The sequence below is a fragment of the Tamandua tetradactyla genome, chromosome 11 (assembly GCF_023851605.1).
Source record: "Tamandua tetradactyla isolate mTamTet1 chromosome 11, mTamTet1.pri, whole genome shotgun sequence".
NCBI lineage: Eukaryota > Metazoa > Chordata > Mammalia > Pilosa > Myrmecophagidae > Tamandua > Tamandua tetradactyla.
The window spans coordinates 94,870,444-95,086,115 of NC_135337.1; the positions used below are offsets into that span (position 1 = coordinate 94,870,444).

Here is a 215,672-nt window from a genome sequence, read left to right on the forward strand (position 1 = left end):
CCACTCAGATGTGCCCTCCCCACAGCCCCTCGGGCTTGCCATTCCATTCTGTTCCACTGCCGCCTGGGCCCCCACCCACCCCCGCGCCTGCTAGAAGCCCCCCGAGGGCAGGGCCTGCCTGAGCTGTCCCTGCCGTGTCCCCAGGACCCCTGGGCAGGGCTGGCATCCCACTGCGGCCGGGAGCTTCCCCCCGGCTCTCCCTGCCGTGGCCACCAGGGGGTGCCCGTGGGTCAGGAATCCCAATCCAGGCCCCAGAGCCACAGGGAGAGGTGGGCGGCCCGGGGCTGGGGGCAGGGGAGGCTCAGGGTCTCTCTGCACACCTGGGGGCTTCCCCAAACCCTGCCACGCTCCTGCAGTTCTCACAACAGCCTGCCTGAGACAGACGTGGAAAGTGAGGTTTCTAAAGGTCAGCAGTTCTGAGTGGGGGCCCCCAACGCACACCCGCCTCCCTCCACTGAGCTGTGCCTTCTCGAGTCCCCACCACCCAGGAAGCCATGACTGCGGGGTCTTTGGGGGCTCTGGGTCCTGGCTAGGAGGACCAGGTCAGAGCCGGCCAGGGGTGCAGGCTCAGGGAAACTGTCTCATGATGGGAAGACCCAGCCTGGCCTAAGTCTGGCAGCCCCCACTGTTCACATGGGGAAACTGAGGCCCAGAGCCTGGCCTGGGCAGGCCTAAGAACCCCAAACTCTCCTGGGACCCCCAGTCAGAAGCCTCCAGGGCTGGTGTGGGGGTGAAGCAGGAAGGGTGCCCCTCACTCATGCCCTTCCAGCTCCCTATTTAACAGTGGGACACTGGGGTCTCTCCCACCCAGAGCCCCTCACCCCAGCCAGATGCCCAAGAGGAAATGCCCAGTGACCTGGGTTCCTAGGGGTGGGCAGGGGATCTCTTGTCCACAACTATATCCCACAGAACCTGCTCCCCTGGCTGTGTGACCTTGAGCAGGTATCTTAACCTCTCTGGGCCTATTTCCCCTCACTGTGGGGTGTCTGCTGTGCTTTCATCAGAAGAGTTTCTTGGAGAAGAGAAGGTTCCAGGTAGGCTCAGCCAACCCCTCAGAGCCAAGGGACCCTAGGCAGGGCCGGGACCCACACAGGTTCCTCCTGGTTTTCACTGGGGTGCAGCTCACGTGACATGAAATGCACCGTTTTCAGGTGAACAGCCCAGCGGCCTTCAGCACATCACGACCTGGTGCAACCAACACCTCCATCCAGTACCAGAACATTCTCATCACCTCCCATCTCCCCACCCCCCCCCACTCCCAGTAGCCCCCTTCTGCTCTCTGGCTCTGTGGAGCTGCCTGTACCGGACAGGTCACACACATGTGACCAGACAGCATGCGTCCTTTTGTGTCTGGCTTCTTTCACTCAGCATCGTGTTTCTAAGGTTCATCCGTGTGTGGATGTGCAGACCAGAACTTCACCCCTTTTTATGGCTGGTATTCCATCCCATGCCTAGATGATGCTTCGCCATGATCTGCCATCGGACACTTGGGTGGCTCCTACATTTCAGCTGTCGTGAATCTGCTGTGATGAACATTGGGGTACAAATATCTGCCCGAGGTCCTTTCAGTTCTCTAGTCTCTCCGTAGGAGTGGGGTTGTTGCATCCTACAGCAGTCCCACGTTTATGTTTTGAGAGTCACACATATTTGGTGCTGCTGGTGTTTTGAATGAAGGGCTAATCCAGATTGCTTTGTTTTGGTGACCACCTATATTCACTTTTGTATTGAGATAAAACATGGTAGAGTGTGTCATCCACTTGGATCTCTGTGTGTGCTCACACCAACATATAAAATCCCTCTATACTCTTGGTGGGCTCCCTCGTGCTGCCTGCCCCAGGAAACCACTATCCTGACAGCTGATGCCGCCAATTAGTTTGCTTCTCTTGAACTTACTGTGATGTTCAATTTCAAGTGTCAACTTGGCTGGGCTGGTCAAGCAAGCCCTGGCTTGACTGTAGCTGTGAGGCTATTTCATAGATGGATTTGCATCTACAGCCAGTTGGCTGCATCTACAATCAACAAGGGCGATTGCTTCAGCAGTGAGAGGAGCCTCATCCAATCAGCTGGAGTTCTGAAAGTCAGAACTGAGGATTTTGACAGTCAGAAAGAATTTTAATCTCTACTTCATTCATCCCAGGGCATTCAACTTTACCTTCCTGGTTTCCAACTTGGCAGCCCTCCCTACAGAATTTGGACTTGCCAAGCACCATGCTTTGGATCTGACTTCTTTTGCTCAACCTCATGCCTTTGAGATCCATACAGGTGGCTGCATGTAGCTGGGGGCATTCTTTTTCATTGCTGCATACTATTCCTTTGCGTGACGGTACTATATTTTCTCCCCCTGGTTCTTCTGTTGGTGGGCATTTGTGTGGTGTCCAGTCTGGGATTATCAGGAATAAGTCTGCTCTGAGTGTTTGTGACCAGCTCATGTTGAGGGTGCATGTTTCCCTTTCTTAGAGACAAAAGCCAGGGGTGGAATATTGAACTGGGGGGAAGCCATGTTCATCTTCATTTGACGCTGCCAAAACTTTCCAAGCCAGTGGCGCTGTTTACCCCCCACAGCAGCAGATATATCTGGTTGGCCCTGTCCTCGCCAACACTTAATATTATCAGCTTCACCCATGGCCCAACCCTCGTGCCGTGTGGACTCTGAGCTGATCCCCCTGGCCCCTGATGACCATGTGGCACCACCCACTGGGGGAAATGACCACACCCAGCTTCCTGAGACACCCCTTCTTCCCTGGACTTCTGGGGTGCTTCTGGGTTTCCCTTCCACCTCCCTGCCTGCTCCTTCTCCGCCGCCCTTAGTCAGATGCTTTCTCAGCTGATTCCTTGAACCAGGACACAGCCGCCCAGCCCAGGGTCCCCCACCTCCCCCTGCTTCTTCTCCTAAAAGCCTCGGGGACCTTCCTCACCCCAGGGAATGCTGGCCCAGAAGTTCCACCCCGTGACCAGGAAATCGGGGTACACTTTCCATACCACCACACCCCACTCCACCCTCTCTACCTCCTAAATCTTGCCTCCCTCTGCTTTTATCCCTCCCCATTTAATACAAATTTTATCACCGTCAAATATATATTGCCTAACATTTCCCATCGTAACCATCTATAAGTGTGCGATTCGGCCACTTTGACTGCATTTGCGAGGTCGTGGTACCAAAACCTCCCCTTTGCCCCAAACGGGAGCTTGCCCCCATTTCCCGAGCCCTGCTCACTCCCACCGGGTCCCCGTCCCTGTGGATTTACCAATTCTGGGGCGGTTAACTATTGGGGGAACCCGACAATTGCTGTCCTTCCACCTCTGGGACCTCGAGGCGGGTCAGAGCTTCACTCCTTTTCAGAGCTGAGTAATATTCCCTCTCGTGCCCGCCCGCCCTGAGCCGGCCCCGGGCAGCTACACTCCCGAGGGGCCCGACCCCCGACCCTTCCCCTCTGACCCTAAGGGCCACGGGTGAGCCGTGTGCAGCCGGCCTAGAGCATTCCACGGCCTTAGTCAGTTCCCCGAATGGCCCACGGGGAGCCCTGCTCAGGCCGGTGCCTGCTGACCTCCCAGCACACCCTGCCCTCATTCATTCACTTTCTCTTTCTAGTATGTCCTGAGCCCCTGCTGTGGGTGAAGGGCTGCTCTAGATGCAGGAACGCAACGCGCCAGCAGGACAAACGGCTGCCCTGGGGAGGGCAGGGAGGCCGAGGCAACAGGCAGCCTCACAGGCCACCTCAGGGGAGGGGGGACAGTGAGGACGCCCCCCCCTCCACGGGGCAGGAGCATCTCAGAGAAGAGGCAGTGGAGGTTGGGCCCGAGAGGAGAGCAGGCCGCAGGCATCTGGGGGGGAGGCTCAGCAGGAGGGGGCGTGGAGCTGGGGGAGGCAGGCTCCGGGGGACGGGGCTGCACGGGGGGTGGGTGTGAGGGGGTGACCCTGAGGACACTAGGGAGCCACAGAGGGCTGTATGCAGGGGCAGGACATGATCTAATTTAGGTTTCGCGGGCAGCTTCCTTGGCGGCTGATGGGAGGGAGGGTGCAGGCATGTGTGAATGCAGAGGGGACGGGGTGCCTGGCCCAGGGCACAGGGCCATGGGGAGCGGCTGTCAGATTTGGGGTGTGGCCAGAGAGAGCCAAGAAGCCTTGGGGACAGCAACGCAGAGTGGGTAGGGAGGGCAGGGAAGAGGGCAAGGGAGAGGACACAGAGCAAGGGCTTGGGGCAGGGTTGGGGGAGGGCTGGGGGAAGGGAGTGTGCACACACAGCCTGTGGGCTCAGTTCCTCAAAAGGCCACACATGCACGCACACGCTCATACAACCCACACCGGCTCCCGGACACACACATATACAAGACAATAGAGACGTGCATGGCACACAGGCTCACACTCAACATGCACACACGTGTGCGCGCGCGCACACACACAAACACACTGTCTCCTCCCAGACCTTTCACAGGTGGCTCCCAGCCAGCAACCTCTTCTGCTATAGCCCTCAGCTGCCCCTTTTCCCCCACTGCTGCAGCCCCTAGCCCCGCCTGCAGCCCCAGCTCCCCCTGCAGCCCCCAGCCCCGCCTACAGCCTCAGCTCCCCCTGCAGCCCCCAGCTCCCCCTGCAGACCCTAGCCCCACCTGCAGCCCCCAGCTCCCCCTGCAGCCCCCAGCCCTGCCTGCAGCCCCCAGCCCCGCCTGCAGCCCCCAGCCCTGCCTGCAGCCCCAGCTCCCCCTGCAGCCCCCAGCTCCCCCTGCAGCCCCCAGCCCTGCCTGCAGCCCCCAGCCCTGCCTACAGCCCCAGCTCCCCCTGCAGCCCCCAGCTCCCCTCGCAGTCCCTACCTGACTCGGCCAAGCCAGGAGTCAATGCCCGCCCCCACTTCCCAATCCTGACCATAGGACACCGGTCCCCCATTCCCCACACTGGGGTCCCTCCTCTTTAGCATCAGCAATACCTGTAAGCAAAGGGCTCTCAGTCCTCTGAGCCTCCCTTCCTCTCCCTTCACGGCTGCCCCTGCTCCCCCACCCTCAGACGGGGGCTCCCCACTCCTGGCCTCACCCCCAGCTCAGCTGCACACTCTGCCCAAGTCTGACACAGACACCCCAGCTCTGAGGGGCCAGGGCTGGGCCAGAGGGGGTTCTGGGGGACCCCAAAGGCAGAACTAGGATCTTTCTAGGAGGTCAGGGTGGGCTGCCTGGAGGAGGGAGCATTAGAGCAGGGTTTTGAGGGATGAGCTGGAGTTCACCAGGGAGCATGGGGGGGGCCCTCTAGACAGAGGGACACAGGCAGCCCCTCCCCACACTGCATCCTGAACCCCACAGAAGCCCTGACACAGAAGGGGGAGGATTTGCTGGCATGTGGTTCAGGGCCCTCATTCTCAAACACAGCTCATCTACCCCAGCTCGCAGGCCAAATCCCTCAAATCCAACGACCCGCAGTCCCTGTCCTAAAGCCCATTTCACAGAAGAAAACTGAGGCCAGAGAGCAGATGTGACATGCCCAGAGCTACCCAGAAGTCCAGAACATTCCGCCTCGGGCTGGAGCCTGGTCCCACCCACAGGAAGCATTCCCCTCCTGGCTCTGCTCCCTTCCAAGAGAAACAGGCTGCACCTGGCAGCACTTCCCAGCAGGCCCGGACGGCAGGGCTGGCCCACGTGAGCAGGCATGTGGCAGCCCCTGCCCCGCAGCTCCGGGAGGGAGGGACCCCCACCTCCCACCCTCACCCCCACCACGGGTTCCAGAGCCAACACAGGCAGCCTCAGGGAGACTAGGCATGCGGGTGCTGGAGCCAGCCAGACCTGAACCCCATCCTTGTTGGGCCCCTCGCCAGCCAGGGCCTGAGGGTGTCCAAGACTCAGTTTACCCATCCGGGAAGCAGGCTCCCTACCTCTCAGGGAGGACTCGGCTGGAGGAAGGGCTTGTGGGGAGGTCTGTGCAGGACGGGCTGGGAGAACCGAAACCCCCCCCACCCTGTTCACCAGGAGGAAGGGGCAGTCGAGACGAACGGCATCCACATCGGCACAGCCAGCCCGAGATCCAGCCGCAGCCCTTCCCACCCCGCTCTGGCCACTGGCTCAGGGGCAACCCGGCCCCCTCCCCACAGGCAGGCAAGCCGCGTAGCAGAGATGTTCAACAACTTAAAATTTAAAAAAGAAAACCAGAGACCCCTCCTGAGAAACCACCAGGCACCTACCTCTTCTGAATTGAAGAGAAGGTAACATAACATGAAACCCACCATTTTGGCGTGCAGCCCAGTGGCCTCTGCCACATGCACGATGTGACACAACCGCCAGCTCTATTTCCAGAACATTCTCATCAACCCCAAAAGAGACCCGGCCCCCATGAGCTGTCATGCCCCGTTCCCCACCCCCAGCCGCCAGACACCCCCAGTCTGCTTCCTGTCCCCACAGATTCGCCAATTCTGGACGTTTCCCACCGATGGACTCAGATGGTACCCATCCTTTCGCATCTGGCTTTTTTTTACTCTTCACAAAGCCTCGGAGATTCAGCCGGATCAGGACTTCACTCCTTTTCACAGCTCAGTAATATTCCACCACACAGGGTGGGACCCCGTTTTGCTGATCTGTCATCTGCTGGGGGGTACCTGGGCTGCTCCCACATTTTAGCTGCCATCACCCCACAGGGGCAGGGGCTTCTTTAAGCCCCTCAGCTGTTCATTTCTGTGCCTTCGGCTGCAGGACTCAAGGCAGACGTACTGCTCAATTGAGCCAAGTTCCAATTTGCTCATGGCTCTTGGGAAACATTAAAGGGGGACCCAAACCCACAAACCATTCCCTCACGTCTCGCCCCACCCTCCCCATTCTCCTGAGCCAAGGAAGGAGGGACTGGGCACACGGAAGGCTGGGCTGCCTGGGTGAAGGGCCCACGGGAGCTGGGTCCTCAGGTACCTTGGCCCCTCCGAGGGCAGGGAGAGGGTGGGAAGCCCTGAGTCCCAGGCCTGAGCCCCTCCTGTCTCTGCAGGGTGTGTGCAAACACCTCCCTGAAGCCACCTGGCAAGGTGAGGGCCAGGGAGCTGGGCTCAGACCCCAGCAGGTCCGGTCAGACCCCCAGCCCCGGCCACCAGGGCCCCATTCCCCTTGGAATCTCAGCTTCCTTCTCTGTGAAATGGGGATACTGACACTGACTCTAAGCCTTTGCACAATCTTTTCCCTCTGCCTGGAAATCCCTTCCATGCCGTCTGCCTGGTGAACTCCTACATATCTGCTAAACCCCAGCTCTGTTGTCCCTCCAGGCAGCCATCTAGACAGATACTCTGGATTTCCCCAGCTCCCAGCCTTCCCTGTAGCTGAGCCCTGATGCTGCAGGGTTAGGGCAGCTGATCCCAGCCATGTCTCCTTAAGAACAAGAGTTCAGGGGGCTCTGGGCAGAGAGGTGCTTGATGAAATGGGACATGTCATCATTCCCAACCAATGGATGACTCCTAGAGGGGCCTGACTGCCTCCGGGCCACGCAGTCTCTAAATATAGAACCACAGCTCCACTTGGGGCTGCTGGACTCCCAGTACAGTGCTCCATGCGTCCCAGAACGTGTGTGCTGAACGGGCAGCCCACCCTGCCCCCCTCATCCTGGCCCCCTCCTGGGCTCCCTTAGCCCTCACCCCAGCCGGGACAGGCTGTACCCTGAATGAGTGACGGGGGTGCTGTCCTCCATACAGCCCTGGGGTCACAGATAAGGCTGCTGGGCCCAGCTATCGGCAGGAAACATCTTGGCAGTACAGGAAGCCTTGGCCATTGGTCCAGCCGGGCCGCTGCGGCCTATCCACGGCCAGATATTTTGGGAGCCGCTATATAAACCCCGACTCAGCTCTGAGCTGCTCCCGGGGGAAACCTTGGCCTCTTGTTCCTCGCAGGCACCCGCCTGCTCCGAAGCTGCTGGGACCTGGGCACCACGGACCAGCCCAAAGTGGGGTGAGGGCAGCCATGGTCTGAGTGTCCAGCTCTGGGTCCAGCCAGGCACCCGTTCACCTGTTACCGGGTGGCTCATGGCAAGTGGCTTCCCATCTCTGGGCCTCAGTTTCCCCTTTCCCACTGCCCACCCCAACCTGCCCCAGGAAACACGGAGCTGCCTCCAAACACACCCACGGGGCCCAGAGCCTTTTCTGAAAGTTCTGGGGTGAGGGTGGGGCGAGCAGGCCTTCCCCCTAGGTACCTGCTGACCCCGGGGGTGCCCCCTCCCCACCCCGGGCAGGGCCTGGGAATATGCATTTTAAAACTAGCTGCCTGGTGAGATCTTTACAGAAACTCAAGTTCAGGAATGTTCGGCCTGTCCAGCTCCCCTGGAACTCCCCTCTATCCCCGGCCTCCCAAAAGCCCCCCTGACCCAGACAAGCACCAAACCAGCCTGCGTTCAGAGCAACCACAATCTAAGGACATGACTAATAATTCCCACTGGGCAGAGGTGGAACTAGAGGCCCAGAGAGGGAAGGAGACTGCCCAAGGTGGCACAGCAAGCAGAGACAGCGCTGCACAAAGACCCACACCCAGGCCTCGAAGCCAGGTCTGCCTGTCCCCCAGCCCTGCCTCCCACCCGGGCCATGACAGAACAGATTCATCCGGGGCCCAGCTATCACCGCTGCCTTCCTGGTGAGCAGGCGCCTTTCACTGGGGACCAGTAAAAGTGAAATGCAGAAGTGAAATCAAAATAAAAATACCCGAGAGCTCGCTGGGGCTCGGAGACAGCTCCTGCTCTCAGCCCCTCGGCCCTTCCTTCTAGGGGGCGGCTTTGCTGGCAGGCGGGGGAGGCCAAGCGTGGCCATGTAAAGTGCCTCTCGGCACCTGCAGGCCTCCTGCCAAAATGGGGTGGAGGAGCGTCCCCAGGGGGTCCCTGCCCCTGGCAGCTGCAGCCGGCAAGAAGGAACACCACGGTCAGATATAGCCCAACCTGAACTCTGCCCAAGGCCAGAGCTCGAAGCCCGGCCTGTGCCTGGAAAGCGAATTTGGGCCGGTGCACGGGCAAATCCCTGCCTGCTCAGGCCTTAGCCTCCTACCATGGAAGGACTCGCTGTGACCGTGCATCCCTTGTAGAGTCCCCTCATCAGCTTGTTGTCGAGGGGACACTGGGCTGCATTTAGCTGCCCCACTTCAAAGTACCAGGAGCAGCTGCCACCTCTTCTGACCAGCCTGGTGTGAGGAGGAAATCACCTCCCTCTTTCTGGAGCTTATACCTCTATTAATGCAACTCACAAACCCAGTAGCTTGCAAGATAATTGTGTCCCAGGCAGAGGGGCCCTCATGTCAGTAATTATCACCAATTCAGTTCAATATACCGAGCCCCATGAGGGAGCCTCAGAGGTGGGGGTGGGGGTGGGGGGTGGGAAGAGGCACTGAGAATGTTCTGTTTCTTTCTGTGTCTCTCTTTTTTTTTTTTCTCTCCAAACCAGAGACTGGTTTCTGACCCCAGAGCCCCAAAGCTCCCTGTCTTTCCATTGTCTTTAAAAGTGAGTCAACCTTAAAATGACCACACTGATACATTCTCTACCTATGACATTTCTCGTGCTTCCCCAAGTTTCTTTTCTAATTTTAGGGTTTTTTTTTTACACTTTCTGTTTCTTGGGCTGGGCGCTGGTTGTTCAGGTGTACTCAATTTGAGACACATTTCTGAGCTGTGCACTCAGGACCCGGGAGCTTTGCTGTCTCTGTGTCCTACTCGAATTAAATGTTGAAGGAGAGACAAGGGGAAGGAGGCAGCTCGACGTGGTGCTGAGACGGGCGGGTAAGTGGGCATCAGGTACGGTGAGCTAAAGGCGCCGGGATCCTGCGGTAGCGCTCGGGGGTCTGGCAGAGACCCCTGTGACAGGGCTGCAGGTGGGGACGGCCAGGACCGCGGACTTTCCCGCCAAGACCAGCACGAGACCAGGGGACTTGGCAGAGGCTGCTCAGGCCGGGTGGGCGCCCACAAGACCCTGGAGAGGAGTGTTTGTGACTGAGTGGGGGAGCATGCCCAGCCCATTTGCAATAGGGGAAACTGAGGCTCAGCGAGGCCAGGCTGTTCAGCTCCACATAAGTGGCAGAGGTGGGGCTTGCACGCTGCACACTCGCCCTGTGCACACCCCAGGGCTTCCCCCATGCCCCGAGGACTGGGCCTGGTCATAGCAGGTATCCTGGGTTCGAGTCCCAGCTGGACCTTGCCAGCCTTGGCACCTCCCTGTGCAAAATGGGGCACCGGGTGGGGGGGGGGGTTGAGCAGATGCCGGTCCAGTCCCTCCACGATGTGCTCAGGCAACAGGGGTCTTTGCCAACGCTCTGGCTGGGACCCCAGCCCGGGATGCCTGAGCAGCCGAGGGGCCCGTTTCTAACTCGGGGACACGGAGATGGCTTTTCTGAAAAGCCTGTCCCCGAGGAGGAAATGCCGGGCCCATTTTGGGGGGTGGCGGTGCCGGGGGGGGGGTCGGGTAGGGGCACCTCAGCCCAAGCTGGGCGAGATCTGGGGGGTGCGGGGGAGGAGGGAGAAAGTACGAGTTATAAAAAGAAGAAATGGCCCAATAATGCAAATTCAGGGTCATGGCGCGAAACCAAAGCAGAAAAGAGAGAGAGAGGCAGGAAGGTGGCCCTGGCATCAATGTCACCCCAAGCAGCACCAGGGACGCTCGGAGAGGCCACTGGGCCCCCCCTCCCCGGGCGCCCTCCCCGCCCTCCTGCACCCCTCACTCCTCCCACCTCAGGGATGCTGCGTGTGTTGGTCCCCCAGAGCTCCCCAAAGCGACTCCGCCACTCCCCCCACCCTGTTCCCCCACCTTTGCCCCAAGCTCTGGGAGGTCACCTCCTGCATTTGTCCTCCTTCGCTCCGAGCCCCTGGACTCAAGGAGGGCAAGGCCTCGCCCCTGCTCCCCAGCCCCCTCCTGGCTCCCTGTTCACACCCCGGGAGGTGCTGGGCAGATATTTGCGGCTCCCCATCTTTGCCCGCCGTGGGCTGTAAGTGATCCGGGCTCCAAGCCCCACTCGGCCTCGGCCCGGCTGCCGAGTTCCAGAACAGGCCTGGCGGGGACGGTGATGCTCCTCGTGGGGGGCCCTGGGAGATAAATGCCCCAGGTTGTGGGAACGGTGGGACACCCCAAAAGGACCTGCTTGGGCTCCAACCCCTGTTCCAGGGCTGTGAGTCTGTCTGGAAGCAGGACCCGCCATGTGTCTTCCTGGCGATCAAAATTCACAATTTAAGGTGGACATTGGGTGGCGTTTGGGACCGCCGCAGGGCTTGGCACCGTCCCCTCTGCGTAGTTCCAGAACATTTTCATCACCCCAAGTGGAGACCCGTGTACCCACTCAACATGGAATCAGCGAGATGAGGCTGGACTTGAGTGGGGTGGGCACAGACAGACAGACAGACAGAGGAGACAGGCCTGGGGCGACAGAGGCAGAGGTCGAAGCAATGCGGCCACAAGCCAAGGCCACCTGGCCAACCCCAGGCCCAGGAGAGCCCGGGACGGAGCCTACCCTGCACCCCTGGAAGGTGTGGGGACCCCACTGCACCTCGACCCCAGCCTCAGCCCCCACATTTCTGACACGCCTGCCGTCTGAGGCCCAGGTCTGGGGTAGTTTGTTCAGCGGCCCCTGGAAACCAGACGCCCAGCAAGCATGGCTGCATCTGCCCCGGGGCCCCCCTGAACCCCTGGACTTGCCAGGTACCCCTTCTCGGGTTCTTTCGAAGAAGAAACAGTGATGGCACACCTCCAAAACGGAACACGGGACCCAGCGCCCAGCCCCTCGCCCCAGGACCCACTGGGCACAGCCTGGAAAGATTTTTATGTAAAAGTGGGTGATGCAAATCCTGGAGCCAGGGACCACAGAGGCCACTTCCCCTCAGCCCGGGCCGGGCCACCTGGGCTGGGGGAGGGGCTGCCACCCGCCTTCGGGGCTGGGTGGGGGCAGTGGGGGACCGCCGGACACTGGTTCCCACCCCCACGCTCACCCCTGCCTGGCCTCCAGCACCCACCCTGCTCTGAGCTGCCCTGAGCGCCCAGACCCCAAACCCTCCAGGGCTGCTGCTTTAGAGCACCCCGGGAGGCAGTCAGCCTGGATCTTCAATGCACTGAGATAAAGCCACATAACACGGGACTCCCCATTTCACAGTGCCCGATTTTCCAGGATTCAGGGCATTCCCAATGGAACCCACAGCACCCCTATCACATGCCCTCACCCCCAAAAGTAAACTCCGCCGCACTTACAGCCACCACAGCCACCCTCTGCCTCTGTGATCCCCAGAACCCCACATGAGTAGCTTTGGGGTCTGGCTTGTCCCACTCAGGTAGAATTTTCGAGGTTCTTCTGCATCGTAGCAGGGATCAGGGCGCCGTTCCTTTTTCACAGCTGTGTAATATTCCCCTCTAAGACCAGCCTCCTTGGTCCGTTTGTTCTTTCACCAGCTGACAGACATGTGGCCGCTCACACCCTTTGGCTCTTACAAATCACCCCACAATGAACCTCGGTGGGCACGTTTTTGGCGGGGACGTAAATGTGCAATTCTTGGAGGAGCTGAGCCGCCCCTCGCAGGGTCATACTATGTTCAGCGCCTTGGGGTCGCACCGGACTGCTCCCACAGAGCCGCTGCCATGCGTCACTGCCACCACTGCGTCCACAGTCCCCACCCCTCCGGCTTCCCACCAGCACTCGTCATCTTCCATCATCTTCTTTCCTGTTATTTTTATTATGGTTGTTCCGGTGGGGCGGCCCTGTTTTACAGACAGAGAAACTGAGGCTCACGCAGGGGGACTGGTTTTCCCGGCATGGCTCAGTGATCCCCAGGGAGGGAAAGGCAGCACGCCATCCAGAGACTTCTCTCCAAAGTCAGAATCGGAGACCTGATTTCAGGCTGAAGTTGTCCCGTTGAGCTTCCCATCACAGGCCTGAAGTCCCAGTAAAATCACCCCCGAGCCCCCTAATGAGAACCGCCTTACATGCCTCCCATGATGGAGGGCTCACTCCCTGCGGGGCAGCTGTTGGGGGCCACCACCCACCCGCATGCCTCTGCCCAGGGGGCTTCAGACTCCCCTCGGGGACCCCCTGCTCAGGGCCAGCCCCAAGAGCTTAGCAGACACCACGCAGCTGCCGCCCAAGCCTCCTCTGCCCTCACAATGAGGTCTCAAAGGAATAAACTTCATATTTTAAAAAGAGCTGAGCACTTCAATTACAGATATGAATGAAGCTGATCTGGGAAGGACTAAGGTAAATCAGACTCAAAAGGGTAAAGGATGATATTGACTGCATTTTAAGACTTCAACTTCTGTGGGAGACCAAAGGAAGAGATGCTTATTGGGTGCAAAATTTATATTTTTGGTAGCACAGTGTCTTATTTAACTTGTGTGCTCAGCTTATTTGAATACCATAATTACATGGAACCTTGAATTCGGAGTGAGATCTTGGTGGGATGCTCTGATATATCCCTGTGTAATCTGGGCAGAAGATTAAAAGTATTTGCAAAGTTCCCTTGAGGAACTGGGGAAGACCTGATACTCTCACAAGCATTGGTGACTGCCGGTTTGATGGAACAGGCCCTCCACCTTGGGGTTTGCCCCTATGAAACTTACTCCTGCAAAGAAGAAGTTAATTCTACTTATAATTATGCCTACACGTCACCCCCAGAGAACCTCTTTTGTGGCTCAGATGTGGCATCTCTCTCTAAGCCAGGTGAACTCACCGTCCTCCCCCCTCTACGTGGGACATGACTCCCGGGGGTGTGGACCTTCCTGGCAACGTGGGACAGAAATCCTCGGATGAGCTGGTACTCAGCACCAAGGGATTGAGAAAACCTTCTCGACCAAAAGGGGAAAGAGAGAAATGAGACAAAATAAAGTCTCAGTGGCTGAGAGATTTCAACAGAGCCGAGAGGTTATCCTGGAGGTTATTCTTATGCATTATATAGATATCACCTTGTTAGCTTATGGTGTATTGGAGTGGCTGGAGGGAAGTACCTGAAACTGCTGAGCTGTGCTCCAGTAGCCTCGATTCTCGAAGACGATCGAACAACTACAGAGCTTTTAATGTGCGACCTTGAAATTGTGAAAACCTTGTGACTGACGTTTCCTTTATCCAGGGTATGGACAGATGAGTAAGAAGAAAAAAAAAAGACGAAAAACAAATAAATATTGGGGGGGTGTAGGATGTTTTGCGTGTTCATTTTTTTACTTTTATCCTTTTTCTTTCAGAGTAATGAAAGTGTTCGGAAATCAATTGTGTTGACAAATGCACAGCTATAGGACGATAACGTGAGCCACTGATTGTGAAATCTGGACGATTATATGGTATGTGAATATATAATACATCTCAATAAAATTGCATTTAAAAAATGTTGAGCATTTAAAAAAGATGCTGAGACACTAAAATGCAGGCAGGTTCTGGAACAGAAAAAGGACATCAGTGGAAACTGGCGACCCTCGGATAAAGCCTGGCCCCTACTTAATAGCCACGGACCCATAGCTCCTCAGATGTGACAAATGCTTTGTGAAAATGGAAGAGGCGAAGACAGGAAGGGGCTGACTGAGAGTCCACGGGAAATTTCTATGCCGTCTCTGCAGCTTTTCTCTAACTCTAAACTTATTCCAAAATCAAGAGTTTATTTGACAATTGAGCCGGATGGGAATATGCAAAGACTTCTCAGATCCCACGGGAGGAAGGGCAGGGAAGGAACCAGGAGAAAAGGCTGAGCCGAGAGGGGGCTGCAGGAGCCTTCGCACCCGGCACTGGTGGAAAGGTACAATGGAGCAGCGGTTTGGAGGGTGGTCCAGCAGCTTCTCACAGAGCTAAACGTAGACCCACCATCCCACCTGGCAATGCTGCGCCAGCGTATTTCCCCCGAGTTGAAAAACTAATGTCCACACAAAATATCTGGTGGCAAAAGTCTCTAGCGCCTTCCCAGGCAACCAAGACGTCCTTCAATAGAGGAATGGACAGACAGACTGTGGCCCATCCATTCAGGGGAATATCACTCAGTGGCAAAAAGCAGCATGCTCTTGAGCCCTGGAGAAGCACAGAGAGCTCAAACGCACACTGCAAGTGACAGAAGCCAGCCTGAGAGGGCCATGTCCTGTCTGATCCCACCATGTGACATTCTGGGGAAGGTAAAGGACAGAGACAGTGGGAAGGTCCGTGGTTACCTGGGGCTTGGGGGAAGGGAGGGGGGAGGAGTTGGTGAGGTACAGGAGGTTTTAGGGCGGTGAAGCTGTTCTGTCTGCCACGTTAACGTGGATACATGACCCGAAGCATTTGTCCAAACCCACAGCACAGAATTCCTGCTGTGAGTTTGAAAGGAGGTGAGGGAATAGCATGCGTGGCAGAGGGATCAGCCTGTGCAAAGACCCTGAGGCTGGAAGAGCAGCTAGGAGGCCAGTGTGTTGCAAAAAAGAGGAGATATTTTCAGAGCCTTTATGCTTCTCCCTGGAGGTCCCAGGTGCAGGGAATTCAGCCCTTGCACTCCTTCTGGAGGAGGCTGGAACAGTGTGAAACTGTGTGGAACAGTGCAAACACATCCTGGAACCTGGGGTTCTCTCTAGCAGGACCAACCCAGGCTGGCCTCCTCAGGAACTGAGTGTGTCCACCTCCTGCCAGCCAGGGGCCCCAAAATCAGCCCCTGGAAGACCAAACTGCCCCCTACTGTCATATGCCACCTCTCACAGTGGCTGAGAAAAGACAGGGGAGTCTCTGCTATTGGTACTTCCTGTCAGGCCTGTAAACCAGCACAGGCCTGTTGGGGGTTCACTCTGCTACACCCCACTTCTGTCTACAAAGCCCACCTGACAACCGACACTCACTTGGCCAGCCAGACCAGGAAGGGGTCACAGGATTGACCGGGCCTCAGTTTTCCTATCTGTGAAACAGGAGGACAAAGCCTCGCTGTGCACGATACCACAAACCCCCTGCCTTTCTCAGCGCCGGGCGCCCCCCCCACCCAACCCCATGCCCCCCACGCGCCCAGCCCGCTGCCCTTTGCCACTGGGCCCCAACATGGTTTTGATCCCTCTCTGCTCCCCATCCGCTGCCGCAAGCCTGATCTCCGCAGAAACCACAGCTCATGGCACTCTTATCTGCTCCTGATGGTGGGTTGGTGGTTGGGGAGCCCCGTGGGTGCTTCTTAGAAGAGCCGGGGCTGGGGAATCACAGGATGGTTGCCACAAAATAGCCCAGTTATCGGGGCCTCATCTCGGTTCCGGCCGATTAGGGCCCAGGCACGTCCAGCCACTTGTTTACTGGGGCTTGTTGTGAAAAGTCTCAGGGCACCCCACTATGTCATCTGGGGAGGCGAGGGCTTCTGGGAAGGCTTCCTGGAGGAAGTGGCACTGGCACGGGGACCTGGGGAAGGGAGCGAGGTTAGCGGCACGGCCAAGGGCTCGGAGGGGGACATGGCTGGCAGGCTCGTCCTCAGGGCAGCGAGAATTTTGTGGGGTGTAAGCCGAGGGGTGGGGGCAGCCAGGGAGAGCAAGAGCAGGGCTCCATCAGAGGCTCTGCCCTGGCCCGGTAACGGGACATGCAACTTCTGCTCTCCAGCCTCAGTTTCCCCCTCTGTGAAATGGCATATCGAGGGCACTCACTCCACGGGGACGGTGGACGTGGGGGGATGGGAATAAGGCAGGAACACAGAGGAGGCGGCTGCACTGGCCTGCCCCCCACCCCAAGGAAGGAGCCGGCTTTTCATCCTTAAGGGCTGGGGGGTCCAGGGGGCGGCTCCGAAGCTTCCTACTTGGAGGCTTGCGGGGAAGGGCCGAGGCGGGGCAGTGAGCTCATCACCCCAACTGCTCGCCTCTCCTCCCGGGGTGACACCGGGGCCCGGGGCATAGCGTGGCCGAGCAGCCGGGCCTGGGCAAAGGGTGGTCATCCTGCGGCCGCTCCCGCCTCCACACAGACGCCACCTCCTCCCGAGAGCCCTCCCTGACTCCCCACCGCACCCACACTCTCTCCGCTGTCTTCTCCCTGGCCCCCCACGACCTGAAATCCTGTTCTCCGCTTCTTTACCGGGGTGGCGCTTTCCCAACCACCCACCCAGCCCAGGAGCCCCACAGGGCCAGGGGCTTCGACCGTCCCCAGCTGGGGCTCAGGAAATTCTCCAAATGACCCGCCGAGTATGTCCGGCCCCAGCGGGCAGCTCCACAGCACATTGCAGGAGCAACTAAGAGGGCACGGTCTCAAAATAAAGCCTGAACCTCTAGGAAGCAGCCCAGGAGCCGCGGGTCCCACAGGCCTCCCCCACAGGCCAGCCCGGGCCCCTGGCCTTCTGCCTTTGGACAGTCCCTAAACTGGAAGGAAAAAAACCAGGCTCCTTACCTCTGGGCCTTTGGGTGCTGCCGCCGGGAGCCTTTTCTGGCCGTCCCAGGAGCTTCTCCCAGCTCGGGCCTGATTAGAGGAATCACCTGGGGTGGGGTGGGGGGGGCGGGGAAGTCTTTTAAATCCCTCCCCTCCCCAGGTTGAGGCCCAACAGCTACTCTAGGGAGGGGCCTGGGATCCCAGCACTTAACAAGCCCCTGCTCTGTATGGCTGCCTAAAATGTGTGTAGGTTTGCAATGGGAGACAATATTTGGAAACGACATATCAGATAAAGGTCTAGTATCCAAAATTTATTAAGAGATTGTTCAACTCAACAACAAAAAGACAGCCAATCCAATTACAAAATGGGAAAAAGACTTGAACAGACACTTCTCAGAAGAGGAATTACAAATGGCCAAAAGGCACATGAAGAGATGCTCAACGTCCCTGGCCATTAGAGAAATGCAAATCAAAACCACAATGAGACCGCCTGAAAATGCAGAGCTGTGTTCCAGTAGCCATTTTTCTTGATGATGATTGAACAATGATATAGCTTTCACAATGAGACTCTGTGAATGTGAAAACCTTGTGTCTGATGCTCCTTTTAGCTACTATATCAACAGAAGAGTAGAACATATGGAATAAAAATAAATAATAGGGGGGAACAAATGTTAAAATGAATTTAGTTTGAAATGCTGGTGGTAAATGAAAGTGAGGGGTAAGGGGTATGGTATGTACAATCTTTTTTTTCTCTATTATCGTTTTCTTTTTCTGTTGTCTTTTTATTTTTCTAAATCGATGCAAATGTTCTAAGAAATGATGAATATGCAACTATGTGATGATATTAAGAATTACTGATTGTATATGTAGAATGGAATGATATCTTAATGTTTTGTTTGTTAATTTTTTTAATTAATAAAAAAAGTTTAAAAAAAAAGTTAAAAAAAAACCACAATGAGATATCATCTCACACCCACCAGAATGGCCATTATCAACAAAACAGAAAATGACAAGTGCTGGAGAGGATGTGGAGAAAGAGGCACACTTATTCACTGTTGGTGGGAATGTCAAATGGTGCAACCACTGTGGAAGGCAGTTTGGCGGTTCCTCAAAAAGCTGAATATAGAATTGCCATATGACCCAGCAATACCATTGCTAGGTATCTACTCAGAGGACTTAAGGGCAAAGACACAAACGGACATTTGCACACCAATGTTTATAGCAGCATTATTTACAATTGCAAGGAGATGGAAACAGCCAAAATGTCCATCAACAGACGAGTGGCTAAACAAACTGTGGTATATACATACGATGGGATATTATGCAGCTTTAAGACAGAATAAACTTATGAAGCATGTAATAACATGGATGGACCTAGAGAACATTATGCTGAGTGAGACTAGCCAAAAACTAAAGGACAAATACTGTATGGTCTCACTGATACGAACTGACATTAGTGAATAAACTTGAAATATGTCGTTGGTAACAGAGACCACCAGGAGATAGAAATAGGGTAAGATATTGGGTAATTGGAGCTGAAGGGATACAGACTGTGCAACAAGACTGGATACAGAAACTCAGAAATGGACAGCACAATACTACCTAACTGTAATATAATTATGTTAAAACACTGAATGAAGCTACATGGGAGAATGATAGAGGGAGGAGGGCTAGGGACATAAATGAAATCAGAAAGAAAGATAGATGTTAAAGATTGAGATGGTATAATCTAGGAATGCCTAGAGTATATAATAATAGTGAAATGTACAAGGTACAATTTTAAAAATGTTTTTGCATGAGGAAAAACAAAGGAATGTCATTATTGCAGGGTACTGAAAATAGATGGTAATTAATATTAAAAAAAAAAATCTGTGTAGGTTTGGACACTGCCTCCAGGAAGGCCTCTGGGATACCCAGGCCCATGCTGACAGAGCTGGGGGCTCCCAGGGCACGCTCCCCCCACAGCTCCTGTGCTGCACCATGCCTGAAACCTGGGGGAGGAGTGGGGTGTGAAGTGGGGTATGGGGGAAAGTCCCCCCAAATGGAGAGCCCCATAGGCACTTTCTCCCTGCCTGGGCCCAGAAAATATAGGGGCCCTGAAAGGCAGGTCGCGGGACCCTCAAGAGCGAGATCTTGGCCGCTGTCAGGCAAGCCCTGGGTTTGAGTTCCGGACTCAGGCGAGACCAGGGCTTGTTCTCTGCCTGGCCCAGCCTCAGTTTACCCATCTGCCAAATGCAGCAGCAGCAGGAGCTTCTGCAGGAAGGGTTCAGAACTGGCCTGGCCCTCAGGCCACGCTCCAAGTGTCAGCTTGGCTTCCTGCTGTCACTGTTATTAGAATTTCCTGTTTGGGGCTCTCTGTCTCTGGGCAGAGGCTGGCCCTTTGGGGGGCTACCAAGGCACAGAATGGGCAGCAGCCCCAGGAGGGCAGGCACTATGGGGAGTTACGTCTGGAAGGCAATTTGGCATTTACTTCTCCTGTCTAAACTCCCAGCTCCCCGAAATGTCTGGCTGAACTCCCCGCCCCCACCCCATGGCCCCCCATCACTTTCCCAGGGCCTTTGCATGTGTCCCACCTTCTGCCTTTCCCCCACGTCCTCCCCCAGCTCGCTCCCTCATCCCATGCAGGCCTTGGCTCAAATGCCACCTCCTCCAGGAAGCCTCCCTGATTTCCCAGTGGCTAAAGCAGCCCCCCTGGTTTGCAGGCTTTCTCCTGGAGTGTGTGCCCATGGAGTGAGGCAGAGTGGGGTCCCCCTTGTTTTCTGCCAGGTCCCCAGGGCTGAGAGTAGAACCTGGACCAGTGGAGAGAGCAGTAAATTCTGTATGCCTGGGGACTTGGGGTTTGCACAGGGAAGCCTAAGGCCCTAAGATGGGGACGTGGGCAGAGAGACGGGGCACCCACTCTGGGCTACGGGTGCCAACACGGAGCCAGGGATGGGCAAGGTATGCTGGGCCTCTGAGCCTGGCCCCCCTTTGCCCCGCACTGACCCTCTTCTTTCTCAATTTCCCCTCTGCGCCCACTTCCCTTCCAGGCCACCCCATCCTGGACAGGGGGAGGGGTGAGGCGCTTTCTGTCTGTGGGTGCATTTTGGCCCCGCCCCAACCCCGCAGGGGGAAGGAGAGGTTGTTATTCTCCGGGTGGGGGGAGGGCTCAGGATTAGGGTGCCCCCCTCTTTTCAGAACATGCACATGCACACAACGCGGTCATCAGGATGAGTAACATTTAGAAAAGATCCTTTTAAAAGTCAACTTAATGCAGATTAAAAATCCATGATGAAGACAAGATCATAATTTCAAACAAGGTGGGTCCAGCCAGGCACTTGTGGGCTTCCTGGGAGTCAGTGCTGCAACAAATAAAGAGCAGGGAGAACAAATAAGAGGACAAGAGGGCAGGCCATGGTGGCTCAGCAGGCAGAGTTCTTGCCTGCCATGCCAGAGACCTGGGTTCAATTCCCAGTGCCTGCCCATGCAAAAATAAATAAATACATAAATAAAAATAAGAGGATGGGAGGCAGAAGCTATGGTTACAAGAGACTTAAAAGACTCTTCTACCAGATACCACACATTGAGTTGGATCCTAATTCAAACAAATCAACTGTGGAAAAATATATATGGACACAGACTACATATACTTTGTTACATTTTATTTATACATAAAATAGTAGATATTATAAATATAAAAACATAGATCATCCCTTATATATGAATATATAATATATATATACATCATTTGTACACAAGCTTATAAATACACTTAGTTTTATCTTTATATGATAGATACTTATAATATGGCATATACTATAATATATGCTATAAGCATATACTATATACTATATAACATATACAAATATAGCATCTATTAAGATATAAAATGCGTAATTTTATGTTTATAGATGATATATATGAAGATAGTGAATATAAAAATTGTATTTAAATATGTATCATGTATACATGATACACACATGTATCAAAATACTATGCACGCATTATTCATTATTCATGCACATGAAATTACTAATTATTCATATACACAGAAATCCAATTTACTCTTTTAAAAGAGACAAAATGCCCTCCAGGATCCCAGCCTGCTCCTCCCCCCGTCTTAACCTTCCAGAACCTTCCATCTGTGGCCAAGACCACCTCAGCGAGAAAGGGGGTGGTGTCGGGGCTCGCCCTGCCCCCGCGGCTGGGATCTGAACCCGGGTCTCCTGGCACCAAGCCAACCCCTGTGTGCCTGGGACCCCTCGTCCCCGGAACCTCGCAGTGTCACGTACTCCAAGTGAGCCTCAGTTTCCCCCTCTGCAAAGCAGGACTGTGGCACCAACCAGGGCATGGTGCGCTGTGCCCACAGGATGCCCCATGCACACTGCAGAGGCTGCCCTGTGTGGACGTATTCGCTTCTTTGTGCATTTATTCAGCAGGCATCCCTCGAGCCCCTGCCCAGGATGGGATGGTGCTTTGCAAGCCAGGCAGGTAGAGTTCACCGCCCACAAGCAGGGGAGCAGCGGGCAACCGTCCCACCATGCAGGGAAGAAGTGTGGCAGCTTCGTAACAAGTGAAACATGGCACTTACAAACGTGACCAACTCCACTGCCTCCTGGGTGTTGGCAGCAGAGAAATGCAAGCTCACATCTACACCAACCCTTCCTTAATTGGCCATGGAATACTACGCAGCAATGAAAAATAACAAGCTCCGGACTCAGATGATAGCGCAGCTGAACCTCGAGACAGCGGTGCTGGGCAGACGGAGCCGAGAGAGAGTGCAGGCTGTGCAATTCCATTCAAATAGAATTCCATGCTCTGCAGTGCTGGAAGCAGCTGGGTGCCACCTGGGGCCCAGGAATGAGGGAGATTGCCACGAGGCCACGGGACATTTTCAGGCATGAACCTGCTCATCCTCTCGATCATGGGATGGTTTTGTGGGTGCACAATTCTACCAAAACTCAGCCAATTGCACGCTTTAAAGAAGTGCAGTGGGGGATGCAGGGGCTGCATCCTGGCAAAGCTGCAAGGACCCTCCCAAGCCTCCCGGGTGAGGGGTTTAGTGGGGAAGACAGACAAGAGGCAAAGGAAGGCGCGATGAGTGGGTGCTGTTCCTGGCAGATAAGAATGGCTGCTCGGGAGCCAGTCAAGGAGAGAAAGGATGAGATGGGGAGGGGTCTGTGCAGGTAGGGGTGAGAGCAGTTCGTCCAAAGGTCCTGAGGCACCTCTTCAAAGCACAAGGAGACCTGTGCAGCCTGAAGAGCGTGACAAAGGGAACAGGGAAGGAGATGAGGGAGGGGAGGGGTCCAGGAGCTGGAAGGGACAGATTTACACCATGTTTTGGAGGCAGGACCCGTCGGGCTTTCCCAAGGCCAGCTAAGAGGATACCTCCTAAGAGCCGGGGACCCCTGTCCACGCCACTGCCCCTCTTGTTCACCCCCAGTCCCAGGCAACCAGAGCCCCACGTCACCTCCCCAAGTGCGGCTGACCAACATCTTCACAACTTGCTGGGGACAAAGACTTCTGTGTCCTTTCCAGCTCGAAAACTTCCTATAGACACATTCCAGCCAGGGCCAAGTGGCAGCAGTTGGGTAAATGGGGTTTTTCTTTTTAGAATGCTTTCAGGTTATTCAAATGGGTTTTTCAGGACTGTCACTGAGAAGCTGCACAGCACCCCGGGGGCCTCCACCAGCCCCCCAGCCCACTCCAGCTACCCCCGAGCGGGCAGTTCGCAGCCTGCAGTACCAGCGGTCGGAATTCATGGAGCTGTGCAGGAGAACCGTGGCTGTTCCCATTTCCCGACTGCCCCACACGTCCTTTGGCTGCTCCACCAGTTCTTTCCCCCCTCGTCTCTGTTGCATTTAAGAGCAAATAAACATCCCAACCAGGGCCATTCCAGCCCATCCTAAAGAACACCTGGGGCAATATAGAAGATTCCACAAGGGTTCCAGGCACTAGAGTAACTTTCCAGAAACCTGCAACCTGCACATGGGTCCCAGGTCCAGGTAAGTCCTGAAACCTAGCCCAGCCTCTCCAATATCATATAGTTCCATCTCCCTACCCCATATTAATGACAGCCCCTTCCAATATGAGAAAGTTAGAATGGCCATAGCCCAAACACCCCTAAAGAAAGGGATGGAAAGATAAAAGGTGGTGATGGAGTCATACAGAGAAGGTCGGGTTTAACAAACAAATAGGATTGCTGAATCATTAAATTGATATCTGTTTTAGTCCCCAGGATCTTAGAGCTGCTAGAAGTAAAAACCTAAAATTGTGGACTTGTAACCCATGTCAAACTCTGACATCTGTTCTACAACTAATTGTTGAGCTGTGCTTTGAAATATATTGCTTTTTGTATTTATGCTATTTTTCACAAAAAAAGAAAAAAAAACGGCTGTGATGGTAAAAAAAATATATATATATATTTATTCCTTCTAGCCTCCCATATTCTGGAGCAGCTAGAAGGAAAAATCTGAGAAGGTGGTATGGTAGCCCCTGAAAAACTGTAGGATCTGTCCTGTAACTTCTTGTTAAAGACTGCTTCGAAAACTATTGCTTTTTTCTTTCTTTGCTTTGTATATATGTTATGTTACACAATAAAAAAAAAAGTTAAAGAAAAAAAAGCAAATAAACAGATTTGGCGTTCGCCAAGACTTGCAGAGATAAACAGAGAGGCCCCGTCCCTTCGCCCAGCTCCCCTAGCCACGGACGTCTTGCGTAAGAGACCGACACCACCCGCCACAATTAAATTTTAATTTAAAAAAGAATGCATTGTGGTATTACATAAAGCATAACATTTGCCACGTTGACCCGCTGAGCTCAGTGGCACTAGTTACATTCCAATGTCAGGGCTCCCGTTGCCAACATTCTCCCATCACCCCAAATAGAAACTGTGCACCCATGAAGCAAGAACCCCCCACACCCCATTTCCCCTCGCTCAGTTCCTGGTAATCTCTAATCAGCTTTCTCTCTGCACCCCTGTCCACCCCCCTGTTCTGTTTTTGTTTTCAATGCATTTTATTCACCAACGCTCCAAATCCATCAAACGAACACTCCGCGTCCCCCCATCCCCCAGGACACCTCTACTCCACTTTTTATCTCTACAAATTGGCTATTTCTAGGCTTCTCATAGAAGCGACATCAGGCAGTATCTGTCCTTCTGGGTCTGGCTTCGCTCAGTGTGATGTTTCCAAGGCCCTTCCAGGATGGAGGGTACCTCACTGCTTCTTTCCTTCTTACGGCCAATTCATACCCCATGGCATGTTTCTCCGTCACGCGTCCATGGACACGTGGGTGGTTTCCATGTTTCAGCTCTTGACATTGACGCTGCAATGAACATCAGTGAAAAGGAGCTGTTTGAATCCCTGCTTTCAATTCTTTGGGGTGTAGATGCAGGGCAGAATTGCCGGGTCACAGGGCAATTCTACACTCAACTTCTTGGTGACCCACCCACCTGTTTTCCACAATGGCTCTTCACTTTTACCTTCCACCTACGATGCACGAGCACACTCACTCCTCTGCTTCCTTGTCAACACTTATTATTGTCTGTTTTTTTTTAACAACAGCCACCCTAGCGAGTATGAGTGGCATCTCACTGTGGTTTTGACGTGCCTTTGTCTGATGGCTGATGATGCTGACTGTCCTTTTACATGGTTGATGGCTGCCCACCACGTTTTTGTATCATCACGAAAATGCCTCCTTCTGGCTCTGACTTGGATTTTTCGGAACGTCCCTGCTGTGAGCCTCACATGCGTATGACTCCAAGCTCAGAGCAGGTGGGCTCTGAGGACATCATGACCCACCCTGGCCATGTCCTGCTGTCTGGCTGCAGGCAGCTCACTCTCCTTCCTGAGTCCCAGTTTTCTCTTCTGTGAAATGGACACTTTTGCTGGCCGACCTTGTGGGAGAATGTGACTCCCAGCCCCATTTGGCACTAGAGGAAACTGAGGCACAGAGAGGGCAAGAGGCTAACCCAGAGTCGCTCAGGGAGTTGGCGGTGTGAGGCTCATCCCAGGCATAAATGAAATGTCTGCTCTGACACACAAACCTCAGAAGGTGTTTTAATTAAGTCCCAGGGACCAGCTTGTAGGGAGAAGGATGGGGGCTGGCCAGCTTCCTTCCGGCCAGGGCAGGCAGCTTCCTCAGATACCATCTGAGCACCTGTTGTGTGCTGGCATCTCCAAGGCAGAGGCCAGGCTCTCAGAGGGTAGCTTAAGCCCTCAGCCTTCCTCTCCAGATCTGCCCCCTGTCCACAGCCCCACCATGTGGGGTCACATTTCCACATCTCCGTATATGCAACTCCTTCTGCCTGCAGTGCCTTGCCCCTGCTCCACTGCTGACATAGAAAACTCCTACTCATCCCTCAAAACCCAGTTCAAAGTTCCTCCTCTCTGAGACCACTCTACCTACTCCCATTCATTCAGCCATTCACCCACCGCAATTTACTCAGGGCATAGAGCAGACAGCATCAAAGCAGAAACCACAGCCCCTGCCACCAGGCAGCTCACAGCCTCAGTCTGGCCCATTCAGTCTGATCTCCCTGCATTTTCAGCATCTGGGTTCCTCAAAACCTGCTCTTCTCTAAGACAATATTTGCCCACAGAGCGTTTACCATGAGGCCCTAAATTCTCACATACCACCATTACACCATGTTATAAATGAGAAAGTGGAGGCTCAGAGAGTTTAAGTTGCTTGCCCGAGGTCACACAGCTGGTGCAGAGCAGAGCAGAGGTTGGAACCCAGCCAGCCTAGCCTCGGAGTCCACACTGCACTAGTTTTCCTCGAAGGGAAGGGCTTTCAAGCTTTCTCAGCGCTGCCAGCACCTCCCCCACTCCCCTGTTTTGTCCTTGACAACCCCCCACCCCAGGTTGGAATCCAACTCCTCTGCTGTGGTCTGGCTCTGCAAAACCGGATAGAACCCCCTCCCTCCAGCTGCACCCTATACCTCTGTTGATGTGGCCGAGATTCACAACCCTCCCCCCCACCCTGCTGAGTCATCTCAAGCCAACTGAACACCACTGTTTTTTCTCACAGGTGCTCCTGACTGACGGTTATCTCGGCAACTGCTTTTGGACATTTCCTTTCCTTGAACCCAAGGGCTGGGTGAAGCATTTTTCCTTTTATTTGAGGTATAATTCACAAAACATAAAGTTAATGTTTTAAAGCAAACAATTCAGTGGCATTTAGTCCATTCACAAGGGGGTGCAACCACCACCTCTATCGAGTTCCAGAACATTCTCTCTTATCACCCCAAAAGGAGACCCCACCCCACTAGCCATCACTCCCCTATACCCTTTTCCCCAGCTCCTGGCAAGCACATATTTGCTTTCTGTCTCTATGGAGTTGCCTGCTCTGGATATTTCCTGGGCGTGGAAGCAGACAATATCTGTCCTTCTGTGTCTGGCTGCTTTCACTCAGCATCACGTGTTTGAGATTCATCCATTTCATAGCACAGATTAGAATTTCATTCCTTTATCTGGCTGCATGATATTCCATTGTTCGGATACACCAGTTTGTTTATCCACTTGTCTGTTGTCAGATGCTTGGGTTGTTTCTATTTTTGGGCTGTGGTGAATATGTATGGACACGCATGTACGAGTTTTTATTTTTGCCCCTATTTTCAGTTATTTGGGTTCTGTATCTCAGAGTGGAATTGCTGGGTGACACAGTAACTCTATGGCTCCCTGTTCACAGAACTGCCTGTTTGCACAGTGGCTGAATTGTTTTGCATTCCCATCAGCAAGGGCTAAAATATTTTTGAAACCTTGCAGCTTTCAACTAACCAGGACCTGAGTTCAAATTCTGTTTCAACCACTGTGACCACATGATCCTTTTCCTTCCCATCATGTATCCTGTAACACTCAATTCTGCTTCCAGGAATTGCCTGCCTCCAGCTAGTCTGTGGGCCTGTCGGCCCCCGAGCTCCTGGTTCCCCAGGCTGGGGGGCCACTTGGGGGAACCAGAGGCAGTGCCCCCCACCTTGGAAAATCCCTACAGACGAGGTAGATCTGAGAAATCTGCATTGGCGGGGAGGGGCGGGGGAACGGAGAGAGGACAGCGGTCTTGGCAACTACTGGAATCTCCTGAGCCAGCAAGATTTTAAATACGTTTTTGCACAGAAATAGCTGGATAAAACCTTCAAACAGGAATGAAAAGGAACCTGTGTTTAAGGCCGTGCGCTGACTGTTTAGGCAGCTGCCAGAGCTTAGCCTGGCAGAGAAGATCGAAAGCAAGTGTGTGGTTTCATCGGTGTTCAAAAGCACGGCTTCGAAGCAGTGAGCTGGGGCCCGGGCGCTCGCCCTGTAATTCTCTTTCCAAATAAAAGGCAGAACTATTTCTGGCTCAGTTTGAGAACTTCTGTGGCTGCCGGGGCTCCAGGGAGGCCAGCGTGGAATGTCAGGCCTGGCCCGCGTCCCACAGAGCCTGTGCCTTTGCTGCCAGGAAGTTTGCATGGCAAGTCCGTTATGGGATGACTTTTAATTAAAGCGGCTCTCCCCATGGGGCCCGTCTCAGGCCTCTTCAGACCCCCTCACAAGACTTGCAGACGTGTGGCAGGCTTTGGGGAGCACGTGACATTGGCCAGCTTGAGCCAATTTTAAGCTATTTTGGAGTGGGATTAAAAAAACAACAACAACAAAAGAAAACAAACATTGTTTGATGTCTGACAAATAGAACGTTGTGCGTTTTTATAAGCAAAGCCCTGATTTTAAAAAGGGGTGTAATTGGCCAGCCACAAGAGGGGATGAAGTTCTGGTCCGTGGGACAACGTGGGCGGACCTTGACAACGTGACGCCAAACAAAAGAAGCCAGACAAAAAAAGATAAATATTGTCTGTCTCCACTTGTATGAAATATTCAGAAAAAGGCAAATCCACAGAGGAAAGCAGATGAGGGGATGTCAGGAACTGGGGGAGGTCCTGCTAATGGGGACACGGTCTCCTTTTGGGATGGTGAGAATGTTCCAGAATGTGGTGGTTGCACGAGATTTCTGATAGGGCTGAGCTCCGTGGAGCCAGGGAGTCTTGCAGGTAAAATAAACTCTTACATTTTAGTTTGCAATTTTTTTTCAACCTACTGAAAAGTTGCTAGAATAATGCAGTAACTATCTATCTTGAATACCTAGGTCCATAACTACTAATATGTAACACGGCCGCTGTCTCTCTCTCCACTGTGTATGTGAACAGTCGATCCTCAGTATTTGCAGACTTCATATTTACTAATTCGCAGACTCACTAAAATGTATTTGTAATCTCAGAAATTGTGGGACTTTCCCGGTCACTCACAGAACTGCACAGAGCGGCAAAGAATCTCAGGCACACACTGTGCTGAGTTTGCACGAGGCGACACTCCACCTTCTCGTCTCAGCTCCCAGGCTGGTGACAAGTGTCCTTTTTGTGGTCTTTTTCAGGCTAGGTCTTTTGCATTTCTGTGCCTTCTGAAGGGGTGATTTTGCCATCTAAAATGGTCCCCAAGCATAGCGCTGAAGCGCTGTCTGGTGTTCCTAAGCACAAAAGGGCTGCGAAGCGCCTGCGAGGGAAAATGCACACATTAAATCAGCTCCATTCAGGCGTGAGTTACAGCGCTGCCGGTGGTGGGTTCGCCGGTGATGAAACCACAATAGATATTAAATCCACTGTCTTTAAACAGAAACAGACATAAAACAAGGTCACATATTGATCAGTTGATGAAAATGTTGTGACCAGAGGCTGGCAGGTGACTTCCCCTGTATTTCCCCGGGAGGTAAGGTTCAGATTCTCTAATTTGGCGTCCGCAATGACTGGGAACGGCAAGAAGCAACTTGTATGAAATTTGGAACCATTTGTGAGTGCATCACCTTCCTTCTCTCCTAATTCCTTCCCCAGGTACCTCCTAAGAACGAGGAGCTTCTCCCCCTCAACCACAGGACAGAGGTCCACTCAGGACACCAGCTCCTCTACACTCTGTAGCCAGATTTCGCCAGCTGCCATCTAAATATCCGTTTTGACTACGTTTTCTTTTTTCACTTGGAAACGCACGTTGTGTTTCGTTGTCCCGTCTCCCTGTCCTCTTTTAATTGGGAGCAGCCCTTCAGGCTCTCTGTGTCTCGTGTGACATTTTTGGAGTGTCCAGGCAGGCATTTCCCACACCTCTAGGAGGGGTGCCCGCCTTTTCTTGGTGACAAGACTGAATTATATCTCCGGCAGGAATCGCAGAAGGACACTGCAGCCGTCCCCATACATCAGGAGGTGCCCGGAGTCCGTCTGTTCCCTTGCAGGCCATCTTTTTTTTGTTCGTTTTTTGTGTTTTAATAAATATTTTTATTGTCAAACTTTAACAAATAAACATATATAAGCATTCTTGACATACAAACATTCCATGCATGATGTACAGTGGCTCACAATATCATCGCATAGTTGTGTTCATCGCCATAATCACTTTTTACAACTTTGCATCACTCCAGAAATAGAAATAAAAAAGAAAGAACTCACCCATCCCATGCCCCTCACCCCTCCCTCTCAATGACCACTAGTATTTCAATCTAACCAATTTATTTTAACCTTTGTTTCCCCTATTGTTTATTTTTATCCATGTTTTTTTACTCATCTGCCTATAACGTGGACAAAAAAGCATCAGACACAAGCTTTTCACAATCACACAGTCACATTGCAAAAGCTTTATCACTCTACAATCGTCTTCAAGAATCAAGGCTCCTGGAACACAGCTACACATTTTCAGGCAGTTCCCTCCAGCCTCTCTAATACACCTTAAACTAACAAGGTGATATCTATATAATGCGTAAGAATAACCTCGAGGATAACCTCTTGACTCTTTGGAATGTCTCAGCCACGGACACTTTATTTTGTCTCATTTCTCTCTTTCCCCCTTTTGCTGCAGAAGGCTTTATCAGTCTCACGATGCTGAGTCTCAGCTCATTCTAGGATCTCTGTCCCACGTGGCCAGGAAGGTCCACACCCCTGGGAGTCATGTCCCACGTAAAGGGCAGGCGGTGAGTTCACCTGCCGTGTTGGCTTAAAAAGAGACGCGCTCACGTGATCAGGGCCAATTGCTGAAATGACATCGTTTGGAACAATGGGAAGCAACCAAGGTGTCCTGTGAAAGGGTATCGGACAAACGCCCCGTGGTCCGCCCATGCAGGGGATGGGGAGCCACTGCTCAGGGCGTATGGAGCTCCCGTGTGGGGTGACAGGGAAGTTTCCGTCACGGAGGGTGGGCGCATTGTGAATTAACTAGCGCCGCCAAATCGTACACTGGCGCGCAGCTGAAACGGGGGATGTCACATTGAATATGTTATCACAACAAAAAATTGTAAGAATTAAAAAAAAAACAAAAGAGCCCTCGAGTCGCAGAAGGACCCAGGGGAACCTGAAACGCACGCTGCTCGGTGAGAGGGAAGACCACACGCTGCCTGGCGCCAGCGGCAGAACATTCTGGAAAAGGCGAAACAATGAGGGTAAGGAGGTCAGTAGGTGCCAGGGGCTCACGGCTGGGGGTTGGGCCGGCAGGCACGGGGGATTCCCAGGGTGAGGGACCTGTCCCGCCTGACGCCCCTGGCGGCCGTGCGACCCGATGCCCGCATCGCACCCTGGAGAACCGAACCCGCAGGGCAGACACGCCCTGTCCACTGCGGGCTGGGGTGACCGACGTGGCATCGGTTTCGGCTCATCCATCGCACAAATGCACCCCTAACGCACGACGTGAACAGTAGGGGAAAATGTGGGGTTGGGGGGATATGGAAACTACGTTCTGTGCAGTCTTTCTCTAAACCTAAAACTGCTCTAAAAAATAAAATCTATTCTAAAAAAAGAAAAAAAAAGCTTCTCCCCTCCAGAGGCCTCAAATGTACAGGCAGAGCTGGAACCCACACACTGAAATCTGCTTTCCTTCTTGGCAAATGCAGAGGAGCTCTGCGATGCCCCCTTCTCCCAAATTGTGTCACCCTCCCATCTAGGGGTGCCACGCAGTGGGGAGCCAAAGGGTGGCCCAGACTCTTCCCTGATGGTGGGGGGTGGGGAAGGTGTAAAAGACACACCCTGGGAGGCTTCCTGGAGGAGGTGACCCCTGAGCCTCCCCAGTGGGGAAAAGGCACCAGTGTTTCCCCAAAAACTCTGTAGGGGGCTCCTGCTTTGCTGACTCCAGCGGGGTGGCCAGTGGGAGTGAAGAGGGGATCGCTGGCTCCCGGTTATGGGCTCAATTGTGTCTGGACCCAAAGACCCACTGAAGTCTTAGCTCGGCCCTGGAATGGGCCCCCATTTGGAGACAGGGTGCTGCAGAGCTGAATTAAAGATGAGCTCGTCCCGGAGTGGGGTGGGCCCTTCCTCCACCGTCCCCTAAAGAAGGAGAGAAGAGACGTGCAGAGGACATGGCCGTAGGAGATGGAGCAGAGCCTGCAGCGATGCCACCGCAAGCCAAGGGACTCGAGGATGGCCAGCTGCCACCGGCAGCCGCAAATCTCCCTCCCGGGACCCGGTGAGGGTGCTGCGGGGCTCATGGTCTCAGCAGGGGGGAAGCGAGTCTGGCTGCTGGAGGCACCCAGCCTGGGTCTCTTAATTTGTCCCCACGGCTCTGGCTCCAGGCCTCAGGCCGGGGCAGGCGGCGGGACAGAGGGGGCTCTTTCGGGAGCCAAGAGCTGTTACCTCAGCTGAGGGGAGCACCGGCCTGGGGCCCAGGGGCAGGGAGCTGGAGGGCAGCCTGTGCTCCATCCAGCCTCAGTTTTCCCATCTGCGGAAGGGACGGACAATTCACAGCTGGGGCTCAAGGGCCCTGTGCGATGCTGGCTGTGGAAATGCCTGCCCCTAGGGTCCCCTCCCACCGGGTGTTCCCGTCGGGTGGGGAGGGGGAGGGAGGTCCCATTTCTACCTGCCACCGGGCCGGGGCAGGTGTGTCACCTGGCGGAGGGGGGACAGTCTCCCCCCACCCCGGGAGGCACTTGGTGATTCCAAGTGCCTCCGTCACAATTTGCAGCCATCACAAGCAGGGAGGGGTGCTGCTGGACCCCTGGCAGTGCCCAGAGACTCCCGCCCCAGAGGCCTGAGTAGAGGCACGCGGCAGTGCCCCGAGGGCGGAGAGACCCCCACCCATGCATTATTTGGGGAAAAGCTGAGTACGGCCCCCGGCTCGAACCACAGAGCAGGGTGAATTCCGATGGGCGGGACGGGGTAAACCAGGGCTCCCCCCTCCAGCTCCCCGCCCCCCGGCGCCCCCAGCCTATGTATTTAAATGTCTGCAGCCTCCCAGGGCACCGGCAGGGGGGCGATCACGGGTGCCTTGTTTTGTGGGGGTTCAGGGATGCCCCTGACTGGGGGTTGCTCGGTCCCCAGGGGGCAGCCGGAGGCATTTCTGGTTATTACCACTTGGAGGGGGGGGGTACTGCTGGGACCTGGCGGGTGCAGGCCAGGGAGGCCGCTCCACCCCCTGCAGTACCTGGATGGCCCCATTGCAGAGAATGATCCTGAGCAAAGTGTCGCTAGTGCCGAGGTTGGGAAACCCTGACCCAAGGGTGTTCTAGGAGGGCTTCTTGGAGGAGGTGACATAGGAACCAAGCCTTGACTCCACCACCCTGGGCGATGCCTGCCTGGCTGAGGCGCACAGTGGGCCAGAAGCTGCGTTTGGGGCCGGGGGCACGGCCTGGCGTCCCAGGGAAAGGCCGCGCAGCTCTGACTTTGAGAGGCGCCCTTGGCAGCTGCCTGCGCCGACATGGGTTCAGGGTGCGGGCCGGGTGGGGCTGGGGAGGGTGCCCACGTCGGAAGCAAGGGCACGGAGGAAAGGGGCACAGGCAGGCTCCCCCGGATCCCGGGTGTGGGGAGTCGCCCCGTCTCTTTTACTGTCAAACATCTTCCCTCAGAGAAGACTCCAGGTGGGAGTGCCTCTGACTCTCCAGTTGTCCCCTCCAGCTCCGCTTGGGGACCAATCTCTGCCCGAGGAAGACACGGGAAGCACAGGACATGCAAAGAGATGGTGAGTCTTGAGATGCTGAGCCTCGGGCCCTCATCCCCTCGCCCGGCAGTGACCGAAGTCCACAAAAATCCACCCCCCTTTGCTGGGAGCCACAGCGTCTCCAAGGAGAAAATCACATGGACGCCGGTGCAAAGAATTTCTTCCAAACCTAAGCCTTTGGAAGCCGTATTCAAAAACAGAACCTGAACATCAGTGGATGGATAAACAAAAGCTACACCCTCCCCTGTGGACTATTACTTGGCCCTGAAAAAGCATGGAGCGGCAGTCTTGCGTGGGAGAGACCAAGAGGACCTATTCTGGGTTCTGCTGTGTGAGCTGTCCGGAGTCCACAGGGGCAGAAAGCAGGGGGCGGGGGGCTGCCAGGGGGTGGGGCAGGGGGAATGGGGGAGTGACGGCTCATGGGCATGGGGGGGGCGATGAGAATGTTCTAGAACTCAAGAGAGAGGTGCTGGTGGCCCCACATCATCGTGGATGCCCTCAACGCCAATTCCCTTCGAAACGGTGCATTTTTATCTGTGAATTGAAAAATAAAAATAAAAGGATTTGACCAACACACACGGCCTGCCCAGCCGGGCGTGGGGCCGGGGGAACACACAGTGTCTCAGCCCCTCACCCCGTGGGCAGGCGTGACGGAGCCGGGGGTCCCAGCCTGCCAGGCTGGGCACCGTCTTGGGCCAATTTGTGAGCGGTGTCGGAGCCGTTCCCTGGCTGGCCACAGCCCAGGGCTCTCAAAGGCTTTTCTGTCCCGGCTTGAAAAGGGGCCAGATTTCCTTTTTTTTTTTTCAATTTTATCCCGGAGCCGCGTGGACTCCGGCCTGTTGTTCTCAGCGATCCCGGGAGCCGGGGCCGTGCGCTGGCAGGAAGCAGGGCCGAGCAGGGCTTCCTGAGCCCTGGAGAAAGGAAACGCCGTGATGGGCTGGGAGGCCCTGGACAAAAATAACAGCACTATATAAAGACAGCGGAGGGTCCCCGCGCTGGCTCAGTCGCACGCAGGCCGCTGGACGCCGGGCCGAGCAGGTGATTGCCGGGTCCAGGGAAGGCATCAGGCAGACACAGAGGCCGCCCCGCGTGCAGGAGGCACAGCTCCCGGCTGCCACGAGCTTTGGGTTTGGTTTTGCTTTAAATCGCTTTTCTCCAGGAAAAATCACACACACACATACACACACACAAAGTCAAAGCACAGTAGGGGCAGAGAGACTAGGAAACGCCGAGGCCGGGGATGCTGGAGGCGGGGATTCGAATCCCACCCCTGTCCCCTCATCTCGCCAGGTCTTAGCTCCCTCAACTGCAAAATGAGACTAAAAGCAGCCCCGGCGTTGTCCTAAACCCCAAAAAGGAGCTCTACTTGGGGGGAGCGATTGCTAGCAAAACTTATCCCTATTTCCAGGGCCGCTGCTCCCCCAGGGAGGCCTCGCCCACGAATTCTCTCACTCAGTGTGCAGGTCAGCCCTGGGAGGTGGGTTCTGTTGTGCAGCAAGCGAGGTGACCCATGAACGTGCAGCCCGGGAGTCGCGGGAGGGGGTTTCCTATGGGAGGGGTATCCCCCACTCCCACCCCAATGGCCCTCGGCCTACCCCAAAGTGGAGCCTCCTTAAATGTTGTGCCTCGCTTGCCTCACCCTAATCCGGGGTCTGATGAAAAGTAACAGGCATCCGAGGAGGGTCTCCTTGGGTTTGAGGCCCACAGTCTTTGGGCTCTACCCTTAGAAATGAAACTCCAGGAGTTCAGAGGGCACAGCTGGGGAGACGACTGTCTGTCCTGCTGTGGGCGGGTTTTCTGTCTTCTGAGCTGGGAGGGGGGTCGTGTCCCCTAAGAGGCCACAAGAGCCACTGGAACTGCTGCACCAGTGTCAGGAGAGCCAAACCGTCGTGGGAGTGAGAAAACCTGCTCGATCAGAAGGGGGAAGAGAGAAATGAGGCTACATAAGTCTCAGTGACTGAGAGATTCCAAAGAGCTGAGAGGTTATCCTGGAGGTGATTCTTATGCATTACGTAGACGTCCGTTTTTACTTTATGGTACTTTCAGGGAAGTACCTGAAACTGTAGAGCTGTGTTCCAGTAGCCTTGATTCTTGAAGATGATTGTATAATGATATAGCTTTCACAGTGTGACTGTGTGATTGTGAAAACCTTGTGTCTGATGCTCCTTTTATCCAGGATATGGACAGATGAGTACAAAAATAGGGACAAAAATAAATATATAGCGGGAGGGGGGATAAGGGGTAAAAAAAAAATGGGTAGATTAAAATACTAGTGGTCAATGAGAGGGAGGTGTAAGGGGCATGGGATGTATAAGTTTTTTCTTTTGTTTCTTTTTCTGGAGTGATGCAAATGTTCTAAAAATGATCATGGGCATAAATACACAACTATGTGAAGAAGAAATAAAAACACCTAATTTACATCATTGGAAACCGTGGATCCAGCTATGCTTGAAGCAAGACGACTGTACGATTTGCAGTAAAGTATGCAAAAAAATCCAAACTGCCCTCCTCACCCGCCACCCCCCATAAAAGAGTAAAGCCATGGCTCCAACGCCAGGGTTTGAACAAGGAAAACAGAGACCGAAGGCAGGCAGAGATGAGCAGCACGGGAAGGAGCAAGCACCAGATTAGGATAAGAAGGTGCAGTCAGAACAGACTTCGTGTGGGAAGTGCCGGCTCGCCCCCGCGAGACGGGACGAGCTCCCTGGGAGACGTGGACGGCCAAAGCTCACTCAGGAAGAAAGTGAGACCCCAAGTAGCTCTACGTCTTCGGCCTGGGAGCCCTCCCCAGAGGGCACTGAACCCGGGGCCCTGCCCCTCTTCTCTCTGCTCCAGGGGCTACAGGCACCCTTGTGGGACTTCCCTCCTTGTCCCCAAAGGGGACCCCTTCCCCTTCCGGGGGAATATTTTCTTCCAACACCAGAGCCAATTGCTGCTGGGACTGGGGATACGAAAGACATGTCTGCTGTCCAGGAACGGGCTCGGCGAGGCCAGCACCCCTGAAGTGCCACGCGGCTGCAGCCACCAGGCTTGGCCCCTCATGGCCCACCAGGGACACGCGGCTGTCCTCAGCTGCCCCCAGGGGACTGTTTGTGTGGGTGACGTGGGGAAGGGTGCACGGTGAGGTTGGGGCTGCAGCAGGGCCCAGCTAGGGGGGCTCCAGCCTCAGTTTCCCTATGTATCAAGTGAGGGTGCTCCCGTCCGGGGTTTTTATTCAGACAAGCAGGAGGCCACGTCTGTCCACAAAGCTCAGGGTGCCAGCCTCTCCCCCACTCTCTGCCTATCTCTCCATCTCTCTCTGTCTCTGTCTGTCTGTCACTCTCCGTCCATTTCTCGGTGTCTGTCTCTCTGATTCTCTCTTGGACTTCCTCTTTTTCTTTGTCTCTTTCTCTGTCCCTTTTGCTGTGTGTCTGTGTGTTTCTCCCTCTGATTCTCTCTTCCTCTCTTTCTCTTCCTCTCTCTCTCATCTCTCCTCTTTCTCTTTTCCTCTCTCTAGGTCTCTCCCTGTCTCTGTCTGCCTTGCCCTCTCCCCCTTTCTCTCTGTCTGTCTTTCTGTCTGACCCTCTGCCCCTTTCACTGTGTGTCTATGTCTCTCTTACTCTCAGCACCCTGTCCCCAGGACACCCTGTCTTTGTGCCCAGCCTGAGCAGGGGAAGCACTTTATATTCCAGGAACCAAGTGCCCACTTCTCTCTCTTTTCTTTCTTTCTTTTTTTTTCATAAATCAGAGAGACCCTCGTGGGTTGACTGATTCCAAGGGACCCTGAGAGCCAGGCTGAGGGCTCCGTGGACGACCCCGGCCCGGGCGTCTCGGCGGGGGCTGGCCGCCCCAGAACCTGAGACTTGACTTAATGAAGGAAGGGTTGAGGGGGACAGACTCCGCCTCAACCTGCTGGGGAGTGAGCCCAGAAGCAGCAGGTCTCTTTGAAGATCTGGTACTTTCTGCAAAGGCCAGCACTCCATGGACCCCCCTTGCCGGGGCAAGCCCACCACCCACGCTCCCCAGAGGGGAAACCAAGTCACTCACCCAGCCCAGGGGAGCTGGCCCGGACGCCAGAACCAGGCTCTTCACCAAGGGTGTCCCCAAGGCCCCTGGTGCCGCGGGCCCTGCTGGGTGGGGAGGGGCACCCCACGAGCCCCCCGCCCTGACGCCCCACCCCAGGCAATCCTGGCCCACGACGGGCTCCTCATGAACCCTCCCCCATTTGTGCTCCTGCACCCCTAGCCGTGGCTATGGCTGTGGGCACCCCCACAGTCTCGGAGACCCCCTGCAGGAGGGCCCTCGTGCTCCCCATTTTCCAGGCTTCCACGGCCCCGACCTTGGCTGTGCGTCCAGCTCCTAAGAGGGGCTCCCGGTTCCTGCTCTTCGGGGACCCCGGGCGGGGGACCGGAGCCCAGCCACCCCCAGCCAGCCCTGCCCCGTCTCACCATTTACTCATGCACAGTACATGAAACACAGAAAATCCTGTTTCCCAGGGAACGAGGCAGGGGCAGGCGGTGCGATCGGTGTCACACGCCCGTCACCTCTGTCCAGCTCCCAGAACTTTCTCATCACCCCAAAGCAAGCCCGGCGCCGGCTTTTCCATGTGGGGAAGGGGTTTGCGCACTGGGGGTGAGTCACTGCTAATCCTGGAGAGGCTGGACCCTCTGGGCTTCAGGATGCGTCAGACCTGAGCACCCTCTGGAATTACAGGTCCCGGAAGGCAAACCTGGAGCATGAAACCTTTGCAGAGTCTCTGCTCGAGTCCCAGGTGTCATCCAGACACACTGACGGGACAGACGCTGGCATTTTCGCTGCTAAACTTCCTGAGCAGCCCCGCCGGGTTTCAGCCCCTGTGCAACCTGCAGCTGGATTGTCCGCAGCCCCCCCCTTGGGCACGTCTGCGTGCACATTGCCCCCGGGAACGGCCCTCACTCTGCGTGGGCTTCTGTCCCCGTCCCCACGTCAGGCGACAACGTAAGGAGAGGGCGGAGGCACAGCCCCCAGCCGCTGCCTGCACCCCGGACACCCTCCAGCCACAGCTGCAGCCCCCGGGTCTTCTGCATTCACCTCTGTGGGGGGAGCACCTGATGCATCACAGGATGTCCAGTGAAACTGAGGTTTCAAATAAGCAGGGACTCCTTTTCCACATCAGTATATCCCACTCCATGCGCTCCCTGGGATATAGTTATATTTAAAACAGTTTTCTGGGTTTATCAGAAAGTGGAAGCTCCCGGGGCGACCTGTATTTTATCTGCTTCTTCCGTCGCCTCTGCCTCGTGACAGCGCCGGCTGCCACCGCGCAGGAGGCGTCCACGGGAGCCCGGAGCGTCTCGAGCCCCCACGTGTGTCCTCAATGGTTCTGCTCGGCTCCCCAGGGCCCAGCGGCCGGGAGGACGGCTCCGGGGGACAGGTCTGGTGACAAAGCACTCACCCAGACGCTGGGAAGCCTTCGAGGGTCATTTTGGTCTGACGGCACATGGTCTAAATTCATCCCCAAGCCAGGGCTGCCGGAAGCCCAGGGAGCAAATGGGGGACGCAGCGCCTCACGGGATGAAAGGACACCTCGCTCGGTCCCTGCAGCTCGGGGCACCGAGGCCCACTCACATTTCCACGAATTCAAACGGGGAGAGTTGTTGCCAGAAGCTTCTCCGCCGGGGCCAGCCCAGCACAAGCAGCGGTGGGGTCCCCACAAGTTCTCCCTGCAGCGCCCCCCATGCGCGAGGCAGGACCAGCGGCCACAGTCGCATGTCCTCAGAGGGACGGGACAGCACTGTCCCCCGCCCAGCGAGCCAGCCCCACGCCCACGAGTCGGAGAGGGGTCCTGCTGCAGTGCCTTCATTTGTTTAAAAATCGTGAAATGAAAGAAAGAAAGAAAGAAAGAGAAGGAAAGGAGACAAAGGGAGAGAAGGGGAGAAAGAGCAAATGAAAGAAAGATTTGAAGGAAGAAAGAGAAAGAAAGGAAAGAGCACAGGAGAAAGGGGAGAGAGTGAGGGGAGAAAAAGGAGAGAAGGAGAGAAGGAGAGAAAGAAGGAGAAAGAAAAGAAAAAGAAAGGAAAAAAGGAGGGAAGGAGAAAAGAACACAGAGAGCAGAAAACTGCATTTTTTCCCCCTCATCTCAGAAAAATCAGTGACATTTTTAGGGCCCACAAAAGTCTATTAAATCATTTTAAACAATCTTTAACGGGAGGGAGCACATCCCATTCTGCGCAGTACTGCTCAGTCTGGGAAAACTGATCTGTCGCTCATCGGAGGTTCACAGCTCACAGGCACCCCCCACGGAAGTGCCCGAGCCCCCTGCCCACGAGCCCCCCATCCACGAGCTTTGCTTTCCCTCGGGGAGGCTGAGCCGAAGCCCCCCTGTCCCGCGACCACTCAGCGCCTGGCGGGTCCCGCCTTCGGGTTCTCATAGTCGGGAGGAACAGAGGAGCTGCAAACCCATTTCTCAGATGGCAACACTGAGACCCAGAAAAATGAAGGCACTTGCCCGGGGGGTGGGGGTCCCGTCAGAGCTGTGGTCCTGGGGAGGGGGTGTGCGTCGTTCGGGATGGCCTGGCCCTCTGCGATGGAAGTCGTGGAACTTTCCCTCGTGGGCAAACGCACCGGCCACTTGCACCCCATTTTGGGGGGCTCCGTGGGCCCCTCTGAGGTTCACGCAGGTGAGGAAAAGCCTGGGTCGGGGTCAGGGGTCCCCTCAACCAGACAGCTGAAATCCAGCGGTGTGCGCTGGACAAGCCTCGTTCTCGCACCGTGATAGAGTGAGGGGAGACACGAGCAGCTCCCCAGGGCCCAAGAATCGAGGTCACCCCGCGTGGCGCCTGGCAATAGATCTCCAAGCAGTATTTACTTTCCCTCCCAGGCCCCAGGCTCCCCCCACCACACACACACGCACGCGCGTGTAAACACAGAGCTGGACATTGTAGACTCAAAACCTTCACATCCAGTCCAGGAAAAAAGAAAAAAAAAAAACATAAGAAAGAAGGAAAACTTCCTCCTGCTATGTAGATTTTCAAAAACTGCCTTTTGGGTGGAAAAGTGGGTTCTCTGCTTGTTTACACATCTGAAGAGAACCTGGAAGCCCGGACCTGCGAGAAGCGGCAGCTATTTCTGGGTGTCTGGTCGCGGCTGCGGCCCCTGGGGAAAAGTGAGGCACAGGGACTGTGGAGAGGGGGCCGCGGGGGAGCCTCCAAAATATTCCGGAACAGTTCTTCTCCAAGCCGTGAGGCATCCTCTGGCCTGCCAGGCGGTGCCTCCTAGCTCCCTCTCTGTGAGCAGTTGTTTTCTGTTTCATTTTTCTTCTTCTTCTTCTTTTTTTTTTTTCTCAAATCACATTTGTTTTTCCACTCTTGAAGGCACTCGGACAAATCTCGCCCAGGCCCCCGAACACTCTCTGTTCCCTCTGAGCCCCGTAAACAACCGCTTCCCCCGCCCTGGCTGGCCGTTTGGGTGACGTTGGAAAAAAAAAATCTCGAGGGAGGCACATACACACACCAAAAAAATAATTAAAAATCAAAAAGAGGGAGTTTCCCAAACGCCGACTCGGGACTTACGTAACTCTGAGTTTATGCAACGGGCTGCTGGAACCAAACCGGGGGCCTTAGCAGCAAACAGACGTGAGAGAGGAGAGAGAAAGTTCTGGCAGGGAGCCCTGGCTCCTCCACAAACGTGATAAGGGGGTGCGGGCTGGGCTGGGAGGCCAAGTGCATATTTGAAATTCATTGGCGAGCTCAGGTTTGTGTTCACTGTGGCCAATTTTCTGCAGACAGGGCTGCATCGGGGCCCCAGAGCCGACGGAAACCCAGGAGCTTGTGCCGAGCAGTCACCCCTTGCCCCCTCTGTTTTTGGTGTCAGTATCCCCTCTACTTCCCGCATTGCCTCGGGGCTCCCCCATACCCACTTCTTGCAGAACACAAGACCCGAATCACACGGGGACAGGAGATGTCCTGCCGTGGAAAGGTCCCCTCCCTGGCGACGGGACCCTCGCCCTTGCTCCAGATTTTCAAAAAAAAACTCCCACAGGTCATGGGGGTCAAGATCGAAGGAAGCTGTGGCCACATGAAGTGGAGGACAGGGCGCTGGGAGGGGGCTGCCTGGCTAGCGGTGGATGCGCGACCTCACTGCACAAAACCCAGCTGGCTTTGTTCGCTCCGGCCCCTGCCCCTGGCCTGGAGTCCGGCTCTCAGTTGCCGTTTGGGTTTGGGACAAGCACTGGGGGCATGTTTTGGGGTGCAGCTTCTCTTCCCAGGGGTGGCCATTTTGCTTTACTGTGTGTGCTCATAAAATGGGGACAGCCGCTTGGGAAAACTGGCTGTGGACATCTTCTAAAAGGGCCCACCTTTGGTTTCTCAAAGTCGGGAAGGACAGAGGAGCTGCAAACCCATTTCTCAGATGGCAACACTGAGACCCAGAAAAACGAAGGCACTTGCCCCGGGGCGGGTGGGGGGGTCCCGCCGGGGCTGTGGTCCTGGGGAGCGGGTATGCGTTGTTCGGGATGGCCTGGCCCTCTGCGATGGAAGTTGTGGAACTTTCCCTCGTGGGCAAATGCACCGGCCACTTGCACCCCATCCTCGGCGGGCACCTCTCGTGGCTCGCTCTAGAGGTTACGGCGCCCGGGTGTGGCCGGGGAAGGCAGAGTAGCCGGGCGAAGCACGGGCACCTAGTTTGCTCTCAGCACAGGAGCTGTCCCTGGAAACAAGCCCATCCCAGGGGTCAGGTCCAAGGCCCTACGAGTAAACACCGAGGTTTCCAGGAGAAGAAACTGTGCTTCGGGGCGGCACCACCTCCTCCTCTCCGAGCTTCCAGCCTGCCGCCGCGTCCCTGAGCGCACAATCAGCTCTTACCGGAATTTCCAACTGCCGGCTTCTCCTAAAAATGTGTGCTTAGCCTCGACGGCAGTCTGCCTGAAACTTCCCTGCCCTGAGGAATCCCTGCTGCCAGCTCCCATCGCGCGAGCCGATCCCTAACATACCTCTCTCCCCATGTACGCATACAGGAGTCCTGTTCGATCTGTTTCTCCAGAGAACGCTGACCCATCCGATACCCAAGGAGAGAGGTCTGTACGTCGTGTGGAAGAAACAAATGAGATTATACATTGCAGTATTTTCCACAGCGACCAGAAAGGATAGGAACAATCCCAGTGTTGCCAATGAGTGGATGAACAGATCAACCCGTAGCTTCGTTTAAAGGAATAGTATACACCAATGAAAAAGAATCAAAGCCCGCTTCATTTGGTAACACGGACGCAAGAGGCCAGACGTAAAAGAGGGTGTGCCGTGACTTCGGAAATGGGCAGAACTGACCTTTGGTGAGAAGGGTCAGAGACGGCCCCTGGGGCAATTGAAGCAGCAAAACCCATCGAGTGGCCCTTCAGACCAGTGCACTGCAGCATGCGAGGGCTGCCTTAGGTTCATGAAGAGCCAGAAGGCGCGGCTCTGCCCCTGCCACCTGCCGGGTGATGGGGCAGGATGAGTGGACGGAAGGGCCAGAGGCCGCAGCCCCCACATCCCGCCAGCCCCCCAAGTCCGAGTTCAGCCCTGCTCAGGGGAGGAGAAGCCACTGCTTTGAGCTCCGGGCGTGTGGGGGACGGTTGGGGCGTGGGGGAGTGCGGAGGAGGTTTCCACAGGGGAGATGCAAGTTCGTCAGGATGGACGGCAGTGGGAAAGAGGTCAGAAACCATCGAGGTCTTCACGGCCCTGCGGTGGGGTGGAGGGTGCACCCCACAAAGAAACACCCAAGCCCCCACTCATTTGGAAAAGGGGCATCTTTGCAGATGCAATTGGGTTGGGGGTGGCCCTAAATCCAATAGCCAGTGCTCTTATGTAAGAAGAGGGACATCTGGACACAGGGACAGACGGACACAGAAGGCGGCCTCTGTGCGTGGAGGCAGAACTTGGAGTGATGCTGCCACGAGCCAAGGAATGCAAATGGCCTCCAGTAGGAGCCAGAAGAGGCAGGAAGGACCCTTGCCTGTAGGGGTTGGAGGGCACAAGGGTCAGAGGGCACATGGGTTCAACAAACCCCAGTTTCCACCAATGGATAAGTGGATAAGGAAAAGGGGGGCATCTGTGCAGCACAGGATTATCTGACCAGAGAGGGGAGTTAAGTCCAGATGCATGGCACAGCGTGCGTGAGACTCGAAGATGCCCTGTGAGTAAAAGAAGACAGACCGAGGGACAGGCCTGTCTGATGTCACTGAAATGAAATAATTAGCACGAGGAAAATCATTAAGTCAGAATCTAGACTATAGGTGGCCGGGGTGGGGACAGGGAACGGGCAGTGAAGGCTGAAAATGTGCAGAATTTCCAGCTGGGATGATGGAAAGGCTTCGGCAGTGGATGGCGGCGATGGTGACACATCGTGAATCTCACGCTCCTGAAGTTTATATTTGAATGTGGTTACAAGGGGAAGTGTTAGGCTGTGTATGTGTTACTAGAATCGTTTTCTTGGAAAAAAACACAGGAATGTGCAAAACCAACAGTGAGCTCTAATATAAACTATGGGCCCCGATAGTATAATTATAATAATCCTGTTCTACCAATTGTGAGAAAGTTACCACATTAAGGCAAAGTGTTGACAAGAGGGAAAACCGGGCAGGGGAGGGGCCCGTGGGTCTGGGAACTTTGTATTTTCTGAATGATTTTTCTGTAAATCTGCTTCTCTAATTAAAAAAACAACAGGAAAAATAACGAAAAGGGAATGAAGTTCTGATCCATGCCACAGTGAGGATGAACTGAGACAAACCTTGTCTGGTTCCATTTATATAAAATGTCCAGAACAGGCAAATCCATCAAGATAGAAAGCAGTGTGGGGGTTGCCAAAGAAAGGGACTGGGGGAAATGGGGGTGTGACAGCTAATGGGGAGTGGTTTCCTTTTGGGGTGATAAAAAATTTTGGAAATAGATGCTGGTGATGGCAACATGAAATGAGTATAATTATTGCCACCAAATTGTACACTTAAAAATGAACAATATAGCAAATTTTGTATTATAGAAGTACTCATACCACAATTTTTTTTTAAAGAAAAACAATGGAGAAACTGGAACACGAGTGCATTGTAGGTAGGAATATACAACGGTGCAGCTGCTGGGGAACGTGATACGACGGCTCTTTAAAAAGTGGAATATTGGATTTACCATGTGACCCAGACTTTTCAGTTGTCGGGTTCCACCCCAAAGGGGTGCACGCAGGGACTCGGACAGACACGCGTGCCCCAGCGTTCCCTGCAGCCTTGGTCACTACCGCCAAAAGGTGGAGGCGGTCCAAGTGCCCATCAACAGGCAGTGTTCCTTCCACGGAGTGAAATAATACGCAGCCATGAAAAGGAACGAACTTCTGGGACCAGGCTACAGCCTGGAGGAAACTTGGAAACCTGACACTCAGTGAGAGAAGCCAGGCCTGTCAGGACTCATGTCCTTGGATGTCACTTAAGAGATGTTGGAAATAGCAAATTCGCAGGGACAGAGAGCAGATCAGAGGTTCCAGGGAAGGGGAGGTGGGAGACTTCGCTTGGTGGCATATAGAGTTTGGAAATAAAAATTAATTTAAAAACTTCTTTGAACAAGAACGGGTCTGGAAGTGAGAGACCGAGCAGAGCGCTGCTGTCCCTGGGTCCTGAGGGCAAGCTGCTGGGTTGGGGAGGCCCCGCGGCTGGGAACCCGGCCCACGACCGCTGACAGCCCAGCCAGGAAGGGCTCCATCCCCAGGCGAGCCTCGGGGGACAGCACGGCCCCAGGTACCACGTGGGCTTCGCCTCCGGAGACGCTGGGCACAGAGCTCCGCTGTGAAGCTGCGAGATCAGTACTCAGCGTTTCCAGCCCAGGTTCTCCCGCAGCCGGCCAGGTGCCCAGACTGCTTCTTTCCCCCCCGAGGGCCTAACCGGGGCCGGCACGTCCTTCCCGCCAAGGCCGATGGTGCAAACTGTCCCTGCACGCCACACAGCGCCCTCATGCCCTAACTCTGAGCCACAGTGCGGGAGCAGCCAGACAGCGCACCACGGCGGAAACGCTGGCATCCCGATAAAACTGCATTGTCAGAGACAATACCTGCACGGATAGGCATGGTTGTGTCCGGATAAAGCCTCATTTATAGAAAGAGGCCGCCGGCCCACGGGCCATGGTTTGAGACCCTCGGGCCGACCAAGTCCTACCCCCACCTCCTCCTGGAAGTGCCCAGACGACCCTCCTGGCTCTGAAGAGTCTCCCAGGGGCAGGACCCTCGCCCTAGACTATGAATTCTCCCAGCCAGAAACCTCTTCCCAGCACTGTCCCGGGCCCAGAGAAGCAGAGGCCTATGACCCTGCAGGTCAGCCATAGTAATTAAAGAGGAAAATGACAAGTGCTGATGAGGATGTGGAGAAATTAGAATCTCATACAGTGTTGGTGGGAATCCACAATGCTCCAGCCGCTGCAGACAGCTGGTGGCTCCTCAGTGGATGAAGCAGAGTTCGCACACAGCCCGGCAATTCTGGTCCTAGGCACAGGGCTCGAAGACCTGGAACCGGGGATTCAAACTAAAACTTGCACATGCAATGCTCGTGCAGCACTCAGCATGGTGTTACTCGCAACAGCCAAAACGTGGAAGCAGCCCAAGTGACAGTCAGGGAGAGACACAGCGTGGCTCGTCCAGACGGTGGAATATTATTCAGCCATGAAAAGGAACGAAGCTCGGTCCCGTGCCGCTCCACGGGGAGCCCTGAAGAAAGCCTTTGAAAAGGTCACGAACTGTCGGGTTCCATTTATACGAAACATCCGGAACAGGCAAATCCACAGAGACGGGAAGCAGGGGGGGTCCCGGAGCTGGCTGAAGGACTGCTGACAGGGACGGGGGCTCCACTGGAGGTGGTGAGAATGTTCCAGAGCCGAGCAGAGGTGGTGGCTGCACCAAGGCCACCGCACTGCGCCCTTTAAGATGGTTAATGGTTCGTTTTACATTTTGTGAATTTTACCAACACACACACACACACACACACACGCACACACACACATGCACACACGCATATGCACATAGCTGGAAGTGGAGGCTCTGAATTCCCCTCCTTTGTCCTGGGTGTACACGCCGAGCCCACAGGTTTCCCTGGGGGGTAAACCTGCCTGGGATGGGGCACAGGTGTGCCAGTGCGACTCTGCTTTTCACACCAGCTGGGCACGGGCCTCCCATGGCCCCCTAAGTCACGGTTTGGGAGTAAACAGTACAAATCACCAAGCAAAAGTCTCCTCTGGGCCCAGGAGCTCGGATTTTTCCTGTTAAGTGACGAGCATCCGCCATACCCGATGGTTTGGGGACAGTGTCGGTGGAGGGAGGGTCTCTTCCCAGAAGGAGGGGCAGGGTGCCCCGGCCCCCATGAGGCCGGAGCTGGGCTGGAAATGGAAAGCCCAGCTCTGAACCGCAGCCTGGCCGCCCCCATTTGGGCAGCAGCTCTCACCCGAGACACGTGGCAATGCCAGGGACATTTTCACTCGCCACGACATGACGGGGTGCTGCTGGCCGGGGGGTGGGGGCAGCTCAAAACCTCACAAGGCACAGGACGGTCTTACCCCATTCCCAAACACACACACACAAAGACCAATCCCAGTGGTGCCAGGCTGGGAAGTTCTGCTTATGGGACCTTCTAACCCAGATCTCACCCTGACCTACTCCCGCCCCTCTAAAACATATTCGAGGGAAGATGTAATTTTTGCCACAGAGACTTCTTCTCACAGTAGAGAGCAGTGTTGGTGAGTCGCAGGCAGACTCGAGGTGCTGTGTGACCTTCCATAGGTGTCTTAGCCTCTCTGAGCCTCCATTCTCCACCAGGGACAAAGCGGACAACCTCACGGAGCCTTTGTTAAATTAGTCCAGAGCATGAAAATGGCTCAGCCGCAGTCGATACTGCTTTTCACCCACCAAGGTGGCTATCATTTAAAAATGGAAAATAAAAAGGGCTGGCGAGAGGATGTGGAGAAATCGGAACCCTCGTGCATTCTGGTGGGAATGCAAAATGGCACAACTGCCACGGGAAACAATCTGGCAGGCCATCAGAAAGTTAAACACAGAATCGTTGTAGGAGGTGGCAATTCCACTCCTAGGTTTAGCCCCAAGAGAACTGAAAACAGAGACTCGGGCTGTATGCCAATGTCCATCAGCCAATTCACAACAAAGAAGACTTCCTGGAGGAGGCAGCGAGACAGCATTGAACCAAGGGCCAAGCGTGCCCAGGTAAACCGCTGGAATCCACCCCAAGCGCAAGAGGGAGCCGACGGCATGCTTGGAACTGAACTGCCACAGCTTGAACGAATGCTGGCTTTTTAACTCGGCAGCCGTATCGTTATTTTTGTAAGATGTCACTGGGGGAGGCTGGGTGAAGGGTAGACCAGCTCCCTCGGCAGCGTCCTTGCAACTTTTCTGTCAATCTGAGGTTTATTTAAATAAAAACAATAACACCTCTAAGCCATGGCGGGCGGGGGAGGCCACTCACCCCTCTGATGGCGACTCAGAGATGAGTCAGCGGTGACTCGCCGTGTGAGGTGACACGGAGCTGAGACCAGGAGCCAGGGCAGGGGGAGATGTGCAAACAACCAGGTGCCTCCCAGGCGCCCAGTGCCACCTGGGAAAGTTCAGGAGGGCTTCTCAGAGGAGGTGATCCTGCAGCTGCCTCTTTCCTTGCGGGTTAAGTGTTCGCCAGGTAGGTGAGGGGGGAAGCTCGGTGGGGCCGGAGCTCGGGCCTGTGGACTAGGAGGGCAATGACCTGGAATGTGTTTAGGGAGGGTGGCCTGATTTAGCCAATATGACACAGGATGCCTGGCTGAATGGAATTTTCAGAGAAACAAGGAATTATTATTATATTTTTTTACTATAAGTATATCCCAGATATTGCATGTATTTTTAAATGTATAAGTATATCCTCCCATGCGATATCTGGGATATACTTATACTAAAAAAAATCATTCCTTGTTGAATTCCGAAATTCAAATTTAACTGGGCGTCCTGCTGTGGGCGATGGAAGGGGCAGGCTTGGGTCTGCACCAGGCCCCCAAGTCGTGCCAGGTTTCTGGATTAGGCACCAGGGCAGAGGCAATTTATGGGCCTCAGGGAGGGAGGGAGGGAGGGGCGAGAGGCGGGGAAAACAAACTCCCCATTTTACAGAGGCTCAAAATGACGGAGCATAATAAAAATATTGGTGATGACAACAGTAATAACCCTCCCCCTGCTTCCCCCGGCTGTGGGGGCCTCGCTCCCTGCCAGGCCTGGGGACCCCGCAGCGGGCGGGGGCTCGACCAGCCCCGCCCCCCTCCCTAGCCGGCTTCTCTCCGCGGCAGTAGCAGCAGCGACGTCTGTGATTGCTTCTCTTCTTTTCTGGAACATTCTCTTTTTTTCTTCCATTAAAGACTCTTCCTTTCCGGTTTGTCTACCCCTTCCCCAGGTTCAGAGAAGTGCCTGCAGATCCCACACTGGACATGCAGCCTGGGCTGAGGGCGCCGGCCGTCCCACCCTCTCAGCCCCACCAAGTCCCCAGGCTGCACTGCCTGCCCAGCGGGGGTGACAGGGCTGGGGACAGCCAGGCAGAGCAGCAGGCCTGCCTTCCTGCCCCCCCGCCCCAGTCGGGATGCCCGGGATGACCTAGGAACGGAGAGAAGCAGTGTGCTATGAGTGTGCCAGGCCAACCCGAAAAAGGGGTGAATTCACCCCCAGCCGAGTGGGATAGAGCATGTGCCGGGCTTCACCAGGTCCCCTCCAAGCTGAAGAGACGGCAGGCAGCAGGGGGCAGTGGGGTCCGCTCCCCTCCACCTGCCCCACGGCAGGAATGAGAAGCCAGCCCACCGGCTCCCGATCCGGGGGTCCAGGGCTCCCCCCACGGGGTTTGAGAAGGAAACAAGCCTGTGCACATCATCACAGAGGCTCAAAGTAAACATTAGAACCATGCTGAGGGGACGGGGGAGGACAGGACAATTAGATGACGCCCAGGAACTTTCTCCCCCTCGCAGACGCAGCCTGCTGAGCTTTTAAAGGCGGATTCCATGACTTTTGCAAGCATAATGCTGCATGAAATAATGTAAGACACATAAGCACAAGCAGGACACCATCCTGCTGATGTGAAATATCTAGAAATGGCAAACCAGAGAGTCAGGACGCAGATTGGACATACTCGGGGCTGAGAGAGGGTGGGCAGTGGTCACCCGGTGGACCGAGCGTGTTTGCAAATGTTGGAAATTTTGAAATGGAACCGGAAAAAGAAATGGATGCGGAAGCCACTTCATACGTGCCTTTGGCATCTCCCAAATAAATTGTTCCAGGCGCCTTGAAATGGCTCAGGCGTCCCTTGGTGAAGGAGGGGCCATTTGCAGCTTCTCAGCACGGCGAACGCAGGCTTCATGCAATCTGCCCCTCAAGGCTGTCATGGAGAAGATGCCAGAAGCCACACCCATTGTGTCAGCAAGGCGGCCGTGGGTGGCTCCGTGCAAGCTAGGAGGCCCAGGACGGCAGGTTGGATGCATGGCGGTGGCAGGCACAGGAAGGCAGGCTGGGCCAGAGGGGCTGACCCCTGTAACTGCTGCCCCAGGGGAAGGCTTTGCAGCCCACAGGGCCCAGGACATACATGGGGCGGGGAGGGCAGGAGGTTGGAGCTGGGAAGGGATGCCCCAGCCCCACTGGGGGGCTGTGGGGTGGGATCCCTGGCAAGACAGAACCCTTAGGACCCCCCGAGGCAGCTGGAGTCCATCCGCAGGTGCCCTTGAGTGGGCTGTGGCCACCCCCACATCAGCTGGTGCTTGGCAATGAGGAGGGTGGGCAATCCCCACACAGCGTGAGCTTCCACGTGTAGGAAACGTCCAGGAAAGGCACCTCCGGGGGGTCACAAAGCAGAGGCAGGGTTGTTGGGGTGGACAGGGGAGTGGGATGGAATGTTCCAGCAGCTGGACCTGCCACAACTTGCAGGCATCACTGAGAAAATACTACTGTGCAATGGGGTTAACTGGATCCCCCCAAAAGACACGCCCAGGTCCTAACCCCTGCTCCCACAAGTGAGCCCTAAGAACTGGACAGACAGACACAGGGGAAGGCAGCCGTGTGAGCTGCAGGGACATATCCCCATGCCAAGAAATGCCAAGGACAGATGGCTGCCCCAGAGGCCCAGAGAGGGGCAGGGGATGCAGCATGCTCTGGGGCCTTCAGCCTGCCCCCCTCCCCCACCCTGCTTCACCTTGACATTGAACGTCTGGCATCTGGGACCAGGAGACCAAACATTTCTGTTGTTTTAAGGCACCTGGTTTCGGGTGCTTTCTAATAGCAGCTCCAGGAGATGTATGCACATGATATGCAAATTACACCTCAATAAAAGTGGGACGTGGGTGACAGCCGATAGGACGTGCAAATTCTCTGTGAAATAAATCCCCCTTGAGTGGGTCTCCACCGATAAACTGCTGCCTACGTGACCAGGAGATTGAGCCAGCCTTGAATTGCGTGGTTTTAAGTTGTTGATCTAAAGGACACCTCCTAATTCGTTCCCTGCTTCAACAAGCCCTCTCAGCTCTAAATCTCTGCTTCGAGGGCCCCCCCATCAAATCAGGACCCCCATATTTCAATCCTGGCCGCCCACACCCGCTCCATCTTCACTTGACCGGGTTTGGGTTTAACGCTGCCCCTGTTTGGCCGAAGCATCACCCTCCATTCCCCAAAAGAAGTGCTGGGTAAACATCTAGGAAATGCATAAATAAACCTGGCGTCCGGAGAGACAGCCACGGGTCAGAGGCAGGGTCCAGGGTTTGGAGTCTCAAGGCAGCTTCTGGCCGTTAGGCTAAGTTCCCTATGAGTCCCTTCCTTTGGGTCAGAGGTTGGTAAAATGTTTCTATAAAAAGCCAAATAGTAGATATATCCAGCGCTGTGGGCCCCGAGATCTGTTTTGCAGCCACTCCCTTCTGCCAAAACCAGGCACGACAGCGGTCATGGACTAAACATAGACGAGAGGGCGTGTTTTCCACTAAAATTTTATTTCTGGCCACTGGAATTTGAAGTCCGTATAATGTTCATGTTTCACAAAATATTCTTTTGATTTTTCTCCCCCCAGCCATTCATGGATGTAAAAACCATGATTTGCTCGTGTGCTAAGCAAAAATAAGCCGCGGTGGCCTGACGTGGTGAGATCCCACATAAAGGAAATGTCCACAGCAGGCAAATCCATGGAGCGGACTGGGGGCACCAGGGGCTGAGGGGAGGGGAAGGGAAATGAGGAGTGACGGCCTACGGGGACCGCGTCTGCTTTTGGGGGGGGGGTGAGAATGTTCTGGAGCTAAATAAGCTGGTGGTCGAGCAGCCTTGTGCGCGTACAATGCCACGGAATCGTGCATTCTAAAGTGGTGACCTTTATGGTATGGAAATTTGACCTTGATAAAAGAATCCTACCCACACGTGTACACCTATCCAACTAACATTGGGGTGTACATAAAATATTAAAAATAACACTCCTGACATTCTGATATGTGTTTTAAAAAGTACTCTGTAGGCTGAGCCTCTGATTCAGACAAAGGAAAACAGCTAACACGCCCGCAGGGTCTCTCTGGGGGCAAGCCTTTCTTACGTGGCATCTCCTCTCTCTGTTGACGTGGGACGAGGGCACGTGTCCTCCTGGTCCTTGGACGGTGGGAGGTTGAGGCTCAGGGGGGGAAGGTCACTCGCTCCAGGACGTTTCGCTGTTCAGGTGTTGGAGCTGGGACTGGAACTCGGGCTCCGGAAGCAAACCTCGGTCTGCCCGCCCCTCATGACACCGGGCATCACCACGACGAGGGCTGACAGCTGGGGAAAACCCGCAGCTTCTCAGCACGGGACCTGGCACACAGTAGGGGCTTAATAATTACTGTGCATCAGCAAGGCTACAGCAGCCATGGTCCGGCTCTATCGGGAATCGTCCCCCCACGCCTCAGTCACATGCTCTGAGTCTAGAACTGAAATAAGAAACACCCCAAAGGGCAGGCGGGCTGGACAGGGCCCTTCCTGGGGGTGGGGGGTCCCAAGTCCCCGTGGCGGGGTGGGGTTGCATGAGGAGCAGCCGGCATGACCACGCGGCCTCGGGAGACACTGGGCGGACGAACGGCCACCAGGGCGCGGAGCACGGCTTTGGTGCAAACCTCAGCAGCAACTGCCCTGACAGCCCGTCACGAGGCTGGGGTCCCCTTCCAGAGCCTTCCGGCTCGTCTGCGAGCCCGGCCAGAGCTCAAGGCACATACTTTCCGTGGGACTCCTGGGGCTGGCGCCAAGGACACGTGTGGGCTGTTCAGGGTGAAAGCTCCCCCCTGGCTGACCACTTGGGGCGGGCTCCAGACTCGAGGTTGGGGGGGAACAGCGGCGACGCAGAGGTCAGCAGCACTGGCCGGGTTTAGCTCCAGCAGCCGTCAGCTCTGGTGCCCGGCACAGCGCAGAGCCAACTCCGCTCTCTTCCCGGCGCTCAGACAACAAGCCGCCGGTGTGCATGATCCCTGTGCCCTGGAGCCGGCTGGGGGCCCATTGGGAAGCTGCGGGGGCCGCACCCCAGCCCCCAGCCCAGGCATACGGACGCCCCCCAGCTGCCCGGAGCCCAGAGTGGCCCTCGCAGTGGCTGGTAGGGAGCGACAGGCGTCCTCGGCCCACAAGATAGGATGCCAGGTGGCGCAGGGGCGCGGGGGTGGGGGGTCAGGTCAGAGCAGAGACTGGTCCCCCCTTTAGGGAACCACCAGCGACACATCCTCGTCACCTACTGTGTGCGCCAGCATCCTCGCCTCACCCAGCACCTACTGTGTGCGCCAGTGTTGTCTCACATGGCACCTGCTGTGTGCTTCGACGTCATCATCTCATGTGACACCTACTGACTGCACAGTTCCTTACCTCACTAGGCACCTACTGTGTGCTTCAGCATCCTCACCTCGCTTGACACCTACTGTGTGCTTCAACATCATCACCTCATTCAGCACCTACTGTGTACTCCAGTGTCGTTTCACTCAGCACCTACTGTGTGCTTCAACACCATTACATCACTCGGTACCTACTGTGCAGGCAGTATCTTCACCTTGCTTGGCACCTACTGTGTGCTTTGGTGTCTCACATGGCACCTACTGTGTGCTTCAACACCATCACTTCATTCACACCTACTGTGTGCTTCAATGTCTTCATCTCACTCGGCACCTACTGTGTGCTTCCTCATCACGACACTTGGCACCTGCCATGTGCGCAGTGTCCTCACCTCATTCAGCACCTACTGTGTGCTTTGGCAGCCTCATCTCACACGGCACCTACTGTGTGCTCCATATCATTCCCTCAATCGGCACCTACTGGGTGCTTCTTTATGTCACTAACTGACCACATGATGTCGGAAGCTGTGGTTCATTCTCGTCCACCTGCCGGGTGACAGGACAGAAGGGCCTGGCTGCCTCGAGCCTCTGAAGCTGCGCCTGGAGCTGAGGTACCCAGCTGGTAAGGGGCAGCACTGGGAGTCTGACTCTGAATCCAGTGCTCTTTCCCCAAAGCACCATCATCAACACCTCAGAGAGACCACGTGCCTGTCCACGGAACGGCATCCATGTGCCAAGACCGCAGGGGTGGCCTGGGACCATCTGGCGGCTCATTTGCCTTCCCCACAATCAGGGCACAACCGCCATCTTTTACTCTCACGGGGAATCAGAGGCTCAGAGAGACTAAGTAGTGTGCCCAAGGTCACACAACTGAAGTGGCACCACAAGTCCACGCTGGGCCTATTTACTTGTGGCTCCGTGTGTTGGTTCTGCTGTGAGGACCACACGGTGGCCAAAGCATCCCATGCTCCCTGGTGGGCCCTAGAGGTGGGTCCATTTCAATGCCAGCCAGGTCCCTCTGCCTTTGGGGGCTCCCGGTCCAGAGAGGGAGCTGGTGGGGAGCAACCAGTGACCATGTCGTCTTAGTTCCCTGGGGCTGTCAAAACAAAGCACCGCAAACCAGACAGCTTCAAATGACAGAAATTTATTCCCTGCCAGTTCTGGAGGCCAGAAGCCTGAAATCCTGGTGTCTGCAGGCCTGGGCCCCCACAGGAGACCACAGGGGAACACCTGTGCTGCATTGTCTCCTGGCTTCTGGCGGCTGCCGACGACCCTCGGTGACCCTCGGCAATCTCGGCAATCCTCGGCGATTCTCGGCTCGCAGACACATCACTCTTGTCCCTGCCTGTCACTGCGTGGCCTTCTTCCATGTGTCTCTGTGTCCTCTCCTCTTAAAAGGACACTTGTCGTTGGATTTAGGGCCCACCCAAAATCCACAATAACCTCATCTTGAGATCCTTAAGTCATTACAATGCCCAAAACCCCGTTTCCAAATAAGGTCACCGTCACAAGTTCAGAGGCTGAGGACATGGATACACCTTTTATGGGGGTCAGCACTCTGCCCTCTACATCCCGTGACAAGGAGGCTCTGTGGGAAAGCTGGGCTGCAGAGGAGAAAGCGTGAACACTCCTGGGGGATAGGGAACAGCCTCCTGGAGAGGCCTATGTGAGCTGCTGTGTGAGAGGAATCCATTTGTCTGCCTGTCCGTCCATCCAGCGAATGTTTAGAGCACCTACTGTGTGCTGGGCTGGACAGAGCTGAACACCACAGCACCAAGCCAGACCCGACTTCCCTCCACGCATGGGGGAGACAGAAAATGAACAAATGGGGTCAATAAAAATAACAATCGATTGTAAAAAGTGCAAACAAAAGAAAGGGGGTGGAGACATGCACCAGGGTAGCTATGATATTTTGAAAAGGAAAACAACAAGCATTGCAAAGGATACAGAGAATGAGAAACGCTTGTGCCTGGCTGGGAGAAAGTGTACAGCGCAGCTGCCATGGAAAACGGTTTGGTGGTTTCTCAACAGGCTAAATGCAGAGTCACCATATGACCCAGCAATCCCACTCCTGGCACCCCAAGGAGTTGAAAGCAGGGACCCAGACAGATGTTTGTATTCCAGTACTCCTTGCAGCTTTAGTCACAAGAGCCAAAAGGTGGAAGCGACCCAGGTGCCATCTACAGATGGAGAAACAAAACGTGGTCTGTCCATGTCCTGGAATATTACTCGGCCATGAAAAAGGTGAAGTTCTGCTGTACCCTGCACCTGAAGACACGATGCTGCATGAAAAAAGCCAGACCCAAAACGACAGCTATTGTTGGATTCTGCTTACAGGAAATACCTAGGCTAGGCAAATCCACAGAGACGGAAAGCAGATTCGAGGTCACCAGGCTGGGGGAGGAGAAAGGAAGTCACTGCTTCACGGGTGCAGAGTTTGTGTTCGAGGTGGGGAAGACGTTCTCGGCAGGGATGGTGGCGATAGCAGCACCACAGTGTGAATGTGACATGTGCCACTTAACTTTTAACTGTACACTTAAAAATGCTTAAAATGGCAAAATCTAATGTCATATCTGTTGTCACAAGACATTTTTTTTAAGGGTGGTGCGAGCTGGCTGTGGAGGGCGGTGGGTGGGGCTGGGGGCCCCGGGAAAAGCCTGGGAAACCCACATTTACGTTGCAACTTACAACAGGTAAGTGGGAGGCTGCAGGGGCGAGGCGGGGGGGAGGCCGGGGGTGCTGCTCAGCAAGGCCAGAGGTCTGAGGACGGACCTGTCTCCAGGGTTTCCGGAACCTGCAAGGAGACCCTGCGAGAAGGTGGGACGGGAACAGTGCAGGGAGCACCGGGTAGGGTTGGGGGCCGAGGTTGGGTGGAAGTTTGAGCAACTAGAGGACTGCTTGGGCCATGCGCTGTGGCCACTGAATGATCAAACTCTCCCCAGCAGCTGAGAGTCATCTGCAACTTCCTGTGACCTTTCCCTTTCCCCCATTGACAGAGAGGGAAACTGAGGCTCAGAGAAGGAAGCAAGATGTCTGGTGCCACTCAGCTGGCTCATTCACAAGCTCCTACACGGGGCTCGGGTTGGGGCACACACAACAGCCAGAGCTCCCACCAGAGAGGAAAGAGCCTTGTGATGCTTCTGTCCCCTCAGGGGAAGGTACTAGTGCCAGCTGCGTTTTGAAGAAGGGGAAAAGTGAGCACAGAGAGGCCAAGCCACTTGTTCAAGGTCACACAGCAGCCCTGGGAAGCACATCTGGACTTAATGGGAAGTCTCCCAGGAACATGGCTGCCCAGGGTAAGGCTGCAGGGAGCTGGGGAGGGATGGCCGGCCCCCTTCGGGGGCCCTCTGAGTTACCACCGCCAGCAACCAGAGCTTACTGAGTTTGCTGAGTAAGCAACTGGATGAGTTGGGTGGCGGTGGTGCCCCTCTGGGTTCCCTCAAGGTGGGAGAGTCCAGGACAGGGGCCCGGGCTCCAGAGGGGACCCTTGGTCCCTAGGTTGTACCAAGACCACCCCTGCCCCCTTGCAACAAAAATGCAGCTGTTGGCATAGCAACTGGAAAGGACAGGGAGTCTCCCGGGCCTGGAGCTGTCTCCAATCCCAGAGCGCGGCACGGCCACCTGTGTGCAGGAGCCACGGGGCCCAGGCCGGTGCTGGCTGCAGCCTGCCACCATGGGACGCCCTCCCTCGGAGACCCACATGGCTCCCTCTCTCCCTCCCTCATTCCTTCGGGTCCTGACTCAAACATCACCTGGGTGAGACTCACCTGGGCCAAAACCTCACCACCCCCTCCCCCAACATGCACACGCCCTGACACTAACTTCTTATTCCCACCCTCCTCCCCTGCTTGGTTTTCCTTTTGGCCTCAACCCCCAACACCCTGTACATTTTATTTGTGTGTTTTGCACCCCCTCTGGAGTGGCAGCCCCCGAGGGCAGGGGCTGTGCCTGTCCTGTTGGCGCCCGGGTGCCCAGCGCCTGTGGGGGGGTGGGCAGGGAGGTGAAGAGTGCCGGGTGTCAGCGGGGGACTTGCTCCCTGCGTGGCCCAGCGGGAGGCGTGTCCAGTTGGAGGATGACCCCGATTTGTCCCAGACTTTCCCCTCAGACACCTGGGCCCAGCAGCAGGTCCCAGGACACCAGACACAGGCGCGGGCTGCTCAGAAGTCCCCAGAGCCCCCCCTTAAGGTGTTCCCGCCAGGTCTGCACCCCCATAGAGGGTCCACACTCCCGCTCACCGGGCCCCCGCAAAGCCGAGCCTTCCACTGCATCCCAGTGGGGGCTGTCCAGCCTCCCCACCCACGAGGATCCTCAGGGATCCCCTCCACCCCGGAGGTGGCCGGCGCCGGCTCCCACCCAACAAGGACCTCAGGGGTGGGAGTGGGGGCCCCGGGAGGCCCAGGCCATGGAGCCCCTTGCCCCCCGGCTCCCCGCAGGGTCCGCGCAGGCTGGAGCTCCGAGGGCGGACCGGGGATCCCTGCGCGTCCGGGCGCTGTTGTGGCCGGCGTGTTGACGCGTCGCCAGGGAAACGCGCGGGGGCGGGCCGGAGGGGGGAGGCTGGAGGGGGACCGGGAGGGCGCGGCCTGGCGGCGCGCGAGGGGCCGGAGCGGCCGTGCAGGGCCCGGGCGGCCGCCGCGGCCACGGCCACCGCCGCCCGCCGGCTTATATACCGCGGCTAAATTTAGGCTGCGCCCGGGGCTCGTCCCCATCCGGGACGCGTTTCCGCCGCCGCCGCCTTGGCCCGGCCCCCGCGCGCCGCGCCTATAAGGCCGGGCCGGGCCGGGCCGCGGCCCCCAGAGCCGTCCCCGCCCGCGGCCCCGACCGCCGCCGCCGCCGCCGCCACCGCTCTCCCGGCCGCCCCAGGGTCCCCGGGCCATGGCGCTGAGCGAGCCCATCCTGCCGTCCTTCGCCACGTTCGCCAGCTCGTGCCGCGAGCGCGGCCTGCAGGAGGTGAGGGCGCAGGGCGCTGGGCTCGGGGGAGTAGAAAGCGGGCGGCGGCGGCGGGTGGCGGCCACCCCGGGGCCCCGGCCCGCTCACACAGCGCCCTGTCGCCCGCAGCGCTGGCCGCGCACCGAGCCCGAGCCGAGCGGCGCCGACGACGACCTCAACAACGTGCTGGATTTCATCCTGTCCATGGGGCTGGACGGCCTGGGCGCTGAGGCCGCCCCGGAGCCGCCGCCGCCGCCGCCGCCCGCTTTCTATTATTCCGAGCCCGGCGCGCCGCCGCCCTACGGCGCCCCCGCGGGCGGCCTGGCGTCCGAGCTGCTGCGGCCCGAGCTGGACGCGCCGCCGGGGCCCGCGCTGCACGGCCGCTTCCTCCTCGCGCCGCCCGGCTGCCTGGTCAAGGCCGAGCCCCCCGAGCCAGACGGCGGCGGCGCCTACGGCTGCGCTCCCGGCCCGAGCCGCGGACCGCGCGGCCTCAAGCGCGAGAGCGCCCCCGGCCCGGCGGCCGCCTGCTTGCGGGTCCCCGGGGCTCGGGCCCCGCCGCCGCCGCCCGACACGCCGCCGCTCAGCCCCGACGGCCCCGCGCGCCTGCCCGCGCCCGGCCCCCGGGCCCCCTTCCCCTCGCCGTTCGGTGGCCCCGGCTTCGGCGCGCCGGCGCCCGGCCTGCACTACGCGCCGTCCGCGCCCGCCGCCTTCGGTCTCTTCGACGACCCGGCGGCCGCCGCCGCCGCCGCCGCCGCGCTGGGCCTGGCGCCGCCCGCCGCCCGAGGTCTGCTCACGCCGCCCGCGTCTCCGCTGGAGTTGCTGGAGGCCAAGCCCAAGCGCGGCCGCCGGTCCTGGCCGCGCAAACGCACCGCCACGCACACCTGCAGCTACGCGGGCTGCGGCAAGACCTACACCAAGAGCTCGCACCTGAAGGCGCACCTGCGCACGCACACAGGTGGGCGGCGGCGGCGGGCAGGGTCGCGCGGACCAGGCCGGGGGCGTGGCTGGTGCGGGCGGAGGGTCCGCCCGCGCTGGGGACCCCTGGGGACGTGGCCCCGGAGGCCGCGGAGGGGGCTCGCTTAGGACCCTCCCCCCCGCCCCGGGGCGTGGGTCGGAACTCAGGGGAGGGGGACGCGCACGTAAGACCCCCTCCGGGGGCGAGACTTCAAATGTTAGGGAGTGGGCGCACTTAGAAATCCCCCAGGAGGACGTCGGGGAGGGGCGCACGCTTCAGGGCTCTGGAGGGAGTCTTGGCGCGCGTGCCAGCAGCCACTATGGAGACGGGGGGGGGGGGGCGGGGCGGCGAGCTCCCGTGTGCCCCGGGAAGGAAACTGAGGCCCCCTCTCGCCCCCGCCCGGCAGGCGAGAAACCCTACCACTGCAACTGGGACGGCTGCGGCTGGAAGTTCGCGCGCTCTGACGAGCTCACGCGCCACTACCGCAAGCACACGGGCCACCGACCTTTCCAGTGTCACCTGTGCGACCGCGCCTTCTCGCGCTCCGACCACCTGGCGCTGCACATGAAGCGGCACATGTAGCCCCCACCCCCGCCCGCCCCGCGCCCGTCCGTGGCGGGTCCCACGCGCCGGGCGCGACCCCCCTCCTGAACTGTGACTGGTATTTATTGGACCCAGAGGACCCGGCTGGGTGCAGCGTGGCCACCGCGGGGATCCCCCCCGCACCGCTCCCCCCACCCAGTCCCGGCCACCCCGCGAAGACCCAGCCCCGACCCCGGACCGAAGACCCGGCGGGAGAAGACGCTGATCTGCCTTGACGAGTTTTGTTTTCAAAATGGTGCAATAATTACGCGTCGTCTTCGCCCCCCACCCCGCCACGGGTCTGCACTAGAGCAAGGAGGTTTGATGCGGCGTGAGAAATACAGCCTCGTACTGCCCGCCACGTTTTTTATACTTATTGTACATAGGGACTCGGACAGATATTGTAATATTGTAAATAGGAAGACAAGTGGGCATTTTGGTCACCTGTTTCATTTTTATAATAAAAGTCTTTTGCTGTTTTTTAATAAAAAAAATAATAACTGTTGCATCTTTCCAGAAATCACAGCAGCAGGGGCTGGCAGCTTGGACAGGGAGGCTTCAGGGAGGACAGCCTGGTGGAGGCGCCACCCTGGCCCTGACCGCAGTTTGCCAGCTGCCTCCCCCAGCTGCCAGGAGCCTGTGGGTTTTCTATAAATTTAAACACTGCATTTTAGGACTGAGGGATGAGTTATTTTAAGGTTGTTCCCTGAGCCATAAATTGCCTCCTTTCCCCTAGGGCTCAGAAAAGTGTCTGATCCAACTTTTGTGGCCTCTTGGGGCTGAAAAATATCTTACCTTCTTCTGTGTGTTTCTGAGGTTTTTGCCAAACTTTCTGGAGTTTGCTTGCATATATATATTTTATTTTTATTTTTATTTTTATTTTTAATGTGAAGGGAGTCACTGGTGAGTTTCTACATGCCTTGCCTTTTAGCAGGACTTTTTTTTTTTTTTTAAATGATGAGCTCCCCATCAGAAGAAAAAAGAAAAGGAAACTCACCCACACTTGAGGACCAGGCAGGGTGCCCTTTTCCAGTTACAGGAAACTGAGGGCCGGAGAGGCAGCTACGGAATCCTGGACAGAGGGGTGAGCCTGAGGGTCCCCACCCCCGATCAGAGAGGATGGGTGGCCCTGGGCAGGCATCCCGCGTGGGTGGGAGGGCTGGGGGGGATGCCTGTACTTCACCCATCCCGGCATCTAGCTCAGGTAAGGGGGCACCCAACCCCCGCCCCCAGCAGGTTCCACTGCCAACCCCACCCGCCTCCCCCCTCCTGGGGCTCAGAGTTGCCCAAGTCATTTCCTGAAAGTGAAAATAGCTCGCAAAGCAGCGCTTGTTTTAAAACACTCTCGCCCCGTTGCGACATGGCCGGGATTTCCTCCTTCCCGCCATGCCCCCCGCCCTCCCCTCCATGGCAGCCCTGGAAACAGCTGAGAGTGTTTGGTAATCCACAAAAAGCAGAAACAGGAGAGTGTCTGATTCAGCTTTCTGAGTAAATAGCTCGGGCCCACTTCCGCTGCTCGAGAAGGGCGTGTGTGCATGCGTGCGTGTGTTTTTGAGCCTCCTTGCACCCTCTCCGGCAGCTTCTGCAAAAACTTCCAGAACACAGCGGCAGCCCCTGGGCCCGGCACCCCTGCAGCCCAAACTGGGCCGGGACTCCTCTGCTCGCCGGCCCATGCCGGGTCTCAGTGGTGCTGGGGGAGAAAGAGAGGCTGGCGGCAGATCGTACCTATAAATCACTTTACAAAGGGTTTCCAGTCTTCCCAGCCGGTTCAGACTTCGGGGTTTGGTCAGATATCTTGTTTGGCGGAGAACACCTGCCCGGTTTGGCCTGGTGGCACCTGAGCCCGAGGAATTCGCACGGGGCTGAACTGCTGAGTTGTGTTTTTCTGCAAGCCCCCGACCCAGGGGTCAGCAGGGAATGGGGTCCTGCAGAGGGCTGGCTCTCTGGTGATCTGCAGAGATTGATGCAGGTGGAGCCCTTGTCTTTCTTTCTGCCCCCTTCAGAAACCCAAATCCCACCTGCCACCAAGCATCTCCCATAGGCAGGGGATTTGCCGTCCCCCCTCCCCCCCAGGAGATCCTTGGCATTTTCTGGAGACATTTTCAGCGGTCAAAATTGGGGGTGGGGGGAGGCCAGGGGTGCCGCAAATACCCCCTCTGCGGAGAATCATGCAACCCCATACTCCAGGCTACAGAAACCGGCCCCCATCCTATAACATCAGCGCTGCTTTCATTAGCAAGGACACAAATCTGTCCTGGGATGCAAGCTTTGGTGGCAAAGGCTGCCCTGAAAGAAAGAAAAAAGTGTGAGTCAGACATTCTCAGGGTTTCAGCAAGGACACAGTTCATCTGAGAAGACTTTTTCCTTTCTAGTAAAGATTTCCTTGCATCCATTACCACGAAAGAAAGTGCTAAATGCATATTTTTAAAAATTGCCCTTAATTCCACAATCCAAACCCAAGCAAAGCTTTCTGGGGGGGAGTTGGTGGAGGTGAAGGGGAGTCAGGGTGGTGGCTAAATTGCTGCCACATGGCTATGATTGCGGCACATCTTATTTTTTTCCCCAGTTAAAATTATCAGCACTTTCCATGATGTTTTTATTATTACTTTTACCAGCTGCGTAATATTCCACTTTGCCGTGCCAGGAGCTATTTATGCTGCTTGCAAAACTTCGCTGTCAGGTGCCTGAGTTGTTTCTGTTTCATGCTGTCGGCAAAAAAAAAAAAAGCACAGCGTAGATTTGGTCACATTCCCAGCTGTCCCCTGGGGGTTGGGTGGAGGGGCCAGAACAGGGAGAGGTTTGGGGGTGCAGCGTTCGGCCTGAGCAAACTGAGCTCCTGTGAGGGCGGGGCGGGGCGGGGCGGGGAGGTGGGTGCAGGATCTTTCTCCTGCCAGGTGAGGCCGGTCCAGGACACGGGGTGACCTGTGGATGGATGATTGTGTGAGGGGAGGGGTGGCGGGTCATCAGTGGGCACCCCTGGCTCAGCACCCCGCTTGCCTGGGCACGGCCGAGTGGGCACTGGGCTCCGTAGGGGTGGCCTCCACCCAGCAGCTGCCAGCCGCTCACCCGCTCCCCAGCTGTGACAACGAAGAATGTCCCCAGACATGGCCAAGTGTCTCCCAGGGTGTGGGCGCAGTTGGCCCTGTTTAGGCAAAACCACTCTTTCCCATGGAAGCCCTCGGATCAGCTGTGCAGCTTTGCCTGCCTGGGCCTCAGTTTCCCCAGCTGGAAAGAGGAGGAGGCAACAGCACCGCTAAGTGCCCGGCGTGACATGGCCGGCCGGGGGGAGTGTCCCAGATGGGGCGCCGGGGCGTAGATGCAGGGCGCGCTCTGCCTGTCACTGTCTCCCTGCGTCTCCCGTTCTCTCCCTGCACCCCCCTCTCCCCCCGCCCCGCCCCAGCCGTCCACTCGGCAGATGCTCCAACGCCTAGGCCCTGGGCTGCTCTGGGGGGTGCAGAAGTGACTCAGAAATGACTCAGCCCCAAGCCACTGCTCAGAGTTGGGATCAACACATTTGTTGAGTGACTAAAGGCCATGCTAACCATGGCTCATGAAATGGGACCCTGTCTGCTTGTCTGTCTGCCTATCCATCGATCAGTCCATCCTTCCATCCATCCATCCACGCATCACCCATCATTATCTATCTCTTCCTGTCTCTCTTCCTCTTCCTCCCTCTCTCTCCAACCATCCATCCACAGCTACATGTAAATACGATATAGGTAAAATCTCTATTTCCCTCTTCACCCACCCACCCATCCGTCATCCATCCCTCCACGCTTGCACCACACTTGTTGGGTCACTGAACCAACAACTTGAAAATTGAGCTCGGACACTGGGGGAGGTTCTTTCATTCCGTTCCCCACAATCAGTTAGTTCTCCCTTTCATTCCTCCCCAAAGAGAGAAGAGTAACCACCCCCATTGTACTGACGTGGGAAGTGGGGCGCAGAGAGGGAAGGACTCACCTGGGAAGGGCCCAGGGCTGGGTCGGAACCGCGGTCAGCCTGGCTCGGATGCCCCATCTCCTCCCCACGACTGCAGGCGTCTCGCCCACCCTGTCTTCTTCCATGCCCATGGACTGGGGTGTCATGGAAAGCCCAGGAAGCCCATTTTCCTGAAACATCTCAGACATAGAAGGACATGGCCAGGAGAGGCAGGTATGGGGGTGAGCTGGGTCCCTGAACGTGGGGCCGGAATAAGGCAGGAGGAGGCCTGGGGGACTCGGCCAGCAAGAGGCAGGGGCCGGCTTTGGAGTTCCAGGTCAGTGTGAGTGAGGTTTCTAGGTCCAGCCCCGAGCTGAGTGTTTTCGGGGTGCTCTCTCGTTTGCCCTTGCACCTGCCCTAAGTGAAGGGCCTGCTGTGGTGCCCAGGTTACAGCTGGGAAAATAGAGGCTTGGGGAGGGAGGGACGGCCACTTTCCTGAGCCATGGAGGGAGAAAGTGCTGGAACTGAGATGTGACCCCGGCTCGGCCAGAAATGTTTTCTCCCCACGGCCTCCCTGGGCTGCCCGGCCACAGGCAGTGACTGGATCTCTCTGGGCCCGTTTCCCCATCTGAAAACAAAGGCATCGGGCCCACTGACTCCTCTACAAGGATCCCCTGTTGAGGATGCTTTTGTCTCCCCAGTGAAGTCCAATGATGTCTTCTTTCATCTCCCGAACATTCTAGAATAAACCCAAATGCTTCATCGTGGCCTGCGGAGCTCTGTGGGGTCGGGTCCCCGCCTCCTGCCCCCTTGACTCCTCCCACTTTCCCTGGACTCACTCTGTGCTCCTTATGGCTTGGCACACAGGCCTCAGAAACTTTGTACATGCTGTTCCCTCAGCCTGGGATGCTGTTCCCTTCAGTCCTTCCACAATTGCTCTCTCTCATCCTGCAGATCCCTGCCCAAAGGTCCTGGCACTGACCCTCCCACCCACCCCCCTTCCCATCACTGTGACTCCTTCTCCCAGCCTCCCGGTACCCCTACATACACTGCCTCCAACGTGGGGGCTTGTTGCTCCCAGTAACCATTCCTCCTCGCCGCCTGCGGACCTGGACACAGGCCGCAGCAACCAGATGCCTTATGTCTGTTCCAATAAGTCCAAATCTGCCCCTGCCCCAGACGCCAGTCTTTACTGAGTGCCCATGGGGACCAAGGCCTGTGCTGGCTGGGGGGGGGGTCCAGAGGGAGCTCGACACCCCTGGGGGACACGGAGGTCTGTGTAGGGCAATTGGGGCTTTGTGCCCCAGCCCTCAGGCCCTTCCATTGGGGGGTTGACTCATGTCCCCCCACAAAAAGGCACAATGAAATCCTCCCCCCAGGGTCCCAGGACCTGGCCTAGTTTGGAAACAAGGTCTTTGAAGAGGTGACGAGTGAAGACGAGGACAAACTGGAGGGCAGTGGGGCCTCATCCACCACAGCTGGTGGCTTTAGAAGAGGGAGATTTAAATACGACAGACAGAGAAGATGGCCATGTGAAGACGGAGCCAGAGAGTGGAGTGATGGGGCCACAAGCCAAGGGCTGCTGGGAAAGGCCAAGGTGGATTCCCCACGGGCCCCTGCCGCCCACAGCTGGGCTGAGGGGATGGCTCTGGAACTGGGAGAAAAGGGGGCGCTGCCGCTTCTCCCAGTGGGCGACTTGTTAGGGCAGCGGTGGGGAGACGCCCTCCTTCTCCTCTGGGCTTTCTCTGCCCTCCTGTTGGTTTCCTAAGCAGTTTCTACTCTAGATTCCTGGGGCTCCCTTGCTGGGTCCAACTGGGGTCTCCCGGCAGGGGTGGATGCAGAGGCCCGGCCCAGGCTGCTGCAGAGTCGGGAAGCTACCCCGCCTCCCCTCAGGGGCACCTGAGACAGGGACTACCTCGTGAGCCCCTGGAGAAGTGGGTCCAGGCCCCGAGTGTGTTCTCCTTCCATCACCGGTCTCTCTTCTGTCACCTTCACTTTCTGCTTGCACCCTAAGCAGTGCTCCTCCTTCTAGGGAGCTCACAGGGGCGCCCCCTATTCCTGACCCAGCCTGAAGCCCTGCAGACGTCCAGAGCCCTCGAGCCCCAGCTCGTGGCCACGACAGCTCTGGGCCCCAGTCCGCCCCCTCCCCCCACCCTGGTGATGGTGCTGCAGCTGCTGGCAGTGCAGATGCCGTGCGCTGCCCCAGAGCCGACGCCCTGCGGTCGAGGAGCCGCTCACGCCCGGCACCCCCTCCTCGACTGCTCGGCCTGCAGGCTGCCTGCCCCCCCACCCCGATTCTGCCTCCTGCACAGGGGATGCTGAGGCCTGTGGACCCCACTTGGAGACCTGCGGGCAGACGGCCACGGGCTGGGTGGGGCCCAGAGAGGGCAGCAGCAGGGTCAGGGTCACACAGCAACTTGGGGAGAGATGCTGCGTCCTCACCCACAGCCACTGCGTGGGACGGTGGGCCCTCTCGGTGCCTCTGCCTTTGCGACGGGCGGGCCTCAGGCCACAGACACGAGTCCCACCGAGCTGGGCATGTGGCCGGCTGCACATGGCCAGACACAGCTCAGCAATGTCCCAACCTACAACAATGTGACCAGAACACGAGCTCTTTTCTCCCTCCCTCTCTGTTATTTCATTTTAACAGAGAGTCCAGGGAGAACCTGCTTGGAGGCTTCGGTGACAAATCCCGCAGAGAGAGATGCATCGGGCTCGCGAGCCGGGGTGAATCCGGCTTTGCGAAGGGGAGGGGTATGGGGGTTTGCAGACCGGGTACCTGTCTGCAAATACGGCCATCCTTGATGGACCCCCCGGGTGCCCTTTGGGGAGTTCCCGTGGCTGCCTCTGAATTAGGAGCCTGTGCTGACCTCATGGGGATGACCCCCAGGCCAGCTGCCAGGCCCCAGAGAGCGGCTCCCACAGGGATATTCCTCAAGGAGCCTCCAATGGGTCAGCGGCTGTGGTCAAGCCTGGCCACCTGGCTACATTCCTCCTACTTGTTTCGAATACACTGGAAACGCCACGTGCCTTCCTGCACCTTGTGATCTGCCGTCTCCCTCCTTTCTGCTTCGATTCTCACCTTGTACCCAACAACCCTGCTCCCGGCCTCATCTCCAGGGACCCACCCCCACCCCCTGGCCCCTCCTCCATCCGACATCTTTGCAGACTCTTCTTCATGCCTCAAAGCCCTTCCCATTTATCCACTGGGCAAACCCTCATCCTTCCTACGGGCTTAGCACAAGCGTCACTGCCCCTGGGAAGCCTGCCCCGACACTGCCCTCCCCCCACTCCCCCCGCCAGTGACTCTGCTCCACCCTGAGCCGGAGAAGCATCAGCGAGGCGGCTGTGGGAGGGCTGGGTGGGGAGGCTGGGGGGAGTTGGGGTGAGCAGCATGAGTTAGCGTCGTGGCTCTGCTCCCCAGCATCCATCCAGAACCGCCCAAACTCTAAGGCTTCCTGACCTGACGAGAGGCCAAGGCGGGGCCGCGTGTACTGTGGGATGTGCGGTGTAGACAGGATGGACTCTAATCCCAGATCACCCCAGTGGAAGCTGGGCTGGACTCCAGGGCCTGGTCGCCGGGGCACAGGTGGGGCTGGGCTCTGGTCTCTGGTCGTCAGTGTCCACAGGGTTGGGGTCTGATCCCTGGTCACCCCAGTGTAGACGGGGTTGGGCTCTGGGTTCTGGTCGCCCTGATGTAGACAAGGCTGGGTTGTGGGCCTTGCTTGACACAGTGTAGACAGGGTTGTCCTCCAGGCTCTGGCCGCCCGGTGTAGACGGGGTTGGGCCCCCGCCCTGGCCGCCCGGTGTAGACGGGGCTGGGCCCCCGCCCTGGCTGTCAGGCTCTTGAAGTGGAGTCTGCTCAGGGCGCTCGGCAACCCCACTCCCAGCCCCTGCTCCTGGTGCAGGGAGGCTCCACGGTGGCAGCACTCGGGCACCTCACCCAGGACAGCCTCGCGCCACCCCTGCCGCGTCACCACTGCTTTCTATCTCAGGCCCATTCGGGTCTGCATTAGCACACGCTCAGAGGCGCCCTTGGGGACTCCGGTGGGGAAGCTGTCCACGCTCCTAGAGTGTTTCTGCTGAACCCCACATTTAGACCCACCCCGGGGACTCTTGTCCTTCCCGGGCCACCCTGCTGGGGCCCATCGGAACCAGTGGGAGGGCTGCCGGGGCTTCGCGTCTCGGGGGCAGAGGCTGTCCTGGGCGGGGTGCCTGAACGCTGCCCCCCAAGCCTTCCCGCTGTGCCCAGGGGTTCTGGGGGAGGCAGCAGGGCTCGGGGGACGGGTGGGCCCAGGCTGGGGGCGTCTGAGTTCACTCCCGATTTTGCCCAGCTCAGGCCCAGGACTGTAAACCCTGTCCTGTGGGCTGGGGAAGGGGGCACGGGAGGGGCGTGGTGGGGAGAGCCACCTCGGACGTGGCCCGGGGTCCCTGCTGAACCCCCCGCCAGGCGTGACCCCGAGGAGGGGACACTGACGTCGAACCCAACTTGAAAACTCGAATTCGTCAAACAGCAAATTCGCATCTTCTACGCTGGCAGGGAACCTTCTCTCGGGATATCAGTGACAGACGCGCAGAGGGGGTGACAGCTCCCGTGGCTTTTATTTCTTTAAAGGAGGCGGAGTCCACGTTACAGGAAGTTAGCCATGGTAAAGCGGACGGTTTGGGGTCAGCTGGGGCATCTGCGACGTGCGATGGCCAGCCCTGTCCTCGCTGCAGAACATTTTTATCACCCCAGGGGGAAACCCTGTCCAGGCCGCTCTTTCCAATCCCACTAGTTAATACCACATGGGGCTCCAGACATGTGTCCGCTTGGATACCAGAGTACAGCTCATTTCCAGAGAAATATTAAAAGAATATTTTCGGTCCAGGAGTCAGACTTCCAGTCCAGATGTGACTGTTATGAATGGAGGGCAAGAGATCAGAAAGGCAGAATGAGCCTGCCATTATTACTCAATTCACAGAAGGAGCCGTTTTCATTTCACGTAATTTCCTTTTAAACATATTGACCCTAAAACTTACGGGGGAACGAGGGAGCCTCTGGTTTGCCGGCGTCTGGAACCATGGGGCGCTTCGTGTTCCCTCTTCCCAGCAACGGCACTCACCCCCAGAGGAAGACGGAAGTCAAACGATCAAAACTCAGAAACTGTTTCACGCTGGTGGGAAATGAGATTCCAGGAGGGCAGAGGAAACACTCTGCTTGTGTTGTCCCCCCTGCCCCCAGCTCAGGGTCCTAGCCCAGGCCATGGAAAGTTCCACCTGCAGGCCCAATCCAGGCCCCCACTTGCTTTTGCAAATAAAGCTTTCTTGCGCTAGGCCCCGTCAGGCAGAAGGCAAACTAAGAAGCAATGTCGAAGCCCCAGTGGAGGTAAATATCCCTTTGAGCAAACCCACGCCGTGGAATTTCGATGGAAAAAACTTACGATAGCAATCACATTTCCATTTGCAACTGCCCCTTATGTTTTTCCGACAACAGCTCGGGATAGGATTCGCACGGGGTGGGGTGGGAATGGGGGGGGGGGGGGCACACGTTTCAAAGGGACCGGGTCTGATAAGAGGGCAGAAATATTTATTCCATTATTCTAAGAGGCAGGTTCTTGGTTTTGCTAGGCGCTTCCTGTGAGGTTTTAAAATTAGCCTTTCATAACTGTTCCAGGACTTGAGGTCCGTTTAAAGGAAATGGACTTTGAAGATGCAATTTCACTTGCTCCGAAGAGTATATAGGGAATCTGTCATCCTCTTCCCAAATGCTGCTCGGATTGGGGGGCAATTGTATACTCGAAAGGGGTTAAAACGGGAAATGGGATGTTGGACGTGAGTTAACATGACAAAAACTCACACGAAAGCAGTGGGCTACCTGACATATCTAGCTGCTGTGAGCAGGGAGCGTGTTAATTTTGCATAGGGTAAGAAAGATGCTGCTTTTTGGAGACGTATACGCGTCACTGCGTAAAGGTGAAGCGACAAGCGGCCGATGCGCTTTAAGACGCTTCTGAAAAGGAAACAAGGGGCAGGGGGGACGCAGGATTCGGGTGAGTGTGGGAGCTGGGGAATGTAAGTGGGAGCTCGGTGTACTCTTGTCACTCCTGTTGTGCTTGGAAATTTTCACGACAGATGTTTAAAAATAGGATATTGTGTTTTTCAGGAAAAGGCGTGCGCGTTCTCTGCCACAGAGAAGGCAGAGAGCCAGCGGGCGTGGGGATGGGTTAGGGGACTGGACACTGGCTATTTACACAGCAGGTGTGTGTGTGTGTATGTGTAAAGCTGGGGAAAAGGGAAACAGGCTTTCAATGTGGCTCCACCAAACAGTGTATGCGAAGGCGGCTAATATGGGAAATTCTTTGTTGCAGGTGTGTTGCTGCAAGAGAAATTGAAAGTAATGAAAGTAAATCCAGGCCAGCACGTCCAGTGGGGTGGACAAGGCATGACGGGAGGCCCTGTCCCTTGGTAGCCTGCTTCCCCCAAACCCATCACCACCCCCGGCCAACCTTGAGAAAACATCAGACCCAAGGACAGACATCCTACAAAAGCCTGAGCAGCCAGCGCTCCTCAAAACAATGAAGGGCTTGCTTCAAGATCGAGGGGAGCCTTGGGAGACAGGGCGCCGGGATGTCCCGTGGGGCCCTGGGCCATAAAAGGGCACTGCGGGGACGGCGGGGAAATCTGAATAAAGTGCGACTTTGGTTATGAGAGCATCCCTTGGTTCAGGAACGGGGACCCTTGCTCCGTAGTAAGTGGGGGAACACTGTGTTACTTCTGTGGTTTTCTCCTAAATCGAAAGCTAAGATTTAAACTGTAAATAATCATAACCATCAAGCATATTGAAAAGCAAGAACAAACAAGAAAAATAACGCAGGCTGGGGTGACGCGTTTGGAACAAGGCAGCCGAGACCCAGTGCAGGGAATGGGGTGTTAGAGATGCATTCTCACTGGGTGTTATGGGGCAAACTGTGTCCCCCAAAAAGCACATGCAAGGACCAAGCCCTGGCCCCCAGGGCGTGACCCTTTCTGGAAAGAGAGCCTTTGAAGATGTTAGGGGGGACGGTGGGCTCTCACCCAACACGACGGGCGTCCTTAGAAGAGGGCGATTTAGACACAGACGGACGGAGGCAGGGACCGTGCTGCCCCATAGACGGCACTGCCAGCACCTCGATTCCAGTTCTCTGGCCTCCGGAGCCGAGAGAACCAATTCCTGTCTCAAGCTGCCCAGTCTGGGGGACTCGGTACAGGGCGCCAGGGGACTAAGGCGCCGGAGAGGGGGAGAGCGAAGGTCATGGCCGGAGGCGGGGAGCAAAGGGTTCCGGGAGCCCCAGAGGGTCACCTGTCCAGAGGGCCGCCAGCCTGCACGTGCTCACCCCGAGGCGGAACATTCTGGGCCTTCGGGTCCTGCCGTCCGCGTGGCGTCTCGCCCCCTGCCCTGCCCAGACTCGGGGTCAGGGGCTCCGGGCTGCGTGTTGGTGGGTGGAGGCGGGTTCGAGGCTGGGCTCGGGCAGCTCAGACGCGGGCGAGTCTCCGATGCGGGTTGGCCTCCAAAGTGTTCCCGTCGGCGGGAGCTCTGTCTGGGCAGGGACAGGGCTGAATGTCTGACCTCCTGGGGGTGGCGAGAGGCTGGGCGTGTGGCATCTACAGGGTCCTCGGCAGCTCCTGGGATGGTCCCAACAGCTAGGCCCAAACTTCCGGAATGTTCTAGGGGAGTCGGGCTGCATCCTAATGGAAACCCTCCGTCTCCAAGTCTAGGGCGTGGCCAACCTCGGCCCTGGTGGACACAGGCGGGGATCTCTCAAGCTGGAGGGTTACAGCCCCTACCCCCTCCAGCCACAGTAAGCTCTCAGCCACCGAGTGTAAGTCACTGCATTCTGGGGGGCAGGGAGACCCCCCAAATCTCCAAGGCTGGCTCGCTGGAGCCCCAGCGCCTACTTGAAAGCTTCAGCTCTGAGCGGGAATGCACGCTGCATCTTCCACAACCCTGCCTTCTGGGACACAGGTCTGAGAGGTGGTTAAATCCGCAATGAAAGACTCTCATGCTTTGTATTAAAATATTTTATATTACTCATTCAAACTTAATTTTTATACAATGAATGCATACATCGAGGGGCTCACTGGTGGGTGGGGGCGACGTTCCTGGGGGCGTCTCGTGAGCTGGGCATGGAGTGCAAGGGGCAGGCCCCGGCTCACCTCTCCCGCCCTGCACGGTGTGCAGCGGGAGGACGATGAGCTGCCCGCCCCGACAGGGACACGATGGCCGGATGAGGTGCCCAGTGCAGACCGGGGCAGCCGCGGGAGCAGCAGCTTCTCCAGGCCAGTCCACCCGCAGGCCGTGCTTCTGGCCGAGACACCGTGACCATGGGTGGGAGTGTGAGATGGCTGCACAGCGCTGCCCGTGCCTGGATGGGCTCTGGGACCTGGCTCTGACCACGTCACGGCGCGAGAGGATGACGATGTGTGCCTGTGTGTGTGCTGCGTGTGTGCCTGTGTAGATGCCGTGTGTGCCTGTGTAGATGCCGTGTGTGCTGTGTGCAGACACCGTGTATATGTATATGGTCACACGTGGGGACCATGTGCATGTGCCGTCATGTATGTGTGCCATGTGTGGAGGCCATGTGTGTGCATGTGCAGATGCATGTGTGTGCTTTGTGTGCAGATGCTATGTAGACACTGTGCATGTACAGATGCAAGTGTGTGCAGACACTGTGTGTGCTGTGTGCATATGTAGACACCATGTACATGTACAGATGCATGTATCGTGTGTGCAGACTGTACAGATGAATGTATACCGTGTGCGTGAGACACTGTAGACACCGTGTGCATGTACAGATGCATGTGCACACCGTGTGTGTGTGCAGACTTGCTATGTGTACAGATGAATGTCGTGTGTGTGCAGACGTGTACAGATGCGTGTACACGTGTGCAGATGTGTGTAGACGTGTGTGCTGTGTGTACAGATGCATGTGTACACCGTGTGCAGACGTGTGTGCACTGTGTGTGTACAGATGTGTGTGTGCATTGTGTACAGACGTGTGTACAGACGCGTGTGTGTGTGCAGGCGTGTGTGTACAGATGCGTGTGTGCGTGTGCAGACACGTGCGCTGTGTGTGTACAGATGCGTGTGCGCGGCATGTGTGTGCAGACGCTGTGTGCAGGCAGCGGGCGGCGGCCTAGGCGGTGGGCATGTCGGCCTTGCTGAGGGCGATGGCCAGCTCCAGGTCCTCCTGCTCCTGCCGCCGCAGCCGCGCCAGCCTCTCCTGCTCAGCCTTCTCGCTCTCCCGCTTGGCCCAGGCCAGCTGCTGCTCCTCATTGCCAAACTGCAAAGAGAAACAGAGCTGGGGTTACACCAGGGAGCTGGGGCTTCGCAGCCCCGGCTCACGGGGATGGGGGGACGTGGGGGGGACATGGGGGCAGGGGCAGGCTGCAGACTGCGACCGGGGCGTCTCTTGGTGATAGACAGGTATCTGGGGGCCCCCATGCCCCGGCCCTTACCACGCACGGAGGGGCAGAGCTGAGGCCGGCCACGCCACGGCCCCTGGAGAAGCCGGAGCTGGGGCAGCAGGGCTGGGGCACGTGTCCAGCGACTCCTGAGGGCCGAGCGGCCATGGGAGAGGAGGCTGGGGGTGGGGGCTCCTCGGGAGGCGGCAGCTGCACCCTTGACCAAGGCCGGCACCCCGGACCGGCCAGGACAGCACGAGCCCGGAGCCCGGCACACGGGATCCACCGTCGGATCGGGGGTGCTGGGCCTGGAACGTCCCATCACCCCGAGAACAGGAAGGGCCCTGCTCACAAGGGGCTGGGGCCGGGCGTGGAAACCCCCAGGCGCCGCACGCGGACCCTGACCGGAGGCTGAGCCGACAAGCGCGTGGGGTGTGAGAAGATCAGAGATGAGCGCCAAGGGCTCCGCAGCTCAGCACGCAGACGGTGAAGGCTGCTGGCATTTCTACTCCTGGCTGCGCAGGGGAAACATGCCACACCTCCGGAGTCACTTGTACTTTAACATTTTCGAAAGGCTTGACATTTGCACTGCAGTTTGGTTGAGTTTTTATTCTGGGGGAGGGGAGGGGGTGCTTCTGAAACGTTTCATTAAAACAAAACAAAACAAAACTGGAACAGTTTCCAGACAGGGAGAGAGGCTTTGATTCAGGGGTAGGACGCTGGATCCCTCGTGCCCCTCGAGGGACTGGAGATGCGACGCCAGGGCCCAGACCCCCGAGTGTGGGTCCCCAGATCCCCAACACTAACGCGGGGGCTGCGTCTCCCATGGCAAGGCCTCCAGCGTCTGCCAGCTGCAGTGCCCCAAGGAAAGCTGCTGCTTGCTTTGGGACTCGGTTTCCCCAGTCAGCCCAACATGCCTCTGAGAAGCTCAGACCTGGCCAGGCCCTGCTGAGCATTTGGGGAACACAGAGATCAGGAGGTGGTTGGCCCCTCCCAGGGCACCCCAGACTCGCACGGGGGCCCCTGCAGACCCTCACCGTGAGCCCTTCCCAACCTGGTCAGACACACCAAGGCCTGGGGGCGACCGGGCTCCAGAGCTGGGCTCTGGCTATGCCAGATGCCCCTGGGCCTGAGGGGACAAGGCGGCAAGCTGGGGCTCAGGGTGGGAGGGAGCCCGGGACCGAGCCTGGGCACTGCCGTGATGGGGTGGGGTGGGGGTGCTGTCTGGACTGCGCAGGGTTCGTGGCCCCAGCGAGGGCTGGGAGTTCATCCTGCAGACTCCCTGGAGCAGTGTGACTGCACTGGTAGCTTCTAAACATCTCGCAGCTTGGACAGTAGGGGCGGAGGTGGGAGCAGGAGCCCGACAGGAGTCTCAGGGGGAAGGCGGCAGCAGGGAGCTGGCTGCAGGGAGCTGGCTGCAGGGAGCTGGCCAGGGTCGCGGGTTGGGGGAGGCAGCAGAGGCCAAGCAGGAACCACGCAGGGCACAGGACGGAGGTCGGGAGAAAGGAAGTCAGGTTCTGGGGTGCAGAGGCCTCTGCCTTGCTCCCCAGAGACACTGTACAGACCAGCACTCCGGGTCCACTGAGCGTCCAGGCCATGCTCCCTGAGAGCTGCCTTCCAAACGTGCTTCTCGGACAGGCCAGCTCTCCTGTTATGGATAATGGGTTTTCCTCGTCATCATTCTTGGGGAATTTTCCACCACCACCACGTTGGGAAAAAAACAAGGAAAAAACAACAAGTGCTGGGACAGATTATTCCACAGGGTGGTTGACCCTGTCAACAGGGAGGAGCCCAGCAGGGAGCTCAGACAGTGGGGAGCACGGCTGATGGGGAGCATGACAAGTGGGGAGCACAAGTGACGGGGAGCATGACAAGTGGGGAGCACGGCTGATGGGGAGCATAGAGAGCGGAAAGCATGGCCAGTGGGGGAGCACAGCTGACAGGGAACATGGCAAGTGGGAAGCATGGCCAGCAAGGAGCACAGTCAGTGGGAAGCATGGCCAGCAGGGAGCACGGCCAGTGGAGAGCACAACAGGGGGAAGCATGGCCAGTGAGGAGCACGGCCAGTGGGGAGCAGAGTTAGAGGAGAGGATGGCCAGTAAGGAGTACGGCCAGCGGGGAGCATGGAGAACAGGGAGCACAGCTGTTGGAGTCAATGGCCTCAGGGAGTCGGGAGAACGAGAGCAGAATCTATGAGGAACTACAGGCCTGGACTGCAAGCTTGGAACCGGGCGCAGAGGAGCTGGGCAGTTAGACCGAGGCATCCTGGCTGCTGGTGGATCTGCTGCTGCGAGGTGAACTGTGCCGAGGCAGGCGCTCTGGACTCCGTGGCATGGGCCGGCACCAGGCCAGCTGCCATGGAGAATGGCTCGGATGGCCTACATGCCCGTGAGCAGCGAGGCCGACTGTTGGAGAGAGCACTTGACAAAGGGGCTTCCTCGTGGCCCGCTGTGTGTCCCAAATCAAGAGTGCATCCTCTCCAGTCCTCAGTGGTGACGCTGCAACTCGGCTACCTGCTGCCTTCTCCTGTGAGCCGCATGGCTGGACCGAGCCTGAGCCCTCTTGTCCAGCAGGAACGGGGGTAAAGACACATCCCCAAGGCCCACAGATGGCAGCTTGGGGGTCCAGGGGGCTGGCCTGGCCCATCTTGAGCCGACAGGGGTCGAAGCTGCGGCCGCCTGTGTGGACACACCCCATCTGGTTCTGTCCCTGTCGTTGCCCGGCAGAACTTGGCATGGTGAGGCCCATGGCGGGCAGGTGGGCGTGGGCGCATATGACCCCTTTCCGGGGCTGCGCTGGTGGCCCCTGCCCCCTGCCCCTTGAGCTGCTGTGGTCACACCCGGTTCCTTCACCGATGAGAGGGTCACCTGCCACGTGGTCTGCTCTCCGCGCTGCTCCTGGGGGAGACTTCTGGAAAAACGAGGATCTGGGACCCTCTGGACGCCACTTTCAGCGGACATGCGCCACAGACGGAGGCCTGTCTCTGAAGCCACACCAGCAGGGGGAGGGGTTCCCGTGAGTGGCCACGAGCATAAGACGGAACCGCAGGGCCCGAGGACTAGAGGCCCCAGAGTGCGGGGCCGAGCGCTGCGAGGAGACATCCGTCTCCCGGAACTGCAGCCCCGACGGCGCAGCCCGACCCCGGCTCGCCTGGAGACCTCAGCACTCCTTTGGGGAAGCTGAATTCTCAAACTGGAAATCGACCTTTTCCAGGTGAGCACAAATCTGCGAGCTCCTCGGCCCAGGAGCCCTGGGTGCTGGGAGGGTGAGCACAAATCTGCGAGATCCTCGGCCCAGGATCCCTGGGTGCTGGGAGGGTGAGAGGCGTGCCCCTGCCGTGCCCCATCCATGCCCCATCTGTGGAGGGCAGCAGCGTCTCGCTGTGAGGGGAGAAACTGGAAAAACGAGCATTCAGAGTGGGAATGGTGATTTTAAACTGCAAAGAGCAGGGCTACAAGCTCGATGGGGCAGGATTTTAAGTTGAAATTAACAACTGTGCTGGACTGACTGACCTGGAGGTCAAATGAGAGCTTGAAGAGTTGGGTTAAAAAAAAAACAAGTTTCCTCCAAACAAGCTGTCTGGGGACAGAGAGGGGCAGATCACAGGAAATAAAAACTATGCTTTTCAGAAAGAGAACAGTCATTTCTTCAAGCTGCCGTTCAACTCCACTCGCCCCTTTTTCCCACCGTGAACTCAGCAGCTGAGTCATGCCGGAATAGCCCTGGTTTTTTTTTTTCCACAAGCATTCACATCTTTCCGCCAAAAATACAAATAAAATGTAATAAACGAAATGCTATTCAGGAAACTCTAGATAGTGTGGGTTTTGTTTCTGACTTTTATTAGCAATGCCATAATTTTGAATGCGTTCACCAAGTGGCTCCAAATGTCACCAAAAATCCCACTAACTTCAGCTGTAAATAGTCACAGCCGCCGAGAGCCAGCGGTGTTTCAGGATCCCGGGCGGTTTAGCCACACCGCCAAATGTCCTGGATGGATGCAGAAGCTGTCAGTTTTGACTGCGCCTCGAGATGGCCACGCTTGTTTTGAAATGGACATACTGGGAGTTGAAACAACTATAAATAAAAGCTCTCACATCTAGTGGCAAAACAAGGAGCTTTACAAACAAATTCAAACGAGGGAAACTTTTTTAAGAAAATGGTTGTGCAACACTCAGGTGAAACCTCTTCTGAGAAAACACCATCTGCAGCTCTCGGAGAACAAGACTGGTGTGTGGCCGACAGAGATTTCCCCCCCTCCCCCCCAAGCTGCAGTGTTTTGAAATGCTGAACGCTTTTCCCACATCGCATCAAAGGCAGGCTTTCGAGATGCCAGTACTGGCTTCTGAAAAGGCACCTAACTCTGCTAAAATAAACTTTTTGAGCCCTCTTTCTCTCTCTCTTTTTTTTTTTTTTGCAAAGGAAAAGGACTTCAGAGTGGTGGCTGTCGGGGGAGATGTCTTCACTTCGTGGTAGCTGGTGCTTGAAATCAAAGTTAGAACAGAGCAAGTCAAATGGCTCGCCGCGTGTGCTGCCGTGCTTGCTACGTGAAACACACTGGACAGACCAGAGGCACCCGGCACAGAGACCATCGCGGGGCCAGCCGCACCCAGATGCAACTTTTGCAATCATACTCTCAGGATTCTGGGACATCTGACACCTGGGCTTCCAAAAATCAATGCATAAAACTGCCTCCATGCAACAGAAACAGCACAGAGAGGTCACCGTGACATGCTGTGGGAGGGAAGCCTGCAGGTTTTATCAGGACTAGCCACGCCGCAGCGCTTTTTTTTTTTTTTTTTTTATTGAGACTTGCTCTCCTTACAGAAGCAGCAGAACAGAATAAATAACGCGGGCGCGCGAGAGCGTGAGGGGCTGAGAGAGGGGAGCCAGGAAGGAGGTCTGCCGTTTGAAAGGAACAATAAATAACCCCAAAAAAAGCTGCAAGCGGAGGGAGGGGAGGGGGTGGCGCAGTGGCAGGAAACTCAACTTACAGAGGTGAAGTCTGCAAACCCCAAGGAAGAGTCTTTAGAAGTTTTAGCTGAAGAGGAGGGAGCAAATGGGTCTTTTCCACTAAATGGGTCCCCAAACCCCTTTTTACTTTGGAACGGGTCACTGCTGTCCACCCCGAGTGGCTGGAATGGATCGGGGGGCTCAGGAAAGTCTGCGGAACCAAGCTGGCTTACAGGTGTACTTTTACCTGGAAGGTTTAGGAGAAAAAAAAAGGAGAAAAAAAAATGCAAGTTACTTACCACAGAGACAGCGGAGGCGGAGAGAGGCGGGCCTGGGGGAGCTCTCCTTGGGAGAGCTTGGAACCGAGTTAGTGGGGCCAGGTGGAGGCAGCGTGCACCCACCTCAACCTGGGCCCCCACTCGGCCTTGCCCTCGGAGCTTCACCGTGCAGGGGGTACATGGAAAGCATGTGGCCAAGCACCCCCCACTTGATGGCTAACACTTGTAAGTTTTGTAGAAAGCGTGTGCACAGGCATGCGCTAGAGGGATTCAATTTGGCCTTGTGAGACATTTACTAACACGCTGAGTGAAAAACACGCATGGCTGAACAGAAAAACACACTGCAGGCTCCCAATCATTACAGCTGAAGGGAAGGAGAGGTGGCATTTGCAACACCCGGGGAGGGAAGGTCAGTGTCACAACTCAGGTGGGCTAGCTATGGGGTCCAGCAGCCCAGGGCTGGCGGCCGAGGACCTGGTCTGTACCCAGGCTTCTGTCCCTCAGCGGCTGCGGCTCCTGCAGGCCTGTGCCTTCACGGGGTCCCAGAACGCTGGGGAGGTATGGCGGACTGGACGGGGACAAGACCGAGGGACAGCGGCTGGGGATGGTGTTTCGAGGGCGGGTGGTGTCTTCCCAACAATGTGCTCGAACATTCCACCGCAGGCCCCAGCTGGGGAGAGTCTGGAACCTGGTGCCCAGGGAGGTCAGGCCCATGGGGGTGGGGTGGGACAAGGTGGCCAATTTGGACGAAGGGGCCGGCCTGGCAGCTCCCCAACACTCGACACAAGCTCCGCCTCCTCGCCAGGAGCGCACCAGTGTCTGCCCTGCTCCGACCCCAGCCCCACCTCTCCTGCGGCCATCAGGCAGGGGGCGCGGCTGAGTGCACCTGCTGCCCGCAGCCCTGGGGTCACCCGCCTGCTCCCCGGCAGGATGAGCCGCGTTTCTGGGGGCCGCAAGGTGTCCTCACTCCCCGGGGACCGCCGGAGGGCAAGAGCCTTGGCAGCAGCGGCCTCGGTTTCCCTCTCTGGGCGTGGCAACAGCGGTGAGGGTCAAACGAGGCACCACGGCCGTTGGTGCTCAGCCAGGGATGAAGTGGGAGGCCAGGCCCATGGGGCTGCTCGGCTCAGCCCCGCAGTTCCCAGGCAGTGGGGGCCGTGAGAATGTCCCAGGGAGATGGCAGAGGCCACCAGAACCCCCAGCACCCGCCTGCACCTCAGCACAACCAGATGGGGCCCTCTGGGGGTCACAGGGCCTGGAGGAGGCCCCTTCCCCGCCCCACATGACCTTGGCTGCACGGCAGTCTCCTTTTCGGCTCTGAACGGAGGGACGCGCACGTGGACACACACGCGCTGCTGGGGCCTCCTCCCCTTGGCGGCCTGGTGACCCACGCTGGGACCCCCATTTCCGTGACCTCCTCTCATGCCAGGAGTCCCCTTCCTGTTAAATCTGTCCCATGTGGGGACCCTCAATTCTGGGCCTCCAGGAGGGAGGGGGAGTATGCAGGGCCCCCAGGGAGAGGGGGTGTGTGCAGGGGCCCAGGAGGGGGAGTTGGGGTGCTCTGAGCTCTTGCTCCCACACTATTCTCCAGGTCGCTCTCCAGCTGCTCTGTGACTCACTGCCGCCGCCTGGGGCCCGTGGCCGTCCTGCCTTCCTGGGGCCCCTGGACCTGTTCCCCTCTGCCCACCCCCCCCCCCCCAGCAAAGTGACCTACCAATGTCACTGGACCCTGTCCTCCTGCTGATGCATTCCCACTGCCCATCCTACCCGCTCTGGCCTTCCCGCCTGCTACCCCCAGCAACGCTCTTCCCCGCCGAGGCCCTCCGCAGCAGCCCACTGTCCCCGCCAGGCGCCCCTCCTCATGCCCTTGCAGCTGTGCCGGGCTCCGCGCTTCCGTCCATCACTCGTTTCTTTGCTCTCACAACAAAACGCTGGCCCCGCACAGCCAGGCCCGCGGACAGTGCCCGCCGACTCCACCCGGCCCCGGCTTCCCGGCCAGGCGCGGGAGCCCTCCCGCTGGCACCGCCTCGGCAGGGAGCCCCAGGCCAGTCGCCGTCACCCGCTGGGGAAGGCCTTCGCCACCTCGGGCCCCGCTCCACCTAGGAGGCCCCAGAGTCAGGCCCGCAACTGGACAACACTGACCCCCTGGCCCTCTCCCAGCAGCGTGCCAAGCCCCGGGGGACAGCACCCGCCCGAAGCCGGGGCCCAGGAAGTGCTGGGTGCGTTCCTGCCACATGGGCAGCCTCAAGGCACCAGCGTGGCCTGGGCCCCACTCATGAGCTGCCAGGCTGGACAAGGTGCCGGGCTGGGACACGACCCCGCCATGTGGGTCAGACTGGCTCAGCCCCCTCCCAGCGCCAGGACTCCAGGGGGAACAGACTCCCGAACACAGCTCTCTGCTCCGACAGAGCCACCAGGCAGCACCCCTGTGCGGGCGCCCTCCCCTCGGCTGCCCCCTGGAGCAGCTGCCCACGTACTTATTCACACGCCCTCTTCCCGACGCAGACGTGCCCCATGCTAGGTGGTCCCAGGGGCTGCTTCACTTCTGGGGGACTCCGGCCATGGCAAAGGAGATGCCCGGCGGGTCCCTCACTCAAGGGCCCTGGCCTGGCTCCGTTAAGTACCTCGAAATACAGCACCCTGCCTGGCTTCCCAAACCCCAAAATGTGGTGGCCTCGAAGAATTCCCTCACAGGTGCAGCAGTGTTTCCACACGAGCCCCGTCTGGACCTCCCTGAGCAACTTGCTGAGCTGGGTTGCAGGAGCACCCACGTGGCCCCTGGGACTACCAGGGTACCCTGGGAGATAGGTGCTGGGCTCCCGGCCCGCTCCTCACTTGGGGAAGGAATGCTGACTCCACCCCACTCCCCGGCTGGGCACAGGTTCTCCTCTCACAGGTATGACTCCCCCAGGCTCCCTTGCACCTCTTCTGCCTGGGCTGCTCCCTGCACTTGAAGCGCCTCTGGCCCCTCGCCCATCGGCCTCACGCTCCTGCCGGTCCCCCGCAGGGCTCCTTTCTCCTTCCAAGCTCCCCTGGGGGCCCTGACCTCTGCTTCCACCACCCCTCAGGGCAGCATCATCAGGGCGGTGCCTGCAGACCCAGGCTACCTCCCGGAGGGGTTGGCAGGCCCTCGTGGTTGGCACCCCCTGTGCACACTTGTGGGCGCCTGGGGCCCCGGCTGGGGGAGGCTGCTCGGAGGCAGGGAGGCATGCAGGCACCGGGCGTGCTGTCTGCACACAGTAGCGGTGGTCACTGAAGAACCAGGCTGGTGGTCCTGGAAGGGTACAGGGCTGCCCCATCCCTTGGAGAAGGGCCTGCAGGGACTAGACAAACGGACACCTATGACCACACGCGTGGTGATGCAAGGAGGCCAGTCCCAAACAGGCCCATCCTCACAAAGGGATTGCCGTGGCGCAGGGGACTCAGCTCAGTCATCTATTTGTGAGCCTGGTTCTCTTTTTAAAGAAATAAAAACAGCCTTCCTCCGTCATTGGGAGGCTTGAGAAATAACTGTTTTTGGGGTTGAGACTCGAAAAGCTGAGGTTTCTAGCAAGCAAAGTGAGGATGGGAGAGATGAAAAGCACTGTTCCATCAAGAATCGCCTGCTCCGGCTTTGGTCTGGTGCCGAAACCGCTGTTATTTAGCGATCATGACTGTGTTCATACGAAACCAGGGCAGGCCAACTGCTTGCCGCTTGTTTTCAGAGAAAAAACGGTTTTTCTCGGTTGTCTGTTTCTGCGTTTGGGCACGAAGGCTGGAGGGGGCTTGGCGAGGGCAGGAAGAAGGCTCGATTTCCTGGCTCGGCTCGAGGCTACGAGGCTGCGACGAGAGAGAGGGCTCGGCAGAGACGGGCGCGGCCTGGCTGCGCATGCCGTCACTCAGCTTTCCACCGTGCACACCCCATTTATTTTTGGCGGCCAGGCTTTTAAAACATTCTTGGTCTAGTTCCTGCTTTTATGTAACCACTTCTGCTAACTCCTTAATTGTGCTTTTGATTTTCTGAGGCACCTCGTATCTTAAACGTGACAGTTCGCTTTAATCCCCCTAAGCAAACTCACTGCCATTTAACCACGAGCATACATCATGCTTTTTCACGACCCAGGGTTCCTCGGCAAGGAAGGGAAGAGTGCTAGCATGGCACAGAGAAGGGAGCAAGGAAAATTAAAAAAAATAAAATAAAATCACTCTAAAAATGAACTGGGTGGTGCAATGCTGGCTCAGTGGCAGAGTTCTCGCCTGCCATGCCAGAGACCCGGGTTCGATTCCCAGAGCCTGCCTATGCCAAACAAAACAAAACAAACCAACAAAAACAACGAGGACGAGGCCCACGGCGCAGGCTCATTCCTTGAGCTCCGTGGGGAAGGACGTCCTGATCATAGGTGAAGGGGGCAGAGGGAGCATGACGTGACCGCTGGGGACTGGGCAGCTGGCACTGGAGCCCTGCTCCCGTAGCCGGGACTTCATGCACGGTGGGAGAAGAATCTAAGGTTGAAGAAAAGGCAAAATAGGCCTTATTTTGAAACCACAGCAGTTTCAACAGTTACCCAAGCGGTGCACCGAAACCGCACCCAGGACTGACTTTAGCAAAAACAATATGAACCAAATGGTTTACCGCAGCTCAGTGCTGTTAAAAAAACTCGGGGCCCAGCTCCACCCTGGTAGAAATTTCTTTAATTCACTTATTTCTCAGCTTTTTAGAATTCGGGTGTGCTCCTGGCACAATGGCCTCTGGGGGTCGGGGCTGTGATGAGGGCGGGCTCTGTTTCCAAACAATCTGGTGCAGGGTGAAGCTAAAAACGCTGCCTTTTCCACCACGCTTTTCAGGAAACCCTTTTTCTGGAAAGGTCCCTGGATAGGCCACGTCACAGAAAAAATAGACTACAAGTGCCCCAAACTCTTCTAAAAACGTGAACGTGAAAACTCAGGATAAAAGTATACTCTCTTGTTTAAAACTTCTTTACTCAGGTGGATAGAAAGAGGTTTTGGATGATTTATGGTCTCAATAAATTTGATCAATAAAAATACAAAAAAAAATTGGAATGTGTGTGTGTTTTGCTGAGTTTTAACTTTGAATTTGATGCTGTGGTTGGAAAATGCAGCTCTGTAAATGAATGATGAAAAACAAAGACAAACACACACAAAAACAGACCGAACAGAACAAAACAAAACAAAAAAACAAAGGGCATCTGCCCTTTGAATTGGTGAAGCTGCTGCATCTCAGCTATTTGCCCTGCACAAGCCAAGCTGCTCAGACAACTGCCTTCTGACCTGCCCAGTCCAGCCCAGCCACCTCTGGGGCTCTGTGTGCCCCTTACTGGCACTGCCCTATCCCCTTAGTTCCCCTCCATCAGAAAAAAATTTTAGTTGGGGAAAGTAGGGAGAAAGAGAAGAAGTCAACCTCGGCACAACTCCTACTGCAAAGGCTGCTTCTCCCCAGCACGTTTCTAGGGGGGAGCATGCAAGGCCTGTGGGGAAGGCTCATTGCCACTGAGGTGGGCTGGGGGCACCCGCCAGCCAGCAAGTGGGGGTCCTGCAGACACCGCCCGCACCCTCCCCAGCGCAGATGTGGGAGATGGCAGCCCCAGCAGATCAAAGCCGAGCTGTGGAGCAGAGCCCCGGAGATAAAATCTGAGGTTCCCGCGATCGCAGTGTTGAGATTTTCCACTAAAAATATTTACCAAATTTTAAGAAAATCAGCTTAATGCCTGAGGGGAACAGGATGAGGTTTGGTTGCAAATTGTTGAGAAAAGCTGAACAAATATTTACAACTATCCAGCGGCTCCCCAAGCCCTGCCCCCACATCACTGTGCCCTCCACCGTCTATGAGGCGTTTTCGGGGTTCAAAGTCCTGGCTATCTGCCGGGGCCACCAGAGACCACGGCCGAAGAGTCTGGCCCCACTCGTGGGAAAGGAATGGGGGAAAGGGCAGCCACGTGCTTCTCGGTCCTCAAAAGACAAGTCCCATTCGGCGCACGAACCACAATTTTCAAGAGCCTTGTGTAAAAGGTACAGGAGACCCGTCTGGGGCCACGGCAGCTCTGCAGCAGAAAAGGGACGGTGGGACAGGTACACGGTTTGCAAACGAACTTAAGGCTCATGATCAGTCTTTGCTACAAAACCCACCTAGAATGAACGGGAGGTGGAGGCAGCAGCTCAGCATTCTAGAAGCAGTGATCCCCTGTGGATCGCACACCAAGAACCGGCCCAAATGGGGGCTTTCCTGTTCTCTGTCATGTCACCAAGATAAAAAGCAGCCACGCTGCAGATGGCAGAGCTCACGGGTCTGCTCTTCGACAAGTCCTGTTCGTTCTCTGATTTGTTCACAGGACACATTTCAGCCAAGCGCTGGCTAGAAGCTGGACCGGCCCGGGGCTCGCCCCCACCCCACCCTCCAGCCTCTGTGGGCCCTGGAGGGGCTCAAGGAGCAGGTGGACGCTGTCTTGTCCACCAGGTGCCAGGCGGGGCCCCGTGTCACCGGAGCGCCACATGCCCCCAGCACACGGGGCAGGGCTGCACGGGGCTCAGGACCCAGGCAGTGCCCCATGGGGCGTCAGTGGGTGCAGAGGGCACAGGGAGCTCCTGGTGGATGGGAGGTCCTAGGCCAGGGTGGGGACTCCCTCCGCAACCTCCTGGCCGACCCACGGCACGTGCCGTTCTCCTGACTGGCAGAAGCCTGGTGGCCGGGGCCCAGGCGCATGAGAGCTTCCCTGTCAGACACCCCCGTCTCTGGGCCTGCACCCGCCCCCTGCCCGGGACCCCGAGCCTGGGCTCTCACATTCCACTGAGCAGCAGGTGACAGCCGTGTCACACAACACCCACGCGACCTGCCTTTCTGGGTGCGGAAGGGTGGGTGTGCACCGAGCTAGGCAAATGCTTCTATTTTCAAACGCAGTCAGCTTGGCAGAAGAGTCTTCGCCCCAGGGAACCACCGGGTCCCCGGAGCCCCAAGTGTCACAGGAGAGGGCATCTCCTCCCTGTCAAAGTGGGGAGTGTATAGGGCTAGGGGCCACCAGGGGTGGTCCCGGCCCACAGACGCCCCAGGGGTTAACCCTCAAGGCAGCAGGGCTGCTGGGGGCAGGACGGGTTGGCCCCATTTGGAGAGCGGGCTGGCCGGGGAGGGCCGGACTCTTGGAGGTGACAGGCACCTACTCCTGCCATGGAGCATCACTTATACCCCGGGTTATCTCTCGAGAGCCATCGTGGGAACGGAATTAGAGCAGTTAACGGAGCCCGAGGCGCTAACCGCATGGCTCGAGTGGAGATGCCACTTTAGAAGCGGCAGGGCCAGGGACCGCAACGCCGGGCGTGAGGACAAGCGGCCCCCAGCTCCGCCCAGCGTAGCAGGCAGGGGTGAGCCAGTGCCCCCGTGAGCCGACATCCCGGCTGGGTCCAGGTGACCCAGTGGACTCTGCACAGGTGGGGGTGGGGGCCACAGCATCCTCCCGAGAACCACTGGGGTCGAGTGGGAGGCTGGGGACGGGGTCACTGGGCAGCTCGGATAGGGACGGGGACACATCACCCTCCCACGCTGGCCCTGCTCTGGAGGTGAAAAGGTTATTAAAACTCATTTATTGATTGCCGAGCGAGGAGAGGTCAAAGGTGATCGGCCGGGTAGCGGGCAGGCGCTGCAGAAACCACAGCGCAGGCTGCGCTCCAGGAAGTGGCCAGGGCGGGGCAGTGCGGCGCGCTGCCACGGGGCCGGGCCGGCTCCAGCCCAATCACTGACAACCACACTGCCGTTTCCTGTGCTTAAAAAAAAAAAAAAATCTGTTTCTCTCTTTGCAAATCAACAACTTTTACCTAGAAACTGCATGGCGGTGAGCGCTGACTGATTCCAATCTCAGGCCGTTGCGCGGCTGCTCACCTGGGAGGCAGCCCGCTGTGGCGCCAGGGCCTCGGTCCCACGGGCACCTGCCTGCCACCTCCCACCACAACCCCCTTCTAGAAAGACCTCGGGGCAGAGGGCCTCGGCATGCCCCAGATGGCCTCTGGAAACCGCGGCTGAGTGCACACTCCCTGGGCTGGATAAGCGTGGCCAGCGCTCGGTACAGGGGCGGCCGGCTGGCTGGAGGCTGCCCAGGCCACGCCATGTGGAGCAGAGCAGGAAGCGCCCACCCTGAGGCGGTGGCTTCAGGGCTGGCGGGCATAGACAGCCGCACTTGCCTGATGGGACACCGGGGACAGGTGCAGCTCACCACAGGCCAATTAAACCTCAACCAGCTGATTGAAAAAGGCCCACGGTGGCTCCACGAATCCTCTGACTGGAATGGCCAGCACCAAAAAGCCACACGCATGGTTCAGACCCTAGCGTGACCCTGGTCCACCAGGCAGTGATGGCGGTGCCTCCCGGGAGGATGGGGCCTCTGAGGCCACACGCCGCACCCCACACCCCTGCCACACATCCCCCATTGGAGGGGCTTCTGCTCCAGCGCTCAGGGTCGGGGCAGGGTCCCTCACTGCCCGGGCCTGCACCAGGCAAGGCTGTTGGGCCCCAGGACCCGAGGGTCACGGCTGGGCAGGGAGCTTTACACATACAGCCACAGGCCATGTCTGGGGGACCCACTTCCAGGTGGGGAAACTGAGGCTGGCACAAGGAAGATGCTTGCCCAGAGTCCTGTAGGGAGTGCACAGTGGGTGGCCCTGAGCCCCTTGTCCAGTGTCCACCTGCCTGACCTCCAGGCTTGTGCATTTGGGCTGGGGCGAACTGGAGGTGCAGGGCCACCCACCCCAGACTACACGGGCAATTACTGGCCCACCACCCACCGGGTTCCAAGAAGGACGTGTGGACGCGCAGGGCCGAGACGACGGATGCGCCGACTGCAGAGTGGGCCCAGCACTGCTCGTGTGGTCTCTAAGAAGACTCACCATGACCAGCGGCCTGCCCTTCCACCCATCCACCTCCCTGGGAGCACATTCCAACCCCAAGGCCCAGGGCTGCAGGCACCATGGTGACCGTCTCCCCCAGCCCGCCTACTCCAGCCCCCCTCCCCTGCCTCGCCTCCCCCTCACGGCTGTGCCAGGGGTCAGCACATTCCATGCTGCTGGTGAAGGAGGCAGGGCTGCGAGGGGAGGCACCGTCCCACGTTTCCAGCCTAGCAAGCCCTCATGGCAGCTCCTGCCACCTCGAGACATGGTGAGCAGAGCCGGGCAGGTCTGCTCTGACACCCGGCAGGGGAGGTGCATGGCGCACGGCAGCCCCCTCTGGCTGGAAAGCCGGAACTATGGAGCTGCTCGCATCAGGGGTAGGGAGGCAGGGAGGGGAGTGCACACGGGGCACACCCCCAAAAGGTCTGACACCCCCTGAATGCAACCTGTTAGGTGTCATGTGCTAGGTCAGTACCTCCGGAGCGGCAACTCGCTGAGGCTGTTAGTGGTTAGCGTGGGCTGGCAGCGGCCATGCCAGAAGCACCGGCCACAGCAGCCACGGCGCAGTGGGAGCTGCACCTACCGCCCAACAGCGTGTACAGCGCAGGAGTTTTCTGTTCAGCCATCTCTTCTGGGTGAAAGGAGACCAAACAAGAGACGCTTCAGCCCCGTGCCCGTGGGGGTGTCGCTCACAGTTAAGATGCTGCCCACCTGCCAACACATTCCGAGGGCCTCCGACTGGCCACGGACAGCACGGAAAGGCCTGGGTGGCCGCGGGGCCCAACACTCTGTCCTCCCCCAGTAAACGGGCACCTCCTGGGGCCTGCCAGGACATGGGGACAGCCGCACCAGCACTCTGGAGATGGCAGGGGTCTCTGGAGGACAGCAGCAAGGGCACCCACAGCCTCGCCAGCATGACAGAGCAGGGCCCAGGGTGGACCCCAGGTGGCTTGCCTCAGGACCCTGGGTGCAGGCCCAGACCTCGGCTTGGGAACCGGCTCTCCAGAGCGAGCGCTGGCCAGGTCCCAGGAAGAGTCAGGGCCCGTCACTGGGTACTCAACTGCTAGCGTGCTCCCCCTGCACATTCAGGGCAGAAAAAGCCGGGCTGGGAGAGCCGGCAGTAGGGGAGACTCAGGGGCCTGGAGGCCGAGAGGCTCGGGAAGGCCTGGTGCCAGGCTGTGGACAGGCCTGTTCAGCCACTCTCAGGGGACGTGTGGTGCCCTGACTGGAGACAAAGGGGTGTGTCCATCAGCTGTGGGTGGTGGGGCCCCTTTGGGCCCAGCAGGGGCTGCATGGCTCTACACACATGTGCCTACTTGCACACACAGAAAAGGGCCGCCTACATGCGCGTGTGGGTCCCACCAGGGCCCGTCCACCCACGTGGCCTCCAGACTGAGGGCCAGGGGCCGCTTAGCCATTAATCTCTCCTCCGTCCTGCGGTGATGGACTGACGGAATCCGTTTCACTAGCCATGCGTGTCTGCTCACGGTTCATGGAGCGTCTGGGTGACAGCGCCCGCACTTGCATGACTTTTTGGCGAGGATCCAGGATGGGCCCTGACAAGGTCCCCCGAGCTCCTCTGGAAGGCCCTGGGCGAACAGTGTCTCTAACCTAAGTCCCCTCTAGTCTAGAGGACGCAGGCGCGCGACCCACGTAGGTGTTGAGCTGCCGTGGAGCCAGGTGGAGGTGGGGGCAGGGACACTGGGGGTGAGGCAGGCGAGGGGTCACAGCAGGCGCGGCCGCCTGGGGCTCTCCCACAACCACCACAGGTGTGGGACAGTTCAGGGGGACCCCAGCTGCAGCCGGGGAGATGGAAGACGAATCCGGGACTGTGTCTCCCAAAACAAGGGTATCCAGAGAAGACTAAATGGGCTGGGGAATTGCAGTGAATCCTTCTGGCCGCGGAATTTGGTCGCCTGAACTGCTGGCCTGTCCAGAGTGCTGCCCACAATCCGGGTGGGAAGTGCCAACCCACAGGGGCCTTCCGGGAGGCGGCCCGAGGCCCGAGGCCGGGCAAGGTGGCACAGGTGAGAAAGGCAGGGGCTGCAGCAAGCCCACTCTGGGCTGGGGCCACCCTGCTCCCTCTCCCACCAAGGAGCTCCTTTCCAGGGGCTCAGAACAAAGGCAGACCCCAACCCCAAACGCCCCGGGCCTCAAAAGCAGGGGGGCACACACCCCAGCGCAGGCGCCTGCTGCCATTACCAGCCCCTGCGTTCCCTGGACCAATGCAGGACGGAGGTAACAGGAGGAGGAGAAGGCGAGGGGCCTCGGGCTGCCAGGACATTCCACCAGTGCTCCCCGAGGGGCAAGGGGCCCGGGGCCAGCCAGGGTGGCACGGGGGAGGCCGCCACCCACCCCGACTCCCAGTAACAGCCGTGGGCAGGGCAGCTCTGCTGGCTGCGAAGGGCCAAGACCTTCCACAGGCCCCAACAGGACCCGCGCCACGTTCCTTCTGGCCTGGAGCCAGGGACCCTGGGACGGGGAGAGGGTGGTTCAGGGTCTGGCACAGTATGGCTGCCGCTGGCCGCCACTGCGGGCCGGGGGACTGGGGGGATGGGACCGCCGTGCCCGGAGTTGGGGCTCGTCTGAGGGCCACGCTGGCGGGAGGGTCCACGGGCAGGGGTGCGAGGGCAGGCGCAGCTGTGGAGAAGAAAGCGTACTGACCGCTGGGCGGTTTGGGTCGTGGAGGAGCAGGTTTCTTCGGAGGCAGAGCGGGAGTGTCCTGTTTGCTTTTAAAGGGGTCATCTGAGAATGCTGCCCCTCCAAAGGAGGAAGGGAAAGGGTCAGAAGTGGGGGGCTGTAAGAGAGGAACCGAGAGAGAGACAGTCACCACCGGCAGGAAGAAAGGAAGGCCCCCGTCCGTCAGCCAGCACTGCTGCGAGCCCCTGCCCTCCCCCTGGCAGCCGGGTCCTGCGGTCTGGGACAGGCAGGGGGTGTCACGGCCAGCACGCTCCGGGCAGCGCTGGAGCCCTGAGAGCCTGGCCTCTGTACAAGGGCCACACCTGCCCCTGCACCTGCCGCGTGCTCAGAGGGGGTCTTGCAGGGGCTGGTGCCCTGGGCCGGCCGACCTGCAGCCCTCAGGGAGTGACAGGCAAGCCCCAAGGCCGGGGGCACGCGCAGCAACCCCCATGGCTCCGGCTGGCTCCCGACCCGTCTCCACCCAGACAGGGGTGTGCTGCCCAGGGAGCAGACGAGGAGCGGACATGCCCGTCGGCAGGTCCTGGCGCCTGCTCAGACGCCCTCCGGCACGGGGGACCTCCTCCCCAGGGCCTGCCTCAGCCCGCGCGCTGGGTCTCCTGCCCTGCAGCTTCCGGCCGCTGCTGCTCCTGTGCGGTCCCTGCAGCCTCCCCGGAGAGCACGTGCCTGCTACCCAAGGCCCCCACCCCACCGCGACTTTCCCCACCGCGGTTCTGACGTGGGTCGGCGTAAGAAATTAAATGGGAAGTCGGGGGAGTTTTGTGGAAACCGCAGTCAACACGTAAAGGCCGGCAAATGACAGAAGTTTGAAAGCTCAGAAATGCCTCAGAATATACAGCATTTTTACTTAACGTTGACTCACGTATAGCCTGTGACCAAATACTAAACACAAGTTCCATAATAAGGTGCTGTCAGCACCCACAGAAGAAAACGAAACAATGAGACTACCTCTCCCATCCACGGCTTTCCTGAGCACGGGCACTGCGCCCCTAGGCCACGAGGCGTGGAAGGGGCAAGCGCACTTGTTTATGTACAGCCCCCCAGGAGCTCCACACCTCTACCTGGGGGCCCAGCTGGCACAAGGCACAGGCAGGGGACACAGGGGTGGACACCCGGGGGACAGGGCCACCTCCTTACAGGGCAGAGCCGCTAGAACTACTTTGCCTAAACCGGAACCACCTGAGAGGACGCAGGTGCCAAGGCCTGGGGCTGGCGTGGACCAGACACAGACCCCACGTCCCTCCACCAGCACTAGAGGCAGGTGGGGACATGCGGGGCGAGGGGGAGCAGGGAAGGGTGGTCACTCATCTCCTCTCCAAAGGGGCAGGCTGGCGACAAGGGTGACCGTGAGGCCAGGCGGGATGGCCTCTGCCCCCAGATGGGGGAACATGCCGACAACAGGAAGACGTCCCGCTCAGCCCCAGCCACAGGGACGGGCCTGGGGGACACGCTGACAGCAGGAGGAGATCTGCTCAGCCTCAGCCAAGGGGATGGGCCTGGGGGACACACATGCAGGGCTGAACTGGCAGCCACACGACTTGCACCCCCTCACCCTGAATCTTCACAGTTGCTTGAGGGAGTCCTATTGCCACCTCCTCCGCACACACAGAGGGAAACCGAGGCAGAGAGGCAGGGGCTGGCCCAGGTCCCGTCGTGTGGTGGTCCTTCCCCCTCCCAAGCTGGGGAGGGGGACCTGGGCCCAGCATGCAGCAGACCCACCCACGCAGGGAAAAGAGGGCCAGTGGGTGGAGAAGGCCCGAGGGCAACAGGCAGGGTCCTGCATTGGCCCCAGACCCATTTCAAGCAGGCTGGAAGGTCGGGGGGAGGTGCCCCCTCTCAGGCGCACGGCAGGGAGGCTCCTTCCAGAACTGAGGCCCCACAGGGCCGCGATCCCGGCCCACCCTGGCCACTGTGCACCTGTTTCCATGTCGGTAAAATGACGAGTGTGCTGACAGGCCCACCTCAGGGGGCTGTGGTGAAAACCAGGTAAACATGGGAAATGCTCTGGGGCGCCTGGGCAGCGTGGCCCGCTGGAACACGAGGGGCTCACCCCGAGAGGACGCAGTTAGGGCTCTTTTAGGTGCCCCGTGGGTCATGCACCCTTGCGTGAGGCGCTGTGAGGCTCGGGGACCGCATGGCAGAGCTGGGCTTCACACGAGGGCTTAGGACGGCTGTTTGGGAAAGAAGATCATGGTGGGGGGTGGGGACGAGGGAGGCTGAGTCAGAGGGGCAGGGGTCCCACCATGGCGCCCTGCCACAGGCAGCAGGCCTGGGGGCCACTGTGGGGGGGGTGCGTGGCCCTCTCAAGGCCCCCACTGGGCCCCCTGTCCTGTCAGGGTGCTGGGGAGGCGCCACCTGGGAAGGGGCCTGAAGGGCAGAGCCTGGGGCTCTGGGCGCACCCCAGAATCTGAAAGGTCTTCTGGTCTGCTGGGCACCACTCGGCTGGCTGGGGCACCCCGAGAGAGAAACCCTGCCTTCCCCCTGCTCACGTCTGAACGGGCTGTGCCCATGGGCCCCCTCCACGTGGGCGAGCCCCACGAGGGCCGGTTACAGGACTGACACTAGAAGTCGGCACCATTTCCAAATCCCAATTCCACAACTTCACGTTTCCTGAGAAGTGTCCTGGGGCACTCTGTTCCTTCCTACCCCCAGGAAAGTAAAGGAAAGTCACTATTTTTAGAAAGGTTTCAGGAAAGCCATCAGTGCCTCTCCTGGCTGGGCAAGGGTGATGGAGACTTAAAAAAGAAAGAAAAGCTACTATGAGAAGGAGCTGGGAGAGAAACCGATCTGGGTTCACAGTCCAAAGAACTGATTTAAAGTGAGCGACCATAACTTCTTCTACAAACTGCCCTCATAAACATGAAAGTTGGATTTTATAAAAATGTTGAAAATTGACTGAAAACGAGCTGAGAACCAGCCCTGCCAAGCATTTCAGGGGCTTTTCTCAGGAACAGTGGTGATGGTGGAAAGATCAAATGAGACTCTTGTTTTCATTCTCAGATGCTCCTGGGAATCCATTCCAGGGAATTTGTTTTTAAAGCAAGTTAACGTAATCAACTCTACATACTGTCTAGAACAATGTCTTCTGGAGCAAAACCCCACCACTTAAAGTGTGGCCTGAACCTGCCAGAGGAACCTTCCGGAATCCTTGCTTCAGCAGCGCTGAGGACGAGGCCACTGCAGCCAGAGTGCAGAGAGGCCCCACTTTGTGCAGAGGAGAAAGCCAGCTCTGTAGAAAACCAAAACCCAAAAAAACACCTTCTTGCCAGGTTACTTTCATTTCCTTCAGCGTTTTATTTATACACAAGATGTTCTTGAAAAACAGAAGGTGACCTGCAGGGAAAAACAGAGCGTGCAAGCTCTGGTCCCCACGCCAAGTGCTCGAGGGTCGTGAGGCAGGGCTGTGAGGCAGGCCCGCGGGGCCGAGGAAAGCAAACCCTGCATGCTAGCACAGTGTCAGCAGCACACCCGGCCACAGGCAGGCACCAGACCGGGGCACACGCGCATGCTGGGCACAGCCTGAGCAGGGGCCACGGAGACGAGGAGGGGAGGCGGGGGTTGTCTCAGGAGGGGCTGGGCAGCATGGTAAACCGAGTCCCGCGCTCCGGCAGAGAGCCCTCCAGGCCACAGGGCGGCCTTGCTGGAGAGCCATCCCTGGCTGGCGTCCCCCCGAGCCCTGGCCATAGCTGGCTGCCCAGCACCTCCTGCTCTGGCAGCCAGCCCCAGGTTGGCAAGTCTCAGCCTAAGCCTCTGCCTTCTGATTTCATGGCAGCAGTTTCCTGCCTGCTGCGCAGGGGTGACCTGAAGATGGAACTGAGGGCGGCAGGGCCGCGGGACACATCCGCACCCGAGGGCGCACCTCGGGGTGGTGGGGACAAGGGTGGGGGCGAGGGCGAGAACTGCCATGTTGGATGCATGCAGCCAAGCCCAACTTGGGGCCCAAGGCCAGAGCTCCGTGCGAAGGACCAGGCCTCGTGGCAGGGGACAGGTGGGCCCACGCCCGCCCATCAGCCAGGGGCCCAAGCAGCTGGCTGGCCAGTTGGCACCCACTTGCCTCTGTGAAAACCCCCAGGGCATCTCAGCTTCTTGGAAGCCATGGGCCGCTGCCCCATGCTGCTCATGGTCAACCACTGGAGCTCAGCACCCAGAGCCACACAGGGAGCCAGTGAGGTCGGTCCCGCGTGGGCAGCACACAGCAGGAGTGCCACGGAGGCCCCCTAACACCTACCAGCCCCTCCCTGCACAGCCCCCAGACAAAATCCCTGCCGGTCCCCCCCCCCACCATCGGCAAGAGGCCCACGTGCGCACCTGCCCCCCACCACGAGGACGCAGCTCCGTGAGGGAGGGACCGCTCCCGCCACTCCGCGTGCCCACAGCCGGGCCAGGACAGGATTCGGAGGCAGAAATGAACATGGGCTCGCGGCCGCGTGGCCGTAGGTACAAGGGGCTCTGCATGACAGAAGGTGGTCCCAGGCTCCCTCTCCAGGAGCAGCAGTGCGCGCGCTGTCAGGGACAGCGGACAGGAGGCCGACGTGGCAAACGCACCAGGCCTCGTCTTAAATTTCATCCAGCCAACGCGTGACCACGGTGACCACCAAAGGTCTGACAACTCTCCCGGGCTGGGGAGCCCCTCCGCGGGGCCGGCGTCTACGACTGCTTCCTGACGGACTCTGCACGCCATCTCCTGACTGACACCTCGACCCGCACCTGCCCACCCACCCGCGGGGCTGAAGACGCCTGAACTACATAGCCTGGCCGGTGCACGTGTCACCACACAGGCGCTGCTCACCTAGTGACGTGGCGTGGCCATCTCCACCTGTGGATAGCTCACTCCCCACCTGCGCATCTGCTGCTGGAGCCCAGCACCCATGTCCCACATGCTGCAGGGATCCGCCTCCCGCCCCGCCCAGCTCTGCTCTCCGCTGCGCCCAGGGCCCAGTACCCCCTGCCCCCATTAGGCTCAGCTCTGCTCTGCCTGCATGCTGGCACCGCCGCTGCTCCCCACCCGTGCAGCCACAGGGACAAGTGTGTCACCGGAGAGGTAGACACCAGCAGGAGCTGCCCAGGGAGGCTGTGGCTTTGCCAAGAGGTCCCTGGACCCTGGTGGCCTCCCTAGGGGGAAGTGGAGCAGACACGATGGTGCTGAAGACCCCTACGCACGGTGCCCACCTGCGCTGGCGCAGCTGCGTGCTCCGGAGGTGCCGAGGAGATACACACGTGAGGTCAGAGCCGTGCCTGGCCACCCACACCACGACAAGAGGACGCGCGCGCGTGCAGAGGCACAAGCCCCGCAGAGGCGTTACCTTGGACATCCGGCTGAAGTCGGCAAAGCCCTCAGCACTGTGGAAGGACCCGCCGCCGAAAGGGTCCAAGGTTGCGAAGGGATCTGCAATCGGCACCAACAAAACCCGGGTCACGGGTCTCTCCCCAGCACACCTTCTCAGGCGGGGTCGGGCCACCTGCCAGCCCCTGCTGCGCCCCAGCCGGAGCCCAGGGCAGGTTGCCAGCGTTTGCCAAGAAGGGCCTGTGGGTGACGGAGCTCGGCAAGGCCCCCGCCAGCTCATGGCTCCAGCATCTCACAGCGATAGCTGGCTCCGCAGGAGCCCGAGTGACTCCCAAGCTTGTGCTCAGACCAGCGCCGCTGTCAGGCAGCAGGTAGGAGGGCGGCAAGCTCAGTGCCGAGGTCCATGGCTGCCCCAAGGTGTTGGAGAGAGGGGCAGATGGGGACAGCTCATGGGGTGACATTGGCCAGCCACACGCTCCTCCTGGAGGGGCTGTCCAGAGAGAGACAGGGGCTGAGATTCCCTCTTTGGGTGGGGAGCGGGGCAACATGCCCAGAGTAACAGGCAGGCACACCCAGTGGCCAAAGCAAATGCAGCTAGCCTGAACGCGCAGGCGGCCAGGCGGCCCAGCAGGCCTGGTACTGCCTGCTCCTACAGCAAGGAAGTTTCCGGAGTGCATCTGTCCGCAAGCTCTGGGACGTGAGGGGAGACTCCTTACAGCACGTGATCTGCAGCGCACACCAGGACCCTCCACCCCCTTTGGAAAAGAACCCAAAGATGTGGACTGAAGACTTGTAGAGAGGAACAAGGTAAGTTATGTCCAATACCGGTGTCGTTAACTGAACTCCCACTGTCACAGTCCCTTTCTGAGGAGATGCCAGCATGTGCCGGGGAAAATGAGTGGCCAGGGAGCATGGTCCTGGCCTGTCTCGGGTGTCTCTGAGTGTTGCCAATGAGTGGCAGAGATGCTGAGGACACCCTGGCTTCAGAAACGAGAGCATAACCAAGTGGGAAGAAAAACAAGCACGAGTCTCACCTGATCCTTTTGAGGAGACGCTGGAGGACGAGAAGGGATCACTGGACTCAAAGGGGTCGAGCTGGGGGGTAAATGGAGAGAGCAGAGTGAGAGGCAGCTCAGTTCCTGGCCCACAGCTTGCTGCACACCTCCCTCATGGCCATGGCCACCAGGCCAGGGCCGGGCTGACAGGAGGGCCAACGCTTTATACTACACTGCAGCTGTGCTTCTGGAAGGGCAGAGGAGACCCCAAGCACATGGGCTGCCCCGGAGAGAAGAGCGGCAGATGCAGGACAAAAGACAAAGGCAACCACCAAAGGCCCGGGAAGGAACCCCAGCTGGTGGACCCTGGACAAGTGACACCTGGCAGAAGAGACCAGCACCAGGGAGCTTTTGGTTCGGGCAGCTACAGCCTGAGGGCAGGCGGCGACTACATACAGCCCAGAGGTGCAGACCACAACTTGCCGTCCTTCTGGCCTCAAGAACGTAGGGTGGAGGCCCAGACACCACAGCGGGGAAAGAGGAAGGAAACCCGGACAGGAGAGAGACAAAAGACAGGGCCTGAGATTCTATGAGAAGCTCTGCCCATGTCTCAGGCGGCCGCCTGACGGACGTGTGTGTGGGCAGACACAGGGCAGCTGGTGGCCGGGGCTCAGAGAACTCAGCCATGACATGAGCTCTGCCCACCGCTGGTGAGAGACCACAGTGCAGGTCTGACCAAGTTAACTTTCCGCTAAAACAGAAACAGGGCACTCTCTAAAGGAACATAACAGAATCCAGTCTCCAAATTGTAGCATCTGCAACACACAAGGGAAGGAAGGACAGTCCTGGGGCTACCGAAGAGGACCCGATGCTGGAATCACCCGACGAGGACCTCTTCATGACTGTGCTCAGGGAGGGAGGGGATACACCGGAAAGAATGAAAAGAGGAGATCCTGGAACAGAAGGAGAAACGACACGAACAGACAGGGCTGGCACAGCTTTGGACAGCCTGCAGGAAGTGGGAGATGCATCTTCCTTAAAGCTCCAGAACCCAGGGGGAGGAGTGCAGAGACAGGGTGAGCACCAGATCAGGAGGACAGCACCGTGAAGGCGGCAGGACCCGTGGCGCTCGGTTGCCCTGGCTCATGCTCACAGTACAGGTTCCCGGGTCCGGCTCTGCGGGCAGGGTGGATGTCCAGTCCAGCCCAGGTGGTGGCCGCGGGAAGGCCTGCCCTGGCAGCGTGGAAGGCACCTCGGCCCACAGAGCTCTCCCAGTCGCCACAGGAGCACAACCACAGTGCAGCATCTGGACTGCGAGGAAACTGCTTCCCAGGAAGAGAGGCCATTCAGACCGTGGAGACGAGGGAATCCCTAGGGCACATCCACCTGCCCGGCACCAAACACAGGCCCAGAGAAGACCTGTGAGTCCCTACTGTGGCCTCCGACTGTTCTCTCCACTCACTGTGTGGCTGAGCTCTGGGGAAAACATCCCACACCGTCTGCAAAGACTGGGAAAGGGGTTTTCTCCTTTCCATTCCCTTTGTAAGTCCTGGCCACCAGCAAACTCTTTCTCACAATACTAACTGGATACAAACCGAAGGGACAGATGCTTCAGGGTCTAAGGACCAAAGCTAACACATTAAAGTGTCAAAACGTCCAGGTCTCAACAAAAGATCACAAAATGTACAAGAAACAAGAACTGATGACCCTGGCGAAAGAGAAGATGAAAGCAGCAGAAACTATCAGTGAGGAAAGAGCAGCAGACCTGGGACACACAGGACAGGCCTTAGAAAAATGGCCCAAAATGTGCTCAAAGAGCTAAAGGAAAACATGAACAGAGAACTAAAGGAAATCAGGAAGACAACGGACAACAGCAGAGAGCTCAACAGAGAGGTGGAAAATATGGGAAGGAACCAAACAGAGCTAAAGACCAGGGTAACTGAAATTAAAATTTTCCTGAAGGGGCTCAAATAGCAGATTGGAGCTGGCAGGCTAAAGAGGAAGTGAATGTGAAGATAAGACCATTGAAATCACTCAGTATGCCGAGTAGAAAAAGGAAAGGATGAAGGAAAATGAGCAGAGGCCGACGAGCAGGGGATACCACCAAGTGCCAACACACACTGTGGGAGTCCCAGAAGGAGAAAGAGGAAGGGCAGAGACTGTTCAGGGAAACCTTCCCAAATTTAACAAAAGATACCATATGCACATCGAAGATGCCCATGATAAACCTGACTAGACCCACACCACGACACATTTCTGGAAACAGCAAAAGAGAAGCAACGTGTCAAGGGAGCCTCTGGAAGACGAACTGCTGATTTCCCGCAGGACACGGGGCAAGAAGGAAGTGGAATGACAGATTTACAGTGCCGAAAGGAAAAAAACTGTCAACCAAGAATTCTATATCTAGCAAAACCATCTTTCAGAAATGAGAGAGAGATTAAGATATTCCCAGACAAACAAAAGCTGAGGGAGGTCGTTACACGAGGCTGGCCCTACAGGCGACGCTGAAGGGAGCTTCTCAGGCAGACAGAAAGAACACGAGGTAAGAGACGGACACTGCATGATGGAATAAACGCCTCTGGGACAGGTTGTGACAAGGGTAAAATGAACGCCAGCACTACTGTATTTTTAGTGTGTGACTCCACTTTCACCTCCTGTAGGATCCGAAAGGCAAATGCACACCAATGCCATGATGAACAGAACACTTGCAGACGGAGGCTCATGGCAGCGCTACTCACAGTGGTGGAAGCAGCCCGTGCGCCCATCATCGGGCGAGTGGATAAACGTGCGGTATGAACACACGACAGGATGTCCCGCAGCAACGGGACGAAAGCAGGCCCTGAAGCACGTGACCACGTGGACGGACCTGGAGGACATGATGCTGAGTGAAGCGAGTCAGACACAGGACAGATACCGTACGATCTCACTATCACGACCTCGGTAAAGGCAACCTCAGAGGTTACACTGTAGATGCAGCAGATCTAGGGGTCCACAGACGCCAGGGAGGGAACGCTGCCCAGAGAGGTCGAATCCAAACGCAACGGAACAGGCAGAAATAATGGCAATTACATGGTAAAATGATGGGGTTGAGTCCCATGGCCATATTGAAGGCAAATGTGACTGAAAGGGCATGTATGGTGCCATGGATCCCACTGATTAAATCTACAACTATAAATAAGTTCTCGCGTGAACTCTTTCAATGGTTCAACAGTGGACAAAGGTTCAGTAGTAGAGGGATATGGGGGAACACTGAAAATGTAAGCTCTGGCCAGTAGTTAACAGGAAGACATCAGCAGCACCACAGCACTGCCAGGGGCAACTAATTCAGGTGTGGGGGGAGCAAGTGATAAGGGATAGTTTTGATCTCTCAGTTGGTGACACTGTGTCTGTTGGTCCTTTATCACTACCGACCAGTGAAAATTGTTCTAAATTGAGATTTCTGCTGATTGTACAACTAAGTGAAAACACTGTAAGACATGGCGTGTTTATTTTGGACATAGATGGAGGGAGCATAAGGGTGCAATGACTGAGAAGCAGAATAGCAAACTATGATGCATTTATGTGATGGAATATGATGCGGCTACAAAAAGGAAGGAGGTCGAGAGGCACACAATGAACTGAACAAATCTTGGAGATAATGTGTAGTGCAAAATAAGCCAGAAGCAAAAGAACAAATATGCTAAGATCTCACTCAGAAAATACTCACAAGAAAGCTGGAGCCTAAGTTGTAGCCTGAAGTTGTGAGTGTATTTCTAGGTTCTGAGACTCTGAGCTGTGCATGGATCAGCTGGTATTCCCCTGGAACTGTGAGTAACTCTGTGACACCCAAGACCCAGAAATGGAGAGCTGCAGCCCTGAAGGTTAGCATCGCTGTATAATAACAGTCAAAGCAACCAAAAGAGATCAGGCTTCAAGGAGAGTTTAAACCAAGCCAATCTGGATGGGTCTCATGTAAGTGAGAGATGGTAGTGATGAGCTCTCGACCCTAAGCTACTGCGTGAGGCCACAGGCAGAGAAGTTTCTGTCTAGAACCTGGATTTTCTGTAACACAAAATATGAATCAACCTATGTGGATTCATTTAAACTACCCTAACTCTTGGGGTCCAGAACAGGAATGCGGCCTTATGGTTCTGTATAGCTTAATATAATACAAGGAGACATCTCAGACTATGGTGGGCTGATAATTAAAAAGTATTAGTAGAGTCCCTTGAGAGTCCAAAGCTGGGGGAAGTAATACATACACACATACATGGAACCGTTGAACTCTCCAGAGATCTGGAAACTCCGGGACTCCCAAGAAAACAGGCCAAGCCCTAGACTTTTTTCTGTGGGGGGAGAAGCTGAGAATACCAAAATGAGGCCTAAGGAAACCTCTTTTGTTGCTCAGATATGGCCTCTCTCTCTCTAAACTCAACTCTGAAAGGGAAATCATGGTCCTCCTCTCTGTGAGAACAAGCCATTCCAGGGTGAAAATCCTCCTGAAAACATGGGGTGTGACTCTCAGGGATGAGTCTGGCCCTGGCACAGCAATGACTTCTGGACCAAAAGGGGGAAAAGAAATGTAACAAAATAAGGCATGAGTAGCCAAGAGAGCTCAAATGAGTCGAGGCTGCTCTGGAGGCTGCTGTTATGCAGCTTCAGGTAGACAACGCTGAAGGCCACAGTTTGCTAAAACCCAACCAGCAGCACTCCTGTTGACTCCTGAGAACACCTGGGGCTCGAACTGAGACTAGAAAGGTTTCATGCACCGGTTTGCCTTTCTGGAACATATAATTCCCAGAGGGTTCCTAGGTCAGATAAATCCTGAAAACCAGAGGGCCCAGCCTCTCCAGGATTATCAATTAATTTCATCCCCTATCCATTAGTGTGGACATCCCTTCTCAACATGAAAAAGTCAGAACGGGCATTGCCCAAAGATCCCCATAGGTTGGGAGAAGGATCAAAGGAGAAAGAGGAGGTATAACAGAGAAAACAGGAATGAACAAACAAGTGTGGCTGCTGAGTCACTGTACTGATATTTCACCCAGTCTCCAGTGTTCTGGAGCACCTAGAAGGAAAAATCTGAGATGGTGGAAGGGTCGTCTATGACAAACTCTGGGATCTGCTCTGTAACTACTTATTGAAGCATGCGTTGAAAATCATTGTTTTTTTTTTTCCTTTGCTTTGTGAATGTTTACAATACAAAATGTTTAAAAATAGTAAAAATACAAAAAAAAAGTGTTATCAACTAAGGCAAGTGCTGACGGCGGTGAGGTGGGCGCATGGTAACCCTGTATTTCATGCACGGCTGCTCTGCAAACCCACAACTTCTCTAATGAAGAAAAAAATATGATGATATACCAGTTGTTTTGGACTCAGAACGTATTTATTTGTGACAAGAACTGCATAAAGGTGGAGGACAGAGGCATATGGGAACATAGTTTGTGTAAGCAATTGAATATAAGCTGGTGTCAAAGCAAATGAGACACAGATTTAGGATGCCAGGTTTAAGTATAGTGGAAACCACAGAAGAAAACAGAGACTATGAAAACTCACAGACGAGGCAAATATATATTTATGTAAGAAACAAACATAAGGAGAATGAAGTAACTATTTTAATATGTGATGAAATAGATTTCTAGATAGCATATGACCAGAGATTTAAAAAAATGATAACTTTCCCATAACGATAAAAAGATAATTTTGTCAGGAAAACACCACAATCATAAATGTGTATGTACCTAACAATTTCAAATTACATGAACCAAAACCTGGCAGAAGTAAAGGGGAGTATAGGCAATTCCACAATCACAGATTTTCAATACCACACCAATTAGTAAAACTAAAAACCATGTGGGCTGAACTTGACCTAGCTGGTATTCACGGAGCCTGACGGCCAAAAACTGAAGACACATATTCTCTTCTCTTTATGTGGCTCGTCCACCAACAGAGACCACAGGCTGAGCCATAAAACAAGCCTCGGTAAATTCAAAAGGGATGCAAACATATGGAATATGTTCTCGGATCACAACCAGAAACCAATCATATAAGATATTTAGAAAACAAAGAAACAAAATCTCTGGAAATCAACTTCTAAACAATTCATGGGGTCAATGGAGAAATCACAGGAAAATCTTTCAAACTGAATGACAATGAAGACACCACATATCAAGATCTATGGAAGGCGGCTAAAGCAGGGCTTGGAGGAAAACGGTTGGTCTTAAATGTTTACACTGGAAAAGCTCTAAAATCGATTAATTAAAATTGGACGTTAAAAAGAAGTACACAGAGTGCCTGCATGGTTCGGTGGTAGAATGCTCGCCTACCATGCAGGAGACCTGGGATCAATTCCTGGACCATGTACCCCAAAAAAGAAAGAAAGAAAAAGAACTACACGAAGGCGAACAAGACTGAAAGGCGTTGTACAGACCCCTGTGTCCCACTGATGACTACAAAGTTCATCCATGAACTACTTCAAAGGTACGATTCACGTACAAAGAGCGTTTAAGAACGGGGTACGGGGGAAACTGTCATTGCACGCTATGGGTTGTATTTAACAGGAAACCGTCAGCACTACCACAGCAACAGCAGGGATAAATAATGGGGGAGGGACAAGAGTTAAGGGGAGGTTTAGATTTCCTATTAGGTGAGGGTGTGTTTATTGGTTATTTCTCTTTTGGGAACAATGAAATTATCTAAAATTGAGAGTGCGGACTCTGGGACCTCTACATGAAGCCCGACGAATGTAGGTGGCTGAAGGAGGAACTGACGGAGTAGCAGATTGGCGAACGGTGATGGATATATACGATCGAACACTGCGCTGCTACAAAAAGAACGACGTTGTGAGTCATGCAACGATGTGAATGAACATGTGGGACATTTGGTGAGACAAAATAAGCCAGAAACAAAACAGCCTTTATTGCATGGTCTCCTCTAGAAAATACTTATAAGGAAACAGGGGCCTAGACCATAAGTTCTTATAGCAGACACATGTAGTCCAGAGTGGGAATTATCAGTTCTGAACTTTGAGAGGCTGTTTTATATTTCTATAACCTGGTATTTAGAGATAAGAATGAAGCCGATCAGGTCAGGATTAACTAATCCAGACCACAAGGATAAGGAAGATATTGTCTCTATTTTATAACCTCATCTACTCTTTGAGACCAAAGGAAGAAAGGTTTATTTTGTCTGGAAACATTTTCTGTAGCACATAATCTAACTCAACCTGTCTGGATAGCTCATTTGAACAAATGAAACACAGGGAGCCCAGAATAAGAATGAGGGTCTTTAATCCTGTATAGCTTAATGTAATGCCTGGTTACATTCTAAAATATATCAAGCAGATAATCAGAAAGTATTGGCAAAGCCCCTTGAGGAATGGGAGAGAAAATATGGAACTATTAAACTTTACCACCAGCGAACCCTTGATATTGTGTCAAACATTAGGGACACCCAAATCAATAGGCCATGCCCTGATCTTCAGGTTTATCCTCGTGAAGCTCTGAAGCTTAGCCTACCTATAGGCATGCCAAGAGTTACTTCTGGATGACCTCTTTTGTTGCTCATATGTGGCCTCACTCTCTCTAAACCCAACTCTGCATGTGAAATCATCGCCCCCCACCCCCCACGTGGGACATGACATCCAGGGGTGAAAGTCTCCCTGGTGGGATGGGAGAGGACTCCCAGGGATGAGTCTGGCCCTGGCACCATGGGATCAACAATGCCATCCTGACCAAAAGGGGGAAAAAATGTAACAAATAAGGTATCAGCGGCTGAGAGAGTTCAAATAGAGTCGAGAGGCTACTTTGGAGGTCACTTTTACACAAGCTTCATTTAGATATTGTACCTATCATAACTTGCCAAACCCCAACCAAAACCATTTCAGCCAATCCTAAAGAAAACCTAGGGCAATATATATGATTCTACAAAGGTTCTATGCACTAAGGTAACTTTCCAGAATCCTACAACCTCCAGATGGGTCCCTGGACCAGAGAAGTCCAGAAACCTACAGAGGCCCAGGCTCTCCAAAGTATCAATTAGCTTCATCTTCCTACCCCATATTACTGACAGCCCCTTTCAACATGAAAAACTTAGAATGGCATAGCCCAAATCCCCCTAAAGAGTGGGAGAAAGACCAAAGGGGATAGTGGAGTTATAGGGAAGGTCAGGTTTAACAAACGAGTATGACTGCTGAATCATTAAATTGTTATTTCTTTTAGTCTCTAGTAGCTTAGAGCAGGTAGAAGTAAAAATCTAAAATTGTGGAATTGTAACACATACCAAACTCTGAAATCTGTTCTACAAGTAATGGTTGTGATATACTTTGAAATTTATTGCTTTTTTTTTGTATATATGTTATTTTTCACAAAAAAGAAAAAAAAACCTAATGAAGTTGAACTCCAATACAAAGGAATAGATAGGAGGGAAGGTGGTTCTCTAGTGGGTCTAGAAGTAATATTACCATATTGAAGATGACTAAGATTGAGAGGAGTAGTATACACCTACATGTCCCACTGACTCACACTAGAAATAGGAAGGAGTTCTCACAAGAACTCCTTCAAAGGTATGATTCCTGTATAAAGAGTGTTTAAGTCCAGGGTACAGGGGGAAACTGCTATTGCATGCTATGAGCTGTGTTCAAAAGGAAACCATCAGCACGACCACAGCAACAGCAGAGGTAAATAATGGGGGGAGGGACAAGGGTTAAGTGGAGGTTTAGATTTCCTATTTGGTGAGGGTGTGTTTACTGGTTTTCTGTCTCTTGGGAACAACGAAATTATCTAAAATTGAGGATGTTGATGGACTTTAGACTCTGGGTCCGCTACATGATGCCTGATGAATGCACGTGGCTGAAGGATGCACTGATGGAGAAGTAGATTAGCGAACGATGGTGTATACTTATGAACGAAGGTTGTGCTGCTACAAAAAGGAACAATGTCGTGAGGCATGTACGATGTGAATGAACATGTAGGACATTTGATGAGACAAAATAAGCCAGAAATAAAAAATCAACAATGGTATGGTCACCTTTACAAAATGCTTATAAGAAAACAGGGGTCTAGACTGCAAGCTGTTAGAGCAGACACATTAAGTCTGGACTGCTCATTATAATTTCAGCATTTTGAGAGGCTGTTTTATATATATAACCTGATATTTAGAGATAAGAACAAAGCCAGACAGGTTGGGGTTAAAGTAATTCAGAACACAGGGGTAAGAAAGACAGGGTCTGTATTTTAGAATCCCACAGACTCCTTGAGACCAATGGCAGAAAGGTTTATTTGGTCTGGAACTGAAATTTTCTGTAGTGCATAATCTAATTCAATCTATCTGTACAGCTCATTTGAACAACTGAAACACAGAGAGCACAGAATAAGAAAGAGGTCCTTTAATCCTGCATAGATTATTGTAATACCTAGAAACATCCTAGAGTATATTAAGCAGATAAATCAAAAAGTATTTGAAAGTGCCCTGAGGGAAGGGAGAAGAATACGAAACAATTAAACTTTACCATCAGGGAATTCCCTGATACTGTTTCAATCACTTGGCCATGCCCTTGATCCTGAGGCTTACTCTCGTGAAGCTTATATAGGTAGCAGAGAAGCTTAGCCTACCTATAGGCATGCCTAAGAGTTCCTTCTGGAGGACCTCTGTTGCTGCTCAGATGTGGCCTCAGTCTCTCTAAGCCCAACACCGCAAGTGAAATCAGTGCCCTCCCCCTACATGGGACATGACATTCAGGGGTGAAAGTCTCCCTGGCAGCGTAGGAAAGGACTCCCAGGATGAATCCAAACCTGGCACCATGGGATCAACAATTCCATCCTGACCAAAGGGGGGAAAAGAAGTGTAATTAATAAAGTATCAGTGGCAGAGACAGTTCAAATAGAGTGGAGAGGCTACTCTGGAAGATGCTCTTTCACAAGCTTCAGGTAGACCTTGCTACCTATCATAACCTGTCAACCCCCAACCAGGACCATTCCAGCCAATCCTAAAGAACACCTGGGGCAATATATAAGATTCCACAAGGGATCCAGGCACTAGAGTAACTTTCCAGAAACCTACAACCTCCAGATGAGCCCCTGTCCAGATAAGTCTGAAACCTAGTCCAGCCTCTCTAGAACATCATATAGTTCCATCTTCCTACCCCATATTAGTGACAGACCCTTCCAATACCAAAAATTTAGAATTTTTTCTAAACAACCCTAAAGAGAGGTATGGAAAGATCAAAGGTGATGGTGGAATTATACATAGAAGACAGGATTTAACAAATGAATATGAATGCTGAGTCATTAAACTGGTATGTCTTTTAGTCTCCAGTATTTTAGAACAGCTAGAAGTAAAATCCTAAAATTGTGAAATTGACACCCTTGTCTAAGTCTGAAATATGTTCTACAACTAATTGTGGTACTGTGCTTGGAAATTTAAAGCTTTTTTGTATATATGTTATTATTCACAAAAAAGAAGGAAAAAAAGTCAATTGTGATGATAAAATATTTAAGCCCCCTACCCTCCTATATTCTGGAGCAGCTATAAGGAAAATATGAGTGGACTGTATGGTAGCCCATGACAAACTCTGGGATCTGTCCTATAACCACTTAAGAGTGCTCTGAAAATTATTGCTTTTTTATTTCTTTACTTTGTATATACATTATACTACACAATAAAAAACGTTAAAAAAAAAAACACCAAAAAAAGATCAGCATGTAAATTCATCTATGGCTGATTACATCTGTGGTCAGCTAAAGGGAGTGCCTCCTGCAATGAGTGACATTTAATTAAATCAGCTGGAGGCTTAAAAGGTAGAGTCAGAAGAGACAGAAGCAGCTTGGCCCAGCTCAGCACTCAGTGTCTGCACAGACCCAGATATTTGGAGATGCAGGAGGGAAAGCTGTTTGAACCTCGAAGCGGGGAGAGAAACCAGCAGCCGTGTCCGTGGGCCTTCCCATGTGACAGAGAAACTCAGATGAAAGCCAGCTGCCTTTCCTTGGAGGAACTATACAGTTATAACTAAATAAATCCCCTTCACAAAAGCCAAAAACAAAAGAAAAAAAAGTCAATTGTGTTGATAAAGAAATACATATTCCTTCCAGCCTTCAATGTTCTGGAGCAGCTAGAAGGAAGAATCTGAGAGGATGGTAGGGTAGCCCATGACAAACTCTGGGATCTGTCCTGTAGCCACTTGTTGAAGAGTGCTTTGAAAACTACTGCTTTTTTCTCTCTTTGCTTTGTATGTATGTTATTTTACATAACAAAAAAAAGTTAAAAGGAAAAAAAAGAAGTACAGAGCAAAGTAAACCCAACATAAGCAGGAAGAAAATAATACAAAGAATGGAAATTGTTGAGATTGAAAACCAACAAATAGAGAAAATTAACAAGGCTAGAAGCTGGTTCTTTGAAAAGATCAATGAAACTGAGGCTCCTACCTACACTGGCCAAGAAACAAAGAGCAGGGATCTAGTGGGTTTACAATGCACACAGGACAGCTGTACAACACAAGAGGTGCTAGCGGGGGAGGGCAGACGGACTAACATAGCTGCAAGGGTTCCACGGTTCACACGAGGTGATGAGACACGGTAGCTGCATCAGGGTGAGGGGTGGGCACTGCAGGGGAGGGAACACGGAACCAGTTCACACGAGATCCCTGCCCTCAAGGAACTCTGGGCCTCGACCTGAAAGCCAACAGGTTCAGGGAAAAGACAGACCACCAAGAACCGCACAGAGGGAGGGAGCAGGTCACCCACCTCCCCGAAAGTGGGCCCTGAGATCAGAGCCAGGCCTGGAAGAGGCAGGCAGGGCAGGAACCACCCTCCTTTGCCTGTGAAGAGTCTCTACGGCATCACAAAAAGCCAGTTTTGGTCTGAAGTCCTATTGGACCCAGGTTGGCCAGGTCGGCTGTGCCCCACGTCCTGTAAAACGCATGGTGCGGTCCTCGCCATGGAGGGGGGCACAGGTGCTACCCATACCATGACCCCCAGACACACCCAAGGCCTGCCCTGGCCTGTGGACGCCACCTTATTCAGAAACTGAGACACGGAGACACAGACAGGGGAGGCCAGGTGATGATGGAGGCAGAGACCGAGGCAGCCTTGGCCAAGGCCTGCCATCCCAGAAGCTGGAACAGGCCAGGAAGCAGCTGCCCCTGGAGCCCTTGGAGGGAGCACACCCTGCCTGCACCTTGGCTCTGGACTTCTGGACTCCTCTACTCAGAGTGGGGTGCCTCCTGGAGTACCCCAGGAAGCTGACACACATAAAACACTACTGTCTGCCCGCAGAGGGACTATCCACGCTGGCTGGAGTGGGCTGGGAGGAACTGGGCCTCTGCTGCCCGGTCCAGCAGAGACTTGGACCAGGACGTCTTCACCAGTGCAGGGATCTGGGAAGGTGGCAGGGTGGTGGCACGGGGGTGGATTCCTGAGTGTGTATATGGGGTCTGGTTTTGCTGTCGTTGGGAGATGGAGCAACAGTGGGTACCAAAGGTGAGCGACTGGGGCCTGCACTAAGCAACCATGGGACAGAAAGGAGAGAGGAGTGAGAGCTGTTCCGGGGACGTTCCTGACGACCGGGGATGGCGGGAAGCTCGGGGGGGCCCTGCCTGCTTCCCCCACACTGAGCAGGCTCCTGCGGAAGGCCAGAGGGGCCGCGGACAGGCAGGGCTTGCATTGTGACCCCACTGCGACCCTCCCCCCCCCCCCCGACCTGCTCACCTTTGAAGACACGGAGGGGAGCTTGGTGAACGGGTCTGAGGTAAACGGGTCATTCTTTGTCTGCTTCTTAAAGAAGTCGTCTGTGGCAGAGCAGCAGAACGGGGCGCTTTCTTTGAAAGGATCTCCTCCAAACGGATCTGGGATGTTTTAGAAAGGGAAGGAAAAAATGCCCCGTGAACAAGCAAACGACACTATGCTCATTTAATAAAAGAGCCCAGATGGGAAAGCCCACACGACATGCAGCGCTGCTGCCGAGAGCAGATTGGCAGGTGCCAGGGGCCCAGGGCAGCGGCGGGGGGCCCGAGGGGACACTGGGGCACGACGAAAACACTGCTGTGCAGGCGTCGCTGACCGCACGCGTGCCCTATCACTTTATCAGGCTCTTGAAAGCGGTGCACTGCCCTGTGTGGAAATCACACCTCTCAGAAACACGGGTGTAAGAAGTAACTAAGAGCAATGCCATCTGGGCCTGTGTGCTGGTCGCCGCTTCTCAGACGCCCCAGGGGGTGGCCAAGGCCCGAGCTGTAGGCCAGGGGATGCTGGTGCACACACGCCACCAGCCTGGGTCCTATGGGGATCCCTGGACCCCCACGAGGCAGCGGGCCTGGCCACAGCCACTCTGGGGGCTGTGCTCGCCACGGGGGCACCAGGCTGTGAGAAGGAGAGAAGTGCAGCACGCTCCTTCAGAACTACAGCCCCCTGCCCCATGGCAGCCCCACAAAGGCGGTTGGCAGGGGCATGTCCACCCTCCTCAACCCAAGCCGGGAAGGGACATGCTCTCAGCAGTGGCCTGGGATGCCTTCACCTGTTGAAGCCGTCTGCTGCTCAGCAAAAGGGTCATTCTGGAACGGGTCACCTAGGCGAGACAGGAGAGACACGCTCAGCTCTGCACAGCCCCTCATGGGCAGCCCCCGCCCCAGTACAGGCAGGCAGGCAGCTGCTCTTGCCCCGGCCCCTGCAGGACCAACGCAGCTGGCACTCCTCCTCCCAGCCCCCTCCCCGCCCTCTGGCCCTCTGGCCCTGACATGTGCTGAGGTCAGCATACGTGGGTCACAGCGAAGAGCTGCTCACAGCCAAGATGCTTCACCCCCAGATCTGGAACCTGAAAGGACAGGGACCCCTGGACGTGGCCACCAAATCCCATCCCTCACCCTGCCTCTGCAGCTTTCTCAGAAAGGGAAAACAACTGCCCTGCAAATGCCACTTTGCTGTGAAAAAACGGGAAAAGGTTAGGACATCTTTCTAGGACTGTGCTTGGGTATTGTCCTCAGCCCACATGTGACTCCTGAGCAGCTGACGAGGCACCAGTGGCTCAGCAGAGGCCGGCACGATCCTGACTGTGGTTATGAGAGCAGCCCTGGGCGGGGTCGAGGCAGACTAAATCAGGGATGGCAGGGAACTGAAGGGCAGACCTGGGGGGCCCCGGCCGCCCCGACCTGGAGCCTGGCGCTGCCCACTGCCCACTGCTCTGGGCTCTGCAGCTAACAGACCAGGCGAGGAGCTCCTGGCTCGTCTGGTTCTGAGGACACTCTCCTCCTCCACGTCACGCCGCAGTGCTTCTCGACTCCCCCGAGCATGGAACAACTCCCAGCGGCGCCTGCCAGCAGCCCCTGGACGGGGGCGTGGGATGGGAGGTACCTTTGAAGGGGTCGGCTCCTTTGAACGGGTCGGACTTGAAAGGGTCTTCCGCCTGGAAGGGGTCCAGATGCAGGTCCTGGGCGCTGCTGCTAAACAACAAGGCTTTGCTTTTGAAAGGGTCGTCCTGCAATGTTGTGGAGAAACAGGACAGGGCCCTGATTACTTCAGATGGAAGACAAGTCGGAACCCAGAATTCCATCTCGGATTCGCATTTCCCCTTTAAGGAGCATGATCCTGAAACGAAAGCTTTTCTGAAAAATATCTGCATTGTAAAGTAAAGATTCAATTAAATAATGATGACCAGTACTGGCTCATCACCGTGACAGGAAGCAAACAAGAGAGGGAAATGAAAATGGGTAAACGGGAACTTGCTACCTACCATCACAATTTTTATGTCTAAGACTATCCTAAAATAAAATAAAATTAAAAAAAAAATCACTGAATAAAAAAAAAAAGTTGTTTCTTGGGACTGTCCTAAAGGAAATGCAAAGGGCCACTTGAAAATGGCAGCATGGCCTTCACTCCACCCGGGCACCCACCCCTCGCGGCCCCCGCGGTCTTGGGGAGCAGGCACCTTGTGGGCATTTCACAAAAGGCAGTTTCCCCACCATGGACCGAGCTGGCTGTTGACACAAGATGAGGAAACGGGCGCTCATGCAGTTAGAATTACTGAAGCATAGACAGCACTTTGCATTTTTAAGAAAAAGTGCTTATTTCTAGAAACAAGCATACTTCAACCAGCAGAAAAAAATGTTTACTTTTTAAGAGCGCACTGTGCGGTGGGAAATGGCCGGAAGGGGCTGGTCTGTGAGCGTCGGAGGGAGCACTGCCGAGGGCTGAGAGAACAGGGGGGCGTGCCAGCTGATAAAGTCACCTCCTCAATGAAGGTGTGACCTTTTCACTGTGACAGGGAAAAGCGCAACCCCAGGGAATCTGCAGAGTGGCACACCCTGGAGGAAGCCCACCCGTCCGCCATTCCCACCAACCAAAATCAAACCACTGAAATGCTGGGGGCTTCCGGGAAGACACCAGCGATGGCTACGGGGAACATCAAAGGTGCTACAGGGTCTGTGGCCAAGGCTTCCGGGCCCTGTGCACTGGCCTAGCACACCGAGGTTTCCGAGGAAGCCGGGGGCCGTGGCTCTCGCCTCCCTCAGCCCTGGCAGCAAGAACAAGCCCAGGCTCTCAGACGAGGACAGGATGGTCCTTACCTGGGAAAGATCCCCTGGAGCTGCCAACATGGGGCTTCCCAAGGTGGGGAAACCGAGTCAGATTATTGGGTACATGGGTACAGATGTGCGAGAGGGTAGAATCTGTGCATGGCTGTGCACTCACGTGCAGTGGTGGCCGGGGGGAAGGTCAACTCTCCACACCACATCGGGCTGGGACGGGAGCAAGGGTTCCAGGAACAACTGCTGCCCACCCCCATATCGATACTCCCACCAGCGTGGAGCTCAAGGGGCAGGTGAGGGGCGAGGCGGGCCCAGCCAGCCCTGAGTTAGGACAGAAGGCCCTCGCTACTCAGCGGGCCCTGGCTCACAACGGCTGTGCTGGGGCTACGTCTGCGTCGGCGCGCAGATCCCAGTGGCAGCACAGAGAAGGCGGCTCCGAGACTTCAGTTGGAGTCTGGGGCTGGGAGCAAAGGCCCCTGGATTGAGTCAGCCCTGTGATCCATTTCTCAGAGGAGTCGGCAGCCCCTGGCTCCGATCCCTCACAGGGTATCCTGGTCAGGTTCATGTGTCAACCTGGCCAGGTGGTGGTACCTGTTTGTCTGGTTGGGCAAGTACTGGCCTGTCTGTTGCGATGAGGACATTTCATAGAATTAGATCATGATCACGTCAGCTGCATCCACAGCTGATTCCATTTGTAATCAGCCAAGGAGCGTGTCTTCTGCAATGAGTGATGCTTAATCTAATCACTGGGAGCCTTTTAAGGAGGATTCAGAAGAGACAGGCTCTCTTCCCACTTCTGCAGGCGAGCCTCTCCTGTGGAGTTCGTCCAGGCCCTCCATTGGAATCGTTGGCTTCACGGTCTGCCCAGCAGATTTGGGACTCTGTTCCCACGGTTACGTGAGACACTTTCATAAGTTTTATATCTACAGATATTTCCTGCCGATTTTGTCTCTCTAGAGAACCCTAACTAATACACAGGGGAAGCCCACAGAGACCCTAGCAGGGTCCATGTGCTCTCATCCTCCCACCTCGTGCCAACGTCATGACCCAGACTGCCGAGGCCTGTGCCAAGTGCACAGGGATGCAGGACCCACCGCGAGGACATCCCAGGAGCTCCTGCTTCCTCCCCACTGCTTGCTGGGGGCCAGGCGGGGGTGGGCTGGGGAGTCTGTGCACAGAGGAAAATGAGCCCTCCGCTGGGGCTTTTGTCAATTCCCATGGTGAAAACACTCCCACCGTGGCTGATTCTTAGCTACCTGGGGTTTGCAACCAGCTGGCCTGATTCCTATTTAACAATCGGCTCTGAAGAGCCGCTAAGAGCCGGCTCCAGCAGGGCACTGGGGCGAGGCACAAGGCAGGAGGACCGAGTCTCTCACGCTGGTCCCAGCGAGACGCTAGTCATGTGGCGTCCGGCCTCTAAGAGACAGGATGGCTGGGGTGTCCACCAAGGGCAGTAGGCCAGATTCCCAGGGCCAGATGAGAGACACGACGTGCATGCAACTTCAGGCGCCCTCTCCACCTCCCGGACAGAGATATATCGTGTGGGTGTGTAACTTTAGGAGAGTATACTTTCCGAACCGCCAGCTTAGGAAGTAGAAGCATCTCTGGTTACACTATTCTCAGAGCACGAACCACCAACCCCAAGCTCCCCAGAGGAGGAGTGCAAGACTCTGGGGGAGTCTTAAAACACTCAGGAGGAAGCAAAAATTCTTCTTCAAAGTGTTTATGAAGAAATGGAAACAAACCAAGAATATGCTTTAAAAACTGTATTTGTACAATAAGATAAATACTGTTTTTTTTTCAGACACTGGTACCAAGCTTCTACACAATCTCTCTGATGCCAACACCCCAAGGTGAATTTTCCGATCATGTAAACTTTGTCCCGTTTAAAAAATGAATAGTAAGAAAAGTAAAAACCAGTGGAAAATCACTGGCCACTGGCAAATGGCCACCTCCCTGCCAACTTTCACCCAAGGAAACCAGTTCTAAAAGCCCGCAGAAAGGGGCGCTGGGGAGTGCTCCATGGACTACGGCTGGACAGGGTCCAGCAGGTGAAGCCCAATGCCGGGCAGTCCTGAGACAAGGACAGGCAGCGAGGCCACCCACTCCGAGTCCAGGCAGAGAAGCGCGGCCCACCGGCCCGCGTGATCCACGGCAAAGCAAAGAAGGAACGCGTACGGCTAAGAGGGAGCGCGCTGGGCAATAAAGCGGACAGTGGGCTCAGGAGCAGAGACGGAATACACCCGTGCCAACTCCAGGAGGAAAGGGACCACCTGCAGACGGCGGGGTAAGGAGCAGTCCAGGGGTGGCCAGAGGCGAGAAACGGCGGCAAGGAACGCGACAGCCTCCCCTAAGCCAGCCAGGGAAGGCCCGGCTCCGGAGAGGTAAGCACGCCAGGAAGTGACCGCGAGCAGCGGGGAAGGCCTGTGGGCTGCAGGAGGGAAGGCACCCAGGCAGTGCGGCGGTGAGGAAGGGGCTTGCAATGGAGCGCGGAAAGGAGTGAGCAGCAAGGTGAGCAGTTAGAGGCTGCGGGGACTCAGCGCCGAGGCGGCCTCACTGGCCAGACTAACGGGAAACTGCCCACCCCTGGCTCAGGGCTGCCAGGGCAGAGGCCGGCGCCAAGGACGGAGGTTACGGTCTGAGGAAAGGGAAAGGTCAGCAGCTCGAGTCCAGAGAGATCCAGCAGGCAAGCCTCCTGCCAGCCTGACTCAGTGCCCCAGGCAGGGAGGCTGGAGACAAAGTGCCGAGGTGTAAAGCGGAACCCAAATTTCAGAGGCCAATTTGTTGTTGGAACAGCAAGGCCGCATGGAGGCTGCTGCCATTTTCCAGGATCTTTACTGATAGCCTTAGTTTTCGAGGTGCCCCTTAGGGAAATGCAGACAAACATGAAGACACACCCAACTGCCCCTCACATCGGGAGTCTGCAATGTGTGGGGACACTGACCCATTTTGGCTGTCTCTGGTGGTTCTTGGGAGCTGGGAGGTGGGCCCCGCATCTCTGCCACTCCCCCAGAAAAGAAGGCTTTGAAAAGGACCGGCAGCTGCCAGGGGCCCGTCCTGCACGCCAGGACTGCGCGCAGTGAGCAAGGAAAGGCGGCCGCTGGGGACAAGCCCGGGGGCTGCCAACCCCATGGGGGTCTCACTGCACTAGGGAGGAGGGCCACGCGCCCACCCAGCCTTTACCGTGGCTCCAAAGCTGCCCCTTTCTGTCAGGGCAACGCCCTCACTCGTGTCGGCCAGGCTGGTGGCGCTGGAGCCGTGGGGCCCGTTGAGGACCTCGTCGAACTGCGCCAGGCCCCGGCGGGCCTCCTGCTGGTCCTCATGCAGCTGGGACAGCTTGCTTCTCGCCTACAGGACAAGAGGCACAAGCATCAGGTGCGGGGCAGCGAAGGCCAAGCTACAGCCACTCCCCAGGCCACCCGGCACCACCAGCCCCCTCTTGGGGGCGGTCAAACGACGCTTGTAGATTTTGCACCACACCCAGTCTGTTGAAAATGGCAGTCAACTGTCGCTTTCTGTGATGGGTTTATCATCCCTCCTGCTCCTTTCTGTGCCAGGGAGGAGAATGCATGAAGCCCGATGGACCCAAGCATGTGTCTTGGCTGTCTGTGCCTTCTGTGTAGTTTTAAGCAGGTGACCTAACCTCTCTGTTCCTTGTCTCCAAAGTGGAATATCAGAAGAGATGGGCACACACCCATCTCAGCACCCAGCAGAGTGGGTGTCAGTGGCCGACCTTGTTCCAGCCTGGGCTCCTCTCTAGACTCTGTGTGCTCTTGGCCAGAGGGAGGGGATGTGAAGCAACCCCACAGACCCTGATTAACGTAAAGCACAATGCAGGGAAGGAAACTGCCCTGCTGAGAAGGGGAACCAAGCTAATCAAGCATCGCAGCTGGCTCTCTAGGAAGGACACTCCAGGGCTGGCGAGTGAGCCTGAGATCATACTACAGGGGCAGCAGGCGAGCCCTTTCTCCTGCCAGTGAAGAGTGGCCGTAGGCCTTCACAACGGAAGCCAGCACCAAGTTGGAGGAGGCAGGGTGGGGGGGTGCCTTAAGGAATGGGACATGGGTCTGCAGAGGGGATGCTTGTTACCAGGTGGTACCTCCCCTATGCGCTAGCATTTTGATCACTACCGTGAAGTTAGGTACAAAGAAAGTCGAAAAAATTCTCCAACCTTGCCCCTCTTTCTGTTTCCAAAGCCTAAAGCTTCCTCCAGATACGCTGTTCCCTTCAGGGTATCCCCCACCCCTGCCTGCTTCTCCAAAACAATTTGCATCCATGTAGGTGACTGGAAGGAGGGCAAGGCCAAGTTGTATGATGTGGGTACAAACTAGAGGGTCACTGGTATCTCATCCTGTGCTGGGAGAGCAGCTCCTGGGGAGAGGTTCCACGCGAGTAGGGAGCTGAGCCCAGGGGAGGCAGCGGAGCCACGTGGGCCCTGGCCACCACAGGCCCCCGGCACTGCTCCAGCAGGCCCTGGCCACCACAGGCCCCCGGCACTGCTCCAGCAGGCCCTGGCCTCCTCAGGCCCCCAGGACCTCCGCCTGCCTGCCTACCTGATTGATCTCTTCTTGTGTCGACTTCAGAGACTTGATGATGGTCTCCAGCTGGGCCTTTCCCGCCTGGATGCTCTGCTCCAGCTGGGTTTCCTCTTGCTGTAGTCGGTTCAGCTCAGACTTGGCCCTGTTCAAATCGTCTTCCTGGGACTTCAAGTCTGATTCTTGGGACTGGATCTGTGTTTTCAACGACGAAATCTGAAAGGAAACATAAGAAGGACGGACGGGTGAAAAGGAAGAGCGAGCCAGGTAGGGGACTCCGTTCACGCTCTGGAGACAGACCCAGCCGGGGACGTGGAGATGCGGCATGGAGCCCAGGCACTGGTTTCCTTCCAGGCCTTTACCACCTCAAAAAAAAACACCGAGGAGCAGAGAGTGCCACCCTGATAAAACCGAAGTCACCCTGGAGGTGCGACCTGGGACAGTAGGGGTCCCAGGTGGGATGTCTGTGGGCCACAGGCTCAGTTGGAGGGCAAGGTCTCTAGAGACAAAGGCTGGGGGACAGCGGGCACAAAATGCCCTGGCAGTTTCCAAACATACTGTGAGCAGCTCTCCTAAAGCCCGCAGGGCGCTGCACTGTGACCGTCAAGGCCGTCACAGGCCTGAGGAGGCCCTGGGGGAGCCCCACCCCCACCCCTCAGCACCCCCGGCCCAGGCTCACCAGCTGCGTCTCGTCCTGGCACTTCTGCCGGACATCGCTCAGCATGTCCCGGAGTTTGGCCTTCTGCTGGTCCATCTCCTCCAGGCGGTCTTGTGCGTCTTGTTTCTGAGCTTCCAACTCCTGCAAGCTGCTTGTTTCCCTGTCGAGATCGTTCTGCAGCTCCTACAGGAGAGGCATGTGAGCTGAGATGGGTAAGAGAGAGGCATGGCCGAGATATCGCCATCACGGCCCCGACCTGGGCCCTGGGCCTTCCTGCAGAGCTGCCTTGCTCGCCTGGCCCTGGGCTCGCCCCCACAGGCACATCCACCTTGACCCAGGGGCACCGAGCACCCTGTCCCAGGCCCGGGGCACCTTAGAAGCCTCTCGAACACATCAGGCCCAGGGACACAGGGCTCCATCGACATGAAATGTCCAGGACAGGCAAAGCCAGAAACAGGCAGTGGACTGATGGAGGCCAGGGGCTGGGGAAGCGATCACTAACAGACCCGGGGGTCTCCTCCTCAGCAGATAAGAACGCTTTGGGACTAGACAGAGGTGCTGGCAGCACAACACAGCTGATGTGCTAAGTGCAACTAAATCGCTCACTTTAAAATGGCTGCAACACTGGGTTTTATGTTGCGTGGATTAGACCTGGGCAGGAGAATAAAGCCATGGTCCACGATTATAGGAAAACTTAAAAAACTTCATGTTTAAGCCCCCAGGAGTTCCCTCTTCCGATCAGTGCAGACCCCCTCCTGGCCCCCTTCCCCACTGAAGGGGATTATCTGTTTAGCTCTGGCAAGGGGGAGGGTGTTCTTACCTGGACTTCGTTGGCTTTCTGTCTAATTGCCTCTTCCTTTTCCCTGATGTCTTGTTCCAGTGAATATTTCTCTCTGAACGTTTGAAAACATTTCATTAGCAGATGGAGGAAACGGACACCTAAGTACAAGGGGACCACATTCCCCACTCCGACTTTCCAAGACCCAGTCCCACAATCAACCCACCCTGTGCGAACTCTCCAGGGGCAGCTTCTAGAAATGAGCCCAGACCCCACGCTCATGACCCTGCCTGCGGTGTGTGGGAGGGCCTGGGAGGACGACGGGACCACACCCAGCCCACACACAAGGCCCCAGGGGCAGAGTTTCGCTGCACCTGATGGCTGGAGGGACAGAGCAGGAGGGACTCGCCACGCCATGGGTGGCTTCAGATGGTGCCCATGTGGGGGAGAGCACAGCAGCCTCGGGAGCCCAGCATGGCCAGGCCCTGCCGGCACCCTGACAGGGGCCTCCCCTGGCCCAAGCCAAGAGCCAGGTAGTTTCTGACCCTCAGAGCTGTGAGCTAGAGCCTCAGGTTGTTTCAAGCTGCTATGCTCATGAGCATTTGTCACAGCACAACACACCAAAACGCCCTCCAGATCCCATTCATAGAGTGTGCAGCCAACACCAAGTGTCGTGCACTCAGCAGCACCCTGGGGTGCTGAGAAGCCTGGGAAGCCATGAAAAACCCCTCCTCCAGGAGCTCGCAGCCCATGGCAAGATGGTATCCTCCTGCCTCCCTGAGCCGCTTTGTTGAGGCGCCCTGGGGTCGGTCCATGCTACACACTGCACATTCCATGGGGCTCAGCTCCGTCTCCTCAGCCAGACCCCAGTTCCCCTGGGCAGCTGCCAGCCTTCTCCTCTTGGGCCCGTGGGGCAGCCTGGGGCAGGAACCTCCAGCGTCCAACAATCCCCAACACCTGCCTGGGGACCCCAACATGTCCATGCCATGAGGCCACCTCGGCCCCTGGTCTGGGCAGTGGGATGCTGAGCTTGCTCGCCACATCTTCACTTCCACACCCAGAAGAACCAGCCTCCATGACACAAAGTCCTCTTTAAATGCAGCTGCAATGACCTCCTTATACACAGGAAGAAGGCACGGGGCACACGTGCACCTCAGAGGTGGGAAAGGGGCCTTGGCCCGCCCAGGACTACAGCTGAGGACAGGCCAACCCCCCCCCGGCCTGGACATCAGGCCCATCTGGTACCACAGCTGCTGTCTGGCGCTCCTGGGCATCAGGCCCATCCTGCTGCAGGACAGCAGGGCCTATCCTCACAGGTCCACTCATCCCCTTCAGGTTCCGTGGGCTAGTTTCCAGAAAACTCTACCCCTGGGGTCATGACAGAACTGGGGCTGCCCTTTGAGCTGTACATGAAAGAGGGAATCTGGCCTTGGGCAGGAGACTGAGGCTAAGATTTGCAACCCACTGTACATGAAATCATCCTGTCCAAAGACCTGCCCTGATCTGCAAACTGGGGTACAGAACCAATGCCAGGGAGGCAGGCAAAACACCAGGCATCTAGGAACAGTGGCCAAGGTCCTGGAGGCTGTGTCTGGGAAGCAGGAGAGGCCGGGAAGGCAGGAGGTGTTTGCGTTTTTGGTCCAGCATAGGATCCCCCTCCAGCAGGGGTGAAAAGCCTGAGACCTTGAGACCACTAGCACTGTCTCCCATCCAGAGCCCAGGGCACAGAGAGCCCAAGGGGAATGACACAGCACAGGCCAGGGGTTTTGGGGGCTTGCAGGGGCCTGGGCACAGCCCATCCACATAGCCGGGCGCTCAGATCCAAGTGGTTCAGAGGCCACAAGATGCAGCCACTTTGGCCATGGATATGGCCTGAGACCCCGGAGCCTGGACACAGGGCCACAGCCAGCAGATTCTGGGCCAGAACGGAAGCAACTGAAGAGGGAAATGTTTAGCTCACTAAGCCAATCAAAAAACTCACAAGACGCTATAAAAGAAAGAGGCGCTGGTCCACACTACAACACAGATGAACTACAAAGACAGAGTGCTGCGTGAAGTAAGCCAGACCGAAGGACAAACACTGTAGTTTCTTTATATGAAATACGTAAGACACGCAGATTCATAGAGACAGGAGGTGGAAGAGTGGACCCAGGGAGGGCAGTGGGGACTCCTGCTGGAGGCAGAGGAGCTTCGCTCTGGAGACCGCTGGAGAGCAGGCAGTGGGGACAGTGCCACAATGCCGACACGGCCTCATCGTCAAAGGACGGTCTACTCAAACGCTCACAACGGTTTCTAAGGTTTGTTTATTTTACCACACTTAAAAACAAATACTCAAGACTTAGTGCCACTTGAGGTCTTCTGAATGAACTTAGGATAACCCTGTTCTGTGCATTCATAGGTCTCTCAAGACAGAGATAGGTCTGTGACATCAGGCCACAAGGGCAAAAAGATGTTTCCAACATACCTTTGCAGTTGCGCTATCTCTTGACTGATATCATCAAGTTCTTTCACACCAGTAAACTCTCCTGATACAAGAGAAGTTGAACTATCCTAGAATAAAATGCAAAAATAAAATTATTACCTAACAAAATGACAATACCACAGCACTACCTAGAGGGTCTCAAGGTCCAGGAAGAAAATGACCTTATCCTTAGCTCACAGGACAAAACAGTAAACTGCCAGCCACCAGCCAGGGGAGTACTGAGGGCCAAGTACCCTCCCAGGACCTCTGTCAAGCACCAGCCTGGATGACAACTGAGGGCCCAGTACCCTCCCAGGATGTCTATCAAGCACCAGCCTGGATGAGTACTGAAGGCTCAGCACTTTCCCAGGACCTCTGTCAGGCACAGCCTGGATGAGTACTGAGGGCTCAGCACCCTCCCAGGACCTCTATCAGGCACCAGCCTGGGTGGGTACTGAGGGCCCAGCACCTTCCCAGGACCTCTGTCAGGCACAGCCTTTGGATGACTACTGAGGGCTCAGCACCCCCCAGGACCTCTATCAAGCACCAGCCTGGATGAGTTCTGAAGGCCCAGCACCCTCCCAGGACCTCTGTCAGGCACCAGCCTGGGTGGGTACTGAGGGCCCAGCACCTTCCCAGCACCTCTATCAGGCACCAGCCTGGGTGGGTACTGAAGAAGCCCAGCACCTTCCCAGGACCTCCGTCAGGCACCAGTCTGGATGGTACTGAGGGCCCAGCACCTTCTCAGGACCTCTGTCAGGCACCAGCCTGGGTGGGTACTGAGGGCCCAGCACCTCCCAGGGTCTTGGTCTGGGGCGGCCTGGTGAGCAGTCAGGGCCCAGCACCCTCCCAGGGTCTCAGTTTGGGTCTCGGTCTTGGTCCTGGGGTGTCCCCAGGAGAGGGACTGCAGTGGTGTGTAGGGTTCCGCAGAGCAGCAGTGCCCCCTCGTGGCGGCTGAGGGAAGTGCCTGGGTGGGGCTACTCACCGGGACGGGCGTGCCTCGCTCCGAGGGCGGGACCATGTCCGGCGAGAGGAGCTGGGGGGGGTCTGTGCCTTGAGTGACCTTCTGCTGAATGAAATACATAGCTAACGCGAACTGGTCTTTGCTTAACTTCCCCATTTGCCTCGTATCTGCCAGGGCCCTGGAGAGACGTGGGATGCCAGTTACACAACACAGACAATGGCTCTAGCCGCCACATGGACAGCTCCCTGCACCCAGGCTTTGGACTCAGGGCGACCGCACAGTGGGGAGGGCAGGCTGCAGCTCCTTTTCTGCAGAATGCCATTAAACCACGGTCTTCGGGGACCCCACTCCCACAAGTGGCCCTCCTGACTTAAGGGGCCAGTGGGGCACCCCTGGCCACCCTGTCCTAGCAACCCCTCAGTCTATGGGGAAAGGTCCAGGAGGGGCTGCTGGAAACAGAGGGAAGGGTCTTCGTCCAGGCTGGAGACCCACAGCCCTTGCCCATGCCAAGGACTGCCCCCCAGGGCCTGCCTCCCGTCCCCAAGGCGGTGGCGGCCTCCACAGACAAGTCTCCCCAGGAGAGGGGAGTAGAAGCAGCACAGCCATAGGTCTGCTGGGCCCCGCTTCTGCAGTCCCAGGCTTCCCGAGAACTCAAGCCAGTGGGTCCCATCAGTGGTGGTGGCGGCACTGAGAGCGTGGTGATGGGGGGGCTGTGCTGACACCGGGGAGACTGCACCGTGTGGCTGCCCAGCCTGTCCATTCGGCTTCCTGAGCCTTGGCCAGACAGCACAGTGCAGCGTGCCGGGCAGCAGCACTTGGCGACCCCGGGAGCTCGTGGTGGCCCCCAGCCAGCTTGGCGGTGGAGGCGGCCATTTGGGAAAGGGAAGCGTAACCCAACAGGAGCACAACCTCCATGCCTGGGACAAATGCATTCCTCCGTGAAGTCCGCCATTTCCCACCACACTCTACAGCTGCTGCAAAAGCCACATGACTCGTTCCCAACGCACAACAAAGGAGACCCAGCGTGATCAGTGTGCAGAAAGGTGGACCGTGCGTGCTCGCTGAGTCTGGTGGACAGAGGTTTTTAAGAGGCATTTACACAGCACCTATCCTGTGACCCTCCTGATAGCTCTGGCACAGGGGCTGTGGCAGGGTCTCACTGCCGCCGTTCCTTTCCGGTTTGCTGTCGAGGTGCAGGCCTGCTCCCAGACACCGACCCTCCAGGGCCCAGCCATGTCCCGAGGTGCCCAGCCGCCAAGGCCTCCATGAGGGTTGGGTCCTGGGATGCTATCACTGGCTCTGACCCAAGGCCCCAGCCCCATGGAGAGACTCTGTCCTTGTTTCTGCATTTCCATCACTAGCCCTGCCCCTGGCATGTCACACCCACCTGCCTACTCCATGCAGGTCAACTGAGGTGGCCACTCCACTGTCCCTCTGCCTCCGCAGGGAATGGCTTCAGCTTTTCCTTCACCCCAAGCATGTCCCTGCCTCTGCTCCTGTCTAATTGGTGGCACCTACAGGGAGGGATGGCTGCCGAGCCCCTGGTGCTGAACCATGCATCCGTCTGCCTCAGGTGGCCAGGGGGCCCTCAAGCTAAGGCGCTGCCAGGGACCGTCCCAAACACCAGGAGAGGCCCAGCCTCCCTCCACGGAGCAAAGGCTGTGCTGGTGACTGACTCCTTCAGAAGGGACAGCCAGGAAGGCCAGTGTCTAGGCCACTAAGTGCTCACAGTATGAGCCTTTACCTCTCCTCAGGGGGCTCCTCGCTCCAGAAGGAGATGGAAACTCTGGCCCCCCGAGTTTCTATGGGAAGCCCTCCAAGGTCCTGGGGCTCTAGGAAAACCTAAAGAACGGCTCCCCACCATGCCACCCACCCAGAGGAGGAGGGGATGCTGGCTCACCCCCGGTGCAGACCAGAGCCTGGCAGTGTCGCCCACTGTACGGAGGCCAAGCTCTGACCTCCATGGAGCAGAGCCTCTGAGGGGCAGTGGCCGCAGCCCGGACACCCAGCACAGGGTGCCAGGACCTTCCGGGCCTCTCCACACACTGGTCTCCAAGCTGGCTGGGCCAAGCCTCTGAATCCCCACGCACTGTGGCATAAGTTGGCCTCAGATGCAAAGAGCACAGCTGCCAGTATCAACAGTCCCAGCTACTCGACAGGTCACCAAAGGTCACAGGAGGGACGGGGAGGCCCACTGAGGAGGGGGCCTTGGGGACTGCTGTGCAGGGTGCCGGGCTGCCGCCCCCACACTCAACCCTGTTCACCCCACCACTAGCGGGAGCTGGGATGTAGACATGATGCCAGTGGGGAGACGCCAGCCCAGGCTGCAGAGCAGGGGCCCACCCGCAAGGGTCCGCCGGCCTGGCCTCGGCCAGCAGCCCCTGGGACCCCTTACAAAGGGCCGTCCTGCCCGCACTCACCAGATGTGTGCCAGGAGGCTCTGCGAGAGGCCGGAATGCATGAAGATGTCCTTCACCTCCTGGCCACTCACGTAGCCGTCCGCGTCCGAGTCCGTCTTCAGGAAGATCTCGTCGAAGCGCATCTTATCCGTCACGGGCACCACCCAGTTCCCGGCGGGCTGGAAGGCAGCGTCCAGACAGTCACCCCGAGCCTGCTGGGGGTAGCCACCGCGCACGCTGATGCAGGTCCGGGGAGGGCTGCGCCGAGCCTGGCCAGCCAGAGCCGAGCAGGCAGAGCCCGGCTGGGGGCGCGACCCGCACTCCTCCCACGTTCCTTCCCGCACCGTTCTGCACCGCTCACCCCACCACCTCCTGGGGGCTGCTGCCCACACACAGGAGGCTCCAGCCCCGCACAGGCCTCTAGGCGCTCCAAGGCCCCTCTGCAGGGTGCTGTTTCTCAGCCTTCTGGTGCCCGGACCACCCCTGACACCATGGGCACTCCCGGGAGGCACCAGCGGGCAGCGGCTCAAGAGCCGAGACTGGGCAGGGCCGGCCCGGTGGGGAGGACGCACAAGGGGGAGCCATCGCCAGCGCCTGGGGGTGTCAATCAGCCGGCCTGCCTCCTACCGGCGCCCACAGCTGCTGCGTCCGCCCCGGGGCCCTGGCCCAGCCATCCTGCGCGACACGGACGGCCTCCCCGGGGTGCAAGGGCCTCTCCTGCACGCCCCATGAAAATGAGTCTCTGAGCTGAAGACTGGACTTGGTGGAAATGCTATTTGTGGAGGAAACCAGTGTGGAACTCCAGGTTTCCGGGCTGGGGGGCCCTGATGGACACCACCACCACAGTGGCCCGGCCTTAGGCAGCAGAGGCGGCACCCGCGAGTCCACACCCACTTGGGCTGGGCCCCACAGGCGCCTCAGGGGCCTTGTGCCTGGATCTAAGATACTGCAAGGCGAGGCAGAGGCACCACCATTTTCACCCACGTGAGACAGGAAGCTCCTCCCCACTCCCGCAAGAGCCCCTCCCCTCACGCAGAGCCCTCCCCTCACGCAGAAGCCCCTTCCCCTCCCTGATGGTCCAACACTGGTTCACTGAGCGTCTACCAAGCCCCAGGCATTGCCCCGGGTGCTGGGAGGACAGCCAGGGGCTGACTCTGCTCTCCTGAAATCCACAGGGGCAGGGGTGAGACAGACAGACACAATACGCAAACAGGTCAGAGGTCAGCTGTGTCCCATGGACTCTAGCGGAGGGGAGCAGGCTGGGTCCCAGGCAGGCAGACCACAGGAGAGGACGTGCCGGGCTCCCCTGAGGGCCCTGGGCCAGCCAGTGCGGAGAGGCAGAGGGAGGGCAGGCTTACATGCAAACGCACAAGGAAGCTGATGTGGAGTCCCTATTCCAGGTGAGCCTGGGGACATGGTCCCCGCCCCACCCCGCGCCCCCACCCTCATCCCCTTACCTGCGCCTGCTTCAGGCTGTGTTTGGGGGACAGGCTGCCCGTGCTGTTGAGGCTGCTGACGCTGCCGTGGGAAGGGGTAGAGCGCAGGCTGTCCCGGGGCGGGGGGCTGGCGGGCAGGACGGGCACGGCACCCGGGAAGACCGTTTTCTTCCTTTTGGAGGGTGGGATGAGGGACGGGGGCAGGACGGAGGGGACAGGCTCCTTCTCCAGGGCTCGGTACACCAGGTGCATCGCCTGCAGGTGGGAACAGGGGCAGCAATGAGGCACAGGGAGCACAGGGGCCTGGTGGCGCGCTCCTTCCCACCGCTAGGAGACGACAAAGCTCTTTCCGAGGGGGTTTCCAATCAAGAGGGTAAAAACAAATCTCTCCTCCTCAACTGCCTTCCCAGGTTTGAATTCCCGAGACACTTGTTCAGTCATCTGAGACTGAGAGCAAAAGGAATTCCATCAAGGCAGATGTCACCCACGTCCCTTCCCCAAACGTGAGGGCTCCGTGGCTTCCAATTCCCAAATCTAAGAAAAAGCCAAGAGACTCGCCTGCCCTTCAAGATATTTAGGAGACACAGGAAATGCCACAAATCTGGATCCTGGGCTGCAAATGGGCAGGGAGAGAAGACAATGTCGGGAAGACGGCAGAGCAGGATATCCCAAGAGCGCGTCCCTCCACCAAAACCACCGCTGAACTGGCAGGGACTGTGGAATCGACTCTTTGGGAACTCTGGAATCTAGTGGGACACTGGGCAGCACCCAGGAGGGGCTGGAGGATGAGGTGGGTCAGGTGGGTCAGACACAGCGAGTCCGACTCCCCCCCGGCGCGGGGCAGCCCGCAGGGGGGCTGCGAGGGCCCCGGCCTCCACACCCAGCAGCATGTGGTCTCCGCTCACCATGGCTCTGGCTGCATCGCGGGGGCTGGCTGTGAGCATGACCGCTGTCCCTCCCTCCTCAGGGAAAAGCAGCAGAGAAGCCTCAAACAAGCAGCACACATACATATATATATTTTTTTACCTACGTTCACCTTCTATTACCTGTTAGGGAGCAAAAATTGTTTGGAAAAGACACAAATTGACGGTCCCAGCCCTCCACCAGCAGCACCACAACAAACCCCATCAACCCCAGACTAGGTGAAGCTGATTTCCAGAGTTACAACACCTACGCATGATGCCCAGCTCCTGGCCAAAAAGATGACAAAACACACAAAGGAATAGGAACATATGGCCCATTCATAGGAAGAAATGAATTTCCAGGAGCTATCCTTGAGGAAGTTCATAGGTTAGAACTATTTCTTGGTCAAAGATTTTAAATAATCCATCTTAAATATGTTCAGTGAACAAAAGGAATCCATATACAGAGAACTAAAAAAATTAGGAAAATGTTGGGACAAAATAAAGAGATATAAAATTATAAAAAAGAACGAAATATTGGAGCTGCAAAGTACAGTCATCAAAATTAAAAACTCATTAGATAGATTGAAAAGCAGATTTATACAAGCAGAAAAAAGGCTCAGTGAAGATGAGACCACAGAAATGACCCAGTTTGAGGAGCAGAGGGATGGAACAGTGAAGGATAACGAGCAGAGCCTAGGGGCTGTGGGACCCCACAGAGTGCACCTTCTATGTTCCATCAGAGGCCCGGGAGGCCAGAAAGAGAGAGAAAGGGGCAGGAAAAACACTTGAAGAAATAATGGCCAAAACCTTCCCAACGCTGATGAAAGCCATGACTATACACATCCCAGAAGCTCAGAGAACTAAGCAGGACCCACTCTGTGAGATGTGCCCCAGACACCTCAGGCTGAAACTGTCCAAATGCAAATACACGGAGAGGATTCTGAAAGCATTGTCAGGAGAGAAGTGGAGAATGGATCAAAGACCCAAATGTCAGCGCTAAGACCATAAAACTTTTAGAAGAAAATGCAGGGAAATAACTTATAAATCTTGTAATAGGAGGCAGTTTCCTAGACCTTACACCCAAAGCACAAGCATTGAAAAAAGAAATAGAAAAATGGGAACTCCTCAAAATGAAACACTTTTGCACATGAAAGAACTTTGTCAGGAAAGTAAAAAGACAGCCTGCGCAATAGGAGACAATATTTGGAAAACATGTATCAGATAAGGGTTTAGTATCAAGAATATATAAAGAAATTCTTCAACTCAACTACAAAAAGACAACCCAATTTAAAAATGAGCAAAACACACTTCTCAGATAAGAAAATACAAATGACTAAAAGGCACACGAAAAGATGCTCAACTTTCCTGGCCATTAGGAAAATGCAAATAAAACCACAATGAGATATGTGATACTCAATAGAATGGCCATTATCAAAAAAAACAGAAAACAAGTGCTAGAGAGGATGGAGAGAAAGAGGCACACTTACCCACTGTTGGTGGGAATGTCAAATGGTACAACTGTTCTGGAAGGCAGTTTAGCATTTCCTCAGAAAGCTAAGTACAGAATTGCCCTATGACCCGGCAATACCATTGTGAGGTATCTACTCAGAAGACATGAGGGCAAGGACACAAACGGACATTTGCACACTCTGTTTACAGCAGCATAATTTACAGTTGTCAAGAAATGGAAACAGCCCAAATGTCCATCAACGGATGAGTGGCTAAACAAGCTGTGGTACATACATACAATGGAATATTATGCAGCTGGAAGACAGAAAAAAGTCATGAAACATGTAACAACGTGGATGAACCTTATTATGTTGAGTGAGATTCGCCAGAAACAAAAGGACAAATACTGAATGGCCTCACTGAGATGAACTACATTAAGGAGTGAACTTTGACAGCTGCAGTTAAGAAAACAGGTCATCAGGAGATAGAAATAGGGTAGAGGTGGGGCATTTGGTGCTGAAGGAATACACAATATGCAACAGGGCTGACTGTAAAAATTCAAAAATGGATAGCACAATGATACCTGATTAAAGCACAATCATGTAATACACTGAATGAAGCTGAAGGTGAGTATGGTTGAGGGAGAAGGGCTGGGGGCACGTATAAAACCAGAAGGAAAGATAGAGGAAAAAGACTGAGATGGTATAACTTAGGAAGGCCTGGAGTGGACAATGATGGGGATTAAATGTACAAATATAAAACCACTTTGGCATGAGGGAGAACAGATGAATGTCAACATTGCTAGGTGCTGAAAATGGATGGTATATAGGAAAAAGTAGAATCAATGCAAGCTAGGGTCTGCAGTCAACAGTAACACTGTAATATGCTTCCACCGACTATAAAACAAGGCATTATATTGACATAGCTTTTGCAATGTGACTGTGTGATCATGAAAACCTTGTGACTGATGCTCCTTTTATCTACGATATTAACAGATGAGTAAAAAATATGGATTAAAAATAAATAATAGGGGGAATAAATGTTAAAATAAATTTAGTAGATTGAAATGCTAGTGATCAATGAAAGGGAGGAGTAAGGGGTATGGTATGTATGAATTTTTTTCTGTTTTCTTTTTATTTCTTTTTCTGAATTGATGCAAATGTTCTAAGAAATGATCATGATGATGAATATGCAACTATGTGATGATATTGTGAATTACTGATTATATGTAGAATGGAATAATCATACGGTAAGAATGTTTGTGTTTGTATGCTGGTATGTTTAATAAATTTTTAAAAGAAACAAAAACAAAAGGTAGCAATGGATTAATTGATTAGGAACAGAAAACATACAAGATACAGAGAAAACAAAGAGCTGAATGGCTGAGATAAATCCTCCCTTGTCAGTTATCACCTTAAATGTCAATAGATTAAAAGGGATTAAACTCTTCTATTAAAAGGTAGATTGGGGAGAAACAGAATACAATAAAAACAAGAAAATGTTTAAAAGATGTTTCCCTTTCTTCCTTCCTTCCTTCCTTCTATCCTTCCTTCCTTCTCTCTGTCTTTCCTTTAAAAAAAAAAAAAAAAAAAAGGTAGATTGGACAGAAATGCATGATCCATCTCTATACTCAGTATTCAAAGAGACTCTAAAGAGACTCACTTTAGATACAAAGACACGTAGAGCTGGAAAGGAAAGGGTGGAAAAAGAGATCCATGCACACAATAACCAAAAGAGAGCCGGACTAACTATATTATTTTCAAAGATGAGTTGAAGTAAAAAAAGAATATAAGAGACAAAATATTGTACATTGATAAATAGTTCAATCCAGCAAGAGGATATAATAATTATAAACATATATGCATTTCATTGCAAAGCCCCAAAGCATATGAAGCAAAAATGAACAGAACTGAAGGAATAGATTGTTGTAACAACAATAGCTGGAGGCCTCAATACACCACTTTCAGTAACTGACAAAACACCTAAGAGAAGATCAATAAGGAAACAGGACGTGAACGACACTGCAGCCAACTGGACCCCCGGGTGTGGCTGGGGCACACCCCAACCACAGCACCGCACACGTTCTCCCCAAGGGCACATGCAACACTCTCCAGGACAGACCATATGTTAGGCCACAAGTCACATCTTAATAAATTTTCAAACACTGAAATCATACAAAGTCTTCTCGGACCACAATGCAATAAAGCCAGCCATCAGTAACAGAAGGAAAACCGGAAATTTTACAAATTTTACTATGAAACAAGAAATGAGATGAAGAAGAAATCATAAGGGAAATCTGGAAATTATCTTGAGACAAATGAAAATGAGACAGAATAAACAAAACTTAGGGGACGCAGCAAAGGCAGTGCTCAGAGGGAAATCTACAGCTCTAAATGCTGCATTAGGAAGAAGAAAGCTCACACACGAATAACCTACCTGCATACCCAACGCAGCGAGCACAAGAGCAAACTAAGCCCCATGTAGTAGAAGGAAGGAAATAGTAAAGATCAGGGCAGAGATAAATCAAATCAGAGATAGAAAAAAGAGAATCTACAGAACAAAAAGTTGGTTTCTCCAACAGATTAATAAAACTGACAAACCATTAGCTGAACTGACAAAGAAAAACAGACACAAATGACTAAGATCACGCATGGAACTGGGGACACTACCACCGAGCTTCTAGAAAGAAACAGAAGAGGACACTATGAACAAATATATGGCAACAAATAAGAAAACCTGGATGAAATGGACAAATTCTTGGGAACATAAAAATCACACCTAAACTGATGCAAGAAGAAACAGAAAATTTCAACAGACATCTAACAAAAGAATGAGCCAGTAATCAAAAACCTCCCCAAAAAGGAAAGACCAGAACCAGATGGTTTCATTGCTGAATTATATAAAATATTTATAGAAGATTTAACACCAATCCATCCCAAACTCTTCCAAAAACAGAAGAGGGATTCCTTCCTAACTCATTCCATAGGCCAGCACTACCCTCACGCCAAAGCCAGATAAAGACAGCACAAGAAAAAAATTACCAGCCAATATCACCTGTAAATACAGATGCAAAAGTTCTTGACAAAATACTGGTAAACCGAACCCAACAGCATATAAAAGGACTATACACCATGACCAAGCAGGATTTATTCAAGGAATGTAAGGACAGTTCAACACAGGATATCATTGTAACGCACCAGATTAACAGAATGAAAGAGAAAAACTGCACACTCATCTCAGCTGATACAGAAACAACATCTGACAAAATCAACATCCTTCATGAAAAAACGCTCAGAAAACTCAGAATAGAAGGAAACTTCCTCAACACGATAAAGGATATTTATGGCAAACCCACACTAAATACCATACTCGTTGGTGAAAGACTGGAAGTTCCCCCTGAGATCAGGAACAGAACAAGGGTGCTGAGCCACGTTGTGCTGGAAGCTCTAACTGGAGCAGGCACCCAAATCCGAAAGGAAGAAGTCAAAGTATCCCTCTTCACATATGACAGGATTCTGTTTCTGTAAAATCCCAAAGAATCCATAAGAAAACTACTAGAACTAAATGAGTTCAGCAGGGATGGGAAATGGAAAATGATACAACCACTCTGGAAAACAGTTTGCCAGCTTCTCAAGCTGAATGTATGCCTACCACATGATTCAGCCACTCCACTCCTAGGCATACCTGAGAGAAACTAAGGCGTGTGTCCAGACAAAGACATTTATGACTGTTCATGGCACCTTTATTCACAATATCTGGAAACAACTTGTGTCTATCATCAGGTGACTGAATCGACAAGTTATGGTATATTCATCCAATGGAATAACACTCAGCAAGACATGCAGCATCATGAATGAATCTCCAAATATTCATGCGGAGTAAAAGAAGCCAAACAGAGCATGATTATATGGTTACATGCACATAAAATTCTAGAAAATGCAAACTTATCTACAGTGACAGAAAGTATATCAGTGGTCTCCTGGCAATCAGTAGGGGGGATGTTAGGGGTGGGCCCAGAGAGGGATGGGAATGAGAAATTACAAAGGAGCACAGGGAAACTTCTGGAGGTGATGGATGTGTTCATTATCTTGATTATGGTAATGATTTCACAGATGTATGTACCTAAAACATATCACCTTGTACACTTGAAATACGTAAACAAGTGCCATTTATTGTATATCATTTATAACTCAATAAAGCTGTTAAAACTTAAAAAATAAGTTCAGTAGGGTTGCAGGATACAAGATAAACACACAGAAGTCACTGGGTTCCTATCCAACAGCAATAAACAAGTGGAAAAGGAAATCAAGAAAATAATTCCATTTACAGTAGCATCTAAAAGAATAACATTCCTAGTAACAAATTTAACCAAGGAGGTGAAACACTTGTACATGGAAGACTGCAAAACATTGCTCAAAGAAATCAAGGAAGACCTAAATAAATACAAAGCTGTCCCATGTTCATGGATTGAAAGACATAATATTGTCAACTGTCTATACTGCCTCTGCTTAAAGCAATCTGCAAATTCAACACAATCCCTATCAAAACTCCAGCAGGCTTTTTGGCAGAAATGGCAAAGGTGATTCTCAAATTCAGATGGAACTGCAAGGGGCTCTGAAAAGCCAAAACAATCTTGAATAAGAACAAAGTTGGAAGATTCATACTTCCTGATAATAAACTTTACCACAAAGCTATGGAATTAAAACAGTGGTCCTGGCATAGGGACAGATGGAGACCAAAGGAACAGAATCGGGAGTGCAGAGACAAACGCACACATCTGTGGCCAGCTGGTTTTCTACAAGGAGTCATGCCCACTCAATGGGGAAGGAACAGCCTTCTCGAGAGACGGTGCTGGGACAGCTGGAGAGCCACGAGCAAAAGAATAAAAGGCGGTCCCTGCCTCTCACCCAATATAAAAATTAATTCAAAATGGATCAAAGTTCTAAATATAAGAGCTGAAACTACAGAACTATGAGAAGAAAACAAAGGAAGTACCTTTAAGACCTTGTAGGTGATGGTTTCTTAGCTTTATATCAAAAAAAGGTAAATAGGATTTCATCGAAATTAAGAACTTTTATACATCAAAGAACATCATCAAGGAAGTGAAAAAACAAGTTACAGAATAGGAGAAAATATTTGGAGGCTATATATTTGAGAGCGGTCTAATGTCCAGAATATACAAAGAATTCCTACAACTCTACAACAAAAAGACAATCAACTCAATTTAAAAAAAAGGGCCAAGGACTTGAATGACATTTCTCCAAAGCAGACATTCAAATGGCCAATAAATATTGAAGACATCCTCAACATCATTAGCCCTTAGTGAAATGTAAATTAAAACTACCCCTTCACACCGACTAGAATGGCTATTATTTAAAAAACAGAAAATAACAAGCGTTGGGGAGGAGCAGAGGTGTGTGACGTTGGTAGAGATGCAAACCTGCACAAGATGTTTGGGGATTCATCTGAAAGCTCAACACAGAACTACCCTGTGCCCCGAAACTCCACTCCGAGGTCCAGACCCCAAACGGCAGCGAGCAGGGACTGAGACAGACAAATGTATATCAACGTTCATCGCAGCACGAGGGGCACTCACAGGAGCCACAGCGCCAACACAAACCCCTGTGCCCACAGCAGATGGACAGATAAACGAAAGGCTGCCACGTGGAGAAGCTGGCAAGACTCCTTCGGGGTGAAGGAAGCCAGGCACAGAGGAGCGAGTGCTGCCTGGTTTCACACATATGAAACCTAGAATAAGTAGATTCATAGAGACAGAAAGCACGCAAGCGGGCACCATGGGAGCAGGGAGATGGGAGAGGCTCCTGCTGGGCAAGCGGGAGTGGTCTGGAGTGATGCAGAGAGTGGGGCAACGATGGTGAGAGTGACACAGTCTCCTCAACGCACTGAATGCAAAGAACTGTCTACTCCAAATGGTTACAATGGTTTTTACATTATGTATATTTTACCACAACTAAAAATAAGCTCTTTTTTTAAAATAATAAAGTGAAATTTTTTTTTAAAGGGGAAAAGTATGCAAAAGAATTACTGGTACTGCTGCCTTTTTACTTAAGTCTCAGGGCATGTCGTTACACACAACAAAAGAACAACACACTCAAAACCCCAAGCTGCCCCCCGGAGCGTGGGACCTACCACGGCAAACTCGTCCCGGTCCAGGTGCCCGTCCTTGTCGATGTCGCTGAGGTCCCAGACCTGTGGGCGAGATGGTGAGGTTTGCAGGAGAGCAGCAGCACGCACGCCAAGGCCCCGCATGCCCACCAATGCCCCACACGCACATCAAAGCCCCACAGGCACGCCGAGGCCCCGCACCCCCGCCAATGCCCCAAATACACGCCGAGGCCCCGCACACCTGCCAATGCCCTGCACACATACCAATGCCAGGCATGCACCCCGAGGCCCCACACGCATGCTGAGACCCCTCATGCCTACCAATGTCCCGCACACACACCAATGGCCCATGCGCACGCTCAGACCCCACACACACGCTAATGCCCCGCACGCACACCAATGGCCATACCCACACTGAGACCCCACATGCACACCAATGCCCAGCACGCACGCCAAGGCCCCACACGCACGCTGAGACCCCTCACGCCCACCAATGCCCATACGCGCACTGAGACTCTACATGCACGCCGAGGCTCCGCATGCACACCAATGCCCCGCACACACGCCAATGCCACGCACACACGCTGAGACCCTGCACGCCCACCAATGCCCCACATGCATGCCGAGGCCCCCCACACATGCTGAGACCCTGCACGCCCGCCAATGCCCCGCACACACACCGAGACCCTGCACACCTACCAATGCCCGGCACGCACGTGGAGGCCCCGCACACACACCGAGACCCTGCATGCCTACCAATGCCCGGCATGCATGTCAAGGCCCTGCACGCCCATCAAGACCCTGCACGCTGGCTGAGGCCCCGCACACCCCTCATCCCCACGGAGCAGAGCCATGGGGTATGCTGGGCCCAATAAGCGCCCCGCAGACAAGGAGCAGAGCCATGGGGTGTGCTGGGCCCACTGAGCACCCCGCAGACAAGAGGGCACTGCTGGTCTCTGGACATGCCCTAAGGCCGAGGGCTAGCTTCCAGGCCTGACTTGGACGATGCCCTGCACTGTGCCGCATGCAGGGCCCTTCTCTGATCCCTGCACCCCCACCGTTCACTTACACTTTAGCCCAGCTGGCCCTTGCCCCTGACAGCGCCCAGCAGCATCGCTGCCCCCAGCTGCAGTAGAGCCCGTGACCCAGCACGGTGGGCCCCCTGACCTCCAGGAACATGTTTGCCACTGGGAGGTGTAGGCGCTGTGCTGGGCATTCCACCTGGCCACTCAGCAGCAGAAGCCAAGGTTCCAGAAGAGTGACTTTCTCAAAGAGCCAGTCCAAAACTCGGGGGGCCAGGACTCAGCTGGGCCCCTGCCCCCAATCCACCCTTATGCCCAGGATTTCCCTGCCTCAGCCCGGTGGTCATTGCGGCCGGACTGTTCTCAGGGGTGGGGGCCGTCCTGGGTACCAGGATGTGGGCACCAGCCCACCTGGTCTCCAGGCACTGCCCCATGTCCCTGGGTAGAGTGGCCTGGGCAAGCACCGCCGCCCCAACAGGCATGCTGCTCGAGCCCCTCAGCTTGCTTTCCGCGCTCACCTGTCCAGCCTGCCTCACCCTGGGGGGCGGAGACCAGGTGCCACTTTGGGGTGGCTTCTGACTGGTCAGTTTCTGCCCAGGTGGGTCCCGGTGGATCAGGCACCTTCCCCTCTGGGACCATCAGAGTGGGGGGCCCCAGGGAGCAAAGACAGGCTGCGCTCTGACCTCTCTCCATCCCTGTTCACCGAGCCACCTGGGCAGTGATGTACTGGCCATTCGAAAGGCTCCTGTGCCCTGGCCCACACCTCACAGGAGGGTGGCAAACACCCAACACTAGAGCTGGTAGGAGCTAGTGCTAGGAAAACTAGAGCTGCTCCTGGCACGTCAAGCCCCCGTCGGTAATATTAGAGTCATGACCCTTACGGGTCTGTTTGAGCCACTGTGGTGGGCTCTGAATTTAAGCCTGCTTCCTTGTCCCCCAGGGCTCAGCAAAGAGCCCGGTACAGAGCGGACCCCAGAAAAGGCTTGTGGATGCCTGGATGGATGCAAACGCACAAACACACAAGTACTTCCATGAGTGAGAGCATGAGTGGACAGGTGCATGGGAAGGGATGGGCAGACAGGTGGAGAGATGGATGGATGCATAGGTGAACAAGTACACAGATGGACAAGTGGACAGGTGCAAGGGTGGATGACTGGACAGTACAGACTGGTACACAGATGGACAGGTGCAAGGGTGGATGAGTGAACAGGTGGATGGGTATACAGGTGGATGGGTGCCAGGTGGATGGGTGTGCAGGTGGATGAGTGAAAAGGTGGATGGGTGCACAGGTAGTTGGGTGCCACGTGGATAGGTGCACAGGTGGATGGGTGCCAGGTGGATGGGTGTGCAGGTGGATGAGTGAATAGGTGGATGGGTGCACAGGTGGTTGGGTGCCAGGTGGATGGGTGCACAGGTGGATGGGTGCCAGGTGGATGGGTGCACAGGTGGATGGGTGCACAGATGGATGGGTGCACAGGTGGATGGGTGCACAGGTGGATGGGTATGCAGGTGGATGAGTGATCAAGTGGATGGGCGCCAGGTGGATGGGTGTGCAGGTGGACAGGTGCACAGGTGGATGAGTGAACAGGTGGATGGGTGCCAGGTGGATGGGTGCGCAGGTGGATGGGTGCACAGGTGGATGAGTGCGCAGGTAGATGGGTGCCAGGTGGACACGTGCATGGGTGGATGAGTGAACAGGTGGACGGGTGCACAGGTGGATGGGTGCCAGGTGGATGGGTGTGCAGGTGGATGGGTGCACGGGTGGATGGGTGCCAGGTGGATGGGTGCGCAGGTGGATGGGTGCCAGGTGGACGCATGCATGGGTGGATGAGTGAACAGGTGGATGGGTACACAGGTGAACGGGTGCACAGATGGATGAGTGAACAGGTGGATGGGTGCCAGGTGGACGCGTGTATGGGTGGATGAGTGAACAGGTGGATGGGTGCACAGATGTATGGGTACCAGGTGGACGGGTGCATGGGTGGACAGCACACAAATAGTTGGGACACAGGCGGACATATGGGCAGGCGGAGGGATAGAGGCAGGGACATGTGAGAAGTGACACCAGGCAGGTCTGCAAAGCCCTTCACCACCACAGTCCCCTCTCTGACAGAGCATACTCTGCCACGGCTGATGTACTCAGCTCTCCTAACTGGACTTGGACAGTGAAGCCAGGCTCCTTGACAGCCGGCTGTTTCTATTCCTCATCGCCAGGTATCTGCAGGCACTGCCAGGTGAGCACACACCCGGAGCAGGGACGCCCACCATGCCCTCCTGTGACTCACAGGCCTGATAAAGACGGCGGGGACTGTAGCGAAGCCACATCCCGGTGGTCATCTACACCACAGCCTGGTCAAGATGAGAAGGAAGGAATTCGGGAGATCCCCTTCCTTAGCTGCCCCATTTTCCAAATAAAGTATCAGATGCCTTCCTCCAATGGGCGCCTACAAGGTGCACGCAGGTGACGAAGGCATGCTCAAACCCGGGCCTTCTCAGGGGGAGGAGAGGGGCACTGGCTCACACCTTTCTCCAAGTTCTGTCCAAGGTCCCCAGCTGGACACAAAGCTAGCGCCCACAGGGGCCTGGGGCAGTGGGAGCTGCACTCAGGCCGCCGGCGGCGGAGCTGGTACCCCAGCCTGCCCCCAGCAAACACCCAGACAGACAACATCCACCATCACCACTAAGCCCAGGGCAGGAAAGCTGGGCACAGACCGGCACACAAGAGCGGGACACCTGGGAAAACACTGCACAGCTCCACTACCAGGGACAGGCACGAGACAGACAGAAAGTTCTGGCCAAAGATCCTGCATTTAAGAGAAACAAAACTGAAGACTTTCTTTAACAAAGGAAATGCAGAAGTTTTTCCTAAGCTTTCAGCAAAACTGGAAGTACCTTTACTGTAAGCTTTCTAGACAGAAATAAAAGATAACCAAAACCATAAAAGAAACAAAGAGACACAACTACCACTCACGCATCCCACTGAGCCTGATGGAGAGGTGGAGAACCCAGCACGGGGCCTGGAGAGACAGGACTCAGACAGACTCGGGTCCCAGCCCTGCCCAGCCCTGGCCCCAGAGCCAAGGTCCCTGCTGAGCCCAGTTCCCTCTCCCATGGCCACCTGCCCCCAGGCCTCGTGTGACCTACAAGGAAGCCCCTTCATGGTACAGAGTCCAACAGGAAGCAAGAGCCTTTGAGACGGTCCCCAGGGCGGAGGGATATGGCGACCAAGACAAGAGGGAGGGGAGCCACTTACCCTGCCCAGGATGTCAAGGGGGAGCTTTGAGTTCATGAGGACGGGCTTGACTTTGTCTCCAGACAACAAACCATTTATGGGTAACAGACTTTCAAAAATTCCATCAAATTTTGCTTTTTCTTCCACCTGAGGAAAGAAGGAGGCTGAGTAAACGAAGAAGAAAGCAGCCAGGCTGAGCTGGACGGCAAGGGCTCTGGGCAACATGATAAGCCACTCGGGCTTCACCAGGAGCTGAGGCCGGGAAGGAAAACCACCCTGGTGACCGCAGACCCCCTTCCTGAGGGGTGGGGGGCTGGCAAGGTGCGGCCAAGTGCTGGGAGGGCCCCGGCCCGCGCCTTTCTTTCTGGCTTTCTGCCCCAAGCTTGCTCATGTGGGGTGCCCAATGCTGGGCTAGGCCTTTGCAGGGAGAAGAAGGCTCTGCCTGCCCACGTGGGTGCAAGGACCCTGTCAAAGTGGGAAAGGGTCCGACGTGCGTGTGAACGCATTTGAGTTCTTTAGGACAGAGAGCTCCACATAAATAGGTGCGACTCAAGGCGCTAACAAACGAAAGAGAAGCACAAGCCAAAGAACTGAGCACCTGAGGACCCAAAGCAAGGTGAAGCATGGAAGCCCTGGCGGTCTAATACCAAAAAACACACAAACTCTCGGCACTTAGAACATGGAGCGGTGGCTACTGCCCCCTGAAATACAAACTGCAGCAGAGCACTGAGCTGCTGAGGGTGAGGGGCTCTGGTGACCTCCCCTGCTGCCCCCGGTGAACGGGAAGCTCAGGGTGGTGGGCTGAGAGAAAGCCGGCACCCCTGGCATCTCTGGCCAGAGCCAGCAGTGCTGGGGAGGTGGTCTCGAGGACAGAGGCAGATGCTGCCTGGGGCTGCGATCTCTCCGGGCCTGGAGGCCCCACTCACTCAGGGGCATCCAGCACCCCAGCACCCACACAGCGCCATTTCCGCTCTGGTCCTCTCTTTGTAGCAACCGAGGGCAGCCCCTCCCTCTGGAGCCGGCCCCGTGCTCCTGGCCCCTCTGGAAAGCCTGCAGGGCCCGCAGCCACCAGCGCTCCTTGCCAGGGCTCACGTCTGCTCGGTTTAAGGAGCGCACCTCCACCGGCGCCACCCCACGCAAAGCACCACTGTGCTTGTTCACACCGCGCCCTGTGCCACCCATCACCTAGACAGAGGTTCCCCAGGACCGGGAGGGCTCCCCACGAGGGTCCGCCCTGTGCACGGATGCCAGCCCCTGCAGCCCCGAGGGAACAAGTCCATCGCAGAAACCGGGCGGTGGGGAGGGATGCTGGGTCTATTTCACAGCAAGACTTGTTACTGGTACTTCAGCCAAATCCCTTTCTGCACGCATCTCAAGCAGGCGGAGAGAGGTGCAGGCCTCGTCACCATGAGTTCTGGAGACGCCTTCCGCGTCCCATGCTCCAGTCGTTGGAGCGGGATCCTGCCCTTGTTAGAAGTCACAACTCGCTCCTTTCCTCCTAGAGGCAGTAACGCACCTCTCCAGCCACGCATCCTGTCTTAAGAACACTCTGAGTGCTGCTTGCCAAATGCAGAGAGGCTTTTCAGGAAACAATGGGCATACCAGAAAAGAAAGAATAGTAATGTGCAAACTGGGTGGAAATAAGGAGAAAATGACTAAGGCATCTGGGGATCTTCACACTTGTAAGCTCCCGCAATTTCCCCTTCTATCCTGATTAACCAACACGAGCAGTGAAAACCACAAGACATGACCTAAAATTGCAAGACTCAAACCACAGGTTTTTGAGAATCCAACTCCTCTAACCCGCAAAGGGCCACAGCCTTCTCACAAGATTTTAACCCGAAGACATATTTCATTGAAATGCTGTGACCCCCGCAGTGAGGCAGGATGGCCAAGGAGAAGGCTCTGAGCCGCGCTGCGAGGGAGCAGGGAACCGACCGGTCACTCACCCTCACGGCCCAGTGGGCCTCTGCAGCGGGCACAGCGGCCGTCAGCGGGCTGCTCGTGTCGTGCTAGGAAGGAAAGAGAGAAGTTCCCCACTGCTGCTGGCAGAGGACGTGCAGACTGAGAAGGACAGGCACTGTAGTGTCCTCTCCAAGAGGGGGAGGAAAGCACGGGGAGACAGATCACAGAGGGATGGAGGGACAACAGGCAGGTGGGTAGGTAGGACGGCTACAGGAAGATGGACGGAGGGACAGACGGACGGACTAGGGCTGGAAGGCAGGCAGGGTGGGGCGACTGCAGGTAGGGGGACACTCACGAACTTGGGCGGCGGCATGCTGAGGTTCAGGTTGCCCAGGGTGACGTCGTGGCCACTCTGTGCACAGGCCACCAGTCTCAGGGCAACATAGAAACCCTGAAAAGCCAAAAACAGAGGGTCCGGGGATGAGCAGCCGCCAGAGGGCAGTCTGCCACCACACCGCCGGGGCAAAGCCAGCGCCAGGGCGCAGCGTCCTCCACCCTGGGAGCCCGGCGGAAATGGACAGGCCTCGCCAGGCTCACTCCTTTTCTCCTGGGGTGTGGCGAAACATTCTTAACAGTGTGCCCCAAAGACAAGGAGCCCCCAACATTTCAGAGACGCCAGATTTTGTAAGAGGAGCAGTGACCATGTTCCAACTACAATGATGGAGCACATACCAGTCGAAAATTTTAGAATGGCTTTAAATAAACGCCACTGCTGCGGCATTTACATCTGAGATTCACTGTGGGCCTTCCCATCTCCCGTGCATGGGGCCTCACCCCAGGACCTGGGCTCCCTGGCATGCAGCCCCGCGAGGACAGGGCGCCTGACCCAGGCATCACTGCCCTCACCGCGCCGTGCCCTGCTCAGGAGCATTGTGGGCACCACATAATCTGGTTCCAATGTGGACCAGTGACTGGCCCAGAACAGAGACTGCTTTACGAAAGCTGGAAACGACTGGACCCTCGAGCCTTTCCTCAGACACAAGCACAGGGGCAGCCCTGCCCAGGCTGACGGCCACCAGGTGCCCCTGCAGAGAACGACGTGGGGACACAGTGAAAAGGGCTCAAGGAACTCTGGGGAGACTGTGCTCGGCAAGGCTGATGGGTCTCTCCTGCCAGAGTCCTCAGCAGCCTGAGCGTGCGGGCCTGCATCCTGAACCTCGGGGGATGGAGGGAGGGAAGGCTGCTTCCGGGGCTTTCCCAGCGGGATGTGAGCCGGGACACAGCTGGAGAAGACGAGCAGATGAAACCTACGGCTGCCTGAACTCGGCAGCACTGTAAGGTGCAAGCACTGCAGGAGTCCCTTCACGGAGCGCTGCTGAAATCACAGGGATGGGGGGCAGGCCAGTGGGGACTGGGGACCCGGGGTGGCCCAGGGAGCCTCTGGGGCGAGGGAGCAGGCTGCTGCCTCACCCTGGTGGTGGGCTCCTGCCTCTAGCGGGTGATAAAATCCCATAGAGCATGGAAACCTAGCAAAATCTAAACAAGGTCTTGGCTTCCATATGGTCCCCGCACCCTCGTCCCGGTTCTCATCCCTGCAGCCACACCAGCCACTGTCCTGGGGAAGCTGCGGAAGGGCACCTGGACACTAGCAATGCTCATAATGTCTACGACAGCTGCCAATCACTCCAAAACAAAAGGCTTCAAAGGCTTTCATCCTTTAAAGGAGACTAAATACCAAGAGATGCGTGAGCCATGGGAACTGGCCCTTATCTCCGAAAGCTCCTCCCAGTCACAAGAGAGACGCTACGCTCTGGGTCGGCTCATCCCGAGGTAGGGAGGCCGGGGGGACAGGGCAGAGGCCGGGGGGATGGGGTGGAGGTCATGGGGACAGGGTGGAGGCCACAGGGATGGGGTGGAGGCCATGGGGACAGGGTGGAGACCAGGGGGATGTGGTGGAGGCTGGGGGAATGGGGTGGCCACACAGCCACAGGGCTTGGCTCACCCGCTCCGTGCCTGCCAAATGTATGTACCTGTTTGTCCAAGAACCCTTTACCTTCTGGGTCGGCCAAATCCCATATCTGTGGAAACACAAAGAGGCCTGTGAGTGGGACGCAGTGAAGACACCCGTGGCCCACGGCCCCAGGCCGATAGGCCGCCACACCCAATCTGCAGACGAGGAGGCAAACTCGAGCGGGGCCTGGACTGCCTGGGATGCACAACATGCTGGCAGCAGAGCCGGGTCAGCCCATGTGCTCAGCTCCACGGGGCACAGGGGCAGGTCCCTGGGAGGCCGAAAGGTCTCAGGTCCCTTGCCTGCAGCCCCAGAGGGCCAGCCTGCCTCCGCCTGCCAGGGCACCACGAGGTGGCAGCGGAGAGAGTACCACACGTACCTTCCCAAGGATAATGTCTGAGAGTCCAGACTTCTTTAGAAACAACGCAGCCTCGCTTGCCCCGACTCTCCCCGTGTACGCAGGGTCCACCTGTGGTGGGAAAGCCACACCTGAGACCCTCTGCGGCTGCAAAGGGGCCCGGTGCCCGCCCTGCCACCAGCTTGGGCACGAGGGGGATGAGGGTCTGCTCTCCAGCTCCGGTACATTCTAGCTCTGTCTAAAAGGTCCAGCCAGACTTACCTGCTTGTAGTAAGATTCATATAGTGGGTTTCCAGTGGGAATCTGTAAATAAAATCACAGATGTTGATCAAAAGCAGACACAGCCCCACTAAAAACAAGTGTCGCCTTAATGATGCCGGTAGCAAGATACACAAGAGTGCAAAACCAATTGTGCGCTTTACATGTCCCCTCTGCTCTACGTGCAGTGGCAGCTGCTGATGTGCTCTCCACAGTCTGGAGCTAAGGCTGGTCCGTGAGTGACACGCCTCCACCTCACCCGCAAGCATGCAGGGAAAGAACCCCTGGCCTTCAAGGTTGCTCTCAGAACGGTTTCCACGTGTCATGGGTGCGGGCGCTGAACAGCCATGCCAGCTTTCCCTGTGAGTCCCTGCCTACTACAGCAAGGTCAGAAACTCACACACGGCCGGGTGTCAGGACAGTGGTGGCAGTGTCCACTCCGATTGCAGGGAGCTCCAGAAGGACTTGGAAGACACAGAAGGGCTCTGAGGTCTGGCCCTCCAAGTGCTCGGAGAAGTGACACCCTGCCTAAGATCACAGCTCATGGAGGCCACCCAAGGCCACACTGATCAGCCTCATCGCCGGCCAGGTCCCTGCACTGCCCGCCATGCCCTGCCTCCCTCCCCGACCACAGCGCAGCACCCCATAATGGGAGAGGGGGCATCTGGGGGATGGCCTCACTGGCCGGGGCCTAGTGGGATGCCAGTGCCTTACGGAGGGAAGTGGGAAAGAGCAGTACACAAGGCTGCCATTCATTCACTGAGCGAAGGAAAGTGACGAGTGCCCAGGTATGCTCAACCACAGAGAAGCAACTGCTCAGGAGAAGCAAGCCAGGGCAGGGGGCGCTGTGTGAGAGGCGGGGGGACGAGCGTGTTTTCTTGTAAAAAGTCCCTGGATGCCTACAAGAAAGGGAGCGGAGAGACAGACAGCCCCGAGAGGAGTGGCCACGTGACAGAGGCAGAGGCTGAGCCAGCAGCGGCCAGCGCAGGGTGTCCCCAAGAGCGGGTGGGGGAGCTGGCCTGCCACGCCTTCATTTCAGATTTCCAGCCTCTAGAAGGGGAGACAGAAAATGCCTGGCCTTTAAAATAAATAAAAATGAAACATTCTTTGGGTGCTGTCATAGTGCTTTTAATAAGGAATAAAACCAGGGTGACTGTGCTGGTTTGAAAGGAAGTATGCCCCCTAAGAAAAGCCATGTTTTAATATAAGTCCCATTTCATAAAGGTAGAATAATCCCTATTCAATACTATATGTTTGAAACTGCAATCAGATCATCTCCCTGGATGATGTGATTTAGTCAAGAGTGGTTGTTAAACTGGATTAGGGGACGACATGTCTCCACCCATTTGGGTGGGTCTTGATTGGTTTATTGGAGTCCTATAAAAGAGGAAATATTTTGGAGAACGAGAGATTCAGAGAGAGCAGAGAACGTTGCATCACCACAAAGCAGAGAGTCCACCAGTCAGTGACCTTTGGAGATGAAGAAGGAGAACAACTCCCGACAGGAGAGAAAGCTAGTAGATGACGCGCTATTCTCCATGTGCTCTTCCAGCCGAGAGAGAAGCCATGACTGTGTTTGCCTTGCGCCTTCTCACCTGAGAGAGAAACCCTGAACTTCATCGGCCTTCTTGAACCAAGGTATCTTTCCCTGGACGCCTTTGATTGGATATTTCTATAGACTTGTTTTAATTGGGGCATTTTCTCAGCCTTAGAACTGTAAACTAGCAACTCATTAAATTCCCCCTTTAAAAGCCATTCCATTTCTGGTATATTGCATTCCGGCAGCTAGCAAACTAGAACACTGACAGAGTGATTTGAACAGCGAATAAAGAAGTATTTGCAAAGTCCCCTTGGGGTTGCTCAGATGTGGCCTCTCTCTCTCCAGCCAACACAACAAGCAAACTTACTGCCCTCCCCCTGTCTACGTGGGACATGACTCCCAGGGGTGTGGACATTCCTGGCAACGTGGGACAGAAATCCTAGAATGAGCTGCGACTCAGCATCAAGGGATTGAGAAAAACCCTAGAATGAGCTGAGAATTAACATCAAGGGATTGAGAAAACCTTCTTCACCAAAAGGGTGAAGAGTGAAATAAGACAAAGTATCAATGGCTGAGAGATTCCAAACAAAGTTGAGAGGTTATCCTGGAGGTTATTCTTACACATTAAGTAGATATCACCCTGTTGTCCAAGATGTAGTGGAGAGACTGGAGGGAACTGCCGGAAAATATAGAGCTATGTTCCAGTAGCCACGTTTCTTGATGATGATTGAACAATGATATAGCTTTCACAATGTGACAATGTGATTGTGAAAACCTTGTGTCTGATGCTACTTTCATCTACTATATCAACAGAAGAATAGACCATATGGAATAAAAATGAATTATAGGGGGAACAAATGTTAAAATAAATTTAGAGTGAAATATTGGTGATTGGTGAGGGGGAGGGGTGGGGGCATGGTATGTATGAATTTTTTTCTGTTTTCTTTTTGTTTCTTATTCTGAATAGATGCCAACATTCCAAGAAATGATCATGATGATGAATATGCAACTATGTGATGATATTGTGAATTACTGATTATATTTGTAGAACAGAATGATAAAAAATTACGAATGTTTGAGTTTGTTTGGTGTTTTTTCGGTATTTTAAGAAAAATTTAAAAATTAAAAAAAAAGTCCCCTTGGGGAAATGGTGAGAAAAGGGGAAAATTCAACTTCCCCATTTGAAGAATGCCTGATATTCTCGCAAGCAATAAGACAAATGTTCAATCTTGGGGTTTGTTCATATGAAATTTATCCCCGCAAAGGATAGGCTAAGCCTACTTAAAATTAGGCCTTAGAGTCACCCCCAGAGAACCTCTTTTGTTGCTCAGATGTGGCCTCTCTCTCAGCCAACACAACAAGCAAACTCACCGCCCTCCCCTGTCTACGTGGGACACAACTCCCAGGGGTGTGGACCTTTCTGGCAACGTGGGACAGAAATCCTAGAATGAGCTGAGACCCAGCATCAAGGGATTGAGAAAACCTTCTCGACCAAAAGGGGGAAGAGAGAAATGAGACTAAAGTGTCAATGGCTGAGAGACTCCAAACAAAGTCAAGAGGTTATCCTGGAGGTTATTCTTATGTATTATATAGATATCCCTTTTTAGTTTAAGGTGTATTAGAGAGGCTGGAGGGAACTGCCTGAGAATGTAGAGCTGTGTTCCAGTAGTGATGTTTCTTGAAGATGACTGTATAACGAAATAGTTTTCGTAATGTGACTGTGTGATTGTGGGAAAAAAACAAACAGGGCGTGTGTATGCACCTGTCGACACCCACTGGGCCACACAGCCCAGAGCGCGAAGCCCACACTGCGGTCACTGACCACGTCTGTTCAGAGAGGCCCCGGGGTGGGGGATGCCAAGGCCAGGCGGAACTCAGGGTGGGGGACCTGTGGCACAGCCTGCCCTGTCTGTCCCACAGCTCTGTGAATCTAAAACCACATTTACAAAATAGGCCACTATTATCATTTCTAATGGGGGGAGGTGGAGACCCTCCCGCTCAGATCGCGGGATCTGAACCAAAACCTCGCCTGTCGGTGGTGCTATAAAGAGTCACTGTGGGTTAAAAATAACTCCTGAATTACAGTCAGCTTCTCAGGGGGTTGCCGACACCTGCAGACATATGAAGAACTGAAAGTCAAGAAAAATACTGAGACGTGATGGAGACAGAAGAAAAATAAAGATTGGAAAGGAGGGAGGAGGATGGTCAAAACAGAAAACAGGGAAAAGAGGGGTGTGCTGGTTTGAAATGACGTGTACCCTAGAAAAGACATATTTTAATCCTAATCCCATTTTGTAAAGGTGGTATTTCTTCAAATCCCTATTCAGTATTGTATGTTTGAATCTGTAATTAGATCATCTCCCTGGAGATGTGATTTAATCAAGAGTAGTTATTAAAATGGATTAGCTGGAGGCGTGTCTCCACCCATTTGGGTGGGACTTGATTAGTTTCTGGAGTCCTCTAAAAGAGGAAACATTTTGGAGAACGAGAGATTCAGAGAGAGCAGAGCAGAACGACACAGCCACAAGAAGCAGAGTCCACCAGCCAGTGGCCTTTGGAGATGAAGAAGGAAAACGCCTCCTGGGGACCCTCATGAGACAGGAAGCCAGGAGAAGAAGCTAGCAGATGACACTGTGCTCACCATGTGCCCTTCCAGATGAGAGAGGAACCCTGACTGTGTTCACCATGTGCCCTTCCGCTTCATGGGCCTTCTTGAACCAAGGTATCTTTCCCTAGATGTCTTAGATTGGACATTTCTATAGACTTGTTTTAACTGGGACATTTTCTCGGCCTTAGAACTGTAAACTAGCAACTTATTAAATTCCCCTTTTTAAAAGCCATTCTGTTTCTGGTATATTGCATTCCGGCAGATAGCAAACTAGAACAAGGGGGCTTTCTGAAAAAGCAGGAAAACTAAACAAGGAAGAAAATGAAAAGATATAAAGAGTTGGGGAGTGAGGAGCAATGACTTGAGAGGAAAAACCGAGACACGGAGAATGCAGAGAGGGCTGAGCTCCCAGCCCTGCAGCTCGCTCGCTCCAGAGGCCCCCATCTGCTGCCGAGACTGGGAGAGGGACGGAAGTGGCCCCGAGTCTCTTGGAGCCCCGGCCCCACCTATGAGCCTGGACGGCAGTCCCCTGGGCCGCTGGCATGACGCTCCGACACAGGCCGAGCTTTCCAACCAAGTGAAGCCACTTGCTGCTGAGCAAAGCCAGAAGGTTACGGGGGTGGGGGCCAGGGCAGGCAGTCCCCACGCAGCCTCCACCCTAATCAAAGGCCTTCCCACCCACAGGGAGAGGTGCAATGCTGAAATATGTCTCCTGTGGGTTTTTCAAAATTCTCACAGCACGTTGGAAAGACGCTCCCTAGCTATGAGGATTTCAGTGAACTTAGGGGACGGAGTTAACTACTGTCAAAACTTCTCAAATCCACTCCAGAGAAATGAGAGCCTGTGTGTTCTGGAAAAGACCCTGGAATCTGAGGCCTGAGGCCACAGCTGTCTGTGCCGGGGGCAGAGGGGAGCAGGTGGACCCCGGGGGCTGGCAGGGGAGCGGGTGGACCCTGGGGGCTGGCAGGGGAGCGGGTGGACCCCGGGGGCTGGCAGGGGAGCGGGTGGACCCCGGGGGCTGGCAGGGGAGCGGGTGGACCCCGGGGTCAAGCCCAGGGGAGTGGGTGGCCCTCCTGAGATCCATCCCTAAGGGCCCAAAGGTCAGGTGCTGGTGTTGCTCCTTATGAAGGAATCAAGGTGAGACGAGGACAACATCAGAGATTTCCATTTAACGCAGCACATTTCCAGAGCAGGAAAAGCAGAAGGGGAAAGACGGGCAGACGACTCTAACTGCCACTTCCTCCTGCCGCACTGCTTCCTCTGAGGACAGGGCGCTTGCCCCTGCACTCTGCCCAGCGTCCCTGCACGGAGGTGGAGTTGGGCACCACCGCAATGAGCCCTGGACGGCCAGCCCGCACCGCCCCACTGCAGCAAAGGGATCCTGCACCTGAGCAGGCCTGGGAACACCCCCTCCCGCCAGGTTGGACCCCACAAGCGAGCCCAGACCACGCCCGAGGACAGAGTTGTCAGGGGCCCACCAGTCAGGGAACCACCCTGGGGTGGCATGAGGCGAGGCAGGTGGACTCGCTGTGCCCAGAGGCTGGGGGGATTGATGAGGGCCAATCTCGTCCTCAACACGGTCTGTCTCTTGGCGGCCCTTCGCGTCCTAAAGTTCTGCAGTGACGACATGAATGCCTGTGGCCTTTCGGGTCAGCCTCTTGCCCAGGGACCCCCTAAGAGCAGGGCGGCAGGGCAGGGGCACGTGAGGACAGAGCACAGCCTTCTGCTGCAGGGGGCTCCAACACGACACACTTGCGGCCAACGGAGCGACTTCAACTTCAGAGCCACCAGGTACAGTCGTTCGACCCTAGGGGCCTACGAGAACTCAGTTCCAGAGACCGTCAGCCCGTCCAGCTCCCTCCCTGCCTCCTTCACACCCGATGTCTCTCCTGCTCCCAGAAGGAGGGACCAGAACGACCCCTCCTGGGTCCCCTGCTGGGAAAGAGGGTGCCAAAACGGTCCCTAATGACGGAACGCAGAAACCTTTTCTGCCGGGCCTGTGGCGTTCCCTTCTTTGCCTTCCAGTAAACTGGGGAGGTCTGGAGCGGGACACGTGGTACAGAAATGCTCTGACCACACATCGCTGAGAGAGAATGGTATTTTGCATGTGCGTTGGAAAGAAATGCAAGGCTGAGACGACACTGTCACGGCACGAGACTCCCACTCCCGTCAGCCTGCTCACACGGACAAGGTTTCTAACTGCGAAAATGAACAGAATAGGAAGGAAGTGATGCTGGATCTCTGTTCCTGGGGTCAGATCCCGCCCATGAGGGATGGTGGCTGAACGAAGAGAAGGGCCTCCCCATCACCAAGAGGCGGCTCACATGTCCACAGTTACTCTTCGCAGTGACATGGTCAGTCCTCGAGTCCAGTTGCACTGCTTTGGTAAAAACAAAACCGATGGCCAGGCCTACAGACCCGGGCCCTGGGCACAAGCAGCCTCTGGGCAAGGCCGCCTGGGAAATGGGCACTAATAAGTGCATATGATGGTACATTTTCAGCAAATGGAAAAGTCAATGTTCAAGACCTGTCTTGCTTACAGAAATCACTTTCAGAACATAAGCGCAGCCGGGAGTGTCCCCAGGAAAACCAACAGTTCACAATGGCTGTGTTTTCTATGCAGGAAGCTAATTCCGTAAGGTCCAAGGACACCCGGTCCAGGCTTCTGCATGGAGAAGCAGATCCCGACCAAAGCCCAGCCTGGACATATGTGCACCTGGGGGTCCTGGTGCTACCGCCTTCCGCCGACGGGTGCCCTGCAGCATCCTGACTGGCACGGCCATCGTGAGGCGGCCCCCTGCTCTCTGCAGGTGAGGCAAGCTGCAACTGGGCTCTGTGGGGTTCGCAGGCGGCAGGAAAACGGGCACCCCCACTGCCCACTGGCCCTCGCGGAGGTTCCTTCATCGCGGTAAGTGAGGGACCGGGCGGGAGGAAAGAGCTCTCATGAACCATGAGGAGGGACACATTCTAACTACAAACCGAGCCCAGGGCAGGGGAAAGGCAGGCCAGGGAGAAGAACTGCAGCAAAGTCGGGCAGAGAGTGCTCAGTCTCGTTAGTAGCTCAAGCACTGTAAGGTTAAAGGAGGAGCCAGAGTTCCTGCATCTGGGTGGTAGCCGTGTGCGGTCAGCTGAGGGGGAAGCAGGCACCCCACGCCCTGCTGGGGGAGCTGGAGTGCCCCGGCCTTCCTGGGGGGCCACGCGCCACGGCCCAGCACGCAGGCCCAGTGCAATGCCTCCCAACCCCAGCAGGAGTTTCGGGTGGTGCAGACGCGACGTCCTAAAACGAACGTGGGAGGCAAAGCCCTGGAGCCATAGGAACGACTCCGGAAAAGCAGAATGAAGCGGCAGCAATGAGTCCACCCGACTCCCGCTCTGGGTGCAGCACCAGGAGGCAGGACAGAGGGGAAGGGGCTGCGGGTCAGACACCAGATCCGCGGAACCACAGCGCAAACCTGGAGAGACCCACACTACACGCCGGCCTTGAAGGCGGCATGAAAGACATGCCACGGAGGAAGGACAAACACGCTCTCCACAAGCAGTGCTGGGGCAGCTGGGAGTCCGGAGGCAAAGACACAGACTTCAACTTAACCTCACTCCGTCCACAACAATGTACTCGATACAGATCCTGGGCTCAGGCGCCAAACGTAAAACCAGACAACTTCCACAAGCAGACTCTTCGGGACTGAGGACCAGGCAGAGGGTTCTCAGACTTGATACCAAAAGCACAAGTAACGAAAGGGAAAAGTGATGTCAGACCTCATCGAAACTAAAAATGTTTCTTCTGCAAAAGAACCTGTGACAAGGATGAAGAAACCAGCTACAGACTGGGAGAAAATATCTGCAAATCGCATATTCGACTAAGGACTGACATCCAGAATACAGAAAGAACCCTCACAACTCTCGGGTAGGAAAGCAAGACACCAAAAAGAACACTGGCGGGGTCCAGGAAGGGCCACTCCGCCCACAACGGCAAAGGAGCACAGCACCAGGTGGCCAGTGTCTCCAGCCACCCAGGGGACTGCGCGGCACCACGGGGGGGAGGCTGGAGGAGGAACAGGGCCCAGGCCAGCTGCTGGGCTGCGAGTGGTGCTGAGGCGCTGGGAGAGCATGGCGATGGCTTCAAGGCCAAGGGCACAGTTGCCTGGTGGCTGCACCACTTGGCTCTTCCCCAGGGAAGTGACAGCAGTCCGAACCAGGACACAGATGCTTACGGGAGCTTTATCTGTGCCAGCCCCGAAGTGGAAGCCCCCCAGACACCCCTCGGCGGGTAAGTGGGGAACAACCCCTGCTTGGAAGAGCACTCAGCCGCGGAGAGGAAGAGAGCACAGACACGGCCTTCCAGAACACTCTCCAGAGCACCAGGCTGCATGAGGCAAACCCACCCAAAGGTCACAGACCGCCCAAGCCTGTGAGTAACAGCCACGAAACGTGAGCAATGGGTGGGGAGGGCAGATGGGGGCTGCAGGGGCCGAGGGTGGGGAGGGAGCAGCCGGCCTGGGGACGGTCTCCGGGCACTACACGGCCCCACAGTTCTGTGATGTTGAAGGAAACCAGGTAAAGGGAACTCGGGATGTCTCTGTATTATTATTTCTCACAACTGATTGTGACTCAAAATTAAAAGTTTAAGAGACAAAAAAGACTTGAGACCTAAAAACGAGGTCAATCGCAGTGACCTTTCCAGGCCATCAGGGAAAGCGGCCGATGGGCGTGCGGTGACCTGAGGGATTCTCTTGAGTTTTCCAAGGGGAACGACGGCAGGCGGCTGTGTGAAAAGCGGCCTCGACAGGAGGCGTCAGTAGAACTGCGACTCCTGGGAACGACGTGAACGACAGACGCCAGGAATCCGCGCGAGTGGGGGGCTGAGGTGGTGACAGGCAAGTGGAGGCCTGCGAGCGGGGACACTGGAGATGCCCGTGTGACGTAGGCAGCAGTGCGCGGGGACACAGACCTCTGTCCCTGCTTCTGAGGGTGCCACGCCAGCTGTGCCGTGAGGCCGGCCCTGACCAGCCTGGGCGACGAGGGGCCCCGCACTGCTGTTCGCAGCTCAGCCGCTTCCTGGGATGCGGCTGGGTCAGTAGCCGAAGACGCTTCAGTGGAGATGCGGGATAAAGCGAGCGGCCCCTCCGAGGGGCAGGGCCTGCCACGGGCAACATGCCTGTGGGAGGCCGACACAGCTCGCGGCCCCACGGGCAGGACAGAGCCAGGCACGCGGGCGGAGGCCAACGTCCTGGGGGCAGTAGCCCTGGCCTCAGTCTGCAGGAGATGGCAACAGAGGGGGTGTGCCCACCTTCTCACCCCGCCGGTCCCCAGTTCAGATGCACCACCCGGCGGGGCGCAGGACCTCCCTGAGCCCGGAGCGCCCCCAGGCAGACCCCCACCTCCTCCCCCCCAGGGGCCGTGGGCAAACATGGGGTCAACTGAGGCCACGCAGACTTGACTCAGGGCCTACCTGCCGCCCGGAAGCTGCGCAACCTTGGGGAGGCTGTTCCCCTGTTCGTGCCTCGGTTTCTCCACTTGGAAAGTAAGAACAAGGTGGGGATGGAGTACGCGTGTGTCAGATACTGGCAGCCACAATCCCCACTACCTCACTTGCCGCACTTCTTCTGCAGAGTCGTGCCGAGACCCTCCTCCACCTGGATAGGGTAGGGAGTGCCCAAAGAGGCTGTCTGCCCAGCTCGCCAGCTCTGCCCTCCTGGGCTCTTATACTTCTCCAGGCCAAAGGGACAGCGCCCTGGGTCCCGGAGGATGACAGAGCAGGTGCAGTGGGCCCCAAGGCCTGGGCGTGGGCAGTGGGGATGGAGGGCAGCTGGCGACCAAGCCTGGCAAAGGCTCTGAGGGCAGGGCAGACACTGAAGCAGGCATGGGGAGGGCAAGCGTGTGCAGGAGACGATGCTCAGGAGACTCAGGGGACGGTGAGCACAGGTGGGTGGACACCCGGGGGCTCGGGGGAGGGTGAGTGTGTGCAGAGTGGATGCCCAGTACTTGGGGGACAATGAGCGCAGGTGGGGTGGACGCCCAGTACCTGGGGGAGAGAGATGTGTATGGGGTAGACACCCAGGAGACTCGGGGGAGGGCGGGCGTGTGTGGTGTATACGCCCAGTACCTGGGGGAGGGCGAGCACATGTGGAGTGAACGCCCAGTACCTGGGGAAGGGTAAGCGCAGGCGGGGTGGACGCCCAGCACCTGGGGGAGGGCGAGCAGGGTGGGGTGGATGCTCTCCCTGACCAGCAGGGAGACAGGGAAGGGCAGGAAGGAGATGGAGGGCCTGTCTCGGACCCCCGGGGATGGGCGATGCGCTGTGGAGAAGCTCGTGGGGAGTAGGCCATGCTGGTTCATGTCTAAACGGGTTCCTCTGGGAGGATAGGAGAGCCAGGGGTGGGTCCTGGTGGCCCAGCGAGGAGAGGGGGAAGGGTGGTAGGATGTGGCCCTGGGAGGCAGGTGTGACGGGGACAGAAGGGGCTCGGCCGTCAGGACACCTCCCGGAAACGCTACTGCCAGATCCCAGTGGGCCCCGCCGGCCCGCACAGCCTCCCTCAGCTCTGTTCCTCGACTCTGCCCCTGGCCCTCCCTCCAGGCAGTGGGGCAGGCCCACAGGAGCAGGTGGGCCCTCCGTGCCTGCTGTGCTTGGGGTGCCCGCCCAGGGACGGTGCCCTCAGCTTGCCCGAAATCCCTCTACTCCATGGGGCCTCCAGCCCCATGGCCACTCCTCCCCCGAGCCTGGTGCCTGGGACGCACAGAGCCGTTGCAGCCCACTACCCCTGATACGGCGGGAAGCACCTGCGCCCTCTACCCTATAGCGTCTCCACCATTCTCTGAGAACTTCCTGGAGCCCCAGAAGTATTGGTGCTGGGCTCCCGAACACATCCTGCTGCCAGACTCAGGGCCAAGTGGGGGATGAACCCGAGTTTGCAGCAGGCCGACAAATGCGGAGTCACACACGCCATGCCCAGGCAGGCAACAACTGAGAGCATGCACAGACGGAGGGTCGGATGGGCACAGCAGCGAGGCACAGGATGGGCACAGGGCTAGGTTCTTAAAGAACAGCAGGTCCAGACCCTCTGCCCCCACCCCAAGCTCCACGACTACCTCCCACCCATCACACTGACTTCACTCCCTGATGCACACACAGAGTACACAACACATAGCACATACACACACAATACACAAAGCACATCTGGACACGCACATACACACATGGCACATATATAAATGCCCAGTACAGTACAGCACATACGTACATGTACACAGAACACATACACACACACACACATCACACATACACACAGCATCTGTGTACACAGTACAGCACATATGTACATGTACACAGCACATATACAAGCACACACATCACACATACACACAGCGTCTGTATACACAATATAGCACATATGTACTGTACACAGCACATACACATGCACACACACATCACACATACACACAGCACCCACACAGCGTCTGTGTACACAGTGTAGCACATATGTACATGTACACAGTACATATACACGCACACACATCACATATACACACAGCACCCATACACACAGCATCTGTATACACAGTACAGCGTATATGTACATGCAGGTACACAGCACATATATACACACACACATTACACGTATACACAAAACACCTACGTACACAGCACATATGCAAATGCACACACATAGTACATATGTATACACGCACACACACAATATGTACACACAGCACATGTGTACACATTCACACAAAGATTACATGTTCACACCCATACACATAGCACATATGTACATGCATAGCACACGTCATAGCACACACATATGCATTCAGCACATTTGTGCATACGTGCACACACACAAAATATGTACATACGATACACACAACATATATACACACAGCACACATCACGAACACACACATGCAGCACATCTGTGCACACACAAAATGCGCACACACAGCATGTATGCACACGTGCATGCACACACAGCACATATGAACACACAGCATGTATGTACACGCACACAGCACACACACATATGTTGTACTATGTACACAGACATATGTGTGCTGTATATGTGGTGTGTGTGCATTTATACGTACTTTGTACATGTACATATGTGCTGCACTGTGTACACAGACGCTGCGTATATGCGATGTGTGTGCGTGTATATGTGCTGTGTACATGTACATATGTGCTGCACTGTGTACACAGATGCTGTGTGTATGGGTGCTGTGTGTATATGTGATGTGTGTGCATGTATATGCGCTGTGTACATGCACATGTGCTGTGTACACAGATGCTGTGTGTATGGGTGCTGTGTATATGTGATATGTGTGTGCGTGTATATGTACTGTGTACATGTACATATGTGCTGCACTGTGTACACAGATGCTGTGTGTATATGTGATGTGTGTGTGCGTGTACAGGCATGTGTACGTACCCAGCACATACACGTGCACTGTCACAGCACCCAATCCCCCACCCTCCCCCTCCTGGCACAGGCTCTCCTGGAAAGGTCCCGCCCCCTCCCTGGGGGGCCTCGGTGCCTTGCCCCTGTGCCTCTGGTCCTGGGAACCCCCTCCACGTACCTCTGCAGGCTGGCCTGAGCACTGATGCCTTTTCCTGCCAGGCGGGCCCATGCAAACGCCACCAGGCAGCCAGCCCCCTCTCCTACACTTCTCCTGCTGGGGGATGGGGTGGTCTCCACATCCCCCTCATGCAGTGCTGGGCTCCCCAGCTGGCGGCACAGCAGTGTCTTGATGGCAGGACTGGTGGGGCCCAGCGGCCCCCACCAGGAGGGGCAGATGAGGACCAGTTGCTGCCTCTCCCGGGCTCAGTTTTCCCTCTGTAAAGGATCGAGGGTCAAGGCGATGGGGCTGTTCCTGAAAAAGGGGCCAGCTTCCTTGTAAAAGCCGGCTTCCTCACTGTCTCCCACGTGGCTGAGCATACTGTGCCACATGCACCCACCTCAGCCGAGGCAGCCGCCACCGGGCCCCTCAGCCTCAGCCGCTGGTCTCTTCCTAAAGCAGGCAAATGCGGTGAACGCACCCCGTATGGGGGTGAAACGGGCATTTTCTAACGGCTGAAGTCCAACAAAATGATGAAATTCACCAAATTCTGGGCACGTGGACCAAGGCAGCCAGGCCCACAGAGGATGCCGAGACCGGGCCTGGTGGGTGAGTGGGGGGCAGCCCCCCACAGGGAAGGCCCCCCTGCACAGAGCTGCACCTCAATAGTCACCGGCCCCACAGTGTCTGCTCACCCGCTTGGGGAGAACAGACTCCCCAAGTGGACGCAGGGTGACCTCGGCGGACACCCAGTGGACTGCACCCTTAACTCCGCCGTCCCTCCGCGGGACGCCCGACTGCCCCAGTGGACCAGCAGCAGCCTGTGCACGCCCAGAGGCCCACGGTGGAGGAGCCGGAGGGGACGCCTACACCAGGGGCCTCCCAGTCCCAACAGGAATAGGCTCCTACACATACACCGATGCCGACGAGCCCTGAAGTCACCAGGTGGCGCGGAAGGCTCTGTACACAGAGGGACAGAGACTGATTCCACCTCGAAGAACAACCCACGGCAGCCACCCCAGACAGAGAAGTGGACGGAGGCAGGGGGCAAGGGCTAGCACAGCGCGGTCACGTGGTCGATGCCCACGTGGCCTCGTGCTGCGGTTGGGGGGCCTCGGGGTTCCCTACAGCTGCTGCAGCGAATGTTCTTTCACAAAGCCCGAGATCCACATGGCAGCATGCGAGTGCAATGCACTCCACACGGCCAAGACACCAACGTCCTGCAGCCCCACACAATGGCGCCGAGGCCGCCGGCTGCAGGTGCCAGAAAGAGTGCCTGCCGGTAGAAGCAAAGCGGAGACAGCACACCAGGCTGGGGCAGCCCTGCGGCCCCCAGACCTGTGCTGAGCAGAGGGGGCCTGAGCCAGCAGCTCCCCGTCCCGGCCCTGATTTCCTCACCCATTGACAGGTCACATCCGTTGCCTCAGCCCACTGGGTTTGCTACCTGCCTGGCTGGGGCTGGCGGCCAAGACAGTACAGGCTCTGGAGCCTGGGGTTCCACTCCAGGACCCCCACTTCTCCAGGGGACCCAAACCAGGGCCTGACCTTCTCCTTCCCAGTCCGCTTACAGAAGGAGGCACAGGGGAGACAACACTGTCCGTGGGATGACACCTGCCCTGCGGGGCATCAGGGTGACATGACATGTGGTGAGTCTCCCATGTACCCCTGGCTTCTGTGCAGGGGTGAAGCCCCCAGTCTCTTCTAAGAGACTCCAGGTTACCAGTCTTGAGGATGTGGGTGGGGAGTTCTGCCTGGGTGGAGTGGGCTGGGAGGCCACTGGGTAGGGGCATGGCTGTCTTCCCTCTGGCCTCCCTGTCCTCCTTGACTTCCCCTGGCCTCCCTGTTCCCCCTGCCTTCCCTGGCCTCTCTGCTCCCCCTGCCCTCCCTGTCCCCCCTGCCCTCCCTGCCTTCCTAGCCCAGTGCAGGCTCCCGGCTCCAGCCTCTCAGGGCCCACTCACCCTGCGAGGATGTTGCCAGGCAGTCTCGTTATCTGGGTGCCAGATGAGCAGATCCGCAGGGTGTGGCCTGGTTTTGTTGTGTGTCTCTGTTGTATTGGTACTATTAATTGCTTCATACTTTCATTTCATTTTAATTTACAGAGTAAAACTCCTTTTTGGTGTGGCTATTGTATAATGGGGGGTTTATTCCCTCTTTCAGAAACGTAGAAAAGAAATTTATTGAAGTGAAATTCACATCATGGTATAACCACCACGTTGTGTAACCACCACCTCTGTCCCATTCTGGAACCTTCCCTTCACCCCTGAGGCAGCCCCACGCCCACGAGCGGTCACTCCCTGATGCCCGGGATCCAAGCCAGGGGCTCAGCAAAGGGAGCCCAGTACCCAGGGAGCTGCGCTTCTCTCCTGCAGACCGCGGGGCCACCCCAGGCGGGTGGGGGTCGGGTCTTATCCTGCCTGTCACAGCTGCTCCCAGGCCCTGCCTGAGCCGCCCTCTCTCTCCTCTCAGGCCCTGCTGGAAAGGCTGTCCCTCCCGTTCCTTCCGCTTGCAAGCATCTTCTACTCCCCCTAAAGCCCCTTGGCACGTGACACCCCTCCCCACCCACTACCTCATGCCCACAGCACTGCACAGGACACTGGACGGGCTCCTGCCCCGGCACTGCCCGTAGAAGTGGACAGACCGCTGTGAGCAAGTCACCGTCCTGCTCAGGAACCTGTACCAGCTCCTTGCTGCCCCTACACCAGGCCCCTCCCTGAGCACCTGTGAGCCTGCTGCTGCCTTGGGCCCGAGGTCAGACCACCAGGACCAGGCCCTGCCCTCCTGGGCTTGGTCTAGGTGGAGGACTGGTCAGGAGAAAATCAGGAACGTGGGAAAGCACAGGGTGTCACCACAAGCAATGAGAGAAGCTGAGCTGGTCTGTCGGGACAGCTTCCCCGAGGAAGGGCTGTCCCAGCTGAGAGGGGAAGAGGAGTAGGAGATGACCCAGAATGGAAGGGAGAAGATTCCAGAAGGAGGAAAGCACACGCATGTGCAAGGGGCCTGAGGCCTGAGGAAGCCCGTGCAGAGAACTGGAGGGCCTGGGGGTGGGGGGAGCCAGGCTTTGCGGGTGGGCTGCAGGGCCAAGGGGCCTTAGGAGGGCAGGTCCCTGACCCTGACACAGGACCCAAGTTCAGGGGGCGGGAGAGGGCTCCCGGCACCCAGGGAGTGCACAGAGCTGCCTTACCTATCTGACTGCCAAAGACTAATCCGCAAACTGATTGTGCAGCCGAGGGAGCCAGCAGCACAGGGAGGAGAGGCGGCCCCAAGGCTGCCGGGACACTGCCCCCCAAGCTTGTGGTGCTGGGGGCTGGGCCTGCTCGGGGGCGTAGAGCCGCTGCAGCAGTGCTGAGGGGCACAACCGTGGTTGGTGTAGGGGCGGCCCCCAGGGAGGAGCAACCTTAGAGAGGAGACGGCCGGTCAGGCCCCAGGGCCCTCTGGGGCCACCACACTCTGGGCAGGCAGTCACCCCGCCAGTTCCTCTGTCCCAGGCCAGCATGCACCCGGCAAGGATTCCTGCGTCCACTCACCCAACCGCCTTCTTCCCTTCACCCCAAGTCGCCTGTGGGAGCAGGATGTGCACCCACTTATTCAAGGCCCCCCGAGGTCCTGGGCCCGGCCTCGCACGCAGGCCTCTCCGGGCCGCTCAGCTACTGCTCATTCTGCTCGAAGGGCCGGTGCCTGCCCACTGCGTCTGTGTGCCGGCCCCAATGCCCCTGCTGGCCACGCTGCCATCGCCAACACTGCCGAGCGCAAGCCAGTGCTGTGCCTCTGCCCAGGACGGGCCGCACAGGGCCTTGCCTCCCCCGTGGCCAGCCTGGGCCAAGCCCTCCACACCTTGTGTGGGAAACCATGGACCCCCAGGGAAGCACGGAAAGGCAACCATCAGGCCTTGCCAGTCCCCTCCCTAACTTCCGGTGGGATGAGTGTTAAAGACAACATGAGACTTTAAACACACTCAGCCTACCTAACACCTCATGATGAGGCAATATCGCCATTTAATAAAGACAAATGCGATTTCACACTGCCATAATGCTTGGAAGCTACAAGATTAATCATCATAATAACAAAAGCAAGAAGACACCCTGGACGAGAAAGCACTGTGCAGTGAAGAGGCCAGGCCCGGGACAGAGGACCAGTCAGCTAGGCCCCGGGAGTGGCCGCACCAAGCCCCTCGACGTTCCTGGGCCTCAGCTAACATCTTTGAAAGGCGAGAAGAAAAGCAAGCCTATGGTGAGCGGAGCTTTTCTCCCGAGCCCTTGGGGGCCCGCAGACCAGGTGAAGGAAGTCCTCCCGGGTGAGGCGCCGTGGGGGGATACACCCCGCAGCAGCAAGGCAGGTGACGTGACGCAGGATCAGAGGAGGGCTCCAATTCGCAGACGGGGAGACAGGCTGCAGAAGGCGCTGCCCGGCACAGGGTGTTGAAAGCAGAGCCGGGGACCCGATATTGGAACAAGGCGCCTCGAAGGGGTCTCCCGGGAAGAACAGCGAGGAGCTTCCCCTGTGGGCACAGGTGGCTGACCAGGCCCAACGAGGGGGGCCTAGTGGCACCCCGAGAGTCAGGTTGGCCAGGGGCCACCGACACAGGTGGAGCTAGATGTGGGTGTCGTTCTGTCGGCATGGCAACGTGACACCACCTGAGTGTATCAGAGCCAGAGAGTGTGCAGGCAGGTGTGCAGCTCCGACGAACCAAAGACGGTCACCATGCTGCCCGCGCGGGCCGCTGGGGGGAGAGCCGGTGGGGCGCGGCTCGTCACTACAGCTCTGAGGCGGGATGGAGGGGCCACATTTACCCGAGGAGCCGCTCATCATCCAGACCTAGGCCTGCGCAGAGCAACACCACAGGAAGCAGCTAAGGCACTGTGGCTCTTACAGGGTGGCCCAAATTTGACCCTAAAGCCCCAAAATGACCTGCTCAAGCCCTAACTCCGGGCCTGCAAGTAGGACCTCCTATGTAAACAGGGCCTCTGCAGATGCAGAGCATTAAGATGCGGCCAGCTGCAGCAGGGGGTAGGGTGTACTCAGGAGGAGAGGACGACACCCACACACAGATACTGGGGAAACTGGGCCACACAGCGACAGAAACCAAGACCACCAAGGCAGGGGCCACCGCCAGGACCCGGGAGCGAGGGCTGGGACCGAGTCTTCCCTGCAGACAGGGAGGAGCCGCGGCGACCCCTGGTCTCAATGCTCGGCCTCTGAGCCGCTCGGCTAGTTTGGGGCACCCCAGGACATTAGGATACGACCCATCAGCTTACTCCGCATGACAACTAGCACTCCACTAAGACAGACCAATGATGACTTCAGAGGGGAAAGACTGAGGCCTGGGGGACAGCTGGCATCGCGGGCACTCGGCACTCCCTGGGGACGCTCGCCGGGCAGGCTGCCTGGAATTGTGGAAAGAGTCCGGCTGTATGATCGAAGGGGGTGGATTCCACCCCAGCACCTCTGAGTCTCCATGTCCTCATCTGTAAGCGAGGACTAAAGCCTCTCGGAGCTGCTGTGCCCATGGGAAAGTGTGTCTGGGCACCCGCCATGGGAAGCGTGGACGGGGCAGGAGGTGGGTGTGGGGCTGGGAGTCCCAGGGCCCAACGCGGCCTCCTCTCAGCCCTGACTCCAGTGCATTCCTCTGTTACCAGGTGCTTCCTGGGGCAGGGGACAGGAAAGGACCCAAAGGAGGACCAGGGGGAGAGCTCCAGGTGGTGCCAGGGGAAGGAAGCCCCCAGAACCGCCTCAAGGACCAGCAAGGGTGGCAGGTGACAGAGGTCAGGAGAGGGCCATGGGCAGCAGGGCCGGAGCACACAGGTGGGAACGCCGGTCAGATTTGGTGGGGTGGGGGGGCGGAGAAGGCTCAGCTCTGCTTCAGGTCTAGGGGAGCAGGCGAAACCAGATGCAGAGAAGAGGGATTCGTGTGGTGTGCGGAGAGAACCGGGAAAGCCAAGCTAACTGGGAAGCAACAGTTTCAGCCCAGGGAACTGGAGCATGCAGCAAGGGAGGAGCAGAGCCCCCAGGGCCCCTGGAAACCCAAGGCTGGGGCCAGAAGGGTTTGGAGGAGGCAGGTTTCAGAGCAGTCAGCACAGCAGGGCCTGAGGAGACATGTAGAGAAAAAGAGTACAGGCAGGAAGGCCTGAATTGGGGGGCAGCAGGGGGACACAAGAGTAAAGAGGGGGTGACGGCCTGTAGAGACAAATGCCGCAAAGGCCAGGAGAGGCCCCTGCCAACTGGGCATGGCAGGTAAAGGACCATGGGGGTGCTGCCCTAAAGAAAACCAAGGTGTGAGGGAGGGGGCTCTGCAGAGTGGCAGGAAGACAGGCAAATCAGCGAGTCACACTAGGGGCACTGCTCTCGGACAGGTGTCACTGGTGAACAGATGAGAAAGAGGCGGACACCCAGTCTCCTCCCCCAACCACGCCCTCCTGCTCCAGGGCTCCCCAACTGTCCCCATGCAAGGGCGATCCTGGAATCAAACAGGTGCTTCCCACGATTATCTGTGAACATGTGTGACCTCCTCGGCCAGCCTGTGGGCACTGGGGGGGCCGAGCTCACCCCTGGGTCACCAGCTTCACTCAAGAACGGGTAGGGGTGAGTGCTAACATAATTACACAAAAGAAGAAAGCCAGGTGTTATGGGGTGACCCACGTGCCCCCCAAAAGATACAATCAATTCTTAACTTCTGGTTCTGGACATGTGACTGCGTTTGGAAATAAGGTCTTTGAGGCATGAGTCGTTAAGAGGAGGCCAAATTGCAGTAGGCCTCACCCAACATGACCGTCCTCTTGTAAGAAGAGGACAAACTGGACAGAGAAACAGCTGTAGAGGGAGGGCGGCCACGAGATGTCAGAGGCCAAGAGCAGGTTACGCCACAGCCAACGCGCACCAAGGGCCACCAGCAACCACCAGGAGCTGGAAGAGAGGCCAGAAAGGACTCCCACCACTCCCCACAAGTCTCAGAGGGAGCACAGCCCTGCACACACCTTCATTTCGGGCTTCTGGAGGCCAAAAGTGAGAAGCTGTTACTTAATCACCTGGTCTGTGGTCATTTCTACAGCAGACAAGGAAACAGAAGCCCTGGCCATGCTCCTTCCGCCACTGTACATAGGAAGGAGCGGGACACAAGGCGCGGAAACCAGCGACCGTGAACTGGTCACAGACAACAAATCGGGAGACTCGAGTCTCTTCTCGACTCCCCCTGCGTTCTGTTCCCAGCCCCCAGTCAACCCACAGAGAAGAAAAGCCACCCGGGAACCCAGCTGGCTGGTACAAGCTCCAGTCCTGGCTTCAGACGCACTGCCACTGCCTGTCCTTGCTCTCCGGGGGCTCACAGCAGATGCATGCACACCTGCAAGCTGGGTGTCCTCACTCTGAGGAGCGAGGTGAGGGAGACTGCTGTGGGCTCCTGTTGCCAGGTGGCCAGCTAAGGCCTCTGGGGAGCACATCTGCGGAGAGCCCCTGAAGGACAGAGGCTGCCACCAGCGGGAAAACCCTGAGGGCAGAATGAGCCTGATTTCCGAGGGCCAGTGCCAGCGCCGGGCAGAGCACAGGGCACCAGGACCACCGGGCTTCCTACTTCCCAGAGAGGCATCTGAATTTCATTCTCAAAGCAAAGGGGAGCCTCGGGAAGGTTCTAAGCAGGTGCGTCACCTGACCTCATTGGTGTTTTCACAGGCCTCCTAGCTAGCTAGTTACACGACAGTGGCAAATCTGAGTGCCTGCAGAAGGAATCCTTCACGTGTGAAATACAAATCTCCTCCTTCCCAGTGATCCCGATCACTTTCTCATTCAACACGCGTAGAAGACTTTCACCCCACATCCTACCCTGCACCATTACCCACCAAGAACAATATCTAACATCGGCAGGGTACTTAACAGTTTTCAGAGCGCTTTCATGTTGTGAGAACTTGTTAATTAATAACCATTCGCTGGTCTTTGGTACTGTTAATTTAGCGACACTGTTGCAGATGGGCTAGTTTTTGCCAGACTGTAAACGCATCTTGTCAACTTGCCTGTCACAAGCTTACTTGCTCTGGCCTCTAGTCCCAAATGTCCAGACCCTGCGGAGATTATACGACGATGAAATGACAGTATCGCCAGGTGTTTCCGCGCTACCCGGAGAGACAGATACTACACTCCAATTCCGGGTGTAGAAGCCCACAGCTGCACCCAAGGGCACGCAGGGTGGTAAATGCTGGGGCCCGGTTGGAACGCGACCTCCCGGCCCCGCGTCCTCCCTCCCATCGCTCGGTACGCTGGATAATTCCTGCAAAGATGGTGCTCGGTACAAAGCGACGGTCCAGAGGCCATTCGCGAGACACAGGTAGCTCCTGACTCGCCAGAGCGTCACCTCCAAGCGAGCAGCGACCTTGTCTGTCCGTCTGGGTGACCGCTGCCTTCGCAGCCCCAGCCCGAGGCGCGCGGGAGGGGCGGGCCGATGAACTGGTGACCCCCGGGGAGCGCGGCGGCCGCGCGGGGCCCCAGGGGCCGCCCCTCGGAGGGTACAGGAGGCCGCGCGGCCCGGAGGCGCCCCAGGGAGGGGGAGTCCGGGTGCCGCAGCCTCCGCCGCCCGCCACCCCCGCGCCCGGACCCGGCCGCAGACAAAGGCTCGAGGGACCGCCGCGCACGCTCGGATGCTCGCGCCCCCAGCGAGGGGCCGGAGCTGGGACAACCCCGCCTCGCCGCCCTGCGGGGTCGCGGGGTCGCCCGGGCGCAGAGGCCGCGGGGAGCCGCCGGCCTGTCACCCTCAGGGCCACGCGCCCGCCCGCCCGCAGCGGTTCCTTTCGCGCGCGCCGCCGCCGCTGCCCGCCGGGGCCCCGCGCCCCCCGGCCGCGCCCCGCACCCCCGGCCCGCCCGGCCCCTACCTGCTGGGCGAGGGGGATGAGCGGCGCCGCCATCTTCCCGCGGACTCCGGCTCCTAGCGCCGGGGAGGCGGGGGCGGGGCCGCGCGTGCGCACTGGCGCGGGGGTTGCGCGCGCCTCGGAGACCGGGGGTGGGCGGGGCAGGGGCGGGTCCGCGCGTGCGCAGCCGAGGGAGGGCGAGGCATGGGCGTGGCCGGGGGCGGCTCGGCGTGCTGGTCCCGAAGGGTCCCAGCCGCCAGCCCTTCTTGCCGCGCTCCTTTGCGTTCCCAGCTCCTAGCCACGCCCACCCTGTGGGGGTGCCGCGCCTTCCCGTCGTACCTGGCAGACTCACCGCTCTGGGGCAAGGCGTCCGAAGCCCTACTGGGGGGTGGGGTCAGCCTGGGGGAATGTCAGTGCTTGGGCTAGGGGAGATGGTGATTGTCAGCACTGCGGGGGAGAGGGGCCGTCAGCCCTGGGGATGCTGACCGCACTGGGGGGTGCCCACAGCGCAACAGGATGTGTCTTCAGCCCTACAGTGGGGTCTGTCACCCACCCCACCGAGGGTCTGAACCTCCACCCGCCCCAGCAAGTGCCCTCTCCCTGGGACTGGAATCCTGGGGAGGAAGCGGCCTAGGCAGCCCGTCCGCGCACAAGTCCCCGCTGTTGGCACATCTCTGCTTCTCTGCGGCCCCAAGGTTGGAGGGACGATGGCTCCTGGAGGGGAAGCCCTAGTGGAGAAGGAGCGGTGGACACACACATCCAGGGCCAGAGAAGGAGGGGAGGGCCCGCGGGAAGGAGAGCACAGCCGCACAAGTTTCCTTCGGGAAGGCGGGCCCCGACCTGGTCTCACACATCCCAGGCCAGCCGGCCAGGTCAGCTGGGGGGTGGCAGGGCACAGCCTCCTGCCCACCCCTTGATGCTGGCACTCCACAGGTGGCTGCCCAGCCACCCTCAGCAACCCAGCATGCCCAGTGCCAGTCCTCTCCTGGGTGCCCAAGGTGAGCCCCGAGTGTGGACGGGTACACATGACTGCCTGACCACCCAGGGTGGGCGGAGGCCCTGGCAGCCCACAAGTCTGGAACCAGTCGGGGACATGGTGGGCACAGCCTGGGTTTCTGATTTGAGTCACAGGTCGGGCTGGGCTGAGTCCTGCATTTCTACCAAACCCCAGGCGATGGGACACTGCGGGGCCCAGGACCCCATGTTTGGAGAGCCCCTGATCTAGGGCAAGGAAATGGCCATTTATTAACTCACCACTCGAGGGAATAGGTGAGCCTGGAGGGTGGTGCGCGACGCAGGACAGGTGAGGGTGGATGATGTCTGGCAGCAGGGGCAGCTGGGAGGAGCAGGTGGGGCCAAGGACCAGAGCTTCAAGAGCAGGGAGAGGGTGACGAGACAAGGCCGCACCCACCTCCCAGGACACCCTGCACGGACAGCAAAGGGCAGTCCCCGGAGGGTGTTGAGCTGAATTGGATGTGTGTTTCTGGGCACTGCCTCGGGCTGCAGCAGGCCGGGTGGGCTGAGAGGATGCCTGGGGGAGGGACGGCTAGAAGGATGAAGTCCAAGGCCTCAATAAGTCCGTGCCAAGTGAGGGAAACCGAAGCCATTCCAGGTCTTTCCCTCAAGGAAGTTTAACACCAGAGATTGTGTACAGAAGTGCTGGAAGGGCTGGAGCAGAAAAACAAAAAAAAAAAAGGAGGGGAATTGGAGGTTACCTGAGGCTGCCAGCCCTGCTAGGGGTAAAGCGTCAGAGGGGAAAAGCGTTTCCCAAACCCAGGAACCTGGACACAGGCTCTCCCACCACCACTGTTACTGTCTTTGCTGAAGTCACTGTATCATCGTCACTGTGGCCTCAGGCTCTGGTGACAGCCCCCCAAAATTGGTTTCTCCATCCCTCCTGCTGACACAGCATGACACGAGACCAGCTGGCAAGGGTGCCCGGGAACTGTAGTGTGTGGGCTTCTAGCCCTGGAAGTAGTCCAAGACACAGACACACAGACACTTTCCCAGCGTGGTCTTGACTGGAAATGCAGGCTGGGGGTGGGGGTGTCCCACCTTGCCAGCGACCCCCTCTAGGACGGTGTCTACCAAGCTGGGCAGGCATTGGCAGTCCCGGGGCCTCTCTCATCAGACCCCAGAGCATGATGCTCCATCATGCTGGCCTTGCTGGAGGTGGCCACTGAGGTTTGAATTTCACTGACAGTTAAATAAAAGAAATCTGTCTCTCAGCCACGATGGCCATGTTCCAAGGGCTTGGTAGCCCCCTGCGGCAAGTGGCTGCTGTACGGGAGAGAGGCCACCTCCATGGCCACAGAGGGAGATCACAGACGGCACCCTCGGGCCTGAGCCAGGCCTCCAGGGTTCTGCATACAAGGACTTCAGCAGCATTTCCTCGCGTTCCGGTTCTGCTGCTTCCTACCCCAACTTCATATCCCTCCTAGAGCTTCAAGAGGGAGGCAGTGCTGGGGTCCTAGCCTGCACAGCAAGGGGCTGAGCATGGAGGTGCTGAGGTCAGCGGTGCAGAGAGGTGGCTGTTCGCTGAGAAGTCAGGTGCGGTCTGCCGGTTTAGGCCCAGACAAGAGCAAAACCAGTCCCAACTTCACCTCCCAGGGCCACTGCCCACGCCCTTCCAGTGAGTTCAGCTTGCTTGGGACATGGCTGGATTCCCAGCTTCTGGGTCTGGAATTTATTTCCGACACAAGTTTCCTTGTGAAGAGGGGGTCTCTGGGAAAAAAGACGCTGTGTGTAACTTTTTTTTTTTTTTAAGGCAAATTATCGGATTTAAAAGAAAACATTTAATCTGAGAAATAATCCTTATTTTTACTTTTTGAGAAAATGAATTTCACTCCTCCAAATTCCAGAGAGCTAAAGGCCACAGGAGTGGGTCGTGGACTTCGTGATTGCACATGAAAATGTCTGTCCGCAAGAGCTGGAAGGTGAAGTGACCCAAGTGCCCAACACAGACGAACAGAGCAGAACGTGGTGCTGCCAGACAGTGGGGTCTTCTTCCTCAGCAGAAGCAACAGGGTGTGTGCGGGCCCACTCTACAACTGGGGTGAACCTTGAGGACGTCATGTGGAATGAAATAAGCCAGAGACAAACGACTGATAGTGGATGTGTTCTTTATCTGAAAAACTCAGAATGAGCAAACGCATCGAGACAGAAAGCAGAACCGTGCTTAGCAGGGGTGGCAGGAGAGGGGGGTGGTGAGTCATTGTTAAAGGAGTAGTGAGTTCTGGTTCAGCGTGGCAAAATGGTCTGGGCAGCGATGGTGAGAGTTACACAGTATAGTCCGCGTACTAAATGTCAAAGAATTGCCCACTCAAAATGGTTATATCGATTTTTATGTCGTATATTTTACTACAATTAAAAAAAAATACACCTGTCCACAAAGCACAGGCTTTGTAAACTAACCAGTCAACAACGGAGCACACAGACATTGGGTCAAAGTTCTTACAGGGTAAGTTTCGTGTTACTCCTAGAAATTCACATCAAGAATAAATAAAGCATGGCTCTCCTTTTTCAAAATGAATTTTACCAACTTTATTCTATAAAAGCACTTTGGGGGTTGGGAAGAGCATCCGGGTTTTGCCCTGTGGCTTCCAGGCGCCTGTCAGTGTTGGGGGGGTCTCTTGGTGCCCGGGGTGCATCTGGGGGAAACGTGACCAGCCTTGCCAAGGGGCAGAGTGACATTTTTCAAGGAAAACTGGAAAAATTACCATGTGGACATTAACGCCTTGAAATGCAGACTGAGATAGAAACAAGGGTTTACCAGTCATTTTTATGTATAATGGGAATGACTAAAATTCATCTCTTTTGTGAAATCTATTGAAATAATTTTCTTGCCCGCCAAACTTTCCTCCCAGCAGCTCCTCCTCATCCTCCTCACGGGCTTTTTTGAGTTCTTCCTTGGCCTGAATGGCGTCCATCTCCCTTTCTGGGCCCTGGAGAAAGAGACAAAGACCCCAGGTGGGCTGTGGATCAGCTTACTGGGGACTGCCTGGGGGTTCTGTACTCTGCTGCCCCTGGCCTCCAGAAGCTTCTGTACCTCAGTGTGAGGCTGAGCAATGGCCCCCAAAGATCCCCCCTCTGGAACCTGTAGACACTACCCAGTGTGGATAGGGGAACTGCAGACCCCAGGGGTCACCCAAAGCCCCCACCCAGGCATTATGCTGGGCCACAGCCGCTCCACCCAGCTCCATTCCTGGGATCCCACTGTGGGTTCTGGGAAAGACAGGCTCCAGGGACATTAATGCAGCTGGCGGCTGCCTTGGGTGGGGCGGGGCCGGCCACACAGCCATGGGAACACTCTGCGGGCTGGACTGGTCCTACGTCTTGACTTTTGGAGGTACTTTTACCACAAGCCTATGTGTTTGTCCACCTTTATAGAACACTACAACTCAAAAGGGGATGTTTTATTGTATATGATTTACATCTCAATAAACCTGGCTGAGAACAACAACTGTTGTGCCAAGGCTTCCCAGAGACATGGTAGAATGGAAACCATCTGCCACAGAGGGGATGAAACGAGAACGGCTGCACTGCAAACTGCCTCGCTCTAGTGGACCTCATGGCGTAGCTTTTCCATGCTCAGAAACGAGAGCTAAGAGGCATGCGTGGGGAAATGCATGCAGCAGTTCCATGCACACAGCCTGAACGGGGAGCCACCCAAAGCTGCGCCAGCAGCACACCACATCAACACGTCCTGGTATGTTCACACAGGAGGGACGGGCTGCTGCTGCGTGCAGTGATAGCATGGATCTCCCCACAGGAGCCAGAGCAGCCAAGTCCCAAAGAGTAACTCCGGGTGGGTCACACACAGCAACTTCAAGAACAGAGCACACTGACGGCAATGGAATTGGGAACACGGGGTACTGACAGGGAGGGGCCATAGGGAAGCTTCTGGAGAGCTGGTACTGTTTCGCTATCCTAATCTGGGAGGTGTATTCATAGTAAAAATTCGTCAAGCTCTTTCCTATACGTTAGGCTCCAATTTTAAAAACTGGCAAAAACAGAAAAATTCACCATGTGTACGAGTTAAACACCGTACCTTGGTCTCACCCCAGGTGGCCTTCCCAAAATCCTCAGCATATCCTTCGTCATCTGTGATCAGAAAGTTATCAAAGATGGTTCCGGACCTCACCTGCGGGAGAAAATGATTTACAACCCCCTCCCTACAGAGGATCGCCTGTATTTTGCTCGGTTCTCAAACAGCGACTAGCTGTCCACGTGAGAACAGGTGCACACAGCATAAGCCACATCAGGCCCCTTCCTGGACCATTCTCAACCTTGGCTGGAGAGCGCAGGCCCTGAGCAGTCTAGCAGCTCCCGATGCCTGGTCCCAGCGCGAGACGCTGATTTAGGAGGTCTGGGGCGCGGCCAGGGTGTTGCAGTTCCAAAAGGCTCCCCTGTGACTTGAAGGCCAGCAGCGTTTGAGAGCCAACACTCTAGAACCTACCTGCGTTCTAGAGGCTGGGAGCGCAGGCTGTCAGGCCCTGCCCTGGACCCACCGTGTGGGAATCTGCCACCTTATCCCTAAGTCCACGGGCAGGGCCCCCCATCCTCCAGCCTGATGCACCCAGTTATGAATTCCCAGGGGCCAGACCTGAGCTGGGAACACCCACAGGAGAGAAACCACGTGTTCTGTCCACAGCTGTCTCTTCAGGTCCAGGACCCATGCCTGGCATGTAGTTAGCGCTCAACTATGAGCAGTTATCTGAGGTCAGGAAGTTACGCCCACAGTTAGAGTCATTAATGAAAACAAATAAGAAATCAAGTGACCTGCCAGAGCTCCAGACCGACTGCCCCGATGTTCTCAAACTCAGTGAGGTCGAACTCGGTCAGCGAGTTCGTGCTCTCCATCTTCTGATGAAGCCAGACATCTTGGTCGATGCCCTCTGGTTTCAGGCCGTCCTGCAACACAGCAGAGTGGGTATCTGAGTGAGGGGGCCGGGAGGTGCCGAGGGCACCTGGGGAGGAACCACCACAAACCTGGTAGGGCGGCTTCTGGAGCATGGGCGCTGGCCAGTCCCCGTCCAGGTCGCCGTTCCAGTCACTGGGCTTGCTAGCGCTGGCGTCCAGAAAGTGCTTCTCCCAGTCCTTAGAGCACAGGTGGGAAAGGAAGCAATCAGTGAGCGCTCGGATGGAGAAAGGAAGTTCTCAGGTGCCCTGGGCAGAGGCAGGGGCTGGGGCTGGACCCTGAGCTCTATTCTCATTTCGCCTCCTCCTTCTCAATATGCTGGTTGAAGAGCCCAGCGTGGGGGCTTCCCGCCCACACTGGGGGCTTCAGCCCATGTGGCCAGGTTTTCCCCTCACTCGCTGTATGATTTTAGCAGGTTTTCTTCCATGCTCCCATAGTGTGGGAAACACCAGCTCAGTTATCCAATGGGGACTCTGAGTGAAGGTGTGGGAGGAGCTGCAGATCTCCTGCTGCTGAGGATGTCAGATCTGGGCCCAGTGCCAGGGCAGCCGAAGACTGTTCCAGAGAGGCAGGACAGCCAGGGGAAAGTTCCCACGTTTACCTGGGGGTTGCTGGGCAGCAGAAGGGATGCAGTTACACTGTGGCACGCTTAACATATACAGGTATATGTAAGTGTAAATGTATGCATACATGTACATATGGACATGTATGTGTGTCATGTGAGCATGTGTGCACACACAGTCAGATCTCGGGACGTGCCAGAGTCATGGTCTGTGAAGTCTCCACTAACACTGAGACACAGAATCCTCAGCCACTGCCCCCCAAAGGGAAACCCCGGGCTGGGTTCCTGCCATCACCATCAAGACCTCACCTTGTTTCATGTGTTTCTGTTTAAAGACGCCTTGTGTCTTTTCCTTCCTCCTTAAATGTGCATGCAGTGATTCCCTGGAAAGCTCACTGGCCTTTCAGAGACTGCTCACCTTTTTTTTCTCTCTCTTTTTTTTTTTTTTGCATGGGCAGGCACTGGGAAGCAAACTCGGGTCTCTGGCATGGCAGGCTAGAACTCTGCCTGCTGAGCCACCATGGCCCACCCACTGTTCACAATTTTTAACCCCATCTAGAAACAGCAGCATTGCCCCCACAACATTTCAAAACAATATTTAGTCACTGTCTGCCTAAGAATGAAAACAAGAAGGCTGCCTGGCCCCACCTTGGCTGGGAACGTGAGCTCCTGTAGGGCCACTCAAACTGTGAATACAGAATTCACATGACTACAGAATTCACATGTGTGCGTGGGGGGGAGAAATGACGCCGAATAAATGAATGATGTAAACGGGTGATAACAATGAACTAATATTCAGATAAGCACTTATACAGAAGCAAGTCGTGTGTCTTCTATGATGGTGTTCTCTTGTTTAGATGAACTGGGAAATAGCCAAGGTCCTGTGCTCAGACCCAGGGGCTCTGCCACAACACCTCCTAGCTCCTCCACAGCAGGGGATTTAAAGCCTTCTCTCCTGCTGTTTCCTGCTACCCCGCTTGCAGCAGGTGGGGACCCACGTGAGCTGGGATGCAGGCAGCAGTTACCCGTTCAATTCAAGTGGCAGTTCCGTATAATTGCAGGCTATCACACCCCAGTTCTGTGACTAACTGATTTGTCTGAGTTCATGTCTAATCAAATATATAGGCAAAAAACCACGGGTAGAGAAGGTTTATTCACATCCTCTCAGGCACCCACCCCAGGCTGCATGGTCATCGGCCTGGCCCTGGGTGGGGGCTCCTGTGGGGCAGAGGAGCTGCAGGGAGACTTCAGTCCCAGGACCTGGTCTCCCACCTGCCAGGCTCTGGGTTTCTGCCATTCTGGGCTTCAGTTTCCCCACGTGGGGCCCCTGCCCGGCTGCTGGGGGAAGCAGGGCCTCAGAGGCAGTGGACACTGCCTGTGGTGGAGTGAATGGTGACCCCCACAAAGGTACATGACCTCCCAAACCCCAGAACCCATGACTGGGAGCTTGTTGGAAAAACAGGGTTTGCAGAGATGACTAAGCTGAGGATCCCGAAATGAAAGCATCCTGGATGAACCTGGTAGGCCGCGAATCCATGGACAGGGTCCCTCATAAGAGACAGACACAGAGAGGAGGAGAAAGCATCATAGGGCACAGGCTAGAAGGATGGAGCCACAGCTGAGGAATGCTTGGGGCCCGAGGAGCAGGAGAAGTGGGCAAGGAGCCTCCCCTAGGGCCACTTTGGAGGCCCCGCCCACACCCAGATTTTGACCCTGTCACGCCCCAACTTTATGAGAGGATAAATCCCAGTTGTTTTCAGCCACCCCGTTTGCTGTACGTTGTTATGACAGCCACCAGCAACTAATGCCGAGCTAATATGTTCACAGATTCTCTCTTGCCAGCTACAGCAAACATGATGCTCAAAAATACTTTGGGTTCAAACACAAGATGGCAAAAAGTTCACTTTTAAAAAGGTTGCCAATGTATTACCATTTCTTCTTTTTTTTATGTTAGTAAAAATAAAATAAATCCTACCTGCTTTCATTTCAGACATTATAAAATCCTCCACAATGCTTTTGTTTTGGGGGGGGGCAGGGGTACATGGGCTGGAAATAGAACCTGGGTCTCCTGCTGACAGGCAAGCATTCCACCCTGGAACTACCCAGGTACCCCAATCTCCGTGAGGCCCTGAGCTCAACTGGTGGTGACACACAGCTGGCACCAACAGCCCAAGGCTCTGGGGGCTCCATCACTGGCATCAACTGGCATTCTGTAGTTGTACATTTACACACAATATTTTCACATTTTTTAGCCATGTAGGAAAAATCCAAACCTGAGACTTGTCATCTTTCACCTTATCCTTTGACTCCACTGAGGATTTCTCCATTTTTTTGAGCGATGTTAAATTCCAGTCATATTCAATGCCACCCGATTCGATGGCCTGCCCGTCGATTTTCACTTCGTAGGTGAGGTCCGGTCTTAGAATCAGAGTGTACTGGTGTGTGAAGCCATCGACCTGCACATTCCAGGAGTAGGGGAGACCAACAATGAAACCTCAATGTTTCAACCCAGCTCTAAATATGCAGTTTACAGTGCTTGTTGCCCAAGGCCTTGTTACAACAGCAAGAAACCAGAATCTAGGAAAACAGGTTGATCTGAGCCAGAGAAAGGCTGTCCTACGGCACCATCACCCTTCGGAGAACCATTCTCACCTTCTCCTCAATGGCTGACTCCCCTTGTGCAAAGACAATGGCTTCACTTTCTAAAAAACACAGGGAATTACAATGGGGCAGCTATATAAACCAGGGGACCACGCAATGCTGCTAGATTCAAGAAAAGCTGTGTGAGAATTCAGCTTGCTGTTCTAGGTTCTGAAAGATACCAAACGAAGACTGCTCCTGACACTAGGACAACGCAGGACTAGGAGGGAATTTCTAGTACCCGGCGCTGTCCAACAATTTAAGTTCTGGGCTCTCTTGGTCAATCAAGGTCAAAGCCCCTGGGCTGGTAAAAGGTGAGCGTTCAAGAAACACCTGGAAGAGAAAGCAGGTGGCTGGGTGGGTGCCTGGAGCGGCTGGGGGACCCAAGACGTGCCTGAGCGACTACAGCAGTGGGGACTCCCTCATTGCACGAGTGGTAGTTCTCAAAGTGTGGCCCCAACTGGCCCGAAAGCCCAGCTTCGGTGAGAAATGCCCATGGCCCTGCCTGACCCCACCCCACAGATCAGAACCCCAAGGGCCCAGGACCAGCTGCTTGGGTGGGAGGACCACTGCCCCGTCATTTTGAAGGCTCTCTGCTCCCAGTGGATCCCCCTTGCTGGGCCCGGCCCTCTTCAGTTCCCAGGGCTACACCACAGCCACTCGGGGCTGCGCCCTCAGCCTGGGAGCCCGTGGCACTAACCACTTCCCCATCGCTGCCCTCCTGCTTCTGCCCACTGCCCTCTCGCCCTGCCTTCATCCAAGCTGTGGTGTCCACCAGGCTCTGGCATCGGGACAGGGCCTTCTGTGTTATCACATCCACTCCTTTTCTACCGGAGGCACAAAACCAGCATCGTATCAGTTTGTCAAATGTGGCCAGAATGCAATATACCAGAAACGGGTTGGCTTTCATAAAGGGGGATTTAGCAAATTGCAAGTTTACACTTCTAAGGTCATAAACATGTTCAAACTAAGGCACCTAGGGAAAGACATCTTGACTTAAGAAAGGCCAATTGCCTGTCACATAGAAGACACGTGGCTGGTGTCTGCTGTTCCTTGTTCCCAGTTCCGTGGCTTCCAGCTTTTGATGCCAGTGGTTTCCTCTCTAAACATCCGTGGGCCCTCACTTACCTCCTCCAAGACACAACTCTGGGTTCTGGCTTGCTTAACTTCTCATGGTGAGGCACACGGTGATGTCTGCCGGGCTCTGCCCATGTCTAGGCATCTGCTCTCTCTGCTGACACTCCAAGCATCTCCAAACATCTCTGTCTCTGTCACCTCTGAGGCAACTGTTCTCCAAGCCTCTGCATCTAAAGTTTCCCCAAAACGTTTCCTCTTTCCAAGGACTCGGGTAAATTAATTCAGCCTCACCTGGAATGGGTGGAGTTAGATCTCCATCTAATGAAAAGGTCACACCCATAACTGGCTATGTCAGTTCTTTGTGGAACAACTTAACCGAGAGGTTCCATCCTAAACAACAGGTCTGGTCCCATCAGATCAGGGCTGAAGCACACAGCTTTTCTGGGTACATAACAGTTTCAAACCAGCACATTCCACCCTCTGGACCATAAAGAGGCATGTTCTCCCCATATACAAAATACATTAATTCCATCACAATACTACAAAAGCCTTAAACCATTTCATTCACAATACAAATATAAAGTCAAAAACAGTACCAAACCCCATCAAAGTCAGGCATGGAATGTTCTAAGGCAAAATTCTTCCTCTGGCCATTAAGCTGTGAAACTCAGGAACAAATTGTCTGCTTATATGTTCCCACTGCCAAAGGGAGAAATTACAAGGAAAACAGGGGTCACTGGACCCAAAGAGTTCCAGAAACCTGCAGGGCAAATGCCTTTGGTTTCCAAGTCTGAGAGTCACCGACACGTGCCTTTAGAAAGCGGCAGTCCCACCCTTGCCGAGGGCCGACGCCAGGGCCCAGCTCTTTGCACACACTGGGGCGAGGGCTGCACCAACCAGGGATCATTGGTGGACCACCTTTCTTGGCTCCAAGAAAAGGTCCGAAGCGGCAATACTCTTTGGCCTACTCTCTGCCTTCGGGGAAACGCACCCTTCCCTGTGGGTGGGTCGGCCGGCTCTCCCGGCCCCAGGCTTCTTGGCTTTCATGGCTCTGAAATCATTTTTTCCTTCAACCTGTCCTTTCTCTGTCCGTTTTAGCCCAGACTGGCAGTGGTTCCGTTTATACAAATTTTGTAAAAAAAAAAAACAAAACTGTTGGCTTTCCATGTAGCTCACGGTGATCAAAGCCATTAGACAACAGGATTTTGCACAGATCCTTCCTTTATAACTCCATCTCTAATTCCGGCTTTTTCTGAAATGGCTGACTGCTTCTGTGTTTGGTTAAATCCTTACATGAGGCACTAACCACTGGGGTCTCCCTTTCTAGAAGCCCCAAATTTTCCAGACCATCAGTTTCTGGTTTCTTTGTACCCAAGAGTTAAGTTCTCAATTTATCTCTTTCCCTACATATTTACTATAAGCTGCAAGGAGCAACCAGGCTGCATTTTCCATATTTAGTTTGGAAATTTCCTCGGCTAAGCTCCTGGGTCATGGCTTTTAAATTCTGCCTTCTATCCAACATCAGTAGTCAATTTTAGCAAATTCTCTACCACTTTAAAACAAGGATCACCTTCCTTCCAGTTTGCAGTAACACATGCATCATTTCTGTCTAAGGCTTCAACAGAAGTATCTTTACAGTCCATCTATCAACAGTCTCTTCAAAGAAATTTAGGCTTTCTCTATGAAGCTGCTCACATTTTAAATGGAGAAGGAATAAGCTCCCCTTCTCCATTTAAACATCCATTCCAACATGTTTGATATTTTCTATGTACAGTACCCCACTTCTCCAGTACCAAAATCTGTTTGTTTGTTAAATGCTGCCAAAACGCATACCAGAAATAGATTGGCTTTTATAAAAGGGAATTTATTAAGTTACAACTTCACAGTTCTAAGGCCATAAAAATGTCCAAACCAAGGTGTCCTGAGAAAAAGATACCTCGACTCAAAAAAGGCCAATACCAGTCACATGGAAGGTCCATGGCTGGCATCTGCAAGTCCTTGTTCCTGGTTTCATTGTTTCCAGCTTCTGATGCCAGTGGTTTCCTTTCTAAGTGTCTGAGGGCCTTCACGGAGCTCCTCTGGGACATAGCTCTGGGTTCTGAATTGCGTAGCATCTCATGGGAAGGCACATAGTGATTTCTGCTGGGCTCTGCTTCTCCCAACGTCTGTGTCTAGGCATCTTCTGTGTCTCCCTGCAAGCATCTCTAAATGTTTCCATCTCTGTTGGCTCTGAAGCAACTGTTCTCAAATATCTGAATCTGAGGTTTCTCTCAAATGTTTCCCCTTTTAAAGGACTCCAGTAAATTAATCAAAACCAACTTTGGATGGGCGGGGTCAGGCATTTTCAATCCCAATGATCTGCCTAGGTTTAGGCCACCTTCACCTGGAAACCCGCTGGGGTCTCAGGGTCCACCACTGTAGACACAATCCCTGGACCTGCCCCGACCCTGACCCCTGCTCTCGGCTTCCTATCCTCCACCCCAGATGTTCTAGCATGCAGCCCCCCTCTGTGGAAGCCTGCAGAGGCCGGCTTTAGCCCACAGGCCTGTCTTGTATGCCATCATGGAATATACCAGAGCCCTGTAATGGCAACTGAGCTCTAAATGGAGAAATTGCCAGGCCAGCAAGCTGTCACACATGGACGCTGCTTTTAAACAGATAAGACTGGCTTCTGGATAATTCTTCTCTGGGCTGGAGAAATGGCAACCCAGGCCTGAGAGGCCTCGGCCTGTAGGTGCTGCTCAGGGCCTCGACTGGCTGAGCCTGGGGAACAGTCTCCTGGTCTCCAGGGTCCTCCCCCCAACCCTGTTTGGCAGCCCTGGGCCAGGAGAATAAGCTCCCAGGCATTTCCCAGCTGGAAATGCAGGCTCTGCAGCATCATTGGCTGGAAAGACTGGCTTTTCTGTCTAAAACTAAAGGGAGAAACACACGGCCCTCAAGGGAAGAGCTGGCCTGGACGACCCCTCTCAGCCCTGGGCGATGGGTACCTGGAGGTCTCTTCACCCACACAGGCCTCAGCAGGCGGGTGGCACTGGCCAACGTGTCGTGACCACCCATTGTCCATGATGCACTGCCAGAGGAGACAGTTGCTCTCCTGCTTGGTCTGGGACTGAAGAAAGGACATGCCACGGGCTCTGGACGCTTCCCCTCTACACATGTGGTGATCTTAAAACACTTGGGGGCCTCCTACCCAGACTCACAAAGTGCCTACAAGCAGGGCCGGCCTGCTGGCAGAGCTAACACTGGAGCTCGGATGCTGGGGTGGGAGAGCCCCCCCGATTCCACAGTCCCCCTGGGCACCCATGTGAGCTGCCTCTTGGAGAAGCCCTGGACCAACAGCCCCCATTTGAGCATTCCCTCGAACCCTGGCCCTGCAGAGCCTGACACTGCAGTTATAAAGTGGGTACCAGAAAACATTATTTCCAGGATTTTCTGGGCAAGAAAGCAGGAAGGAACGCATTCGTTTTAGATATATTCCCATTCAGAAAGACTGGCTTTTCTTTTGGTACTTTGAATCATTTTTCCACAACATCTTTTTTCACCCTGGGTATTTTATTCTTTAATGATGGTAGGCATGGCTCAAACATACAGCACTGTTGTTACTGTGAGGCAGATTACATGTCCTGGCTCACAATAAAGATGAGTATGCCCTCCTGATGGGGTAAAAACTTTTAAGAAAAGAAAGAAAAAGAAAACCCAAACTGACAAGCATCTCAAGGGCCCACAGAGTGGAAATACCAAGGACAACAGGTATGTTTGCTAAGACCCATCTCTGGCTCCATAAACTATTTGTGCTGGTTTGAATGGATGTATGTCCCCTAGAAAAGCCATGTTTTAATCAAAATCCCATTTCATAAAGGTAGAATAATCCCTATTCAATACTGTATGTTTGAAACTGTTATCAGATCATCTTCCTGGATGATGTGATTTAGTCAAGAGTGGTTGTTAAATTGGATTAGGTGATGACATGTCTCCACCCATTTGGGTGGGTCTTGATTGGTTTACTGGAGTACTATAAAAGAGGAAACATGCTAGAGAATGAAGGAGATTCAGAGAGAGCAGAGAAGAACAACATAGCCATGAAAGCAGAGAGCCCACAAGCCAGTAACCTTTGGAGAAGAAGGAAAACGCCTCCTGGGGAGCCTCATGAAACAGGAAGCCAGGAGAGAGAGTAGCAGATGACGCCTTGCTCACCATGTGCCCTTCCAGCCAAGAGAGAAACTGTGACTGTGTTCGCCATGTGCCTTTCCAGATGAGAGAGAAACCCTGAATATCATCGGCCTTCCCTGGATGCCTTAGATTGGACATTTCTATAGACTTGTTTTAATTGGACATTTTCTCAGCCTTAGAACTGTAAACTAGCAACTTATTAAATCCCCCTTTTTAAAAGCCATTCCAATTCTGGTATATTGCATTCTGGCAGCTAGCAAACCAGAACACTATTTTAAAATTCAAAGTGTTGTCTTTAAATTTAGTTACCATCAGGCAAGACTTAACATAATCACTGATTTGAATACAAGGGTATTTACCTTACACCTGATAGATTTCTTGTTTGAATGATACTGATTCTTGAAATGTAAAATTACATGAACTTTCTTGATATCAAATCCACAAATATCGGGTCCTACAAAAAAAATATTAACTGCTCTCAATTTCCTTCCATACTGTATCACTGTAAAACCCCCCATCATGCCCCTCCCATGTTTGAGGCCCACGAAACTTCCAGATCAAGGAGCCATGGGCTCTCTGGGCCATGACGTTCAAATGCACAGCGGTGCTGCCACGAGCCAGGTGGCTTCCTGGCAGTGGCTGCTTCCCCGACCCAGACTCCAAGGCCAGGCAGCCCAGGGGGAATTGCAGGGTCTCGCAGTCTAGCCAACACCCCCCCATGCTGCCCAACTCTCAGCCCCCACTCCCGGGACCTGGCTGGGGTGGGGACCCCAGGCCCATCTCCCCTCACCGTGCACACACAGCTAGCAGCTACTCTGATGCCCAGGCCTCCGTTTCCCATCTACAAAATGGGATGCTACTCTCAACTGCACAGGGCTATGTGGTCAAGTGAGATGGGCTAGCACATGTGAAACCCTTAGAATGACGGAGCTTATCATTAGGCTTCAAGATGTGCATATTGAATATGGACATAACATCTATACACAATACTATGTTTCCGGGTGTGTACATATGTGTTATATATTCTGCATATACATATATACGCCCATTTTCTTAACAACCCCAAACCATAAACAAAAAAAAATTATGAAGGTTTCAGACACAGCATGAAACCTAAAAAGTGTTACACTTAAGCAGCCTGGGTTTTTCACTGGGCACTTCCAGGGCTGGGTTTCAGTCACTGAGAAAATAGAGTGTGGGGGGAACTCTATCCCCAAGGGGCAGACAGAAGAGGCCGTGCTCTGAGCCCGCGGGACTGGACTCACAACCAGCATCTCGGGGACACGCCCAGCCCAGTGTGATGTCTGCAAGGACCCCATGACTCCACGTACTTAAGCCTCAGGAATGTACTAGAGCATTCCCTCATCGCTATTTCCATCCCCGACAGAATTCCAGCACGTGCAGTCACAGGAGAGCCCCTCTGCAGAGGCTCAGCAAACCCAATGTCCACACAGCAGGTAAGTGCCATCTCTTTCTGACGCATGTGTCAGGGCCACTCGACTCTGAGGGCCCTTCAGAGCAGATGCCCCTGCAAGCTGCCACTTCAGAGAGGCTCTCACCTGCCTGAGTGGAGGCCACGCTGAGCTCGGGACGAGCAGCGTGCTCCTACAGCGTGCTCTCCCCAGGTTCTTGAAGAACTAACAAAGAACGCTGGGCATGTGTCCTGGTCAAGGTCTCAAAGGACACTGCTTACGTAACTGCCTCTTTTGTCATACTGGAAAACATTTCAGTTCCGTCTTTAAAAACAGAAGCTACGGGGTGAAAGTAGTACCTTCTCACAACTGAAACATGTCAATTTACTTTTCCTTAAAAATCAGTCAGAATTTTCCTCTCTATTCCAAAGCACCTACACACCCAGAAGCTTCAATTTCGCTTTAGGACATCACCAGAACCAACAGGAGAGCCTGCAGCTTCTCCTTTAAAGGCAGTAATAAGTATCTCAGCCCATGAGGATTCTGCTGGGAAGTGCTGCAGACAGGCGGGCTCCGAGGTCAGGCCGGACCTGACACTGGGGAAGGAGTGTCCTCTCTGTACCCTGGTTTCCTTATTTGCAAAACAGGGGATGGACTGCCTGTCCCCTGAGACGGACACACACCACCGAGGGCCATGGGCGTGTAGCCTCTGGGGAGGGCTGCTCTCCTCTCAGCCTCCACCCCCAACCCCCTTCAAAGTCCCTTCATGCCAAAGGTTAGAGCTGAGAAATGACAGGGACACGTCCTCACAGTGACAGGCTGGATGTGAGTAAAATGTAATTGACTCTGAGTTAAAAACAAGCACTACGGGGGAGGGCCATGGGGACTCAGCAGGCAGAGTTCTCGCCTGCCATGCCAGAGACCTGGGTTTGATTCCCAGTGCCTACCCATGCAGGAAAAAACAAATAAGCAATACAAAATTTTATTTTAACCTCTTTTTTTTTTTTTTTTTGTCCTCTGAAGGATGCTTGTTCTCAATTCAGATGTAGTATTTTGGTGGATATATTTGATTATTTCATTCACCAAGGCTAATTAATCAAATACTTGTGAAATCATGTTTAATTAACAGGACATTTGGGCTGGACAGACACCTATGCCATCGAGTTTGAAGGCAACAAAAAAATTCTCAAAACCAAGGCACGTTTGATTTCTGTTTTAATCAAAATAAAAACCTTTTCCATCTTGATTTTAGATTTGAGAGTAAATGTGAGGCATGGCAAAGCAAAACTAACTCCAGGCTGTGCGTCTGTAAATCTGTGGCCCTGGAGAAGTCGCCTTACTTTGTAAAACGATGGTGTGGCTCCCTATCATCAATGCTATTATCTCTTCTTCTGATTCTAAATAACATCATGACCCACAGGCTAGAGAAACATGAGTCAGCCTAACCAGGCATCCAAAGCCAGAGGCTGACTATGATAAATTCACAGAGAATGTGTGAGGGAGAAATGTCCTGAAGCTACCCACATCAGGAGGTGAGAGAAAAGAATTTTAAAGGACCATTCCCCAATTTGGGATGATGAAAGGACACTTAAAAATACACTTGCTCCTGAAGAGCTTCTTTGGGGAAGAAGAACCTACACTCTTTGGTCACACCTGTTTCACATGGCCCACTGAGGTATGATTTCAGTGAGATATTAATCAATTACCCTAGATACGGGGAGAGACTATTTAATTTCCCAAGGGTAGACCAACTTTTTCTGTAAAGAGCCAGGTAAGTATTTTCAGCTCTGTGGACTAGATGGTCACTGTGGTGACATCAGCCAACCTGGCTCCCAAGCAGCCACGATGACATGTCAAGAAGTAAGCTTGGCAGTGCAGACAACCAAAGCTATAGGCTGAGCCCCCAAATCTTGGGGGTTGTTCATATGAAACTTAACCCCACAAAGAACAGGCTAAGCCTACTTAAAATTAGGCGTAAGAGTCACCCCCAAGAGAACCTCTTTTGTTGCTCAGATGTGGCCTCTCTCTCTCTCAGCCAACACAAGCAATCTCACCACCCTCCCCCGTCTACGTGGTGATATGACTCCCAGGGGTGTGGACCTTCCTGGCAATGTGGGACAGAAATCCTAGAATGAACTGAGACTCAGCACCAAGGGATTGAGAAAACCTTCTCCACCAAAAGGGGAAAGAGTGAAATGAGACAAAATAAAGTGTCAATGGCTGAGAGATTTCAAACAGAGTCAAGAGGTTATCCTGGAGGTTATTCTTATGCATTATATAGTTATCATCTTGTTAGTCATGTTGTAGTGGAGAGGCTGGAGAGAACTGTCTGAAAATGTAGAGCTGTGTTCCAGTAGCCATGTTTCTTGAAGATAATTGTATAATGATAGAGCTTTCACAATGTGACTGTGTGATTGTGAAAACCTTGTGTCTTATCTACTTTGTCAACAGATGAATAAAACATATGGAATAAAGATGAATAATAGGGGGAATAAATGTTAAAATAAACTTAAATTGAAATGCTAGTGATCAATGAAAGGGAGAGGTATGGTATGTAAGAACTTTTTTCTGTTGTCTTTTTCTTTCTTTCTCTGAATTAATGCAAATGTTCTAAGAAATGATCATGATGATGAATATGGAACTATGTGATGATATTGTGAATTACTGATTAGTATGCAGAACAGAATGATCATATGTTAAGAATGTGTTTCTTGTCATATTTTTTTAATTAAAAATCTATTAATTAATTTTTTTTTTAAAAAGTGACCTTGGCCAAAGACACTGAAATGCCAATTTCATCTCATTTTTACGTGGCACAAAATGTTAGCCTACTTTGGACTTTTCCAAGGCCATTTAAAAATGTAAAAAGCAGCTTTGGAACACGAGCTGTACGACAAACAGTTTACAGTGAGCAGCAGTCACCCTCCCGATAAATTCAATGCATTTGGGATTGTGCCAAAACTGGATAAACAACTTTTTCACAGCACAAGAGAATGGCACAGTTGCCTTCTCATGAAATTAACTAGATTTAATGGTGTTAAAAACCTCAGGTCAGACAGACTGAACCCACCCAACAGACCTCACACCACGTCAGCAAACCGTGGTCTAATGAGGGCCTGGGTGGAAGGGCACCCACCGACAGCGGCCGGGGCTGTGCTGCCCACATGACCACTCACCAAACATGATGTAGTATGGGGACTTCCCGTTCAGGTTCTTCTGGTCCAGGTCTGCAGGGAAGACCTTGAGGTAGCCGCCACCGCAGTCCATCTTCTGCTCGTGCTTCACCGTGTACTGAATGACCAGCGTCTTCCCTTTGTTGCTAAATGGCTTGAAGCGGGCAGAGATGGCGTAGAATCGGCCATTCTGGGTGGTTTGCAGACCTTGAAGCAGAAAGTACTAATGATAGATAGGGAGTGGCATTGTGCCCAGAGAGGCAGGGAAGGTACACGGATGTGGTGCCCCAGACCCCAGAGAGAAACAGTTAGTCCAGTGCGACAGGGAACTCAGACACCACCACCAGCCAGCCCTCTGCTCTCAAGGAACTTCTACTTCACGCCAGGGATGTTTTTCCCCTTCACAGAGCACTGCAGTGTTTTAAGTGACAAACACACTCCAATTCTAAATGACAAGTACACATCTAACTATGGGCCTGAGGTTAATTCGGCCCCTTTCTTCTTCCTGACCATGAGAACATACACCGGAGGCTTGTGTGGTAGCTGGGTGAAAAACAGAACGTTCTATTCCTTTCCTCCAGTTCTCAATCTTCAAACAGCTACTTAAGAAACAGGGGAGCCAATGAGAACATGAAACCCGGGGTGGCTGGTGGGTACTCAAATGCCCACCGCCCTAGGGTAGACCCCTGCAAGCTCTCATCTGTTTTGTTGCACAAATAACCAAGTATGTGCTTTCTAAATTTAGGCATTCACTTCAAAACAAAAACTTCCTTTCTCAGTAGCCACTAGGAACTGTTTCAAATCCCTCTCTTAGACCGGAGCTTGTCAGAATGTGGAGCCATTCTTCCTTCCGTCCACCCCTCCTTGCTCCATGCCCTGCCTTACCCCTATACCTGCCTATGCTGAGAAATCAGAAATGAACTCGGGGTTTTGTCTCGTTATGTCAAAACCTCAGGACTGTGTTCCCCGCACCGGCACCCCTCTTCCCTCTGTTTCTAAGGGAGTCCATAGCCCCAGCCTCTCCCATACTCGCACCACCCAGGCAATTCCCAAGCCAGCTGATTTGCAGCCTTCTCCTGTTGTGCAGCCACCCTCCTCTTGCTCTCTCCACCTCCCATCCCTGTCTGGATAAATTTCACTCATCTTGGGATTCACGGCTTCAATGTCACGGTCCCAGGAGATGACGAGGGAAGGGACCAAATTAACTGGGTATCCCAAGTGCTTTGCCTGTGTCTGACAGCAACAGCCATATGCCGAACAAATGAACACAATGCACAGAATCTCAAAGGCTTCATGTTAGAAAAGGGGGGGGGGGGTGTGAAAAACAGACACAGAAACAACTCAGAGGAGATTACATGGAAACCTCTCTCCCTTGACAAGTTCCATCAAATAACCTGTCAGTTTTCATCCCACCTTTATTTACTACATGGCCTCAACTTTTACCAGCTATTCAGGTCAATGCATACCTTACAAAACAATGCCTATACCACCCAAAGCTAGAGGCTGCCAGAACAGGGCAGCGTTGCAATAACAGGGTGAGACAGTGGTTGAACAGAAGGTGGAGAAGAGGGAAAACTTTTCATCTACAGCACAGGTTGGCAAACTTTCTCTGTAAAGGGTCAGCCAGTAGCCCCTTAGACTCTGTGGGTCAATTCCTGGACTCTGCCTCTATAGTGAGAAAATCAGCCCCAGACATGTAAGCACACGATGTGGCTGTGTTCAGAAAGACTTTACGGGTGCTAAAATTTCATGCATTTCTTTGACCTTCACATGATTTCTGCATGTCACAAAATACCACCCTCCTTTTGATCTTTTCTTCCCCCCGACAATTAAAAAAACATGTGAAAACCACTCTCGGCTCACTGGCTGTACAAAAACAGGTGACAGGCAAGCTGGTTATTGCCGACCTTGGGTGAAAACCACCAGAAATGAGTTTATCCTTGCTGCAGGTGAAAGGGGCCAACTGCGAGAGGGACACAAGGGATGCCTCTCCCGTGGCCACACAGGGGCGAACACCCATCAACTCGAACCCCGAAGAGTTGTGCACTTGACATCACACACGTGGGGCAGCGATTTCTTTCTTTTTTAACGCGGAAAACAAAAAGCGGCAGGGAAGTCCCTCTGTGGGGCCAGACGGGTCCCCATCATCCTAGCTGATGAGTGGTCACGAAACACTAGGATGCTCTTGGGAAAGGAAAGAAGAAACAAAAAAACTGGCAACGAGGACCCTTCCTCCCCGGGCCTCGGTCTTCCTCCCTGTAAAGGGGGTGCAGGCAGGGGTCGGGGCGCCCCCACACCTCGCTCGGAAAGGCTGCCACGGGGGCTTTGGCATTCAGCATGGTTTCTACACTAACCTTTGTCTTTCTCTTTATGACCATAAAACTTTCCCGACGAGAGCCTAAAATGCCCAAATTGGGAATCGTTGGTCGACTGGACCCACCGGTTCCTCCAACGCTCTGCGAGGCGGGAAGGGGGGAAACGACACCGGTCAGGGCCGAGGGGGGCCCCCTCTGGGTAAGGGGGAGGGGGGGAGGAGGAGGGGAGGGGAGGTGGCGGGAGGGGGAAGGGAGGGGGAGGGGGAGGGGCCCTCGAGGCTTCGAAGCTTCGAGACTTCGCGCCCAGGACCCCGCGAAGTCCAGCCCGGGGCCAACGGCGACTCGGCCGCCCGCTGGACAGCTGGTGGCGGGGGAGGGGTCCGCACGCCTCCCCGAGGGGCGTCGCCCCTTTCACCTCCGTCTAGAAACTCCTCCTGGAAGTAGACGGTGGCCAGGACCACGCGCAACACGCACACGGCCCAGAGCGAGACGCGAGTCGCGGCCATAGCCGCTGGGCGGCGCCTCCTCTCGCAACCGCCCCCTCGCTCCCTGCGGCCTCCGCGCCGGGCAGCGGAACTACAACTCCCGACACACCCCGCGATTGTGACCTGTCGCGCCATTGGAACCCCCCCCCGCCCCGCTGTGCACGCCGGACCCGCCCCGGAACTACCAATCCCGTCATCCCCAGCAATTATGACCCGTTGTGCTATTGGCTCCCGGCGCGTGGTGCAGGCCGGGAGATGTAGTCTCTTCCTCCCCGGCGCTGTTGCCTGGGGCAACGGTGTCCTCAGGCCTCTGCGCCCCGCCAAGCGTGTCAGCGACCACCATGGATGGACAGCGAGGACAGAGGTCTGCGGGCCCGGCGGAAGAGCTTTGCTCTCGGGCTTGGGAGAGGGGTGGCGGGGGGAGGGGTGCGCGCTCGGGGGCGGGGCGCGCGGCGGCCGGGCATTTCCCCGTCTAGGGCCCCCCTCCCCCACAGGGAGTGTGGGCTCGTCGCGCCAAAAGCCGGGATGCTCTCAGGGGCGCCAGGGTTTTCAGAGGTCGGTTTATTTCATTTTGAGCAGCTCTGTTGAGAGAATTCCCATACTGTAAAATTCACCTGCTTGAAGTATGCAATTCGGTTGTTTTTTTGGAATCTCGAGAGTTGTGGCGCCACCGCCACAATCCAGCTTGGGAACTTTTTAACATCGCCCCGGAGAGCTCGCCTCTCCCCTGTGCAGCCCCCACTCCCACCCCCGCCCCTGCACACCGCAGATCTGCTTTCTCTCTGTGGACCCTCCTGTTCTGGGCGTTGCGTGTTCGCGGAACTGGGCGGTGTGTGATGTTTTGAATCTGGCTCTTTCACTCGGCGTGATGTGTTTGCGGCTCATTCACGAGGTGGCGTGTCAGTGTCCATGTTTATTCCGGAGTGATACTCCATCGCCAATGGACCACGGCCTGCCGTCCTTTCCTCAGCTGACAGACACGTTTGGGTGGTTTCCCTGCTCCCTTTAGGAACATTGGCATGCAGGTACTGGGTGGCTGGAAGCTTTCATGTCTCTCCTGCAGAACTGCCGGGTCCTGTGGTATCCCCATGTTTAACTTTTTGAGGAACTGCTAGACTTCCAAAGCGGGGACTCCCCGGTTTACCTTCCCCTCCCCCCGCAGCCGCATGGGAGGTCCAGTTTTCCCACGTCCGGGTCAGCAGGGACTGTCCTCTGTCTTTTCGATTCTAGCCATCTGGGCAGCTGTGCAGTAATATCTCCTTGCAGTTTTTATTAGCTTTCCCTGAGAGCTAGTGAAGTTGACCATCTTTCCATGTGCCCACTGGCCGTTCACGTTATCGTTCTGCTCAGATCTTTTGCTCTGGCTTTATGTTGAAGGCTGGGGGGACTTTATGGAGAACTAGAAGCCCGAAAACCTGGCCTAGATTCTCAGCCTCAGCTACAGGTGTTAATAAAGGTGGATATTGGCACTCTTTCGAGCTGTGTATGTCCAAATCCTGTGCCGGGGCTTGTCTGTCACCACACCCTGCAGCTAAAAGCAACCCCATCTTGCAGGTGCCCTAAGCGTGGCCTAACTTTAAGTGATCATTCCATGGCCCACGCAGAACCTGCTTTAATTCCTTTGCTCCTTATAAAAACCCTGCAGGGGTGATGTGATAGCCACTCCCCCCCCCCCTTTTTTTTGGTTTTTTAATTTGTGCTTATTTTTTTTGTGAAGAATAACATACATACAAAAAAGCACTAAATTTCAAAGCACACAATTATAGAACAGATTTCAGAGTTTGGTATGGGTTACAGTTCCACAATTTCAGGTTTTTCCTTCCAGCTGCTCCAAGACACCAGAGACTGAAAGAAACATCAATATAATGATTCATGAGTCATACTCATTTGTTAAATCCTATCTTCTCTTTTATAACTCCACATTCTCCTTTGATCCTTTTTAATTATTCATTTTTTATTGATATATATTATATACTCATAATCATCCAAAGTGTATAATCAGTGGTTCACAATATCACCATATACTTGAGCATTTATCATCACCGTTGACTTTTTTTGTGTGTGTGAAAAATAGCATATACAAAAAATAAATTTCAAAGCACATTGCAACAATGAGTTGTAGACCAGATTTCAGGGTTTGGATTGTAGACCAGATTTCAGGGTTTGGTATCGGTTACAATTCCACGATTTTAAGCTCTTGTACTTCTAGCTGCTCTAAGATACTGGAGACTAAAAGAAATACGAGCGTAATGATTCACAGTCATACTCATTTGTTAAACCTGACCTCTGTATAACTCCACCTTCACCTTTGATCTTTCCACTCTTCCCTTTTTACGGATGAGGAAAACGGAGACACACAGCAGGTCAGTAACTTCCCGGTATCACTCCGGACTAGGAATTTGCAGATGTTTCTTTAAGGTGTGGTTTTCCATCTACTGAGCACTGCTGCGGGCCAGGCCTGGGCTGGCCTCTCTCGATGCTTAGATGGTTTAAGATGCAAATGAGCAAGCAAACTAGCTCACCCGTCAGAGCAATGGACAGTAAGATAAAAACTTAATAACCATGGTAACCATAATTCATTCTTATACCAAATCTTCAGCTTTAGATTAAAAACTTTTCTTTGCCGAAGTCATTTTTGAGTTCAGCTTCGAAAGGAGTGTTAATGTGAAAACCTTGTGTCTGATGCTCCTTTTATCTACCTCGTCAACAGAAGAGTAGAACATATGGAATAAAAATAAATAATAGGGGGAACAAATGTTAAAATAAATTTAGTTTGAAATGCTAGTGGTAAATGAAAGCAAGGGATAAGGGGTATGGTATGTATAATCTTTTTTTCTCTGTTATCGTTTTATTTCTTTTTCTGTTGTCTTTTTATTTCTTTTTCTAAATCGATGCAAATGTTCTAAGAAATGATGAATATGCAAGTATGTGATGATATTAAGAATTACTGATTATATATGTAGAATGGAATATCTTAATGTTTTGTTTGTTAAATTCTTTTAATTAATAAAAAAAAAAGAAAGGAGTGTTAAATACAGGATTTGCCAGGTTTAGTAAATAATAGTACAGTATACCCTGTTGAATTTGCATTCCCTGCTTAAATAAATTTTTAGTATAAAAATATTTGGAACACACTTATTTTTCAATATAAAAGCTTGTGGGACCCACTCAGACTAAAATGTTCGTGGTTTTTCTGAAATTCAAATTTCACTGAGCATCCTTTGTTGAAGCTGGAAACCCTAAAAATATCATTTTCCAAGTGAACAGAAAAGGAAAGGGGTTCCAGGTTTCATGGCTTTTTTTTTTTCCCTCTCTCGGTACGAGTGACACTTGCCTGAGCCAACACATTTATTTAACAGCTGCATGGCGTTCATTTGCTGAGGGTCTCTGCGCTCTGGCAACTCTTACTGACGGTTGGGTTTTTGGCGAGTACATACACAGCTGCCTTGAATCTCCTTGAACACACTGTTCAAGAGAAAACTCTGCACTTTTGAGAGTATAAGTGGAGGTAAATTCCTAGACATGGAACTGCTGGGCGAACGGGTCTGTGCCTTGCACATTTTGGTGGCGTTTTTCTCCATTCCCCACGAAAGGGACTGCAGCAGACCCATACCCAGGCACGCTGTCATCGGCCTCCTCTTGAGTCTGTAGAGCTTTTGGGACTCTTCAGCTGCCTCTTGTCCCTCAGAGGCATGTAGGAACTCTGAGAGGCTGACGGAAGTGCTGGGCCCTCTCCCCAGGTCAATGTCACAGTGGGGCTGTCTCGGTCTCGAGGGGCTGCCATCACCAAGGACCCCAAACCAGGAATTTCAAACTATAGAATCTTACCGTTGTCCCCTGTTCTGAAGGCTGGAAGCACAGGCCGCGCCCCCTCTGAAGCCTGGGTGAGGCGCCCTCCTGGCCTCTGCTCCATCCCTTGGCACCCGTCTCCGTGAGGCCATCTTCTGTCCCTTCCTTCTGTCTGTGTGTCCTCATTTCCTCGTCCCATAAGGACGCCAGTCCTGTCGGGGCAGGCCTGCCCTCCTCCAGCTTAGCCTTATCTTGACTAATCCTGTCTTCAGAGACCCTGTTTCCAAATCAGATCCATCGTCGGAACCAGGGGTCAGACTTGGGTGGGTCTTTTTGGACGACACAGTTCACCCCATAATGGGGTGGGGGGAGATGATGTGTTTTTCCATAGGTATCCCATCTCCCCCGTCCCCCTGGGAATGGTTCTCACACTTGAAGGGAAGTCAGATTTTCGGGGGAGCTGGTTAATTGTCCACACTGGGTTTACGTAGCTGGTGGGAGAACACCGAGCCCTCTGGGCAGAGGGAGCTGCCCTGCCTGTGGTGTGGCTGGGATGCAGGGCTGGTTCCCACAAGGCCAAAAGCTCCGGGTCTGGCTTGTTGTCCTGGGAGTGGGGCCTGAGGTGGGAACGTGGCTCTGCCTGTGCTGGCCAGGTGACCTGGGTCCTCCGTTTCCATCGCCTCTTCTGTGAAGGGGCGACAAGCAACCGACTCCTGGGGTGCTGTCAGGAAGAAACGAGATGATAAAGGTATACGAACTCTAGCCCAAGGGCCCGGCATCCCACGGAGTCCCAGGGCTGTCCACCGCAGTGTCTGGACATTTTCGCCATCATCAGTGGGCTCAAGGTGAAGACTGCAGCAGGATGGCACAGGGGGCCACCGGGAAACCGAGGGCCCTGTCCGCTCGCCGGGCATTCTCACTGTGCATTGTCATTCTTCCCTCTCTCCCCAGAACAGCTCCAGCAAGAAAAACCAGCCGCCCCAGGCACGATCTATTCAGTGACAACAGTGATTTCAGCGACGTTTCCTTCCAAGATTCAAAAATGGAAGAAATGAGAAATCTGGGCATCAGTAGACATCTTCTCAGTGCAACACCCAGTCCAAGCAGATTTCCGAAGAGAAGCCAAATGAGGGCTGGGAAACACGTGCTCCCAGAAGAGAGCCCCGTCCTGGGGAGCAGGCCCTGGCTGTCCTCGGGCGCACCCCCGACCCCAGCCTCCAGGGCCAGGGCTGACGCCGCGCTCACCAGGCTGGCCCAGATAGAAACGAGGATCCTGAGCCGGAGAGCGCGCGCGGGCTTGCCCCCCTCGGAGGTGGGTGCGGGGGCCAACGACGACAGCCTTCCCGAGGAAGCAGAGGAGACCCCCCCCAGGGGCACGGCGGCAGTTCCCCCACGGAACACAGGCAGCGCTCCCCAGAAACACGCCCGAGAGCTCCCAGCTCCCGCGAGTAGGGGGAGGTACGGGGCGGGCAGCAGGTTCCTAAAGAAGAAGGAACTGCCCGCTGTGAATATACCCACTGCCGTACAGCTTGGGAAAGGGAGGAGTTTTCCAGCACCCAAAGAGAAAGAACCCACCAGAACGTTTGATTCCCCAGACAGTGATGGAGAGGAGATGAAAGTGCTGCTGGGAAGCTTGACGGAATCTTCCAGAGAAAAGGAAAATCAGGGTTTCACCAGCACTAAAGTCAGCAAGAGAAAACGAACAAAACGATTCTCGGTGAGGTTTTATTTGTGTTTGTGAATTTTTAAACAAAGCCTCTGGCTTGGCTCCTTCCATGCCACAGCACCGGTGGCATTTCATAGCTGCCGCCACCTGAAGGTGCTGGGGAAAGGGTGGGCGAGGAATGGTTGGGTTCAGTAGGCCAGCATTTAACTTGTATTCATTCCTTTTTACGGCTGAATAACATCCCATGGTGTGCGTGGCCCCGTTCTCTTCCCCATCACCTGTTGGTGGGCAGAGGCGGCCTCACTCTCTGGCTCTGGTGACTCTGGCTGTGGGGAGCACTAGGTGCGCCCCTCTGCCGCCCCCGCTCTCCTCCCCAGGTTACACCTGGCAGGGGGATTGCCGGGTCAGACGGTCACTGTGTGTCTAACTTGCATGGAACGTCCAGCTGCTTCCACAGTGGCTGCACATTTTACATCCCCACCGGTCATGCATGAGGCTCCTGTCTCCTGCCTCCTCCCCTGCACTATTATTTTCCATTTTTTCAGTTGTAGCCTCCACCCCTACCCCGGCGGCATGAAGTGGAGTGTGGGCTGCTTGGGGGGGCCTCTACATGTCTGTTTGGTGCTGCCTGACCTGGGCTCTCCAGGGCGGCCAGGGCCTAACTTAGATGGTGTGGGATTAGCAGCGTGCATCGGGGGGCAGAGTAGACCCGCCTGGGTGGTGGTGCATTCTCCAGCCTCACCACGATATTATCTAAAGAAATACCAGAAACACAGAGGGGAAGGGGCCAGGTGCTGAAGGCACATGCCCCCCACCAGCAGCCCTACTGCTGCCAGGTGAAGCCTCCATCCTCAGGCCTGGCGCGTTCATTTCTCTCCGTTTCTGCAGAAGGACGATTCAATGCTGACTCTACCCGGCGAGGAACTTTTCAGCCCAAGGCTCTCCGGGACCCCACAGCTGCCAACCCCGCCATCCTCAGGCAGGACCCTGAGTGACTCTGGCTCCAGGACCCCCTCCCCACCCACTCGTGACCCGGGCAGCTTGGCCTCTGACCCAGGCACCCGCTCCAGATCACCTTCCACAAGGGGCCGCACCCCGCCGGGCTCCTCCCCCGGATGGAGCGAGGCTGTGCCCTCAGGTGCAGAGGCTTCAGAAGCTGCCAGCGACAGCCTTGAGGGTAACCCCTGGACTCCAGCAGGGTCTCTAACTCAGGATGTGCAGGGGCATCCTGGGACAGGTTGGGGGGCTGGGGCCCGCCTCCCGGGACAGGCTGGGGGGCCGGTGTCACTGGGGTCCTGGGCTCGGTGGCCTCGGGTCATCCCCTCAGGGACCCATGGTCGCCCCATCCACACTCGTCTGCTCCCCCTCCTTCCCTGGTGGAGGGGGCAGGCAGATTTTGTCTGTCTTTGAAACCTCTGTCCAGTAACCTGAGCAGTTAAGGAGCAAAAGCCTGGAAAAAATGTATTTATCCACCTGGAGCCCCACAGCCAAAAGGCAGCTCAGCGTTTCCTTCTGTGAAAGGGAAACGCACCTCCTTTGTAGAGGCAGGGAAGGAGACCCAAGCCCTGAATCACCGGAAAGCATTCTGTGCTTTCAACATCATGACTGCTGTGTTGGTTTAAAAGGGAAGGAGAAGGTAATGGGATTGGCTTTGCAGGCAGCAGTGGGCCCCTCAGGGATGCCATTTAACCAAGTCACAACTAGATAATCAGGCCCCAGACGCCCCCGCAGGCCTGGGCTGCACTCGGGTGTAGTGTCAGGGGCGCAGGACACATACACAGGTCCCCTGCCCTCCAGGGGCTGGACAGACGACGAGAGACTAGTTTCCAGGCACCGAGAGGCCCACTAGCAGTCTCCCAGATCCTGAGACAGGCACGGCCAGGGGGCGTCCTGGGCGCCGGGGTGGAGAGAGCCCCGGAGCTGCTCCGTGCCCGCCATCGCCCGAGCTGCCGGCACCACCTGGCCTGGCTCAGACCTGCCCGGGAGTGGCACGTTGGGCCCTGGGCCCGTGAGGGGCAGCCTGGTCGGTGCCACTCAGTCCCTCCTTGTGTTCCCAGGACCCTGGCGCCCCCTGTTGCCTCCCACCCTCCTCTGCCTGCCCTGCTGCCCATTTGGCAAATACAAGTTTTATCAGCACGCAGCCACGTCCACTGACCGTCATAGGCCCAAGATCGTGCAGGCGCAAAACCAAAAATATCTGCACCTGGTCCTTGTCAGGCTTGCCCTGGCCCAGATGAGCCCCCAGGCGGGCTTACTGAGGACAGGGCCTGCATTTGCGCTTCTGCTTTAACTCACCAACGGAGCCCAGCGCGTGCGATGCCAGGGCCCCTTGGGGAGTAAGTCTGTGTGAGTGCCATGCTGAGTTTCTGTTTACAGATTTCAGAATAAACATCTTCTCCCTTGATGACTTGCCTCCAGCTGCCAGTGAGAGCCCAGACCTGGAGCAGCAGGTGGGTCCCGCCGGCTGTCACATGTAGGCCGTGGCCTGGAGACATGGCCCCTGCGGCACCTCAGTCACCTCTGCCGCCAGGGGACACGCCACCATGTTGGGTGGACACCTGTGTGCCCTGATGGGGGTGGCCAGGGTGCCCCTGCATCAGAGAAGGAAGTGGCCCCGATGTACATGATGACGCCCCCGAGAGGGCCCACCCCCACCCCGCCGGGTGCATTGCCCCAGCACTCACCTTGGGGACGTCTCCCACAGGCCACCCACGCGGGTTGGGCCAGGACTGTCATCCGCCATCCTTAGCCGCAAACCCGAGAGCCAGACTGGTGTGCGCTGCGTGCGGAAGGCGCGGGCGTGCTCACAGTGTGTTCTCAGCACATCTTCTGCATGTTTTCCGCATGTTTTCCCCATTCTCTGTGCTGTTCTTGGTTTCAGGAAGAAAGCGCCCAGCGGGGGAAGCCGTCACCCCCAGGCTCTCGGGCAGAAGCACCTGCCAGGCCAGGGGCACCAGGTCGGGCCCAGGCGAGGAGCATGGCGGTCGCTGCAAAGGCCACCTCAGCCGGCCAAGGGGGCCCTCCCACAAAGAGCGAGGTCTCGGAGCTCCTGAGCGGGGAGAGCGCGGCCAGCAGGACGTCAGCCTCTGGGGACTCCGCGGCGAGCACTGTGAGCTCAGAGCAGTCTGAAGACTTCGAAGGGTCACCGAGTCCGACGACATCCGAGCCAGCGGGCTGTTGCCAGGCGCCTCCTGCCAGAAGCCTGGGAGCCTCGTCTGAACTCACTTCAAGCCTGGAAAGGGACGCCCCCCGACTTCCGCCCCAGCCTGACAGGAGGTGGGCTCAGGAAGTCATCAGGGTGATTGTGAAGGAGAAGGCCGTGCAGACCCCTGAGCCTGCCTTCTGCTCCCAGTGGACAAGAGGTAAGCACGGCCTTGGCCCACCTGGCCTTCGGGACCCCCAGAGAGAGCCCTGGAGGCCGGGCCCATGTTCATAACCAGCTGGGCGTCCTCTCCACAGAGGGAGGTGGCTGCCCGGGCAAGCCCCATGTCCTCTGAGCTCTGCCACGCTTGGAGAGGCTTCAGAGTAGAAGACGAGGGCAGCAGTTCTCACCCGGGGGTGCTGCAGCCCCCAGGGGATAGCAGGCATATCTGGAGACAACTTTGGTTGTCGTAACCCGGGGGAGGAGGGGCGCCAGGGGGAAAGCCCGGCCCCAGACAGTGCCCGGGAGGCCCCTGCCACAGGGGACAGTCCTGTCCTGAAGGTCAGCCATGCCCACGCCACATGTGGGCCAAGTGGCTTGTCTAGCTGGGGACGGCACTGAGCAGGACACCAGCCAAGTGGTGTGCATCCAGAGCCCAGGAACCTTCCGGACTGCCCGACCCTCCCCACTGTCCTCCGCGCTGCCTGAGGCTCTCAGAGCTGCCTCTCCGATGCCATCGGTCGTCAGCACACCGGATCCTTCTGTGGACTCGGAGTGCAAAGCCCTGCAGGCCTGCTGCTCCTGGGCCTGGAATAAAGCGAGAGGACCTGGGGAAGCAGAGAGCACAGAGGAGCTACCGGAAAGCCATGCGAGGGTAGCGCAAGTGGTTCCCACTTCCATGGGGTGCTCAAATCCAGGCACTCATTGTAGACGGGGCAGGCTCGTGGACTGCGGAAGAGGATATCATTTTCATTGGATTATTTGGAGCAAATAAACCGTTGTGCTATTGGGGACCTGGCCTCAGGGCAGGGTGAGGCACTTCCTGTTGGATCTGTCTCTCACAGTGACAGCTGGTTGGATTCGGGACATCACATCGCTAGGAAGTGCTAAAATGTATGAAACCAGGCCCTGTGACTCAGGAGCCCTGCTCCCCTTCCCACGGCCTCAGGCGGCCTTTCCAGTAATGTGGGGTTTGCCAGCCAGAGCACGCCTTTTTTTTTTTTTTTTTTTTTTTTAACTGAAGGTTTTATAAAGACAGGAAATTCAGATGCAGTCAACAGAAACCAGAAACCAGAAGAAGCCAGAAGTGAGAGAAGCCCCAGGAAGAGATTAAAGACACTGCCATGGGATGGAGGACTGCTTTCACCAGAACTCCACCCGCAGATCACGCCTTTTGATCCATATCTTTTGCAACTTCAAGAGAAGCTTTCCTGAAACTCTGTGACCCGTTGTCCTATGCTCAGCCTGGCAGCGTGAGGAGAGAGCGGCAGCCCCAGCAGAGCCCTGTGGGGCCCAGGGGGCCAAGGATGAGCCGGAGGGAGAAGGGAAGGCCAAGGGCGGGCCAGCCCGGTTACACGAGGCTCCGCCTCCTGCTTGTAGCCGTCTCCAGCCTGCAGGGACCCCAACAGCTGTTTTAGCCAGTTCTACCTGCTTGGGTGGGGGTGTTGGGGGATGAAGCCAAGGACAGCTGGGAGCAGGGCGGGTGCAGCTGGCTTTTTATTAAGCCATGAGTATTTATCGTTTCACAGTATCAAGAGTCACATATTTGTTAGGGGCTCATCTGGGTGTTTTCAGCTCAGGGGCTCCGTCCCAGTTTGGCTCCCTTGGTGGGGGGTTCTCCGTGCCCTACGTGGCCTGCTCCCAGTGCCACATGCCAGCCCTCCCACCCCAAGTGCAGCTTGCAGCTAAGGGAGGCCCCACCTTTTGCGGCCACACCACAGTAAAGCTGGGACGAGTCTTACGGCAACCACACGGGTCAAGGGAAGCATGGCCGGGCCCGTCTTACAGTACTTACACGGGGGGTTAGGGCGGCGAGGCCGGGGCGTAGCACCCACACGGGTCCAGAGCAGAGCTTAAACACAAAGCCATCCCTGCTCCTGGCTGAGTGATGGGCACAGACAGTGACGCCGGATGTGTGTCCCCCTTGTCCCCTCTCCCACCCTCCCTGCCCCCCACCCTACGCAGCTTTGAGAAAAAAGCGAGAATAGGGCCTTGGGGTTCCGAGGGCAGAAGGACGGGGCCCTCCGCTCTCAGGGCCGCACTCCGCTGCCCTCTGCCTGCACCCTGCCCACTGACCCCACCCTCTCTATCCCCATGACAGCAGCCGGCCCGGCGGCCCTAAACCCTGCCCCGGAAGGTACCTACGCGGACCCCACGCCCGTCACCAGCCATGTCGTCAGCGCAGACGCCATTGAAGGTAATGGCCCGGCGCAGGGGCCCGGCCTGGGGGGGCCCTGGCATTTCAGCTGCACATTCCTGTGCTTCTCGGCAGCACGGCACCCCCTGAGCGTGGGGCCGAGGGACCATGGGTGGGAGGTGATAGCCTAGTGTCTCGGAATCCCACATGACAGCGGTATTGTCTGGAAGCTTCCGCATTTCTCTCATGGAAGCAGTCCCAGCATCAGACCAGACAGGAAGCTCCACACCCCACGAGGCGCCCTCTCTGCCCGGCCACCTGGGTCCGTGGTTTTGCCCCTGTGGGTGCGTGGCCAGCATTTAGCACTGGCCACAAGCCAGCGGCCATGGCCCTGTCCTGCTGTGGCCAAGGGAGTCAGGGGGTGCGGGCAGCACCCAACCTTGCAGCAGGGAGTCCTGAAAGCCCCCTCAAGAGTGTTGACTGCCAAGTGCCCGTGGGCCATGGAAGGCAGGTGACACACAAGGAAGGGTCCGTCTAGAACCTACTATATTATGCCCTCGGAATTTTCTCAACAAGGTTTCTTTTAATCATGCAGCTGTTAAAACTGTTGTAACAGGTGAAATGCTTTTATCTATTTTGTTCACCTCCATGTCACTTTGGAGGTTTTCTCTACTGTTCGTGACGGACACCGGTCACGGTCACACAGCTTTCGTTGCCAATTTATCAGGCCTCTGTCTCTGCAGGGCAGTGAGGCCCTTAGTCCTCTTTCCAACTGGAGTGGGAGCAAATTCATGCACCGCTCCGCAGAGAGCAGGCGCTTTACTGCAGCTGGAGACAGGCAGGGACAGACGAGGCTTTTTGACTCCGGGAAAGTACCAGGGCTTTCTGGAAACACGGTCATCCTGGCTCTGCCGTTGTCCCTGGTGTGAGGTGGACACGCTGCGTGTGGGGGCCACGGGGTCAGGGGCGAGGCCGGGTGGGGGCGCCGGAGTGACACGGTGGCCCCGCAGCGCTGACCACCTACAGCCCGGCCGCCTTCGCCCTCCACGACCTGCTGAGGCAGCAGCTGAGCCTGACGCGGCAGTTCCTGGAGGCCAGTCGGCAGCTGCACGGCTCCGTCCTGCGGGCCCTGGACGAGGACAGCTTCCACTACCACAGCCTGGAGGAGGCCAAAGAGGTGACGCGGCGCGGGGGGGCAGGGGGCCCGCCGGCCCAAGCTCGGACCTCCACAAGGGGGCCTGTCCCTGCCCTGCACGGACAGACCCTGGCCAGCGAGGCCCCAGGGAAGCTTTGCCCACCCTCCTGGCCCCCCATGAGAAGCCCACATGCGTCCTGCCCACGGAGCTGCCGGACACAGGCCTCTGCGGCCACTCGCTGGGCCCCTTTCAGGCCGGCCCATGCCAGGCGCGGGCATGGCGGGGGCTGTCTCACCTGCAAGCAGGCCCTCCCTCCCCTGCCCCGCTGCGCACCGTGCTCCTTCCTCGCTTCGCCTGCACGTCTGTGGCAGCATTTCTGAGTGACAGGGACGTTAGGACTCAGTAGCCCCTCACGGTCCAAGCACCCGAACCGGACAGCTTCGCTCGACAGCATGGAGCCCGGGCGCCGGCTCTGTGCTCGCCTCCCAGCTGGGACGGCCCTGTGGCCCCCTCATCGGGAGCCCTGGTTCTCAAGGCTGAGGGGTGTCCTGTGTCCCTGTGTCCCAGCACTGCAGAGTCTGACCCAGCGGGACGGGCCGCCCTGCAGGAACCTTCTGGCACCTACACCCCTTGCAGTGCATTTGCAGGAGCCCACGAGAGCCTGCCCCGGTGCCCCACCTGCGCCGGTGCCCCACCCCCTCTCTGGACCATGCTGACTGCACCCCCTGGGACTCTCCTGTAGGCTCCCTGGCTGGGCCCATGGTGCTGAGCCCACGGTCTGCCCCAGCCCATGGCCCTCGCTCAGGTTCCCTCCTTCCTCCGACTTGGACCTCCGCTCCCCAGCCCCTGCACCCGCTCCGCCCAGCACCCGCCTCCCGGCACCATCAGCCACGCACAGAGCCTGCTAGGGATGGGTACTGCCCTGGGTCCTTCCCCCGCCCCAGCGCTGCCCATGTGCTCTGTCCTGCAGTTCATCAGGCACCACAGGCCGGCCCCGCTGACGCTGGAGGACGCCCTGGAGCAGGTGCGGGAGGAGCCCTGAGGGCCACGAGGTGAGGCCCCAGCACCAGCCCACCCGGCCGCTTGCTTCTGGGGACAGGGCTGGGCTACAGCAGCCCAGGAGCAGCCTCACTTTTCTTGTGGACTGACCCATGAACTCAGCCCTGTTTCCTTACCCACAAGGCAGGGGCCACCCCCAGGCCTAGGCAGCCAGGGCCTGGGTGGACACCCTGTCTCCACTCCCAGCAGGCCAAGCTCCACTAAGGTGCTCTACCCAAGTCAGCACAAGTTGGCCCATTTACTGATGGGGAAACTGAGGCCCAGAGCATCACTGAGCTGGGAACCCCCTGGCGAGATACTGGGGACAAGCTCTGAGCCCAAGCCCCTAGCTCAGTCTGCGGGCCTCACCTCTGTCCCAGCCTGTGCACGTGGCTGATGGAAACTCCCAGGAGTGAGTTCTTGGAAAAAAGTCTTTATTCGAAGGCAAAACAGTTAAATCCACAAGAAACAGTTACAGCACGTGTTGACGTATCTTGAATCAGACACATTTGAACAATTCACAGCTACAGGAAATCCAGAACAAAACCAAATCTATTTTACTACACTGGGCTGAAAAGTTGGAGAAGGTTTTGCATCTCGTTGAAAAGAACTTTCAAATATGTTCCTGTACAAACACAGCACCGCACCAGCTGCCGGCGAGGCCCAGCACAGCCGACCCTGCAGGCGGCTTCCGCAGGGGCAGCTCTCCCCATGCAGCCTGAGATGGGTCCTGGCACCAGGGGCTAGAGTGCAGCCTCCTCCGAGGGGGGACCGGGCAGAGGCACTAAGGATGGGGCGTCTCGGAGGGCCTCCCTCTTCCACCTGCAGCTGCTGAGACCTGCTTCCCATGGCGGGTTCTTCCTACACAGCAAGTGGCTGACAACTGAGAAATACCAACGTGTGCAACGAAAAGAATGGAACTAAGGGCCAGTGTGTGTTACAGGAGCTGAATTTCAAATGATCTCACGGGGGATGGTTTTAGCTTGACAGCAGTCTTCTAAAACTAAACCATGTGGGGTGAAAACGAAAGCCCTGTTTAACTTCGCAAATCAAAAAAGGTTTTGTTTTTCCATTTCTAGGGAATGAGCAGCGACAAGGCCCGACGTCTGTTCTCTTCACCAGCTGCTCAGCCGAGTGGGCAGAGGCCCACCTCTCCTGGTCTCCTCCGGGCCGGCCCCTCCTGGTTTAAAAGGCTCAGGTGCAACTCAGGGAAGATGCCAAACAGCCCTTCCTTCTGATGCCACGTGTCCTTCTCTGGGGACAGAGGGCCTAGCACACCTGGCTTCACTGCGAAGGAGAGCAGGGGCATGGGGTCGCGTGGCTGGCTACACGAGCAGCTGGTCTGTGGGCAAAGCCTGGGCCTTCCACTAGACTGAGCGAGGCACAGGCCAGCATCCGTCTCTTCCGGCGGTGCCCTGAAGGAGAGGACTGGTGCACGTGAGCTGTGAGGATGAGCTGGGGCTCTCCCACCACCGGGCCGGAAGGTCTAGCAGCCAGCAGCCCGCGTGGCTCCCGGCGCCTACTTGCACTCGTCCCTGGCCTTCATGCGGGCGATGAAGGAGTAGCTCTTGTTCCGGCGGTAGTTCTCATAGGGGTCATCCAAGGCCACGCCCACACCCTTGTACTGGTCCCACTTGTCCCGCACGTCCCCCCCCTTGATGGGGTCCTGGATCCCTTGCTCTTTCACACCAAGGCCGCCAGACCCGCTCCATCCTTGAGGAGAGAGACGGGACGCTCGTCACAACCCACAGAGACACCGCCATGGCCTGCACCTGCCCTGACGCAGCTGGCTGTGCCACTTGGGGGACACCTCAGGTGATGTCCTGAACATGCACACATGTGGCCGCGCCAGCACGGCCGGCGGAGACTCAAGGCTCAGCGCCTCTGAGACTCAGCAGCGATCAACCGAGCAGCAGGCCCGCGGGGAGAGCGCCAGCCACCCTTCCCAGGGACACCACCATGGTCCCCGGAGCCTTACCCATTTTCACCAGCATCTGATGTCCCTTGTTTTCCTCTCCGAGTCTTGAATCTGGGATGGGTGGAGCTGAATTAGAACCCAGACCAGCCGAGGAACTAAAATTAAGACAGGTTACGTTTTTTTAAAAGTTAACTGACACATTTATTGGAAAATCATCAGAAGGTTCCAGCGGGCAGCGTGTGTTGTTCGGCGGTCTGGGATGGACACACAGGCCTCCCACGTCTCTCCCGTCCTCCAGCAGCCAGATGAGGGAGGGCCCTGAGGGCGGAGGGCAAGGGGCAAGGGGCATTTACCCCCAGAGTGGCTGGGTCACACGGGGTTCTCCACCACCTGGGGCGTCACAGGAGGCAGGGAGGGGGCGCCTGTCACGGGCTAAGGCCAGTGGCCAGGGGTGCCGCTGACACATGTCTTCTAAGTGTCCCCACGGGCGGCCAGGGGCCAGGACAGAGGCTTACGGCGGGCTGGGGCTCCGTGACCGCGACCGGCGTCTCCTCCCTGGGGAGTAGGACTTGGAGCGGGAGCGGGAGCGAGAGCGGCTACGCGAGGAGCGGGACGGGCTGCGGCTCCTGCAGGGAGAGGGCGGTCAGTGTGAGCCCAGGCTCAGGTGACGGCGGCAGAGGGCTGGCCGGCCTGGGTGGGGCTCCCTACCTGGAGCGGGAGCGGGAGTAGGAGCGCGAGCAGGAGCGGGAGCGGGAGCGCGAGTAGGAGCCGGACGACTTGGAGGACCTGGAGTTGGAGCGGGAGGAGGAGCGCCCCCGGCTCTTGGACCTGCTCCGTGACCGCGAGGGGCCGCTGTGGGGAGACGGGGCGTGAGTCGGGGGACAGCCCGCCCGCCCCCTGGGCCCACCCGCAGCCTGGTCCACCCTCACCTGCTCCTCTTCTCGGGGCCCTTCCTCCGTCGGGCCCGCATCTTGGCTCGGAAGAACTCATAGAGGCCATTCTGCTCCCAGCCCTCGCTGCAAGACAGCCCAGGCTCCGTGAGCAGCCCTTCGCGGCCGTGCACAGGGCATCGGGGGCTGCAGGCCACGGGGAGTGACACCTGCCCTGCCCCCTCTGCACACAGCCTCTGGCTGGGGCTGAAAAGCCCGACCTGACCCGAGCTGCTCGTGCTCTGCTGTGTCTCAGCTCAATGGGCCCCACAGCTGGCTCCAGCTCCGCGCTGACGCCCTGCCTGGGGCTGCTGGGCGGAGGGGCCTCCAGACTCAGGAACTACCCACGTGCCCGCCAAGGCTCCCAAGCCTGACACGAAGGCGGGTGCCAGCCCCCCCTCCCCGGCAGGCTGCCGAGGAAGCCGGTCCCTCCCTCATGGCCCAAACCCACCTGTTGCGGGGCCTGTCGTGGGACGGAGGGCTGTAGAATGCTTCCACGGCAGCCAGAAGCCTCTCGCTGGGTGGCATGGGGGGCGGGAGGCGGATGTCCTTGGGGTCCAGTGGCTTGTACTCGTGGTCCTCCAGCTGGAGAGGACACAGCTGTTACCCACAGCCCACTGATGCTCAGGCTCAGCCAGGGTGACAGCCGCCTGCAGTGTCCAGGTCCTCACGCCCCCCTTCCTGAGAAGTCCACCCTCCTCCGGGCAGTGGGTGGTCCCAAAGCCCCTTTAAAAAATGAGGCTGGGGGCGCAGCCTCTGCCTGGGGCAACCTGAGCCCATGGCAGCACCGAGGAGCCCCGACACCCGTCCTCACCTCCCCATAGGCTTCCTCCCCATCCCGAGCCAGCGGTGGCAGTTGCACCCATCCACCCAGGACCTTTCACCTGGCCCTGCCAGACCCTTCAGCCATCAGGCAGCGGCAGCCCCACTGATAAGGCCAGCAGAGCCCCCAGCTGCTGTGCTGCCTGCCCCCAGCCATCTCACCCTCTCCTCTGACGCTGACCTTCCCTGTGTCCCTTGGGGCTAGGTCAGAGCCCCCTCCTTTTCTGAACAAACTTTCCGTCACCAGACCCTAGAAAGGACTCTGAGAGCCAGGATAGAGGGTCACTGAGCATCAAGTACCCGAGGCCCGGCCGGACAGCTCTAGATTCCAACCTGGCTTCCAGGCTCACTTGGTGGGCCCAGGCCTACCCTGGCACTGCAGGGTCACAGGGCCGGGTCTCTTCACTCAGCACAGGGACAGGGTCACATGAACCCTGGCAGTGACTCACCAGCAGGACCCCGATTGTGTGGGAGGGGGACAGGCTGAGGAAATGGGCCCCCCTTGGCTTTCCCAGGGTGCGGGAAGTGCCGTGGAGCACCCCATTACCTTCACGAGGGGCGCCATGAGCCCTGCAGGCAGGTCAAAATAGGGCACGTTGGGGACCAGACTGGGATCGTCATGGTTGATGTGGGGGGGGCCTTGCCGCCGCATGTGGGGGGGCTGCCCGTTGAAGCCGTGGGGGGGAGGGCCGAAGTCGGGGTGCTGGGGCCCACCCCAAGGCGGGTGCTCGTTGATTCCAGGGTGCGGCATGCGGTGGCCGGGGTGGTGGTGTGGGGGCCCCATCTCTGCAAGATGGACACAGGGCTCAGCCGGGCGCCACGAGGGGTGCACAGCCACACCCACCACCCGCCATCCCACCACCACAGCGCGCCCTGTCCCAGGTGACAGGAGACACTGGCTGACTTTAGAACGAAAACTGTGGCCGAGGATAGACTAAAAGGACAAGCCTGCTCCTGTCCCAGTGGGTGCGTAGGCCAGGTGTCTTGGCTGGAAGATGGGGGAGACCAGGCCCCACTCTGGGGGGAGGGAAGATGCATGTGCAAGCAGGGTTGGTGGAGGGGCCCTCACCGGCAGGGAAGTCCCCCTGGGGGTAGTCGAAGCGGTGGGGGTAGGGTGGCCGCTCGAAGGGGTGGCGCGGGGGGAAGTCATCCTGCATGAAGCGGGGCGGGAAGCGGTTGAAGTTGTGGGGATGTGGCGGCTGGTTGAACTGCGGGTGCTGCTGGTGGGGCGGGAAGGGCCCGCGGAAGTGGGGGGGGCCGTTGCATGCGGAAGGGCGGCTCGCGCTGGCCCCCGCCCCAGGGCGGCTGCTCGTGCTGGCTGTTCCAGGGGCCCTCGAACTGGCTGTTCCAGTTGGGATCGGGCTGGCTGCTCCAGGGGGCATCACGCTGCCCGTTCCAGCCGGGGTCCCCACGCTGCTCGCTCCACATGCCCTCATGGCTGTTGTTCCAGGGCGGGCAGTGGGGCGGCCCCCCCTGGTGGTGCGGGTAGGGGGGCTGCTCAGGAGGCTGCAAAGCAAAGGGCAGGCATGAACCCCAGAGGGCCAGAGCACAGCGCCCTCAGCCTGCCACCCCCACCTGCCACCCTGTGCCTGCCCAGTCCCTAGCCCTTACCTCCAGGGCCCAACAATCAGCCAGCTGGAGCAGCACATCAGGGCCCCCACCCCAGCCCCCCAGGCAGGACAATGTGGAATAGCCACCCTGGGCTGGTTCTCAAGCCCCGAGCAGTCAAGCCAGGTGCCCGCAGAGACCCCGGCCTTGTGATACCCCCTGGCTGCTGCCCTCTGCCCGTCATAAGTCTCCAAGGGGTCCCCCCAACCCCAAATCAACAACGTGCCCTTGAGTGCCCATCTCAGTTAGCTTCTGGGAAGCCTGCTCGGGACGAGGGCCACAAGCTGAGAGCTCTCCTGCCCAGCCGTGATGCCAGGCCGGGGACAAGCAGGCCCATCCCCAGGCACGTGTGGGGTGTCGCGACTCACCCTCGGGAGGCTGCCCAGGCCACCGCAGCCCTGGTCTGAGAAGGGCCCCAAAATCAGACCCTTGAACTCAAGCCAAGTGTTTACAAATAGGGACAATTCCCATACACCAAGCCCTATGGAGCCATGGGCTGCTTCCGCTGGCCTCTGGCATAGGAGCGCCATCTCCGGGTGCTGCACACGGTGGGCAGTTGGCCCCGTCCCTGAGGGGCCCCGGCACTGGTGAGCTATGGGCAAGAGACACACCCACCCCCACACAGAGCCCCTCCCCATGTACATGCCACCTGGAGGACTGGGCTCTGGGAAGAGCCACAGGCCAGGGCCACTGAGGGGGCTCAGGACACTCCCGGGCCTAAAAGCTTCCAACCCCAGGGAACCTGAGCCCTCAAAACACTGCACACAGTTCAGGGCCACGTTTCCGAGAAGCCCCGACGACCCCGCGGCCCACCTGGGCTCCGTGCAGAGCTGTGCCCAGGCCCCACGCACTGCACCACGTCCCCCAACTGGCACCCGCCCGTGGTCCCGCCAGGCCCACGGGGTCACACAGTACCTGCTGCTGGCCCCAGGGGGCAACAGGGTGGGGCTGCTCAAACCAGGGCGGCTTGTTGGGGGGGATCTGCTCGTGCGGCCCAGGGCCCCGGGGGCCAGCGGCAGCGGGGTCCTGGACCCCTCCCGAGGCATCGTACTCAGAAGAGCCGGGCATCTGGATGGGGGGCTTGCTGTCATCTGAAACCAGGCCGCAGGAGCAGTTAGGGATCCCGCGGGAGGACACATCCAGAGCCATCTTCAGCTGCCACGTCAGGCTGGCATCCCCTGGCCTCCTACTTCCACATACAGCCACACCACAGGACCTCCCAGCCCCCACCACAAACAAGGCTGGCTGCTTCCCACCGAGAGAAGGGGACTGGGCCCCCCTTGAGACACAGATGCCTTCTCTGGAAGGTTTATGTGGGTGAAGTTCACATACGTGGACTCCTCTGCCAAATTCTTATCACAAGTAAATTTCATTAAATGCTTTTCCTGCACCTAAACATCTTTTTGGGAAAAAATTCTCTTAATAACCGGTTCTCAAACGTCAGGCTGCCCTGAGCTCCTGGACAAGGACTGCTTGGCTATGACGTGACATCTTTACAAATCACCCGGCAGGGTTTTGTCGATGTCTGGTGTCCTCACGCCTTTTCTGCTCTGATAAGAAAGTCATCCTGGTCTAATGAGACAACGTGAACAGCTTTACTCCATCTCTGCTCCTTGGGACGGTCTGCACAGGATGGGAACTATCTGCTTTGTCTACGGTTTTGGCTCCATTACCGTGAAGTAACAGGGAATCGGTGCTTACAGAGCTGGATCTCGGGGAGCCCTGTCACCCCTGGGCCAGTGGGGACCCCTTACCGGGTTGGGTGGTTGGTGGGATGGCTGGGGTGGGCGCTGGTGCTGGGGGCGGCGCGGCGGGGGGCGGCGCAGCCTTGACTTCTGCCTCCAGCGGGGGTAGCTGGATGTGCTGCTGCTGCTGCTGGGCCAGGCTGCTGACGAACTCCTCGTGCTGCGCCTTGAGGCTCTGGATCTGCTGCTGGAAGGCCAGCTGCACAGGCTGCGCTGCCGAGGAGTGCTCGCTGATGAGCGTCGCCTGTGGGGGGCACAGACACGGGCTGCGGTGAGTGCCGGGTGGAATCACAAGGAAGCCACTCGAGACACCAGCTGCCGCGCACACGTCACCACCACTGTCACAGCGGGTGGTTTCAGCACGACACAAGGCACAGAAGAGGCCTGTTTCCACGTCACAGAAGCCCACGGTGACTTTCCCGGTTTGCCCTGCTGCAGGTAAGGCCTTCCCATGGGGGTGAGGTGCCCAAAAGAAGACCCCCCCATGGGCGGGCCGCGGTGGCTCAGCGGGCAAAGTGCTTGCCTGCTATGCCGGAGGACCTCGGTTCGATTCCCGGCCCCAGCCCATGTAACAAAAACGGAGAAACAGAATACAATAAAACAAGAAAATGTTTAAAAGATGTTTCCCTTTCTTCCTTCCTTCTATCCTTCCTTCCTTCTCTCTGTCTTTCCTTTAAAAAAAAAAAAAAAAAAAAAAAGAAGACCCCCCCCATGGAGCAGAAGCCCCATAGAGGCCTTTCGGGGCTCCAACCCACCCTCTAGAGACCCTGAAGGACCTGACCAAGGAGCTGTTGCAGCCACAGCAGCAGCCAGGGCTGGAAGCACACCCCGCCCCCACTGCACACAGCAGGGCAGGCTGGGTGCACGAAAGGCTGCCGCCCCCCACAGAGCCCACCTAGGGACAGGTGGGGCAGGGGTGAGCCAGCCCAAGCTGGCATGGCACAGGGGGACACACACCTGGTACTGGCCGAGCCCCAGGGCTGGGCTCTGCAGCTGCTGGATGATGGAATCGTCAAAGTAGCCGTTCTTCTCCCAGAGCTGCAGGAGCTGCACATGAGGCCAGGGGCGCGGTCAGTGGAGGACATACCTGCCCCGGCCCCCGCCCCCGCCCCCATCCCTCTGGTCACAGCCCCCAGCCCCCGCACCCGGGCGATCTTCTGCTGCTTGTCCTCCTCCACGGCCAGGAAGCTGGTGCAGTAGATGGGCACCACCACCTTCTGCAGGGCGGCCAGCAGCTCCCGCGCCTGCTTGCGCTGGCTGTGAGGGAGAGACCTTCCGCGCATCAGGGCCCTGGCGGGACCCGGCCACACACCCGTTACCATCAAGGCTCCAGCCACAGCACCCTCAGCCTTCCTGGGAAAGGGCCCCACCTGGAGGGCCGAGGGCGCCTCTCCCTTGGGTGTGGGAGGAGCAGGGGCCGAGCAAGGCCCACAGAGCCGCGCATGCACATGATGAGCAGAGGCAGGGGGCCCGGCAGCCTGCTCCCACCCTCCTTGGCAGCCCGGAGCACCGTGTGTGGGGGCAGGGTACTGGACAAAACGGGGCGGGCTCTGCTGCCAAACATGGCCTCTCACCTGACAGGCTCCATGAGGGAGCGTAAGACAGTGGGCGCTCTGGGCGCAGGGGGAAGGGGACAGCGCAGGAAGGAGGTGGGGCAGAGAGGAGCGGGACAGGAGAGCAGGGAAGGTGCCGAGAGGCTGCTCGTAGCTCAGGAGAGAAATGAGGGATGCCACAGAAAGGGGCAGCTGGCTGACCAGGAATGGGGAATGGGGGGCTCAGGGCCATTGAAGTAGCAGAAGCTGGGGCCAGAGAAAGGACCTGCATGGAGGGAGAGAGGGGTGGGCACTCTCCCCCTCAGAACACTGGGCCAGGGTGTTCTGCTCCAACAGGGCTGTGGAACTACCAAAGCCGTCCATCCTTACTCAGGCCAGACATGGCGGCCAAAGGAGCTAACCCTTGGCCTCTCCGATCTTCCTTCTGGCATCTTTTGTTGGCCTTCGGCATCAAGCATCAATGCCAACTGGCAGAGCAGTCATGCAGAAAGCATGTGCCTGACCTTCAGAGGGTAGGGGTCTGGTGGCCTCGTGGAGGGGTAGGAGTGTCCCTGAGAGGCCTGAGCTAGAAAGGGGACCAGAAAGAGGAGAGTCCTGATGGCAGCAGCAGACCCAGGGGCGCAGGAGCTGACCGTGAGGACAGTGTGGGGGCTCAGCCTGGGCCCTGCAGGGGAGTTAGAGCCCAAGGTCGGGGGGGGGAGGCACAGTGGACCCAGGGAGGTCAGCAGCACGAGTGAGACAAGGAGTCCAGGGAAGCAGCCAAGCTGAGGAGGATGCAGATGGCGTGGGGGCTGGGGACAGGAGCAGGGGGGCACAAACAGTGGGGTGCGTCTCAGAACCTCCACCACGGTCTCTGGATGCATGATCCCATCCCGGGACCCACCCAGCCGAGCTGCCAATCACCACAGAGCAGCTAGACAGATGACGAGAGCAAGACAGAGAGAGGACACAGGGTGTCCCAGGCGCGGGGCCGTGCAGAGGGGGGCAGGGCGCTCACCAGTGGTGCAGCACGTCGTTGATCAGGTAGATGAGGTGGAGCCGCAGCTCGAAGTGCGCCGCGTCGGCCGTGATGCGGTTCCGGAGGTGGCCGGCCATCAGCTCGCAGTGTGGTGGGGACTTGGCATTGCTAAACATCCAGTTCTTGCCAGCCTGCAGCGGCCAGGCACACGCGGGTGAGCAAGAGCCGGTGCTCGGGATCCACGGTCAGCCCCACGCCCTGGACCCGCACAGGCTGGCAGGGAACAGGCCTCACCGAGATGGCGTCCTTGGTGCATGTGTCGATGATGGGCTGCAGCAGGTTATCAAATTCGTTCATGTCCAGCTGCGTCTCCTCTAGGAGCTTCTGCATCTGCTGCTCTACCGCGTGGGCCACAGCGGCCGTCACCTGCTCCTGGAGCCGGGCAGTCGAGGCTGGTGAGCACAAGAGTCGCCACCCCACACCCTGAGCCCCCCCCCCTCAAGTCTCTGCCCGCAGCACACGCAAGGTGAGAGGCACTAGGAGATGCCACCTGCACTCAGGATTGCATAGGGAGGGAAAGATGAGCCTGGGCGCAGGGTGGCACCACGAACAAGGAAAGGAGACAGTCCCCAACCCGCGAAGGGCAGCGTCCTCCCCAGCAGGACGGAAACAAGCGCGTTTTGGCCCAGGAGATGGGCAGGCGTTAAGAAGACGGGCGAGTCCCCCCCGCCTGGGCACCAAGCGAAGGAGATTGGGTCGCGCACGTCGCCACCCAACAGGAATTCCACCTCCTGAACCTAACAATAAAAACGGGCTGGTAATTGGGACATCTCGGTTTCTTAATCGAGTTTAAAAGAATGTCAGGTGGTGACAGGGACAAGAGTCTCCCCACCACCGGCCAGGACACCTTTTCACACAGGTGCCCCCAGGGCAGCAAGTGCTCAGGCGAACACACCTCCGGGCAGGTCTGCTCTCAGCACTTGAGGCCCGTGAACAAACCCTGGCAGCCACGGGTGTTAACTGCAATTTGCAGACAGAAAAACTGAGGTGCCAGGAGGGGCAGGGAGGAGAGGACAGCCCCAGTACCTGTCGGAGGGCCAGCAGATGCTGCTCCTGCTGCTGGAGGTTCCACTGGCTCTGCTGGATGAGCTCATCCATGGACGGGGCCCCCTGGGTGGGCGGCACGGGGGCAGCAGGGGCAAGCGGAGCCTGGGGCAGGGGTGGCAGAGAGGTGGGTGGCTCCAGCTCCGGGACCTGCTGCTTGCAGATGACTGGCAGGTGAGGAAAGGCATCCCATTAGCAGGCAGAGGGGCTCAGTTGTCCTGGGGAGGCCAAGGGGACATGCCCCACCCAACTCCAACCCCGCCCGAGGCCCCTGCCTTCCTGTGTCCTCCCAGCTCGGTCCCAGACCACTACCCTTTCTAGCCAAAGCCCAGTGAGCCGGCCCATTCCTACACCTGCACCTGAACCCATGAAGACCAGGGGTTGGCCCCCACCTTGGCGCTGCGGAAGAGGAGGGCGTCTCCCCAGGGTGCCCCACCCCTCACATGCAAGACCCACAGCCTGAGTGCATGCACTGCCGGCTCCCCCACTGCCCAACTCTGCCCATGGCTCCTGTGCCCAGGAATGGGACCCTCCCCACTTGGGGCCACAGGCCCCATGGCAGCAGATAACAGGTAAGACATCTCTGGGGAAGAGCCCCCTACTCATGAGGAGGCCTGGACAAGGGAGCCTTCCTGTCCACCTTTATGCCTCCTGTGCTCTGAGAGTGACCAGGCCCAGCCGGAGCCCACATCCCCCTACCCCCCACAAAGAACTGGCTTCAGGGCAAAGCCAAAACAAGGGCGGAGGGTGGCAGCCCCAGCCAGGGCCCCAGCGCCGCCCACTCGGCGCCAGGTCACTGCTTAAGCTGGTTTGAGTGGGTCTGAGCCAGGTCCCCTCACCACTGCACCCCCTCAATCTGCACTGCCCTCCCCCGGACACGGATCCATGAAACAGATCGCGTCTACAGGTATCTTTTCAACTTCTCTCTCCTGGCTCCTCCCCAGCAGCACCCAATGCTCTCCATCTGGCGCCTCCATCTTTACAAACTCCAGTCAGCTCCCAGCTGAGGCTCATCCGGCTGCTTCACCCCCTTCCACTCTCTCCACCCTGGGCCCCTCCAGCTTTGGTGGTACACACACACACTGCCCCTCACCCCAGGTTCCAGCCCCCTCCTCCTGTGCTCCACCCTACCCCATGCCCCCCCAGCACGCACCAGAAAGGAGGGAGGTACACTGGGCACCTTCTCCCTGGCACCCTCCCACACGCCATGCAGCCAGCCTCCTGCATCCTCTCTCATCACCTGTGTCACTGTGGAGCTGGTCTCCTGCGTCTGGTCCTGACGTGACCCCCACCCCCACTCCCACCCCCAGCAGCCACTCTACTGCTGCTCCCTGCACAGTCCCCGGAGCAGGACTGGTCAGTTCTGAGGCTAGAGTACAGACGCAGAAAGAGAGCATTTTGACACTTTTATAGTACTCCACCATTTTGCATTTTTACTGTACTTTATATAAACACCTGATCAAGAATTTAAAAAAAAACAACATCAGAACTCTTGCAGAGTTTGACAAGTACTGGCTGGGAACAGGCTTTGGGTACAGGATCCCACAAAGCACAGAGTGAGGGTCAGCTCTACTGCCCAACCCCGCAGCAAACCAAGAAACTTTCAGGACAATCTTCCACCTCCTCCGCCAGCCAGCCCTCTCTGTGCTGCGATCTCACCTGCCCTCTCTGTGCCACACCCTCACCTGCCCCAGGAAGTCCTTTCCCTGGGCTTCGGCCTCCCTGCGTGTCAGTTCCCTGTTATCCAGCTCAGGCCCCTCCACAGGCTCTTTCTTCTGTCAGGAACAATTTCCCATCCTCATTCGTCACCCAGCTAGTTGAGACACTTCCTTTAGATACTGCCGCAGGGAGCACCGCACGACCCCCACCTCTCCCTGCTAGCAGCAACCTGCACTTCCTCCAGTTACAGCTCCCGATTCCTCACCTCCAGGCAAGGGAGCTCTCACCACAAGAGGCCCAAGTCAGGGCTCATCCAAGGCCCTCCTTGGTCCCTCCTTACTCTGCCACCCCTTTCAAATCTGAGAGGTGACCAAATTTAATCATTCTACCCCTTAAATCCTACTCCCTAACATCACCTGCCCCATCTGCACACTCATACCAAATCCAGAAATTACCAACTCTCAACAGCCAGCCTCATTCCTCACTGCCCCCCACCCCTCAACTCCCATCCATTGGTCTGTCCACCACACTGGCGACTGAAGGACATGCCCTCGGCCCTGTCGCCCGCCTTGCGTGGCTCCCCAGAGCTTAGAGCATGCTGATGTTAAGGAACGCTGCTCCAGAAACATGCTAGCACCTGCAATGCCTTGTTTATAATTTCAGACAGCTAATATTCCCCACCCCCCCACCCCACCCCCTGCAAATATAAACAGGAACCAGATGAACCCCTGGACCAAGAAAGAAAACCCAGGTTCCAGGCTGGATCTCTCATGGACCCCTGAGCACATTCTGCTTGTCCAAACCACTGGACCTGCTTTGTCTGCCTCACCAAATTCTATTCCACACCTGTGAGCTAAACCTCAGGGCACAACAACCATCTCATCTGGACAAGGTCTGCCTGGGTGGAGAGCTTGGGGTTCCAGAAAGCAGTCAACTTTCAATGCCCTACTTATTTATTTGGCATCTCCAGGGACTGACGATTTGCTCCTGAGTAAGCTGATGTGACCCCTGCCCTCAGCAAGCTCACCTCAGGTGACTGTCTGTCCATTTCGTATTCAAAGGCCCGCTGGGTCTTCCCAGCACCACCTTCAGCAATTTCAGTACAGGGCCAGATGCCCCAGCACCCAGCTAAGAGTGTCAATAAACACTGGTCAACAACTCATACCCGGAAAGACAATCAATTCTTTTTACTCTGAACTAGTACAGGCATCACAGGAACTCTAACGAAGACAGAGAAAAGCGGGAGGGCCTGCGGGGTCTCCACCGTTTCCTTCCTGGGAAACACTGAACAAGTTACTCCCTGCTGCTGACCTCAATCGCCACGTCTGCAAAACAACACACGCATGCCTGCTCCCAGCCCAGGAGGGGAATCGATTGCCTCAATCTCCTGACCCAGCAGCCGCTCCGCTCAGGCCGAGCTGCCCCAATTCGCAGAGGGGGGGAGCGACCCAAAAGAAGGTGGTTTGAGGCAGAGCCCGGACTGGAATCCGGGAGCGGAATCGCGCGAGGGGCAGCCCGAGGGCCAAAGGCGACTCACGCTGCTGCTGCTCCAGCGCCAGCTTGCACTTGTAGTAACTGTAGAACTCGCCTCCGAAAAGAAACGAGAATTTCGGGTTGTCCTTCTGCTTCTCCATTGTCATCTTCTCAAACTCGGGCCCATTGCGAGCCACGAACTGGGCCAGCTTGTCGATGACATTTCGGAGCTCCTGGTCTGGAGGAAAGAGAACAGGCCACGCGGGGCGTCGGCGGGGCCAGCCCAAACTCGCGCGCCCAGAGCCCCGACCCCTGGCCGCCCCTGGCCGGGAGCGGCCGCCCTCGTACGGATCCCGATCGGGGCCACGCGCGCGCGCCGGGAACGCGGGCTCAGACGCGAGAGGCCGCGGGCGAACCCGGGAGGCCGAGCCCCGCCCCCTCGCAGGCCCGGGAACCCCGTGAGGCGGGGTGAGCCGACTAGGGGTTTCCGGGAGACAGAAACGGCGCCCGGCCCGAGTTAGGCCTCACCGTCGGGCGGCAGCGGCATCTCCATGGCTCCGGCCGCAGGGAACGTCCTCCGGCGCCTCACGATCGCCCACCAGAGCCGTCTGAGGAAGTCGGCCGGAAATGGCGCGCGCCGAGCCGTTTACGGCGGGCCTCGCGGGCCGCTTCCGCCCGCCACTTACGGCCGTCGCCGGGAAACCCCGGAAGTGAGGGCAGGAGGCGGGCTTGAGGGGCCCGACGCGCATGCGCAGAGCCGTACCTGAGCGTGCGTGGAGGGGCATTTCCGCCCTCCCCCTCCGGCGCGCGACGCCGCGGAACGGCTGGCAGGCCCGGATAGGCGTGCGTGCTTCAACGGCTCCCAGGCCGCGGCCTTTGCGGGGAGTAGGGTGGCTCGGGGCCTGTCGTGGGGTTGCAGCGAGCAGGCGCTCGGGCCAAGCCCGGAGATGGAGCGCTCCTGGGAGGCCCTGGCTTGCCCGACCCGGCGCCTGGGTAACGATTTTGGGGTGGGGGTTGTCTCCCTAACCCCCGACCTCTGCCGGCCTCGGTCTCGCGTGGCCTCTCCGCGGCCGGCTTGCTGCTCTGGGAGACGACGCCTTCCTGCCGGGGCAGCTTGGCTCCTCCGAAAACAACGAGGAAGCCAAGGGAACCAGCAGCAGCAAACCTTCGAGAAATGTGGGCACGGCACATGCCCGGAGTCGGGGCCCCCTCGGCCCTGGGCCGGCTCTTCCCGCGCAGATAGAAGCAGGTGTACTTGGGAGACGTTTCTTCTGTTTTTTTGACAATTTCTTTATCAGACTTCAGTGGGTCGTCTGCTGGGTGCCTGGTATTGCCCTAGGCCAGGGAACCAGCCACAAGTTTTTTCTATCAAGGGGCAGATAGGTATTTTAGGTTCTGCAGCCGAGAGGCACGGTCGAGGCTATTGTCTAGGAAGCAAAAGAGAAGCGTGTACACGGTTTTTAAGGGTGAAATCCACAATATGATTGGGCACGGTTTTTCTGTCTTTTTCTTTTAATACAGGTCTACCGAAGAGAAAGATGGAACTCTTTGGGGGGGCAGGGATAAAATTGGGCTTATTTTGGAGTTCAGTGGGAGTCTTCACCTGTTACCCATCAAGTGCAACTGTTGATGATTGGAAACCGTTCTCAGGTGGCAGGCTGTACAAAAACAGGCAGAGGCTGCATGTGGCTTGGCCCACTAAGCTCTGCTCTGGGAAGCTGCCCCCAAGTCAATAAATATGTCATCATAAAGGCGTTATTAAGGAAAAGGCCTAGGTGCTGAGACAGTAGTGAGGGGGAGAGTGGGATCTGCGTCAGGAAAGACCCTCGCAGGTGAGGTTTGCACTGAGAGCTGAACACACGAGCCAGCTCTGAAAAATGAGGGAGTGCTCCAGCAGAGGGGACCGCACGGGGTCGTACTGTGAGTAACATGCAGTGGCATGGATTATATAGTTATTTTCCCATGCCAACAAAAGACCTGTCTATCAAGAGATTTTCTCTTGGGCTCTACCATGGATGGGCTTTCCAGGAACCATGAACCAGCAAAACTGGGAGCAAAATATTGGTTGCATGTGTGTGTGTGTTTCCAGGGGTTGCAGAGGCTCCATATTATCAGATTCGTCACAGGATCTGTGAACCAAACAAGTTAACAGGTGTCTGGCATCATTTTGTGACGGCTGCACAGGGTTCCGTGGTCTGGATTTATTGCTTTTTGAGACCCGTGATGGTTATAACTTCCGGCTGCTGTTGAAATGTGGCAGTGAACGGGCTGCTGTAAAACAGCAGAGCGTGTGCACACTCAGGCACCGCTCACCTGCCCTCCAGAAAGACTGCATAGCCATGTCCAGTACTTTCCTAAGTTTCTTTTTTGATTGTCTAAAATGACATTTATCTGAGACTGAAAATTTAAGCGTCAGAGGGGCCTCAGCAGACTTGTTTCAATAGACCAAACCAGAACCCGCTGATCAGAATGCAGTAGGGATCCCGGAGGAGTAGAGGATGCTACAAATATGTTCCCCCAAGAACCCAGAAGTAAACAACGCTGAAGTCAAACACATGAAGTGTACACCCTGGGCAGCTGGACCTGCCAAAAAAAACAAGGGGAGAAGTTTAAAACCACGTGCACAAACATCTCTCAACCTGTCAGCAGGCTTGGAGGAATTTACCCTAAGTAGTCAGAAAGCGCCCACTGCAGACTTAGGACCCACAGAAGGTAAACAATGTAAAGGTCCAGCAGTAGAGCTCGGTGAAATCAGTTACCGCCCAGCCCTGTAACGGGATACAGGGAATACAATACCCACGTGCAGAGACACAAGGGCAAGGTCAGGGAGGATATTTAATAACATGGGGAAAGGCTTCTGCCATGTTACATTTTTTTAAAAGCAAATTACAAAATAGTGTGTACAATATGCCAAGTTTGAAAACTAACATATATGTATAAAACCTCCCCCAGAGGCAGCCGCTGTGTCCAATTCCGTGTTTGTCTTTCAGAGCTGAGCTGAGCACTCCCAGGCACATTTCTATACTTCACCCCTGGCTTTTCTCATTCCACAACATACTCTGGAAATTCTTCCAACTACACAGGGGTAGACCTCATTCTTTTTTTCATTCTTTTTTTCTTTTTGGCTTTTAATGATTTTTCCAAATTAAATATTTTTAAAAAAGCAGCAGTGAGTGCACAAATCTAAGCACATTCAAACGAAACACTGAAGTTCTGTGACTCACCTCACCTCCTGTGGCCACCGAGCCACTTGTGGTCAGTAACATCCAGACAGCCTCCCTGTCTTGTCTCTGGAGGATGTGGGGGTGGTCTCTCTTGGGGTGAGCAGTCCTTGCGTTGAATGCACCCACATCTGTCACAGGGGAGCTGCCTGGACCCAGCAGGAGAGCCCCAGCACTCTTGGGGTGGGAGCTGGGACTCATCATCTGGCCAGCCCATCAGTCTTGCCATGAGCAAAAGAAGCCCCAGACAGGTCCCTGCAAGTCAGGCAGTGACCCTGCCCCAGAGCTGAGCCTTTGGAGCCCTACTGCAATTGTAGTAGCTAAGTACCAGACCCTGGGGTTGTGGGAAATGGGGCACCTTCAGGGCCTAACTGGCAGTGCAGTGCAGGCAAGTGGAACGAAAGCAGACGTCTTTGCACCAGCTCCTCTTGGGAGTGGACAAGAAAGGGGAAGAAAGCCTTCAAACAGCTCGCTGCCATGAAGGCCAAGCCAGGCCGAGCAGGGGGCCCTGGGCTTGGAGTCAGGCAAAG

General features: G+C 56.0%; 5 protein-coding genes across 23 annotated transcripts; 2 read left to right on the forward strand and 3 right to left on the reverse strand.

Moving 5' to 3' along the window:
- The first annotated feature begins 57,699 nt into the window (after nt 1–57,699).
- Nucleotides 57,700–63,057, forward strand: KLF2 (KLF transcription factor 2). 2 transcript variants are annotated; one of them, XM_077121974.1, is made up of 3 exons: nt 57,700–57,838; nt 57,947–58,772; nt 59,179–63,057. In XM_077121974.1, the coding sequence occupies exons 1-3, from the start codon at nt 57,764–57,766 to the stop codon at nt 59,352–59,354; spliced, it is 1,077 nt and encodes a 358-aa protein (XP_076978089.1). In that variant the 5' UTR covers nt 57,700–57,763; the 3' UTR covers nt 59,355–63,057. The 2 variants fall into 2 exon arrangements, with proteins under 2 accessions (XP_076978089.1, XP_076978088.1); XM_077121973.1 differs by having other exon boundaries at nt 57,700–58,772.
- Nucleotides 63,058–71,306: 8,249 nt separating this feature from the next.
- EPS15L1 (epidermal growth factor receptor pathway substrate 15 like 1) lies at nt 71,307–163,389 on the reverse strand. 9 transcript variants are annotated; one of them, XM_077121976.1, is made up of 25 exons: nt 163,296–163,389; nt 141,755–141,796; nt 141,515–141,604; nt 141,155–141,202; nt 139,480–139,575; nt 139,169–139,231; nt 137,241–137,366; nt 132,990–133,049; nt 124,507–124,740; nt 123,071–123,228; nt 120,672–120,828; nt 119,690–119,775; nt 117,268–117,340; nt 116,469–116,630; nt 115,808–116,005; nt 114,438–114,602; nt 110,083–110,206; nt 109,250–109,300; nt 108,445–108,581; nt 95,804–95,864; nt 94,789–94,871; nt 89,453–89,585; nt 87,372–87,419; nt 77,690–77,895; nt 71,307–72,577 (listed from the first exon to the last, which is right to left on the reverse strand). In XM_077121976.1, the coding sequence occupies exons 1-25, from the start codon at nt 163,326–163,328 to the stop codon at nt 72,431–72,433; spliced, it is 2,781 nt and encodes a 926-aa protein (XP_076978091.1). In that variant the 5' UTR covers nt 163,329–163,389; the 3' UTR covers nt 71,307–72,430. The 9 variants fall into 9 exon arrangements, with proteins under 9 accessions (XP_076978091.1, XP_076978090.1, XP_076978093.1 ...); XM_077121975.1 differs by having other exon boundaries at nt 123,071–123,264; XM_077121978.1 differs by lacking the exon at nt 87,372–87,419.
- Nucleotides 163,390–166,789: 3,400 nt separating this feature from the next.
- Nucleotides 166,790–185,132, reverse strand: CALR3 (calreticulin 3). Its single transcript, XM_077121996.1, has 9 exons — nt 184,956–185,132; nt 184,580–184,681; nt 182,229–182,432; nt 178,000–178,094; nt 172,027–172,209; nt 169,263–169,370; nt 169,053–169,184; nt 168,322–168,414; nt 166,790–167,215 (listed from the first exon to the last, which is right to left on the reverse strand). The coding sequence occupies exons 1-9, from the start codon at nt 185,044–185,046 to the stop codon at nt 167,072–167,074; spliced, it is 1,152 nt and encodes a 383-aa protein (XP_076978111.1). The 5' UTR covers nt 185,047–185,132; the 3' UTR covers nt 166,790–167,071.
- A 72-nt stretch (nt 185,133–185,204) lies between these two features.
- Nucleotides 185,205–200,270, forward strand: C11H19orf44 (chromosome 11 C19orf44 homolog). Of its 10 annotated transcripts, XM_077121990.1 has the most exons (10): nt 185,206–185,389; nt 189,766–190,272; nt 190,414–190,531; nt 191,369–191,657; nt 192,857–192,930; nt 193,362–193,842; nt 195,943–196,038; nt 196,989–197,155; nt 198,085–198,166; nt 199,232–200,270. In XM_077121990.1, the coding sequence occupies exons 1-9, from the start codon at nt 185,367–185,369 to the stop codon at nt 198,154–198,156; spliced, it is 1,827 nt and encodes a 608-aa protein (XP_076978105.1). In that variant the 5' UTR covers nt 185,206–185,366; the 3' UTR covers nt 198,157–198,166; nt 199,232–200,270. The 10 variants fall into 10 exon arrangements, with proteins under 10 accessions (XP_076978102.1, XP_076978105.1, XP_076978107.1 ...); XM_077121987.1 differs by having other exon boundaries at nt 185,205–185,389; nt 189,766–190,531; nt 195,946–196,038; XM_077121989.1 differs by having other exon boundaries at nt 185,207–185,389; nt 189,766–190,531; nt 191,369–191,618.
- CHERP (calcium homeostasis endoplasmic reticulum protein) lies at nt 198,538–212,560 on the reverse strand. Its single transcript, XM_077121985.1, is given in 18 exon segments — nt 198,538–199,865; nt 200,131–200,225; nt 200,586–200,696; nt 200,779–200,922; nt 201,000–201,086; nt 201,451–201,584; nt 202,369–202,607; nt 202,891–203,077; nt 203,079–203,327; nt 204,345–204,520; nt 205,184–205,418; nt 206,132–206,221; nt 206,320–206,431; nt 207,725–207,876; nt 207,980–208,117; nt 208,772–208,956; nt 211,986–212,159; nt 212,450–212,560. Coding segments are annotated over 18 exon segments (2,727 nt in total). The 5' UTR covers nt 212,475–212,560; the 3' UTR covers nt 198,538–199,671.
- Nucleotides 212,561–215,672: the final 3,112 nt, after the last annotated feature.

What these genes read in the sequence shown, in the direction of transcription:
- KLF2 (XM_077121973.1), top strand. Translation starts at nt 57,764, where the DNA reads ATGGCGCTGAGCGAGCCCATCCTGCCGTCCTTCGCCACGTTCGCCAGC. An exon ending in GCACCTGCGCACGCACACAG is followed by an intron (nt 58,773 to 59,178) that starts GTGGGCGGCGGC and finishes CCCGCCCGGCAG; the next exon opens with GCGAGAAACCCTACCACTGC.
- EPS15L1 (XM_077121975.1), bottom strand. Translation starts at nt 163,328, where the DNA reads ATGGCGGCGCCGCTCATCCCCCTCGCCCAGCAG. An exon ending in TCATCCCCCTCGCCCAGCAG is followed by an intron (nt 141,797 to 163,295) that starts GTAGGGGCCGGG and finishes TTTTATTTACAG; the next exon opens with ATTCCCACTGGAAACCCACT. An exon ending in GGGGCAGCTTTGGAGCCACG is followed by an intron (nt 110,207 to 114,437) that starts GTAAAGGCTGGG and finishes ACAACATTGCAG; the next exon opens with GACGACCCTTTCAAAAGCAA.
- CALR3 (XM_077121996.1), bottom strand. Translation starts at nt 185,046, where the DNA reads ATGGCCGCGACTCGCGTCTCGCTCTGGGCCGTGTGCGTGTTGCGCGTG. An exon ending in TGAAAGATGACAAGTCTCAG is followed by an intron (nt 169,371 to 172,026) that starts GTTTGGATTTTT and finishes CTGTGCTCTAAG; the next exon opens with GACTGGGAGAAGCACTTTCT. An exon ending in CCACCTGGGGTGAGACCAAG is followed by an intron (nt 167,216 to 168,321) that starts GTACGGTGTTTA and finishes CTCTTTCTCCAG; the next exon opens with GGCCCAGAAAGGGAGATGGA.
- C11H19orf44 (XM_077121986.1), top strand. Translation starts at nt 185,367, where the DNA reads ATGGATGGACAGCGAGGACAGAG. An exon ending in GATGGACAGCGAGGACAGAG is followed by an intron (nt 185,390 to 189,765) that starts GTCTGCGGGCCC and finishes CTCTCTCCCCAG; the next exon opens with AACAGCTCCAGCAAGAAAAA. An exon ending in GCCTGGAGGAGGCCAAAGAG is followed by an intron (nt 197,156 to 198,084) that starts GTGACGCGGCGC and finishes TCTGTCCTGCAG; the next exon opens with TTCATCAGGCACCACAGGCC.